This window comes from Microplitis mediator, chromosome 1 (assembly GCF_029852145.1).
Source record: "Microplitis mediator isolate UGA2020A chromosome 1, iyMicMedi2.1, whole genome shotgun sequence".
Lineage (NCBI taxonomy): Eukaryota > Metazoa > Arthropoda > Insecta > Hymenoptera > Braconidae > Microplitis > Microplitis mediator.
In genome coordinates, this window is record NC_079969.1 from 8,604,663 (window position 1) to 8,826,686 (window position 222,024).

The 222,024-nt window shown below is 28.9% G+C and overlaps 18 protein-coding genes, 1 long non-coding RNA gene and 1 other non-coding gene across 33 annotated transcripts; 14 read left to right on the forward strand and 6 right to left on the reverse strand.

The window, feature by feature from the left end:
- Window positions 1–25,719: 25,719 nt before the first annotated feature.
- Window positions 25,720–28,859, forward strand: LOC130663718 (loricrin-like). 2 transcript variants are annotated; one of them, XM_057463142.1, is made up of 4 exons: window positions 25,720–26,218; window positions 26,777–27,598; window positions 27,692–28,343; window positions 28,434–28,859. In XM_057463142.1, the coding sequence occupies exons 1-4, from the start codon at window positions 26,146–26,148 to the stop codon at window positions 28,561–28,563; spliced, it is 1,677 nt and encodes a 558-aa protein (XP_057319125.1). In that variant the 5' UTR covers window positions 25,720–26,145; the 3' UTR covers window positions 28,564–28,859. The 2 variants fall into 2 exon arrangements, with proteins under 2 accessions (XP_057319125.1, XP_057319119.1); XM_057463136.1 differs by having other exon boundaries at window positions 25,721–26,218; window positions 26,777–28,343.
- Window positions 28,860–31,142: 2,283 nt separating this feature from the next.
- LOC130663708 (high-affinity choline transporter 1) lies at window positions 31,143–38,566 on the reverse strand. Its single transcript, XM_057463124.1, has 7 exons — window positions 38,231–38,566; window positions 37,730–38,067; window positions 37,283–37,647; window positions 36,891–37,195; window positions 36,374–36,653; window positions 35,176–35,393; window positions 31,143–34,431 (listed from the first exon to the last, which is right to left on the reverse strand). Exons 3-7 carry the CDS (start codon window positions 37,554–37,556, stop codon window positions 33,703–33,705), a joined length of 1,806 nt encoding a protein of 601 aa, XP_057319107.1. The 5' UTR covers window positions 37,557–37,647; window positions 37,730–38,067; window positions 38,231–38,566; the 3' UTR covers window positions 31,143–33,702.
- On the forward strand, window positions 34,935–35,006 carry Trnam-cau (transfer RNA methionine (anticodon CAU)). Its single transcript has one exon. It is a non-coding gene; the product is annotated as a tRNA-Met (tRNA).
- A 2,098-nt stretch (window positions 38,567–40,664) lies between the features above and the next one.
- On the reverse strand, window positions 40,665–181,228 carry LOC130667779 (uncharacterized). 2 transcript variants are annotated; one of them, XM_057469628.1, is made up of 3 exons: window positions 181,219–181,228; window positions 41,470–41,702; window positions 40,665–40,835 (listed from the first exon to the last, which is right to left on the reverse strand). In XM_057469628.1, the coding sequence occupies exons 2-3, from the start codon at window positions 41,683–41,685 to the stop codon at window positions 40,752–40,754; spliced, it is 300 nt and encodes a 99-aa protein (XP_057325611.1). In that variant the 5' UTR covers window positions 41,686–41,702; window positions 181,219–181,228; the 3' UTR covers window positions 40,665–40,751. The 2 variants fall into 2 exon arrangements, with proteins under 2 accessions (XP_057325611.1, XP_057325602.1); XM_057469619.1 differs by lacking the exon at window positions 181,219–181,228 and adding an exon at window positions 41,774–41,826.
- Window positions 44,910–55,979, reverse strand: LOC130667663 (uncharacterized). Its single transcript, XM_057469421.1, has 12 exons — window positions 55,863–55,979; window positions 55,684–55,804; window positions 55,462–55,608; window positions 55,207–55,382; window positions 54,928–55,134; window positions 54,219–54,440; window positions 53,756–54,159; window positions 53,490–53,588; window positions 53,213–53,420; window positions 51,685–51,830; window positions 51,384–51,600; window positions 44,910–45,125 (listed from the first exon to the last, which is right to left on the reverse strand). Exons 1-12 carry the CDS (start codon window positions 55,881–55,883, stop codon window positions 44,910–44,912), a joined length of 2,184 nt encoding a protein of 727 aa, XP_057325404.1. The 5' UTR covers window positions 55,884–55,979.
- LOC130667769 (uncharacterized) lies at window positions 56,805–59,069 on the forward strand. The gene is made up of 2 exons (XM_057469608.1): window positions 56,805–57,266; window positions 57,940–59,069. The coding sequence occupies exons 1-2, from the start codon at window positions 57,258–57,260 to the stop codon at window positions 58,492–58,494; spliced, it is 564 nt and encodes a 187-aa protein (XP_057325591.1). The 5' UTR covers window positions 56,805–57,257; the 3' UTR covers window positions 58,495–59,069.
- LOC130667761 (pupal cuticle protein C1B-like) lies at window positions 59,717–61,144 on the forward strand. Its single transcript, XM_057469595.1, has 2 exons — window positions 59,717–59,826; window positions 60,394–61,144. The coding sequence occupies exons 1-2, from the start codon at window positions 59,815–59,817 to the stop codon at window positions 61,075–61,077; spliced, it is 696 nt and encodes a 231-aa protein (XP_057325578.1). The 5' UTR covers window positions 59,717–59,814; the 3' UTR covers window positions 61,078–61,144.
- LOC130663188 (uncharacterized) lies at window positions 67,990–72,457 on the forward strand. Its single transcript, XM_057462306.1, has 2 exons — window positions 67,990–70,039; window positions 70,307–72,457. The coding sequence occupies exons 1-2, from the start codon at window positions 68,028–68,030 to the stop codon at window positions 72,411–72,413; spliced, it is 4,119 nt and encodes a 1,372-aa protein (XP_057318289.1). The 5' UTR covers window positions 67,990–68,027; the 3' UTR covers window positions 72,414–72,457.
- Window positions 86,115–87,837, forward strand: LOC130667791 (uncharacterized). The gene is made up of 3 exons (XR_008989890.1): window positions 86,115–86,169; window positions 86,333–86,438; window positions 87,648–87,837. It is a non-coding gene; the product is annotated as an uncharacterized LOC130667791 (long non-coding RNA).
- Window positions 94,601–139,871, reverse strand: LOC130667653 (serine/threonine-protein kinase 11-interacting protein). The gene is given in 9 exon segments (XM_057469408.1): window positions 94,601–95,065; window positions 96,616–97,017; window positions 97,020–97,411; window positions 97,480–97,650; window positions 100,264–100,388; window positions 100,798–100,933; window positions 102,182–102,259; window positions 135,106–137,341; window positions 139,507–139,871. Coding segments are annotated over 8 exon segments (3,705 nt in total). The 5' UTR covers window positions 137,315–137,341; window positions 139,507–139,871; the 3' UTR covers window positions 94,601–94,873.
- LOC130667743 (uncharacterized) lies at window positions 112,490–113,741 on the forward strand. Its single transcript, XM_057469573.1, has one exon. The coding sequence runs from the start codon at window positions 112,621–112,623 to the stop codon at window positions 113,659–113,661; it is 1,041 nt and encodes a 346-aa protein (XP_057325556.1). The 5' UTR covers window positions 112,490–112,620; the 3' UTR covers window positions 113,662–113,741.
- Window positions 115,347–116,473, forward strand: LOC130667735 (uncharacterized). Its single transcript, XM_057469561.1, has one exon. It carries the CDS (start codon window positions 115,396–115,398, stop codon window positions 116,455–116,457), a length of 1,062 nt encoding a protein of 353 aa, XP_057325544.1. The 5' UTR covers window positions 115,347–115,395; the 3' UTR covers window positions 116,458–116,473.
- Window positions 121,645–124,738, forward strand: LOC130667724 (uncharacterized). 2 transcript variants are annotated; one of them, XM_057469541.1, is made up of 2 exons: window positions 121,645–122,468; window positions 122,539–124,738. In XM_057469541.1, the coding sequence occupies exons 1-2, from the start codon at window positions 121,659–121,661 to the stop codon at window positions 122,638–122,640; spliced, it is 912 nt and encodes a 303-aa protein (XP_057325524.1). In that variant the 5' UTR covers window positions 121,645–121,658; the 3' UTR covers window positions 122,641–124,738. The 2 variants fall into 2 exon arrangements, with proteins under 2 accessions (XP_057325524.1, XP_057325533.1); XM_057469550.1 differs by having other exon boundaries at window positions 121,806–121,942; window positions 122,035–124,737.
- On the forward strand, window positions 126,127–127,989 carry LOC130667669 (protein PFC0760c-like). Its single transcript, XM_057469433.1, has one exon. It carries the CDS (start codon window positions 126,142–126,144, stop codon window positions 127,972–127,974), a length of 1,833 nt encoding a protein of 610 aa, XP_057325416.1. The 5' UTR covers window positions 126,127–126,141; the 3' UTR covers window positions 127,975–127,989.
- LOC130667752 (GATA zinc finger domain-containing protein 10) lies at window positions 129,868–131,104 on the forward strand. Its single transcript, XM_057469583.1, has one exon. The coding sequence runs from the start codon at window positions 129,934–129,936 to the stop codon at window positions 130,810–130,812; it is 879 nt and encodes a 292-aa protein (XP_057325566.1). The 5' UTR covers window positions 129,868–129,933; the 3' UTR covers window positions 130,813–131,104.
- On the reverse strand, window positions 141,226–149,355 carry LOC130667642 (mitogen-activated protein kinase kinase kinase 4). 3 transcript variants are annotated; one of them, XM_057469376.1, is made up of 6 exons: window positions 149,195–149,355; window positions 146,942–147,092; window positions 146,454–146,844; window positions 146,184–146,381; window positions 145,848–146,044; window positions 141,226–144,434 (listed from the first exon to the last, which is right to left on the reverse strand). In XM_057469376.1, the coding sequence occupies exons 2-6, from the start codon at window positions 147,088–147,090 to the stop codon at window positions 141,473–141,475; spliced, it is 3,897 nt and encodes a 1,298-aa protein (XP_057325359.1). In that variant the 5' UTR covers window positions 147,091–147,092; window positions 149,195–149,355; the 3' UTR covers window positions 141,226–141,472. The 3 variants fall into 3 exon arrangements, with proteins under 3 accessions (XP_057325359.1, XP_057325369.1, XP_057325378.1); XM_057469386.1 differs by lacking the exon at window positions 149,195–149,355 and adding an exon at window positions 148,542–148,711; XM_057469395.1 differs by lacking the exon at window positions 149,195–149,355 and adding an exon at window positions 148,350–148,368.
- Window positions 152,493–155,266, forward strand: LOC130667718 (poly [ADP-ribose] polymerase-like). Its single transcript, XM_057469526.1, has 2 exons — window positions 152,493–152,769; window positions 153,072–155,266. The coding sequence occupies exon 2, from the start codon at window positions 153,150–153,152 to the stop codon at window positions 154,506–154,508; it is 1,359 nt and encodes a 452-aa protein (XP_057325509.1). The 5' UTR covers window positions 152,493–152,769; window positions 153,072–153,149; the 3' UTR covers window positions 154,509–155,266.
- Window positions 158,411–160,764, forward strand: LOC130667677 (uncharacterized). The gene is made up of 3 exons (XM_057469444.1): window positions 158,411–158,706; window positions 158,824–159,328; window positions 159,403–160,764. Exons 1-3 carry the CDS (start codon window positions 158,587–158,589, stop codon window positions 160,548–160,550), a joined length of 1,773 nt encoding a protein of 590 aa, XP_057325427.1. The 5' UTR covers window positions 158,411–158,586; the 3' UTR covers window positions 160,551–160,764.
- On the forward strand, window positions 163,732–205,350 carry LOC130667685 (tropomodulin). Of its 9 annotated transcripts, none has more exons than XR_008989873.1 (11): window positions 163,732–164,217; window positions 188,553–188,705; window positions 189,883–190,050; window positions 190,123–190,249; window positions 190,337–190,557; window positions 191,851–192,005; window positions 192,084–192,180; window positions 192,260–192,407; window positions 193,523–193,674; window positions 196,379–196,427; window positions 203,172–203,316. XR_008989873.1 is itself a non-coding variant. In XM_057469457.1 (10 exons), exons 1-10 carry the CDS (start codon window positions 163,945–163,947, stop codon window positions 203,269–203,271), a joined length of 1,491 nt encoding a protein of 496 aa, XP_057325440.1. In that variant the 5' UTR covers window positions 163,748–163,944; the 3' UTR covers window positions 203,272–205,350. The 9 variants fall into 9 exon arrangements, 6 of the variants coding, with proteins under 6 accessions (XP_057325463.1, XP_057325440.1, XP_057325471.1 ...); XR_008989874.1 differs by lacking the exon at window positions 203,172–203,316 and adding an exon at window positions 194,054–194,132 and having other exon boundaries at window positions 196,379–196,424; XR_008989875.1 differs by lacking the exon at window positions 193,523–193,674 and adding an exon at window positions 194,054–194,132 and having other exon boundaries at window positions 163,747–164,217.
- A 9,179-nt stretch (window positions 205,351–214,529) lies between these two features.
- On the reverse strand, window positions 214,530–216,118 carry LOC130677038 (uncharacterized). The gene has a single exon (XM_057483577.1). The coding sequence runs from the start codon at window positions 215,884–215,886 to the stop codon at window positions 214,612–214,614; it is 1,275 nt and encodes a 424-aa protein (XP_057339560.1). The 5' UTR covers window positions 215,887–216,118; the 3' UTR covers window positions 214,530–214,611.
- Window positions 216,119–222,024: the final 5,906 nt, after the last annotated feature.

A 222,024-nucleotide genomic window follows, 5' to 3' on the forward strand; every position in this document is an offset into this window, starting at 1 on the left:
ATAAAATTTGAGGAAAATAATTTTAATATTAAAATTTCCATGAAGTATATTTTTATATATTTATTTCCATTGTCATCATTATAATTTATTTTATTTAATTACTACAATGTTTACAAAGTTTATATATTTATTAATATTGAATTGAAATAAAAAAAACATAAATTTAATGAAAACGTTTATTTATATATTTTTAAAAAAAGTTAATTATAGTCATTGTCATACATTTAAATCTTAATGTCGAAAGACCACCAGCGATGATTTCATTAAAAGCAAATAATCTAAAAACAAAATAGTATAAACAATGCAACTTGTATTACGTATTTATTTTAAATGCAACCGTACGTGACCTGCATTCTCGGTCAAACTTTTACATATTGTGTTTACACTCGCTAACATCTACCTAATATTCATCTACACACTCTATTCCCTTATGTTTTCTACATTAGATGCAATTTATATAAATTATACATTATGTATAATATGTTATATTTAGATATAAATAAATATGACTGTACTGTATATTTGAGAGAATTTTGATCAGCAGAAATATCTATAGAGGAAAATGCTAAAAATATATATATATGTATAAGGGAAGGGAGGGTAAAACGGGACCACTAATAAGAAAATAATGGATTTTCGTGTATCTGAATACGACGAATCTTTTTTTTTTTACTTCCATTTGAAGAAATTAAACCAAATTTCCACACAGAAAAAAAAGTTATCTTGAATCAAGAAAATATTTTTGAAGACAAATGCTTTCGGGAACCAAGTCAAGATTTTCTTGAGCCAAGAGAATTTGTCTTGGTTAAAAAAAATTCGTCTTGATCGGAGAAAATTTCTACTTTATCTGAGAAAATTTAGATCTCCAAAATAATATTTTTGAATCAAGAATATTTACCTTCAGTCGAGAATTTTTTTTTTTCTGTGCAGTTGCTATGGGAAAATTTTTTTTCCTGGCCGGGCAAAACGGACTAACCCCCAAAAAAAGTAAATATTCTATTTTTTTTTATTAAAATCGCAAAAGGAAAATGGAAAAAAATTAATGATACTGAAGTCAGCAGACAATTAAAATTTTTTTAACTTTTTTTTTTAACAATGAAATTTGAAGAAAAAAAAAAACTAAAAATATGCACATGTAGAAAATTAAAAAAACTATAAGTGCAATTTTTTTAAATGTTTTTTTTTTAACAATTTATCATTTTTTAAAAAATCATAAAATTATTAGACGTCAGCTAATTTCAGTATCATGAAATTAGCCGGTCTAGTAATTTTTGGATTTTCTTTCAAAACGATAAATTATAAAAAAAAAATATTTGAAAAAATGTACTTACAGTTTTTTTGATTTTCTACATGTGCATATTTTTGGTTTTTTTTTTTTCTTATAAACAATTTCTTGAAAACAAATTTGAAAATATTTAATTGTCTGCTAACTTCAGAGTCATAAAAATTAAGGTAATTTGATTGCTTAAAGATGACTTAAGGGGTATTTGGGGGTGGCTGCAATTTTTGGCTGACATACTAGCGCCTGTACAAAATATTTCAGAAATCTAGATCCAGTAGATTTTTTATAAAGAGATTTACAATACGTTTAGTAAATAACGATGTCGAAAAAAAATTATTGTAGATAAAAAATTTAAATATAGCGAAGACGACACCGTATATATTTTTTATGGTCAACAATACATTGAATTTACTGAAGAATCCCTAAAAAAAATTTGTTTTTAAATTTTTGAGAAAAAATTTTGGGATACTCAAAATTGTACAAAAATATTGTACATAAGATTCGTAAATGACAATTAAAAACAATCGTGAAAAAAATAGTTTATTAGAAAATTTTTGGGATGATCCATTTTGCTCGCCTTGACCCTAAATATAAATATATTTAAAATATTCACATAATTTTTCTATTTTTATACATGAAAAAAGTACATTATAAAGTATAGAGAAAAAAATATTTTTTATTGAAAAGGGAATTGAGTGAGCTCGATCGGAAGCAAGTGAATTACACGCTTGCTCGTTTGGTATTCAAGTTACTCGCTCGACGAGTCTTCTTATCCAACAGTTTGAATCACTTACGATACTTTAGATTTTATTTTATAAATTACATTACTATTACAACCTAAACAACTTCATTAAATTTTTTTTTCCTTCTGATCACACTTTTTACTCTTTATTCATTCATATCAATTTATGAAAAAAAGTATAACACTGAGAATAATTAAATAAAAACAGTCAATTTCTACCATATATACATATATATGAATACTTATATACATATATTTTTTTTAGGTGCCATCTTACTCCAGATGAAAAAATCTTTCTTACTAAAATTATTCAAAAAATCACGAATCCATTAAAAATATATGAAAATTATTCATATTTGTATAAATGTAAAAAAACATATGAAAAAAAAAAAAAAAAAAGTACTTAGTCAAATTTTTTTGGTAATCATAAGACGTCATAATTAATATTAATCATAAATATTTTGACTGACTTTTCATATTTTAGCGGCAAAGTAAAAAATAAAAATTTTAACTATTAAATTAATCGCGCCCTCTAACGATAGCGTCATGTAACTAAACACAACTCCAATTAAAAAGTGGAACGTGTACTTGAGTCACGCGTCAAGATTACCGCAAGACATTTCGTAAATAAACATATGTCATTATATATATTTATCTCATATATTTATCTATTTTAGTAAAATTTATACTACAAACTGCGACGAAGAAATAAATAAATTTTTTAATGAAAAATACCGAAATAAGAAAAGACTTTTAAATAATTTTTTTTTTGGTTTATATGTTAAATTTGTAACAGTAACACTTATAAAAATATATGAAATCATGAATGCACGCGTGAGAACGTCATAATTTGCGTAATAAACTCTTTCGTTTTACTGAACATTAACTCGCATCTCATAACTTTATTCTTATATATATGACTTAAATAATTTATGAGATTAATGAATAGTAAGTAAAAAAAAAAAACGTAGAATTTTTATTATTTTGAGGATTAAAAAAATATCTATAAAAAATTTTGTAATAGTGAATAATTGAAAAAAAACAAAAACGGTTCATTAAGTTTAGAAAGTTTATTTTTTTTTGTTGGAAAATAAAAGTTTTATTGGGAACAGGGACTCATATGATCTATATATATATATATATATATTTTCTGTTTTTGAACTTGCACGAATATCTAGACTGCAGCAAAAAACATAAATGGAATTTATAGAAGTTCTGTTGTAGTCGAATTGAGAAAGTCGCGGTTTTGAGTTTCGCGGTTCCAATAAACTTTTTGAAACTTTATCTGAACAAAAGTTATTTCTGCGTCTGAATAAAATTATTTAATGTCGATGGTAGAACTTTGAAAGCTAAAGTTTAAAATTAATTTGAATTCATAAAAGCTGACAGAAAATTTGAATAAAAAAATACAAATAATTAATTTTTCGTTGTTTTTTGAAATAATTTAATTATAGTCGCAAATTTTCTTTTTTTGCAATAATCATTAATTAAAAATAAAAATTTTTTGAATTTTAAGAAAAACTACCCCTTTAAATATTTATGTTGATCCAAAAAAAAATTCATGCATTCATTACATGTAAAAAGTAATTTTTTTTTTTAATTTTCAATTTCCTCACTGTAAAAAATCGGGAGTAAATTTGGAGTGATTACGGATTTCATTTAAATCTGAATTCACTCCGTCACTCGGAGTTTCGGGGTTTCAAAAAAATCACTTCGCATATAAAACAGGGGTTTGTTTTTCCAGTAGAATGATTTTGAAGTGAACTGGATTTTATTTAAATCTGCATTCACTTTGGATTTAATCCGTGTTCACTCCGCAAATTTTATACAGTCCAATTATTCAAAATCAATTTTTTCTACTAAATATTTTTTTTTTCCAAAGCTAATGACTGTATCTTAAATAGAATCAAATTCCCTACAAATTCACTCCCTCTACTATTTATTTTTCCCCATTTAAATAAAAAAATAAATAATCATAATAATAAAATAATTAAAAAGACATTTATTAATTATTCATAAATTAATTATTAATGATTATAATTTGTAAGTAAAAGTCTCATTATTGTCCTGAAATAATAATAATTAGATAATAATAATAAAAAAATGATAACAATAATAATAATAAAAAAATATATATATATATATTCTGAAAGTATAATTTAAAAAAATGGAGGAAGTAATTATATTTAAAATAACAATTTTTTTAGTATAATTGTGTTAATGGATATATTTAATGCGTGTAACAAAACTCTTCTCATATTATGTATAATATATATATACGTATATAATATTTCATTCTTAACTTTTTTCTTCACTTAAAATTTTTTCTTAATACTCACACTTTACTCAATAATTAATTGTCCATAAAAAAAATTAATATTTTTTAAATTACACGGTATAATTAAAGCTAATTACCATTGATAAATGTAAGTAACGATTATTTAATTAGTGCTTGGGTATTCATTAATGCAACACTTTTTTTTTTTAGAAATTACAATAAAACAATTTATTTTTCAAAATTTTCTATTGACTGAACTATTGGGTCTAGAGAAAAATGACAACGACCGTTTTTGTAGGAAATTTAATTTTCTTCAGATTTATATTCTTATACTTTTTTCATATTTCTGATAGTTTAGCCATAGTATTGATTTATATGTCAAAAAACAAAATTTGGTTACAATACATCTTATAAAAAGTAACCATTAATTTTATGGGGGCCATAACTACTAAACTATTGGACTTATAGAAAAATTGATCAGAACCTTTTTTATAGAAAATTTAATTTTCTTCAGATTTTCATTCTTATATTTTTTTCATATTTCTGATAGTTTAGCCATAATTTTGAATTAAATGTCAAAAAACAAAATTTGGTTACAATACATCTTATAAAAATTTAATATTAATTTTATGGGGTCCATAACTACTAAACTATAGGATTTATAGTAAAATTGCTCAGGATCTTTCTTGAAGAAAATTTAATTTTCTTGAAATTTGTATTCTTATATTTTTTCCATATTCTTGATAGTTTAGCCAGAATTTGAATTTTAAGGTCTAAAAAAAAAGAAGTTGTATTAAATGACAGTTTTGTAAATCTGAGCATGAAAATTACTTATTTTTTAATTTAATTGACTATAAATAATTAAAAGAAAGTCGCTTATGATATATATTAGTCTTAAAATTCAACATTAAATATATTCTAAAATAAATATGTTAATTAATTAATTAAAATAACGTCCTCATAAATAAAGCGCTAAGTTTTAAGATAAAATTAAAAAAAACATCTAATACATATTTATATACACACACGTATATATGTATCTATTCGTCTTCATATACATATGTATATATATATATACTAAAACGTAAAAATTAAATAATACAATCACGTAACAAGAAACTGCTTTAGATAATTAATACGCGATACGCGTGTCTGACGTTTTAAATTGACGCCTAATGTATGTTACACAATTTATAATTACTTGAACACTTAACTCATGATGATTAAAAGAAAAAAAAAGAAAACAAGTAATTAAACATTGAAACTTTTTTGTTACATATTTAATCCATTTGTTACATGTTTAATCCATTTTTAGTTTCACAGCAGACATAAATGTTAAATAATTTTAGATCACTTTTATCCCACATATTTTTATGTTATCCGACACCCCCCTTTTTTACGAAAAAAATTAATGCTTTATAATTCTCAAATTTTCAATGAATTTAATTTGACTCGAAAAATTTTTTCTTGTTGATAAAAAAAAACTATTTTATTATTAATTAAAAATAAATAATTCAAAAAAATATATGTTTGCATATAAATATATTATTAATAAGGAAGGGTACCTCATTCTCTTGTTTCTTTTCATGGTTGCTATAGACAATATACTCTTTTGATACTCGCTATATATTTTCATATATATTTATATACATACCCGATATAATATTCGAAGCAATTACAGTGTTTACTTATCAAACAAGGGACTGAAACACGCACTCTATATGTTTTTTAACCCCTTATGCTTGTTCTATGTATATATATCTCAATACGTATAAATTTATAGGAGTATTCATAGGGAAAAGGTGGGCAAAACGGGACCGCTAAGGATATAAGGATTTTTGTGCATTTGGAACTTGCACGGAAAAAAATTAATCGTGAATGCAACATGATGCAGTCTTGGTAAATAAACATGATAAAATCACGTTGCATTCACATGATTTGTCATGTTTCGGTTACATGATAATCATGTTGCGATAACATGAGAAAATCATGTGGCATTCACATGATTTGTCATGTTTCGGCTATATGATAATCATGTTGCGGTAACATGAGAAAATCATGTTGCATTCACATGATCTGTCATGTTTCGGCTACATGATAATCATGTTGCTGCCACATATTGTCATGTAGCCGAAACATGACAAATCATGTTGCATTCACATGATTTTCTCATGTAACCGCAACATGATTTCCATGTAGCCGAAACATGATTTGTCATGTGAATGCAACATGATTTTCTCATGTTACCGCAACATGACTATCATGTAGCCGAAACATGACAAATCATGTGAATGCAACATGATTTTCTCATGTTACCGCAACATGACTATCATGTAACCGAAACATGACAAATCATGTGAATGCAACATGATTTCATCATGTTTATTTACCAAGACTGCATCATGTTGCATTCACGATTAATTTTTTTCCGTGTGTAAAACTTCTCTTTTCGATTTCCATTACAAGTGATTCAACAAAATTTATAGTTGTCAAAAAAAAATTTTTCTGCGGGACAAAACGGACCACCCCCAAAAAAGTAGAAAAAAATAACCATAATAAAATTGTTTATATAAAATCTTTATATTTCAGTGAAAAAAACGAAATTTGAAAATGATTCAAAATAAATAAATTATATAAAATTCCAATATAATCGGGTCCAAAAATTTGATCTAATTTAAGTCTAACTAAACAGTATTTGAACTAATTGGTCTGAATTTAAACTAGTTGATCTGTTTTTAAATTCTTATAAAAACTTTAAGCTGCTTTTGATCTAAAGACGATCAAAAACAAGCTTGAAAAAACAAAAATAGACGGAAAAAATATAATTTTGGTCTGGATAAAAACCAAAAAAGGCAAAATATTTTGAGAAAAGTCTGATTTGGATCTACAGACGATCAATAGTAGCCTGAAAATGATTGAAAACACGTCTGAAAATAAGTAGTTTAAATAAGGAATAGAACGGGCAAAACTGGATGGAATTTCACATGTTACTTAAATACCCAGCTAGGAATTGTCGAAGCTGACAATTGGTCGAGACTTGGGCCAGTTGTCATTTGCCGAGCCCTGAATAGTGACCACTGGGCCAAGCCTGGGCCTAGGCTTGGGCCGATGGTGTGATATTTTTAAACCAAATCTTGGGAACTTACCACTGGGCTAAGCCTGAGCCCAAGCTTTAAAAATTTTTCATCAGGCCAAGTCGTCAAGACTGAGACGAGTTTCTCAAGGCTTGTTTAAGCTTACAAGTAAAAAGTAAAATTGAATAGTTGTGCTTAAAAAAAATGATTTATTAATGCCAAAATCTATTCATATTATTGAATTTAATTCATACTCGGGAAAAAATGTTTTTACAAAATTTTATATTATTTTATAAAATTATATAAAAACATTTTTTCCCGGGTATTGCTTTTGAACAACTTATCATTAAAGAATTTTTATTTTGTTCTTATAACTTCTAATTTTTATTTGATTCAAAATAAATCAAGATTTTGACCCGGGTAGCGAAGAAGATGTATTTTTTGTGGTCAACAATATATTGAGTCACTGAAAAATTTCTGAAAATAATTAAAAAAAAAAATTTTTTTTTAAGAAAATATTTAGAATTCAAATTTTGAAACACTCAAAATTGTACTAAAATGATGATAAGATTATGAATAACTGTTGGTAATAATATTGGAAAAAAAAATTTTTGACGAAATTTTTAGAATTGTGAATAAATAATAACAATAAGTTACTTAAAAATTTTATTTTTATTCACTTGTACTTTATTTATAAATAGAAGTTAAAATTGACAAAAACTTAACAAATTTTGAATTCATTTTTTATGTAATTTAAAAGTAATTAATTAAATAATAGTATTTGTGTTTCTTAGCAAAGATACAAAAAGAAATAAAAAATGAATGATATTTTTTTTAGTTACTGTGACGTACGCAGGAGTGATCGATGACCATTTATTTTTCTTAGGTAGCACCCATTACTTTTGTTGTTATTCTATAACTAGAGCAAGTCGATTTGTTATCTTGGCATAATACATTGTCAAGTTAAGTAGACACATTTTTTATTCAATATCATTATAACTGTTATTATTATTAATATTATTTGTTAGAGAAACAGTTTTATAAAAAAATTAATTTTTTATTTCAATTACGCTTATAATTAAAATATCTTCTAAACTATTGAGTTTCCATAAAAATTAAAAGAGATCTTTCTTTTAGGAAATTTAATTTTCTACAAATTTGATCACATGCATTTTCTTCATATCTTTCATATTTTATCCATAATTTAAATCTCAAGTATTTATATAAATCAAAAAAAATTTTGACCATTATAAATTTTTACTTAAAAATTTTAATTTCTCCAAAAATGTTAAGTTTTCATAAAAATTAAAAGAAATCTTTTTTCTAGGAAATCTAATTTTCTACAAATTTGGTCTCATGCATTTTTTTCATATCTTTCATATTTTACTCAGAAATTAAACCCAAGTATTTATAGAAATCGAAAAAAAATTTGGCCATTATAAATTTTAACTCAAAAATTAGAATTTCTCCTAAACTATCAGTCCTGAGATAAAAACGTAACAATACAATTTTGTAGGAAATAAAATTTCCAACAAACAGTGTCTAAACAACTTTGCTCTAAAATTTATAACACGCTCAGTAATTTGAATCAAATGTCTATTTATATCCACGCAAAATGAAAATAAAAAAAGCCGATATTAAAATTAATAGCTGATTAAATAATTATTGTTTTTTTTTTTCGGTATAATAAATTCATACTTATATATTTATATAAAACTCGATCTTGACATTTATTACATAATTTAAATCGACCTGAAAACCTTTCTCCTATCGCCATCGATCCCGTAAACGTGACCCTGTCGCGTTTTATATCGTCACCGTTTTCATTTCTACATATATATGCATATACGTGTATATCTATAAATATTTTCTGATATTCGTGTACGTCTTTCACATTTTACTACACCTTCTGCTTCTTCATCTTCATCGTTGTATCGCCACCATCAGGTAGCCCAATCACGATTTCCATTCTATCCCATCATATTTCATATTTTTCCCTACTTTTTTTTTTATTCTTTTCTTTTTTCTTACTAAAACCATTTATTTACCTTTATTCACATCATAAATTAACAGTAAATAATATTTATTGATAAAAATAAAATTAGTAGAGGGACCAAAATTACTGATGACCATATAGATCTTCAGTAAATAAAAAATAAAAATTTATTCATAAAACTTTCACTAATAAAATTTCTAATGACAGTGTGTCACCTTTATCAGGTAATTAATTATAAAATTATATATTAATTATTTGTAGTTAATAAATAATTATAATTAAAAGTTGCCGAACATTACATAGGGAAAAAAGGAGTGGGGAATAAAATGGGCTACCAAATTAATTTTTTTTATTTTCATTTTAGACAGAGGTAAGATGAAAGTCGGGGTGAATTTTGGGCCATTAGTAAGTTCTGGAAGAAATTTTAGTTTAAATGAATCGTTTATTTGAGAAACCCTATAAGTCATGTTTTTTACGAAATTGGGTTTTTTGCATTTTTGGGTTCTTTGGTTGTCCCTCCATAGAAATCAATCAAAATATGCATCAAATCAGTGTTTAAAAAAAAATTAACGGGGTGACAGCAATTTCATTCCATTGAGAAACCCCATAAGTCAATAACTCAAATAAACATGCAGTTTTAGTTGTACAGAAATTATTTTTTTTTTTTTTATTTAAAATTCGCGCTTTTTTGGGAAATTAATTTCAAATGTTGTTTTATTGTTGACTGTTATATGACTAATTAAAATGCTTAAATTAATTATAATTTTTTGTAATTTCTGAGTTTCAGAGTTCAAATACATATTTAATACTTCATTTTATCAGTCTAATAAATGATTCGAGTGGAAACATTTAAAAAAACAATGATTTAATAACTTTTTTATTCCCGTTTGGTTTAGAAACCCCATAAGTCAATCAACTTTAAATATTTTTTTTAAGTCGTTTCAGTTAAAAAATTAAATTTTTTTTGTTGGAATCTTTTTTAGAGACGCTAACATTGTTGTATTCAATTATTTATTTATTATTTTAATGTCAAGTTTTTCCAAAAAAATGTTTTTTGTGTTTCCTGAAAAATTTTTTTTTCTTGACTTATGGGCTTTCTCAAATAAACGATTCAAATAGGGTGTGAAAGTTTTTATTTAAATAAAATTTATATTTGATCAGATAGAAATAATAATAGGGTAGAGGTACCGTTTTTGGCCACTTTAGGGCCAGTTTTTGACACTTGAAAAATTTAAACAAAATAATTTTTAAAATACACAATGACATTATTTATTTTTAAGAATGTGTTCAAAGATACTTTTATCTCACTATTATAATTAAAATTTCATTTTATATTTTTTCATTAATCAAAATAAAGTATTAAATGTCCAAAAATGGAGCGGTGGCCACATATAGTACTTCCACCCTGTATGTAAGCATAGATTACTATGCTTTGAAAAATATAATTTCTTAGCGCAAGAAAAATTTTTCATTATGAATTGAAAACAAATATTTTCTTAATAGGATTAGAAAAAATTTCTTAACCCAATTAGTTTGGTTTTACCTCAAAATATTTATAATTGCCCCAAGAAAAGTTTTTCTATCTCTACGAAAAAATTTTTTTTTATCTCATTTAAAATTTTTTTCTGTATAAATTGCACGAATTTCAATATAATATAAAAATAATACAAATTACTATTTATAGATCATATATGATCAGATCTTAGTCTGCATCAAACTCGTGGCTTCATACATGATATCAGATATGATAATCTTTGATACCAGATGTGATCAAGTACAATCATATATCATCAGATATAAATCTAACTTCATACTTTCAGATTCACATATGATTATATGTGATGTCAATTGATATCAGATATGATTATATATTATCATATCTGATATTAAAAGCGATAATAAATTATATCAGGCATAATCAGGTATAAATCGACATCCCTGGAATAAAAAATATATATAATCATATACAGGTCTTTCATATATGATCATATAAAATTTTTTTCCGGATTACGCACTTATGACATCAAAAATGATTACATTTGGTATCACACATATGATCAGATATAATATCAAATGTGATTTTTTATGATTATTAGGGTGTTTCATATTTAGGCGATATTTTTTTTATGTCCTACCTGAAAAACTAACAAGTTATAGAACAAAAAAAATTTTTCGATCATAAAGCACACTCAGATGCTTCGCATCATGAGTCGTGCAAAAATATTCCCGCTTGAAAAAAAAATTAAAAGTCAACTAGGAGCTTAGCGCATCGAAAAATTTGATTTCCCATTTAAATAACATGGGAAAATAAATTGTTTTTAGTTTGAAATTTTTTACCTCGGCAATGGCTTATTGTACGAATAAGCCCAGCATATATTTTTGTAGGGAATTCAACGCTCTACAAAAAAAGTCTCTTATTATTTTTTGATAAATCCATCTGTTCAAAAGTTATTGGACCTCGAAGTCAAGTTAAAGTAAATTTCGAGATCTTTTTACTTTTCCGGCGGAACTATCGGACTTATCATAAAATGCCACAGAATCTTTTTTGTAGACAATTTTATATCCTACAAATTATCTCTGATAATTTTTTTTAAATTCTGCATTGTTTTCTAGTTATTTCCATTTTAATGCCAAGCTCTTAAAATCGATCAGAACACTATTTTTCTAGGAGCTTGGCATTAAAATGGAAATAACTAGAAAACAATGCAGAATTTTTTAAAATTTTGCTAGAAATAATTTGTAGGAAATAAAATTGTCTACAAAAAAGATTCTATGACATTTTATGATAAATCCGATAGTTTCGCCGAAAAAGTAAAAAGATCTCGACATTTACTTTAACTTGACTTTGAGGTCCAATAACATTTCAACAGATGGATTTATCAAAAAATGATAAGAGACTTTTTTTGTAGAGCGTTAAATTTCCGACAAAAATGTATGCTGGGCTTATCCGTACAATAAGCCATTGCCGAGGTGAAAAATTCCAAACTAAAAAAAATTTTTTTTCCCATGTTATTTAAATGGGAAATCGAATTTTTCGATGCGCTAAGCCCCTAATTGACTTAGAATTTTTTAAAGCGGGAATGTTTTTTTTGTACTATAAATTGTTAGTTTTTCAGGTAGGACAAAAAAAAAATATCGCCTAAATATGAAACACCTTGATGATTATGAATTATGTATGATCACATAACGTTTATAGGTGATCATGGAATATTCATAAATGATCATATATAATCATATACGAGTCAAATCACTCATTAATCTAAATTTATATGATTACTAATTTATATATGATTATGACTGGTATCAGATATGATCAAAAACAATATCAGATATGATTATTATTATTCATATATGTTCATCTATGATCGTGTTCAAATTTATCGAGTCATATATAAATATAAATATATATATATGTATGTATAGAAGTAAGTTGTAAATAATAATAATTATAAGAATACAGTAAAAGTTTATTTAGCAAGAATGTAAATTTAGAAATTATTTCATTAGAAGTATAACAACAAACTATTGTTCTGTATATAAGGTCGAAGGGCATTTGTGTGCTGTAATCGATTTAACATAGGCCATGGTCACTTTCCTTACACTTTATTTATTTTTATTATTATAACACTTGCATGCTATCATAGATTATTATTGTTACTATTATTATTATTATCTCTATTATTCTATAAACTTTAAAAAATGATCGTCCGAAGAGAGTAGAGATAAAGATGGAATTTTAAATGCAGCTTGGAAACTATTGACTTTCGGTAAAAGGTCAACGATACCTTTTTTTGTAGATAACTTTATTCTGAATAGAAATATGTTCGTCTTTTTGATGCATCATCAGCGATGGTTGCGATGAAATTTCATTTGGTAGGGATAAAAATAAAAATATGCATTTTTTTTTTTAATTTTAATTGAAAACTTATACTTGGAATTGATATTGTATGTAAACTATTTGAGATACCATATTTTTATCTGATGAAAGACAAATTTTATGGAGGTTGAAAAAGTTTTTAGTTTTTTTTTAATCTAATAATTAATTAATTTATAATTTTCATATTCTCATACAAATATATCTCTTATTTTCTCGTCTGTTTTATGCTGTACAGTTTAAAAAAAAAAAATCGAGTAAAAATCTGAATATTTAGTAGCTACTCTGCCATTCAGTGTCTGCCATGACCGAGTTATTATGAAAAAAAATTCAAACTCAAACTAAAATAAGAAAAAAAATAAAAAAAAAAACTGAAATAAAAGTTCGCGTGACTGCGTGCAATGAATGAAAAATTATGATATTTTTATTATTTTTACCTTCTGGTAAAAGTAACATTCGAAAAAATATTTTGACAATGAACCGACACTCGAAAAAAATTAAAAAAAAAATTTAATAATAATAATAATAATTTCAAATTTTTATAATCGATATTTAAAATCAATATTTCAGCTCAGCTATCAAAGATACAGTAAAAACGTACGAGAACAAATTTATAGGAAATTAAATTTCCTGTAAAAAAGATCTTTTTACATTTTTACATAAATTTGATAGTTAACGAGTTATCGTTAATTTAATAAACTTCAAATAGATTGTTATGGAAAATGTTTTAAATTGAATTTGAAATGAAACGAATTTATGTTGATTTAATTGTTTAATAATATTGAATGATATTTGTATTAATATAATTGCATGAGTATGTAGATATATGTATTATAATAATAATAATAATTAATATTATTTGTCAAATTATAACCTACCCCTACTACATATCTGTCTGTCTTTATTGATCCGCGAGACCACACCCACTACCCTTGTAGAAAACCACGCCCACATGTCACTATTTTTAAATTTTACTTACTCCGTTAGGATACTCTGGACATGTAGACACACATCCAACTCATGAATGAGTTAATGGTTTATTTTTTCGGACGACTGATCGGTTTTAAATAATTTATCTCTCTTCTATATCAATCCGATTGTTCAATTTAAAATATATTAACAACTTTAATTTGTTTATTTTGTTGTTGCGTATTGATCGACTGTCAAGTCCGTTAGATAATAATGAGTAGTAGTAATCGTAAATAATTAATATTTCAAATAGAACTTACAACTTGGTTATGACGTTTAGTTCTATGACGCCATCGTGAGAGGGCGTGATAAATTATTTCATTTTTTATGCTATGAAAATTTATTTATTGAAAAATATCGTAGGTGTAAAGCAGAAAATTGTTGGAGAATATCTGTCATATTTTTAATCCTCATTTAATCTCATTTATAAAATATTTCTGATGTATCTGATCATATATGAAGACACTAGTGACGATAAAGGATCAGTATCTGAATATATATAATCAAGCATGACCATATATGAACATATATAGATATTAATATTTGATCGTGAATGTTCATATATGATGACATATGATCCAATTACCGGGAATCCTGTTTCGTTCCCGGTTATCTATGCCCATATATGATCAAATCTGACAATTTTTTTTAACTTATCAGATACGAATGTTCATCTATTAGCTTATTACCGTAGATCCAGTTTCAAATCTGGCTATATATGACCATGTATGATTATAAATAACCATAACCATATGAGATCATAAATGATCAGATATGGTCATTTTTTCAATCTGATCAAATATGAGTGTTCATATATGATGACATGTGACCCCATTACTGGAAATCCTGTTTCATTTCTGGTTATCTATGACCATATATAATCAGATATGACTATTGTTTTGAATCCGATCAGATACGAATATTCATATATGAACGCATTACCGTCGATCCAGTTTCAAGTCTGGCTATATATGACCATATATAATTATAAATAACCATCACCATATGAGATCATAAAATGATCAGATATGACCATTTTTTGTATCTGATCAGATATTAATGTTCATATATGATCACATGTGACCAATTATGACGGTAGATGTTCAGATATGAGCATTTTGTACATCTGATCAGATACGGATATTCTTATATGATCACGTGTGAATCCTCTATCGTGGATGCAGTTTCAAATCTGGCTGTATATGACCATATATGATCATGTACAATCATAATCACTTTTAACATCTGATCACATATGGTCATATAAATATTTTTTCTCCAACCAAAAAAAAATTCTCTCACAATAAAAATTAGTATTTAAATATTTAAAAGGTAATTTCTTTAAACCTAATTAAACTAGACACTTGCATTCATGCTTAAAATTTTTTCGAAAGGTTCGTCTGTAATTTCCAAAATAAATTTATTCACATATTCCAATCAATTTTCTTCAATAAAAATTCTTAAAGCCCAATTACAATTAAAAACTGTAAAATAAAATTTTTTTCTTAAATACCAATTAAAAAAATAATGAAATAGTTAATATCCAATCACATTAAATTTAACTCACTTTCTTCTATAAGAATGAGCTGTTACACAACATTCATTTTCATTCATCTTCACAAAAAAAAATGCTTTCACTCATTGATAACTCAATAAATTTATTCAGTCTAATATAATCTTCTTCATAACTTCACATAAATTCCTACGACCAAGTGAAAGTAAATGTTACACTCATATATAAATATATAAATATATTAGGCCGTTAAAAAAATTCGTCTATTAAAAAAAAAAAAATTTTTCCAGGTTAAACTGTAATTTAAAATAATAATTAGACTTTTTTGACCTCGTTATCCATAATTATGTATTGCAATTATATCTTATATATATATAAAACATATATAGTTATGCCCTATTTGCTTACTCTCCTTCCTTTTGACAAAATTTATCTTCACACTTAAATTAAAGCGAAACTATTAAGAATGGGCTAGAAATTAAAAGAAACAAATTTATAGAAAATTAAATTTCTTAAAAATTTTTACTTATATAATTTTCTCATATGTCTGATACTTTAGCCGAAATTTCAAATTTTAAATTTAAAAATCCAAATGAACGTTTTATTCAACAAAATTATTTTCCGCACACTTTAAATATCCATGCGACTAAACTATGCAAGATACATAAAAAATATACGAAACTAAATTTATAGAAAATTAAATTTCCTACAAATTTGTGTTCATACTTTTTTTTCATATATCTAATACTTACGCTAGAATTTAAATTCAAACAATTAAAAATTTTACAAGTATTTTTTTTTACAACTTTATATGTTGCGTACTTAAACTAAGTATTACAGCTAAACCATAAGAAATACATGAAAAATACATAAAACTAAATCTATAGAAAATTGAATTCCCTACAAAAAATGATTCAATAAATTTTTCTCTAAACTCAATAATTACCAAGTTATCTCAATTAAGGGGACTACTGGCGTGACTGCTTGAAAAAAAGATGATTTTTGGGAATTTTTTAAAAGAAAACTACTGCATGGAATGTTTTAATGTTTTAAGGAAATATTTGTGGATATATACTGAATACAAGATAGAATTTTTAGACCAAAAAATCCAAAATTTAGCGAGTTATTTACAATCTCCCAGCGCTCCAAAAAAAAAAAGTCCCCTCACTGCTGCGGAGACCTTTACAGTGCATGAAATAAAAAAAAAACCAAAAAGTTTATTCAACTAGGAAATATTTTCCGTACCATGACCCTCGGGCTAAGAAAAAATTGAAATTTAACAAAATGGCGGAGTTTTTAAAAAAAATTTCAAATTTCGCGCGAAAATTTTATAATTTTAGTCTACCAAAGTTACATTCTTGATTCGATCGGAAAACTGGAGGTTCGTGGTATGTAGAGACATATAAAAGAAGCTGCAATTCGAATCAAATAAATCAGACGATTTGTCTTCGAGTCATAACTCCAGCAATTTTGAAAAATGTATTTTCGAGAACCGATAAGCGGCTACTCTTTAGATGGCTGTAACTCAAAAAAACTAATCAAGATATGCACTTTAAATTTTACTATATTATTTTTGAAGGTATAGACTATAGAAATATGCAAAAAAAATTGACTTTTTCAAAATTCCACACTATTGGTCCCCCTTAAAAGCAACACTAAAAAAAATTTGTTGCGAATCTTTAGAAATATTTTTTTAATTAACAAATAATTTTTAAAAAATTTTATTGCAATGGATGTATCTCATTGTGGCTTCATACTCTATTAAAATCACAAAGTACATGGTTGATCTCCTTTCACGATATGGTTAAATACTCAAGGTTTCATTTCTTCAAGGACGTATTATAGATCGTTTTCATTTTTTTTTTTTTTTTTTTTACCCAAACCTAAAGTACTTTCATTTAAAAAAAAAAACAATTTGTACATTTATTTATCGTATTGTTTTGAAAATAAAATAAATAGGATGTAAGATGCAAGTGCTAAATTCCTTGAGCAATGATTAAGAAAAAAAAAAAAAAAGGTTAAGTGTGTAAAAAGTTAAAAAATAATTAAAGAGAATGAGGAAAAAAAAGTGAGCAAATACAATAAAGACAAAAGAAAAAATACAAAAGAGTACATATACATATAACAGTCTAGTCGGTTTTACCAACTCGATGTACAAAACGTATTTTGTTGAATTAATTGAGTCCCCGGTCGGTTGCTGATGCTATTATTCGTTGTTAAGAATGACTGACAAATTATGCAATTATTTCTGTTCACATTCACCTTACTTATACTTACTGTCTCCCTGCTTGCCACCTGACACTCTTTTTTTTTTATTTATTTATTATAAACTTTGTCTAGCGTATCAAATTTTTAATTATTATCCTGACGAGAAATTTATTTATATTTTTATTCATTTATTTATTGTGATAATAACAAAGTATCTTTACTTAAATTTATTGTTCGTGTTAAATGGAGTCTCGTATTACAATAACATATATTTTAATTGACATAATTACTGTGATTATGCTAATTCAACAGTAATACGACAACTATTTTATTTTAAATTGAGACCAGTACCCGGAACTGTACACTTTTTCATTAAATTATGCAGTTTATACTTTAAAACTTGGATAGTTTCATTTAAAATTGAGATTGCTAGCCGGAAATATGGATAGTTTCAATGAAACGTAAGAATAAGACCTGAAATTATGGATAGTTTTATTAAATTATGGAAGTGCGGTTCAAAAAATGAAATATTTTCCCTAACAATCTAGAGTGATACTCGAAATTCGTTGATAATTTTATTAAAATATGAAAGTAATACGTAAGAGTCTGAATATTTTCATAAAAATTAAGAGTACCAGCCGGAATTAGGGAATTTTTTCATTAAACTGTGCGGTAGCACGGGAAAAAAACATATTTTCTTGAAAATAGAGAAGTGATGCGTAAAAATTGGATAGTTTGATTGAAAATTGATAATAAAGCCCGAAACTGTGGATTAGGGTGAGCCAAAAAAATCAACCTATTGAATTTATGTCTTAAAAAGGACCTATATATCGAGAAAAAAATTCTCCCATCAGGCAAAATTTTTAGCTCAATTTTAAAAGGTGTCGGTAGTCATTTGAAATTTCCCATTTAAATAACATGCAAACAAATTTTTTTGATTAAAAATATTATAACTTTTGAACCATGTGAGACAAAAATTTGGCTCTAGATTATTCTTGTAGGGCATTAAATTTCTTAAAGGAAAGTCCTGGGAGTCGAATTTGTAAACTTGAGATTTCGTATACTAACAGGCCATCAAAGTCTAGAGTAAACAGAATTATACAAATTTAAGGCTTTATTACTAAAAATGTCAATACTACGAGAAAATTTGTTCTACATGTAGTGCAATGAAATCACCAACAATATCCACGTTGTAACAAATAATATTTTGTTATCGATCACAATAAAATATGTATTTGGAAAATCCAAATAAAGCCTTAAATTTGTATGATTCTGTTTACTCTAGACTTTGATAGCCTGTTAGTATACGAAATATCAAGTTTACAAATTCGACTCTCAGGACTTTTTTTTAAGAGATTTAATGCCCTTCAAGAATATTCTAGAGCCAAATTTTTATCTCACATGGTTCAAAAGTTATAATATTCTTAATCAAAAAAAATTTGTTTGCTTGTTATTTAAATGGGAAATTTCAAATGACTACCGACAACTTTTAAAATTGAGCTAAAAATTTTGCCCAATGGGAGAATTTTTATCTCGATATGTAAGTCCTTTTTAAGACGTAAATTCGATAGGTTGGTTTTTTTGGCTCACCCTACTGTGGATAGTTGAATGAAAATATAGAGATAATACCTGAAAATTTGAATACTTTCATTAAAAATTGAGAATTCTAGTCGGAACTATAGATAGTTTTAATAGAATGTGGATGTAACACATAAAAAGTAAGATATTTTTATCAGAATAGAGAGGTAATACATGAAAACTCGAATAGTTACTACTAAAAATTGAAAGTAATGATAAATAATCATGATAATTTCACTGTTGATTTAAAACAAGGCGTAAGAAGTAAGTGCTCTTGAAAAATGAATAATAATTTTGGAAACTATAAACAGTTTCTTTAAAATATGAAAGTAATGTCTGGAAATTTGAATGGTTTATTTGAAAATGCATAACTTAACCTAAAATGTGAAGTATTTTCCGTAATAATCTTGAACAGTAGTCGAAATCACTAATAATTACAGTCAAAATTGATGTTAATAAAAAATAATGTCAAATATGATGGAGTTTTACCATTAAATTAATACAGTGCCCGACACTATGGATATTTTTATTAATATTGAAGTAAAATTTGAAAAGTGACGTAGTCTTGTTATTAAGTCAAAATTGCGCTGGAAATTGATGGACATTTTCATTAAAATATTGAAGTAATATTCAAAAAGTGACATAGTCATATTATTAATTTAAAAGAGGGCTCTATTAATAACAAGACTATGTCACTTTTTGAATATTACTTCAATATTTTAATGAAAATTTCCATCAATTTCCAGCGCAATTTTGACTTAATAACAAGACTACGTCACTTTAGAATTTTACTTCAATATTTTAATAAAAATATCCATAATGTCGGGCACTATATTAATTTAATAGCTCGGATTAATGAATTTATCATTGAAATATTAAAGTAATACCTTAAAACTGAAATAGTTTTAATACTAGTTCAATATGGCGCCCAGAGTCATGGATAATTTCATGAAAATAATAAAGTAAAATTCGAAAAATGACGTAGTCTTATTTCAAATTTAAAACCGCGCAGAAAATTTATGGACATTTCTATTGAAATATTGAAAGAATATTCGAAAAGTGACCTAGTTTTAATATTCATTTAGAATGTCCCCCAAAATTATGAACATTTTCATTGAAGTATTAAAGTAATCCTCGAAAAGTGACCAAGATTTACTATGCATTGAAAATGATGATACTGAAGTTAGCCGACGTTTTATAACTTTTGAATTTTTTTAAAAACGATAAATTATAAAAACAAAATATTTAAAAAAATCGCACCCATAGTTTTTTTAATTTCCTACATGTACACATTTTTAGATTAATTTTTTTTTGTAATTTATTTGTTGAAAAAAAAATCTGAAAATTGATAATTGTCTACTAACTTCAGGATCATTTTAAAATGCCACCCGAAACTATGAATATTTTCATAAAAATTTTTAAGGAAGACTTTAGAACTGACATAGTCCTAGTAATAACTTAAAATAGTGCCCGGAATTATCAAAATTTTCATAAAAATATTAAAGTAATATTCCCAAAGTGACATAGTCTTATTACAAATTCAAAATAACGCCCGAAATCATGGATAATTACCTTAAGAATTGATAATAATGAAAGAGAACTATGACATCTTACCATCAGCCTGAACCCCAACTCAGTGCTGCAAGAATGCTGTCCATCGGCTCACCAACTGGAACACAATCCGATACACTGTTCCTTGATTCGTTAAATTTCTTGTATCAGTAACTCCATTGTTACTGCAATGCACATATTTTTTGTGTATTCCCAACCAAAATTGTAGCGTCCACTGACATTTATCATTAAGTAACACTACTATCTATAAATTTGGAAAATAAAAGCCATGTAGCGGCTGTCAAAGTAGCATTAGAATATAAATTTATTCTAATCTTTTCGGTTATTACATAAATTTAGAAATATCTTTTACTTAATATACTCATTTATTTATATAAATTTCTCTTAAAATATTTTATGAAAACTCGTATGTTATTATAAAATCAATAGGTAAATTAATATAAACGTTGATAGTGAGTGGCTAAAAAATATAAAAGTTCAAAGAGGAAAGAGTAAAAATGGAAGATAAAATCAATAGGTAGAAATTGAAATACTTCCAATAAACTTGCTATGAATTTTAAAATAAATGAAAAAATTCATACAACGTTTCAAAGTATCAGCAATCTCAGAACCAATATGTATAAAATAAAACAGCTATTACACAAATAAATGATAAAAAGAAGCATACAAATTTCGTAATAAATAATATACATGTACGGTCAACTTTATATGAAGATTAATTAAACTTATTATCCATTACCTTAATCGTAAGTCATAAGAGAATAAATAACAAAAAAAATAAACAATTACCCTTTCGTCACTATCTCAGGATAAATATACTATATGTATATTTATGTACGCCTGTATATATTTATCATATTGTAAAAAAATTAATAACATAAATTGCAGTTAACCATCTGCGTATTATTTTCTATTGACTACGATACGACTCGATAATTTTTTTAATTTTCATTATTATCCTTTTAAAAGGATAAGTTTAAATTAAATTTTTATATCAATGGGAAGAAACACAATCTATAAAAAATTTAATTCTACAATTATTTATGTCGACTTTTTTTCTTATTAATTATTTTACCGAAATTTTTATAGTCTAATAATGAAAAAAAAAAAAAAAAATCAATATTTTTAAATCGACATAGTCTAGTAACATTATTTATGAAAATTCAATTTTTAAGATAAATAATGACTTTTTTTATACTTTTGTCGTTTAGATTATTAATTCATTAGCTTTTTAGTCTAATAATAAAAAAAAAAAAAATTTTATATTTTTAGATTAACATACTACTATCACATTATTATTATTCTTTGTATTTACGAAAAAGCTTCATACTGACAGAGAACCTGACTTATATCTTGTCAATTTTATTGTAATATACTAAGCCGAGCAGCTTATCTGGAGAATTATATCCTTTACAACAATTCACTTGCATTCCAAGCCAAGCGAATTCAAAACATCTATTTTCTGTTTATAAATTTCGGAATTAAAAAAATGATGAAATGGACAAATTCTTGGTTTAAGAGTTCAGCTCCATCATTTTTGAAGAAAGTCACAAAAAATCCTGAAGTATTATGCAAACAGTACTCTACTCTCTAATACTAAATAAATAAAAATTTGTCATATTTATAAAACAAGATAGTTCTGTCACATTTTTTTAAAAAGTCTAATTTTTTATATTCAAATTGATGTTTTTGTAATTTTTCTCTCGCGAATACTTGAATAGTTACTCCCCCAGTCTAGTTACGAAACAAAAAATTTTGTCATATTTTTTAATCAACATAGTCCTGCCACATTTTTTCAAAAACTCAAATTTTTTATATTTAAATTGATATTTTTATAATTCTTCTCTCGTGAATACTTGAATTGTCACTTCCCTTGTCTAGTTACAAAAAAAAAAATTTATCATATTTATAAAACAACATAGTACAACCACATTTTTTCTAAAAATTCAAATTTTTCATATTTAAATTGATATTTTTATAATTCTTCTCTCGTGAATACATGAATTGTCACTTCCCTTGTCTAGTTACAAAAAAAAAAATTTATCATATTTATAAAACAACATAGTCCAACCACAGTTTTTCAAAAAATTCAAATTTATCATATTTAAAATGATATTTTTATAATTTTTCTCTTGAGAATACTTAAATTATCATTTCCCCTGTCTAGCAACGAAAAAAAAAAAGTTTTATCATATTAATATATCCACATAGTTCAACCACATTTTAAATAAAAATTTAATTTCGTCTACAAGTAGGCATTTATAAATTTTCTTATGAATAATAACATTTATTGTCATAAAAAAAAGTATTTAACGATTAGAAACTGTGAGAATGTAACGTCAGTTTGAATAATGATTACTGTTATACATTTTTTTTAGTGGTTAATAACAATAATTAATGATTAATGGTAAGTTAAAAAATTTCGCAATCCACCCACACCTTTTCGATGATCGGGTTGGATATTATTGCAGCTGGTAACCCCTTTTATTAATAATCAATTAGTGCGGTACGTGTGGTAGATGATGGCGATGATGATGAGCCGCGTGAGGCAAGCATCCGTAACAGCAGCTTACGAATAAGATAGGCACGTCTTACTACTACAGAAAACCTACTGCGGCCACGGATATTAATTATCTGGGGCAAAGATGCTATACCTCACAATAGGGCTCTCTCACTCACTCACTTAAACTCTCTCACTCGCTCGCTCCCTCACTCACTCACTCAGTCACTGCAACCGACATTCAAACAACATCAAACATCACCATCAGACGCTCGGATTTTACTTTCGCTTTTTCTTATATTCGTTTCTTTATACAATATGTACACGAAAAAAAATTTAAAAAAAAAAACCATTATATGGCGAATTCGTTTAAATCTCCGTAAATACTAAATCTGAAGTAATAATAACTTTAATTATTTTTTTTTTTGGTATAATTTAGTAATTTTAGTAATGGCGAGAAACAAAATTTTGATTTTTTTTTACTCAACAAATTTTTTTTGAAAAATAGAAAATTTATTTGATTTTTATAAAAAAAAAATTCAATTTTAAAATTCGGTTAGAAAATAAAATTTTTTTGAAAATTTTGAATTTTTGCTAGCGAATAAAAAATACAAAATTTCCAATTAAAATTTTTGAAAAATTCTCTTAACATTTCGTAGCAAAAAAAATTACAATTATTAAATGGCCGGTAACCTTAGTTACAAAAAAGCTATTAATAAATGACAAAAGAAGTGAATGTTCATCAAAGACAGCGCATTTAAATAATCTAGCATACCTTATATTATTCTCCATAGCAATGATCTAAACGTCAGAATCCATTTTTTATGATCGTGTGAAGCGATAAATGCGCTTGACTTTAAAAAGATAATCTCTATTACTAATATTTCAGCATCGCCGGCCTCACTCCCCCCTTTCCCCACCACTTAGAGTACCACAGCAAACATCAACATGTCACGTCTCAAAGTGATTCGTGATCCGCGTGACAGAATTGTTATAACTTTTTATGATCAATCAATCGCCTAACCCATCCACCGGCGATGCATCATCTTGGCTATCCTACACACGGGGTAACATAATCGCTAACTATGAATGTGGGCCGACTATTTTATTCTATTACTATTACTAATACTAATACTAATATTACTATGATTATTACTTGTTCATCTTAAGCCATACTGTGGTTTTACCTTTTATAATTAACCTCGTGTGGTTTTTTAAAGAAAAATACTTTAAACCACATAAATACTATTTTTAAAATTTTATTAATTTATTTATTTGTTCAAATACGTCTAGAGTCTCATAGTTGATCGATAAAAAAAAATTAATATCAGATAAATTAATACTTCAAAAATACAATTAAAAATTTTTTTTAAATTTACCATTTTTAGATTCAGTATTATTTAATTGTATATAACTTCTAAAATATCACGTTTATCAATTCGCGGCAAAGGACCTTTTTTATAGAGCATAAAATTTCCTATAAAAAATGCTTTGAGCTTTGAATTAATTACTGATATTTAAGATGTTATAGTCGATTATTACAATTAATTTCAATTAAAACTAAAAAAAAATTTAATTAATTAGCTATAACATCTTAAATATCAGAGTTATCAATTCGCGGCTAAGGACCTTTTTTATAGAGCATTTTATTCTCTAGAAAAAAGGTCCTGATCCGCGAATTGATAACTCTGATATTTAAAAAGTTATCCTATAAATAATTTTAAATAGAATAAAAAATTAAAGTAATAGGTGTAAAAAATGACATAATTCAACAACTTTAAAAATATAATGGCAGAGACTAAAATTGACAGTTGAAAAATTAAAATTTTGAGTATTTAAATTACTAATAATTGATTACTTGATTCAATGACCATCTCAGCAATTGACTCATACAAAACATTAATCGTAATAGCTGGTTAAAAAAAATTAACAATATGTTCAAAATGACATAGTTGGATAACTTTTTCAAAACCAATACATTTAAAGTGTCATAATTGTATAACATAAAAAAACATAAATCGTCTAGTGTCATAATGATATAATTTATAAAAAACGATACGTCTAAACTGTCATAGCCTAACAATATAAAAACTAAAATAATAATTTATATGCGCTGACATAATTTATATATAAAAAATAATATAAACAAAAGAATCAGATCAATTTCTTGGGCCAGGGTCAAAACCCCTTCTTACTTACCGCAGATTAACTCTCCCTTCCCATCATCAGATACATCATTTGTGCTGAAAGAAACTATGAGTACTGGCCCCCGATCGGTCCCAAAATAACGAGTGGGGATTCTTACAAGACATTTTACTCGTCGGCGCATCCTCCCGTAGTTGTTTATAATACGCGATTACTTTCTCCAAAACGTTCGTCAACTATATAAACTCACCGACACGTTGTTTGAATCATGTTAGAGCTAATCGTGTCTCCGGATTGTTAACACACTTGAATTGGTTGTTAATTAGTAACAAACCCACGGAGTTCCATTAGTTCTATTTTAGTTAATATATTAATAGTTTATATTATTTTTTGTGGGTGATTTTACAATTAAATATGAATGTTATCAGTAGTTGGGCATTTTTAGCGACAATCGCTTGTGCTTTTGTTGCACCCGTTTTATCAGAAGGTAAATATAAAATTTTTTGTTTTTTAGTGACGTGTTTTATTTTTTAAGATTTTGAAAAAAAACTTTTTGAATCTAAAAAGAGTCCGCTTACAGTTTTTTTTTTTTTTTTTTTTAATAGTAATTTTTATAGATATTGACATTGATCAAGGCCAAGTAAAACCTGTTTAATCATTCAATAAATATATAAAAACGTGACTTACAATGGGGACAATAAAGTGATTTAAAGATAAAGATAAAGGTGTAAGGTCGTTACTGTAAAAATAGTCGCGGTATTAATTTAAATATTAACAAACTAAAAACACGCGAGTCGCGAGACTTTCACCTGTTTTATGATGAACAGTAGATGCACTGGGCACGAGTTTAAATAATGTAAGAAAGTGAGATGCTTTGTGGCGAAGTTTAAAATTTTTCCACGTTTATTTCTATTTCTGTTGCGAGATTATTTTATTACGGAGTAATTGTGTTGTTTGGATAATGACGGGCTTAAGCTATAAATGATGATGCGAATCAGTGAAAGTAGTAAGCACTAGTTTAACTAATATTACTTTTTATTTGCAGCACCATTGGGTGGCTATTTGCCTCCGTCCACGAGCTATGGAACTCCGAATTTGGGTGGAGGGATTGGGGGAGGTACTGGGGGTGGTCAAGGATTTGGAGGTAAACCAGCGGGTACTTATGGGCCACCACCAACGGGCTCAGGTGGAAATGCATTAGTACCGACGATCCAGTATGGTGCACCTTCGGGAGGTAACTCATTTGGTGGAGGTTCTGCTGGAGGAAATAGTTTTGGTGGACAAGCACCATCAAGCCAGTATGGAGCACCATCTGCTGGAGGCAACAGCTTCGGAGGTCAGGCACCATCAAGTCAGTACGGAGCACCATCTGCTGGGGGTAGTGGTTTTGGAAGCCAAGGATCTGGTGGATTCTCTTCTGGTGGATCATCATTTGGTGGGTCTGGTTCAAGACCTTCAACCCAATATGGAGCACCATCTGCTGGAGGTAGTGGTTTTGGAAGCCAAGGATCTGGTGGGTACTCGTCTGGTGGATCTGGTTCAAGACCTTCAACCCAATACGGAGCACCATCTGCTGGGGGCAGTGGTTTCGGAAGCCAAGGATCTGGTGGATACTCATCTGGTGGAAACGGTGGATACTCATCTGGTGGATCTGGTTCCAGGCCTTCAACCCAATACGGAGCACCATCTGCTGGGGGTAGTGGTTTCGGCAGCCAGGGATCTGGTGGACAATTCGGTGGATCTGGTTCAAGGCCTTCAACTCAATATGGAGCACCATCTGGTGGAAACGGTGGATACTCATCAGGTGGATCTGGTTCAAGACCTTCAACTCAATACGGAGCACCATCTGGCGGAAACGGTGGATTCTCCTCCGGTGGAAATGGTGGATACTCATCCGGTGGAAACGGTGGATACTCATCTGGCGGATCTGGTTCAAGACCTTCCACCCAATACGGAGCACCATCTGGTGGAAACGGTGGATACTCATCTGGTGGATCTGGTTCAAGACCTTCAACTCAATACGGTGCACCATCTGGTGGAAATGGTGGATTCTCATCCGGTGGAAACGGTGGATACCAATCTGGTGGATCTGGTTCAAGACCAACAACACAATACGGTGCACCATCTGGTGGAAACGGTGGATACTCATCTGGTGGATCTGGGTCAAGGCCTTCAACTCAATACGGTGCACCATCTGGTGGAAACAGTGGATTCTCATCTGGGGGAAGCGGTGGATACTCATCTGGTGGATCTGGTTCAAGGCCTTCAACCCAATACGGAGCACCATCCGGTGGAAACGGTGGATTCTCATCCGGTGGAAACGGTGGATACCAATCTGGTGGATCTGGTTCAAGACCGACAACACAATACGGAGCACCATCAAACAACGGATTCCAAGGTAACAGTGGTGGCAACGGGGGATACAGCAGCGGCCGGCCTTCATCGACCTACGGTGCACCTTCAACTGGATTCGGAAGTTCAGGATCAAATAGTTTCAGTGGTTCTTCAAGTGGCTTTGGTGGTTCTTCCAGTAGCTTCGGTGGTTCTTCCAGTAGCTTTGGTGGTTCTTCCAGGCCTTCATCATCTTACGGTGCTCCTTCAAGCTTTGGCGGGTAAGTTTCAACTCTTTTTCAATAGCAAAAAATTAAAAGAAATTAACTCAAACAGCAATAAAATTTAAAAAATATCTTAACTGTTATCAGACAAAGCGGGTTCGGCGGCGGCGCTCAATCTGGTGGATTCCAAGCCCCTTCCAGACCATCATCAAGCTACGGAGCGCCATCAGCTGGTGGACAACAGCAATACGCCAGCAATGGGGGTTATCAGTACTAATAATTGAACGTGATAACGTCGAGAATAAATCACGAGCCATGATTCTACTCAAATCAACCTCACCCACAAACCCACAAGATATGGTCGCCTACTCACTATCCTTCATGCGTAATCCACTTCTCGAGTCATCATCAAACAAAAATATCAAAATGACCATGTAATTTTATGTTATTATTCTTATACATTTATACATTTGTAAATTATATCAATTGACTCGAGTGTAAGAAAATATGGATCATCCATTTTTATTTATTTTGTAAAGAAGCTTTTTATACTAATAAAATTGCTATAAATAATATTGGCCTTTTTATTTCGGGGATGGGACGAAGAGAAGGAAGAAGAGCGGAAGTGAGGAATAGGGTGGGAGGGGGGGGCAAGAGCAGAGGGCAAGGGGAAAGAAGAAAATTGATAGAACGGAAAACGGATAAGGTTACTCGGGTGAGTGTGGGACGGTAACTGTGTTTAGTTTTAGAGTTTGACGAGCCGGACGGTCGATTTATCGATTGGACGTGCACGAATACCGGGGACACATGAATAAATAAGAGCTCTTTTCTATTTTATACCGTAATCTTCAGACTAAAAACGACAACAAAACCTACTCCAAATGTTAATCTATAATTTATGGCCTTCATTAAATATATATATTCATATATATTAGTTTTTTTTCATGTTCATTGATTGTAATCTTTAAGAAATTTATAGCGTTTAGGATTCTTTTATTTATCATGGACTACAATATTTTTGATTTTATTAATTATTCATAGTTGTAGGGCATAGAATTCCTTACAAATAAGGCCTGAATAAATGGTTATAATTTTTTAAAGCTGTAGTTAATAGATTATATTTCATCTCCAAATGAAATTTTAAAATAATTCAGTCAAGTGTCTGTAGCTTCTAAAATATCACTTTTATCAATTCGCGGCATAGGACCTTTTTTACAGAGCATTGAATTCTCTAAAAGAAAGTCCTCAGCCAAAAATTAGCAACTTCAATATTTAAATAATTATATAACCAATCAGTTACAAAAATTCTCTGACAAACGAAAAAATTTATTTGATCACCTGTAACTTCTAAAATATCACTCTTATCAATTCGCGGCATAGGACCTTTTTTACAGAGCATTGAATTCTCTGAAAGAAAGTCCTCAGTCAAAAAATAGCAGCTTTAATATTTAAATAATTATAACCAATCAATTATAAGAAATTCTCTGAAAAATGAAAAACGATCAAATGATCGCCTGTAACTGCAAAAATATCACTCTTATCAATTCGCGGTATAGGGCCTTTTTTTTTTCCACTAAATTTCCTGCAAAAAATCTTCACAAAAAAAAATCATGTCTCCATTACTTTACGAGTTACAGCTAAAAATCGTTAGACCTGTATCCTCTTGAAAACTTACCTGCCCAAAAACTTCTCTGTCTTAGAAAGTCAACATAAATACTTACAAAAAAAAAATAATCAATGTCTTTATTAAACTGACTATATATATAATAGAAAAAAAATATTAAAATTTTTTCCACACCATTTTATTTATTTTTTAAACATTTACAATTCTAATCATTCATTCTTAATTACACAGATTTTTTAAATATTTTATTAATTAAATATACATATAATGCCGTATTTTTTTTTACCTCATTTGTTTGTTATATTACAGCGCCTTTTATAATTAATGGAATACAGGTGGTTTATTTATTATTACAATTATCATTAAATTACTTTCATTAAACTTTTGTCCAGCCATACTTTACACCTCTACCTACCTCAATTATTTATATTTCTGTTCATATATTAATATACATAGATATGTGATATGTATATGCATACTTCTATATAAATGACATATATATCTGATATGTATACGTATATACTCCAACTTTCGCATCCAATACTACAGTAAATGCTAACAAAAGCATTTAATTTTTTTTTTTTTTTTTTTTTTTTTTTTTTTTTTTTATTTAAATTTTTTTAAATTTTTCTCTTTTTTCGATGAACATTATTGAAGCATTCTTACCTCATTACATTACATTTATAAATTAACCTTTTTTTTTTTTCATTAAAAATAAATTTTTTTTTTTTTTATTTGAAATTTAAATTTAAGTGGCAATACAATGATATGTATAAGTTTCCATTATTACATTGTTAATTCACACATGTAACTAGTGATATGTTTGTTAAATATATACGAGGGGTAAATTGAGACACTATAGAAATTTTTAGGGTAAAATGGGATTATTTATTTGAAAACGGCCATTGCATAATTAACAGAAATTTTTTTTTTATTGCACATGAGGGAAGTTGGTCAGGGTAAAAATTGTCATTTGAAAATGAATAGTTTTGAAAAAGATAAAATTTTTTTTTTATTTCGTTTCTGAACTTCATAAATTTTATTTAGTGTCTCAATTGACCCTTGTTTAATATATATATATATATATATATATATATATATATATATATAAATATATATATATAAAGCTTAAAATTACTACAGCACCAAAAAAAACATTTACACATTTTTTTTTCTCTTAATAATTTTCTAAAATTAATATTTTTTTTTTTTATTATTTAGATAAATAATGAATACTATTTATTATAAATATTTTTATATATATATACTTTGGGATTTACTGTCGCGCGTTAAAATATAATTCCAAGTCCTTAGCATTAAGATGAATAAAATACTTTTTTTTTAATTTTTTAACTTAAAAATTTAAGTTCTATTCTTTTAATTATAAATCATAATTTAATTAAACTTATTAATAATTACTATTGTTCTAAAAAATAACTATAAAAAGTTCATTAAACCTCATTATGTCTTAATATAATTGAAGTTACACAAATTAATACTTCCGGTTATTGAAATAATTCTTCCTTATTCGCGGAACTTCTAACGAAAAAAAAATTACAACAAAAAATTAACAATCTAGTAACAGCAGTATTAAAATCAACAGTCAAAACTTTCTCATACTTTAATAACAATAACGTCGTACACTTTTACAATCCCCCTCCCCCTCCCGTAACTTGCCATCAAGTTCTTTTCCCCTCAGCCCTCCCTCTTATAATTAAATTACATCCGCTCAGATAAATTATTTTATGCATTTATACCAACAATTTAACCCTCTATCAATTTCCCATAAACTCAATTTATTTATTTATTTAATTATTTATTTATTATTATTAATATATACCGTGAAGTAATGATTAAATAAAAGTAACAAGGATGAAGGTAACAACGATGACTTTACACTATTTTTATTAATTATTTTTAAATAATTTTACTATTTGGGAGTCTTGTCATTTTTTTTTTTTTTTTTTTAATTAAATTTTTCCATATTGTAAAACAGTTGCATATATATTTATACTTTCATTTATTTTTATATATATTTTTTTTTAATTATATACATAAATGCTCGTAAGGTACGCGTACACAAAGACTGATACCGGTCAGTCACATATATATATATTTTTTTTTTATTTATTATTGAATTTTTTTTTAACTATGTTGGCTTCATTTCTGCAACCTGCGGATTCGTTATACATTTATATATATATATATATATTTTTTTTTTCTTAATTAATCTTGTAATATACTATATGATAAACACAACTTAAATATATGCAGATTGATCTGTTTATTATTATTGCTATTATTATTACTATTATTATTAATTTTTTATTGTATTTTGTGCTGGACAAACGATAATATATTTTATTTTATCCGTGCAAAGCAATTGGATAACGGGAAGAACGATTGATTGCGATACGAAAGCTTCCAATTTATTATTCATTTTTATTTAAATCTAGTTACTAAAACACGTTTGTCGTTATCGTACGGTGATATTGGCATTACATTTGAAAAAAATCAGATATCAGTTGGATTTTAAATCTAGATCTGATGAATTTTTAACTTAATTTGAGCAAAGACATTTTTAAAGTGGCTGAAAGATTATTAGATCTGAAATTGGAGAAAAACTAAAAATAATTCGATCTGACATCTAATTAATTGGATCTGAATTTTCGATCTAATTCGAATTTTAAGTAAATAATAGATAATTTTAGTAAAAAGACAATACTGGGCTTGAAAAAAATAATTTGATCTGAAAATTAATATTAGATCTTGACACTAGATCTAATTAAAGATCAGTAAGTAAAAATATATTTATGTAATTCAAATAGATCTGATGCACAGTTTAATTTAATTAGATCTAAACTACGATCCAATTTAATTAGATCTAAACTACGATCCAATTTCATTAAATGAATTTTAAAATAACAATAAATTTTCTTTAAAAAATTTAATTAGATCTAAAACTTAATTAATTAGATCTAGATATCAGATCTAATTCCATTAAATCAAATCTATTAAAGATGTTCTTTAATCCAATGAAATTCAATCAGATGTAAAATTTAATATCAGATATAAATTTCATTTTATAAAACCAACATTTCAGATCCATTAAAAATTAATCAGATCTAATCTTTTCCAAAACAAATTTTTCAAACTTTTCTGTCTCTACCCTTTTAAAAAACTTTACCATCCAATTAGATCCAACCACAATCTGATTTTTTCTACTGTCATAATTAGATCATCTGACATTTACACCAAAGTCATCTAATAAAACTAATATATATACAATAATAATAGTAATAATAATAATAACAGTATATCAATATTTCGTGTCTTTGTGTAATAAATATATTTCCATATATTTATATATATATATATATATTTTTTTTTTTTATAATTATATAATATATAGTAATTACTTAAATATATATCTCAAAAAATAAAACAACTAGGCCTAAAAGGTAATGCGGTGTTCCTAACAAATTACATACGTCAGAGAGTCATCCCAAAATGGCGACCGTAACGTCGCGAGAAATGGATCCCAGTCCCGATTGTACAACTGAAGCCAGCCCTACCCTTTTTTGCTGATACAAGCCGACTTCAGTTGATACACTCACGACTGGCGACATCTCTAACCGTACATTGAAACTAAAAAATGTTTTTAACCTCATAAACTCAGATAATTATTAAACAAAATGACTTATATATTAATTAATAACTTAATGAACAACCGCATCACCAAAGTTATTGTTGGTCACAGCTTGTGATCATGGAACCAATGATAGACATAACCTAGAAGGCAGTATTCGACTGCAGCTGACGTATATTAGCATTGTGTGGAACAGTATGACCAATAGCAGCACCACCCCCACCTCCGGTGGAACTGCTACCAATGCTGCCAACAGCAGAATTCAAAAGCCCATGAGATTCTGGTTCCATGTCATAGTCCGGCTCGAGTGCTGGATTAACTCGGCCGTTAGATTCATCTTTGCTGCCATATAATTTACCCGTACCGGCAGCCAGAACTGCCATTTGTTCACCTTCGGCAGGATCTGGCCCGACGCGTTCAACGTCTTCGGGAATGTTAACTACGCAGCGGAATACGTCATAACCGGGTGCTAATCGCCCAGTTAAAAATACGTATTGTGTTCCCCAGGAAACACCGATAAGTGTTATTAATGATATCAACATGGCCATTGTGCGGAATGGAAACATCTGGACCTGGTTCACTGGATCGTAGCCTGGATAGTGGATCAAAGCTGGCAGACCTAGCATTGCTTCACCCCCGGTTAAACGTACTAGAAAGGCTATTATGTAGGCTGATAGACTGCCGTAGGTGTTGCAGTAGTCTTTAAAATGGACTACCATCAACAATTGGGGGAAGAGGATTACGTAGACCAAGTCTGAGCACATTGACCACAGACCGTAGATTGATGGTATCGTTAATGCCATTATGGTGCTAAGTACGCCAACAATTGCTATTCCGACTCTCATTACCCAGATTATTTCCATTTCTGATGCCTGGTTTTTGGGAACAAGCTATTGTAGTTCCAGGGATCATTAAACCCCTATTGGGACAAGATGGACCGCCATAGAAGTTATTGTCAATTTTTTTAAGATTCCGGCTTAATTATTGAATTTACATGAAAATTGACAGATACCTTTTTTGAAGACAATTCAATTTGGAACAAAATTGTACTCATTGTTTTTTGTCGTAAGTAGAATAGTTGAGCCATAATTTCAATTTAAAGTTTTATGAAATTTTAATGTGATAATTGCTGTGCAAATTTTGATATAGATTACTTCAAATACATATTCCGGATAAAGTTATGGACTTATGAAAAAATTTATAAGGACTATTTTTGTAAAGAATTAAATTTTCTATAAAATTGTTCATATGCATTTTTTATGTATCTTTGATATTTTAAGCGGAATTGAAATTCAAAAATTTATAATCAATAATTCTGCATGTCGCGATTAGTAAATAGTTGAAATACCGAATTATTGACTCGAAAAGTATCAAGAGCAGAGTGGCGCAGTGGAAGCGTGCTGGGCCCATAACCCAGAGGTCCGTGGATCGAAACCACGCTCTGCTAACAATTATTTTTTTCGATGAAATAAAAAAAAATGGTAAGCTCAGAACGACTTTTTTTTAATTGCCGACAATAAAAATGAATAATTTAATATTTTTTTGACCCAATGCCCTTGGCTTAAGACGGTCCATCTCACCCCGATGGTAAAATCAATATATATAAAATAACTTACCCGTTGACGGAATATCAGCTTGTAAACATTGCGTGCGAACATGGAACTGGCTGACAAAATACTGCTGTCAGCTGATGACATGACGGCAGCTGATACGGCGCCCAATCCAAAGAATGAGACGAAATCGGGGGTCAGATACTGCAGTACCATGGGTAAGATCATGCTGGTTTCTCCAGGGCCCAGTGGATACGGACCGCGATAGGCAGTTTCGTTCCATGCTGAAGAAGTGAAAATAACCCCAAGCTTTATTGATGATACTGGAGCTTAAATTAGTTACGGATGCGTTGGTGTGTTTACGTTAGCTATTGAGCCGCATTAACTGCGCACCCTTACATGAAGACGGTAAAAAACATTCAAACACATGTCGGAATCCCACGGTATTGTATTCAAAGCCGTCACCCCCTTTAGCAAAAGTACGACCCCTAGGCTGAAAGTTTTAGCCTCCAAAGTACCCGTGGGTTGTTGAATCCCAGTGTCTATCTTTGTCTTATCAACATTGTAAACCACCAGCCTTACCAAATGTCAAGTAGCCTGCGCCGTATCGAGTTTTTTTTAGCGTGGGCTGGTTATGTTGGTTTTGGGGTGGCTAAGAGGGGAAAATAAATTCCGTTTCTCTCTGGCACAAACGGGAACTAATTTAATCCCCTAAGGCTACGTGGGACTGTTGAAGCGAGACAAAAACCCACTTTTACTACCCCCTACCCCCTTTGTCATTTGATAAAATACATAAATGTTTAACGGAATTGTTTTTTAATAATCTCGAAAAAACATGGCTACAAAATTGGCTGTTGGAAAATTTACTTTTCATTTAAATTCCACGGAAACTTTTGAGTTTATAAAGAAACTTCTGAAGACTTTTTTGTAGCGAATTTAATTTACTACAAAATCATTCATTACCATTTTTATTGTATTTTTGATAGTTTAGCCATAATATCAATTTAAAGTCCGAGAACATAAAAATTTCCCATGAACTATAAAACGTTTCGATTATTTACTTCAAATTAAAATTCTATCGAAACTATTGAAGTTATCGAAGAATCGATTGGATCCTTTTTTGTAGGCAGTTAAATTTTGCATAAAATCGATCCTTTGCAACTTTTACGTATCTCTAATAGTTTAGTCATAATTTTGATTTAAAAGTAAACGATATCATCGAACGGTAAAAAAACCATCAGCTGATTAAAAAAAAAATACTTACGGGTTCCTTTGGCAATGGCGCCAATTATGACAGGTGGTATTGCCATAAGAATGCAACCAGCTGCAGCAACATAACTCAGCAATTGCGCCCGTCCCGCTGTCTTGGAGGACAAGACCCGTTGGAAATAAACTTGCCAAGGAATGCCTCCGAAAATAAGAAGCAACCCGTAGTCAAGATACGACCAGTACTCTTCAGAAGGGATTTTGCCAATCCAATCTACTTCCAAAGAATCGAGTGGCTGTACCAGGGGATTCATCCACGCAAAGGGAATACACATCCACTGTTAACAAAAACCAGGAAACTCTTTTATGAAGCTAAAAGTTATTGAAGGGAAGTTTGTGGGTTTTCTTTAGGGGAACACATGCTCATTTACGGATCATTATCCACAAATTCTTACGGTTTCCTATGGAATTATAAGCTGGATAATCTCTGGCTCAATGACGCAATGTCCCATTCGATTGATTTTATTCTTTGGTTAGCGTAATATATATGTAAAATTGATATTTTAATAAATTACCAGTCCAATGAAGATGCAGAAAAGCTGAATTACATCTGTGTATGCCACAGCATAAAGCCCGCCGAATAGTGTGTAAAATACAGCGATGCATGCGCTAAATATTATCGAGTGACTGTGTTCCATGTCAATGATGACGGCTATAGTGGCGCCCAATGCGGCGAGAATTCCAGCCGCCCAGAACACTTCACCACAAAGAGCTGGTAAAAATAGTAATCCACCCATTCGTTCGCCAAAGGCATCTTGAAGTGGATCTAACATCGTGATGTACCCCTGCTGTCGCATTTTATTAGCAAAGAAAATTCCACCTGTAAAATATTAAAGGTTACTTTTATAAACCGGGCGCTTGCCCAATCGGCATCGGGTGGCTGTATTGATTTGCCGATGGTAATTACCGAAAACAAGACTAAGAGCGTAGCCGAAGGGCGCTTGACACCAAACCAAGCCCCTGGTATAAACCATTTCCGCAGTTCCATTGATGTAACCTCCGCCGACCCATGTTGCTGTCATGGTAAATATGCCGACGAAGAGGCCGATCGATCGGCCAGCAAGCATAACTTCTTCTTCGGAATCATTTCCAGCTTCCTTCTTACGGGCTGCCCATATTCCGACGCCCAAAATTAGGACGTAGAATAGACCAATTGATACAACACCGGCTACGTTAATCATCTTGGGTTGTGATAAATCAATGGGTGTTAATTCAAAATCACGGTATCGTAGGTCCGAGAGGTTTGCGACACGATTTGGTGCGTTTGGAAACCTTTAATTAAAAAATTTGTTAGTGGGTATGTAGGGGCTGCATTTTTCGGGATGATCAAGGGAACGGGGTTGAGTTTAGTTACCTCGTAAGACCCCGTGGGGTACAGTCACGCAACAGCGGGGGACAACCTCACACCGACGAAGGTGGCATATGGTCCAGCATGCGGTCCTTCAAGATGACAGCGGGTGATGCGCCAGCAGATGAAGATGCAACCGGCGGACTCAAATTATTCGGGGGACAGCAGTCACCCCACCGTAGCGAGGTCTTCTGGGAGGGGCTATTCCTTGTCCTAAACGCGAGGCCGCCCATGGGCGCTGATGGCCATTGATTTTCGCCCAACTTATTGGACCCGCTTCTACCGCGACTCGACGATTTATTTATTATTTTATTTGATAAACTTACTGACAACAACCTGGTTCTCTGTCAACAATTCATTAATCTAATAAGACCTAATCAATCTAATTTGGTAAAACGTCTTCACAGACAGGAATAAACCGTCGGATGATTGATCACCGAATCAGGCTCTAAGGATTCTCAAGACCCTGACTAAGGAAACGGGGTAAAAATTAATAGATTTACTTACTTGTCAACCAGGTAGCGACAAAATTTTTTTGATCACGAAGCCGCGACGACCATAGACATCACAATCACCAATCAGATCCTACTTTTTTTTCGACATTTTAACGCTTCTTTCATCTCACAAATAATAAACTTAGAGTTTATTTTACTTTTCGCACAATTTTTAACAACGTTATTGTAACTTATTTCAACATAAATTTGAATATTTTGAATCCGTGATCATCGCCGGTCGTCGGAGCGACGTGATTTTTAGATGACTAACGTCGCGGCGACCTCCCCGCACTGAAGGCACTTGATGTTACGTAGGTACGAAATCTAGCTGATCCTACTCCTACGTATAGTGGCTCCTCTTCCACGGTATGATAGGGGAAAATACCTTGGACAGGGGTACTATCGATTTTGTGATGCTCCCCACTCAAGACGACTGATAACTTTACCCCTACGGCATCATCCCCACTTCTAATTCAACTCCACGGTTGTGACGTCACTAGCTCGGGGGTGCGTCCTCGATAGTTATCCCCTCTCTGGAGGTCGTCCAGGACCTGGACAAAACAGTTGAACGTAGGCGTGGACTCGAGACGGTTTTTATCTTTTTGTAAAGGGGTTAGCGTTTGCGCGGACCGTTTTGTAACTCATTCCAAGGTAACGATGGATTGCTATTGTTTAACGATTGTGCTGACGACTGGGGAGCTTCTTTGATACTAATGATAACTAAAAGCCCTTTATCAAACGTTGCAAAACGATTTATTGGAATTTTAGTACTGGTTCTTTCATTATTCACCATTTGTCTGGTTTTAAGATACAACATAAGAAATGTTACAGCTTTTAGTAAAAAAAAACGGGTTTTTCGGGAACTTTCTTCTGGTACTCGCGTAAAGAGACTGCGTAATGGTTGAAATAATTATAGTCAATCTTTCAATTGCTCAGATGATTAAAAATAATGACGTTTTTCTAGATTCATTTTCGGAAATTAGACCCTCTGGTATTGACACATGACTTTTAAGGCTTTTATTAGTTTCACTCAGAATTTCGTGGGTTTCATGCTACATATTCACCTGAGATTTCAATTACCAGAACGTGCCATTTGATCAATAACCACCAAATATGTCCTACTTTCAATAAAGCCTTATTTCTGAGATGAAATTTTCGAAATTAGAGCTTTAGTTACTGACCTATATCTTTTAAAGCTTCCAACATTTGGGTTCAGATATTAATAATCTTTTAAATTGAATATTTTACACGAACTTCAAGCACCAAAACGTGTCATAGGGTCAGTAAACACTAAAGCTATATTACTATTAATAAAGCGCCTTCTCTAATATCGAATTTACAAAATTAGGGCTTTAGATATCGATCTACAGTTTTTGAAGCTTTAATTATTTGGAACCGGGCTTTTAGGACTTTCAACCTACACTGTCATTTGAAATTTTCACCACCAAAACATGTCACCCGATCAATAAACACTCAAATTATCGTGCTTTCAATAAAGCGCCTTTTCTAAAATCGAATTTCCGAAATTAGGACTTTAGATATCGATCTACAGTTTTTGAAGCTTTAATTATTTGGAACCAGGCTTTTGAGGTTTTAATCTACACTGTGACCTGAAATTTTCAGCACCAAAATATGTCATAGGGCCAATAAACAATAAAGTTATCTTACTATTAATAAAAGCGCGTTTTCCAAAGATCTAATTTCCGAAATTAGGACTTTAGATATTGATCTGTAGTTTTTAAGGCTTCAATTATTTGGAACCGGTCTTTTTAGGCTATCAACCTACACTATTACCGGAAATTTGAAAGACTATAACGAGTCATTCGGTCAATAAACATTAAAGTTATTCTAATTTTAACAAAGTGCCTTTTCTAAGAACGAGTTTCCGAAATTAGGGAATTAGGTATTGATTCATAACTTTTAGAGCTTCTAATATTAAAGCTAAAATTTACGTGAGCTTTTAACCTGTCCTAACTACTAAAACTTTAAGCCCAGTAATTTGATCGTTACATACAAAAAAAACTCCCCACCAATGAAGAGTAAAAAAAATATTTTCTTTCAATTATGGACAAAAAACAGCAAATAATTAAAAATGAAAGTCAATATGTTGTCTATAATAATTTCCAGTGTCAAGAAGTCAAGTTCACTTGTACGTGAACTGAAAAATAATTATTGACACGTGTCAGGTGAAGTGCCCTACACAATAACAACAACCATAATCATAAAATCCGGCACGTGCGTATCAAGATACCGTAGTTAGTTTTTTTATTCTTCTTCTTTGATGCGTGTTGGATCGTTTGCGTGCTTACTGAGTGACCCACAGCCAAGAGGGTCGTGTCCTCACCGATAACACAATGTCACTACACTATTTACTCTTAATGTAAATTATGTTTTCTTAAGAATAATAGAAAAAAAAAAATTATTAAATATTAATGGGCAAATAAAAATTTATTTTTAACTGTTTCGAAGAGTTTATTTTCTTAATAATCATATAGTAGTTATATTTTTTTTTGTAGATTTAAAAAATAAAAATTTTAATTGTAATTTGGATGCTTTATCCAACATGGAAGACAGCCTTGACCAGCTCCACCGATACTTATTTCACATTTTCTTGCTTCCTGTAATTTAAATAAATTATTTATTTTAATTTTGTTAAATAAATCTTCAATTTTAAATACAGGCTTGTGAGTACTCATTCTACAGGAAATCACGTTCTGTGTACAAAAAATAATTTTATTTATAATAAAAAAAAATTTTACTCTGATTACTATTCAATGTCAGCAAATATAGAACGTGTACTAAGACACTATTGATATTTATTTTAAATATTTATCTATCTCACAAACTTATATAATACTTTATCATATCAAGGACGCCATGCAACAGAACTGATATCAATAAAATAAAAATAATTGATAACCTGTATAATTATCTCATAATTACGCATGTATTTCTTCATCACGTAAAATTAGGATAAGAATAAACATTTTTCCATTCAACTACTCACGATTTCCCGTAGAATGAGTACTCACATCCCTATATTTGAAATAAAAATTTTTTCATAGTAAATTTTTTTTTTTTTTTTGACTAAAAATTTTCGATTTCAAATACCACCTTGTGGGTACTCATTTTACAGGAAATTGTTTTCCCTACAAGACCCTAATGTTTAAACACCCGATTTTAATCATTACAGCCGACATATATTGAATATATTTAATATCGATTATTGACTAACTAATTATTAATCCATACCGTATTGTATTTATATCCTGATGGACAGTCCTTGACAGTAGGATGACCATCGGCACATGAAACATATTTAGTACAATCAAGTCTATATGTTTGATTTCCCTGGTCGTCTCTAGGGCACGCAGAGACTTGACAATCTGGATGACGGCTATGATCTTCTTCGTCTTGCGCATAAACAATCGCAATCACATAAATACATGTCACTATTAATAGCTTCATTTTTATAAATTTCAATCCTAAAAATAAAATATTTAAATGAATATTTCGTATTTTTTTTTATTTATTTAAAATAATTAAAATTACGTACAGAAATGACTCGTTCAAGTCCACTGAATGACTAGATAACAGGGAAATCTGTTTTATATACAAAAATAATAATAATAATGATAGTAAATATAAATAAATAATTGCGTTATCTATTTTACAGAGATTTGAAATTTAAAAAAAAAATTAAACCACTGATAATATGTAATAATCTATATTTAAATATCTTATCACTATTTTATTTATTTGTTTTGCAAATTTTATTTACACCGGAAGGAATTCATAAACTTTAATTACTTAAATTATTTGCTCAGTAATTGCTTTTTTTTTTTTTACAAATAATTAAAGCACGACTTAGTACAAAAAAATAAAAAATTTAGTCGCGATATCTTATTATTTAAATTCTGGTTTAAACATCAAATAAATGACAAAAATAGATTCTAATGATTTTATAGAAAATTTAATTCTTGACAAATTTTTTTATGTCTATTTTCAATGTATCCGTTATATTTTAGCCGCAATTTAAATCTATAGCTCGTAGTTTATAAATTTGAGTAAAAAAATACAAGTATGAAAACTATTTTGTCTTCAAATTAAATTTATGGCTAAACTACCATAGATACAAAAAAAAAATAATGAATAAAATTTTTTAGGAAATTTCATAATATGCAAATTTGGTCTCATACATTTTTATCGTAACTCGCATAGTTTAATCGCAATTTGAATCTGTAGTTCGTAGTTGATAAATTTGAGTAAAAAAATACAAGTATGAAAACTATTTTGTCTTCAAATTAAATTTATGGCTAAACTATCATAGATACAAAAAAAAATAATGAATAAAATTTTTTAGGAAATTTAATGACATACAAATTTGATCCTACACATATTTGCCGTATCTGTAATAGTTTCGTTATAGTAATAATTTCAAGTACTCAAGATTTAAATTGAATAAGTTAAAACATTTCATAAAATTTATTCATCTGTGAATTGATATTCCAGCTAAACTGTCACAGTTACAATAAAAATACATTAAAACAATTTTATTCAAAATTAAATTTCCTTAAAAAAATGTCTGGTTGACTTTTTACTAAAAATCAATATATCCAAAGCAATTTTAAGTTTTAATAAAAATTCCATCTATCCAATTAAAAGTTAAAAATTAAATATCGAAATTTCGCTTAATCTAGGATCTAATTTCGTAAATTCAGATTACATTATCAATATAATTATCGATATCTCTAGTATTGTCTTCCAAGGCCGCGTAATTTTTTTGAAAAATCAAAATTTTTAACTCTCACGTTAATAATTTTTCTTATCAACAAGATTTATGTAGACATGAATAAAATATCGGACAGATCATCGTAGATCTAAATAATTTTTTTTTTTTTAGTAAAGTACAAAAATAAAAAAAAACACACTCATTATTTTTAAAAATTGCAAGTGAAAATATTCACGTCATTGATCTTTATTAAATAAGAAACACCAACGTCATGTCCTCGAAATACTTAGTGATCAATTTAGGTCAAGTTTTTACTGACACTTGACCTTTTTCACTTGTAAACTTACTATCTTGATTTTCTTTTTATACTTTTCCTCTGCCATTAATCTATAACTTTTAACTTTTAACTCTTCTCTACACGAGCGTATACCTTCTCATCCCTTTTAAATTTACTACAGCATCTTTCTCTCTTAAGAATTCAAAAACAGAAAAAAAAATAATTGACCTATTGATTTTATTTTATTTTTTTTTTTTCTTACTATGATTTATTATTCATTATTTATATTTCAAGCCTCTTTTTGCTTTGTACACACAATTAGCAATTAATTGCATGAATAAAATATAATATTGATTATTTAAATAGCCTATTTAGTAACCATATAAATAAATTCATAATTTTTAAAATCCATTTTTTATCATTGAGATAAAAATTTTTTAAAAATACTTTACTTTTTTAGTTTTACTAACAAGTGATAATAGTATCGGTAATAAAAATTGTTTACTTGTTGACCGAGATAAATTTACTGATTAAAATATGGGAAATACCAAAAATTAATAGGAAATAAAAAATTTTATTATTAGTTTTTATTACTTGGTATTTTTTTTTTTAATAAAAAAAAAACAGAAAATTTTATTGATCAATAATTTATAAATATTAAGGTGATTTAAAAAAGAATTTTTCTTTTTTCTCAGAAACAGGTTCATAAGTTTATATTTTCTACAAAAAATTTATTTTTCAAGTCTTAATTTGTTTTTGTGACCATTAACAATTTTTAACAAAAATAAAAATTCAATTTTCTAATATATATTTTTAAAAATTTTAAAAATACTCTTTCATCCTTTTAAACTAGTTTTAAACGTAAGGTTGATGTTAATTTTTTAACTTTCTGCAAGAAAAATTTGAAATTTTCAAAAAAATTGGAAGCTATCCTGGCTATTTTCAGGAGGATATTCGAGTGTTTGTATGTATAAACGTACGTATTTTTGTACGGATGAAGTGATTTAGATCTTAACCGTGGCATTCGACGCAGCTTATTAATTTCAAAGTGCTGCGAAAAATTGACCTTCATCAGTACAGTGCGTTTCGAGTTACTTCAGAAATAAAATTTTTTTAAAAATGTATTCTTCTTTAAATTTAAACTAAAATTCTTATCTCAAAATTAAAAATAAAAAAATTCCTACCAACACTTACGTCGGAATTTTTGTGCTGGATCAGTCGTAGAATACAGTTATGACTTAAATGTTAAGTTATCTGTCACTCTGCGACTACTTATACTCAGTGGTCCTCACACCATTAAAAAATCCCCAAAATAAATAAAACAAAAATCCGGTTACATTTCAAAGCTCATGAATTTAAAATATCAATAAATTTATATTAATTATAAATTAACGATTCATAAAAATTTATTTTATGCGTTTCTTGACCTTGGATATAAAAAAATAAATAAACAAAACAAACCAATTTAATAAATTATACATTATCAATATATTAATTATTTATGAACATCTCAATTATACAATTTTGTATATTTAAAAAAAAAAAATATATATATATATATATATATATATATATATATATATATATATATATATATATATATATATATATATATATATATATATATATATATATATATATATATATATATATATATATATATATATATATATATATATATCATTAAAAAGGCAAATACTTTTTATTTGTCTTCAAAGTATCTAAAGTCCGCAGTAATTTTCTGTAATCCATTAAATAATTGTTGTTACGTTCGATTGTAAAACATTTGTACAAAGTGTCTATTTCGGTTTGATTCAATAAAGTCAACATATTGCGTACTGACAGTGCTCTCATTAATTGCTCTTTATTCACCGTACCAGTATTACATTTATCAAAATCCTGTTGAATAAATATATTTAATTAATTTTTTTAACTTCCCACACCGAAAAAAAGAAATATTTGTCCCGAATAAATCAATTTATTTGTGGCTTTTTTTCTAATATTTCTTAATGACAAATAAATATATTGGGTACAACAAAATATGACAGTTGATTCAAATAATTTCATGATTTGACGGAAATATATCATTTATTTATGGCAAGTAATTGATACATTTGTGGTAATTTATTAAATTTGTGACAAATAACCCAAAATTCGGTGATACTCCTCACATATTTATACACAGAAAAGAAGGATTTCTTGGGGCAAGAAAAATTTTGCATTATCAAATGAAAACGAAAATTTTCTTGAGACTAAAAATTTTTTCTTGCCCTAAAAATTTTTTTCTTGACTCAAGGAAATTTTTTCTCGCCCCAAGAAAATTTTCGTTTTCAATTCATAATGCGAAAAATTTCTTAGGACAAGTAAAAATTTTCTTGACATGAGTAAAAGTTTTTTGCGCCAAGAAATCCTTTTTTTCTGTGTATAAATATAAATTATTATAGAACAATTATGTAGGAAGTTATGGATAGGATTGATAATAAATAACGAGAAAAGACAATAATATGTGGGAGCACTTTTCCATTCTCAAAAAAATTCCGTCAACCACCGTACTCTTCGGGTCGTAAAATCCCTTCCCCGGCATCCAAGGGGCTCATGACGTCACGGGATCCTAAGAACAACTCTAAGTGTTAGCAAAGGCTAACACCCTCGAGAGTCAAAGGGCATGAGGCAGATTTTCCTCAGTCTTCGAGAGACACGCATCACCAGTTTGGGACACTGGACCCGTTTTCGCTTTCCCCTTATCGTGTCATTGTAATCGCGGAGTACCGTTTGACAGTTATACTTACATACCAATTTAATAGATTGTATCACATTGCTGATAACTATACTCTACGGGTTTTATTAATTATTGTGGAAATCATTTAACATCATTCGAACATTGTAAAGAGTGTAGCTATAAACTTAAATAAATCACTGAACCAAAGAAATAGACTACTACAAATATTCTCTACATAGAGTGATTCAAATGAAATCTTTATTTTAAAAGAATCGTATCGAGAGAAGTGTCGTTACTTGACAGAGTTTAGTAGCAGACTAACTATGATGTTAAAACTATTTTATTGTGAGGCCTAACCCTCTGTATTGTCCTTAGTAAAACACATGTTTTTCTTCTTAAGGAGCGCACCTAGTGTAACGGCCTAAAAAAAAAAGTGATTTTCGGGAATTTTTATTAAAAAAACTACTTTATTAATTGTTTCAGAATTTTAAGAGTATATTTATACATGTTTTAAGAATATACAGCGAAATTTTTGGAAAAAAAAATTGAATATTTTTTAAGTTATACACGATCTACGGAGGCGCGAAAAAAGGTCCTCCACTACTGCAGTAATTCCGGCCTTCTCCGTGGATGAAATCTAAAAAAAAAAATTTCTCGTTAAACTAGAAGATATTGTCCTGCCAAAATTCGATTTTCGATCAGATCAAAAAATCGATAGGTCCATTGTATGGAGAACTATATAAAGAACATGTAGAAAAAAATTCGATAGTGATCGGATCATTTGTCTTTGAGTAATCACTGCAGCAAATTCGGAAAATACTGTTTCGAGAAAAACGCGTTTAAAGATAGAATGATCATTTTCATTGTTATAAATGGTTTAAAATCATACTTACAGCCAATATGCTATTCCCGGTTTTACACACCACTGAATTACTAATTGCACTGAAAACTGATATAAATTGTAAAATACAATATTCATGAGATGGGTCAATCACAACATTATTGTCATTATTACGCAATTGTCTTAATATCTCTATCTGCCGAGCGGCTACTCTTTAAATGGCTATAACTCAAAAACTATTTGAGATATCGGTTTGAAATTTTAATATGTTATTTTGAAAGGTGTAATCTATCAAATTATAAAAAAAATCGATTTTTTTGAAATTTCACACTAGGTGTGCCTCATACTAAGACCGTAATATTTGGTTGTACTGTACATAAAAAATAAGGAGTCCTTTGTACAACTCAAGTTCCTTAGGTCATAAAATCAAGCCTATACAGGTTTTCTTATTCTAGTTGCACAAATGTGCCTTAAATGTGTTTTTCACATTTCAAAACTAATAAAATAAAATATATTATTTTTCTAAAATATATATTTCTAAGAACAAAATAAGGTAAAGTACCCAGTACTTGAACACTTCTAAAAATGGGACCAGTAGTTGAACAGACTTTTAGAATTGTTGTTATACAAAATCTGTATATATATTATGAGTAATATGCGGATGTTACAATTATTCAATGATACAGTAATTGATTACTGTAATTTTTTCAATTATAACTCGAAAAAATTATATATTTTTTAACTTTAAAGTTGACATGTCAAGAATAGCCGATAGATGCTATTTTTTTCATGAAAAAGATACTATACCGTAAGCCGAACAATCAGTAAAAAAAAACGGTATATCATCATTTTAAGTAAAAAAAATTATACCATCCAATGAAATAGTCTTTTCTAAATACTATACATTTTTTGCAAAGACATAAATTAAAATTTTTATATTAAATTTTAGCGTCTAACTATACTTCCCAATGTTCAAACCGGTACCCAAAACATGAACGAGATAGCGTTACATGGTCAAATATTGGGTCCATGTTATTTTCATGGCAGCAGTAGGTAAACAGAGTAAAATTTATTCTAGTGCGATAACAAATAATTTAATTTAATTATTTATTTTTTAAAAAAGATATACGAAAATAAAGTATGAGTGATTCATCAACAATTAGTGTAATAATTTCAAGTGATTTCGTGTGAAAACGAATCTATTTCATCAAAATAAATTTTTATTAGTTTCTAACCAAAAAAAGTTCACAACGTATAGGTAAGATGAAAATTGCGAATAACATTTATCTGTTAATAAAAAATAATCCGTTACAATTAGTAAAATTTACAATAAAGTTTGTTAAATCCATAAAATTTCACGACTTAACAACTTTACAAAAAACTTAAAAAATTAAACAAGAAACTATTTAGATCTAATAGTTTAAATTCTTGTTCTGTCCTTGTAATAAAAAACTCATATTTATAATAAATAAATAAAAGTATTTATGATTTTCAATTCAGATAACAGTTCATTTTTTGTGTTGTTTTTAGTTCATAATAATTAATTCATTAGTAATAAAAAATGTAATTAAAAAATTAAATACAAATATTTCTCGTTTTTAAATCATCATTAGAGTGGTCCAAAAAAAACATTTTTTATTTTTTTTTCAAGAGCTATTATCTCAAAAGCTTTTCTTAAGTATAAAAAAAATTTCCTCCAAAGCGCAGCTTGATATCTCAATTCTTCAAGAAGCTCAATACATTTATATTTTCCCATTTAAATAACACGTAAAAAATTTTTTTTTACGTTTTCATTCAGTAAAACTACGAAAAAATTTTTCTCTGAATTTTTAATCAATTATTCTTGTAGGAAATTTCATTCTCTACAAAAAAGTATTGAATTAGTTTTTTCGTAATCCTAACGGGTAAAAAGTTATTGAGCTTTAAATATTCGCAATAAAAGAAAATTTAATGAGATATGAAGACAATTAAATTCAGTATCCATCCGCAAGTACTAGCTTTAATTGAAAAATATAATGAATTTGGGAGAAAAGGTGAAGAACAGAAACAATATCTGTTACAAATAGTTGCTGATCATAGGAAAAATATCCAAATTGTAATAAGAAAAATTATTCATAATTATATAAACGATTATTAAATTATTTAATTATTATAAACAGTTTAGAGTTTGATTAATTTCGAAATAAATACATGCAGTCACCAAAAAAGTTTCCAAAAAGTTAAAAATTATTTCAAATCTATAAAAATTAAATAAATTATCTAGTAATGGTGTCAATTCCATTTAAGAGTTGCTCGAACTATCTTCCTTCAAATTTACTTAGTAACGAGTACTTAAAGCTCAATAACTTTTTAACCGTTAGGATTACGAAAAAACTATTTCACTACTTTTTTGTAGAGAATTAAATTTCCTACAAGGATGATTGATTAAAAATTCAGAGAAAAATTTTTTCGTAGTTTTACTGAATGAAAACGTAAAAAAAAATTTTTTACGTGTTATTTAAATGGGAAAATATAAATGTATTGAGCTTCTTGAAGAATTGAGATATCAAGCTGCGCTTTGGAGGGATTTTTTTTTATACCTTAGAGAAGCTTTTGGAATAATAGCCAAAAAACTTTTTTTTTTTGGACCACTCTAATCATCATATTACGTATTCAGAGTATTATTTTTAATATTATTCAATAACATATTATAATTCTTTTGATATTTCAATAAAACGTTGAAAAATTTTGGTGTGCCTATTGCCATATATTTTATTAGTTCAACTACTGCTCCCGGAGTGTTCAACTACTGCAGCTTGTCAGAGTTGATCGTTCAACTACTACTCCTTTCATAGTCTATTTTAAAAACGTTGTCAAAATATAAATATTCAATTATCTGCGTTATTTTGCGCTTCAATCAATTCAAAATTGTTTATATTTTCATGAGAATCATTAATTTGAACTAATAATTACAACTTTATATATTAAAAGTAGGGTCAAATACGTTTTACTTTGAAACCTGTTCAACTACTGGGTACTTTACCTTATCTAAAATATAAAAGTAAAAGTTTTGTAACTGGGATTTATTTTTTCTCAGAGAATCCATCAAATTATAATATCGCTGTGCGCAAAATTCAAAGTGGTGAATTGAGAGTGAATTTTTGCAACTGTATCGACCTTTCGGGGTAAGTTAATAATTGCAACTGTTGGGAATTTAGGTATGGTAATCGTGAATGGAACAAATCAATTTATTAAACAAATGAATATTATATCTTTTATTAAAATACGCGCTCTAGGGTATGTCTTCACTCGTAAGAGATTTAGCTTAGACTAACTTATTCTTTTAATATTATTTAACACTGAGGTCCACCAACCTCTCCTCTTTTTGTATAACAAAGATCTCTAAGTTCAAAATATATATATATATATATGAGTGCAAATGAAGAAAAACATATTGCCTTGCATTTACTTGGAATCTCTCGTCGACCCAAGTACCTAAGGTCATAAAATTTCATCCATGCTAGCTTTCTTTTCCTTAAGTAAACATATACATATTTTGAACTCAACTTAAATATATACTACGACTTAAATGCAACACTATTCGAAATAATATTTAGAACAGAATATTTAGTAAAGACTATATATAAAAACAAAGATTGATTTTTGTACAGAGAATCCAACAGCAACAATTACTGCAAACTTGGAACAAACTACATCACACATTTCCTCTATTTTTTTTTATTTCCATTGCACTTTTTCATGACCTTTCACTTTATCGGTTTTAGGTCCACATCTCAAACGCGCGTAAAAAAGCTTCGCTTCAAATAAAAAAAATAAAATAAAGATTTAATTAATTTTGAAATTAATTGAGGATTTATCGAAAATAATGACCAGAGCAAAGTTTCAGTCTCTACATTGAGAGAAAAAAATTAAATTCCAGAAGACTTTTTCATGTAAATTTTGAAAGTCAAAAAGAAATTTTAACTAAAATAAAATACGATATTTATTATTTTATAACTATTGCTTCAATCTAGTCATATAAGAGTTAAAAAGTTGTCAACGCTGCATCTCAAGTTACTCATAAGAACGTGAACCCACTCCAGGTCTCATAAACTGACACCGAGACACTTTGTTATGTCTATGCCTGGACTACGTCGATGATCTTGGAATTTTTATCTGCTGTATTTCCGTTACAAACGAATTACACTTTATTTATTCAATTGATAAATATATTACGGTATTGTAACAACTTGAATTATTATTTTTTTTCGTAATTACACGAAGTAATTAAATAGTTAAAGGGTAAATTGGGTCGCATAAATTTTATGAATTTATTATTATTATGGAGACGCGATTTGTAATCCGTAGATATTAAATTCGATGACTTAAAATCTGCCGCCAAAATATCCGTCGATGTAATATCTGTCGACGGTCTATTAGCAATTAAATATTATCCACTTGAGGATTACTGGTAATATATACTACGATACCATCAAATCATAAGCATTAATTGCAGATTTTTTAGCAGTTGTGGATTTTAAGTCGCAAATTTCATATCTTCGAATTACAAGTTATTATTATATATTTATAATTAAATGGATAAATAATGACTAATTACCTTAAAAATTTCATCTAAATTAGGACAATAGACAGTAATTAATTTATCAAGAACTCGTGAAATAATTAAACGTTGATCGTAATTTAAAAATGATTGTGGGCATGCCTCTGATGGAATATGTTGCAATGGAAATAATAATGGCGATTTTTCTAAAAATCCAATTGTTATTGCTTCTTCAATTACGTTACTAAATCTTACATAATCCACATATTCTGACCTATTTATCAATATATATTATATATAAATACATATAGAAAGTAATAAAAATTTTTTTTTTTAAATTAAACAATAGTATATTAACCTTAAAGGTGATTTAAAGTAATTAATTAATGTGTTGATTTCATGACGATTTAAATTACATTTTAATTGATCAAGACCTCTTATAAAATTATTAATTGTTATTACTTGTTCATTTCTTGGATCATATTGACGTAAAACATCTATAACCTACAATTATAAAAATTTATACTATAGATCTAGAATTTGGAATAGAGCTCAGAGGATTTCGGCAGATCGTCAATTATTTTAGATCTATGCTGATGTGTAAATTTTTCTAATGATTTTAAATCGTTGGTGATTTTGGATTAATAGTAATCTAATAGTCTAAGAGCCAGTGAACGGCTACCTGTATGTATTTGACCAGACCTGGGTTTTTGTACATAGACCCCTATTCGCTAGGAGTGTGACTGCAGCGCCAGACAAAATTTGAACTACGGGAGGCTGTCAGAGTACGTTTTTATACTTATGTCAATAGCAAGAAACATAAAAATAAATAAATATTATAAATAATAGTAAAAAAAAAAGTTATAAAAAATATGTGACAGTTTTATAGTAATTGCAGTTTTGTTTTTAAGTTAAACGAATCAACAAAAATTAAGTAGAATTTTAAAAAATAAAAAAGAATGCAGTAAACATTTAGGTTAAGTTGTTTGAAATTCATATCAAAGTCAAAAAATGATACTAAGCAAAAAATCAAAATGAAAAATAATTAATTAAATAGTTATCTCAATGTGATATATAAATATTTATTTAATTATAATTTAGTAATAATAGCCTCCCGTAACGCCGAAAGTAACCACTGCGAACGCTTCAGTTGGTTTAATTTTCCCTACCATGGCTTCACTCAGAGCGAACACCTCCCGTACATAAGTCGAGAACTCACTAAGCCAAAGTGGTGGACGCGGTGGGTGCTCAGGTAAGACAGCTATCGATTTTTGGCTAATTTTAAATGCATTTGACCACGTCTGCCGTTTTGAAATTTCAAAATATATTATTATTATTAACAAAAAATAATAATGGCAGACCATTATCGCGCGTTTAACATTATGGCAGACAGTTTTGAAAATGCTCCTGCATGTGCATGTACGATTCGTGTTAAAAACATTGTGCTTCCCGTATAAAGACTCACCTAGCTCACTCGCTATGCAATGTACTATTATATATATATTTGTAACACATCCTCGAAATGTACGCCAGTCAGCGCCCATAGTCTGCATTTGAAAATATTATATTTACACAGTGGGTAATAATGATGCCTAATAATTCAAATTGTGACATCAGCAGTGCAAAAAATTTTATTTTTTAGTTACATGAACTATACCTAGCATGCGAAAAATATCAAAATAACTCATAGAGTCATCTTGTGACAAAATTTTTCATTCTATTTCAAACGCCTTTAATTGCCAGCGGTCGGTAACTTACCGCCTACAGGCACTCATTGGCATACTTTTCGAGTATTTCTTACAAAAACGAATGTATGTATCGAGTACAATTCCGTATTAGACGTTCGAACTGGGTATATTAAGTACTATATTTGTTTTAATAATTACTGTAACTCGTTCTCGAATAACTTTAGCCTTTACTTTAGCAATGATTAAAATAATATCTTCATCATTTGGGGATGGAGTTGTTTGTGGAGGTTCAGAATTTAATTGTTTCATTTCTTCAAGCATTGTTTTATACAATGGAGTTGTTATAGGGGTTGCATCGATGTCTTTTAGAAAAGATAAGTAATTAAAACCCAATTCATCGTTGTATCTAAGTAAATATATTAATTTTCTATTTGTTTTTTTTCTTTTTTAATTTATTTTTGGTAATAAAAATTACCTTTGTTCGAGTGCGAAAATTTCTTCTGGTGATACAAGAATTGTTGCTGTGGTTAAAACTTGTCTTAATTGATTTCTTGATACGTAGCCATGATTTAATCTTTGAAAATAAATTTTTAAATATTCAAAAATTTCCAAAGTTGAAAAAAAATTTGAATTTTGACTTAAGGATTTTAAGAAGTTAATTTTTTCTCGAATGAATACCCCCATTAATAAATTAAAAAAAAAAATTAATCGCAATTTATTGATGAATTTTCAAAAACATACTTATCATAATTTTTGAAAAATTGTTTCAAATAAATTTGCCTCTCCTGAGCCTTTCTTCGAATATTAATCAAAGTTTCTTCACACAAATCTCTTGAATCAAAATCGACATGATTCCAATTTTTTGAACCGCGCTCAGGTAGTTCGCGGATTTGTTCCGGCGGGAAATCAGCTTGAAGCATGGGTAATTTTTCTAATTCATTTATTGTAAATACATGATTAATATCATCCTCAAAAACTCGCCACAATACGCGATCTGGATCATTTGGATCCGCATACTGTTTTATCACATTTTGTATTTCATTTTCTGATAAATATAATCTGCCTGACGACGAATTCAAAATTGCGTCTAATCCGCGATGAAATTGCGATTTAGTCACTCGACCAGAATTCAAAATATCAAAATGCTGAAAAAATTTGTTGGTTTATATTAAATTTTTTTTTCGTACAATTATGAAAGTTTTACTTGAAAAAATTCACGGATCCGAAGACGACGTTCCAAAACCATTTTTTGAATTCGCATTATTATTTCTTCAAGTGGCATTTCTTGATACTTTTCTTCAAAAGCGGGATGGAAAATTGATTGCTTTCCAAATATTTCATGAGGATTTTTTTTACCGATTTCTGGCCGTGGTAATTTTGGCAGCTCTGCTGTTATTATCCTTCCAGGAAATTGGTCTAATAAATCCTTGAAATTTTTTAATATTATTTTTTCAAATAATCTAGACGTATTAGACATTCAATCCTCTTTCAAATGAGTACCAACATCGATATTTTATAATCAAAAAAATTTTTGAAAAAAATTAAAATCTGTACTTTTGGAAATTCAAAAAATATTATTTTTAATATTGAATCGTGAGTACTTATTCTAAAGGCTTTCAAATGTTTTATAATATGAAGTAAATTTTAAATTTTGAAATTATAAAATTTTCAAAATTTTGATTATAACAAAAAATACTTTTTATAAAAAAATATCGTTGTGGGTACTCATTCTAAAGTAAATTAAATTCTCTGCACGCAGCAAAGATTAAATCTCAAAATTAAAAAATTTTCAAAATTCTAATTTTGACAGAAAAACATTTGTGTGTAAAAAATATCGATGTGGGTACTCATTCCACAGGAAATTAAATTCTTTCCACACTTTTCCCCTCAAAATTTAGCTTCACCCAATTTACCCCCGAAACACTGAGCATTCCATGTCGATCCATGTAATTCTGTGCCTCCTCAACAGCTCGAACAAACTCAACATAATTAACAGTGTACCCATCTTTAGCGAATCTCTTTACTACTAATTTGAACTCATCACCGGCCAATACAATTCCCAAATGATTCAAAATTCTTGCAAAGTGTGCCACCGTAACCGTCCCAGCATTCTTAGCGACCTTAAATATTTAACTTAAATAAATAAAAGAATTAATGCAGTAAATTAATTTAAGTTTCTTCTTTATTCCCACCAATTCATAATCTTGAAAATAAGGTCTTAATATCAAATTTCTTTTATTTATATTAACCGCTATCTGCGTAATTATTAAATTTAATTTACGTAGCTCTGTTTTACTAATACGATTTACGTGTAATGGATCTTCCCATTCTAATCCTGTGATCGTTGGTTTTGAACTAAATTCCGGTGCTTAAAAAAATTAATTGAATAATTAATTTATTAATTAATTAATCAATTAATTATTATAAAAAATTAATGAATTAAAAACCATTATCATGAATAATTTGACAAAATTGTGAGTAATAAACACGACCATCAGGTGTGCGAAAATAATCAGTCAATTCATTTATTTCAATATTGGATAGACCTAGTGTATTTTTTAAACGTCCGGTAAAAACCGAAATAAATTTTGTTTCTAAAAATAAAAAAAAAACGAATTAATTATTTACTTATTAATTTTTTTTTCTAATTGAATAAAATAATAAGTTACCTGATATTAAATTATCATTATTAGGATCTAGTGGACGAAAATATTCCCAAAGATTTAAATTAACACGAAATATAACAGAACGTATTTTATTTAATATACGCCAAATATCTTTAAGTTTCAACTGTTGATTTAATTTAAATTATTTACTCATTTTTTTAATAAATAATTAATATTTATACCTGTTTAGTTTGATCCATCATTCGTATAATTGTAATAACTGTGGAATAAATAATTTCGAGTATGTAAATTACGAAAAATTTATACAATGGTTGAAATTTTTTTAATTAAAGAGGTTATAAATGAATAGACACGATGCTCATTTTGTTTTAAACTTTAATGAACCATAACTTTTTAAATATCGAAGTTATCAATTTGCGGATAAGGACCTTTTTTGTAGCCTATCAAAATCTCTACAAAAAAGGTCCTGGGTCCTAAATCAATAATCATAATATTTACAATGTTACAGTTGATAAAAAGTTAGATTTATCTTAATCTCAAGGATACATCCAAAAAAATCGAAAAATTGACCTATAACTTTTAAAATATCAAAGTTATCAATTCGTAGCTAAGGACTTTTTTGTAGCCCATTAAATTTCCTACAAAAAAAGTCATTTGAGTTTAATCAATCACTCAAGTATTTGAAAAGTTACATTTCATTTAATCTCAGATATTCATTTAAAATTCGAAACTTTCCTTGCAACTCTTAAAATATCAAAGTTATCAATTCGCGTCTAAGGACCTTTTTCGTAGTCCGTTAAATTTCCTATATACGAAGTCCTTATCCGCGAATTGATAATTGCAATACTTAAAAAGTTACGGCGCCAAAAACAAAATATAAAAATTAATAACTAAATTTTGAGATTAGAAATATATAAAATTTATTTCTCTATTCAAATGTTATAAATAAATTTATATTTCCTAGAACAAAAGTCAGTGTTGCGTAAAAAAAACAAATAAAAAATAAAAGTCAGGTCATGCCTTGAGGTAAAGACTTAATTCAACATTACGAAACAATAGCCCAGAGGCTTTTTTGTGAATTATTTTATCATATAACATCATACAATCTCTAACAAAATATAATCCTTGTATAAGGATTCAAGATTATAATAATATTTAATACATATTTTGAAATAATAAATAAATGTTAATTTTAATACTTAATAATTCTTTTTTTTTTAAATAATAATAATTAAATATTTGAAAATCATTACAATTAAAACGAAAGTTATAATTTATAAGATAATAAATAAAAAATATTGCGGATGTAATTTTCATCAGATATGCCAGCTACCAATTTATGTCATGTCCATGTGCAATGTATGCACTAGTGGCAACAACAACAAGCTTAAGGCGTTCTCCACGGCTAAATACAAACTCAGACAAGACAACTATGACACTATCGTGTCTGATATATAGTGCAATCAATGCATACAATATTTCCTTTTTTTTTCTTTTATAACTACCACCCATTCTCATAAGATTTTGCAGGATATAAATACGTTCGAGTCACGGTCCAATGCACAGAATACTTACTAACCCTTTTGAGTTAACAGTGATTTTGGTTATACGTTAAGATGTTTAAGGTAAAGTTATATTTTATTTTTTTTTATAATAAAAATGTGGGGTTGTGGGTACTCATTTTAAAGGAAATTTAATTGTTTAAAAGTCTCTGAAGTTTTTGAGAACAAAAAGAAATTTGGATCCTAGTTTAAGGATTTAGATCATTTTTTATCTTTGGCTTTTAGGGAAAATATGGGGCTAGAAAAATTTTTTAATAGCTGGGTTTTGTGTATTATGAAATTTTGAGTCAATAGAGTACCCATATGACCACATTTAAATTTTTGAAAAATACTTTTACAATTAAAAATTTTTGAATTTTTTTTGTTAGACATAAATTTTTATATAAATTTCTTTTAAAATTAATACTCACATGTAAAAGTTAAAATTAGAACAAATTTTCGAAAATTGAAAAAATAAAAAATTTGAATTTAAAAATTTTTTAATCACAGTAATTTATCATTCGGAAAATTTCCTCTCAAACGAGTACCCACATCACAATATTATAATAACTCAAAATTAAATTTCCCATTTTCTAAAAAAATTTTCAAAAACTTATTCAACTCCAAACCTAGTCTTGTGGGTACTCATTTTACTCGTCATCGCGTGGTCAAGCACATCCCACTGCCTTCCATCTAAAAAAAACAATTGCATATATTTCTTAGCTTTTATTATTAAAAAATATTGAACATTTTTCAGATAATTATTTTTAGCACATTGCTGGCATGTGCAAACGCTTATTACAATCATGGACCAGCATTAGCGCCACCTAATTATTACTACGGTCATTATGGACACCCAGTAGCGCCAATAGCTCCAGTAGCGCCAGTAGCTCCAGTAGCTCCAGTAGCTCCAGTAGCTCCACTGTACAATCATCTAACCGGAGTAGCACCATACGTGCCCAAGACCGTTGCTCAACCAATCGTTAATCCTTTCCCAACAGCCAGCAGACATGGAATAAATGTCAATCACCTCAACCATCTTAATCACGGATATTATCAACATTCTGGAGCATACGGAGCTCACTCATTGTCAGCAACTCCAGCACCCACGTCATCTTATTTACCACCGCCAGTTATTGCTCCGCCTACTGTCACTTACAATAACAATGTTATTCCACCTTCAGTACAAAATGTAAATCATCAAACACCTCCAGCAAATTATCAACCTCATCCCATTAATTATCAGCACCGTCCCTATGCGCCAGTTTATTCTCATGCTCATATGTACAATCATGTTAATTATGGATGGTAAAAAAAAATACTTTTTTCTCTTTAAATAATTATAATTTTATTAATACTTACGCTTATAATAATAATTATGTTGTATTAAAATTAACAAGTGCCTATAAAATAAAGTACGTGGTATCATAATTTTAAATTTTTGTCGCTGTAATTAATTTGAAAGTTTTTTTTTCGTGGAGTTGACTGGAAATTTTATTTCCTTTCAAATGAATATCCACATCGATGGGTAGTAAAAAAAAAACGTTTTTTGTAAAAATAAATTTTGAATTTCTGAAAAAAATTTGTGAAACTAATATATTGATGTGGGTACTCATTTCAGAAGAAATGCAATAAACGATTGAACTGTCGCATCTAAACATAAAAAATAAAATTTTGAAAAATTTTTGAATTTTCAAAAAAAAAACTTTACTTAAATATATTGATGTCGGTACTCATTTCGAAGGAAATACAATTTTCTACATAACCATCGTATCAAAACATGATGAAAAAAAAATTTGAAAAATTTTTAAATTTTGAAAAAAAAATTGTTGTCAAATATATCGATGTGAGTACTCATTCTTCAGGAAATTAAATTTGTAGCTCATTAAGATTATTTTTGTCACCTAATAAATGAATATATATATATATATATATATATATATATATATATATATATATATATATATATATATATATATATATATATATATATATATAAGATATATCGATGTTATATTTTAAATAAATTTAAAAAATAAATAATTTAAGTCACCTGAACTATGATATTTTAAAATGGAAAAAAATAGATTATATAAATATAGAACAGATAAATATATGTATAAAAAAACGCCTGGGGGTCCTGGTCGTATTTCAAAAGGCGTGGTCCACTGTCGATGAAAGTGATAAATCATGAATTAATCATTAACTCAAATATAAACTATCCATCAATACACCTCTCTCTTCATCATTCTTCCTCATTCTCTCTTTTTATCTCTCTTGCCGTCTATTAAATAAAAATATGTACCAAATATTCAAACAATAAAAAAAAACTTTCAAATATCAAATTCCAAATAAAATTGACTATTGACCGAATTATGTTAGCTTAAAAAAATATTATAAAAATAATTTCACTGGAGATAATGAAAAGAAAGTTCCATCCCCTCTCACAAGGATACGAAATAAAAGTAAGAAAAAAAAAATTTTAAATAGAGTAGACTAAATCCGATCATTAAACTCATTGGATCAAGGTTCGACATTTGGTATAAAAAGACATGGAGACAAAAAATTTGTATCAGTTTCATTCAAACTTCGTGGACAAAACAAGTCAATAAGAGACTCAATAAATATTAAAATGGCATTTAAGGTAAAAATATTTTTTATAATTTTTAATTCTAAAAATTTTTTTCGAACCGAACTTTTTTTTTCAAATAAAAATTTTATATTTTGGAGTAGAATAATATAGAGAATTAAATTTCTTTGTCAACGAGTACCCACATCAATATATTTCGATAACAAAAAAAATTTTTCATTTTTCAAAAATTTGCATTTTTAATGTTTGATCTTGTAGAGAATTTAATTTCTTCTCGAATAAACACCCACATCAATATATTTCAGTTAAAAAAAAATATTCCAAAATTGCCAATTTTGGATTTTCAAAATTCGTTATATTTTTTTTTTGACTTTGGTAGAGTATCAAAAATATCTTCTGGAATGATTACCAACATCCCTAAACTTCAGTGATAAAAAAAATTTAATGTATAAATTGTCATTAATTTCAAAAATTTCAAATCTTTTTATTTTCAATAAAAAATCTTGTACATTATTGAATTTCCTCTGGAATGAGTACCCACATCACTATATTTCATTGAAAAAAATTCAATTTCCAAACTTTTTCAAATTTCATCAATAATAATAAAAAAAATTTTTACAGCTCATAATTATCTGCGCATTTCTGGCAGGAGCCCAAGCACACAGTGTTTCAACAACTTCAGATAACATTTACCGCAGTAACGGAAATTTAGCCCAGGTTTCAACAGAAAGTAAGACAGTCGAGACGCCTTACTCGAGCAGCAGCAAATCAGATGTCCGTGTCAGCAACCCATCGGTCTACGTATCAGCAACTCCAGCTCCTCAAGCCCAGGTGTCAACAGCAACTTACTCTAAAACGCTAGTACACCCTTACCCACAAGCTCAATTGAGTTACCCGACTCATCAATATCACCAGAGTTATGCTGCACCCACTTATTACTCAGCACCAGTTGCTAAGTACGAAGTACCAGTCGTTAAATACGCAACCCCAGTTGCTAAATACGTAGCGCAAACTTACCAAGTTCCCCACCAAATTTATCAAGCATCAGCGCCCTCAGTATACTCAGCACCATCTGTTTATCACCATGAACCAGTTTACGCTGCTCATCAATCATCAGCGCCATCTGCTTATCATCATGAACCAGTTTACGCTCATCAATCATCAGCGCCATCTGTTTACGCAGCACCACAGTACTACGCTCAACATGTAGCGCAACCTGTCGTCAAAGTTGCATACTCACCTGCATCTGAAGTTACTCATTTCAGTTACAATAACGTTAATGATCATGTTAATTACTCTTGGTAATAATGTAACAACAAAAAATTTGTGATTCTTTTTTTTAAATAAATTTGTGATTTTATGGCTCTTTAAATTAATGTCTAAATATTTAATTTTGCTATTTAAAGGCTCCTATTAATAACAATATTTCTTAACTGTCATGGCGACTTACAAGTTTTTTTATTAATGTTTGCCCGAGTCGAAATATTGAACTTACATTAAACTTATGTTAACTTATAAAACTTACATACGCTTAATAAACTTACATCTAACTTAAATAACTTACTGGGCTTGATTATAGCTTGAATCGACTTAAATAAAAATACTAACTTAATTATAACTTACCGGGAATAAAATTAACTCTAAGTGATCGGTATTCCTTTCGAAAACTTCGATTGTGGGTGATTTGTGAGATTGTTGGGAATTTTAGTACCAAAGTTTACACCTGTAAGTCACATAATGTCAAATCATAAGTATTTTAATCTTTCACTCTGGTAAAAGCCCCCTCGGAGTTAGTTTCCAGAAAAAATACCGATGGTGGGTGATACGTTAGATTGTTGGGAATATTTGTGCCAAAGTTCAAGTCTGTAAGCCGGATAATGCAAAAACGGGAGTATTTTTAATGTTCAACCCACTAAAATTCTCCACGGAAAAGCCGAAGGGAATTGATTTTGTCCTTTTATTTTAATATTGAATGTCTAGATGATGATTTCAACGTCCAATACTTCCAACTTACGATTCAAATTTCGACTTGAGAGAACATTCAAGTTCACTTTGGGTTAATTTTATTCCAGGTAAGTTATAATTAAGTCAGTATTTTTATTTAAGTCGATTCAAGTTATAATCAAGCCCAGTAAGTTATTTAAGTTAGATGTAAGTTCATTAAGCTTATGTAAGTTCAATGTAAGTTCTATAAGTTAACGTAAGTTAAATGTAAGTTCAGTATTTCGGCTCGGGTATATGAATAATTTTAAGTTTTAAAAAATTGAGTGAATCAAACTACATGGAGAGAAATTCACAGTAACAATTACAATATATCATAGGAATGGTTCCCGTCTATGGAAACAGTTTATTTTTTCATATCGATTATAGGAATGGTAACCATACTAATTATGGTGACCGTTTCTATCTATATGGGTGACATTTCTATACGATATCGGAATAGTTCTTATAAAATTATGGTTATCGTTAACATATATATTGGTAATGATTCCCATAATTTACGGTAAAAGTTATCATAATACTGTGGTCATGGTTACCATAACATTTAGAAATTCCTCATATTACGGAAATCATTACCATAATATGAGAAATTTCTAAATGTTATGGTGATCATAACTATGATATTATAGTAACCATTGCCACAATATATGTGATAGCGTTGACTATACTGTAGTATGGAAGCGATTACCACAATATTATAGGAACATTTCACATATCGCGTGCCAAATGCCAAAAGGGCGTATAAAAGTTATACGCCCATTTGTCTTCGAAGAACCAAAAGGGCGTATAGTTTATTTTTGGTGCCAATCGTTTTGTAAACATGTTCTAAGCCTAAAAATGAACAAAAAATTTCCAAAGCCAAAAGGGCGTATGTCTTTAAATACGCCCTTTTGGCGTTAGTACGTCAAAAATTGATTTCTGCAGATCTTTACGTTTCGAGCGATTCTAAAAAGAATGGCAAAAAATTTTTTTTTTTATACGCCCTTTTGGCATTTGGCACGCGATATATTAAGGGAGCGTTTACTATGGTGCATAGGATTTATTCTCATACGCATCTAGGACTACTGGCCTTTTGACAAGTCGCTCCCCGGGAAAAAATCACCATGCATGATCATGTATGATCATGCATGATTCGTGCCTGATCGTGCAAGATTCATGCATAATTCGTGCCTGATCGTGCAAGATTCATGCATAATTCAGGCTTGATCCTGCATGACTCATTCATGGCCAGGCATGACTCATTCGTGATCAAGCATGATCATGCATGACTTATTCTAGATCAAGCTTGCGCATGCATTAAGTTTGAAATAATTGTATCCAGAGATATTATCCATCAGGAAAGGTCATGCTTGAGCATGCTCTATTATGCATGACCATGCATGGTTCATACTTGATCATGCATAACTCATTCATGGCCAGGCATGACTCATTGGTGATCAAGCATGATCATGCATGGCTCATTCTAGATTAGACTTGCTCATAACTTACGTTATGAATAATTGTCTACAGAGATATTATTTATCAGGAAAGGTCATGATTGAGCATGCTCTGTCATGCATGACCATACATGGTTCATACTTGATCATGTATAACTCATTTGTGATCAAGCATGATCATGCATGATTCATTCTAGATCAGGCTTGCTCATGACTTACGTTAGAAATCATTGTATCTCGAGATGGAATCCCTCGGGAAAGGTCATGGTTGAGCATGCTCTGTCATCCATGATCATGCACGGTGCAGACATGATCATCATCGGTTCTATGCAAATAGTGAAAACTATTTATAAATATTCATGATCATAAATGACTAAGCATACTCGTTCATATTTGTATTCATTCGGGCTATCTATATTTTTCTCAATTTATCTATAAATTGTCTTATTGAGAAGGTTATTTGCATGTTTGCATGTTTAAGTTTCCACTATATATAAATGGTTTTCGCTAAATTTAAATTTGTATTCATAAATATTAATTGTTTAATGCATTAAGTGAATAATATGTTAAAAACAGTTTTTAATGAAAGTTCAAAATAAAAGAACCAATGAAAATTGATAAATTACTCTCTATCATTTGTATAGTACGATTAATTATATACCTTAGTTTCTAATACTTACAGCAACATCTTTCAAATAAATAAGCTATGGGAATGCATGTGCATGCATAATAACGCGTGCTCATGTATGGGAATGCCTGATCGTATTTTTCATAAGCAGCCAATATTTAAATACGACCAAACGTGCTCGAGAGGAATCACAGATTACAAAATCATATGCCTGCTCAGGGAAGATCATGCATGATAATGTATGATCATGCATGATAATGTATGGTCATGCATGATCATGTCTGGTCATGCATGATCATGTCTGGCCAAAATCCAGGTCTGATCATGCATGACTGGGCACGATCATGACTTCTCAGGCAGAATCATGCATGATCATGACTGCTCAGGCAAAATCATGCCTGTTCATGTCTGGCCAAAATTCAGGCCTGATCATGCATGAGATTTAAGCCTGCTCAGGCATGATCATGCATGCTGATTTTTTCCCGGGTCTAAAACTTCTCTATGCACAGACAATAGAGTTAACTCTATAGCATATCTCTACCTAAAACGTGTATATCGTAAAATGAAACTATTCTTGAACTGATTACTCCAAAACATCTCTATCCAGAACAGCTCTCCAAAGACTATCCGAAAATACACTATTCATTATTGACTCAGCTCAAAAATCATCCGTAACTGAAAAACACGTGAATTTTCATGGTAATTAACATGATTTCTCAGTTACCGATGATTTTTCAGTTGAATCGATAATGAATAGTCTTATTTCGGGTAGTCCTATCATTAAATAGAAGTTTCGGAATAAAGATTTCCATTTTATCGCATCCAAAATCCAAACAATATTTGAAATAGATCACAGGTAATTGGACAATAAAAGAAAAACAATCATGTCATTATTATTACTGCTATTATAGATGATTTACGTAACAGTTCATACGCTTCAAATGAATTTGATGATTTGCTGGTAGATAATGAAAATGATAATCATCACACACTGAAAAAAAAGTTTTTTTCCTCCCAGGATACAAAATATTTTTATCCGAGTATTTTAATATCCAGTATAAGTTTCTTAATATTAAAAAACTCGTATTGTTCCCCTGAGAATACCTAAGTTTTTTCTAGAGCTAAAACTTAATGCTGCGTTACCATCCCTGTGGAAAAGGTCTTATAAAATCTCATAAAAAAAATTGGCTATGAGAAAACTATCAGTATTTGTCCACGAAAAATCTCAAAAATTCTTATACAATTATTTTCTCATAGATGGTGCATCAAAAAAAAATTTTTCTTAAAATTCTCATATAAATCATCAGAATCTGTAAGAAACAGAAGCTGTAATATTGTGATTATAAGTATTTATAAGTTTTCGAAAAATGTAAAGTTTACAATTGAGTAGATTTTGGAAATGAATAAGATTGTATGAGACGATTTCTGAAGTAATCATACAAGATTTGATACTGATTAATCAATGTGATTACAGTAATTTTCCATATAGTAACGAAAAAATTTATGAGATTGATTAAGGTTTATATGCTTAATTATTGAATTTTTTAGCATGAATTCAAAAAGTTTTTATTATGTATACTCAAGAATATTTGTATGAGTATTTATGCCGAAAATCCTTAGCAATCTATTTATGAAAAATCAATGAAATTGAGTTAGTTTATTTATTCATCGAAAAATTACTCAAGTAAACATTAATATTAAATATTAAAGTCATGATGTATTATGGGATATACTATAGTACAACCCAAACAGGTACTTGTTGGTCTGTCAAGCGACAGAGGAGTACTCGAATAAAATCGTATTGAAATTTGGAATATAACACTTCTGAAATAAATGTCTTACCAGGGACACTACGTGTCGTAGGCGCGATCTCGTGGCGAGCACCGAACTACTCCCGCTGCTGCTGGCTAGCACCAGTGATTTTCCCCTTCTCCATATCGATCTTTTCGCCCAAAAAATTTTTTCTCTTTACTTAAGCAACTTTTGTTATTTTGGTCGGAGAATACAAAAATACTTGCGTGAAAATAATAGTACTTGTTCCAAGAAATTTTATTCTGTTTAACCAAAAAAATGCAATATTGCTACAAAAAAATAATGTATCTTGCACCAAAAAAAAAAAATGCGGCAAGATACATTACTGGGTTTGTAAAAAATCACATAAAAACTTATATTTTCACTCATCTCCGAACAGTGAAAATATTCAAAGTACAAGAAAAAGTGATAATATTAGTATTTCTGGTGTAAATTCTTGTAAAAAAAAAAATGAAGTTAAGCAATTATTTTTAAATGAATCTGATAAAATTAATATTTTATGTGAATGGAAAATATTTATAAAATCTCATAAGTACTCCATAATATTTTATAAGTAATAGCCTTCTAAATAAAACTTACAAAAACTCATAAATCACATAGCTTTTAAATTAAAATTAAATCTTTTTAGTTTTTACAAGTTAATTCGATTATAGATTTTCTTACTAATTCTTATAAAATTTTTATGAGAAAAAGGTCTGCATTTGTCCATGTGATTCCTGATTCAGTCTCATAAAATTTCGAAGAAATACATGTTAAATATTTTCTCATAAAATATGACAAATATTTTATGATATTCAATAAGATATTATCTCCTAGGATAACTCTTACTAAAACTTATAAATTCTGAAAATTTCGTATAAAAAAATAATCTGATTGCGATTTTGTAAGTATTATAACATCGGAATTCGCCTGATCAATTCTTATTGAAAATACATCAGAATAAACTGCAACAATCTTATAGAAGTGAAAGTACTTATTCAATCTCATAATCGTTGGCGGAATTCGAGTCACAAAATCTCATAAATTAAAAAATCTTACTCATTCTTTTAAAAATCTAGTACGGAAATCATGATAGGAAAACATCAAAAGCTTTGACTCATAGATTCTCATAAAAATTCATATGAGAATTTTTTTAAATCTCATAGATATTTTCGAAGCTCATAGATTCTCATAAAAAATATTCAATATCTTATCAGAATTTATGAGAGCTTTTCCACAGGGATAGCAACCGCAGTAATTATAATTACATCCTAATCACTACATTTTCTAGAAATTAAATTTTCCAGTAATTTTATTATAAATACAACTTTTAAAATTAGTAGTTAATTTAATATTATTAAAAAAAGGCTCGTAGTAAAATAAACATTACTTAAATATGTGTCAACTGAGTGAGGTTAAGTCAGCCATATTTTTTATTTTGGTATTTTGCTGAGAAGGAAACCGAGTTTTTTAGCAATCAGAATACTTATTAGTGTGGGAAAAAAACTTTGGTATTTTAAAAACTAGAATACCAGGTTCTTTACGGGAGGGAAAAATTTTCTAAGTGGAAAAAAACTTTTTTTTCAGTGCAGTAAATTCGACGTCGACCAAACACATGATTGAGCTGATGAAAAATTGTTGAGTGGTTCTGTTTTTAATAATCCAGATAATTCATTCGATGTTGATGATCATGAGCTTAACGATTTTAATAATAACAGTGCGTTGGTACATTCTGAGTTAAAGTCTAATAATAGACAGGAAGATAATATCGACCAAGAAAATGAAATTTTCGATGAGAAATTGTTAGATACTTATATTGTTAATAATCCAAATAGTATATCAGTTGATGAAGATGAGTTTAATAATATTTTAGCTGAGCATAAATTATAATTTGTTATTTTATTTCGAACATTGTTGAAATTTTTTTTTAGTTTTTTAACGAAAAAAAAAGAACACCCGCACTTAGGTTATTTGGAGTTTCGAAATCTTGCTTTCATAAGTCTCGAGTGTCAGCCTAAACAAATGGAATCGGTTATGCCTGATTAACGTTAATGTACACTCCCCAGTGAATCACTGCGATGAACTAGAGCACAGGAAAATCTTTATCATAAGGTCGCAAGTTTGAATCCCTGACAAATGGTTTTTCTAAAATTTTTTGTATTTTAGTGTCTACTAAATAATATAAGTACTTTTAGTAATTATCAATAAGTGACTGAAGGCAAACAATTGAATCATCTCAAGGAATTACATAAGTAATTTATAATTTCTATAATTAACTCAATGGCATAAAAAATTCTTATCAAAAAGAAGTTATTGAACACTGCAATGAATATATCGACACTTATAGAATACAACAAATCTTATAAAATATCGGTTTTAAATAAAACAACCAATTAACGATGATTACAGTCATTGATTTCAACGGATACTTTACCCAAAAAAGTCATTTTATCATCAAAGAATATTCATTATATACAATAAATAATCGTGGTAAAATAAGGTACCATAGTTTCGAAGTAGATATATCTTTACAAGAAAAATTAGGTGCAAAAACAAAAGAAAATTATAATAATTATTACAAAAAATACGGAATAAAATGGACGACTGGTACATTGGGAAGGAGAAAAATGAAATTCAAGCTTAACAAATATTTCACCAAGTCTACGAAAATTTTTGTAGCCAACAATGACAGAAAAAGTGAACTAATAAATTATTTGAATCACGATCCTGATAAAAATAAAAATATACTCAAGATTGTATCTTTGGGCAAGTTAGGTTATGAAATGAATTTCAAAAACTCAACAAGTTGCCATTACCACCAATCACCATCGAGCGATAATTGCGCCAATGACAATGTTTTGGATATGATTAAATTTGTGAGGGATAAAAAATTGTACAATACTACTATGCGTGCGAACACATATTCTATAATTGATTTCAATTGTTATAAATATTCGAACCATTTACGAATTAAAGAAGTTTCGATTAATCGAATCAGTATTGATGGGGTCGCAACATCACGTGATTTGTTGGTAGAGAAAGCAATTAAAAAGTTAGATTTGGAACCTTTTACTTACAGAGCATATTACCGAAAATATGGGATTAAATGGAATAATGGTAATCAAGTACCACGATTGATAAGAGAAAATTTATATTATACTTTAAAGCGTTCAATTCGAACGTATGTTAAAGATAACACTCAAAAAAATATATTATTGAGTCTGTGTAATGAAGATTTTGGAAATAAAATAATTTGTTTGGATGAACTAGGTTATGACGCGGCTAATACAGAACTAGGTTTCACCGAGTGTAAGTGGCATGATAATAAAGCAGTAAATAATTGTGCTGATGATAACGTTGGATTTATGACTGATTGGTTATTTCGCAAGAAATTACTTAAGCTCAAGATAAGTGATAACTCGAAACTTAATGAATTAGAGAAAAATGTTAAAATTCCTTCTATTGTCGGAAATAAAGGAGCTGTGTATCAGGATATGAAAGATATAAAAAGCAGGTATGACCAAGCTCATGGGTCACGCGAATTTTCTTCGGTTGGTAATGCAGCAGCTGCCTCTACGTCAACTGTTGATAAACGTAAGTTTGATACTTTGAAGGCGACGCCCACTGTTGTTCAGTATTACGATGCGTCTGCTTCAGAATTATCATCAGCTAATCAGGCTCAAAAACGCCAAAAAATTGATGATAACGATGAGGATGATGATGTGTTTAAGATGGCATCAGAATTGGGAATTGAAATCGAAGATAATGATGATGATGTATTTAATTTGGCATCAGAATTGGGAATTAAGGTCGAAGATGATGATGCGCGAATGATAAACGAGACAGTGGCGCCCAATATGTCTCAAAATTACCAAGCTAATGACTCGAATGACTTTCCGATTAATCAGACGAAAGAACAAACAATTTATGATGATGAAAGTGCAATTGACATCGCGTTAGAATTAGAATCTCAAACGGGAAAACACACGCCGAAGAATATCGCTGATTTAAATCCAGAGTCATTGTTCAAATATCCAATTGATGATTTGCATAATTATTCATTCAGTTCAAACGAATTTGATGATTTGCTAGATGATGAAAATGATAATCACCGCAGTAAAATTGATGTTAACCAACGATATGATCTAATTGATGAAAAATTGTTGAGTAGTTCGGTTTTCAATAATCCAACTAATTTATTTGATGATGATGATGATAAATTCAATAATTTCATGGATATCGATGCATCATTGCATTCCGAAGCAATGTCTGATAATAGACGGGAAGATAATGACGACCAAGAAAATGAAATTTTCGATAAAAAATTGTTAGATACTTATATTGTTAATAATCCAAATAATATATCATTTGATGAAGATGAGTTCAAAGATATTTTAGCTGAGGACAGATTATAATTTATGATTTTATTTTGAATACTATTGGAAATATTTATTAATTTTTTAAAATTTTTTCTTAAAAATTACTCAAAATATTGCATGAGCATTTGAGGCGTGCACTTTTGATTTCCTAATTTTTTTTTTTTGGCTACTAAATAAAGTAAACGGATGTAATCCCCAATGAGTAACTCGAGGTAAATAATTTAACAATCTAAAGTGATAGTATGAACAATTTATCATTTAAATAATTAACTCAATGGCAAATAAAATTTTTAACAAAGATTAACTGTCAAACATTACAATAAATATGTCGATACTTATAGAATACAACAAATTATACATAATAATGTCTTCAAATACAACAAAAGCCTAAAAATGAATGTAGTTATCGATTTCAACGGTTTCTTAAACTCGAAAAATTATTTCATCATGAAAGAATATTCGATGTATGCAATAGATCGTTATGGCAACATAACAAACAATAAGTCGGAAATAATGTTGCCAGAAATTAAAAATCTAAATGATTCGGACAGTGCGAGTAAAAGAAATTATGAAATTTATTACAAAAAATACGGAATAGAATGGACGACCGGTACAATAAAAAAAAATGCAGGAAGCTCTGGCATAATTGGATATCTCAGGAAATGTCAGAATGTTTTTGTAGCCGACAAGGACAAAAAACAAAAATTGATAAATTATATTAATTTAAAAATTGTCACAGAAAAAAACTATATACCTTTACGAGACTTGGGATATAAAATAAATTTTCGAAACTCAACAAATTGTCATTATCATAAATCACCATCGAGCAATAATTGCGCCAATGACAATGTTTTGGACATGATTAGATTGGTAAGAAATAAAAAATTGTACGATAAGAATAGACGTGCGAATATACATTCTGTCATCGATTTCAATTATTACGAAAATGTGAATGATTTAGTAATTAAAGAATTATCAATTACTTGTATCGGGATTGATGGAAACGTAACATCACGTGATTTGCTAGTACAAAAGCCAGACCAGTTAGGGACAAAACCTGACTGTTACAATAAATATTATCAAAGATATGGCATAAAATGGAAAGTTGGTAATATTGTATCATACAAAGTGATGAAAAAGCTAAAATATACTCTGAAGGAATCATTGCATTTGTATGTTAAGGATAATGCTCAAAAAAATGTGTTATTGAATTTGAGTAATGAAGATGTTGGAAATAAAATAATTTGTTTGGATGGGCTAGGTTATGACGTTGGTAATATAGAACTAAACTTTACACTGTGCAAGTGGCATGATAATAAAGTGGTGAATAATTGTGCTGATGATAATGTTAGACTGATGATCGATTGGTTGTCTGTTAAGAAATTAATCAAGCTTAAGATAAGCGATAACTCCAAACTTATGAAATTAAAAGAAAACGTTAAAACTCCTTCTATTGTCGTAAATAAGGGAGCTGTTTATCAGGATATGAAAGATATAAAAGGCAGATATGACCAAGCTCATGGGTCGCGCGAATTTTCTTCGGTTGGTAATGCAGCAGCTGCCTCTACGTCAACTGTTGATAAACGTAAGTTTGATACTTTGAAGGCGACGCCCACTGTTGTTCAGTATTACGATGCGTCTGCTTCAGAATTATCATCAGCTAATCAGGCTCAAAAACGCCAAAAAATTGATGATAACGATGAGGATGATGATGTGTTTAAGATGGCATCAGAATTGGGAATTGAAATCGAAGATAATGATGATGATGTATTTAATTTGGCATCAGAATTGGGAATTAAGGTCGAAGATGATGATGCGCGAATGATAAACGAGACAGTGGCGCCCAATATGTCTCAAAATTACCAAGCTAATGACTCGAATGACTTTCCGATTAATCAGACGAAAGAACAAACAATTTATGATGATGAAAGTGCAATTGACATCGCGTTAGAATTAGAATCTCAAACGGGAAAACACACGCCGAAGAATATCGCTGATTTAAATCCAGAGTCATTGTTCAAATATCCAATTGATGATTTGCATAATTATTCATTCAGTTCAAACGAATTTGATGATTTGCTAGATGATGAAAATGATAATCACCGCAGTAAAATTGATGTTAACCAACGATATGATCTAATTGATGAAAAATTGTTGAGTAGTTCGGTTTTCAATAATCCAACTAATTTATTTGATGATGATGATGATAAATTCAATAATTTCATGGATATCGATGCATCATTGCATTCCGAAGCAATGTCTGATAATAGACGGGAAGATAATGACGACCAAGAAAATGAAATTTTCGATAAAAAATTGTTAGATACTTATATTGTTAATAATCCAAATAATATATCATTTGATGAAGATGAGTTCAAAGATATTTTAGCTGAGGACAGATTATAATTTATGATTTTATTTTGAATACTATTGGAAATATTTATTAATTTTTTAAAATTTTTTCTTAAAAATTACTCAAAATATTGCATGAGCATTTGAGGCGTGCACTTTTGATTTCCTAATTTTTTTTTTTTGGCTACTAAATAAAGTAAACGGATGTAATCCCCAATGAGTAACTCGAGGTAAATAATTTAACAATCTAAAGTGATATTATGAACAATTTATCATTTAAATAATTAACTCAATGGCAAATAAAATTTTTAACAAAGATTAACTGTCAAACATTACAATAAATATGTCGATACTTATAGAATCCGACAAATTATATAGAATATTGTCTTCAAATCCAACAAAAAACTAAAAATGAATGGAGTTATTGATTTCAACGGTTACTTAAACTCGAAAAATATTTTCATCATGAAAGAATATTCGATGTATTTAATAGATCGTCATGGTAACGTAACTAGCAATAGACCTAAAGTAATGTTGCCAGAAATTAAAAATCTAAACGATTTAGACAGCGAGAGTAGAAAAAATTATGAAATTTATTACAAAAACTACGGAATAGAATGGACGACCGGTACAATAAAAAAAAATGCAGGAAGCTCTGGCATAATTGGATATCTCAGGCAATGTCGGAATGTTTTTGTAGCCGACAAGGACAAAAAACAAAAATTGATAAATTATATTAATTTAAAAATTGTCACAGAAAAAAACTATATACCTTTACGAGACTTGGGGTATAAAATAAATTTTCGAAACTCAACAAATTGTCATTATCATAAATCACCATCGAGCAATAATTGCGCCAACGACAATGTTTTGGACATGGTTAGATTGGTAATAAATAAAAAATTGTACGATAAGAATAGACGTGCGAATATACATTCTGTCATCGATTTCAATTATTACGAAAATGTGAATGATTTAGTAATTAAAGAATTATCAATTACTTGTATCGGGATTGATGGAAACGTAACATCACGTGATTTGCTAGTACAAAAGCCAGACCAGTTAGGGACAAAACCTGACTGTTACAATAAATATTATCAAAGATATGGCATAAAATGGAAAGTTGGTAATATTGTATCATACAAAGTGATGAAAAAGCTAAAATATACTCTGAAGGAATCATTGCATTTGTATGTTAAGGATAATGCTCAAAAAAATGTGTTATTGAATTTGAGTAATGAAGATGTTGGAAATAAAATAATTTGTTTGGATGGGCTAGGTTATGACGTTGGTAATATAGAACTAAACTTTACACTGTGCAAGTGGCATGATAATAAAGTGGTGAATAATTGTGCTGATGATAATGTTAGACTGATGATCGATTGGTTGTCTGTTAAGAAATTAATCAAGCTTAAGATAAGCGATAACTCCAAACTTATGAAATTAAAAGAAAACGTTAAAACTCCTTCTATTGTCGTAAATAAGGGAGCTGTTTATCAGGATATGAAAGATATAAAAGGCAGATATGACCAAGCTCATGGGTCGCGCGAATTTTCTTCGGTTGGTAATGCAGCAGCTGCCTCTACGTCAACTGTTGATAAACGTAAGTTTGATAGCTTGAAGGTGACGCCCACTTTGGCTCAATATTACAATGCGTTTGCATCAGAATTATCATCAACTGATCAGGCTCAAAAACGCCAAAGAATTGATGATAGCGATAAGGATGTTGATGTATTTGATATGGCATCAGAATTAGGAATTGAAATCAAAGATAATGATAATGATGTGGTTAATATGGCATCAACATTGGGAATTAAAGTCAAAGATGATAATGCGCGAATGATTAACGAGACAGTGGCGCCCAATATGTCTCAAGATTACCAAGCTAATGACTCGAATGACTTTCCGATTAATCAGACGAAAGAACAAACGAATTATGACGATGAAAGTGCTATTGATGATTTAAATCTAGAGTCATTGCTCAAATATCCAACAGATGATTTTCATAATTATTCATTCGATCTAGATGAATTTGATACTTTCTTAAATGATGATAAGATCAATGATAATAATAATCATTGCAGTAAATTTCACGTCAACGAACCAAATAATCGAGTTGGGGAAAAATTGTTGAGTAGTTCAGTTTTCAATGATCCACTTAATTTACTTGACGATGATGATAACCTCATCGATTTTATTAATATCGGAGGATTATCGCAATCTGATGTAATGTCCGATAATAGACGGGAAGATAATGACGACCAATAAAATGAAATTTTCGATTAACAAATGTTAAATACTTATATTGTTATAATAATCCAAATAATGTATCAGTTGATGAAGATGAGTTGCATGATTTCATTGTTAATTACAAATTATGATATGTTATTTCATCATGAATATCATTAAGAATATTTATGAATTCTTAAACGAAAAAAGAAAACAAATAGATCTGCTGTTAGTTTTATATATACATATATATGGGCAGATTCATTACTTTTCGACGAAAGTGTGCGCGCGTAGATCACCGATTGGGACGCCAATTTTTTTCTCGGAAGTAAGTCAGAAAAGAAGGTGATCCTAAAAATTTGAGCTCAATACCACTAAATCTGGCCACTGGAGAATTTTTTGAAATTTCAAAAAAAACAATGTTTTGGTTATTTTTAAAAATTTGAATCTCAGCATTTATATATCTTAAAGAGACTTGTCCGCCGGCATTTTTCTCTGTGTACACTCTACTTCCAAGAAAAAAATAGATATTTGCTCTAAACTAATACCCGGCTTAGTTCGGACTTTCCAATTGAACCATTGATTTAGCAAAATTTTTCCTTTTTTTTAAATTCTCTCATATCTACAGTTTTCTGAGTAGAAGGATAAATAACAGCTGATATTTTTTGTGTAGATGTCTTCTGTTGATATTCGCCATAGTTTTCTTTAATTGCTCCGATTTCGTTTGTATACGGCCACCCAAAGCCGATCAATTTTTCAAAAATCACTATTTTTGGATACCTATTACCTTTTTCTCAGAAATTCAATTTGCTTCAAATTTTCAGGAAAGTTGCTTTGTTATATCCCTCAAAAACTCTGAAAATTTCAACTTTGGTATCGATCTTGGATCCGAGTTATAAATTTTCAAACATCTCGAAAATTGCTTTGTTTAAAATAATTTTTGCGAATTAGTTTTTATATATCTAGTGAATTATTTATTTGTTTTTAAATTTTTTATACTACTGCTGTTGATTCTTATTCAAGTAGTGTATTAAGAATAGGGACGATCGCAGCGATCTTCAACACGAAATATTTACTTTACTATATATATATGTCGGAGAGAAATGTATAACTGGGTTTTCCTAGAGACTTGAGAAAGTCCCAACTACATTTAGTTTCAATTTTATTTAAGCAAAGATACTTAACAATATCATTTTTACAACTTAATCCGGTTGGGAAAATTTTTAAGCTTGTTGTAAAATATTTTTATGACGGTAGGCTTGGACTTGGAGTGGCATCTGGTCACCGAAAGTTTGAGAGTAAGAGTACAGAATGCAATTAAAAAGTAGACACTCCTGGTTGATGACAAGCTGAGAACGCATCACATTATCCTGCTGACCGTGTATTTGTTCTCAAGTCTAATTTTACTGTCGTGCGTATTTTGTTAACTCAAAGATCGAGTTCTATTTTAAATTAGTGAATACTGTTATACTACATATGTATCAGAGTCCGCATAGTTTTGAGTGCAGTTATTACAATATTTAGTATCTCGTAAATATTCGACGCTGTGATGTTTGTCTTAGTATACAATATATTATAATACTTTAATCGTTTGTTAACAATCACCTTGAGAGTAATTTTGTGTGACGGTATTCATTTTGTTGTTTACCATAATGTTTGTTGAGTACAAATAATAGTGATAATAATGGAAGGAGTGAGGGTACTGCCTACCTACCTGCTCAACATCCCACATATATAGATTATATATATATATATATTAGGGTGCTTCGTTTGAACCGACTATTTTTTTTTTTTCGCTCCCATCCCGAAATTTTGTTGGAAGTACTCCAAAAAAAATTCCCTGAGAGTTTGAGCCCTTAAAATTAATATTAAGTACTCGAACACAGCGTGTGAAGATTTCCCATTTAAAATACACGTAAACTTTGGTTTTTATTTTTTAAACTTCTATAATTCCGCGGCATTTTATGATATCATCTCGCCCAAAGTCGGGATTTTTTCAGAATTAAATGTACTACAAAAGTGCCCAGTGTCGCGAAGTCGTAACTCATACGGGTGGGGTAGTACGGACCGCTAAACCGAACTCTTTCATAGAATTCTTGTTTTTTTTTTATTATCTCATAAACAACAAGACCTACAGAAAAATTGTGAAAAATGATTTTATAGGAAATTTATTTTCCTACAAAAAAAGTCCTTAGCACCGAATCACTCAGATTGATATTTTCTGAGATATTAATTATTGAAGTTTAAGTAGCATTGAATTCCCATAAAATGTTATATCAAATCTTAGAAAATATTGATTTTTTATTTGACTAATATCTCAGAAAATATCAATCTGAGTGATTCGGTGCTAAGGACCTTTTTTGTAGGAAATTGAATTTCCCATAAAATTGTCATTTGCATTTTTTCTGTAGGTCTTGTTGTTTATGAGATAATGAGAGGAAAAACAAGAATTCTATAAAAAAAATTCGGCTTAGCGGTCCGTACTACCCCACCCGTATGAGTTACGACTTCGCGACAACGGACACTTTTGTAGTACATTTAATTTTGAGAAAATCCCGACTTTGGGCGAGATGATATCATAAAATGCCGCGGAGTTATAGAAATTTAAAAAATAAAAACCTAAGTTTACGTGTATTTTAAATGGGAAATCTTCACACGCTGTGGTCGAGTACTGAATATCAATTTTAAGGGCTCAAACTCTTAGGAAATTTTTTTTGGAGTACTTCCAACGAAATTTCGGGATGGGAGCGAAAAGAAAAAAGTAGTCGTTTCAAACGAAGCACCCTAGTATATATGTATATTAAAAAGAAATTAAAAAAAAAAAAAAAAATCAAACTGAAAATAGGAAACAAAAAAATCGAATCAACCATTTAAAAGTTGGATAAAAAATTCATGATTAAAAAAAAATTAATTTTATAAAATAAAAGTAATGATTAAAAATAAAATGAGCCATTGGGGCTCGCACATTTGGATTTTCAACATTTTGTATTTTTGCTATTAGTAGTTAAATATCATTCTCAGTAATTCAATATCTTCCGTCGTAGTTCAATAAGAATTGCCAGTATCGCACTGTCAAAAAATATTTCATGTTAATTAAACAGATAAAACTTTTTTTTAGCTTAAAAAAAATACAATTTAAGCAATTAATAAAAGTAAATTGACTACTCAAAATATTGCATAAGAGTTTGAGGTGTGCACTTTTGATTTTCTAAATTTTTTTTTTTAGCTACTAAATAAAGTGAACGAACCATATAATCACTAACAAGGAACTCAAGGTAAGTAATTTAACAATCTAAAGTAATATTATGAACAATTTATCATTTAAATAATTAACTCAATGGCAAATAAAATTTTTAACAAAGATTAACTGTCAAACATTACAATAAATATGTCGATACTTATAGAATACAACAAATTATACATAATAATGTCTTCAAATACAACAAAAGCCTAAAAATGAATGTAGTTATCGATTTCAACGGTTTCTTAAACTCGAAAAATTATTTCATCATGAAAGAATATTCGATGTATGCAATAGATCGTTATGGCAACATAACAAACAATAAGTCGGAAATAATGTTGCCAGAAATTAAAAATCTAAATGATTCGGACAGTGCGAGTAAAAGAAATTATGAAATTTATTACAAAAAATACGGAATAGAATGGACGACCGGTACAATAAAAAAAAATGCAGGAAGCTCTGGCATAATTGGATATCTCAGGAAATGTCAGAATGTTTTTGTAGCCGACAAGGACAAAAAACAAAAATTGATAAATTATATTAATTTAAAAATTGTCACAGAAAAAAACTATATACCTTTACGAGACTTGGGATATAAAATAAATTTTCGAAACTCAACAAATTGTCATTATCATAAATCACCATCGAGCAATAATTGCGCCAATGACAATGTTTTGGACATGATTAGATTGGTAAGAAATAAAAAATTGTACGATAAGAATAGACGTGCGAATATACATTCTGTCATCGATTTCAATTATTACGAAAATGTAAATGATTTAGTAATTAAAGAATTATCAATTACTTGTATCGGGATTGATGGAAACGTAACATCACGTGATTTGCTAGTACAAAAGCCAGACCAGTTAGGGACAAAACCTGACTGTTACAATAAATATTATCAAAGATATGGCATAAAATGGGAAGTTGGCAATATTGTATCAGACCATGTGATAAAAAAACTAGAATATACTTTAAAGAATTCTTTACATATGTATGTCAAAGATGATACTCATAAAAATATATTAATTAGTCTGAGTGATAAAGATGTTGGAAATAAAATAATTTCTTTGGATGAACTAGGTTATAATGTTGGTGAGACAGAACTAGGTTTCACCGAGTGTAAGTGGCATGATAATAAAGCAGTAAATAATTGTGCTGATGATAATGTTAGGCTGATGACAAATTGGTTATCTGTTAAGAAATTAATTAGGCTTCAGGTGCAAAGTCATTCAAATCCTAATGAGTCACAGGGAAATAAAGTGATTCATCTGATAGTCCAAAATAACAATATCGTGCATCAGGATGTGAATGATAAAAATTCTAGGTATTATCTAGCGTATAGATCACGAGATATTTCCACGGCTGGCGAAGCGGCGGTTACTTTTACATCGGCTGTTGGTAAGCGAAAGTTTAACTTAGAGGTGGCGCCCACTGCGGGTCAATATTACAGTACTTTCGCCTCAGAATTGTCGTCAACTAATCAGGCTCAAAAACGCCATAGAATTGACGATGAGTTTAATACGGCACCAGAATTGGGAATTGACGTTAAAGATGATAATGCGCGAATAATAAACAAGACAGTGGCGCCCAAAGTGTCTCGATATTGCCAAGCTCATGGCTCAAGTGATTTTCAGATTTATCAGACGGAAGAACAATCAAATGATGAAGATGAAAGAGCTATCAATATCGCGTTAGAATTAGAATCTGAAACTAACAAACACTTGCCTCAAAATATCGATAATTTGAGTCGAGAGTCATCGTACAAATGTCCACTAGATAATTTAAATAATTATTCATTTGATCTAGATGGATTTGATGATTTGTTAAATCATGATGAGGTGAATGATAATTATAATCATTACAGTAAATTTGACGTTAACCAACGAAATGATCGAGCTGGTGAAAAATTATTGAGTAGTTCTGTTTTCAATGATCCAACTAATTTATTCGATGATGGTGATGATGATGAGCTTAACGATTTTATTAATATCGGTGCGCGGGAGCATTCCGAAGTGATGTCTGATGACGGACGGGAAAATAACAACGACCAAGGAAATGAAATTTTCGATGAAAAATTGTTAGATACTTATATTGTTAATAATCCGAATAATATATCGTTTGATGAAGATGAGTTTAATGATATTTTTAGTCATGACGAATTTTAATTTATTGTGTTATTCGGAATATTATTTAAAATATTTATTAGTTTTTGACTGAATAAAAGAAACACAGTTCCGTTAATAGTTTATCTAGAGCTAAAAACACTTGATTATAAAAATTCTAAGGGATGATATCTTTATTTTCTAGGATGGTAGGAGAGTTGTAGCTCACGAAGGTATGGACTCGTGGTGGCTGTGATTAGATACAACGAGCAATGAGGATTTCTGATTATATTGACGGTTAACGTCCACTCTTAGTCGATTATATTTTCCGATTAAGAGTGTCGTCTGGGGCGGAGGTAGGAATGTCGCAGTGAGTGTATACCCAAAAAGGTGAAGAAAAAGGCCCCGCGTAACTCAGAGATGGACCGGTTCCGTTACATTTATTAATCTGTCATAATTAGTAGGTTCTAATAATACTATTGGTTCGAAAGTTGATATTTATGTATTTATATAAAAAAAATTTTTTTTAAGGAAAAAAGTTAAACTGAAAATAAGAAATAAAAAAGTCGAATCAATAATTAAAAGTTGGATAAAAATTTATGATTAAAAAAAAAAAAATTAATATTGCAGAATTAAAGTAATGATTAAAAATAAAATAAGCGATTGGGGTTTGCACTTTTGGATTTTCCAACATTTTGTATTTTTGCTGTTAGTAATTTAATACCTTCCTTAGTAGGTAAATAGGACTTGCCAGTATCGTACTGTCAAAAAATATTTCATGTTAATTAAACCGATAAAACTTTTTTTTAGCTCAAAAAAATGGGTTTGAGCAATTAATAAATATAAATTGACTACTCAAAATATTGTATGAGTGTTTGAGGTGTGCACTGTTGATTTTCTAAATTTTTAACTTCCCGCTGAGAAAATCGACGATTTTCAAAAATCGGGTTTTCATCATATGTCGACATTTGAAGGTGCTAGGATGCTATTCTGACATTTTCAGAGCAATGTCTGTATGCATGTATGTATGTATGCGTGTGTGTATGTATGTGTGTGTATGTGTGTGTGTGTGGATGTAAACCTCTCATATCTTTTTTATGAATGAACCGATTAAGATGGTTCTTGTAGCATTCGAAAGATTTCTTCTGAACTTAGTTTTTCAAAAAATTTCAGATCATTTAGTCAAATAGACTCTGAAATATTCAAGAAATACGAAAAAAAAAATTTTTTTTTCTTTTTTTTTTTTTGATATTTTGAAAACTGTTGGATCGATCAATTCCAAAATCTAATAAGCTCTAGAACTTGATAAAAGCATTCGATTGCCACCAAGAACGTCTCAATCAGATAACCCACTCGAAAGATATCGTCGACGAAAGAATGAAAAAAAAATCTTTTTTTTTGTTTTTCGTGAATATTTCGGAAACTATCGAATCGATCAATTCCAAAATCTAATCAGCTCTAGAACTCGACAAAATCATTCGATTGCTGCCAAGAACGTCCCAAACAGATAATCCGTTCAAGAGATATCGTTGACGGAATAATAAATGTTAAATTAATGTCTGCTTTTTTCATTGAATAACATCATAATTACTGAACAAAATTACTCGAAACTAATATGTTCTTCTTTATATAAGTCATTGGAAGTGACTGCCTAAAAATTGCCATGTTCGCTCGTATCAGGATATACTTCCACGATATAGATACAACGTATCACGTAAATACTTATTTTTGAGCTAATTATTGAACATAATTGTGAATAAATACATAAAAAACGCTCATTCATGAATTATTTTAGATTTTAAATTTTTGAACTTTAACATAAAACGTAACCCTTTTGATCTTGAAAAGCTCATAAAAAAGGGGAACAAAGGTATTTTCAAGCTCTTAGAGATCGAAATCAGCGGGAAGTTTGGGGGCTGGCCTGCAAGGCCAACCGATGCCCAGATTTTTTACACTTATTCTATAGGCGATTACCTTGATCGAGTTCGAGGATGGGCTGAATCGTTCGAATAGTTTTCAAATTATGGCTATTTGAAATTTTCATGATTTTTCGTAAAAACCAGTTTTCAATCACTGCTAAAGGTTATATAACTTCAAAACTAATATTCATAGACAATTTCCGTAAAAAGTATCTGAAAGCTTGTCTAATAGTCTTTAATTTATGACTCTGAAATGCTGGAAATATGGTTTTCATTCCACATAACTTAAGCATTTCTCATTATAATCCAATTTCGTCAGTTTTATTATATTGTGAAGAAAATAACCCGTAAATTTCACAGCTATTTTATACTTTAAAAGTGTTTCTTTCATTATTGATGATGTTTCAAACGTACCTGTACGTCCTATAATTATAACTGGTCTTGCCATCGTAATAGCGATTACAATTATGATCTCATACTAATTAAATTTTCTATACTTTGTTTACGTGAAGATTAGTTTAGTACATAACCTATACAATGTTTTGTCAAATCAACTATTTGAAGTTCTCTATCGAAAATAGTCGTTGTCTTTTTTTACCCTCACTCTTAGAAAACGAGCCTAATTTCATATCATGATTATACACTAACATGCATCACAAGACATGTATGTATGAAACTTTTTATATAGATTAATTAGAAAATCTGCCTTCCATTTCGGCTTCCGAATGGCCTTTTTTGGAAAAAAAGTGGTTGATACCCTTGGAGAATGGCCTGATGAGAGTACAGCTTTGGATTTTCCAAAATTTTTCAAAATTACAAGTTATTCATATCCAAAATTTTTTTTTTCGACGTCTTTATGTTGTCATTCTAGTGCTCCACTTCTATACTTGAACTAGAGGAACTCTATAATACTTGATGTCACTGATTATTCAAGATAACTATTTTTTAACAAATCCCGTTTTGCCCATCCCAGCTTTATATAACCTTCACATTCGGCTTTTGATCTCAAACTCGATACTCCGTGATAACTTTTGGTCTTCTGAAATATGAAATCTAGTAATACGTAATTAAAATAAATTTTCCATTGTAATTTTATTTTTCACAGTAGTACATTTAATACACTGATAGAAGGATTTTTTAATATTTAATAAGCCTTATTAACTGTTAATAAATGATTTTTTAACAGAGATGATTTAATAAATATTTATTAACAGTTAACAAATCATTTATTAAAGACAATTTATTAACTGTTAATAAATATTTATTAAAAATTAATCAATATTTGTTAATTATTATTAAATATTTATGAACTGTTAATAAATCATTTATTAAGAGAGTTAAATAAAAAGTGAGCATAGAAGCTCTACTTTGACACTTTTTGTAACCCCATAACTTCAATAAATAATAGAATTTAATTAGATGAGATCGATTTCTAGTTTTCTTATAGAAAAAATAGAGAAAACAAAATGAATCATAAAAAAATAGTTGTAATAAATTACAGAACTTTTTTTTGCGGTGAAAATTATAAGGGTAACATAAATTAAAATAATTTACAATGTAAATTAAAAATGTTTACAATTAATATTCGTTTCATTTAAATTTTTTTATTTTTTTCCAACGACAAATATACACAAAATATAACATGTATGATAGTAAATTAATATTTACATAAATATATCTTAAATTAAGTTACGACGTTAAACAACATGCTTGATGTAAGATGAATTTCATTTCATCACTACTATTTTATATGATTCTTTCAGAGTATCTAAATCAGTTATATCATGCTCTACAGAAAAATGAGAAAAACTACATAACTAAAATGATAATTATTTTTATATTAATAAGTTTAAAGGTTTTCGATATGTATGAAAACTTTAATCTTATTCGATGAATTGTACTGACTCATCAACATTGGATATAAATCACCTAGGCCCTATAAAAAGGCCCTAGGGGTATAAGCATAGTGAATTTGCCCTTGAAAGATATCGACACGATACTGGGAGCATTTTCAGGTACTAATAAGATAATAAGATCCTGAAAGTTTCAGATTAGAGATCTGAAGTTGCTAAAACACTTCATGACGATTTGAATGACAAACTCATTTTGATTTGTGATGGGACCTATGTTCGTCATGAGAAAAGTTCTAATAATGAGTATCAGAGAAAGTCGTATTCTGGTCAAAAGAAAGTACTATTGTGTAAGCCATTTACAATTTGCACAACTGGAGGATACATAGTTGATATGCTGGGACCGTATTATGCTAACCAAAATGATGCTACTACAATGCGGGACATTATAGATAATCCTGATGGTATATGTCAATTATTAGAACCTGGCGATGCATTTGTGGTTGATCGTGGATTCCGTGATGTTAAAGAATACTTAGAAAGTAAAAATTATAAAGTATTAATGCCAGCACTTAAGGGAAAACGAAAGCAATTAACAACAGCTGAGTCTAATGATTCAAGATATGTGACTAAAATTCGTTGGGCCGTAAAGGCAACTCATGGGATGTTAAAACAAAAATATCATTTACTCGATCAAAGAATTGACAACAAAATGCTTCCAAGAATGAAACAATGAAATCACAAAATAGTGTAGAAAATACGTTAGCTAATGAAGTTCAACAGAATAGCTGGCAACGTATAAAATTGCCGTTTCAAACGATTCCATCTGAAGTTTTAGAAGACTTTCCGGAAATGACGGAAAAGGATCTGCAAATCTTTTTCACTGGTTCCTACCAATTGAAGCAGGCTGTGTCGTATTTAGCAGAAATGCTTGATGAAACAGGCAATCTTACTATTCAATACGTTAAAGATCAGTCAAACATACTCAAAGCTCAAGTTCAATCCTGTCATATCAATAAAAAGGTTTATAGATGTTTTATTGAGTATAAAAAAAACGATATTGGTCCCAACAGCATATTGAGGCATAGTTGTGAGTGTGCAAATGGTCTTAGAACAATTGGATGTTGCTCTCACGTTGCTGCTATTGTTTATTATTTGTCACACGGAAGATATTTGACAAAGATTCTGAAGCCTGCTGAAATACTCAGCAAATTATTTGATACAGAAAATGTTTTACCTGTGATTGAAGATGATAGTGAGGAAGACTGATGAAATGTGATTATAAATTTTTTTCAAATATACCGTTCAAACATTTGTTGTTATTTATTCATAATTACTAACTAACAGCTGGTTCTTATGTTATAAGTGTGCAATGTTTATAATATTTTAGTTGATATTTATTAATATCTTAAGATTTAACTTGTGATTTAGAATTGAGTATCTAATACGAAAAGAAAAGATATCTATAAGCGAGAAAAATCAAGATTTAAAAATAAAATACATAAATAAAGTAAATATTAGCATAAAAAATGGTTTTTATTTTTTTGCAATATGGCGTACCTTTTTTAAAAATCTGAAAAGCTCATAAGTCCATAGAAAAATAAATGAGAAATTAAAAAAAAATGGTTTCATAATTGTGCCAGAATCGTATCATAGTTAAAATTCGAAATTAAAACAAAAGTGCCATTTTTTTCGAGGTTTTTATCAACCGACATAGCTCTTAATTTTTTTCCTAGAAGCTACCATCAGTCCCCAAAACATATCCAAAATTCAAATCAATCGCTTGGTGCGTTCCTGGGAATATTCATTTTGTCTGATTTTTACATATTTGGCTTTTTCTCAAATACCAAATGGATTAGAGATCTGAAACTTTCAGGATCTTATTATCTTATTAGTACCTGAAAATGCTCCCAGTATCGTGTCGATATCTTTCAAGGGCAAATTCACTATGCTTATACCCCTAGGGCCTTTAGCAACACATCCATTTCAATCAATTTTTAAAAAACTTTATGGGTTACTTTAAACTTTTTTATTTAAAACTCAACACAAAAATATTTTTTCATGTTCAGTACTCAGTATCGTATCTTTATTAAGAAAGGTTATAGCGTTATTTATTTATGAACGATCTTCACGGCGCACCGTAAAAAAAAAAACACATTCACTCTAACAATAATTTATTAACTGTTAATAAATATTTGTTAACTATTCAGAAATATTTATTAAATGTCAACAACTATTTTTTGATATTTAATAAATGAAATTATAGCATCTAAACAAATGAATTTATTAATATTAAATAAATTCTTCTATCAGTGTAGTTTATGAGATTAATATTACGTCTAAAATAATTTATCACAAAAAAATTTGTAATCGGAAAAGTCGAAGGCCACAATTTGTCAACATATAAGTCAGCAATCCGCGGATCGGTCACATGCAAGCTTGCAGAACTTGAGAAATCAACAATCGGTAATAAATAATAATTGCTCATATATTTTTAATTATAACATTTATTTGTTGTAAAAAGAGAGCGAAAATTTGAAACTCTCTGAACTAATTACAGTATTTTTTTTTGTCGTACCACAATAGTTTTGCTGTAATATTTAAATTGAATAACTATTTTATTTTTCAGCTTCAAAATATAAAATAAAAAAATGTCGAAAATAATTTTATTGTTATCAATTTTCGTATTGGCTCTTATCTATTCTGGTGTATATGCAGGTTGTCCTGGACAATGGGTAAGTAATTATCATAACACAGTGAAAAAAAATTACCCGTAAGGTTAAAGCACCAATTATTAACAGGAGTCCAATTATTGACACCCTATTTTATTTCAAGACCTATTTAATTACCATCTCTATTAATAATAAACTTACACATTTTTGAAGAATTAACCTTAACGACAATTTCGGCAATCCACGCTGTCATATATTTACTATTGAATTGTTATAAAAAAATTGATTGATTGATTTAAATTTTCGTTTAATTAGAAAATATTTTTAATAATTTAGCGTTTACTAAATTTAATTTGGCTCGAAGAGCTCGAAAATGTATTCGCAACAATGTTTACGAGCTCAAAGAGCTCGAAAACAGCGGGAAGTTTTAGGGCTGGCCCGTAGGGTCAACCGATAGACAGATTTTTTTTTCTCGGCCCAAGCAACTTTTATTTTTACTTAAGCAATTTATTTTTCGGAGCAAGAGATTTTGTCTTGGCCCAAGGGTTTTTTTTTTTTTCAATCACGACGTTTATTTTTTGGAGCAAGAAAATTTTATCATCGGGCCAAGAAATTTTTTCTTAGCCCAAGTTAACTTTTTTTCGTTCAAAACTTTGATTTTTTGGAGTAAGAAATTTTTTTTCTTGGGGCAAGAAAAAGTTTTTTGGCCGGTTAAACTTTTTTTCGTTCAAAACGTTGATTTTTTTGGCAAGAAATGACTTATTTTCTTTAGCCAAGAATTTTTTTTCTTCAACCAAGAAATTTTCAATTTCGCTTCAAAAATGAATTTTTTTGGAGCTAGAGAATTTACTGTCTTGAACCAAAAAAAAGTTTTTGAATCAAGTGTTTTACTTTTATTAAATCAAGAAAGAAAATTCGGAAGACAATATTTTTCTTGAATCAAGTTAACTGTTTTTTCTGTGTAGACATGAATAATTTTGAAAAACTCTAAAATCAAAAAGCTTAAACTGATGAAAATGTTTTATACTTTCTACTTCAAAGTCGTATAAATTTTTAAATTCCAAATTTAATGATTCGCAGCTAAGGACTTTTTTTTCTATAAATTTTAATTTCTTATAACTGTTTATACTCTCTAAATCTGAAACAGTGAAAACCACTGAAAAGTAGTGTATATACACTGTTTCAGATTTAGAGAGTAGTTTTTACTTCTTCATACACTACAGCAATTTTTACTGAAAAATGAAATATCGATAAAATATAATTTATCTTTAGTGCCATCCATCACAAGGATATGGCTGTTGTAATGTATATAAATGCGGTCAATATTATATTCAAAGTTCATGCATTACTCTTGAAGATGCGAAACGAACTGGACCCATGTTCGGAAAATAATTATAACAATACAATGGAAATTTATAAATATATTTTATAAATTAATAAAAATCTCTGATTTACAAAAAAATTTCAAAGGACTTGTTTTCATTTATAAGAGATGTTTCTGATATATTTTAGATAACTATTCTGGATGTCAGGCCATAAAAATCTTAACTTTGAGAGATTTGTAATATATAATTTTTCTTATCGGGTTAATGGCATATAAAAAAAATCTGGGCATCGGTTGGCCCTGCCGGCCAGCTCCACAACTTCAAGCTGTTTTCTAGCTCGAGGAGCTCGAAAATACCCTTGCTTCCCTGTATTTTATGAGCTTTTCAAGCTCAAAAAAGTTACTTTTTCCGTTAAAATTTGGAATTTTAGAATTGAAAATAATCAATGAATGAGCGATTTTTGAATATTTATTCATGATTATGTTCAATAAAGAAAAAAATGTATATCCAGACAGAAATCAGAACGGAAAAATTGGAACCCAACTGGTTACTGGTCTGCACCCGACTCAGTACGGTGCTGGAAGAAAATGCTCGATTGTTGTGCAGCGCCACATTGATTACTGTGCGGAACCTGAGTGAGTCGTGTGCGCACATTACTCAGTCAGGTTCCGCACAGTAATCAGTGTGGCGCTGCACCACAATCGAGCATTTTCTTCCAGCACCGTACTGAGTCGGGTGCAGAACAGTAACCAGTCGGGTTCCAATCTTTCCGTGAATATAAGTGATCAAAGTAAGGATTTGAATGAGTTCTGACTCATGTCAAAGCGTTAATGCATGAAACATCCAAGAACAATATTGAAAACCCCAGAGAGGAAAATACCACGGGCCCACGCTTGGCCCAGACTCGGGCCAACTCTGTAGAACCCCGGGCCAAGCTTGTAAGCCAGTCTCGGCCCAGCCTTGGTAGAAGTCTGGAATGATAATCTCGGGCCAAGCGTGGTTGTCAGATCTGGTCCAGCTTGGTTGCCAGACCTGGCCCACACATCGACGAAACAAATAAATTTAAGTGAAATTTAAATCTATTTAAGTGAAGTAAATGATGTTAAAAAAACTCGGCGAACACTCTGCTGGGCTCTAGGCACGAACTGCTGTCCTTCTGATTGCTGGGTCTGATCGGAAGCTACTGGACAATCTACTAATGTTGAAATATTACTTTAATATGATCTACTTATTCATTCTCCTATAACCTCTCGGTTTGTAAGTTTGTAAGTAAAAATATTTTAACACCGGGAAATTTTATTCAACACCGGGAAAGAATTTTTACACCGGCGGCGGCGTATTTTCACACCGCTTTCGGTGTTGAAATTTATTACCGCAAATTTTAACACCTACACCGCTTGGACTTACCCCGGTTATTTTTTACAGTGTAATAACGAACTAAAAAATATTTTAGTTATTAGTTGTAAATAATTTTAATTGGAAAGATTTTTTTTTTTATTCATTTATTTAAACTACAATCTGTTAATTAACATTAAGTAATTTTTATGGTACATATATTACAGGTTTTAGAGGTTAACTCTATGGCTTGCGAGGTATTTAATTAGTTGAAACGGTTTTTCAGATCTGACGGTTTATATCTTTTCAATCTTCTGCTAATTTGTTCGACGTTCAGTAGGTTTGTTGCTACAGTGTTGGGGTGATACATTAGTCTAGTCTCATAGTTGATGCTGAATTGTTTTATTTCAGATTTTTTAGTTGGAATTCCGAGATCTCAGTGAATTATCTTGTTTGACACAAACCATGGCGCGTTAGCTATAGTTCTTAGTATTTTAGACTGGAATCGCTGGAGTATTTCAATATTGGAATTGCTGGCTGTTCCCCATAGCTGTATGCCGTAAGTCCAGATCGGCTTTATGATTATCTTGTATATGTTTACTTTGTTGTGAAGTGATAGTTGGTATTTTATGCCAATGAGCCAATATATATTTCTCATTTTAAATTCGAGTTCTCCTCTTTTCATTGTAATATGCTTAGCCCATGTCAACCTCTTGTCCAGATGCATTCCCAGATACTTGACCTCTCTTACTGGAGTAAGAGGATTGTTGTACAACGTGACCGTAGGGCAGTCGTCTCTCTTGTTGGTGAAGGTGATGTGTACTGATTTATTTAGGCTAGCTCTTAGTCGCCATTTATCCAACCAAGTTTGTATTTCGTCCAGTCCTTTTTGAAGCAGAGTGGAGGCCGTAGCCGGGTGGCTATGTACTGATAACAGTACTGTGTCATCTGCAAAAGTTGCGACTGTGACATCGTTTCTGGTAGGAAGGTCAGCTGTGTAGAGAGTATACAGGAAGGGACCTAAGACACTACCTTGTGGTACTCCTGATTGGATTGAGAAACAGGACGAGATGTTCAGGCCTTGTCGTACTTGAAACTTTCTATCACTTAAATACGATTTTAGGATGAGGAAGTATTGGGGTAAGCTCTGTATTATTTTATACAGGAGTCCAGTGTGCCAGACTTTGTCGAAAGCTTGCTGTATATCAAGAAATGCAGCCGAGCAGTATTTTTTTTCCTCTATAGCGTTTGAGATAATATTGTAAACCCTGTTTACTTGCTCTATGGTGGAGTGTTTGTTCCTGAAGCCAAACTGGTGGCTTGAATGAGCTCTTCTTTGTTTGCTAGTATTTTTATTCTCATCAGCAGCAGCTTCTCAAACAGTTTAGACATAACTGGCAATAGACTTATAGGCCTGTACAAAGTTACCTCATTGGGAGGTTTGCCTGGTTTTGGAACCATAATTATTTGTGCCAATTTCCACTGGGTGAGAATATGTGAGTTTCTAAGGATGGCACTAAAGAGTATACTGATGTATACAAGCGCTTTTGACGGCAGTTCCTTTAGCATTTTTTCTGTGATATGATCATAGCCAGGGGCTTTGTTGCTAGCAATTTCTTTACATATGACCCCATGTACTTCTTTGAGAAGATTCACCATTACTATCTGCCTTTCTAGCTCTCTTTTTACCCTTTCGTACAATTTGCCATGTAGGTGATTGGTTAGGCAATTGAGCAGGAGTTTTTTCTAGCCGGATATTGAAAATCCCTTCTGCTGATAAACCCTAGCCTACAGTTGAAACTGAGTTGGATCCTGCAGAATCCAATTCCAGGTCCATATCTTGGGTCATCGCGCCTCCACTTTGTTCTCCCATGTTGCCAGAGGGTGTAACTAGATCACCTCAGTCACTAAGTCACGTTAAACAGTATAACTAAGACACCAAATTATAATATACACTGTGTAACTATTAATTTGAAAGCTATACTCGAAACACGTCCGTTCCTCACAAGAGCTCGGACAAGACTAATTGGTAAGTTAAAATACTTATTAATTAAAACTTATTTTAATACAAAAATAAATAATTATTAATCAAGAGACGCAGTCGAGTCTCGCGCCAAGTATGCGTCGAACAATGTGAGAGCGCGAGAATTTTGACCGTGTATCTATCCCCTAACGGGCCTCGGCTTTAAACTATCCTTGCTGCAAACATTACTCACCTCAACCATAATGGCGCGAGGTTCGCCCAAGGTACATAAATAGCTATTAATCGAGTGATGACTTAAAACCAAAGATAAGACAATAATGTTATAGACAAAAAATTATGAATGTTTTACGTCTATTTGGCGTGTTTTTTTTTACAGAGAATCCGTTTTTGGTAGGATTTATTTTTTGTAAAATTGTTTGTATAATTATGAGAATTAGGCATAAAAATCCAAATCGTCGGTAATAGTACAATACCACTCAATGTTGTTCTGCAATACCACGTAACTTCAAAAATAGCAAAAATGAGATTTGGTGATTACAATATGTTGAATTTTTTTTACATAATATACATTATTATTAAAAATAAAAAAATAATTTTTCAATTTTAAAGAATATTTGAATGTTCTTTTTTTATTCAGTGAAGTTATACGGCTTTTATATAAGTTCTTGGTGGAAAAAATAATATTGAAGTCGTTATTAATTTTTCAGTTAATATTACAAAATGAGCGATGACAAGAACAACAACACTAATAAATCACAATATCAAGAAATTATCTCTCTTAATAAATGTGTTATAATTTTAAAAATCATTGGCCGTAACTTAAATAACCATCTTCATCTAAATACAAGAGCCCTTTTTTTATCACTTAAATTATAATTTTGTCTATGTACACGCGCACACATATGTATTTAAACGTGTACCGTAGAGAAATGTTTATTAAAAATTACTCAAAAAGTTTGAGACTGTGAGGACATGTGTAAATATCTAAATTTTTTCCATGCACATTGTAAAATATACTACTCGATAGCATGTACATGAAGTGCAATCTCTACTAACAACATAATAAAAATTTAATTATTGGCTATATGTCCTTACAATACCAAACTTTATGCGTAAATTTTACTCAAAAATTCAACAATGAATAACTTGAATTAAAAAATAATTTTTGCTTATGATTTATGTGAAAAATTCATAAACAGATAAGCATATTTTACAAGTCGTTTAGTAATTTCTCATATACTGGTTATGGGAAATCTCCTGTATTGCGTATTAATTTTTTGTTATATTTAGTAAATTTTCCTATTCCTGTTTAGTAAATTTTACTATCCCGTTTAGTAAATTTTACTATATTAAAATGGAAATAAATAAAATTAAATTTTTATTAGCTTTTATAACTTTTTATTATTATTGCTATCGTTTTGATTATTATTGTTGTTTATGTCATCGGTATTGGAGTTGGTGTCGATTTTGGTTTTTTAAAAAATCACTTGTTTTAACCGAGATTCTAACCCTGATCTCCCGCGCGTCCTTTCCCGAGTAGAATTGAAACTAATAGGTGGCCAGCCCGTAGCTAACAGATTTGAGTCATACCTCATCACTGCCTAATAGAATTGGCCAGTCACAACCTCACTGTGAAACGCCATCTTAACCGATGGCTGACTGATCAGAACAAGCCAGTGGATAAATGAGTCAGAATTTCATTCTCGTACAGCGCCATCTGTAAATAATAGATGATGGCCAGCTATTAGCTTATGGTGAGCTATTTTTAACTTCCCGCTAAGAAAATCGACGATTTTCGAAAAATTGGGAAGTTATTGTTTTCACCCCGATTTGCGAAAATCGAAATTTCATCAGATGTCGACGTTCTGAGGTCCTAGAAAGCTATTCTGACTATTTTTAGAATGATGTCCGAGTCTCTGTATGTATGTATGTATGTGTGTGTGTATGTGTGTGTGTGTGTGTGTGTGTGTGTGTGTGTGTGTGTGTGTGTGTGTGTGTGTGTGTGTGTGTGTGTGTGTGTGTGTGTGTGTGTGTGTGTGTGTGTGTGTGTGTGTGTGTGTGTGTGTGTGTGTGTGTGTGTGTGTGTGTGTGTGTGTGTGTGTGTGTGTGTGTGTGTGTGTGTGTGTGTGTGTGTGTGTGTGTGTGTGTGTGTGTGTGTGTGTGTGTGTGTGTGTGTGTGTGTGTGTGTGTGTGTGTGTGTGTGTGTGTGTGTGTGTGTGTGTGTGTGTGTGTGTGTGTGTGTGTGTGTGTGTGTGTGTGTGTGTGTGTGTGTGTGTGTGTGTGTGTGTGTGTGTGTGTGTGTGTGTGTGTGTGTGTGTGTGTGTGTGTGTGTGTGTGTGTGTGTGTGTGTGTGTGTGTGTGTGTGTGTGTGTGTGTGTGTGTGTGTGTGTGTGTGTGTGTGTGTGTGTGTGTGTGTGTGTGTGTGTGTGTGTGTGTGTGTGTGTGTGTGTGTGTGTGTGTGTGTGTGTGTGTGTGTGTGTGTGTGTGTGTGTGTGTGTGTGTGTGTGTGTGTGTGTGTGTGTGTGTGTGTGTGTGTGTGTGTGTGTGTGTGTGTGTGTGTGTGTGTGTGTGTGTGTGTGTGTGTGACTGGTCTATAACTTTTTAACTAATGAACCAATTTGAATAGTTAAGGTGGCAATCGAAAGAGCTTGTTGGCCATCAACTTTTCTGAAAATTTCAGATCATTTGATCAAGTAGACTCGAAAATATTGGCGAATTACGAAAAAAAAAAATTCTTTTTTTTTTTCAGTTTTTCATTGATTTCTCAGAAACGGGTTGAACGATCGATTTCAAAATCCAATCAGCTCTAGAACGTAATAAAACGCGTCGATTGCCACCTCAACCATCAACGTCGAGTCATTTGTCTAAGAGATATCGCGGGAGAAAGAAACGATGAAAAACAGTTTTTTGCCAATATCTTTGAAACAACTGAACTAAACAATTCCAAAATCTGATCAGCTCTAGAACTCAATAAAATACGTCGATTGCCGCCTTAAACATCTAAATCGGTTAATTCGTTCGCGAGATATCGTGGGAGAAAGAAATGCTAAAAAACGGTTTTTTTCGAAAACAGTGGCATACAAAAGTATTTTCGAGTTCGAAGAGCTCGAAAATGTATTCACAGCAATGTTTTCGAACTCCTCGTGCTCGAAAACAGCGGGAAGTTTTAGGGCTGGCCCGCAGGGTCAACCGATAGACAGATTTTTGTTTTTGCTACTAAATAAAGTGAACGAATCATATCATTACCAACAAGTAACTCAAGGTAAATAATTTAACATTTTAAAGTGATATTATGAACAATTCATAATTTGGATGATGAACTCAATGGCAAATAAAATTTTTAACGAAGATCAGCTGTCGAACATTACAATAAATATGTCGATACTTATAGAATCCGACAAATTGTAAAGAATATTGTCGGATTTTATATTGTGAATATTTGGAAGTGTTCTAATATATTGTGAATATTTGGAAGGAGTAAGGGTACTACTGCCCAACTACCTGCTCAACATCCGACATAAATATATATATGGAAACTAAACAAATTACAATTTATAAGTTATTTAATTTTCTATATTGTTTTTAATTTAAATATTTAACAAGACATCGTTTATCACAGCTTTCAATTCGTTTAGCACATTTTAATCAATATTATTTATAATAATTTCAATTATTACTACTTTATTAATTGATTTATGTTTTCTAGTTATCGTTAGAAAAATAGTATTTATCGGTTATTGCGATTGATTAATTAAAACTACAATATAATTAATGTAAAAACACGAGTATTTAAATAATTTGATTGTACGTTAGGTAATAAGATATTATTTATAGATTATATAGTTACTTAATTATTAACTTATTGTATCCAAACAAGTCTTAGTGGTTATCTGTAACGGTACAGAAAACAATTCTTCCCATGGCGGCTGAATTGCATTAATAACAGCATTGGCTGCTTCATTTGATACAAACTTAAATGTCCACAGCTCTTCAATACCCGCCACTTCGTCAAGAAAATTTAACCCTAACGTACATCCATCGGATATCTGAAATCAATTGCAAATTTACAAAGAAAATCATAATAATAATAACGATAATAATAATTATATGAATGGTTTTGATAAGGATTACGCAACAAACGATCCACCGATAATTTGTCGAAGCGACGATGCATACAATGTTATTGGTTATACATGTGAACCCCCGGACAAAACATCTTCTCTTACGGACGATCTAATTATTTAGTGTTTAATTCCCGAAACGTCTCGATGTATATTTGTGTGTGTGTGGGAGGGGGGGGAAGTGCGAATCACGAGGAGTCGTAGATTCGTATACTTGCAATATGAGAGTACCCAGGTAGAAAACTGTCTTAGTCGGACAAGTTTGAAGCGTCAAAATAGCTTTATTTTAGCTTAACATCGAAGTCTTGTTTTGTATGCTTTATTCTAGATTGTTATTAGAATGAATTCTATGACAAGTCTTTAGAGTGTAACTAACCTTATATACCTTATATACCTTTCTGTTAGCTTTTTTTCCACGCGTATGATAAGATTCGTTTTAAGCTTGGATTCCAAATTTAAAACTACCTTATCTGCTAACATTACTCCAAGCGTGGATTGAAAGCTGAAGTTTGAAGTTAATTAGGAATTTGTGTTATTGCTTATAAATGATAAATGAGTTCAATTTTATTTGCAACATATATAAAGAAAAATATTTACTACGTAAGTAAGTTTTAATTTTTTAATTTATTGAATCACAAGTTTTTAATGCTCATAATAAAAAAATTTGAATTTTTTAGAACGTCGTTACATCACAAGCATAAAACTGATTACGTTATAAATTACTGTTAAAACGATGAACGGCAACCATAAAAGAACGTTTACTGTTTAATATTTTTAAAATATATATAACACTATACATTTAATACCCAATATCTGATGTTTGAGTACAGAAAAAAAAATAATAAAATATTTTTCTCTGTAAACATGTTTTCAAACTTAAATTACCAAATCTATTCTAGCTAAGAATAAGATATATTTTTAACCTTATAGTAAGCTGAATTGTCACTGTTTATGCAAGCTAAAACTACAAGCTTTATGTTAGCGATCTAAAGCGTTACCAACTAACCTTGTGTTAACCATAGTTTGTTAGTTAATTTTATGCTAAAACTGATAAAATTAGCTTAATACAAGCTAATTCCATTGATTACTTTCTACCTGGGTAGTTATGCTACTGTGTGACCCTTTTTGTTCGTGTAAACCCTACTTTTGGTATAGTAACAGTGCGTTAATGAAGATTGTTTATATGGCTACATGAAAAGAATAGACAGTACTCGTTATTGTTCTGTGCAGTAATCGACGAACAATATAGGGAAACATACATTTTAACATGACTGATTCATATTAGAACAGGAATGAGTAATTGCTCAACGCGTACTATTACTTTTTAAACAGTAACCAATACTGTGCAGACCGCCTAAAGTCCTCGGGGACCATTTTCACACCAAAAATTTTTTACAGTATACAAAAGGTTTAACATTGCTGTTAAAACAAAGAAATATTTATAACAATCAAATGAATGAATGAATAGAACTTACCACTTCAATAAGATTGCTTATTGATTGCTCCGTTAATTTGACCGGTTCTTCATTAATTTCCGGCAATAACCAATGCATTTTATCCTCAGTTATTATTAACGATGACGTCGTAACCAACAGACCTGCCATATTGATTTTAACATCCCGGTCGCCCAAATCTAAATTAGCGAATGAAAATATTGCAAATATTCTAACGGCATCATTTTCCTTATGATATTTCGATCCAGCCATTAGTTGATGCATCAATGATGTAGAATTTTCGTTTATTGTAAACTCGACTTCACAACTAGTGGGCAATGGCAAGTCCGTTAAATAGAACAATAGATTTGATGTTCGTTGAAAGTCTTGTAATATACATAATAAATTTAGACTATTGTTGATGTTGTCATCCACAGAATTATTAAATCGGCTGGTTCAATTGTTATTCCCTGTTTGAATGGTAACGGAGCGAATGTACGAACGCGGTCCATTGTCCATGATATTTCTTTGTGCAACCAACGTGATGGATCTTCACCTTCAATTCCGGTTATTTTGAGAATGTAAATTTTTGAGGTCGATAGAACTAAACAACCCGCGAAAGGTTTTATTTGATTGGGTAATAATATTTCAGAACGTAAAAATAAAACAAGCTCTTCGTTTTCTAACTCAAATATATTTAGTATCAAGTGTAGTTTGATACGATGATCAACGCTGGTGAAATTTGTAAACGAATATTGGATATCTGTGCTCAAATATTCTGGCTCATCGGCTTTCAATGCCGAGTTCTTGGCGCCTATTTTCATACTACTTAGTAAGCCTGTAAGTTACATAAAATTTATTGGTCGAGTTCAGTGGGGAGAGGGAAAGAGATGAGTGGTCACTTACCTCCGAGCATTGAGGTTAGATTAGATACTGGTGTGTATGGAGATTCTTTGATACTTCCTAAACTGCCTGATTGTACTTCGTCGATTTGATTTTTTACAGGGATTTTCGTTGGGGTTTTCGCGGTTTTTTGTTTATTTTCGTAAGTTGTGCAGATACTGTCAGTCAAAGAACCTGAATTAAAAGAAATTTTTATTTGGAGGTTATACTCTTGAGGAAATGACTTGTAGAATCACTCTTGTTAGGAATAACTCTACACAGTGTTAACATTTTGTGTTCTTCATATCTTGCTTAAAAAATTCGATAGATTCTTATAGCTGTATGTATAAGGCCTATACTTAACTAGAGCACTTTTCATAGAATTCATTCATTGTTATAAAATTTCTATGGGGAATCAACTGGATTCTATGAGATTTTCTAAACAGGGAAATGTCTTTTAGTAAAAGAACTACAAAATAGACCTGAGAAAAAAATTTGTTTAACTTATGATTACGCGTCAGATGGGAGAGGATTGGAAAGAATGCTCCTGCCTACGTATTTTTAACTCTGCATAATATGAAATTTTAGGTTAAGTTGTTTGAAATTCATATCAAAGTCAAAAAATGATACTAAGGAAAACATCAAAATGAAAAATAATTAATTAAATTGTTATCTCAATGTAATATATATATATATATATATATATATATATATATTTATTTAATTATAATTTTGTAATAATAGCCTCCCGTAACGCCGAAAGTAACCACTGCAAACTCTTTAGTCGATTTGATTTTTCCTACCATCACTTCACTAAAAGCGAATATGATAAGAAATTTGAACCCCTTTTTTCTGAGACTACTTAGTTGTTTAATTTAATGAAATTCGAGAATATTCTGAAAAATCAATCATGTAATAATATCTATAATAATTTGTTTGTTGTTTCGCTTTATATTAGATGAAGTCTTCAATGAAAATAAAATCTCAATAAAAATGAAACACGTTCTAGATTTTAGTGGCTACTATATTAACAATAAATTCACAATAAAAGAATATTGTCCATGTCGCATTTACAAGAATAGAACAATTGCCGGTAAATTATTAGTAATAAAACCGCCTCATTTCACCAAATCATTTGACATCAACCATTACAATAAAAATTATTACCCCACTTACGGTATCAAATGGAACATCGGTAACTGTGCCGACAGTTATGTGCGTAACCAAATTAACTCACTATTGTACAATAAATTAAATAAAAATATCTACGTACGCAATCAAGAACAAAAAAACCAATTGATGAGTTATCTCGGTAAGCAATTTAATAATATTAAATTAATGACCGATTTAAAGTATATGGATATTAAGATATTGGGAACTTCCTGTCAATATCATGACAATAAATTAACCAATTACTGTGCACGTAATACTGCGATGAATATGATTAATTGGTTATTTAATAAAATAGTGAGAAAAACATTATCGCGGAGTTTTAAGCAGGTCGTTATTAATTTCACCGGTTACTTAAATAATAACAGAGAATTTTTGATAAAAGAATTGAGTATTTATGGTCTTAAAGATACCGGCGAGATTAACTATCATAAATTGTATGTAACAAAACCACCGGGTAATACAAATAATTTGCAACGCGTGATCGATAATTACAATAAAAATTACTATAGTAAGTACGGAATAAAATGGGATACGGGATACTATGACCTCAAGGAACTGCGTCGTAAATTACGGACAACATTGAAACAATATCGAATCAAAATTATTTTCGTACTTAATGTTGGGGTTAGGAAGCGTTTAGAAAAGGTGATTGGCGATAACTACAAGATTAATTGTTTGAAAAAATATAATTATGAAGACAAGGTTCTAGTGAGAAGTAACTGTGGGAATCATACAAATGAAGAGGGAAATAATTTATGCGTTGAAGATGGAGCCAAAAGTATGCTCAATTGGATACTGAAGAATAAATTTTACAAAAGTGAGGTTCGGAATAAATTTAAGGGCTCGAATACGGAGGAACAGGAGCCTGATATGGGATCTGGTGTCGATTTGAAATCGAATGATTTTAATTTGGATAATTTTGAACCTCGTAAATTTAGTCTGGCTGAGATTGAGAGCCTGTTAAATAACTCCGGTTCAGATGAAAGCGATCTGGAGAAGGACGATCGTGTTCTTGAGGTCGATGATGAAATTTTGAATAATTTTGATTTGGACAATTTTGAACCTCGTAAACTTAGTTCGACTGAGATTGAGACTCTGTTGAATAATTCTGGTTTAGATGGAAGCGATCTGGAGAAAGACGATCGTGCTTTTGAGGTCGATGATGAAATTTTGAATAATTTTGATTTAGATACTTTTGAACCTTATAAATTTAGTTCTGCTGAGATTGAAAGTCTATTAAATAATTCTGGGTCAGATATAAGCGATCGGGGAAAGGACGATCGTGGTTTTGAGGTCGATGATGAAATTTTAAATCATTTTGATTTAGAGAATTTTGAACCTTGTAAATTTAGTTCAGTTGAGATTGAAAGCCTGTTGAATAATTCTGGATCAGATGAGAGCGATCTAGGAAAGGACGATCGTGATTTTGAGGTCGATGATGACATTTTTAATAATTTTGATATTGAAAATTTTGGTATTGTTCAATTGGACAATAACGATTTAGAAAGATTATTAGAAGATAATTAAATTTGGTTTATTTATTTTTTCCTTAATTGGTCAACCACTGGTTTATTTAGCCTATATATTATCTAATTAAACATTAGAATATGAGTTAAAAAAAAATAGTATGCAAACCTGATGAACTACTTTCAGTAAGACCCGCCATAATAGGAGTTGTGTCTGGTATTGTTAATAATGATGGCGCTATCGCAATACGACGCTCTTCAGATGATTTTTTACGATTAGGCGTTGTACTTGATCTATATTAAAGAATTAGTTAGACTTTAATTTTCTAACCTCCCGGGAAAAAATTATCAGGTCTGATCAGACATGATCACGCATGAACAGGCATGATTATGTCTATTTTCATGCCTGATCATACATGAACAGGCATGATCGTATCTGACATCAGGGATGACCATACATGAATAGGCGTGGTCATATCTAAACATTTTTTCCCGGGCTTTCATTAATGATTTGCACACATAAGGTAACTGTAAATAATTTTTTACTAGCAGACTGAAGCAATTTGAAGTTAATAGAGTTACAGTTACCCTTTGTGGTGAAGATATGGTTTTTAAAAAATTAATAAGTAAATTAATAATGTTTTTTTTTTTTAGAGAAACATTTGGTGATTAAATAGAAGCTAATAGTTGTTTTTTGACTTACTTGGAACCATCATCTAATACTTCGATACTACTTTGACTTGGGTTACTCAATATTTCAATATCACTTTCATATTTTTTCATAACTGTACCAGTTGATGGTGTTGACTCACGTGAATCTTCTAAACTTGTTGCTGAACCTTTAATTAAATAATTTAAATCAATTATTATGCAGTCGAGTCGCGTTATGAGTCCACCTACAGGGGTGTAGGGGAATATAATTCTAAGAATTCCTGTACCCCCACTTCTGTTCAGTAGTCGATTATACTTCCCCTACTTTACAAGTGTGTGAGAGCGTACGTGATTATTTTCATAAACGCGTTATGAGTCCGCCCGATTTATAAGTCCATAATTATTAGTCCATTAATTCATAATTAATTATTCAACTATTTGTTATAATAATACGGATTCTATGATTATTATAGCAATAATGTTGATTAAATATCTTTTTAAAAGGTGTATTTTGTATTTCAATTGAAAAATAACATTTAATTCGTCTCACTAACGTTCCGGTCTCATATCAAGACTGAAATGAATTTTTTTTCAGTTCATGGAGGGGGGAATGTCTTCAAGAGAAATATAAGTCGACGGACTCATAACGCGACTGTAATATATTTGTATATTTATGGACTTTGTTAAATATACAGTAAAGAATATTGAGATATTACCATATAAAAATTTAGACATGATCAGATATGAGTGGTAATTGAACATGAACGTTAAAAAATAGCGAAATGTGATCATATATTGTTTAAAGTTATTACAGACCAGTATATATGATCAGATATTTCAAAATGGTCATATATGATCAAATACGCGTGTTCATATATGGTTATATATGATCAAATATGCTTTGAAAAACGTCAATGTGATCATAAATGACCATGTATGACAAAATGTAAGTATTCAAAAATAACTATACTTGAATACTTATATTTTGTCAAATATGAACTTTGAAATATGGCCGTAAAAGATCATGTATTAGTATTACCAGATATTCGTATTAAAAAAGACGATATGTGATCAGATATGCGTGTTCATATATACCAATACGTGATTATACATGTCCATACATTCTTAAATATATGTGATCAAAAATAGCCGTATTTGATCATATATAATCAGACATGTGTTAATGGTCATATATGATCATATAAAATTTTGTTACTCATATTTAATCGGATATGTGTTTACCTATGATGATCATATATGATCGTGTCAGAGTATTGTTTCTCGGTTAAAAAAACAAATTTGTTATACGTTCATATTGTTAATGGTGTTTCAAAATTTATTTATCAAGTGCTTTTGTTTATTAATGTGCATTTTTAAAAGTTAAAATTTTATTTTTTTTTAGAGATTAGAAAAAAGAATTATAAACAAAAGCTTACAGCAAACCTGGGCTTGGTTTTGAGAGTCAGAACACACCAAAGAAGTGGTAATTGATAGAGCTCCATCTTCAATTCCGCCTGCACCAGGTGATTAGTTTGTTAAAAGACCCAAACATTTTAAATAATTAATGCAAATAAACTTATTATTCATTAAATTATTATCAACTGCATATTACTTATTTATTAGCTACTTAAATATTTTTAATTTTCTGTTTATTAATTGTACAATCAATTTATTATCAAAACAATTATTTAAATATCAAGTAAAAAAATTTTTTATAAAGCTGAAAAATTGTTAAAATTTTGAATTATAGTCGACCGTGAATTATTTGAAAATTTTTTTTTCTATAACTAACAGAATTAAATACTTAAAAAAATGAACTATTATTTAGCTTAATCGATTCATTAGTTATTGAGATATCCTTAAAATATCGAATTTTTAGGGAAATGCGGGGTTATGAGGGCGCGAGTTCGAATCCTCATTACAGTAATTTCTATTTTTATTTTTCTAATTAAGACAAAAAACAAATTTTGTAATAATTTATTAATTGTCTACTTGTAAAGAACAACAGATATGAAAATAATTATAAGCAATCTATAATCACCATAAATTTACTGTAAACGTCATGTTATATAAATTTGAAAGTTATAATAAAAACATATTATTAAAAATTTTGAATTAGAAATCTCGTTCAAAAATTATCATTGGTGGCAAGCAAATTAATCAATGATATATTTATATTTCATGGTAAATCATTATATATATCAAAACAATGACATGGATAATTTATAACTTGCATAAGTAATTTCATTGTAAATTTTTTATTTACTAAATATTTATTATAAAACATGACTAATATTAAATCTATACTCATAGAAGACAACTTATCATAATTGTTTCCTTAAATAAATATTAAAAATTTAAATTTAAATTATCCGCGTAAAAGTAACTGTTTGACTTAACCTCAACTAAAAGTATAATCAATAATTTAATAAAAAAAAAAAAAATGTCTCAAAGGGCAATAATTGATTTTAACGGATACTTAACCTCAAATAATAAATTTGTAATGAGAGAATATTCCGTATATTTCATAAATAATTCTGGAGAAATCCAAGACACTAGTTTTGAAGTCGCTGATTCGATTACAGATAATTTGAACGATCTTGATATAAAAACTCGAAATAATTATGATAATTATTACGATAAATATGGAATCGAATTTACTACCAGCAGTGAAAATGCAAACGTTATCAAAAGAGATTTGAAACGCCATTTTATTACATCAAGTTATATTTTCGTAATAAATGAAGAACAAAAGAAATTATTAATTAATTATTTCGACAACTATTTTGATGTTGAAAAAAAATTTATTCGTTTAGATGACGATTTAAACTTCAAAATAAATATTAAAAACTCAACAAACTGCCACTATCATAAATCACCACAGCATAATAATTGTGCTAATGACAATGTCATGGAAATAGTTGCGTTTATAACTGACAAAAAATTATACTCTACGAATATTTTAAAATTTCTTCACGTAATTATCGATTTTAATTATTATAAAATATCAAACAGTTATTATGAAGTTAAAGAATTGTCTTTAATTAAAATGGATTTCGAAGCTAAAAGAACGAAAAGTAATTTGTATGTAGTTAAGCCAAATGATAAGTCTCAAATAATGCCAAGTAATCATGAGAATTATTATAAAAATTATTATGAAACTTATGGTATTAAATGGAATGTCGGCAATGAAATATTAAAGACTGTAAAATGGAGTTTAAGTGTTCTTTTCTCTAATTCATTATTTATTTATGTTAAAGATAAATATCACAAAGAGGCATTATCAACAATAACACATCCTAAACATACACTAATGCAAAAAATTAAAGGAGCAGAAAAATTTTATAAATTTTTCAGTGATTTTTGGAAGGCTGTAACTTGGTGAAAAAAAATCGTATCGAAAATTTAAAAAAAGCATTTTATAGCTTGAAATCTCTAGTTTAGGTGTATTTTTTTCAAAATTTTTTAAAAGCTCCGATTATTGCGCAAACATGAGAAATACCGCGAGCCAAAAAATTTCTAAATTTTTTTTTTTTTTCCGAAGAGCCCACGGACCGCGGAAAAATTCTTTTAACTAAACGAATGCATACATCGTTTAGCAAATTTATTCAGCTTCAATTTGGTTTTTTTTTTAACCTCGTAGGACGATTTATCGCAGAGATATCAGCCTTCAAACAGAAAATGATCCTTTTGGCTTTGATCTTCGATATTTCAGGTACCAATGATCGCACAGAAAGTTAAAGGGCGGCGTTGAAAACTTGAATAAATTCTCTACAAGATCCTGTCATCGTTTTTTAAAAAAAAAAATTTTTTTTATTTTTAACATCCATTAGAAGAAAGTACAAAAAAATGACTTTTTTTGGTTTTTTAGTAAATCAACCGCTACTCTGCAAATATCGATAAAAAAAATAATGTTGCCAGGGACTTTTTTAGCTTAATGTACCCCCAAGACCCGTGTAAATTTTTAAATTGATCTATCAAACCGTTTCTTGGGAATCATCGATCAAAGTTTAGCTAAACAATTAAAGGAGCAAGTTTTGTTCCTTTAATTGTGTAATCATAATCAAAATGAAAAAATTTTTTTTTTTCGACTTTTCTCAAATTTTTGCGTTGGTAACTCAGCAAATGCAAGGAAATGACAAAAAAAAATAAAAAATTTCCAAAAAATGTCAAAAAAAAATTTAGAACACGAAAAACAAGTTTCAATTTTTTTTTTTCTTCGATTTTTTTTGACATTTTGACAAAAATCGATACGATTTTTTTTCACCAAGTTACAGCCTTCCAAAAATCACTGAAAAATTTATAAAATTTTTCTGCTCCTTTAATTTTTTGCATTAGTGTATCATGAAATTAATATGTTTAGATGAACTAGGTTATGACATCGGTAATACAGAATTAATGTTTACCAACTGTAAATGGCATGATGATAAGTCAATAAATAATTGTGCTGATGACAATGTCAGGTTGATGACTGATTGGTTAGTGCGAACGGAATTATATAAGCCTCGAGTACGTAATGATTTACTAAGACGGCAAATAAAGAACAATGATAATGTGTACGACGATATAGTTATTGCAGATCGACACGCCGGTAATGCAACGACTAGTACTTTAGCTGCAACTAAATCTAAGTCCAAATCGGCTCAACATTATGACGCGTTTGCATCAACATTGTCGTCAACTAGTCAGGCTAAAGAACGTCTAAGATCTGATGATGATGATGATGATGATGTGTTCAATATGGCATCAAAGTTGGGAATTAAAATCAAAGATAGCGACGATGATGTACTTGATATAGCATCGGAATTGGGAATTGAAATTAAAGACGATAATACGCAAATTATAAACGAGACAGTGGCGCCCAATGTGTCTCGATATTACCAAGCTCATGGCTCAAATGATTTACGGATTAATCAAACGGAAGAACAAACAAATTATGACGATGAAAGTGCTATTAATATCGCGTTAGAATTAGAGTCTCAAGCTGGCAAACACATGCCGAAGAATATCGGTGATTTAAGTCCAGAATCATTGTCCAAATATTCAATAGATAATTTACATAATTATTCATTCGGTTCAAATGAATTTGATGATTTGCTACATGATGAAATTATTGATAATGATAATCATTACAGTAAAGTCAAAGTAAATCAACGAGATGATCGAACTGGTGAAAAATTATTGAGTAGTTCTATCATTAATAATCCAACTAATTTATTTGATGATGATGATGATGATGATGAATTCAATGACTTTGTGAATATCGATGCATTGTTGCATTCTGAAGCAATGTCTGATAATGACGACCAAGAAAATGAAATTTTCGATGAAAAATTGTTAGATACTTATATTGTTAATAATTCGAATAATATATCATTTGACGAAGATGAGTTCAATGATATTTTAGCTGAGGGCGAATTATAATTTATTATTTTATTTTGATTATTATTGAGAATATTCATTAATTTTTAACCGAGAAAAACGATTTTGTGGTAAGTTTATCTGCAGTTTGGAAAACTGGCTTTTACAAGCTTTCAGTTTCGATGGCAATCAAAGTGGATTCATATCAGCGAGCTTGAAAATTCCCTGCGACTAACCCTCAGATAAAAAATCGAAGCATTTTCAATTCTGATGACGAGAAAAGTACCAGAAATCTTATATTAAAAAGGTAATTTGACAATCAACAAACATTAATTCCTTCAAATATAGAAATTGATGGTCGCGGCTTAGAAAATATCATTAAAAACATGTTTTACACTAAAACAATCCAAATTATCTTCAAATAGAAACTCAGAGTTTGAAAGTGTTTCTTTCTTATTGCGATACGATTTATTTGAACACAGTATAGTAGTAAGTTTTTATAAACATCCGTCAAATGGTGGTCGCGAGTTCGAATCCCGGTCATGGTAATTTATATATATATATATATATTCATTTTTTTTTAATGGCACGTTAAATACAAATAACAATATATACATAGCAAACAGTGAGTTAGCTGTATTAACTACGTAGCAAATGAAGAATTTGAAATAATAATCATGCTGAACATGTAATAGTGGCATCACAATTTCCATTGTGAATTATAATTTGTTTACAAATATTAATAGAAAGGAAGCTATATTATTATTATTATTAACTATTAACAATAAAATACATTTAAACAAAAAACCATGGACGTAACTAGAACGATGATGATCATAGATTTCAACGGATACTATAAATTAGGAGGTAAATTTATACTAAAAGAATATTCCATTTACGTATTTCATAACATGAAAGTGATTTATAGAGAATTCAAACTCACGAAACCATTGACCAATTGGTTTCTTAGTAATTATTTCACAAAAATGTATTACAGGCGTCATTATTATCCTAATCATGGAATTCATTGGAATCGGGGCAATGAAAAAATATCGGATGTAGTTAATACATTAATTAAACTCATGAGCAAAGTTGGTCTTACTATCGTACGCAATAATGAACAAAAACAATTATTATTGAATTTCATTGGTGACGATTCTAATGAGAAGGGTTATACATTTGTGTGTTGCGATACTTATGGATTCGATCGGGAATTAAAAATGTCAACTTTATGTGGAAATCATGATAATCCTATGGAAAATAATTGCGCGAATGATAATGTTATGGCTATGAATAACTGGATGAAAAAAGGAATTTTATCAAAAAAAATATATAATAAAATAAAAAAGCATGTTGCTGTTGATTTTAATGGATATTATATTCCGGTAAATAAATTTGTTATTAAAGAATTCAATAGTTATGTTATTGATGATTATAAAAATATCTTTAATATCAGAAATGATAAATATTTTGTTGTCAATAACCCAAATTATATTGGAACTAAACCTACGAAATTAGAAGATTTGCCGTTTGATTATCAAGTGTTGTATCAAAATTATTATGAAATATTTGGGATTGACTGGGATGCTGGTGATTTTGAATTCCGTACATATCAACAAGATTTGAGAAAATATTTTGATACTTCGATTAATATTTATGTAAGAAATAATGGCAATAAAAAATTATTATTAGAAATAGTTGGTCAGGAATACAAAAATAAAATAATTGTTTTACAAAAATTTGGATATCGTGAACAACCGCGAATGAAAACTTCCTGTTTGTTTCATGATAATAGGTCGAAAAATAATTGTGCCGTGGATAACTCGGAAAGCATGGCTAAATGGATTATTGAGAATCGTAAAAAATTAAATATTACTGATTTTTGAAAGTTAAACTAAAACTAAAATAAATATTATTTTTCACCATGTTTGCATTGAAAGTTTAAAATCATGCCGTGTTTTGTGGGAAAAAAGTCGTACTTTTCTCTTATGATAAAATAAATGAATACTATGTTATATACCATGGAATAAAAGTAGGACAATCAAGCCCATGTGAGTAATTGTCTACCTCGTAAACGCACGATTTGAGACGTTTTACCTTTCGACGTGGTGTGTAAACTTTTTCACCAGCCCTGTATCTAAAAATTAAAATCTCTTCCTTTTTGCGGAAAGAATGGCCCATGTCAAAATTTTTTCATTTATTTTCTTATAAGAGAAAACTACGACTTTTTTCCCTCTAAACAGCCAGTGGAACATGAATCATATATATCTGTATATAGAGCAAATAGGAAACATATATGATACATTTATAAAGTATATGATTCATGTACATGTATGAAATATATATTTCATATATGGAAATTTCCCTTATATTTATTTGTAATAAAATCCATCAGCTAGATGGTCAATAACAGGGTCACAGTAAGATACATAAGAATAAAAATGGAATATGACATCAAGTAATAGCATATATAGAAAATTACAAGATGTCGTCAGAAAATATATGATCTATGTATAAAATATATTGATCAAATATGGAGCATATACGCATATATGAAAATCAGCTATATATGAAGCACATATGATTCATATATGAAGTAAATACTTCATATATGGGGCATATGTTATCCGCTCATTCGATGCCCCATATATTCCCCATACATGAATCTTTTACTTTATATATGAATCATGTGCCCTATAAATAGGGATATATGACGTACACCTGTACGGCATATATGACACATATGTAGCATATATGACGATATATATGATTCATTTTTTATGGGAATGCATAGATTTCAACTTTTAGCGCAGGTATAGAAAAAATTTCATTTTTATAATAACAACTGCGAAAGTTTGATTTTCGGACGATGTTTAGCCACAATAAAACATGTATTTTCTAACATATAATATTTGAATCATTTTCTTCAAGCATCTATATAATAAAAACTTATTTTAAATCGTTTATGATAAGTCTATGAGAAACTATCAAGTAAGCTAAATAAACAACGTGAGCAATTCATAATAAGCATTAATTAAATAAATAACAATTTCTAAGTTGCTAAATATATATAATAACACATAGTTGGATTAATTGTTTATAATTAGAAAGCACATCGAATTATCAAATTTGAAATCATTATTTATCGGCTAAAAAAATTAATCGAACATTTTGGGCAATAGAAATTTTAAGAAAATAAAATAATAACAATAAATTAGTACAATTAATTTGAGTTGCACGCGATAAAATAATGCCCATAATTATTGATTTTAACGGTTACTTTCTCTCAGATGATGAATTTATAATAAAAGAATATTCATTACTTCTTATTAACAAAAAAGGTAAAGTTAAAATCAATGATACTGAAGTAACAGAACCTTTGACCGAATGGGAAGAATTAGATGAATTGACTAAAAGAAATTATAAAGACAAATTTTACAGTAAATTTGGTATCGATTGGACAACCGGTACAGAAGATTTCGAAATTATTCAGGACCATATCATTGAATTCTTGACAGAAACTAAACTTGTTTATGTACGTGATAATAAACAAAAAGATTTATTAATTAATTTTCTCGATACGAAATTAGAAAATGAATTCATTTCGTTAGTTGATGATTTAGAATATGATGAACAATTAAAAATGTCAACTAACTGCGATAATCATGACGAACCTCATAAAAATAATTGTGCAAATGACAACGTCCTTGCGATGTATAAATGGCTAAAGAAAACTAAGTCCTACAAAAAACTTGAAAACACGAAAAATCATGTTGTTGTTGATTTTAATGGCTTTTATATCCCGATCAATAGATTTGTTATCAAGGAATTTAATGCTTTTGTTATCGACGATGTTCAAAATGTTTTTTATAATAAAAATGATAAATATTTTATTACTAAAAAACCTATAGAATTGAAAGAATTGCCGTTCGATTATCGATCATTCTATGAAAGTTTTTATGAAACATTTGGAATCGACTGGAATACTGGTGATTTCGAATTCCGTAAACATCAACAAGATTTAAGAAACTATTTTCATAAGGCAGTTAATATTTATGTAAGAAATAATGGTAATAAAAAATTATTATTGGAAATAATTGGTCATGAACACGAAAATAAAATAATTGTTTTACAAAAATTTGGATATCGTGTACAACCGCGAATGGAAACTTCGTGTCCTAATCATGAAGATAAGTCTAAAAATAATTGTGCAGCGGACAACTCAGAAAATATGGTTAGGTGGATTATTAGAAATAAAGAAATATTAAATATTACCGATTTAAAAAATGAATAAAATTTAAATCTATGGCATTTTTGATATTGAGAAATTTATTGAGAGTAAAATTTTGTTAAATTTGATTTTATTTTTTTTTCATTTTAAATGAATAATGCATTATTAATCTGTCTTTTACCGCAGACATCAACTTTGCTTATAGATCAATTCAAATTTGAACCGAATTGTATAAGAGAACAAATAGATTCATTCCCGATCGATGTTACCTCAACCTCAGACTCTATTCGACTAATCAATAGATACTTCACTACTCACTAGCCTCATTCTCTTGCTCCCACCGCTTATACTCGACTCCCATTCCGACTTCCCTTGCGCATGCGTAGCCCGTTCTCGTAAGTACTTCTTTAAAGAATTACTTGTAAACACATTAATATACATTTCGTAAACTACTCATTGCAAATTATCAAGAACGTCAAAGTAATCACGTCCGTAATTGATAGTAGATATAATTTATTCAATAACTAAATTTAAAGTCACCAAAGATATAATGTCAAACATAAACATTTTTCAATTAGTAATTATAGATAACAGTAAATTGTATAAATATACATTTAAAAAAATAATACGATTTAAAATTATCACCAAATGAACGCAGTTATCGATTTCAACGGTTACTTAACCTCAGAAAATGAGTTTATTATAAGAGAATATTCACTGTTAATAGTAACCGAGTCGGGAAAAATAATTAAAAACAGCTTAGAAGTATCAAAACTATCCCTACTAAGAAAAACAATTAATAAAATAACAAAACTAAATTACAATGAACGTTACGAAACATATGGAATACTCGAAACTCCTGGATTTGATGAAATCCATCGTATTCGTAAAAACATTACAGCAGTATTAAAATTTGTAAATTATATCTTTATACTTAATGAAAATAAGTTAAACCAATTAATCGATTTTATCAAAACAAAGAAAATAAATTAAAAAAAATTCATTTATTGCGATGATTTAGGTTATTTAGTTAAACCAAAAAACTTACCATACTGTAAGTTTCATGATCATCCTAGTGACAATAATTGTGTTATCGATGATGTTAAAAGTATGTTTACCTGGTTAACAAGTAACAAGTTTCTGTATTCGGTTCATAGAAAAAAAATACACGCTGTTGTAGATTTTGTAGGTTATGATATGCCTCATAACGCTTACGTAGTTAAAGAAATTAGTATATATATATATATGTATATATATAAAGAATATAGTATATATATAATGAATCACAAGGGAAACCTATGTAAAAGATATTATGGAATTGTTGAACCTCTGTGTGATTTTGAAAAACTACCAGCTAATTATCAATTAGCGTACGGTTACTTTTATGATATTTACGGGATAAAATGGTCCAGGGAAACTATAGATGATGATGAAGTAAATGCTTCATATATGGGGCATGTGTGATCCGCTTATTCTATGCCTTTCATATGCCCCATATATAAATCTTTTACTTCAAATATGAATCATGTGCTCTACAAATAGACATATGTGACACATATGTAGCATATATGACGATATATATGATTCATTTTTCTGGGAATGCATGGATTTTAACTTTTAGCGCAGGTATAGAGAAAATTTTATTTTTGTAATACCTACTGCGAAAGTTTGATTTTCAGGCGATGTTTAGCCAGAATAAATAGTATATTTTACACCTCGGGCAGTAAAGTAAGAAATGTCTCAGATCTCATGTAATTGTTGGCCGAGGCGAAGCCGAGGTCAACAAACATGTGATCTGAGGCTTTCTTATTTACTGCCCAAGGTGTAAATACTATTTTTCGCCTCGACGGAGGCGGAAAGCGGAAACTTCGTTTCGCACAGCGGGAGAAAAGTTGACGCTTTTCGCCCGGAGGGGCGAAAACATGTATTTTCTAATATGTAATACTTGAATGATTTTCTTCAAGCCTCTATATAATAAACACTTATTTCAAATCTTTTCTGATGAGTCTATGAGAAACTATCAAGTAAGCTAAATAAACAACATGAGCAATTCATAATAAGCATTAATTAAATAAATAACAAATTCTAAGTTGCTAAATATATATTGTAAAAAATAGTTGGAATAATTGTTTATAATTAGAAAGCACATCAAATTATCAAATTTAAAATCATTATTTATCGGCTAAGAAAATTAATCGAACATTTTGGGCAATAGAAATTTTAGAAAAATAAAATAATAACAATAAATTGATACAATTAATTTGAATTGCACGCGATAAAATAATGCCTATAATTATTGATTTCAACGGTTATTTTCTCCCAGATAATAAATTTATGATAAAAGAATATTCATTACTTCTTATTAACAAAAACGGTAAAGAGAAATTCAATGATATTGAAGTAACGGAACCTTTGCACGAATGGGAAGAATTAGATGAATTGACTAAAAAAAATTATAAAACCAAATTTTACAGTAGATTTGGTATCGATTGGACAACCGGTACAGAAGATTTCGGAATCATTCAGAACCGTATTATTGAATTCTTGACAAAAACAAAACTTGTTTATGTACGTGATAATAAACAAAAAGATTTATTAATTAATTTTCTCGATACAAAATTAGAAAATGAATTCGTTTCGTTAGTTGATGATTTGGGATATGATGAACGATTGAAAATGTCAACTAACTGCCATTATCATAACGAACCTTATAAAAATAATTGTGCAAATGACAACGTCATTGCGATATTCAAATGGTTAAAGAAAACTAAGTCCTACAAAAAACTTGAAAACACGAAAAATCATGTTGTTGTTGATTTTAATGGCTTTTATATCCCGATCAATAGATTTGTTATCAAGGAATTCAATGCTTTTGTTATCGACGATGTTCAAAATGTTTTTCAGAATAAAAATAATAAATATTTTATTACTAAAAAACCTATAGAATTGAAAGAATTGCCGTTCGATTATCGATCATTCTATGAAAGTTTTTATGAAACATTTGGAATTGACTGGAATATTGGTGATTTCGAATTCCGTAAACATCAAAAAGATTTAAGAAACTATTTTCATAAGGCAGTTAATATTTATGTAAGAAATAATGGTAATAAAAAATTATTATTGGAAATAATTGGTCATGAACACGAAAATAAAATAATTGTTTTACAAAAATTTGGATATCGTGTACAACCGCGAATGGAAACTTTGTGTCCTTATCATAAAGATAAGTTTAAAAATAATTGTGCAGTAGATAACTCAGAAAATATGGTAAGGTGGATTAATAGAAATAAAAAAATATTAAATATTACCGATTTAAAAAAATGAATAAAATTTAAATCTATGGCATTTTTGATATTGAGAAATTTATTGAGAGTAAAATTTTGTTAAATTTGATTTTATTTTTTTTTCATTTTAAATGAATAATTCATTATTAATTTGTCTTATACCGCCGAAATCAACTTTGCTTGTAGATCAATTCAAATTTGAAGCGAATCGTACAAGAAAACAAATAGATTCATTCCCGATCGATGTTCCCTCAACCTCAGACTCTATTCGACTAATCAATAGATACTAGGGATGGTAAAGTCGACTTCGATTTTAATCGAAAATCGATTTTTCACTCAAAATAATCGATTTTTTACAATCGAACTATCGTCATCGAAATCGATTGATAATCGACTTCAAGCTTCCGACTTTAGTACGGTTGACGTCGCAACAGCAGCGCACCAAAGTCCGCAGATGCTATTTTCATGCAAATGGAAAATATAAAGACGAGATCTGTTCACGCAGAGAATTTTACAGTATTTTTTGCATCAAAAATTTATACACAAATTACTATAGTCATAGTAACATGAGGACAGTATGGAATTATTGTACAAATTATCAATACTGTAGAAATTTTTGAAATACATCGAACAGAATTCACAAGGTGCATTGTAATTTTGACAAAGCAACAAATAAAATTCATACCAACTGCATAGTCAAATTTACCAGGCTAAATCAGAATATTTAGTATGCAGTTGGTATAAATTTTGTCTGTTGCTTTTTCAAAATTACAATGCACCTTGTAAATTCTGTTCGATGTATTTCAAAATTTCTACAGTATCATTTGTTACTATGATCAAAATGTCCTCATGTTACTATGACTATAGTAATTTTTCTATAAATTTTTGATGCAACAAATACCGTAAAATTCTCTGTGTGTGATTATGCCTAATAACTTATCGCTAGTAACACATAACTGTTTACATTTTTTTAATAACTCTCTCATGACTACATATTTTTTAGTACTAATAGTCTTTTTTACCGCTGTTTGCAATTTAAATTTCCAAATAAGTTCCTGTGATTCATAACAAACACCAAATCAACAAATATGTCAAGTATAAACGATAAGTACGGAGAAATCATTTAGATCTAATAGGTTTAAGTGTTTGTTTTCGAATATTTTAAATTGTTGTTCTTGTATGTTGATATAGCTTAAAAGTATGGATATGTTGAAATAAAAGTTACAATATAAATATAAGTTTTGAATCTTTGTCTTTTAAGTAAATTATCATATTGTATGCAATAGTTTGCTTGAATGATAGAATAACCGAAAAAATCGATTAAAATCGATTGTGAACAACGATTAATCGATTCTTATAATTACAAAAATTACGATTAATCGAAAAATCGAAAATCGATTTTTTGAATTCCGTTTCCATCCTTAATAGATACTTCACTACTCACTAGCCTCATTCTCTTGCTCCCACTGCTTATACTCGACTCCCATTCCGACTTCCCTTGCGCATGCGTAGCCCGTTCTCGTAAGTACTTCTTTAAAGAATTACTTGTAAACACATTAATATACATTTCGTAAACTACTCATTGCAAATTATCAAGAACGTCAAAGTAATAACGTCCGTAATTGATAGTAGATATAATTTATTTAATAACTAAATTTAAAGTCACCAAAGATATAATGTCAAACATAAACATTTTTAAATTAGTAATTATAGATAACAGTAAATTGTATGAATATACATTTTAAAAAATAATACGATTTAAAATTATTACTAAATGAACGCAGTTATCGATTTCAACGGTTACTTAACCTCAGAAAATGAATATATTATAAGAGAATATTCACTGTTAATAGTAACCGAGTCGGGAAAAATAATTAAAAACAGCTTAGAAGTATCAAAACTATCCCTACTAAGAAAAACAATGAATAAAATAACAAAACTAAATTACAATGAACGTTACGAAACATATGGAATACTCGAGACTTCTGGATCTGATGAAATCCATCGTATTCGTAAAAACATTACAGCAGTATTAAAATTTGTAAATTATATCTTTGTACTTAATGAAAATAAGTTAAACCAATTAATCGATTTCATCAAAACAAAGAAAATAAATGAAAAAAAGTTCATTTGTTGCGATGATTTAGGTTATTTAGTTAAACCAAAAAACTTACCATACTGTAAGTTTCATGATCATCCTAGTGACAATAATTGTGTTATCGATGATGTTAAAAGTATGTTAACCTGGTTAACAAGTAACAAGTTTCTGTATTCGGTAAATAGAAAAAAAATACACGCTGTTGTAGATTTCGTAGGTTATGATATGCCTCATAACGCTTACGTAGTTAAAGAAATTAGTATACATATAATGAATCACAAGGGAAACCTATATAAAACATATTATGGAATTGTTGAACCTCCGTGTGATTTTGAAAAACTACCAGCTAATTATCAATTAGCGTACGGTTACTTTTATGATATTTACGGGATAAAATGGTCCAGGGAAACTATAGATGTTAATGAATTCAAAATAAATTTATCTAAATATTTTGGTAACACAACTTATATTTACGTGAGAAATTCAAATCAAAAAAAGTTATTGAAAGATTCGATTGGCGACTTTAATTGTACCATTATTTGTTTAAATAAATTTGGTTACAATGTGCCGCTTAAATTGTTAACTAAATGTAAAAATCATGAAAAACCAAATATGAATAATTGTGCGCGTGATAATTCATGGAACATGATGACTTGGTTACAAAAAACTAAAATTTATAAACCAAAAATGCGTACTGATACATTAAAGGCAGCTTTTGATAAACATTTTAATAAATAAATAAAAGAATAATTATACAAAATTTTTTTTTTCCGGAAGAGTAGATGATTTGGAGGGTAAAATATATAATTATGGGCATAATGAGGCACTGATTGTGTAAGTTGATTAATAAGTTGATGAGTCATTTTTAAAAATACGAACTGAAAGTCATTTCGATATTACGAGGTCGTGAGTTCAAATCCTGAATGACGTAATTTTTTTCTAATTCTTTACTTTTCTACTCTAATATAGTAATCAAATCTTCTAATATTTTACGACTTAATTATGGGAAATTATTCAAGAACTATAGATAACAACATGAAGGATTAATGATTAACCTAAGTAATCCCACAGAAAATTTTGAAGTGACCAAACACTTCTTGTAAAATATCATAACTTTTGTACCGATACTAATAGAAGACGATCGATTATATTGACCTAAAAGTTCAAGTATTTATAGATTGGACTCTTTGAAAAATCAAAAAATGAATGAAAGTATCGAAAGTACACAACGTCCCCCGGTCAGATATCTAGTGATAGATTTCAACGGTTACATAACTCGAGAAAATAAATTCAATATAAAAGAATATTCATTATATTTTCTGAACACAAAAGGAGACGTAGTAAGCAACAGTTTCGAGGTTGAAAAACCCAGAATCGATGATTTTCGTTTCGTCGATGAAATTACTCATACAAATTATTCTAAATTTTACGAAAAATACGGAATCAATTGGAACACTGGCACATCAAGTATCCAAGAAATTAAAAAGGCGTTAAAATATTTTGTACGTCGATCATCTAAAGTTTTCGTAGCTAGTGACAATCAGAAAAATTCGCTAATTAGTTATTTGTATCAAACGAATGATAATCAGATAACAGAAAAAATAATAAGTCTTTGGGAAAATTTTGATTACAAAATGGAATTCAAAAATTCGACTTACTGTCGTAATCATGAATCACCATCGCATAATAATTGTGCCAATGATAACGTTTTAGATATGATGAAATATATAACAGATATCAAATTATATCGTCCAAGTTTATTACGAAGAACACACGTTGTAATTGATTTTAGTTATACTAAAAAATTCAATCATTGGATTTGGTTGAAAGAATTGTCAGTTTGTGAAATCGATTATAAAGGTAACATTCAATTCCGTAAATTACATGTATTATTACCATCTGGTAAATTCAAAAAAAAACTTCCCAATTATGAAAACTATTACAATAATTATGGCATAAAATGGGAAGCGGGCAACTCAAACACGACGACGGCTTATCACTATCTAAAGTTTAGCGCAAAGTCCGCTTTAAATATTTATGTTAAGAATGCAAGTCAAAAAAAAAATATTATTGACTATTATCGATGAAGTTAATCGAAGTATGGTTATTAGTTTAGATGAATTAGGTTATGAAGCCGGTAGTGCAGAAGCAATGTCTACCGAGTGCAAGTGGCATGATAATAAGTCAATGAATAATTGCGCTAATGATAATGTCAAATTAATGACTGATTGGTTATTAGAAACCAAATTATATAATCCTCAGATACGTAATAATTTAACGGACCATCGAATGTATCACGATGACGATATACGTGAAGAAGAACGTGTTGAGTCGGATAATTGGCGTGATAAAATGATCCCATACATAGCTCGATATGATAAAGTTTATGGAAACCCCAAATGACATAGTCAGTCCTCAGAAAAAACGTTTACAAGTTGATCTTATAGATGTTATATTTAATATAGTATCCGGACATGGATATTGAAATTGCAAATGATGAAAATGATCAACGATTCTGAGAATGATTAACTAGATTATTAAAAAAAAATATATTACTGATTTTCACAATGAACATTTCGATATTGATTTTAAAGAATTTATTGAAAAATTAATTTTTCGTGGATTTTATTTTTTTGTAATAAACAATTGCACTATCAAGCTGTCTAGTACCGCAGCCATCAATTTCACTCATGGATAAGTTTAAATTTATCGCAATTTGTATAAAATACGATTAGACCCCTTTCTGGTCGATGCTACCTTCACTTCAGCCGCTAGTCAACTGGGCAGTGGATACTTCACTAGCCACACTCGCTTACTCCTACTTCACCTACTCAGCTCCCCTCCCAATTTGCCTTGCGCATGCGCTGTCCTTTTTTGAATACGCTTTCAAATAGTTATTCGATCTGAGTATAAAATACTGATATTTATTGTTTCATTCATTACTTATTACTGATAATGAAATAGATGAAATTTATTATGTGGACAATTAATAGTTAGCATAAATAATTTAATTACAAATTTAAAAATTACTATTGATTTATAATAAAACATTGAAATTCATAAATAGATAGATATAGAAGACAACTGATTTAATTAATTTTAAATGATCAACAAATTTAAGATTAATCTCTAAATTACGGGCAGAAAAAAATACTAAAAGGAATTCATAAAAATGGACATGATTATCGATTTTAACGGTTTTCTTATAGACGATTGGTTCCAAATAAGAGAATATGCTTTATATTCATTTGATAATGAAACTGGTTTGAAATCGGGCAATCAATATCACGAAGTAGCGAAACTATCTTTGGGATACAAAAACATGAGTGAAAATGTGCAAGAAAATTATCAAGACTACTTTGAAATATATGGAATCGCGGGGAATACCGGTACCAAACACGATCGATTTGTAACACAGCAATTAACTGAACTAGTTTCTGAAGCCAAACATATTTTCGTACACGATAAGAGACAAGAAAAATTATTTAAAAAGTACCTTAACCTCAATGAAGATATTAATCAATATCATTTTATTTGTCTAGAGAATTTAGGATTTCTAGTTGAACCCAGAAGGTCAACCACGTGTTCTTATCATAGTTTTGGATACAAAAATAATTGCGCGAAAGATAATCTTGACGTAATGTTCGAATGGTTAATAGAGTCGAAATTTTACGATGATCATTATCGTAGCAAATTGCATATGGTTGTCGATTTTACAGTCTATAACATGCCCTATCGTACATTCACGATAAAAGAATTTTCATGTCGCTTTATGGATGAAAATGGCAAAGAAACCGGCAGTGATCTTCAACTAGTAAAATCTCCATTTGACGATTATCATTCTATGCCAGAGCCTTATAAAACTAGTTATAGTAATTTTTATGAACACTATAGCATACCATGGGAGTTCGGTACTTGTGAATTCAATGCCTCACGTAAAATAATTAAAAAGTATTTCAAAGATGCAGCTTATGTTTACGTTAAAAATTACAACAAAAAAAAATTATTAATGAGTTACATAAAAGACTTATTCGCATGTAATTGTAATTTGAAAATAATTTGTTTGGACGAATTCGGCTATAATTTACCCCCAGTACTGGTAACTGAATGCACATATCACGTTAATAAGGAGAGTTATTGTGCTTTAAAAAATGCATATGCTATGACAAAGTGGCTACAAGAAAAACAAATGTACATCGAAATAAACCGCAATAAGTATTCAAGTGATATTTATTACTATGTTCAGACTAAAAAAATTAGGGAGTATGGTTATTATGATTAGTGATTAATTTTCAATGATTATATTAAATTAAGTGAATTACTAAACCACAAAAAATTTTTTTAAATAAATTTTCAGTTATTATTAGGTGTACAACAACTGGCCAAACACACAGATATAAGAGAAGTTTGGAAAGAATCCGCCTCTCTTTACTAGCATGAAGTGTAGCGAAGTCCGCTACAGAGTTTCAGCTCCGTCTGTACAAATATAAGGTGTAGTCCAGGCGAAGTGTTGTGGCCTAACAGTGTAAGACACCAGTTTCGACTGGACTATTCAGGGAGTCTGAGATCTTAGATGCAGGGTTCATGAGTTCGAGTCTCAGCAAAATCAGGCTTGCTCTACCATGCCCCGTCCCTGCTTCGGGAAGTCGTGTTAGGTACTCGACTAGGCTTTAGCGCGTTAGAAATTCATGAGAACAATATAAAATAACGACAGTACCTGGCGTATCGCCCAATACGGATGATTGCCGATAACGAAAAAAAAAATCTGGGCATCGGTTGGCCCTGCAGGCCAGCCCCCAAACTTCCCGCTGTTTTCAAGCTCTTTGAGCTCGTAAACGTTGTTGTGAATACATTTTCGAGCTCTTCGAGCTCAAAATTACGGTTGTATTCCATTGCTTTCGAATAAACCGTTTTTTACCAATTCTTTCTCCCACGATATCCCGCGAACGAATTAACCGATTGAGACAGTTGAGGTGGCAATCGAAAGCTTTCATCGAGTTCTAGAGCTGATTAGATTTTTAAATTGATTGATTCGATAGTTTCTATCAAGATCGGGAAATATTTGTGTTGAGTAAATTTATTTCCAACGCAAGATAATATACGTGCGGTCAAAAACATACAGCTACTTTTTAATAATTTTCAATTTTTAAACGGTTCGGAAGTATCTTTTCTGGAAGCAAATAATATTTACAATATTTCTATAAGTTTTCCTTGTAAAGGGGACTATGAAGGACAAAAACCGTTTATATTGTATGGAGTAATTTCTAGTCAAAGCAAATATATTAGAGATCGAAAATATACAAGGCCAATTTAAAAAAATTTTAAATTATAAAGGGTTCAGAGGAATTATTTCCGGAAACAAATAATTTCTAATAAATTAAGGGACATTTTTCTCGGGAACTTGGACAACAAAAAATTAGAATGTTACATTTTCAAAAATATCCTAACGTTTCGTTGGTTTTTTTCCAACTTCTTCAGGAGATCTAAAACATAATTACATTATAGTAATTAGTTATAAATCATACATAAAGTTCTATCCAAATACATTAAATTATTCATTATAAACAATATACAAAATATAAACATAACGTGAAATTACTTTTTGAGGTTAACATCCTCGTTGTAAACACTGGCCCATGATACCAGGTCAATTAGTTATAAAACAAGATCAAAAGCTAACGAAAAATTAACTACTAATATCACTCCAATATAATTATTAGTTGTTGTAATAAATATTTAACAATATAATTTCTAATTATTATCTATGTCATCTATACTAATCGTTGAATCAACTTGATTGATCAATTGGAAAATAGATAATTGACATAAACATCTACATGGCAATTTCCGCAATGACTGAAAATTTATTGTCAAGCATTGAAACTTTTTCAACATTTCTTATAGAAGTTTTGTTGTAAAAATAAATATAATTACCTACAATGGACGTAATTATCGATTTCAATGGTTACTTTCTTCCCGATAACAAATTTAACGTAAAGGAATATTCTTTGTTTCACATTGACAGAAATACATGTCACATTACTTCCAATGATCATAATGTCTTGAAACCAGAATTTCGATGGGAAGAATTGGAAAGCAGGAACAAAAAAATGTATCAGTTAAAATATTACAAAAATCACGGTATCCACTGGGACACGGGTTCCAAATCACATCGCAGTATTTCAATAAGTATAAATACGCAACTGTCACTCGCTCATCATGTGTATGTTCGTACTTCTAAGCAAAGACAATTATTGATACATCATATCATTTCAGACTTGAATAAAAATAAAATTAATAATATAAAATGTTTAGATTATCTGGGATATACAATAAAACGTGAAAAATCAACAATCTGTAAATATCATGACCAACCAAAAAGGTACAATTGCGCACATGATAATCTTGTGGCTATGACTGATTGGTTAAAAACATCAAATTTATATAAGAGTGATTATCGATCCAAAATGCATATTATCATTGATTTTATTGGTTATCTAAAGCCAGATAATATATTTGCAATAAAAGAATTTTATATGGAAGCGTTAAATGAATTTTTCATGACAACAAACACTTTTTACTCATTACTAAAACATCCGATTGATTTTAAGAAATTACCGATATATTATCAAATTTGTTATGAATCTTTTTACGATCAATATGGTATTCATTGGAATTCCGGTGTCGATCGTTATCGAGATTTTAAAATGAAGTTACGTAATTACGTTGTCAACTCGACGTTCATATATGTAAGAAATTCACAAATAAAGAATTTATTAAAAAATATTATTGGTAGTGATTATAACATTATTTGTTTAGATAAATTTGGTTACAATATACCACCAAAAATGTCAACTGAATGTTCCAGCCACGATAGGGAAGATAAAAATAATTGCGCTCGCGATAATTCGAAGAGTATGAAAAATTGGTTAGAGTTAACCAATATGTACAAAGCTTCGTTACGTTATGACTATGTGGATAGATTGTCAAATAAAGTGAGGGATTATGTACAGAAAATAAAAATAATAAATTAACTTGTATATAAAGTTTAAACATTTTCAATCATCTGTCGAAAGCTCAGAGCTGTAATTAGAAATTTAATAAAATTTTTATCGTTTTTTTTAATGTGAAATCTTCGATAATTTGCTGAGATCCGTAGATACCTTTGGGATCACCGTAGATCATAAAACCATCGTACATTCGAAATCAGTGAACTTCTGAGATCTATTTCTTATTTTCGATCTCGTAGATCTAAACTGTTTTTCCCGAAGATCGTAAGCTAGTTGTGTAATATATTATTACTTTTTCAGTGAAACCGATTCAATGAGACAAACAAATTACTTAGGGAATAAAATATTTGCAAAATTAACTTTTAGACAAATAATTTAATGGCCAAAGATTTATAATAAAATATGAAAATTCCAATGTAAATATTTATAGACAACTGATTATATAAATATAATTTAATAAAAAAGTAGTAAAATAATGAACGCTATTATAGATTTCAATGGTTACTTTATGCAAAATAAATTTAAAGTAAAAGAGTACTCCTTATATTTGATTCATGCAGAATCATGTAATGTAATTCAAAATAATTTCGAAGTATCAACAGCTCCCTGTAGTTGGGATGAACTAGACCCAGAAACTCAACAAAATTATCAACGTTATCAGCTAAAATTTGGAATCGACTGGGATACCGGTTCTCAAGACTACAAAATAAATTCTAAAGTTCTAAATGCATATTTGAAACGCAGTAATAACATTTTTATCAGTGATAAAGATAAAAAAAAAATTATTGCTAGACTATATTAGAAATGATATTGAAGATAATAAAAAATATAAATTCATTTATTTAGATGATTTAGGATATTTTGCGGAGTCTAAACGACCTACAACTTGCAGTCACCATAAGTCTCGAAAAAATATTTGTGCTAATGATGATGTTTTGAAAATGTTGAATTGGGTAAAAAATTCAAAATTTTATGCAGAAATTTATCGTGCAAAAATCCATACGATTGTAGATTTTGTAGGTTATGATTTACCCCATGACGTGTATGGAATAAAAGAATTTTCTGCTTATTCACTTAATGTTAATGGTAATTTATCTGACAGTAATTATAAGATTGTTGGGCCGCCTTTTGAAAATTTTGAACAATTGCCATTAGCCTACAAATTTTCTTATGATTATTTTTACGATATGTACGGGATTGATTGGACTGCTGGTACTTGCGTTTATAAAAAATTAAAAGAAGAATTAAAAAATTATTTTAAATTTACGACGTACGTTTACGTTAGAAATTCACAGCAGAAAAATTTATTGAGAAAATTAATTGGCGATCTTAATTGTACATTTGTTTGCTTAAATAAATTTGGCTACAATGTACCACTGACAATGATTACTAAATGCAAAAGTCATGACAATCCCCATAGAAATATATGTGCACGTGATATTTCGCGGAGTATGACAAAGTGGTTACAAGAAAATATAATGTATAAATTGAAAATACGTAATGAATATTTGAATATAAATTTAAATTTTGGTGATATATATAAACGGAAGAAGTATAATTTTTAATATGAAAGAAGGTAAAAGATCTACTACCTGATCAAGGAACTAGTACTCGATCACTTCCATGCATTTGTTTATCTATATTTAGTAAAATTTGATATATATACACTCATGCCATAAATTAAAGGAACAGAAAAATTTTAGAAATTTTTTTTGTGATTTTTGCAAGGCTGTAACTTCGTGAAAAATAATCGTATCGAAAAAAAAAAAAAGGCATATTGTAGCTTGAAATCTCTAGTTTCGACGCATTTTCATCAAATTAGGACACGGCTGTTCGTACACAGACTTTTTCATGTCACGTGTTTTAAAACAATTTCGTGACTACTATATACATTCGTTGAATTATCTGAGTTTTCGTTGTTGGATAGATTAATTAAATCGTGCATCAATGCCGTTCTGAGTATTGTATTTTTCAGTGTCGCACAGCAGACAATTTCTTTTTAGTGTCGCCCAGCAGACAATTTTTTTTAGTGTCGCACAGCAGACAATTTTTTTTAGTGTCGCACAGCAGACAATTTCTTTTCAGTGTCGCACAGCTGACAATTTATTTTTAGTCGCACAGCAGACTATTTTTTTTGGTGTCGCACAGCAGACAATTTATTTTTAGTCGCACAGCAGACTATTTTTTTTGTTGTCGCACAGCAGACAAAAGCTTTTCAGTCGCACAGCAGACTATTTTTCAGTGTTGCAAAGCAGACCATTTCTTTTTAATTGCACAGTAAGTTTGAAAAGATTTTTTTCTGTTCATGAAACTCTTTATAATAAAGAGAAGTAGTAATATTTTAATAAAAAATTGCAACTTAATTGAAAATTTTTTTCGATGATTATAATTATTATTTAAAATAAAGTCTCCCTTTTTTATGAAGTCACTTTGAATTTAGCTACCTTATTATCATGACCAAAATCTCTGGACTACAAATGCAAATTCAATGAATCAGCGACGCATGTGTAAATTAATGCAACGTTCACCTATATATTACCGATTGTTGGTTTTATAATTTGTCAAAAAGCAAATGGCGTCCTGTGTTCCTCAATAGTATTTGATTATGGTGGTCATAAACAAACGCATTTGAATCCACAGTTACATTTCTCTCAAGTAATTATCGACCGTTCTCAAAAACAATCTCTACTATTATCAAAAGAACAAAAAATCTCGACACTGAATATATTTGGAATGAGTAGTACTATCAATCCAACAAATTTCATGTTGGTTTCAATATATAAATACGTTGATTATTTTTTATTAATTAAAATGAAATAAACAATAAACATAAATTGAGTGGTGAGAACTAGTAGTCAAGAACTAGAAATATATATAACCTCACCCGATTTAGGGTTTACTTTGGTGATATAATAATTCGCAAAAATCAGACATTTGTTGAATAAAGTATAGTACATTGCACTTGGGCTGTCATTATTCGTCAAACACGATGTTCTTAACACTTGTCTCCGATATACACTAAGCACTCACTGGCGCTTGTGCATGTGCAATTGGGCACCTACGACTCGTGTTAAAAACATTTTTTTTTCCGTATAAAGACTCACCTACTCCACAAACTATGCAATGTACTAGTATACATCTGGTGAGATCGAAAATTATATTGTCGTGTATTGGCAACACTTGAGTATAATAACAATTCCACAAGATGTATAAGATATTATCCGTTCACTTCAGTTTACTTTATAGGTAACTATTTGTCAATTATTAAATGCGTCACATTAATGTCATTGCTAATTGAAAATCTTCTAATAAATCTTACTGCAACTAACTCATTCACTAAAGACTTATCATAAAAGATTGCATCAAACAAACTTACAATTATAGAAGATAACTAAATTGTTAAAAATTTACAATGAACGCGATCATCGATTTCAACGGTTACTTTCTTTCCAATAATAAATATGAAATAAAAGAATACTCATTATACTTAATTCGCGATGGAACCAATGAAGTAGTCCTCAATAACCTTGAAGTATCGAAACCTCTAATGAAATGGAAGGAACTATCTCGAGCAACCCAAAAAAATTATCAAGAATATTATGATAAATTTGGAATCGGTTGGAAAACTGGCACTCGCGATAGTGAATCGATTATCAACAATTTATGGCACAAGTTACCTGACGTAAAAGTAATTTACGTTATCAACAAATTGAAACATGACTTGTTAGCGAATTACCTGAACGAGGATCTAAAATTCAAATTCATTTATTTAACCGATTTGGGTTTTAAATTCAGATTAAAAATGTCAACTCAGTGTCATTATCATGATCAAAAATTTAAAAATAATTGCGCAAATGATAATGTTTTAAGAATGCTGAGTTGGATAACAGAAGCAAAGATCGATAGCAACATTAGCCCTTCAAAAAAAGAAAACATTGTTATAGATTTTAATGGTTACTTTCTATCTGACAATAAATATATAATAAAAGAATACTCATTGTATGTATTTAATGATGAAAAAGAGGTAATTTCAACTATGTTTGAAGTATCAACAGCTCCAAGTACATATGAGAAATTAGATAAAACGGCCCAAGATAATTATAAACTATATTTTGAAAAATTTGGAATCGATTGGGAAACCGGAACTCTTGATAACGAAACAATCAGAAATGATTTTAAGAATATTTTACGTAACTCTAACAAAATTTATATAAGTGACAAAAATAAACATAAATTACTGATAAATTATCTTAAAAAGGATCTTAAATCCGAAGTTATCTATTTGACTGATTTGGGCTTCAAACTCAAACCTAAAATGTCAACAAATTGTCATTATCATAAACAAGCATTCAAAAATAATTGTGCTAATGACAATGTTTTGAAAATGCTAAATTGGTTGATCGAAAAAAAACCAACGATTAGCCGTCAAGTTAAAGTTCCAAAAAAGCATATTGTTGTTGATTTCAGCGGTTACAACTTGCCAAATAACGTCTACGCAATTAAAGAATTAAGTGCATTTGTTGCAAACAAAAGTGAGGGGGATCCAGACAATTTGTATCTGATAGTTAAACCTCCGTTTACAGATGTCGCACAATTACCGCTGAATTTTATGCGTGTGTACAGTAGATTTTATGTTAATTATGGTATCAATTGGCAAACTGGTACAACCGATTATGAAAAAGTTTCGGTAATTTTGACAGATTATTGTAAAAGAGCGACGCATATTTATGTAAGAAATTTGTCAAAGCAAAAATTATTGGAGAAGTTTATTGGTGAGAGTTATAATATTATTTGTTTGGAAGATTTAGGTTTCAGAGTTAGACCGAAAGATATTACTAACTGTCCTTATCATGATAAAAAAGATAGTATTTGTGCATTTGATAACTCTATCATTATGTTAAAGTGGCTTCGGCGGTACAAAACTAATCGTAGAACATTAAATAGTAATGATATTAATAATAATAATAATAATAATAATAATAATAATAATAATAATAATAATAATAATAATAATAATAATAATAATAATAATGATAATAATGATAATGATAATGATAATAATAATAATAATAATAATAACATTATTATTAGTAGTACTAATGCCAATAGTCATATTAATGGTGATAAAGTTGGTATGGTTAATAAAAATAAAAACAGTATTTTCAATAAATTGAAACGAAAAATTGAAGATAAAGTTCGAGAAAAATTAAATAAGCAAAATTTTATGAGAAGAATAAGATTATAATTGATTAATAAGTTTGCTATAAAATTTTAGTTTAAAATGATAGAATTTATAATTTATCTGAGAATATTGAGTAATTTAAAGAAAAAATTTTTTTGCATAAAAAATTCTAAATTTAAAAACAAATAAATTGTTAGATTCAAGTAAATGCTAGCTACACAGAAAAAAAATGAATGTTCTTTCAATGTTCATGTAGGGGAAATTCCGATGTTGCCATAATGAAAATCCCTGTCAGAGTAGGAATAATCCATCTAACTTGCTAACTACTCATAAAGAATACGTTAGAATTCCTGTTCTTTTGTTTTCGATCTCTATGCATCTATTACTAGACTCATTACTCATAATCTATGTTTAAATAACCTAAGTCTTTACAGAGACAATGAATAATCAACATAATAACTATCATTCCAAATGTCACAACGACCAATATTTTACAGACAAACTTTACAATAAATATATCGATATCTATAGAAGACAGTCATATTATTTAAAAATGAATCATTACAAAAATCACATTGTCGTCGACTTCAATGGTTATAATCTGACAAATCACACGTACGCGATAAAAGAATTCAGTGCCATCGTTGCCGGAAAAAACAGTACTGCTGATAAAAATAATTTAAAGCTGCTCGTCAAGCCGCCTTACGAGTTCGAACATTTACCCCAAGAATATAAAGATAAATATAGTAAATTCTATCAAAAATATGGAATTCATTGGGAAGCCGGTACGACGAATCATGATGATGCGACAAAAATTTTGAATAATTATTTTGAAACAGCGAAGCATATTTACGTTAATAATACGTACAAAAAAAAATTATTGGAACTATTTATAGGCGAACGTGATGATATTGAATGCCTAGAAAATTTGGGTTTTAAAATTGCCCTTAAAAAATCAACGGATTGTCATCATCATAATAAGTCAAATAGTAATTGTGCTATTGACAATTCACAAATTATGTTACGCTGGTTAAAACGTTACGTTGCTGATGGCAAAACTTTGAGTATTAATAAGAAAAAGTCAATTGGCCGATTGCCAGAAAATCGTATATTAATTCCGGTCAAAATCAAAGGACGGATATTCAATGCGCTGTTGGATACGGGTTCAACTGTCACGTGCGTTAGGGAACTATATGAGGATTGGATCGAAACAACCGGAATGTCGAGTTCAGATCGAAGATTGGCAATTGGGGCAGATGGACATGTTATGAAAATTAAGTCCTCGGTAATTTTACCGCTGGTTGTTAATGATGAATTGATAGAGCTAGATGTCAGAGTTGTTCCAAAGCTTGGGTATGAAATTATTTTGGGTATAGACGCTGTCTTAGCTTTTGGAATCGGTTTAGATGGTTCCAGTTGTAGCTGGTGGACCGAACGGGGCTCGGGAATATTTAATTGGAATTAAGACAAAAAAATTAACGTGGATTTGTAGGAATTTTTATTATTGATAAGCATTTAAAATTTGAAATTTGAGAAATTGATAAGAAAATTTTTGACTCTTTTATTTTTGAGAAAATTGATCAATTACTTAGAACTTCTATGCATTAGTTTAAATAATTATAGGTCTATTTATTGTCTGATCAATAAATCGATTTAAAATTAGGGTGGGAATTCAAAATTCAATACATCGATTCATTTAATTTGAACCATCGTTTTATCAAGTTCGATACATGGATATAAAATTTTGTATAAATATACATTCAAAATTTAAGACACCGATTTTAAATTCGATATACTAGATTCGATCTATCGATTGCTTATGCTCCAAATTACGATTTAAAATTGTGAGCTATCGACTTATTGAATTGAAATTCCAGAAAATTGAGAATAAACAAAATTTAAAAGATAGTTTTTTTTTTTTTTTTATTACTTATTTAGTAGTAATTAAACATTTAATTTATTACAATTACAATAATATTGATTGATTAATATATTTCAATTAATTAATATAATTAAATTGACATGATGCAAGCAGTTATTGACTTCTGTGGATACAAAATTCCAGATGATAAATTTGGTGTAAAAGAATTTAGTATTTACTACATAAATAAAGATAATAAAATTATTCGTAAAATATTTAATGTCGTACAACCACCATGTGAATGGCACAATTTACAACAGGTAACTAAAAATGAATATAAAAAGTTTTACGAAATATATGGTATTAATTTTAAAGCAGGTTCTTACAAGTACAATTTATCTATTTTTGGTTTGAATAAATATTTAAGAACTATGAAATGTATATACGTCAGTGATTTAGGGAAAAAAGATATATTGTTAAAGTATGTTCTTTATAGGAGAAAAAAAAATATCATTTGTATGAATGATTTGGGGTATGTTATTAACCAAGAAATGAAAACTAAATGCAGCAATCATGAAAATCCGGATAAAAATAATTGTGTCAATGATAATGCTTTAGCTATGACTGATTGGCTTTTGAAATCGAAATTGAACGTTTGTAGTAATGTCAGTAGTGATAATGATGACAATGGCCAAACTGAAGAACCTCGAAATGCAAAACCTCCAAATAAAGAACCACCAAATGAAAAACCACAAAATGAAGAACCTCAAAATGAAAAGTCTCAAAATGAAGAACTTCATAATAAAGAACCTCAAAATGAAGAACCTCAAAAAGAAGGACCTCAAAATGAAAAGCCTCAAAATAAAGAACTTCAAAATAAAGAACCGCAAAATGAAAAACTTCAAAATGAAGAACTTCAAAATAAAGAACCGCAAAATGAAAAACTTCAAAATGAAGAATCTCAAAAAAAAGAACCTCAAAATGAAAAACCTCAAAATGAAGAATCTCAAAATGAACAAGAAATAGCGATGGAAGAATAAATTTACAATTACAGGGGTTATCAGATATTTTCGGCTGAGTTTTTTTCGGAAACAAAATCTCTAAAGACAAAATACCGACCGCACATTGATGCACTACTGTCTAATCTAGCGAAGTGCGCTTAAATTGTTTGACAATATTCGTTTGTTTAAGAGAAAAACTCGGCCAAAGTTTCCAATTACTGCACAAGTGCAACAAAGATAGTATCGTTCGTGGACTTAAGTGTAATAGAGAGAGAAGTACGAACCCCTGATAATTTACTTATGAAATTGATGAAAAATTTACTAATTATAATTTTTTTTTTTTAATTGAAACTATAGTCGTCTCATAGAAAGTTTGGGATTTTTGTCCTACCACAATTAACCCTTCTTTACTACGATATTGGGTTTTGCGCATGCGCATCATATCTTTTTCAGGATATTATAATAGAGGAGAAAAGAATAACGGTGCGAAAAAATCCCAAGCTTTCTCCGGGACGACTATAAAATGGCCGTGGAAATAATTTTATTAAGAAATATGAACAGAAATGCACATAGAAAAAGAGATAGGGATATACGGATAGTAACTGTTTCCTATTGTATATTATTTAATACACACTTTCAGTTCAATTTTTTATTTTTACAAAATAAAAATTGTTAAACCGTATAATGGAATGTATTACTCCACGTTTAGTAATAATTTAATATTTTCTTTGTAGAATTTGCTGTTCGATCAACCCGTCAGCACTCCCGTGATTTTTAGTGTCTCGCTTGCGCGACAGTGACATCCTATAAGTTGAATAGTGTCCTGTGAGCAAAATGCTCATAACGGGAGTGCTGGCGGGTTAATAAAGAATACAAAAATAGTAATGAAAGTTATAATATAGCAATTTTCCAGATAAACATATAGTATAAATACCATTTTGTGATTAATACTACATATTTGGTAATAAATATTGAAAATAATGCAAATATTGATTTGCGCTAGTATTTTTTTAATAAAATATATTTAACATTATAATGTTTTTGAGACTTACTTTTTCGGTGGAGAAATAAAATTTTTTTTATTATTTTTCTATTTTGCATCAGTTCTTTTTCAAAAATATTAAAAGCCCTTATCTCTGTAGATCGGAATCTCGAAAACTATTGATCAAAGCTTGATCAAACATACATGAAAATTATTCCTTACACCCTAACCTATAATTGGAACCCAATCCCGTTCTTCAATCTCAATTTTCCTAGAAGTAATGAATTTTAACTTTCGACTTTCCTAAAAAGCTACTTTTATCTCTATGGATCTATATTATTATCATTATTTTTTACTATCTTAAGGTAGTACTACCGTTACCACAGGTGTCAAATTAGTGCTATGTGTAATTTGGCTAGAGTAGTATTTTCATTTGGCAACGCCGCATAAAAACTTAAGAGACAGAAATACATTCTGTTTCACTCAACATATGAGTTTATGCGCGGAAATCTATTGCGCATACATTTGTTTATTTTTACACTAATTATCACTTGCGTATGTTTATTATCAAAAATGTCGGAGTTAAATTTAATAAACTGCACAAAAAAAGTATTTCGTTGGAAAGGTAAAAGAGTTACCGAAAAGGTATATAAAAAAAATCTGAAACAAGTCACACTGATATTCTCACATACCGCATTGGTGCATGTTTGAATTTCGCGCGCGTCCTAACCTCTTCTGCGGCGTTGCCACATTTAAGTCGACTAGTACTTTTTTCTCAATCATTTATTAATTGTTCTTATCACAGGCTCTGAGTTTATGGTTTTATTTGCACATAATATTCAATAAATTTTTCTCTTTCTATTGATACCAAAATTATAGAAATCTCAACGTCCAGTTTTGTGAAATAAAATAAAGTCTGTGATTTCCCATAAGGATCAATATTAAACGCAAAAATTTATAAATATTAATATCTTTTTTTCAGTGCTCTGTAGGCCTCCAAAAATTTAATTGCGTAATTATGATATTATAAAGTACCAATATGCCAAGTTTCATTAAATTCTGAACGTCAATTCTAAAACCGGTAGTACTACCTTAAGACCATGGAGTCGAAACTAGAAGTGGGTAGTTCCGGACCTGTATAGTTCCATGAACTATGTCTTTTGTCGGATACGTATCCGATCGTTCCTCAAAATTCACTTTAGTATACTCACTAGTTCCTTTTTGTCCGCCACTGCCGTCATTACCAGCAAGCAGTAAAGCAGCAGAATAATTTTTGATTGGTGATTTTTTATGGAACTTTGAGTTGAATACCAATCATAATTCATTTTCTATTAAGTATAAAATAATATAGTTCGCCGTGAATGCGTCTTCAACACAGGTCGCATAGCTTAATGTTGTGTATTGGCAGGGTGCGGAGTATAGGGTGGGGACAATCGAAACTATTGAAGCGCCTGCAGTGGAGGAAATACGCGTTAAATCGCACTTGTCTTGTGAATAGTTAAATGAAAGCAGTGTTAAAAAATAAGAACAAGTAGTTGTTGTGTAGTAAATTGCAAAACTACTGACAGAAATAGTAATTGCAAGTTTTATACATTTCCATCTACGATGTTCATCTTTGGCTAAAAATTATTACGGGGAATTCGTTAAATTACAAATTTTTAACACAAAGTATTTTTAATTATTGAGTTTTTAAATTTTAAATTACGAATAATTGAAATCATTTTAATTTCTTTACTTAATGCAAATTAATAATTTTAACTTTGGAAAAATTATAATTATAATTATTTTAACTCATTTGTTATTATGACTATTATTGTTGTTATTATTATTATTACAAGCTAACCTTATGTCGTTCAAAATAATATTTATTTTGTATTTATTAAAATTTTTTATACTTATTTTTTTCAGTACAATCTACTCTATATTTTTCCACCTTTCATATGTGGTATCACACATATATTTCGCAATGTTTAAAAATTTTAATTATTTGTTTATAAAAACTTTCCGTATTCTCTCTGTGCTTTTTGAGAATGATTTAATGCGGTCGACAGATGTCGTTTTCGTCGCACACCCTGCCAATACTAGAATATTTTGTATGTCTACGTTCTAAATACTGAACCTTCATGAGAATTAAGAACATTAAATAGTTCCACGGATATGATTCCAGGAACAAGTTCCTTTTCACTCCGGAAACGTTCCAGGTTCAATCCGGAATGTTTCCGGAACTACCCACCTTTAGTCGAAACTCCTTGCAGTCTTTCAAAGATACAGACAATATTGGCAAGGTGCGCGACGGAAACGACATCTGTCGACCGCATTAAATCATCCTCTAAAAGCGCAGAGATAATACGGCAAATTGATATAAACAAATAATTAAAATTTATAAAAATCGTGAAATATATGTGCAATACCACACTTGAAAGGTGGAAAAAAATAAATAGGATTGTATTAAAAAAGTAAGTATAAAAAATTTAAATAAATATTAAATAAGTATCCTTTCGCACTGCATAAGGTTAGCTTCTGATAATAATAATAACAACAACAACAATAATAGTCATAATAACGAAAGAGTTCAAATAATTATAATTATTTTAAATTTGAAAACATTAATTTGCATTAAGTAAAGAAATCAAAATGATTTCAATTATTTGTAATTTTAAATTTTGAAACTCTAGAATTTAAAAAACTTTGTGTTAAAAATTTTTAACAACTATTTGTTCTCATTTTTTAACACTGCTTTCATATAACAATTCACAACATAAGTGCGATTTAACGCGTGTTTCGTCCACTGCGGGCGCTGTAGTAGATTCGGTAGTCCCTACCCTATACCCCACACCTTGCCAATACATAAGTATAATATACTGTGTTTAAACTAAACACACTTAGTTATCACCCATTCGACATATTAACGAGAATAACACATTCGCCAAAATTTTGAAACGTAGACTGCGACGTACAATTTTCAGGTAACCGATTCCAGGTTCTTACAGCACTAACTATAAACGATTTATCATACTTAGCTGTTCGACAATAAGGTAGCTAAAGGAAATCGTGACGTAAATAGAGACCAATATCTCGAAAACTTTTGATCAGAATTCATTGAAACACAAATGAAAATTATTCCTTGGACCCTTATCTCTTAAACCTTATAATGAGTTTTAATCTCAATAACTTTTTTAGTAATTAATTTTCAAAGTTTCTTTATCCCATAAGCTTATCATAGATTAAATTTTTCCAGATAATTAAAAAATGATTAAATAAATTTTCAAATAATTCACAGTCGATTTTAAATTAAATAAAGAATTTTAAAAAAACCATGCACAAAAAAAAACGTATAATAAAAAACTTACCGATACTCGATTGCGACTCTGAGTGCCTGAGATCCATGGTCGTGACATTTTCGACTTCTGTCGTTCTGCTCAACTTGAAATTAATTTTATCACCATCGCCCTCAGCATCTCCATTACCATTTTCATCAGCTTTATCATCAGGGGTCATCAGTTCGTCAGTCTGTATAACTAACAAACTCTTGCAAGCAGGACAAGTTGGTTTCAAATCTACCATCCCAATTCCCACGACATAATCCGGGTCCTGGGAGAAATGAGTCGAGCATTTCATGCACTTGAAAATTTTAAGCACAATCGGTCGCTTTTTTATTTTTCCCGCCATTAGTCTAACTATTTTCAAAGCATCCTCTCCATCGGCGTAGTACATCCGTGACTGGCGATCGCGTCTCGTAGTATCAAATATAAAATCAACGCTCGTCGTTTCACCCCTGCCCATAATACACGATAAAACAGTTTCTATCGACCATCGATACTTTATTTTACCAGTTATCGAGTCACGTTCAATAACATCATCATTTGTTATCACCAAAAATATTTCTTCTTCCGGATTTTTCTTACTGACAATAAATAAATCACCGATTTCTTCATCTGGATCATAAACTTCTTCTTTCTGCTCAACAAATTCATTGTTGTCTTCTTGAAAATCATCATCTTGCTCTTCAGTTTCATCCTTCTGATCTCCAACTCCGTCTCTTTGTTCTTCAACTCGATCATTTGTCTCAACTAATCCATCCTCAGATATTTTTAAACTATCATCAACTCGACCGTTATCACATTCGATATTTTTTCCCTCCTCCAAATCGTTAAAGTCACGGGGCGTAGAAGCGACCGGATATTTATCCAATCCCATAATATCCTGAACAACAGAACCCGCATGACTTCTTAGCCAATCGCCGCCAAATTTTTCTCTCAATTCCAAAATTTTTTTCTTTGTTTCCAAATGATCCATCGAAGTTTCTAATACACTTTCCCTATCATTACTCCTTCCCCTGCCCTTGGCCTTTTCTTTAGCCTTTCCCTGGTCAATTTCATTACCATCAGCTCCAATAACCTCAAACTCATCGCTCAAATCATCAATATCAACTTCCTTTACAATAGTCCGCCTTTTTTTTTCGCTTTCCGCAACGCAAACAATTTCAGCAACACAGTCAATTTCAACCGGCAAACAAACGCGTTCATTTAATTTATTTTGCCCTCTTATTGTGTACGCCCTATTATCACTAACTAAATTTTTTTCTGATTTACTCAATGGAATTTCATCCAACGTAAATTTATTTTCAGCAAGAGCTGCATGTAAATAACGCAGTGTACTGGAACGATGTTTGTCGTGATAATATAGAGGATTGCCAATTAAATTTAACCATATTAAGCTCGTTATTGAAGAAATCGGCCATAAAACTGAATGATTTAGCAGACAATTATAAGAAATATCAAGTTCTGATAAACAATCGAGTTTTTCTAATCCGGATAAATCGTCGATATAATTATTTTTAAAAACAACAATCGTTATAGTTCGATATGAGGATCGATTAAAAGAGGGAATAGATTCTAATTTATTGTAACTTAAATTTATATATTTAAGGTTAGGGAGACAGTCTAATTCATTGGCGTTGCTGATAAAATTGTGGGAGAGATCTAGAGTTGAGAGCCAGGGCGCCAATTCGAGGGATTTGTCAAGGCGACCGAGATTGTTGTAAGGCAAGGAGAGACGTTTTAACGACGCCCATACAAAACCGACGCAGGCGTCTCCACCACAGGAACTTAGTAGGCGACCTACTGAACCGACTCCGCCATTTCCTGTGCAATAGATGCTTTCTAATTGGCCGCGGATACCCTGAATACCGCGAACGCTGTCGATAAAAACTTTTTGTAACTCTAGGAAACGCAAATGACGAAATTTGGTTATGTCGATCGTAACTGGATCGTTTATGTTGATGATTTTTAGCCATATTGTCTTCTGAACAAAGTCGTGGAGGAATTTTAGGTCGCGGAAGATTTCGATCTCGGAATTGTTACAGACTTGGAATGAACATTCAAAGTCTTTGGTGTCGTCGACGATAAGAGAAAATCCATTATTGAGATCGTGAAGAAGTTTTGTTGAGAGAGATAGCTTACTTGTGCCACTGAGTACTTGGTCACCATTTTTACGGAGGATCTTCGCGAGCTCGAGGATTTCGGGTTTGCTGGGCAGGCTGGATGACTGGATTGACATTCTCTGATGATTTTTTTTTATTCAAGTCTGAAACATAAACAAATGGATACTTATTAATATTTATAAATAATTTTTGGAAAATTATTACACTAAATAATTATTTTTTTTATAAAAATTTTGAAGATTAATCGTTAAAGATGATTTTAGTTGAAATATCCTTTAGAATGAGTACCCACATCAATAGTTTTGGACTAAGAAAGTTTAATCTTGAATTTTAATTTTTAGTGAAGATAAAATTGCGTTAATGCTTCCAAAATTGAAACCAATGCAAATTTTCAATATCAACAACTTATTCTCTATCAAATTTCCTCTTAAAAGAGTACCCACATCAATAGGTTTGGACTCAGAAATTTTAATCTTGAATTTTAATTTCTAGTAAAGATAAAAGTGCGTTAATGCTTCCAGAATTATAACCAATGCAAATTTCCAATATCGACACCTTATTCTCTACCAAATTTCCTCTCAAACGAGTACCCACATCAATAGGTTTGGACTAAGAAATTTTAATCTTGAATTTTAATTTTTAGTAAAGACGAAATTGCGTTAATGCTTCCGAAATTGAAACTAATGCAAATTCAAAATATCCGAACCTTGTTCTCTACCAAATTTCCTCTTAAACGAGTACCCACATCAATAGGTTTGGACTAAGAAATTTTAATCTTGAATTTTAATTTTTAGTAAAGACGAAATTGCGTTAATGCTTCCAGAATTAAAACCAATGCAAATTTTCAATATCAACAACTTATTCTCTATCAAATTTCCTCTTTAAAGAGTACCCACATCAATAGGTTTGGACTAAGAAATTTTAATCTTGAATATTACTTTTTAGTGAAAATAAAACTGCGTGAATGCTTCCAGATACCAATAAGAGAGACGACTGTCCTACGGTCACGTTGTACAATAATCCTCTTACTCCAGTAAGAGAGGTAAAGTATCTGGGAATGCATCTGGACAGGGGGTTGACATGGGCTAAGCACATTAAAACGAAAAGATAAGAACTCGAACTTAAAATGAGAAATATATATTGGCTCATTGGCAAAAAATCCCAACTATCACTTCACAACAAAGTAAACATATGCAAAATAATCATAAAGCCGATCTAGACTTACGGCATACAGCTATGGGGAACAGCCAGCAATTCCAATATTGAAATATTCCAGCGATTCCAGTCTAAAATACTAAGAACTATAGCTAACGCGCCATGGTTTGTGTCAAACAAGATAATTCACAGAGATCTCGGAATTCCAACTGAAAAATCTGAAATAAAACAATTCAGCATCAACTATAAGACTAGACTAATGTATCACCCCAACACTCTAGCAACAAACCTACTGAACGTCGAACAAATTAGCAGAAGATTGAAAAGATATAAACCGTCAGATCTGAAAAACCGTTTCAACTAATTAAATACCTCGCAAGCCATAGAGTTTACCTCTAAAAACTGTAATATATGTACCATAAAAATTACTCAATGTTAATTAACAGATTGTAGTTTAATTTAAAAAAAAAAAAAAATGCTTCCAGACTTAAAACCAATGCAAATTTTCAAGATCAACACCTTATTTTCTACCAAATTTCCTGTTAAATGAGTACCCACATCAATAGGTTTAGACTAAAAAATTTTAATCTTGAATTTTCATTGTTAGTGAAGATAAAATTGCGTGAATGCTTCCAAAATTAAAACCAATGCAAATTCAAAGTATCCGAACCTTATTCTCTGTCAAATTTCCTTTTAAATGAGTACCCACATCAATATACGTGAAAAAAAATTGTTTTTTCAAAATCCACACGACAAATTTTGAAAAAAATTTATAATCTAAACATATTGATGTGGGTACTCTTTTGAAAGGAAATTTGATAGAGAATAAGGTAGAGTACTCACTCTACGCGAAATTAAATCCTCCACTCACCTCCACAGTGTTTTTATCAGATTAAAAATTTTTTGGTCGAAAAAAAATTATTGTAACAAAAAATCTGAACCAATGAAATGATCACCTGGTAAACTGATGTAATCACAATAAAAGCAAACTAAAAACACGCGAAATATGTTAGCATTGTTAGTAGATGAATTAATATTTATTTTTGTGATAAAATAAATAACCTAAAAATTGAAAAAATTATAATTAATTTACCCGGAAAATTAATATTTTATTATCAATAAATTAACAGCTTGTAAATAATAAAATACTTACCTAAATAAATTTAACACATTATGTAATTAATAATTTAATTTTTTGGTTTATTATTTTTGGATATTACGTTGATATGATTTGGTTTGATAACAATATAATATTTATTATCTATAAATATTGACAGAGTAATAAAATAAGTTAACTAACTATTTATTGACAAACTGATGTTGATAAATCACTTCATTCTTGTAAATATAATTATTTAAAATGAATGTCTTTATTATAAATATTTTTTAAAAAACAGATGGATAAATTTGTCGTGTTATTACTAATGCAATAACACGACACATATCGTCAGTGGCGGTAATTATTTATAAATGTATGAGAGAATAAAATAGTTAAATTTATTTGTGTTGTGTGTTTATTATTGTGTGTATTAATAAGTAGCCAGTACAGTCTGCAATAAACGACATAGAGCATAAACTATTGTCAGTTTTTTGTGATTTTATAATTTCGATAGAAAAAGGTCTATTGCCAACTGTTATCTGCAGTATCCAAAGACGAAAAAGTAGAAACGAAATATATAAAAAATGGCGCGTTTTTTCAAATTCAAATGAGTAGTAAAATTAGATACGTTAACTCAAACGGCAAAAAAAAATAGTTGAGTTTTTGTTAAATTCTAGGCAAAAATTTGTTATCATGTAAATAATTGTTAATTTGAACTAGACAAAAATTAAACTATTTTTTTTTTGTGCCGCTTAGGAAATTATTTTTACGGTAAAATAAAAGAAATTAATTTTTTTCAGACGAATCACGAGCCCGATGGCGTGAAAAAAACGTTACCAATTTATTCCTCAGGCAATTTCTGACGAATATTAATGGATCCGGAGCCCGAATTTTGAAAATAGTTGTGGGTCAGAAAAATTATTTTCATTCTCAAATAAGTGGTTTTGATTTTTTCCGAAATTTTATAAAAGCTTCCGATTGAGTTAAATCAGAATGAATCGGATTAAATTCCGTTGTCGAGAAAAAAATTTAGATCTACGGCGATCTAAATCCTGCATACAATTAAGATCTACGGAGATCGAGATAAAAAAATAGGAAACCACTAAAAATTGGAAACAACTAAAAAAAAATCGAAATTCTAATTTTCATAAAAATTTCAAAGTTTAAAAAAAAAACAAATCTACTTTGGCTAAAGTAGATCTAAATTAAGAAAAATCTGATCTAGTTAGATCTGATTAGGCCATGATTAAGAAAAATTATTTGAAATGATTTAAAACAATTTGACTCGACTAATATATAGATATACATTTAACGGAGTAAATAATTTTTTTAAATGAGGAGATCTAGTTCCATCTAAATTATTTGTCTCTAAATCAAATTTTTTAATAGGAATAAACCGACTTTAATCGGAAAATAATATTTTTATTACCGTTATCACTTAATGGGTTTCAATAGGAAATTTTCAATTCATTTGAATAGACACCGTTTATAAAATACGTTCGCACTTGCGTGACGTATCTTATAAATGGCCCCATAAGATTTAATCGGAGATTTCTTACTTATCTGAATAGTCCAAACTATTCAATTTCTGTGAAGCGAATAACAATATTCAGTTCGAACTCTATTCGCACATTCATATCGAAAAGTTATAATTTTTCGTAATCAAATCCAATAAAGTTCAGATTATCAATTTTTTAAAAATATTTTCTTTATTGTATTTACAAACATATAATTAATCATTTACATTTTTTACATAATTAATATAATTTAAAAATTAAATAAAATACTCATTACCCAAATTAATAAAAATTTTTCTAAATTCTCGTCTTAAGAAGTCAGCCCTTATAGTAACTTAAATATTAAGTGGTTCATAAAAATAATTTCTTACCATTAAAATAAACTTCTGTATAAAAAAAAATTTGATGATTGACTACTCAATTAAAATTAAATATTTTCATAAATTACTACTTGCTATTTAATATTTAATTTATCCCTCCTTATATGCAAAAGTAAAATAACTTTAAGTAACAATGCGGCCAAGTAATTCAACATTTACATCATCATAATTTCTCGCAAAAGGATGTGCCAACAAATCATTAGCATGCGGCCTCTTTTTAGGGTCATGCTGCAAGCAATTTTCAATAAGATCGACACCCTCGTTGCAAAAAGTTTTAGGCATAGCTGGGGTTTCACCCATGCCTACTTTAAACATAATCTGGTAATTTGAATCAAATTCCGCCCAAGGTCTTTTCCCACTTGCCATCTCAATAACGCAACACCCAAAACTCCATATATCAGCGGCTCTGCCATGTCCGTGACCATGTTCAGTTTTCATGAAAACCTCCGGCGCCATATAGGCCTGCGTGCCCACAAAACCCTGTAGTTCCCCGGGCATAGTACTGTGTGCCTTTATCTCAACAGCAGATCCAAAATCACCCAGTTTCAAACAGTTTCCCTGATCAGTCAAGAAAATGTTTGCAGTCTTAATATCTCTATGAACAATTCCATGAAAGTGCAGAACTGAAATCGCTGAAAGAAGCTGGTGAACATATTTACGGACAAATATTTCCGGTAGACCTACAGCGCTAGCAGCAATCAAACTCTCAAGAGTTCCTTCAGCGCAGAATTCCATAAAAATAAGCATTTCTTCGTGCTGAATTTCTACACCATAGTAACGAACTAAATGGTCGTGTTTTATTCCTTCAAAAATTTGTAGTTCTTCTGCTACACGTCTGATGGCACGATGGTCTCCTGGTTGCAAGGGAACTTCCTTCATAGCCAACAACTCACCCGTCTGATTATTAACAACCGTGTAAACTTTACCAAAACGTCCCTGCCCAATTTTGATTCCTCGTTGCCAAGTGAAGGTAACTCTCCTGACCTTAATCCTTACACTATCAGCAGATTTTTTTGAAGCCACACGTCCAATCAACTCATTTGCTCGTCTTCGTTCGTCTATTTCTTCTTCCAATCGTCTCAAAGCACCAGTAACTCTTGTCTGCTTTGCAGATATTTTTTTACTGACAATCAAGCTAACGTTTTCAGGATTACATACTTTGAGATCCTTGACACTGATCCTTGGAGAAGTTGTCCTTGACAAAGGCAATACCTTCAATTCGTCCGGATGCGTCGACTCTATTTCTCCGATTATATGGATCCAGCATTCTTGCATTCTTATCTTGAGCTCTCCAAACTTTTGTTCACTTAGAAACTCCGTATTAGCAGGCTCACAAGTCATTATCAAGAATTCTAAACCGTGATGAGCCCACCTTGGTCTTAATCCCCGTCCACGCTCGCATCGCGTTATAACGAAATCGATCCACAAGTTTGCAAAATTAACTAATCCGTGAATTAACTCTTCATTAGGTTGAAAAGTCCGGAGAACTTCTCTGTGATAATCGAAACCCATTCGATAAGCCTGGTGAAGTATTTCACGGATTCTAGTCTTAAATGTCAAGTCGTTTTCGATTTTAGCTTCGTCAGCTTGGTCCACTCTCACCTGGAACTGCGTAATCACGTGATAGATTCTGGCTCTCAAATCATTAATCACGTGTTTCAATGCGTCTAATGCAGTTTCCAATTCATCATTTGGAAACCACTGATCAACGTCCCGTTTCAATGATCTGGTAAGCAAAAGACTTTTGGTTATTTTTTCACGCGCTTCAATGAACATTGCTTGCCATTCCCGGCCCAAAGCCATGAACTGATAGCGTACATCTTCACTTTCCTCAATATCTGTCATAGAATCAACTATTTCTTGCGGCCTTGTCCCCAGAAACTCAATCGCTTCATGAATCATCACACCATTTATCTCACAAAACTTAACGCCACCTATTGTATACCCGTTCTTTATATTCCGCGCAATTGATTTCACAAACGTCCATTCGTCATCGATTAGACCCTTATGGTAATTACCGTACGGCATCATTTCAACCCACTGTTTCAAATACTCCAGATAGACGACAAATACTTGCTGAAGACTGTCATCAAAAGCTGTTATGTCAAGCTCTGATTCACACCCAGTGACAGTCCGCGAGTGGGCTAAAAATCTGTCACGATAAACACACGCTATCTTTAACCCTTCCCGCATTTCACGCATCAGTTGTCTGACACTTAAAGCACCAGGTGCTACCGGTTTCTGCTGCAATCGCATTTGCAGAAATTCATGAACTATGTCCAAAGGAACACGTGACAGAAATAAAAAAACATTTGCATAAGATGGTAAATTTAGAGCCTGTGACTCAGAGCTCCAGAAACCATAGCGTCTGAGTTCCTGATCTTCGTACTCTTCATAAGCAGTACTTTGCTCTTTCATGAGAGCCAAATTAGCTTTACGCAACACGGACATGTGTAAGCGTTCTAAAAAATTTAGAGATTTGCTGAGACCCCGGGTTTTTAGAACTTCTTCAATATACCGACGGTAAGACCCGCGTTCAATTTCGGTAGTATCGAAATCTAATTGCTCTAAATGACCCTCGTCCAAATAAATAAACGTCGTTGTTGATTTTGTTGATGGACTGGAGGGATCAAAGTCAAATATCTCGAATTTCGGATCATGTCCACTGTCGACGTAATCTGGAGATGGTTTCGGATCGGGAATTAACATTTTCCGTAGAATCCTCAGTTTAAGACGCTGGCGGCGGATCATGTTGTACCAAAGACACATAGCTTTGACACGTCCAGTAAATTCAGGGCTTTTGTACTGAGGATAGTGCCCGGCAAAGGCTTGAGATGAAGGGTACAGAGACTCTGCAGTTTGCAAGCGGATTAGTAGATTCTCGACTTGCTTCAAAGCTGTTATTTGGGAGTGCCGACAGGCCACGCAGTGCATTGACAAGCAACCGGTGCACGGCTTAGGAAACTCAGGGCTTTCAGAACCTAGAAACGGGGAAGGGAGTGAAGGAACCAGAGAACCTTCGAATCCAGAATCTGAGCTCGATGTAGCTGATCCGTGCTCTATCAGACTTGATGTTAGATCGTATCTATAATTTTTTTTTCAGGTTATTTATTAGATTTTATGCGACTTTATGCAAGAAGGAAGTATAAGGGCACATTAATAACTCTGTCCTTATCATATGCCATGTATGTGAGAATGACAGAGTTACTTTTTTGGTAGTGTTCCTATGTGGTAGTGTTTTTATTGGGTAGGCTTAAAAAATGGTAATGTTTTTTTTTAGTGTATTTTGTTGGTAGAGATTTGTTCTGGTATAGTTAAAATGTGGTTGAGTTGTTTATGGTAGGCTTGTAAATGGTGGAGATGCTAATGGTAGGCATTTTTATGAGTGACTTGTATTGTGGTAGAGATTGTTATGCTTGAGTTCTTTACTGGGAGGGTTGTAATCTGGTAGAATTAAAGTGCTTTTTCATGCTGACGCTTGACGCTGCTTTTTAGCGTCAAATTCGGTCACGTGATGAGAATTTGACATGAGCGCCACTCAAAAAAAATGTAGCGATAAAGCTAAATTTAGTTTAGCTTTTCTTGCCGAGTTCTACAAGCATCAAAGTCACTCAAACAATCGCATCGATAATAATCGATCTTTTCAAAACAACAATTAGTTGTTACTTTGTGATTTCATAAATGTAGCGAGTGCCAAAATAAATATTTAGAAATATCAGATAGGTTTTTGTTTTACGTTACCAGTTATAATATCGACTATTACTTTAATTCTTTGACTCCTGATAGCCGAGTTGGCTGCAACTTGGCGACAATTTACTGCCGCAACCTGTCGCCAAGTTGACATTTCCATAAGTTGATGGCAACTTTCTGAGAAAGTTGTTGACAGCTTTCAACTCTTGTAACCGTTGACTGCAAGTTGACTACAAGTTTCTCAGAAAGTTTTCGACAGATTGCAGCAGTAGATTGTCGCCAAATTTCTGGAAGACTTGGAGACAATTTGCAGTCAACAGTTACAAAAGCTGAAAGTTGTCGACAACTCATCGTCAAGTTGGTCGCAACTCATGTAGACCAACTTTCTGATCAGGAACTCTGGTTATCGGGGGAAATACTTACAATGAGTTTTAAGGTAAATATCAATTATAAGGTACAAAGATAATACGTCAACTTTGTAGTATAATAACATATGAAAGACTTGACATCGATACATCGACTTTTGATACTCGTGTATTATTTGTCGCTTAAATTTGACGCTAAACGCTATAATTTATCGCTACATTTTTTCTGGATGGCGCACATGTTAAATTCTCATCACGTGACCGAATTTGACGCTAAAAAGCAGCGTCAAGCGTCAGCATGAAAAAGCACCTATAAGGTTGTTGTGTGGTACAGTTACTTGTGATGCTTGTGATAGACCTGGTTATGGTTCAGTTGTCGTAGGGTAGAGATTTTTATGGTAGACCTATTAATGTGCCAATATAAGCTCCGATTGGTTACTTACTTGTAGTTAAGAATTTCGGTAAGTAAAGGGCAGATGGCGTCACGTTGTCTGCATAGAAATTCATCCTGCTCAACGAGACTACGGTCTGCGTGAAAAGCTTGCAATTCGAGCCAAATTAAATCTTTTAGCTCATTTTGCCAGCGAGACTCTTCGCTGCTAATTTGGCGGCAACAATTGCGCTCTCGGTCATTGGCTGACTAGAATTTTTTAAACACCAGTTATAAGAATCTATAAATTAGGACTAGTAAAATTAAATTGAGGGGCAAAATGGACATTGAATTTTTAATGAAACAAAAATTTATAAATTCTCTTTTATCCTCCAAAAAAAAAACTTACCAATCGTATGGCATGGGAAAAATTTTCATGAAATATTTCTCTATCAACATTTTTGTTATCATCACTGAAACAAATTTTATTACTCAGCTCATCCGAGTCATTAGCTAAAATAAATTTGCTCAAATCTTCAGCATCTTTTTTACACTCGATCTCGACAGGCTTCGACCTCAAGCATCTAAATCGATTTTTCGTTTCGATCTGCGTTTAAAAAACAACAAGTTATTAAATAAATAAAACCGATTGATCAATTAATAAAATATAAAGACATACAACTCCGCATAGTAGAGTCATCTTATTACTAATTAGACTGCTAGTATCTTCTTTATTAACTGGAGTGAAAGTAGACAAATGATTGTTATTTTTATAATTAACCGCAGAATCGATGTCTAATTTTAAATCACGTTCACTGTTGCGCGATAATTTTAAACTACGTTTACATTTTCTATTGTTCTCTTTAACCCCTCCTACTCCACCTCCTCCTTCTGTATCTGCCAGAACTGATGAAGAAGAATTAGAATCGTCATCTAATTTTAATTCACGTTCTGAATCTTCCTCGTCGGCTTTATCGCACATTTTATTGAATATTATTGCGTCTAATGTATTACGACGACATAATGATGGCTTACAACGTACTTCCCTTACTGGTGCTGATTTATTTTCTCTGATAATCACATATATAAATTAATTAATTTATTAATCACTCACTTAACTAATCAACTAAATTATTTTAAAACCAATCAATTTGTATAAGAGCTTACGATAGTGATGTACGTTGTTTACGCTCTCGTTGCCGACGATTGTAACGTGTACGTGGTGGTGTCTGTCCATAAATATCTGCCATTTCATCAAATATATCGTCTTGATCGTTATAATTCCATGAATCGTGAGTTCGACTCCGGTGACACATTTCTTTAAGAGTAATAATTTTTTAAAAATAAATTAATGGTGGTCAGTAAACAGACAATTAAATTCTGAGTAAAATCAGTACCCACAACGATATATTACGAGCAAGTTGTAATTCGGTTAATTAATAATTAATTAATAACAAAATATTTGTTTGTAATTTGAATATAGTGATGTCGGTACTCAAACGACAAGAAATTTTATTGTGATTTGAAATCTTGTGAAAAATTTACATTTTTATGAAAAAATCAAAATGTTAAATAATTGAGAATTTTATAAAATTGATATACTTTAGAAAACAAAATGATATTTGTGTACTGCATGAAATTCTGTTTTGAATGAGTACCCACAACGATATGTTCCGAACAACTGTTCATTTAATTACTTATTCGTTAATTAAATGAATCGTTTATTTGCGAAACCCCATAAGTCAAGAAAAAAAAATTTTTCAGGAAACACAAAAAACATTTTTTTGGAAAAACTTGACATAAATAATAAATAAATAATTGAATGCAATAATTTTAGCGTTTCTGAAAAAGATTCCAACAAAAAAAATTTAATTTTTTAACTGAAACTACTTAAAAAAATTATTTAAAGTTGATTGACTTATGGGGTTTCTCAACCAAACGGAAAAAAAAGTTATAAAATCATTGTTTTTTTAAATGTTTCCACTCAAATCATCTGTTACACTGATAAAATGAAGTATTAAATATGTATTCGAACTCTGAAACTCAGAAATTACAAAAAATTATAATTAATTTAAACATTTTAATTAGTCATATAACAGTCAACAATAAAACAACGTTTGAAATTAATTTCCCAAAAAAGCGCGAATTTTAAATAAAAAAAAAAAATTTATTTCTGTAAAAGTAAGGGCCAATTTTTCAAACCGAGTTTATTTTTATCCGGGTTTTAATTATCATTGCTGGTATATCTATATATTATTAATATATAGATATACCAGCAATATTAATTAAAACCCGGATAAAAATAAACTCGGTAACTCGATTTGAAAAACTGGCTCTATAACTGCATATATTTATTTGAGTCATTGACTTATGGAGATTCTCAATTAAATGAAATTGCTGTCACCCCGTTAATTTTTTTTTAAACGCTGATTTGATGCTTATTTTGATTGATTTCTCTGAAGGGACATTCAAAGAACCCAAAAATGCAAAACACCCAGTTTCGTAAAAAAAATGACTTTTGGGGTTTCTCAAATAAACGATTCAAATATAGAAATAATAAATTTTTTATTGTTACCTAAATATAGTGATGTGGGTACTCATGTAACTCGAAATTACTTCAACTAAACGAAAATATCTGTTTTTTTTTTTTTTTTTTTAAGATTAAAATAACTCTTATCCTACAGTAACAACAGCTAACACGTAATATTGAATTCCTTAAGAAAAAAAATATTTCTTTTACAGAAACAATTTATTTTTATTTTTTTACCTTATTTTGTAAAACTGTTTTTTTAATGAATATGACCTTGAAAATATATGACGGACTATCACGACGACTGAACAACTAGTGTCATTAAAATTCGATAATAATTTATATCTGAAAACTTCTATCTCAACCGCGGTATTGTGATAATTACAAATTTATTAGATAAGCGGCTTTGTTATTGACATTACACGTAATCAATCACATAATCTACCAGCAGCTATATATTTATTTTTCGAAAAAATAATGTTTTAAAAAATTAATCATGAATTCTATGTTTTTTTTAATTTTGATAATAATTTTTTAAAAGAGCGCCATTTTTAATTACATTTAAATGATTTGAATTATAACGTTTCTATATTCATATATATAAAAATATTTATATGTATACATTGAGTATTATGACGCAATAGTAGATATAGAAATAATGGTTGAAACTTTTATTTTTCTTTTCAAACATTTTTTTTTTTTTTTCATTGAAATAAAACGCATTAGTCATTAATTCGATACCGATAATTATTAATAATTAAAATAAATATTTTTAATAAATAAAAATTCGGTTTTTTCAGGTTATGGAAGAATGTATTGGCAATAATATTAATAAAAATGATGTATAAATAAAAATATAAGTGAATAAAAAAATGTATAACTGTAGTTACCTGGACAATTAAGAATTATTATAAGTAAACCATAATTCAAAATATATTGTAGTTATTTTGTATTACTGAATGAAGAGTTTATTATTTGATAACAAATAATTAAAATACGTCACGTGAAATTGATGATTCCGTAAAAGACATGCGTGAATCGAGTTTTTTTATAGTAAAATTAACAAATATTTGTCGGCATTGGAGGAGTAGTTAGTGTTGATATTTATGAATTTTAAATGAATGTCATGCATATATTTTCTTATTGTAAATTATTAAGAATGATAAAAAGTTTCAGGTGATTTTTAAATTTCGCGCGTAAAGAGGCTGCCATTTAAAAGTCGAGTAAAATCTGTCAAAATGCGGGAGAACAATTAAATTTACTTTCTTAATAATTTAGATGGATATATATTGACTAAAACAATGTAATTATTACAAAAAAAATTAATTACGCAATGAAATTATTCGTTCAACCAATAAAAGTTTTTAAAAAATTGGCACTTCAAGAACTTTTTAAATTTACTCGCTCTTCCCGCCTTTTTTAGTCTCTACTGCAAATTTTTGTTGTACCGACGCACGAATTAATAAATTATATAAACAGATAAACATTCAACATGTCAACATATTGATCGGAAAGAGATAAAATACAAAGTATGTCCGTACGGTTACATACATACCGACCCTTGAATCGATTTGTCTTTTAGTTTTAGTATTTATATTATGATGTCGTTTACGGTACTTATGAGGGTTTTCAATTTTTCCAGCTGCTTTTCAAAAATCTTACTACCATTTAAGCTGCCAGGTGGCCAGATTTTTGTATCTTAATTTAATGGACAATATTTGAATTTTTTCAAACTGAATATTTATTATTTGAATATTTTCAAAAAACCGCGAGAATATATGTTCTGTTTTTATAATAATTTTGTATTACAGACATGAATTATCAATTGAAAATAATCGTCAGAGATTGGAAGAATGACGTATGGTTTTTTCGGCTTTAGTTATCGATAACACGATCAATTTTAAACTTAAAGCAGTAAAACTTGATGTGTACACCGAAAATCAGTTAGGATTGTTAGATTTCGTTGACGAGGTATTGATTAAGGTAAATCCCGATACATAGGATTTACGTCAAGTATTTTCTAAAGAACAATGGTCACGTCAAAATCACACGCCTGTTTTATTCGTATACGAATGGTGGAACTAGGAGTAGTAAAACCATGGAGACTAGAGTAGATTCTTGGACAAATGTAAAATCGAAGAAGTGTAACGTACAAGAAAATACGATAACGTATAGTTAAAAAAAAATTGCTACATGGAAAAAAAAGAACAGTTGCTGCGACAGGACTTGCCCTGTAGCTGCAACAGGAAAACCCAGTAGCATTCACAAGATTAGTCCTGTTGCAGCATTAGGTTTATTCCTGTTGCAGTCAAGGTGCCATTTTTGTTGCAGCCACAGGAGTAGCCTTGAATTTGTAATAAGTGTAATAATATGAATAACTGTAGTTAAGAATCTACACCGGTAAAAAATATTTTTTTACTACGTTGAGTAGGATCGATACCAATTATCGTTTGCTACAATTGGTCACCACATTTCTAACTAGTTTGTGTCAGGAGTATTATTTAAATTTGGAGCGTTTATTTGAAAATTCAAAAGCATGTATTTTAAATTCTATACGATCGTTACAATGAAATTTAAAACACAATTGTAGGGGAGGGTGGGGCAGAGCAGCCCCCCTAAGCCAATTATTATTTTTTGTGGCTTTCAACCATAAGATCACTTTGCTTTTGTCCTATTTCGAACAAATTTATGGACATTTTGCCAAAATTCTGAAAAAAAAATTTTTTTTTTGTGGGGCAGAGCGGCCCCCCTCCAAAAAGTGATAAAAAATTTTTTTTTTTAAATTGTTTTCATCATTAACAATGTATTTCCTTTTTTTAACAACTATTTTTGGTTTTATATTACTCGAAAAAAATTTTTTAAAGTGTAATAAATCGTTCACTCTCGATTACCTTAATTACTAATTGTTATTTAATAAAAAAAAAAATAAATTCTATAGTTTTACTTTATTTCAAAAATTTATCAACTAAAAAAAAAAATTTAATTTTTATAAATTTTTAATGACCAAATTTGCCTCTTACATAGAGAAACGGCCGAAAAATATGAAAAAATAATTTTTTCGGAAGTTTCGGCTGGTCCATTTTGCCCCAGGTGTTATGCGTAGGGTTAGAAATGTGGAATTATACTAATTTTTTTTTAATTTGACGATAAAAATTTGAAAAAATCACTTTTTCAAAATTTTGGGCTTGTCCATTTTGCCCCAAATGTCATGCGTAGGGGTAAAAATGCGCAAACATATCGGATTTATAGTAATTAGTCGAAAAAAAAAAAATTTTTTTTTTGATCAAAATTTCAGGGGGGCCGCTCTGCCCCACCCTCCCCTATGTGTTTATTGCGTTATATGCAAAATGTTTTGAAAATTCAAACAATTATTTTAACAGTGTATATATCACATCTAATACTGTATCATTTTATCATTTATCATACTGTCAATGATGTTCAGTTCAGTCACAAGTTTTATTTACTTTATATTATTGAGGAAAGGAAAACTTAAAAATAATAAAGTCTAATGTTCACCGCTCACATTACTCACACAGATATTATATATTTCACTACACAATTGTGTTTGAAATTTCATTGTAACGATCGTATAGAATTTAAAATACACGCTTTTGAATTTTCAAATAAACGCTTCAAATTTTCAAATACATTTATTTAAAAATTAAAAAGAAAGTATTTGAAAATTAAAAAAAAAAGTATTTGAAAATCCAAAGTGTTAATTTGAAAATTCAAAAACATGTATTTTAAATTCTATATGAAATTAGTAATGAAATTTCAAGCACAAATGTATGTGTTTATTGCGTTATATACAATGTTTTGAAAATTAAAACAATTTTTTTAACAGTGTAGGCAGAAATAGTAACTGCAAGTTTTATAAATTTCCAACGTCGGAAGTCCAACAGAGATGGCACTCCAACAAAAAGGTGATGTGAAATGAAATTTATAAATTCAAAAATAATAAAATTTTTAACTCCGCTGATTTCACTGTCATTCAAAAAATTTTATTTGAAAAATATGATGCAGTGGGCGTGTTTGGCCGAAGTAAGTACTTACTAAATTTAGTAAGGACTTAGTCAGATTTGGTATAGTAAATATGCTTTTACTATACAAAATCTTACTGAGCTCCATATTTCCATATTTATTTTTAGTTTCATTTAGAAGTCTTTTGGGATAAAGTAAAACTATTCAACTCAGATATTAGATGGCGCACATGTAGTTTTTGACCATTTGCCCAACATGTTGTTGGTTTATCTCCAGTTCCCAAAGTCCTTAGTCATTAGTCATTGTCCAAAAATTTTGTGTTCAATAAATTAATTTTCTCCAGACTACAGTGCAGTAAAAAAAAACAACAGCAATTTAACTGATAGTGAAAAAAGAATATTAATTATTAACTACAATTGAATACTTTTGATATAACTGTGTTATACTCATACAATAAATAATCAATATATATATTTTTGATACCGTAAGCCAGAAAAATTTCAATATTAAATCATTATCAGTGCAGCAAAACTATCATTGAAATGATACTGAAGTTAGCAGACGTCTAATAATTTTTGGATCTTTTTTTAAACAATAAATTATAAAAAAAAAATATTTGAAAAAATTGCACCTGTAGTTTTTTAAATTTTCTACATGTGCATATTTTTATTTTATTTTTTTGCAATTGATTTGTTGAAAGACAAAAATCCAAAAATTTTTAAATGTCTGCTAACTTCAGGATCGTAAACTATCAGTATAATATATATATATATTTTTGTTTTTCAGCTACAGGAGACGTATTAATTATATTAATCATTAATTTGGTCATATATAACTTTATTTTGAATAACAAAAATATATAAAATGGATGAACTTCAAGATGAACAAGAAATCATACATAAAGCAAAAATAAAACAATTAATTAAGAATTGCTCAGCATTAAAAATGGATCCTGCATTAGAATCAACAGCTTATGTATACGAGACAATTGAACGGACATATTCAATGATTTGGACAAAAGAAGAATTACATAATGGGGAAAAAATGTATTATTATTATAGAGTGCAAATACTTGGATTATATGAAAACGGTCTTGATGAAAATAAAAATTATATACTTGAACAAAATTGGGGTACTTTTGATACTGTTAATCATCGCAAACGTACTGAATCATTACCACTATCCGTGTGCTTAAGCAAATTCACAATTCAAACAACTGAACGAAGCCGAAATTATGTCTTTGCTAAAATAAAAGACAATGATATCGATGATGATGATTTACCATTATCAATTCGTGAGCTTATTATAAGATATATATTTGACATTGACTTTTTAAAAAGAATGATGGAAGAATATACATTGGATGTGAAGAGTAAAATAACTGAATTCATTCAAATAACAGGGGAATTTAAAAGTATTAAATCGAAATTATTTGATTGTCAATCACCGAGAAATCTTTCTCTAGATTATACCACTCAACTTGAGGCTCAGTATGATATAATACGTGAATTTTTGAATAAAAAAATTACGTGTCAATCTAACGGTGATGATAATAATGAGAGAACTTTTAGTTTAATGAATTTTTATTACAAGCAATTGCACACGACAATAGAAGTACTCAATATAGAAGATAGTCGTTATAAACTAATTGAAAAATATTTTGAAAATACTAAGTCAGTCAAACATAACTTCTCGCAATTAAAAATAGACAATGTTTTTGTTATTGAAAGACCTTGTGATAATGATAGATATACTAAAAATTTAGAAAATAAAAAATTACTTTGGCATGGAACCCGTATTTCTAATATTCCGTCAATTTTATATGAAGGTTTTAGAATAACTAAAGCTCGATATGGAATGCTTGGTAATGGAATATACTTTGCGAATTCAGTATCCAAATCAGCAAATTATTGTGATATTAGAAAACACGGTGTTTTATTTTTGTGTGAAGTTGCGTTGGGTAATATGACGGGATTTATTAGACTAGAATCTCCTAAGGATACTTATATAAAATTACCAGATGGTTTCAATTCAGTTTACGCTAAAGGTATGTGGTCACCTGATCCAAATGACTCTGTCACTATTGATGAAGATGTTGTTGTACCTTGCGGTAAACTTACCTCATTTTATTCACATGGTTCTCTTTTACAACATGATGAATTTACTGTTTATAATCCAGCGCAAATAAAAATGCGTTATCTTGTATCAGTTAGTTTTAATTAATTTTTTTTTTTATTAGAAGGCTAAGAAAAATTATATACAGGGTTATATATGATTTGCATATGACTTACAAATAATTATATAGAATTATATGACAGTTTATTCAACACTTGGTTATCTATATACAAATATATATTATTATATATAATTACATACAATTATATATAATAATATATATTTATATATGATTATAAATAAAAAAAAATGATATATAATCTATACCTATAAAATGATAGGCCTTTTTTTTAAACGCGCATCAGGTAATGTCATAAATCTGTTCTTGTTTTGGCCTGATATAACTTTATTTAATTTCCTACTTAATATTTTAAAAAGTACTGAAAATACTAATAATAATAATAATCATCATCATCAAATTAAATTTCTGTTTGAAAGTACAAACAATTTCATTTTAAATGTCTGACAGTAATTTTAATTTTGAGAAATTGTATTCTGATGCAGACAATATTTTTGATGAATAATAATTTTTTTTAGTCACTTAGAACACATTCCACGGTATGTTAAATATTTATAGTTAACTTACTTTTTGTTTGCTATTAAGGCAAAAAAAATTATCATTTTTTCAATACTCAGATTTCGAACATAAATAATTATAATTTAGTTGTAATTCATATAAATAGATTATTTTATTTTCATAAGTAATAAATATTCTGTACTGATTAAATTTATGGTAGATAATTTTTAGTAAATAAAAAAATTAATTTATAAAATACGGAGTTCCCTGATTAAAAGAAACGATTCGAAATGACTGGCAATGTCAAATGCGCATAAGAAGAGTGATTCAAAAGTATTCAAAGCATTTAAAAGTAGTGAAATTTTTTTTTCTAATCGTTTTAAATCGTTTATTTTAATAAGGTTTATTTATTTTAATTTAGTTTATTTTTAGCTGATATATATTTAGACAAAAAAACGTATTCAATTAATTTAATAATATGATTATTTAAGATATTTAAATATAAATATTTGAAAATAGATAATAAGTACAAACGTGTCAACTTACAAGAGATTGATTTTTGAAATTTTTTTACCAAATACTTATTTAATAACTTAAAAAGTTTTTTCTTAGTAGTTTAATGTTAAAATTTTTTTTTTTTTTTTTTTTTTTTAAATCAAATCAAAAATTAAAACGACGTGGATAAGTGTACAGAAATAGGTGGAATAGAATAAGGGATAAGTGTGCGACACAATAACGTGACACATGATAGGCTATTCCGAACACAGGTTTTTTTCTACATCTTTAGACTCTACGAAATTAACAATACAAATTAATTATATGGGATTAAGCTTTTTGGAAAATCTGATCAAAGTCAGATTCAATCATGCAAGATAATGCATGAGTGAAAAAAAAGTTCTTCTCAACAGACCGTCCTAATATATATGTATATTATATTTTGTCTAACTGAGATATATCACTCTGCTCAGTACCTCAACTTGAGATCTTTTTTACAATTCATTAAATTTCAAAGTTAAACTTATTTATAAATCTCATTTAAAATTTTTTATTTATTTGGTTCTATTTGTTTTTTATTTCAACTCTAATTAGTAAATTAATATAAATTGTAAATCACACCTTTTTTTTTATCATCGATAATTTTCTTTCAATAATTGTTCAATCTCATTAATATATGCTACTGGATCAATGATAAATTATATGACTAGAGTTCAGGACATTTTTCAATGATCCTGAAGTTAATAGACAATTGACAATTTTCGGATTTTTTTTCCAAAAAATCAATTACAAAAAAATATAAAATAAAAATATGCACTTGTAGAAAATTTATGAAACCACAGGTGCAATTTTTCAAATTTTTTTTTTTATAATTTATCGTTCAAAATAAAATCAAAACATTATAAGACTTCAGCTAACTTCAGTATCATCATTTTTCATCATCATCAGTACCCTGATTAAACAAAATGATTAAAAATGATTTGTTTTTTAACCATTTTAAATACTTTTTAATCCTTCAAATCATTTCTAATCCTGTCTCTTATGGACATTTAACGTGTGAAATCATTTTTAATCATTTTGTTTAATCAGGGTAAATACTATATAGATTACTATTGTCACAGGTTATAAATAATAATAATATTTCATTACTTTGTTATGGGTAAAGAGGGGAATCCCACAACATTGATAAAAATTAATTAATTACTTATTTGTTTAATGTCTTTTTTTATGTTACAAAAAAGTAGAAATTATTTTAAAAAATATCAACACAAAAAATTTTTTTAATTTACTCACCTTTCCCGCCATTTTCAATCTCTGTTACGAGTGCATCGTACATCGACACACAAATTAATAAAATAAACATATAATCCGCACTAACAAATATTTTTCTCAATTTATCTATAAATTGTCTTATTGAGAAGGTCAATTGTATGTTTAGGTTTCACTATATTTTAAAATTGGAGAAAAAAATAAAATATATGTTAGGATGGTCCTAACAAATAAGAGTTAATTGTATTTTATCAGAAAGAAATTAATATTTCGGTGAGGCACGATATATGATTAAATTGTGTAGGTTTTGACCATTCTTCCAAGTAATTTATTTATTCAAGTAATGAATCTTAGTTTATAAGTTATGTCTAACGTTCGATGACTACTTCAAATACATAAAAATTTTTAATTGAAAAAAATTAAATTTCATAATATTATGATTAATTAATAAAAATAAAAAATAGTCGAAAAATAAAGTTCTTCATTACTTTCCTAACCCTATGTTATCAATATTATTGTGATAAATTTTTTCAGCATTTTATTTTTTGTACAAACATTTTTTCTGTTATTGTAAAAATGAGAGGTTTATTTTTTTCTGCTGATCGATACCTTTTAAGGTAATTGTTTAGAAGTGGGGCTCACTCATGTTTAAATTAGCAAAAGTCCTTGTCGTAAGCAATTAGCAATGAAAGCAGGTTGGTCATCATGCAATTGTCGGTGGATTGACGATATATTTACTTAAATTGAGTATAAAATAAGCGTCAATATTCGAGTGTTTGTAACAAAGCTATAAAAATGATATAATTAATATCTTTTGATATTTTTCAATGTTCCATGTTGTACTGCGCCAAATGATATAATTTTTTTATTATTGTATGTACTGACTCTTCAGTCAACCACCAAATCTTAAGATATATCCTTGTTTGCCATAATGTGTGTAGTTTCGTCCTAAGTACGTTAACGTATTTCTTATATAATGAGGGCTAAAATAGACCACCAAAACTGTTCATTAAATATAATTTATTAAGAAAGTTAAAGATAATAAAATTACGTTTCAAAGTTATATTGCAGCAGACTATTAAAACGACTTTGATTTTATTAAAATACAATTGTTTTATAGTTATTCGCAAACATCTCACGTGTAAAGAATAGAAAATATGAAATCCGAAATTTTTTGGAGGGCCTACTTTGCCCCTAATTTTCGATTTTTCAATTTTAAAAGACGCAGCATAATGAAGTGAAAATAAGTATCAAGGGTCTAAGAAGAAGTAAACGCGTAAAAAAATGGATATATTACAATTATTTTCCTTAAGGGGCCCACTCTGCCCCCTCTCCCCTACGGTTTGCACGGTAGTTGTTTTCATAAATCAATATCTTTTCATGCAATTATGAAACTTGCAGTCTACAATTGTATTAAAGAAGAAATATCGATGCCACAGAATAAAGCGAAAATGGTCAACAGAATTGATCGAACGAACTGCGCACTTTCTTTATATTTCACCACGTAACCGCTTAATAGCCAATAGTTTTGCTCTGGAATCCCTTCTACTCAAATAATATTTTCCAGAAGATGGGGAACTATGCAAATGTTTTATTTGCGCAACTCACAATTTCGACCATATGTATATTCCTGACGTTAAGAAACTATTCATACAAAAAGACCGTCGAATGTAGTCATCACTATTTAATAAAATAACTCTCTGTTAATTTTTCGATAAATGTGATCAGAAATCTGTCTTTCAAATACCGGCAACTTTCTTCATTCAAATATTATCACTAAATTCAAATACTTTTATAGTTTCAAAATATATTTTTTTTTTATACAAAAGTTTTATAAATTTATTCATGATGATGAAATCAATAAGATATATTATTTTGAGTGTATGGTTCGCAAGTGTTTCTTGTTATGAATTTGAAAACTTCAATTTATCAGTAACAGATACTCCAATCACACACATAGATGTGGTAACTAAATTTTTATATTTTTGATAATTCTATCATCACCATTATAATTTTTTTTTTTCTACAGTTTTTTTATGAGTAATGATAATGATGACAAAACTTTTGTTTGTTTTCTAACAGGCTCAACTTTTTCAACTCTGTTATGCAAATACATCAAATCCAATAGCCATCACTGAAAACTTGGCAAAGACATTGCACAAAAATTTGTCCGATTCAACAAAGGCACCTGTCATTATCATCAACGATAACTTCATATCAAAAGACATTCAACTGTACTATCCAACCTATCCAATGTATATTTTATCAGTGACGAGTCAAATGGAACTGGATGCTCTTTTGAGCAAGCTGATGAGTTCACCCTTTTGGAGTATTCAATCAGCGTTCTTTGTGATCTTCGAAACTGTAAAATCATGTGAAGAGGATTCATTTCAAGTTTTGGGACTACTATGGGAGTTTGAATTGTTATCATGTGTCGTGGTGTGCTCCAGTACCAGCGCTGAAACCACTCTCTATACTTACAATCCTTTCACAAAACGAGCTCCCGATCCTTGGATTGAAATTGAGAAAAATTGGTTTGATCACCGTCGTCGACCAGTGACCTTCTACAAACAATCTTTCACTAACGGTAAATTTCCTTTTTTATCATTATTATTATTATTGTTTGTTTCATAATTAATACAACGTGGATTTTTTATTTAGATCATATCATATGTGCGAATCTCACTTTTGATAAAACTCAACTTCTTGACGGTTATCCTGTTACAATAGCCATGACGAATGGCTTTCACGCAAGCTTTTACTTTATTGAAACATTTGCTTCTTTGAAAATGACTTCACAATTGACGGACTTCAGAGATCCTGTTTTAGTCGCTAAATCAATAATAAATACTGAACGAGATATTAGTACAGAATTGTATGCTGATTATTTAATTAAATGTGGAGACGTAGTGCCCGTGACTTTTGAAATATCTTATGTCATAGCAACACAAAAGCGAAGCTTTCAACCAGTATCTTATGAAATTGAAAGTGCGTTCGATATTAATGGGGCTATAGGGATAATAATTATTCTTCTTCTAATTACCGTCCTGATTATATTGCACAATGGGTATCAAGTGAGATTGGCTATTCTGGATGTCTTGAAGTTGATGATGAGTATGGGGATAGATACACCTCTTGATCGACTCGCCATGAAATTAACCTTCTTTACTGCTTTTTTGTTCGTTTTTATATTTGGTCCAGCGCTTCAGGGACAAATATTCGCCTCACTTGCTCGTCCGCCATCTCAGAACGTGGAGTCTCTTAAGGACTTGTATGATCAAAAGTACCATGTATATTATATTCAAGCGATCCATGATAGTATATTAGAAGAGGAATTATGGAAAACTGAAGAGGAAATGAAATATCTTCATCCCCATCCAATCACTTTTTCCTTAAGAGAATGTTTGCAACTAATGATGCGGGATCCGGAAGTTGCGTGTATTGATGAAAATGAGGTCATCTTATATTGGACTAGGAAATTTCATTTTCACGTGTCCAAAAGATTTGTGTTTAAAAAAAATTTTTTCTATCATCATCGCTTAAATTGGGCCCTGGGCAAACGATTTTATCAGAGATTATTAAAATTTCAAGAATTAGGTCTCACGAATCTTGACGAGTTACTGTACGCACGGATTGCATCAAACAAAATGAAAATTACAGAAAGAACAGAAAAAATGTTAGATCATGACATAATTGACGCTGAAGATTTGACAAATTTATATATATTTATGGCATTTTTTCAACTTTTGGCAGTCATCATATTTGGTGTTGAACATATTTTCGCATATTATCGCCGTCGAAGACGATAGAAATAAAAATTCGATAACATCGACAAAATATGCCTATTAACAAAAACAGATGCGCTTGACTCAATGAATTTGATTGTGTAGATTTCTTCCATTCAACCAATTTTTATGTTTTTTATTTAAATTAAGTTATTTATTAACAGTCGACTGTTATATTTTGTGAGTATTACAGCAAAATGTCCACTATTAGATGTGATTTTTATAATAATAATTATGCAAGTGATTATAACATATAGAAAGAAAATTTCAAAATAATAAATATTATTCTATATATAACCACCATAGTTATAATTACATAATAATGTATATATATTTTTTCAGTTTCCCTGACTAAAAACTTCGATTGAATCTGATTCTATCGAAAAAGAATTGTGACTTTCCAAACGAGTCCGATTAAATCTAATTGAATAAATTACAATCGAATTCAATCAGAAAACAAAACAAGATTTTTTCCGATAGAAATTCAATCAATTATTCGTTTCAAGTGCATCCCGATTGACTGATTTCATCCGACAGCGTTTCAATCAGATTCTATCTGAGTTTTTAAACAGGGTTTCAAATCACGTCTAAATGTGTTTTCAATTTGACTGAATTTTCGATTTTACTAATTTTCGATTTTACTCTTCGAGCTCGAAAATACTTTTGTATGCCGTTGTTTTCGAAAAACAAACGTTTTTTACCATTTTTTCTCCAACGATATCTCTTAATCGAATTGACCGATTGAGACGGTTGAGGTGGTGATCGCCGCATTTTATTAAATTCTAAAACTGATCAGATTTTGTAATTGATTTATCTGGTCATTTCTGAGATATTTCAAAAAAACTAAAAGAAAATTTATTTTTATTTCTTTCGACAACGGTTTCTCTTGAACAAATCAACCGATTTTGGTGGTTAAGGTGGCATTCGACGCAGCTTACAATGTTTTAGAGCCCAGTAGATTTTGGAATCAATCCATCGAGCCCAATACTAGTTATCCAAAAAAAACATTTCTGAAAAAATTTTATTTTTGGAATATCTCCGAACGCATCCTACCGATCAAGCTCAATTACAATTACAGCTTTTAGATATTGACTAGCTACGCCGAATGACACCTTGACGATCAAAATCGGTTCATCCGTTCAAAAGTTACAGATATTTTACGTACATACACTCAGACATCATCTGGAAATTAGTGAGAATAGCTTCCTAGAACCTCAAAACGTCAAGAGCTCTTAGAAATTCGATTTTCGAAAATTGGACCAAAATCAATAACTTCCCGAATTTTTGAAAATTTCCAATTTTCTTAGCGGGAAGTTAAAAAAACTTTGAAAGTTTGAAAAAAAAACTTCTCTGTTAAAAAAAATTTTTAACACAAAAAATTTTTTAAATTTACTCATCTTTCCCGCCATTTTCAATCTCTGCTATGAGTGCTCGTACATCGACACACAAATTAATAAACTAAACATAAGCACTCACTAAAAAAAATTAATTAATGCAACTAATTAATTACTACACTACAACAATCACTCGAGAATATTATTTTTAATAAAACTAACACATTTAAATATTTTTATTTTAAAATTCCGACAATCCACATGGCGTCAAATTATACGAGAGGTACCCCGGCACTGAATTTAATTTATTTCACTAGTTACGTTCACTGTCACACACGATTTAATACCACGAAATATTTATTATTTAACGAACAATTATTTAAAAGTAACGAGACATTTAAAATCGAGTGACATAATAATTAAATTAATTATTTTACCGGATTAAAACGACAACGAAAATGAGAACTTCGGTTTAGCGGGAGAATAATGCCATCGAGAAGCTTCCTGCGCATGTTCGGCAAAATTTTATCGCTACTACGCAGGTTGTTTCACCCGGCCCTACAACTGCGCAAGTGTTTCTGGCTCAAACTGGATATTGTCGCCATCGCAATGTCTCAGATCTTGTCCAGCTCGTGATTAAATAAATACATTAAGTGTTTTTTCGTATAAATAAATTAAATTTCTTGTTTCTAAATATTCTCCATCACTAAACGGACATTTTGTGGTAATAATTTAATCGGTACGTGAAATATAAAAAGTCAAAAAAACCATTTAATTAATTCGTTGCATCGTTTTCATTGTCTGACTACCGGCGTTCGTTGACGTTCGTTTAAATAAATTAAAAACCGTCACAATAACTTTTATTAATTATTATTTATTTATCAAAGTGTTTAAAAGTTATCAGTGAACTTTTGTGTATAATTTACATTTTTTTTTATTAAGTAATTAGTGAGAAAATAATTTTTTTTTTCTACATGTTATGCCGCCATTTTGAAATAAATTATTCATTGATTTTTTTTTTATAAATTTAAAATCGTGTTCCATAAGTGAGTAATGTTTTATGATTAATATCAGTGTTCGGTTTGTGTTGATAATTTTAATCAGTGTACTTTAACGTAAATAATTTAATTGTTTAAAATTTCGGTTTCGTGCCAAGTTCCAGTTCATGACGAAGTCACAAAAGGTAAATTTTTAGTTGTTTTTCTTAAAATAATAATTTTTTTTTATGCTCGCAGTAATTTATTTAAAGTATTAATGATAATTATTTATTTTTTTACGTCATAATTAAAAAAAAATTTTTCGCGCCAAAAATAATATATTTTTAAATTACGATACTGAAGTTAGCTGACGTCCAATAATTTCCTAATTTTTTTTAAAACTATAAATTATAAAAAAAAAATATTTTCAATAATTGCACATGTAGTTTTTTTAATTTTCTACAGGTGCAATTTTTCATTTGTTTGAAAAAAAGAATCCGTAAATTTTTAATTTTCTGCTAGCTTCAGAATCATTTTTAAATAATAACAAAACTCATGAGATTTAAATTTAAAATTAAACACAAATAGCTTGTAACTAGCAATAGATGTTGTTTATTTCCTTTCATTTAACTTAAAATTTTTTTTATTGTATACAAAGTGTTCAAATTGTCTGTTCTATTTTTACAGTAAAAACCTCAACGTCTTGGTCTTAGGCTTGGTCTTTATCTTCGTCTTTGTCATTCACATCCACTATTAACAAATTCTTGTAAAATACACACAAGTATACTCTCGTATTATATTCTCTGGACGTATTTTCTAACTGGGCGTTGGTGGCGCTGATTTCTTACTCAAAAGCTTTTACATTTTAGTGTTTAGCTTTTAGTTCACACAGTCTCTTTGTCTTGTGCGCACCATTTTTTTATAAATTAATTAACTAATTAATATTCGTAACTTTTTTTTTTTTCACTTAAATTTTATTTAAATATCAATTTTAAATTCAAATAATTAAGTAACGAGTCTACATCATTTCAATTTTAAATTCAGTGACTTGTGCGGTTTTTGTATTTATTTATATTTGAATATTTAGTGAAGTTTATTAAAAAGTGAATGATAGATTCAAATATGGAAGTGTCGGAAACGTCTGTAAATGACAATGATGTTGATCAATTAAAAATGGAGAATAATAATAATGAGGATAATAATGATGAAGACGATGATAGTGAAAAGTTAGAAATGGTACAAGATGTCAAAGAAGATGTTGATGTTAAAATTGAACCTAAAGAAACGGTACTCGATGAAGATGGTGCGACAGTTGAAGAAACTTATGAAATTACAACTACTAGACGTAAAACTACAACTACTACATACAAAATCCAGGAAGTAAGTTATATATTTATTTATTTTATTGTTTTATATATTGAAAGAAATAAGAAACGTTTTTTACCCATGGGATAGGCGTTTTCTGAGGATTCAAAATTTTAACCGCGAAATTTAAATTAGAATTTTTTTTATAAAAGCGCCTGATTAATTTTCGAGTTTCATCGCATTGTATAAAATCTAATCAAAAGCTTGAATAGAAATAACTTCATACTTTTATGAAATAAAATAAATTTTTAAAAGGAAATTATTTTTTGATGAGACGATTTGGAGTTCTGGGGAAATTTTTTATTAGGATATTGATTATTGAGTAATTTATCATTACTCTTGATTGCATTTCCTGTCGAATGAGTCCCCACATTAATTAAAAAAAAAACTTTTTTCAAAAACTATTGATGTGGGTACTCATTTTACTCGAAATTTCATAGACTTTCTAAAGATGAATTGAAATTTTTAAATTTCATAATTTGGGAAAAATTTTTAGTGCAATTTATTATTTTACAAAATTATAAAACATTCAAATGATTTTTTAAATAAATTCTTTAATCACGAATTAGATAAAAATGAAAGAATTTACGTTTCATATGAAATCAATTTACATTTTTTTGTTTTTATTATAAATTTTAAATTTGAAAAAAAAACCTTGATTTACTTAACTCTGTTTATCGAATTAAAAATAAAAATTATAAATAAAAAAAATGTCGTCCCCTTGAAATGAAGAATTTAAAAGTTGAATAAATATCTGTTTTTTTTTACATAATTTTCCGAGGTTATAAAAAAAATCAGTTATTTGATTAATAGTTTATCTCATGCGGTGGAAGGCATAATTCAGCGATTTGTCGGTATATTTTTGCGTCATTGTCAAAAGACGATTTTAGATTCTGGCAACCGGTAATAGTCAGGCTGAACCTCATCTTTAACTCATTTAACGTAAAAAAAAAATCCCACACACACATACGCACACATTTATTCAATTAAAATAATTTACCCAACTAATTCATTATTATTTTTAATTGAATTATCAAATTAACTTACTAATTTATTTTAAAATAATTAAGATGGACGTCATGATTTTTTTAAAACTCAAAATTTACTGACGTAAATTTGAATCTAAAAATTATTATTAAAGTAAATTGCATAAATTTTAATAAAATAATTATTAAAAAAATATAAAAATATAAAAATGAATATTAATAAAAAGAAAACAAGATATTAGAGAAATGAAAACGTATGTCGATATTAAAATAGCATCGAGGTCGAACCCGAGAGCTTTCTTGATCATCAACAGTCTCGTTTATTTCCAGTCATGTTCCAATTGATTTACTTATACGTAAACATTTATAATAATTATGTTCAATAAATGTTTTTATTTTTTAATTCATTTATTTATTAGCTGATTTTTTTGTTTTTTACTATTTTATAAAGTTAGATAATGAATTATAGGAATGTGTATTTTAATTTCTGCAGAATCTTGTAGTCAAAGCCAAAAATATTTTGCAATTACATTTAAAAAACCTCGTACCAAATTCAACACTTCATTTTGTTCTACTTTCACTTAGGAACAACAAATATTTTTTTTTTTAATCGTACATTCAAAATTTTTTTTTCCTTAAATTTTTATGGACTTAGAAAGTATATGATCTTGACGTTAGCAAACAATTAACAATTTTCGATTTTTTTTTTCAACAATTTAATTTAAAAAAAAAAAACTAAAAATATGCACATGTAGAAAATTTAAAAAACTCTAAGTGCAATTTTTTTTTCTCAATTTATCGTTTTTAAAAAAATTCAAAAATTATTAGACGGCTGATTTCAATATCATAAAAATACGTGGGTTTTTCTGTAAAACTTGTTAATTATTTTAATTTTATTTGTGGAACAATCAAAACAAAAAAATTTATTTGAGTCGGTATGAAATTAATTTTAAAAAAGAAAACTCGATAATTAAAGTATACGAGTAATTGTTTTTAACGCAGAAAATTATGAGGATAATCGAAAAAAAGTTTTTCTACTCCAATTTATAAATTTTTTTTTCTTTTTTTTTAAAAACTGATTAAACATTTTTTAAAAAATGCCATCTAATAAATGGAGCGAACGGAATTTTCTTATAAATAATTTTTCAAATTTCGAATTCCCAGAAAATCAGTAAAACTAAAAATTAAAAAATAAAACTCGTTTATTTATATATTTTTATATGGAATCCACCTGTCACTCGATCAAAAAAGTTAAAAAAAATGAAATTTATCATAATTTCAAAAAATTTTAACTCGCATTTAAAAAACAAAAATGATCATAAATTAAAAATTAAAAAAAAAATAGCCAAAGTTAACTTAACAACAAAAACATAAAATCTGAATGCTGAAAGTTCATTGAATAACAAGCTTATATTTTATTTGTATACATAAAAAATCCTCAGACATACGTAAACATTTAAACGTCATTCAAACCGGAAGACTGACAACTTTACAATAATCTAAATGTATATTATGACGTCAATAATTTCTTACGCGTAATTTATGACACTTGTATTCTACAATTATTATATATATATAAATATATAGCTACGACATTTAAAATAATATAAATTTATTATAAAAATAAATACTGATTCATTTAAAATAGAGTAATTTTAAAACAACTTAAATAAGCAATTAGTGACAGTTTTTTTTTAAATATATATATTTTTATTACTAAAAGTTATAATAAACCGGAAGTTATATTAGCATGTTCTATTTAGCAAATATTATTTATTTTAGTGAGTAAGAGATCAAACGACGGTCGTAGACATGATATCTATCGGTCAACCACACCGTTAATGCAAAATTACAGTCAACACTATATTATTTATGTTCATAAATATATATGTATATATATATTATAAAATACGAATATAAACGTGACGACAAACGATGGACAAATGACTAAGAACAACGACAACATTTAACTAGTACGTGATACGACTAAGTGTCGGGCAAATTCACGATCCGGTTGGCTGATAAAAGACACAAGTGTCTTTAATATATATGTATATGCTTAAATTATACATTATTTATTTGACTGGCGACGATATAACATCATTTCCGTTTTCTAGCTCGCGGTAATTCGTTTTTAATTTTACGTGGGTTTTGTTCATTTATTTTTGTAATGAGTCCGGAAATTTTTTTTTTCTTTATTTTGTAACTTAATTTAAAAATAATTCATCAATTAAAAGGTTTAAAAGTTTGAATTAATTAAAGATTGGGCGGGGTTTATTAAATTAACGATAGATGGCGAAAGAAAATAAAATTTCCGCAAGTTATTTGGTAGGAAATTATATTTTAATCGGAATTGGTACTGAATTTTTTTTTTTCTTTGGAAGCGTAAATTACGTAGTTATAATTAATGACATGGCAAGGGGAGAGATAGAGTGAATTGGAAAGTATACCCCCATGTAAAAAATTTATAAAAAAAATACATGTTAAAATATTAAGAAAATATATTTTTTATACATATTTATATATTTTTCATGTATTTTTTTTATATGAAAAATATATTTTTTTTTATATTTTAACATGTATTTTTTTTATAAATTTTTTTCATGGGGGTAAAACTTCTAATTCAATTTTAATTTTTTTTTTGTATTGTATGTAAGATAAGAGATCCAGTACCCGATCAGGGAACTAATACCCGATCACTCATGTATATGTATATTCATATTTATACTGTTTTACTAAATATAGATGTACAAATATATAGAGCCCGTGTGAAACAAATTCGTTCCAAAAAGATTCCAAAAAAGTTCCGCATGTGGAACTTTTAAACATGAGACAGATTAGAACTTTGAATGGAACTTTTTTGGAATTTTATATAGACATTCCAAAAAAGTTCCAGAATCACCACTTTCGATTTTTTTATGGACTAAAAAAGGCATTCCAAAACATTCCAAAATCACTACTTTTGCATCATTTGTAGACTAAAGACGTTCCAGAAACATGCCAAAATAGTTCAAAAATCACTACTTTTGAATTTTTTATAGAACAAAAAAAAAAGTCTATAACAAATTCCAAAAAAGTTCCAAGAACGTCCTTTTTTTACTCTAAATTTGCTCATAAAAACTTTTTTTTTTTCCATCAAAATTACTAACGTTCTAAAAAAGTTCCATTCGAAGTTCTTATCTGTCTCATTTTTAGAAGTTCCACGTGCGGAACTTTTTTGGAACAAATTTTTTTTTCACGGGAGTGATCGAGGACCAGTTCCCTGATCGGGTATTAGATCTGTTACCCTATGAAATTTGAAAAAAAAATTGGACCCTAACTATTTAAGATGGAGTAGAAACATTTAGGACCAAACTTGTTAAAAATTTAATTTTTTGTAAAATTGTAATAATAAATGTTTGTCGAATCTGTGATAGTTGAGCTAAAATTCAAATTTGAAGACAAATAAATTCTATGAAATAAAATTTTCCCTTAAATTTAAAACACTGAGACTTTGAATTAAAATTGCGGGTAAATTATTGGAGGTAGAATCAAAAGCTAAAGAAATAAATTTTTAGAGAATTAAACTTGTTACAGAAATGATTCGCACAAAATTAACTTTAACTTGATAGTTTACGAGTTATAATTAGAACAATATAACCCAAACTTTGGGAAATTGAAAAGGCGCGTACTTTTATAAACTGTAAATGAAATATACTTTCAGTTAATGAGTGAACAAATATAAGGTGAGAGTAGAGTCGAAATCTAGACTTGTTATATATTTATTAATAAATCAAATAATAATATATACATATATATATACACAACCAATTAGTTGAGAAACACAAATAGAGTATTTGACACAAAATTAAGTCCAACTAAACTGAGAAAATTGACAGCTGGGTTAAACCGGTCTGGCTCGCAAACTTAAAACAGGAAATGAACGAATTTTCTCGATTATAGACGTACCAACTATGTACTAGAATCGCGGTTACCGGAGCCAGATGTAATGAGAGAAATAGTATGTAACACTTTGGGAATTGGCGATAGAGATAGATGTATATTTGTGCTGGTAAAAGTGAATCTGCATGTCGCGTCATCATCATCGTCTTAAGTCCTCATCATACAATTACACGTATTTACATATATACGTACATATGTACATACATGAATATATATTTATATATATTGTATGTGTGCGTGTATGTGTATTTTGTAGCAAACTTTGTAACCTGATAATCGTCAGTCTTGATGTCACTTTAACGGCGCTTCGTGTACGCCAATATAATGGATAACGAAGTGTCGCCAGCTGTTCAACATACATCGAACTTATTGCTTTTACTTACACTAATTCTCTTTCTCTTTCTCTACCCCTTTCTTTAAAACCCTCTTTACTTAAATGAAAATTTTTAATTTGTAATTATCATTTTTTTTTTAATTTCATATGATAATTGTATAGGTTTTTTAATTACCTGTCGAAAGAGTACCCACAACAGTATGTTTAAAAAATAATTAATATCTCTTCTCATACATTTTTTAATTTTTCACTATATATGTCTTAAATATGACATACTCCAAATATATCGATGTTGGTACTCATTCCAAAGGAAATTTTACGTACTTTATAAAAAAGTATTCAGTTTTCACATCAGTACTAATTAGAAAAAAATTATTGGGATTATTAATGAGGTTATGAAAAAAACATTTTTATCGTTACACGTGTGGCAGAAGCATCTTTTGTGTCAATACACCCACAAAATACTTTAAAAATACAAGTTTTTTTTTTACAACACGCTCTAATATATATTTATTTTTAATTCTTGGTGTATATATAATAGAGTCTGGTGTCTAGTGCAAACACTAAAAGCTTCCTGTCGTTTCAATATTAAAAAATGAAAGAAAAAATTTTTTCAAAGCAGCCTTAGGAAATTTCCATTCGGCTCTTTCTTAAATTTCAAACAAATGCGGAAGTTTCTCGATTTTTTTTTCTTTCTGTAAATTAAATCGTTAATTTTCCGTAGACTGGTGATGAGAATGTTAGAAATTTTGCTGACTGTTAAATGTATTTTAGAATTAATGGAGATTAATGGTCTAAAGATGATTTTATTTTTAAGCTCTTGAGCTTTACTTTGTTATGTTTAATTTTTTTCTTTTAATTTGATATACATTACACGGATTTGAAAGTTTAAAAAAATTTTAAAAGCAATATAAAGTACAACTAAAGCTTATGATAATAAAACTTAAGCTTTAATGCTAAATAATTTTATTATCTCAGCTTAATTTATGCAAAACTTGTGCGATTTTTTTTTTTTTTTAAATAAAAATTCACTTAAGTCGAGAATTAAATTTTAAATAAATTTTTTTAGAAATTCAATAGACAGCAATATTTATACATGGAAGTAAACATTTTTTTTTTCGCTCAAAAAGAATGACAATTTTAACTAAAAAAAAAAAATTGTTGATGGCTCGTTTCGCCCCACATATTTTTTTTTTTTAAATTAAAAGACTGTAAATGTGTTGACTTTTTTTTTTTTTAAATCAAAAAAATTTTTTAATTTTTTCTCGTATTTGGAATTGAAAAAAAATTTACTGAGCCATTTTACCCTAGATTTCATTTATCGCAAAATAAAACTTACAAATAAAAAAAATTTTCGACAAAAGAAAAACAAAACACATTTTTGTTTAAAATAATAATAATTTAGCCAGTAGTAAGACGGAAGATAAACGCGACATAAAAGATGCATAAAATTTGTTATTCATCAGGTCTTATATTACTGTTTACTGCATTTAACATTTACCATTTACTTCTTCTTCACACGGTACAGATTGCAGAAGCAACAGTGATCTCTTTTAGTAACCTTGAATAAAATACACACCGCGAGACCGTGACTCTCTCACGTCGTATTCATCACGGGTATTAGCGGTGCGCTAAATGGTCTATAAATTTAACCTCGTTTACCACTTTAACCAAAATATATATACATATATTATCTTTTATGTTTAATCCCATTCACACCTAAGACATTAGCTAATTACAAAATGCATAATTTATTAAATTTATTATAATTTGGAAAAAAAAAAACAAAAAAAAAATACATATTTAATTAACAACTAAATGCTTGCTGTTGGTTATGCAGAAGTATATCTTCAGCATCAGTTGAGAAGATGATTTTGATTTGCAATACAAGATAACTCTGCCTGAAAGCTCCATCTTTCGTACATCATCGCGTACTGTCTTTAAGTTTATAAATAAATTAAAGTATATCACGCGTATTTATTTATCCTACTTAAAAATAAATCAACAAAAGAGTCTGAAAAATTTCTTATATTTTAATTTGCAAGTTGGATGTAAAAAAAAAAAAAAATATTTTTTTTTTCGTCAAAACATTATTTTAATGTTTAATTTATATTTTAGATATTGGAAGCGTACGTTACGAAAAGTCATTAATCTTCGTTAGACGTTTTTTAGTTCATTGCAAATACTTCGCGTTTTTTTTTTTTTTTTTTTAATTATTTAAATGAATTTTGGAAAGAAAAAATGAACTGAGCTAAGAATACTTTAGTATTTGTTATTAGAAAGCTGGAACAATTTTTTTAAACATTAGCTTTCCAGTACAAAAAAAGTTTTCTTTGTTTACTTTGAATTTTCCAAACGTTTGCCGGTACAAATAAATTTTGAAAGACAAAGAAAATCAATGAAATTAAAAAAAAATATCTTTAGAACCTCGGAAATCTGGAAAAAATCTTTGAGGCGCATAATTATTCATTTCCAATAAGTTTTCTTTGTTTTCTATAATTTTCCGCGGATTTTCTATCATAATAATAGTTTGATTTATAGGAAAAATCAATTAAGCTGATGAAAAGTCAACAGGCATTGTTTTAATAGTAAAAAAAAAAATTTTTCACGGCAAAACGATTTCCTTTGGTTTCGGTGAATTTTCCGAATTTTCTAAAATTAGAACCATAAACTTATGGTTTAACAACGAAAAATTTCAATTTTTTTTAAATCTCATAAAATTTATTTGAAGCTCCATTTTACTTATAAAAAAAATTTTCTTCGCTTATTATTAATTTTCCGTGAATTTTCGTCAATTGAAAAATTATCTCTTAAAAGAAAATAGAAATTTGTAAATTCATACCAACAACAACATTGAAAATTTTTCTTGAGCCGATTTCCACCACAAAAAATTTCCCGGTTACTATGAATTTTCCGAAGTTTCTTATTTAAAAAGAATTTATCTCAGTAAAAATTTCCAAACTAAACATATTAATTTTTAAAAATATTTTTTAATCTAAAATTTTCTTTGTTTTTCAATAATTTATTATCATTCGCCTGTGCCAAAAATTATATATGACGAAAATAATGTAGTAGTTTATCCAAGTGTCAGCAATAATAATCATAAAGGAAAATTTTTTTCTTAAATTCAATAAAAAAAAAAAAAAAAAAAAAAAACGTCTTCTTTGTTCTATAAGAGTTTTACTGAAAATAAGCAAAGCGAGTTTAAATTTACGGGAATAGTTGACATGAAATTTATTCTGAAAAAAAGAGCCCCTTGTCTGATAGTAATACCTCTAAGGCCATATTTCATTGGCATTCATCACGCTGGTACACACAAAAACTCTACAGTATGTCTTAGTCTTACGTCTACCTAATTATACCAAGATCTCAGTATTTCTGGAAACACATATGCAGACGCTTACAACTATTTCGCGGCTCCGCTCTGTCGGGGGTGCTTCCCCAGAGCGGCTGGACCTCAGTCTAGCCTGATCCTCATAAGAGCGTACATCATTTTTATAAACTTTATGGATTTAATTACACATATTAGATTTTATTATTCAAAATTGTCTAGTATTTTTTAACTCTAGTGCTCGCTATGCCATTTTCAAATATATTTTTCAAGTGATTCATGTTTTAATTTATTCAAAATTTGTGATAAAGTGCTCGTAATAGTGTACTCTGGATATTTTTGCTTAATATTTAGTAATTAACAAGGATTCTTATTTTAACAATGGCGACCACTGAGGTCTTCCAGGACTGGGACTCACCTTATGAGACCATTTCCAGTTCCCGGAAGACCACACGAAAAACGACGACAAGAACAACGCGAAGAGACGTTTTGTCACCGCCTATAAACAATGGGGTGAGATTTATACTAATTAATTAGTATTTATAGATTTTTAAAAATGGCCGACGGGGAGGATCATTCAATTTTGGGCTCGAAATACCCGCTTGTGGGTACTCTAGTAAAAGAGCTCAACAAGTTGAGCAAGATTATGGAAAAATTTAATTTTTAAAAGCAACCATGAAAAGCAAAATTTAGTAATTAATAGTTTGGTGATTTAGACAATTTTTTTTTTTGAGTTTTAAGTAATGGGTTGTGAGTACTCTAGTGAAAGAGCTCGTTGAGACAAACAAGAAAAGGAAATCATTATTTTTTGAAAAATCAAAATGGCGGAAATAAGTGATTAGGTTATAACATCGTGTTTAGTATTTTTCTAACTTGTATTAGTGATGGGTAGTTTTTATTTATTTGAGATAGAAAATTTAATAGGTACTTAAGTGTAGCAGATGTAAGAGTATACAAATGATAGTTTCTTCAAGGTTTTAGGATGTTACTCTGCGAATAACATTTCTATGAAGTATCTATTGATAGCTTTCATGTTTCCTACCACATTTATAACCGCAATTTTATTATAAACTAGATCTAAAACTCGTACACCACTTTTTTTATATAATGTACTAGAAACTTTCCTCTACTTTATAAATATAAAACTTGAAAATTTCGACTTTCCTCTTTCTTATTTAAATTATCATTATCCCATTGAATGTTTTTCATTACGAAGATCAGAATACTTCGTACCATAAAATTTCGTATCAATTCTGGATCGAGTTATCAAATTTTTCTTTACCCCAAAATTCCAAAAAAAATTTTTTCATTTTTCAAAAGTTTACTTTGACTTAAAATTTATCAAAAAATTATTTTTATTGAAACTTCTTAAAAATCATGGCCTAATTTTTATGTTAAAAAATTTAACCACTGAAATTCGCGTCATATTTCCAAATTTTAAATTTCCAATTTTTAAAAGAATATATGCATATATATTTTTATTATTGTTTACGTAATTTACTAAATTATATGCAAGACATATTTATAAGACACATATTTTAGTACAAATATATGAAAATATTTCAAAAAAATTTATTAAAATTTTTATAAATAAAAATGTTACGAAATTTGAAAATATTGTTTCGGATTGTTGCCAGGCTCTCAAGGTTATATATTATCTTGTCACATCGAATAATCCGGAAAAATAATATATATTATATATAAAAGTGTTAAAACATAATAACTTATAAAATAATTTAATTTAATAAAATATTAGAATGTTTGTCTATAAATATAAAGCATATATTTGGCACTTTTTTACTATTAATATATAACAAATTTTAAACGCATGTACGACGTTTAAATTTTCAATAAACAATTATTCATATAAACAATTATGTATGCCAATGCGGAAGTGACAGTTACAATTACTGTTAACTTATGTTTTTATAATTTATCAGCATGTGTTGTTGATTAAGTTATATTAATGGATTTTAGAATTGAAATTGAATGGAAGTTGACGTCTCAACTTGTTTACTAGTTATATATATTATACAGTTTCATTTTATAATTAATTTTCATAAAAAAATGTTTGATAAATGATAGGAATCTTATTATTGTTTAAAAGACAGTTCACGTGGTAGCTGTTACTTTTCTTGAGAAATATTTTCTTTTAAAACGATATCTTTTTTTTTTTATGAAAATAAAAAAAACTTATAATTAATGTGACCTTATTCACATCAATTAAGTGCTAGTTAGAAAGTAGAAAATATTTGAGAAATAAATTAGGAAAAAAAAATTTTTTGGGTTCTTATTAAAAATGTATGAGATATTTTTTTATTTTTTTTTTGAATTTTTGTGTTGAGTGTTCACTGACGTGTGAAAAGAGTACCCACATGACTATATTTTAAAAATAAAAAAATTCTAAAGAAAAAAATTTTGTAATTTTGTAATTTCGAAAATCACTTTGAATATAGGCATGTGGGTACTCTTTTTACAGGAAATTGTATCATTTACACGTATGTCATATAAATTTAAGTCAAAAAATTTTATTTAAGAATTTCTTAATTAAAATCAACACGACAGTCATCGAATTTTTAAAAAATTATAATTTTTATTTCGCCTAGAGATCGAAGTACAGATTTAAATTTATTAATAAAAAATATAAATATATAAATGTAAAAATATAATTTAAAAATAAAAATACAAAAATACCACGTAAAAATAAAGAACAATAAATTTAATTTCCAAAAACAAAAAAAAATATAAAAAGAAATTTTATTTTTGTTATTTAGTACAAAATAAAAATGTCTGAATATCATGTATGTTAAACACATATACTATAAATGATAATAAACAAACAGATACTAAAAGGCGATTGGTAACAAGTAACGAGTGATATCATCATCACATCAGTACCAAACACCAGACTATGACCTCATACCAATTAAATTGTCCCTGAATTAAATTCACTATATATTTATTTTATATTTATCTATTTATTTCAATCAATCAAAAAAAAAAAAATAATAACAATAATGATATGAACAATTGATTTTTATCGACATATATATATGTATGACATAAACATGAATAAAAACCTTGACATATAGATTGTTAAGTATTAAAGAGACAAGATGATTTTTAAATATTTATATAGAGGTGAAAGTTTATTGTGGGATAGTTAAGAATGTACATACATGTACGTTATATATATATATACATGGATTTTATTTCTAGTCTATGTGATGGATGCATTCGAGAGATTCATTTATATATATATGTACATATAAATATGTGTGTATTGGTAGTTATTTATTATATGTATGTCTCTTTCACTTACTGCTATGTAGATATATACATATATTCTTATATATATGTTATATGTTATTATTTACACGCACATTCTATACCTTAGAAGTATAGTACACTAGATTGGAGTTAATACTCTCAGTTACTGTATTACTGTCTGATAAACAACATCCGTAACTTCAAGCTACATTTTATTTATGGAATTTATTTATTTTTTGGTTCAAGTTTAAAAAATTATAGCGGAAGCTTAAAAAAAAAATTATTTAAATTCAAAATTTTATAAATTTTTTTTCCTTGTGGAACATTCGGAAATTGTAAGATTGGTGAGTTTTATATTTACATATATATATTTATATATATTTGTTTGCTGAATAGAGAGTATTTTAGACGTTGGGGTGAGATGGGTCGTGTAAATATTTTGGTTTAGAAGTGAAAATTTATTTTTCCTCGATGTAAGAAATTTAAATTTTTCTTTGAAGGTGTGAATTTGAGAAGTTGGTAAAATGGGTTGGGGTCAAAATTACGTTGAATTCATACTTTGTTATTAAATACTCTGTTCAAAATATTATTTCGAACAACGTAAAGAATATTATATTCTAAGTCGTATGTATTATATGTTGAGTTCAAGATACACATTTACTAGAACACTAGAAGAAAAGTAAACAAATATATATCGAATTTTATGACCTTAGGTACTTAGGTCGATGGATTGAGGTCCATGTTCTAAGTAACTGCAAGACGATATGTTTTTCTTCATACTGCACTCATATATGTATATTTTGAACTTGTACATCTATATTTCAGAAAGAGAGAAGAGGTTGTTAGGCTTCACTGTTAAATAATATTAAAAGAAAAGCTAGTCTACACTAAGCTCAATACCTCTAGAGTAGACACATCTTTAAGCGCACATTTTTTAGAGAATAGTTTTTCGTTTGTTTGATAAATTGATTTGTTAAAATTCACCTAAATTTCTAACAAATTAGATTTTAATTTTTTGGCAGTTGGAATTGAAACAAAAAAATATTTCGATTTCTAATTAGGGGATATATAGAAATTTTCATAGGCTTTTAGATGCTAGTTTTAAAACTGGAGTAAAATGGGAGCGTAAAATTGAATAATTATGTTTTAATGATATTTTTTATTGCATAATTAAATTGAATTTAAATATTGTGACCGTCAGAATCTACAAGAATTTTGATAACTATTTTTATCATTTTTAAATTTTAAAGTAATTAAATAATTATTGAAATCTAACTTTCACTAAAATTAATATTAATCTCAATTTATAAATTGAAAAAAAAATAACAGACTAATTTTTTTGTGAAAAAGAAAAAATCTTCTAATTTGCTTATAATTTTAATAAATTTCAATTCCATTTATTCTTTATAATATTTACTATAGACCCCCCTAATTAAACAACTGAATTCGACCGAATTAAAAATTTTAATTCTGTTATATTCTGTTCAATTCCGCAAAACAGACTTCAACTGAATTGAAAATTTGAATTTGAATTAAGCAGAATAAAACCGATTTAAAAATTTCAAATTCGTTCTAATTCGGATTCAGAACCAGAAATTGGAGAATTATTTTCGAATTAATCAGAATTAAACCGAATAGAATTATTTAAATTCGTTTTAATTCAGACAAATTCTGGTTTTCCTACCGAATTAGACAGAATTCATTTTTAAGTTAGGTACCGAATTAACAGAATTTATCTGAATTAAATAGAATTAAAAATTTAATTCTGTTTAATTCGATCGAATTCAGTTGTTTAATCAGGGTCAGTAATTCAATTAAATTAGATAATATAAATAAATATGTATATATACATAACATACACTACAAAATAATAATATTATTTATTGTATATATTGATAAATAACATAATCGTAATCGTAATTGTGATTGTAATTGGTAATTTCATTGATAAGTACTACTTATTTACTTAATGACCTGCCTCAACACAATAATTTTACAATCAATTTAAACTTTGGCAAATTAAAGTGACTTTTAAATACTTCTATTAAATATTTACGTTAACCAACTATATATATACATATACATAAAATAATGTAGATACAATTTTAAAGTAATAATATAGCTTTAAAGTCTTTGGCAACGGAAAACATACATTATCTTTAGTTTTAGTTTCATTCACACGCTCGTCTGTTGATCTATTTGAGGAAACCTACAATTTACGGAAATATTATTATTATTATTATGAGCTGTTTGTTTAAGGAATGAATTAAAAACATTTAAAATTTATCAACAATATATATGGGGCATTCCACGCCAAATCGACCACTTACATTTTGGAACCCGACTCCCTTGAATTTAGCGAAAAACTTTTTCTCATTTTCTACTCCATCAAAAACATTTCTCTGAACTTTTTAAAATTTTTCTTCCGATCACAAAAAAGTTATGAATTTTTTCATTAAAATAAATGGTAATCATCAAATAATTTTGCATTTCTTTTTTTAAAAGAAGAAAAAAATGAAAGACAACTTTGAATAATTCTTTTAAAATTTTTTTTTTCAAAAGGTAAATTTAAAAATGAAAATTTTGAAAAAAAAAAAACTTCCTGATAAATCGTAATTATAAAGTTAATAAAAAAGCCTTTTTTTTTTTAATTCATAATTTTTTATTGGTTGGGTAAAAAAAATTCTGAAAAACATTTTTAATGGGGTAGAAAATGAGGAAGAATTTTCAGCCAAATTGAGGGAGTCGGGTTCCAAAGTGTCAATTTGACGTGGAATGCTCCATATACACTGCGTAAAAAATTTTCAGAGTAAACGCGAATTACATTCGTAGAAATTTTTTTTTATATATTTAATCCCCACGGAGTGAAGTTTAATCCTAATGGGAATTATATCAATAATAAAACTCCGGATCAGAGTAAAAGCGGATTGAAATAAAAATCACATTACTGGTAAAAAAAAAAACTCCGTATGTAAAGTGATTTTTTTAACACTTCGTAACTCTGAATGATGGAGTAATTAATGGGTTGGATAATTTCCATATTTACTTGAAATTCCCTCCCAATTTTTTACAGTGTAAACTTTTAAAAATAATCCTTGAAATTTAAAACAAATAAATTAAAGTTAAAATCAGTCATGAATGTAAAATATAAATAAAGTTATTCATATACTTTATTTTTTCATAATTTTAAATTTTATAGCAAGACTTCAATAAACTCATAATTATAAAAAAACTAATTAAGTTTTTTCAAAAAAAGTTAGTACTGTATTTTGAAAGTTTTTTAAATTTAAATCCAACTCAATATTTTTGTTAACTACCCCGTGTAAAAACAAATCATTGAAAAAAGGTTGAAAAAGTGTTGACTATTCCAAACTTCAAAACGTAACACAGCTACGAACTTTTTTTGAACGATTTTTAAACTTCTGAAAATTCAAAGAAGAAAACATTTGACTTAATATTTTTAGACTATTTTGTAAATTTATTTGACTTTCCATTAAAAGTGATAAATTTTATCATTTTTTTTCAGTGGAAAATACGGTCAGTAAAAACTGATTTTTATTTATTTCTGACCTTTTTTTTCTTTGCTTTCTTTAATTTGAATTTTCTAAAGTTTGAAAAAAAGTTGATCGTTGTGTCATATTTTAAAGTTTAGAATATTCAACAATTTTTTGATTTTTATTTGACAATTTTTTATTTTTACGAGTCATAGAACATATATTTTTAAATAGTCACATTGTATTTTCATTAAAAATTCAGCTTTAATTTTTTTAATTATGTCAACAAATTCATATTCATATAAAATTAATAAATTTGCACGATAATTACCTTTGAAAATCCATAAAATTCTTAAAAGTATTAATAAAATTTTGAATTTTAATTCAAATTTATTTATCAGAAGCTTAGAGTATTTGTTTGTTTATTTTTTTTTCTTTTTCAAGTAAAAAATGATAATTTAAATGTATGGGTTTCGAGATCAATGAACGAGGAGGTGTTTAAAAATAAAATTGAATTTTTAAGTTCGAGATCAACGTCTGATAATTTTCTTCCTGTAAAATAGCGATGGATGAGATTCATCATGGGTTACCAAGCGTTAAATTTCATGCTAGGATTCACATAATAAATTTAAAGTTATATTAGTGTATTTATAATGTAAGAAAGTAAAAAAAAAGAAAAACAAACACAAGTGTATGGTAATTATAGATATGTATAAATAGGTTTAAATTAGAGTATGGTAATTTCTATGAATACTTTTATTTGTAGAAAACATTTCAGTTGAGAAAACAGGAAAAAGTAAGCTGCAATATTTTGGCGTCGATAAGAAATTATTATGATTCCTCATGTAAAAAGAATTCGTTTCGAAAAAATTAAAAAAAAGTTCGACACGTGGAACTTCTAAACTTGAAACAGATTATGACTTCAAGTGAAACTTTTTTAGGACTTTGGTAATTTTGATAGTAAAAAAAAAGTTTATCTAGAATTTTATATAAGTGGAATTTGAGTCGAATAATAATGTTTTTAAAACATATTTTTCAAAACCTAATTTTACTAAATTTTACCCTCGTTCCGAAAAAATTTCAAAAAACCTCAAATTTGAAACTTTTTTATGAAGGTTTTTTTGATTCTTATGAGGCTATTGATTTCCAATACGAACTTTTTTCGGAACGAGGGTAAAATGTAGTAAAATTATGGACCTGAAGATCGGAACGTTTTTCGCGTAACAAAAATGAAAAAAAATTCATGTAATTCGAAACAGGTAATTGGGGGTGGTCTGCAATTTTTGGTTGACATACTAGCATCAATGCGAAAAATTTCAAAAATCTAGATCCAATAGAATTTTTACTTTTTTTTCATTATTTTCGTTCTGCGAAAACGTTCCAATCTTTAGGGACATGTAAAACTACGTTTTAATGTTGAAAAATTCGTTCTTTATTGACTCAAATTTTGCTCATATAAAATTCTGGTGACACGCTTAGATATCCGTGGACAAAATATCCGCGACAAAACATCCATCAGACAAAATATACACTGTTAGAAGTATTTATTTGAGCCAAATAAATATTTGTTAATAATTAATAAATGATTTATTAAATGAGATTTATTTGGGCCAAATAAGCCATTTCTTAATAGTTAATAAATGGCTTATTTGAATAGAAAGAAATGACACGTGATGTTAATTAAGTAAGGTTATGACAAATATTTTATAAGACTGTTTAATTTTATTTTTTTAAAGAAAATAATACACACAATTAATGTTAATTGAAGATAAAAATTATTATACAAAAGATAAAAAAAAAATGAAATTTTATAATAAATTTTTACTAACAATCACACTCATTCCATTCAAAGTTATAACCTGAACTTCATGTGTCATTTCTTTCTATTCAAATAAGCCATTTATTAACTATTAAGAAATGGCTTATTTGGCTCAAATAAATCTCATTTAATAAATCATTTATTAACTATTAATAAATCTTATTTGGCTCAAATAAATACTTCTAACAGTGTACGTAGAAAAAAAATCTGTAAACAAAGTATCCGTAAAAAACTTCAATTGATTACATATTACGTCAATTTTTAGGATATTCTGTCCGTAGATATTTTATTGCACACACCAAAAATTCGTGAAAAAAGGGCGCTATGTTTCACACCTATTTATGTATGTATCAATCATATGTATTTTCGTATGAAGTATTTAATAAATTAAATGATAAATGTTTATGAAATATGATTTTAATAACTTTCTTCTACTGTTATTTTAACTATGAAAATTTTGATTTGATGAATTCATATCTTTGGTATGTTTATTGGCAGGATATTCTGTCCGTAGATATTTTATTCATCGGATATTATTTCCGCGGATATGTTGTTACGCAACCAAAATTCTAGATAAACTTTTTTCCACTATTAAAATTAAATAAAAATTAAATAAGTTATAATCTGTCTCAAGTTTAGAAATTTCACATGTCAAGCTTATTTAAAATCTTTTTTACACGAGTTATTCGTAACTGAGCTTATTTGAGATGACGATAATTTACAAATATATATACTCGGATAAGTTGATAGATAATTAAATGCCCTTTAAAACGAATACCAACAAACCCGACTTCTGTACATTAGTCCACAAGTCATATATATATATATATATTTTTATGTATATCTTTTGGACATAAAAATAAGTCTCTCTTGTTGGTACTCGTTTTAAAGCGCATTTTATATTCTGTACAATTACGAAATTAAAATTTTTTTAAATTTTCTTTAAACATTTTGAAAAATCGAAAATTTTTATAACTGAATTTTTATTACTCAAGCGTGTAGAGAATTTAATGCTCTTTTAAACGAGTACTCACAACGCATACTTATTTTAATAAAGACAAAAGAAATACACATATTTACATATATGAATAAAAACATATGTATATCTCTGAGGCTCATAAAAATAAGTACGTCTTGTTGGTACTCGTTTGAAAAGGCATTCAATTCTCTACTTAACTGTAAGAATGCAATTTTTTTTGTCAATTATGTATTACTTGTTTGATTAAAATTCTTCATAGAATAAATGGATTTTCTTTTAAATGTCTATTCTGACTCATATTTATGTGTTGAACAATTAAAATGATAAAGATATGAATCTTGACGTTTCTGAAGGCTATTTTAGTTAATTAAATAAAATATTAATAAAAACCAAAATCATTTAAATCTTAAAAGTTTGTTTGACGTACAACATATTTACTCCGCAGCACAAATGCCTTTGAATTTATCAAATCATAAGTAAAGATCTTGGAGGAATTCTCATGTCTCAAAGTATCTATGTACACAACAAAACAACTCTGCCAAGTTCTTTGGCCAGGCATTTCAACATAAAATACAAATGCACTGCACACTGATCCACTTGATCCTAAACAGCATCATATCGTAAATCACACACGTGTACACAATTTCCGTCTTAGTCTTTCCACTAGCTCATCTTCTTTGTTCTTTTGAATCTTTCAACAGCTATTATAAGCTCTACATTTTTCCCATGTCTCCGGCCCTCTTCAAAAACTATAAATATATACATACTGCATGTAAAATATATGTTTTTCATTAAAATTATTGTTGGATCAATGTTTTGTACGAAATTTCCTCTGAAATGAGTACCCACATGACTATAATCAAAATAAAAAAATGTATATATGTATATATTTTATTTTTAACTACAAACATTTTTTTTATCAAGTACATAAATACCCACTTTCTATAGAATCAAATAATCATTAAAAATTAATAAATAAAAAAAAACGAATTCAATAAATTTTTTGTCAAAATTATAAAATTTTCAAAAAATTTTTTTAAGTCAAAATCAATACCATATATATATCATGGACATAATTTCCTTTGGAAAGAGTACCCACAAGCCTATATTCAATGTAATTTTAAAATTAGTAAATTTCAAATTTTTGTTTTCGATGATTTTTTATTTTTTATCAAAATATAGTCATGTGGGTACTCGTTCTTTTCAGGATGAAATTCTTAACACCAATAAAAAACAATCATTTTTTTTTCTCCAAATTCTATTCTCAAAACTATAAAAATAACAATTAAAAAAAATTAATTTCTTTATCACCCATTTAATTTAAAAAAAGTAATGAAATGGGCTTCCCATCATCACCAGCATCAACGACATCTAGCGTCCATGACAATGACCCAGAAATACCAACCAAAAATTTTTCTCAACTCAATTCTCACCTCAATTCTCTTAGAAATGAATTATTTTAAAAATCAGGGCTTAGTCGCATTTAATTTAAATCAAACTATCGATACTTTTATAATGTCTTCGACCTTAAAAAATAAAATGATTGAAAAATAAAAAAAATGATTGGGCAGTTGTTAGTTCACAAGAAGGCCAGTGGCCGCGCTCTTTTAGTTTGTTATAAATAATTCCAAGCTCGACTGATGATGTCCAAGTATAGACCTTTGGGTGGGTGCCAGTTAACTGACGAGGCTTTAGCTATTTTCTGACTGACTAAAACTCTTAAACATCTTCTCTCTCATATTTAAATTGTCTTGTAGATGTGTTTCTACAACAGCGACAACTCGCGGATAGTTACTTGCTAGTCAAGACCAATTGGTCATTCTCATCATCCTTCAATTAAATATCACCATCCCCATTACCAACGCACTTTTCGCAGTTCGCGGTCCGCGACTCCCGACTGCGGACGCGGACCACGGATTTATTTTTTTAACTTTCATAGCATTGTACCTAAAGGTCTTAAGAGCTAAGAATATATATTAAAATATATGATTAGATATGTTGAGATATTTTTAGATCCTTTTCCCGGTTAGTTAAGAATGACCTTGATGCTTGGGAAAGACCTTGATATTATGGACAAAATATTATTATTTTTATTTTATATTATTATCTAACAGTAATAAAATATTATTACGATTGTAATTAATATTCATTTAAATTATTTCTTATTTTATTTTTTATTTTACGTTAATGACTTGGACATAGACTGACTGACGGGTCACGGTAAAATAAGCGTCGCGAATCGCGGAGGCAAATAGTTGGCGCCTAATGGGCCTTACCCGAGGACATCTCATGATTAAATAAACACTTTAATTTTAGAAATTAAATTACACATTGTCTTTATTATTATTACTTTATTTTTTTAAATTAATTATTAAATTTTTATACATAAATTTTGAATTTAAAAACGAATTTGGTAATTAAATAAAAGATAGAAGTGGATGTCCATTTATTTTTAGATACAAAAAATTGAATAACTGACGTATTGTTAAACTAAAAAATTTTTTGTGAAATTTAATGGAAATTGTCAAAGGTAAAATCGGTCATAAATATAATTGTAAATAAATTTATTTATATACTTTATTTTGACGTAACTTAAAATTTCCAAGTGATAAATATCATAAAAATCAAAATCATAATTTATTTTATCATATTTCATTTAAATAATTTTTTATTTATTGGCCATAAGTAAATTAATTTTAAATGATATTTATTTTAAAGCTGATAAGGTAAAAGACCTAATGCCCGGTCAATATGTATTTTTATCTACACGGAAAAAAATGAACTCTATGAATTGAGAAACGACAAGTAATATAATGATAAAGTGATCAGTAAATACTATCATTCTAAATAGTAATTCTGTAATCTATATTATTAAGAGAATAAGGAAAATTTTGTTCCCGCCATATCTATATGATAGAATTGGTTAATGTTATTGAACTTGGTATCATTAGATAAGTCTTGACTTGAATTTGTGCCTTTTCATAGTTTAAACTCTTTTTAATTGCCAAGTATTGAGAAAAATAGATTTATCTATATCATTCGAATTACATTTAAATTACGCGGGAAAAAGACGATCGTATTTATTTTATTTAAATAAATTAATACTTTAATTATTCTGTCACTAAATATGACTGAATGTCACTGAATATATAACTATATTATTTATATCGCGTTATTTATTCCAAAATGACAGATTTTTCTACTCCCTTTTGGTTTTAGGAAGCCTCTCAAAGCCAAAAAAAGTGTGCATACAAAAAAAAAGGATTCATTGACACGAAAAATCTTTACTCGCCTAAAGAAAATTTTTACTTACCCCAAGAAATTTTTTGCGATGTGAATTGAAAACAAAAATTTATTTGGAACTAGAAAAAATTACTTGGTGCAAGAAATTATTTCTTGACCAAAAAAATCTTTTCTTGCACCAAGACAATTTTTGTATTTAATTGATAATGCATAAAATTTTGTTGCGGCAAAAATTCTTTTTTTCTGCGTATTTTATAAATTTAGTAGTGATATTTGGGCAGTCACGTAATGACTGCAGGTTGCTCGTTTATAATTAAAACGAAAATAATTATAGGATAAATATTAAAATTTATTGTTTATGCAGTAATTGATATTTGAATTTAAAAATCGATTTCGATTTTAAAAATCGTAACTTGAATTTCAAAAATTTATGCCACGTATTACAAAATTTATTACTTGGAATGTCAAAATTCCTTATATTGACCCCCAAGTTCCGGGTTATAATTTCGAACACTAATTTTTGAAGTTTATATTTTTCCGCGTATATTTATAAATATATGGATTTACAAATACGTGGAGTGATCGAATTATGGATTCGGTGTAGAGTAAATGACTTGGTGTAAAAATTTTAGTGAAAATTACACCAAATATCGGGTTAAATTTAGGCGGTATGAATTAAAAATTTTTACACCGTCAAGAGTATAAATGTGTAATTTCCGATAATTTTGCGTTAAAAAAAAAACATAAAAATATTGAAATGTTCAAAATATACTATTTAATATCTAAGTAAAATCAATATAGTTATTGATTGAGTAGTTAAAAATGTTTGAAGATCATTTGTGGCTCATTAATCAAAATTATAACGAGTAACACGGAATAGTGTAAAAAAAAAGTAGATTACACCGTGTTAAAATTACACGGATGAATAATTTACATCAAGGATTTTTCACACTGCACCGCCGAGTAAAGTTCTCGGGGTCATTTTTACACAAAAATTTTTTACAGTGTGATTGGGTATTAGGTCTATCACTGTATTTATATTAAAAACCGGAATTTCAATTCAAAATTATATTATTTTATGTATAATTAGTTTATAAATACGGGGAATTTCATAGTAAGACTTTAATAAACTCAAAATTATAAAAAAATAATTAAGTTTTTTGACAAAAAAGTTAGTACTGTACTTTTAAAATTTTTTAAATTTAAATCCAACTCAATATTTTTATTAATCACAAAGAACATGAATTTCTAAATCGTCACATTGTATTATTATTAAAAATTCAGTTTTAATATCTTTAATGTTTACAAATTGATCAAATTTTAAGTGTAATTTAAATTAACTAAAAACTTAATTTACTTAATACGAAGGAAAATTATGTACCTGAAGATCGGAACGTTTTTCACACAACAAAAATGAAAATAATTCATGAAATTTGTGTCTAATGGCGAGTTAAGGGGTAGTTGGGGGTAGCTTGTAATTTTCGGGTAATGTGCGAAACGTTTACGAAATCTAGATCCAATAGATATTTTCCTTTTCATTTCTTTTTTCTTATTTTCGTTCAGCGAAAAACGTTCCGATCTTCAGGTACATTGAAAATTTTGTTAATAATTTTTATAATTACCAAAAATATTTTTTTCCTACTCATCTTATCCCTCATTAATTTTTAGTTAAAAAATAATAATTAATTTTTATGATCCTTAAATTACCAGACAATTAAAGATTTTTTGATTTTTTTTAACAAATAGATTACAAAAAAAAAAAACTAAAAATACGCACTTGTAGAAAGTCAGAAAAACTATAGGCGCAATTTAAAATTTTTTTTTTTTTTATAATTTATCGTTTTGAAAAAAACCAAAAAATTATTAAACGTCAAATAACTTCCGTTTCATTTATTTTTACATCCGCATAAAAACAAACTCAGTAATTTTATAAAAAATTCAAAATTCAAATTTTCCCGCGGTTTTCGCACTGCGCATGCGCTCCTACACTAAACTCGCCTTAACTTCCAAACAATAATTTTTAACTTTTACTAAACAAATAAACAAACAATAAATTAATCTTTAACTTTCATCTCCTATCCATCTTACCCCCACTTCAAAAAATTTAATTTCCTCAATTAAAAAATAAAACTTTTTTTAAATTCCCGTCTCTCCTACCAATGAAACAAAAACAAAAGAAAAAAAAATCATAGTTTTGTTTCCTTTTGTAGTTGAAAGGGCGCTGTCTTAGTCATCAACGACAAATCACTCACACATTACATATATTACATATATACATACATATACATATCAGTGAGTACTCTAGCGTTCATACTGTTCATACTCATTGATGTGTAATGAAAAGTGGGTGAGGTTCCATGTTAATTATTATTTTAAATTAAATAACAATAATAATAAATAAAAATAATAATAATTTGAATTTAAATTTAAATTTAAATTTAAAATTAATTAAACAAAAAAATAATAACAAACAAACACTCGATAATTTATCACTTAACTTATCATATCTATCGAGGTTATATTTTTTAAATATTTTATTGGTAAGTACAAGATGAAAAACTATAGTAATTACTATAATAATTATAATTATAATTAAATTAATTAATAAAATCAAGGTTTTTATTTCATTGAAAGTTTAAAATAAAAAAAAAAAAAACTAAACTTCCGATTTAAAATGCCAATTTGGCAGTAGTTGCACCGAAAAAAAATCAATACTATATTTAATTATATATTCTGGGGTCATATATATTTTTATAAAGTCTTATTTATATATATGTGATTGATAGTAAGGAGTAATTGGTTAAGAGAAATAAATTTAGTAATTAATTGCTCGTTGATTGAGGTTGGTTATTTTAATATAATCACTTGTGGGTTTTATTATAAATTTTAGGGTCAGGTATTAATTGATTGATTGATTAATTAATTAATTTATTTATTTATTTTGTTTATTAGACTTCAGCGTCACACAAAACGACGACGATGACAACAGCCGCTAAATTATATGGCAAAGATTTGAGTGAATATGATGATGTTGACGTTGATGAACTTTTATCTCAGTTGACGCCAGAGGAAATAAATATTTTAGCTAAAGAAGTTGATCCTGATGTAAGTTATTGATTTTTTCTTATTTATTTTTTAGAAATTATTTAAGGCAGTATCAGATGATTGCTTGAATATTTATTTAAAACAGTGATAGCGGATAAAGTATTGGAGATATGATGAAATTTATAAGAGATAAAATTGCTGGGAATTAAATTATCTACAAAAAAGGTCCTTGGTAATTTTTATGTAACTCTAATTATTTAGATGCTAGGGTCAATTTAACTTGATAATTTTTTTGTAGTGTTAATTTTATTGTAACTTGGAATTTTAATACTGGATAAATTAATGAGTTTATGATAAAATTGATGAGAAATAAATTTGTAGAGGATTAAATTGTCTACAAGAAAGGTCCTTAGTAATTTTTATGTAACTCTAATTATTTAGGTGCTAGAGTCAATTTAGATTTAAAATTTTTTTGTTGCGTTCTTTTTAATGAACTTGAAATTTAAATACTGGATAAATTAATGAGTTTATGATGAAATTGATAAGAGATAAATTTGTAGAGGATTAAATTATCTACAAAAAAGGTCCTCAGTTAATTTTATGTAACTCTAATTATTTAGATGCTAGAGTTAATTTAAGCTGATAATTTTTAGTTTTGATGTTTTTAATTTAACTTGAAATTTGAATACTGGATAAATTAATGAGTTTATGATAAACTTGATAAGAGATAAATTTGTAGAGGACTCAATTATCTACAAAAAAGTCATTATCAATTTTTATGTAACTTTAATTATTAAGACGCTGGAAGTAATTTACGTAATTTTTATAATAATTGATTAAAATTTTTTTCTGTTCTAAATTAAATTCTAATAAATAATCAGACAAAATTTAAAATTAATAAAAATTCTCTACAAAAATATCAAATTTTAATCTCATTTTGATTTTACCCAAAATTAAAATTTAAAATTTCCAATAAAAACAAAAAAATTACATTACAATAGTAATAAATTTTTAAAATTAACATTACAGCTTAAATAATAAAAGTATATGAAAAATGACCTGATACAATTTTGTAGGAAATAAAATTCTCTACAAAAAAGGTTCTTACAAATTTTTCCCTAGACTCAATACTTTAGACACTAGAAATTAAAAAGCCAATAAATTTATAAATTACTAATTCGTATTCTTCTTTCGTCACAATAATTAAAAAATATATAATTAATATTGATAATTACAGGATAGTTTTATGCCACCATCACAAAGATGTAGTTACGAGTGTGACAAAACCCCAACGGGCCCACTAAACCGTAAAAAATTAATTGAACACATCAATAAACAAGCACTTGAGACTCCAGATATCCCTGAATTGAAACCATACGTACCTGGTATCGTTCGTGGTAAAAAGGTAATTAATTAATTAATTACTAAACTAATTAATGCAATACATAAATAAGAAATTAATAACATAAAATTACAGTGGGTACCACCACCAAAAGAAAATCTCAAAGAAAAAGAAGCTGACGAACAAATATCAATAGATTTAGGTGACGAGTATGAGCAGGCATTGTCATCAGCAACACAAGATGAAATAATTGATTTAGCTGGTAATTATTTATTATTATTGTTATATATACATGTGTAATGTTTTGTTTAATTAAACAATTAAATTGTTTGGTTGTTTGTTTATTTAGCTATCCTTGGATTTCATTCAATGATGAACCAAGATCAATACCATGCGTCTCTTTTGAATTCCGGCCAGCCAGTTGGTCTAGGTTGGGACGGTATTACTAAAGCGAGCCAGCCTAAAGTATTTCCTATGGACCCACCAAATGACACTGATGTTGATCAATCAATAAAACAAGTTCAGAATAATGATATTAATCTTATTGATCTTAATTTAAATAACATTAAAGTGAGTATTTTAATCATTTCATTTTCGTTTATAATAGATTAGATAATTTATGATAATAGTAATTGGGGTAGGCGAATAGTATTCGAAAAATTCAAACTGCTCGTCCATTGATGAATTATTCGTTTGATTTTTAATTATTCAGAAACTTTGTAATTACTTTAAATGTTCGAACTATTTTTCAGTTGACGAATTATTTGAAAGATTCGTAAGTTTTTCAACTATTCGAAGTACTTGAATTATTATCATTTTTTGAAGTATTCGAGATATTCGAATACTTGAAAAAATTTGAATTTGTTGAAGTATTCAAATTATTTGAATTTGGGAAGTATTCGAATTATTGAAAGAGTTTAAAGTATTCGTGTTATCAAATTATTCGAAAGTTCAAATTATTTGAAAGATTCGTAACTTTTCTAATTATTTGAAGTGTTCGAATTATTATAATTTTTTCAAGTATTCGAGTTTTTTAAAGTATTCGAGATGTTCGAATACTTCAAAAAATTCGAATTGTGGAAGTATTCGAATTATTTGAAGAGTTTAAAGTATTCGTAAGTTTTCTAAGTATTCGAAGTACTCGAATTATTCGAATTTTTTTAAGTACCCGAATATTTGAATACTTGGGAAAATTTGAATTTTTTTAAGTATTCAAATTATTCGAATTATTTTAAGAGTTTGAAGTATTCACAAATTTTCGATTAATTCGAATTATACGTCTGTTTACGAATTATTTAAAAGATTCGTAAGTTTTCTAATCATTCGAATTATTATAATTTTTTGAAGAATTCGAGTTTTTTTAAGTATCCGAAGTATTCGAATACTTCGAAAAATTTGAATTTGTTGAAGTATTCGAATTTTGGAAAGATTTAAATTATTTGAGGTCTGAAGTATTCTTAAGATTTCTAATCATTCGAAGTACTCGAATTATTAGAAGTTCTTGAAGTATTCGAGTTAATCGAATACTTTGAAAAACTTGAAGTATTTGATTTAGTTGAAGTATTTGAATTTTTAAAAGTATTCAAAATATTTTTAAGTATTCGAATTATTTGACGAGTTTGAAGTATTCATAAACTTTTAAATTATTCATTGTTTCTAATTATTTTTTAATTTTCCTATTGTTCAATTCGATTTACAATATTCGATTTAAACTTCAAACTCAAAATTTTCGTTCAACTCAAGAATTATTAACAAACATTTCAAATAATTAAAAAATTCACAAATAATTCATAAATTCGAATTATTCGGCCGCCGCTAAACAATAATAAATAATATACAATAATGATTGTTTATAAATTACAGAATATATCTGACGAACAATTCTTCAAATTATTTGAAGCACTAGAAGGTAATACACATTTGGAATCATTGAGTTTAACAAATGTCTGTCTGACTGATCGGACCGCACAAAGATTAGCCGAAGCGATGGAAAAAAATTCAACATTAAGAATACTAAAGTAATTATTTTTCATCAATTAATTAACTCACAAATTCTTAATCAATCAATGATAAATAATAAATAAATTTTTTTTCAGTGTGGAGACTAATTTTATCAGCCCAACAGTGATGGTCAGGCTCATTCGGGCATTACTAAAGACACAATCTATCGAAGAATTCCGTTGTTCGAATCAGGTATTTAATTAGTTATTAAAGTTTTTAATTATTCAATCAATTAATTAATCATTCAATTTCTTTTGATTTATTTGTTTAGAGATCGCAAGTGTTGGGTAATAAAATAGAAATGGAAATAACACAACTGGTTGAACAAAATCCAACTTTATTACGATTGGGTTTACATCTTGAATTTAATGACGCGAGACATCGTGTTGCTGCACACTTACAACGTAACATCGATAGGAGTAAGTACATTTTATTATTAATTATTTATTTAGATAGTATTCATATTTGAGACCAATACAGTAAACGACAGTGACGTTTGACATTTTATTTTATTTTTATGCTTACGCTTTTAAAAAAATCGATTTTTATTTAATTATTTAAAGCTTTATTTTCTTAATTTAAATACTTGCTTCTATCTATCGCTTTTGCTTAATTATTAGTGACTTGTTTTATTAAAAAACAAATTTTGAAAAATAAAAAAATTTTTAAATATTTAAATTTTTTATTTTTGACTGAGTCATCTTATAACCGATGTAAATTCCTCTGGAATGAGTACCCACATGACCATACTTAGAATTCAAAAAAAATTTTCAAAAAATTTTTGTTTTGTCTAGTATAAAAATTATTTAATCAAACATATGGTCGTGGGTACTCATTCATCGAGAAACTTTCAGCTCTATTACTTCTGCTTATTTATTTTTCAAAATAAACGCATTTGGGTCAAAAAAAAAAATTACACAATTTTTGAATTACTAATTTTTATCTAGAGACTTTTATCAACGACGTCATTCCCTCTAGAATGAGTACCCACATGACTATATTTAATTCAAAAATAACATTTTCAAAAAAATCCCCTATAATTTTCTCAAAAAATTATTTTTTCAAAACATATCGTTGTGGGTACTCATTCTACAGGAAATCCAATTCTGTAAAATGTTCTGCCATCAGTTTGTGTTAAAAAATTATTCGTCATCAGAAAATGCATTTTTTCTAGATGGAAGTTACTGTAAAGGCGATTACAGAAGATTCAAATATCAATATAAATATTAAAAAAAAAATCACAATATTTGAACATAATCAACTTCGATGCTTCGTAGTCTAATTTAGTTCTTTAGCCATCACTTCATCTCAGTATCAGTAAATTAATACTAGAATCTTTAAATTTCATAATTTTTTTTTTTTCTTTTCATTTTAATCTCAGGTAACTTCTTTCATTATTCTTGCCCTTTTCTATGTTCATTAATTATTTCATTCTTGTAGTAAAATTTATTAATAAATATTTATAATATATCCATTTAAAATTTTATTATTGACTTAATTAAATAATTTATTTATTTAAATTTTGTTGGAGTAGTTTGTCGTATTGAAGCTTTACTACGAGCTAAAACAGTTGCTATTGGTGCTGGTCCTGGTGGTTTTTCAGTTTTACAAGTTAATGAAAATAATAATAATGAGAGTAATTCTCCTTTATAAAAACCTATTTTTTTTTTTTATATCTTTGCCTCAGTAAGTAAACAAAAAAAATTTTTATGTGTTAATTTTTTTAATTTAACAGTTTTTTGATTTTTTCAAAAATATTTTTTTTTTGTTAATTAAATTTTTCTCAAAATGTTTTATTGAATTTTTGAAAGAATTATTAATTAAAAATTTTTTTGTGCATGAAATTTATTTTTCTATTTGTTATTAATCATTTTGTGTTTTGGTTTTGGCTTTGCTATTAATTTTATATTTTTACAGACTGAAAAATTGACAATCGACTGAAAAAATTGAAATTTTTTTGTAAATATACGAGCATGTTTTGTTAATTATTTTAATTTTTTTACTTATAATTAGGAATAGAATTAATTTATGTGTAAAAGTGAAAATATTTATTATATTTTAACAGTACGGAAAGATCTTGAGTTGCGGCTACAATTCAGATTCTTTAATATGAATCACAGGAAACCCGCACTAATTAAGTAAAGGTAGAGGAATTTTATAAAAATAAAGGGTTTGCACCTTTTTCAAACAAAAACTCATAAAAAAAATTTAACTACTCAAGCATTTTTGGATGTGCAGCAAACTAACAGCAAACTAATCTTCTAAAACATTTTTTTGAATTAACTCGCTCTAAAAAACTACGTTATCAATTTTTCAAATTTCCATACATTAATTATTATTGACCTCAAAATTACGTAACTGATCGAATTCCCTTCAAAATGAGTACCCACATGACTGTATTTTGAATTCCACCAAATTTTACAAAATTTTGAATTTCGTTTTATATTAAAGTTAAATATTTCAAACATATTATTGTTGGTACTCGTTTAACTGCAGGTCTTAAACTCTAATCTCTGCTTACTTATTTATCGACATTTAAATTTTCGTTCCAACAAATTATTTCAAAATTTCAAATTTTTAATTTTTAGCCCACGAACCTTCATATTGACTCAATTACCTTTAAAACGAGTACCCACATGACTGTATTTTGAATTCAAAAATATTTTTCAAAATTTTGAATTTCGTTTCAAATTTAAATTACATATTCAAACATATTGTTGTTTGGTACTCGTTTAACTACAGGTCAAATCTCTGTAATCTCTGCTTACTTATTTTTCGATATTTAAATTTTCGCTCCAAAAAAATATTTCAAAATTTCAAATTTTTAATTTTTAGCCCATAAATCTTCATATTGACTCCATTACCTTTAAAATGAGTACCTACAAGCCTATATTCAAATTTCAAAAATTTTTTCAAAAATTCCCGCCCATTTCTGAAAAAAAAAATACCTAATTGAAACATATCGATGTGGGTACTCATTCTTCAGGAAATTTTGATCTCTACTCCACTATTTCATCAGTTTTTCATAAAAACTATCTCAGCTCATTCAACATTCAAATTTATCTAATTAACAATTTTAATACTTGATAAAAATGAAACATAAATTATTACAATTTACTTGAATTATTAACTAACAATAATAATAACATTTTATTAGATAATCCAAAGGGTTAGTGTTTGCTCATTGGGGAATTTATCGTGATAGACATAATCCCAAAGCGTAGCTCGTTAATTTTGTGAAAACCGTCATATAGACCATAACATAGTCATAGTCAAGTTACGATCAAGACGTGACGCGTTAATTTACACGCCAACGTTAACGCCTTCCATATTTATATACGTATATCTATATATCTATATATCTTCATCCCAATTAAATACATTTACTATTCACTAAAATAATTAAGAAATAAATCAGACTAAATATTTAGAAAAAAAAAACATTTATTTTACCTGATAACAATTTTTATTTTTTCGTTTCATGTCAGGAAATCATTAAACAAAATTTAAAAAAAAAATAATAAATATTTTTATTGCAGTATATTATATATATTTATAGATCTATATTTACACTTATAGGTATACTTATATTATATAAATAAATATATAACCCCTTTGTTATTAAACCCTTGCAATATATAGACAAAGACCCCAGAGACCTTATAACTGACATGTTACGTTACAGGTTGCGTGATGTTGTTTCGACGTGAAACGTCAACCATTTAATTGATTGACGTACAATTTTTTCTTTATTTTTTTCTTTTAATTACACATCGAAAATTTTTAAAATTCATATTAAATTAAATCGTAAATCGGTAAAACGTTTATTTGTTTTTTTTTTTTTTTTTATTAATCGCTAATGTATCGTGATATATATTTATATGATTTAATGACCAAAGTTAATAATATATGTCGTTTTCAAACATTTTGTTTGTGAATTTTAATTTTAATGCTTGCGTTGATTTATTAAAATAAATTTCACTGACAATTTTTTTTTTTTATTAACTAAAAATTATTTATAAAATTTTGAGCATGAATAGTTTTTTTAATTAATAATAAATGTGTGAATAAAAAAAAAATTTAACGATTTTTTTTTCGAATTTTGATTGGAAAGTAAAATTTTTAATTTCAAAATGAATTTGTAACTGAATTATTGAAGATACGATAAAAATGTATGAGTCCAATTTAACAGGAAATTAAATTCTGTAAAAAAAAGATTTTGATAAATTTTGACTTAACTCCAATATTTAAGCCGCAATATTTTTTAATTAAAATCCTGTTTGAGATTTGACTATAATTTAATTAATAAAATGAATTAAAAGTGTGAATTAACAAAGACAAATACTTATTATTAATTAAAATAATAATTATTTATTATCTTGTGTTGTAGTACGAAAATCCCGTCTTGAAGGATCATCTGAGATCAACGACATGTCTCGGTGAGTTAATTAAATTACATATATATATAATTTACATGCATAATTTTCATCACAATATTCATGCTCAGTTCCTATCAACGCATATATATAATATATACCTTATATATTAATCTAATATTATATTATTAATTAATATTCCGATTAATAATAATCCACAATTCCCATTTCCATAATTAATCATTATTAATAATAACAATTAATCATTAACTATTACCCTAAAAAACTACAAAATGCCAAAGAAATCTTTTTACGGAAAAATTTTTCTTAAATAAAGAAAAAAAGTTGGTAAATCCAAAAGTGCACGACTCTTAATGCTCATTTGCAAAAAAAAAAAGAAAATGTACGATAAAACTTTCAAGGGCAATTTTTTTTTTTTCCTTTCTATTACACTAGAAATTCAAATTTTGCTCCAAAAAATAGTCAGATGTATTTTTTCGCGCAGGCGCGACTGGTGTGACGAAAGTATATGTAAAAAACATATATAGATATACAAAATTAGCTAAGTTCTTTTTATTAGTTATAACACCGGCCCACAAAAAAGAAAGTGGTCTGTACTTTAGACCGGACCTACTCATCTTTATGTATTTTGACGCGCTGAATCCGAATCTGAAGTCAGTTTTGTCCGTACACCCGCAAAATTTTGAGTAAATTGCAAAAAAAATTTGGAAAATCCAAAAGTGCACGCCTCGAAAGCTCATGTTATGTTTTTTTTTAAAAGTTAAATTTCGAATAAAATTGAATATCCCGCTCTTTTCCCATAGAAATTTCCATGGTAAATATACGGTAATAAAAGTAAAAAAAAAAATAAATAAGGAGAACATTCCTAATGAAAAATGGCGACAGTGTGTGTTTGTTTACATGTAAGATTGCCGGTTTTAACCGTAATGATTTATTTTTAAAAAAACGAGAAGGCCTACAGTAGTGATTTTCGAAAGGAACCTTCTTTGCTTATTTCTGAAAATTTTGAAAAAAAAATTAAGTAGTTTCGTCAAGTCGTTCTCGAGATATCCGTACCACGCCGTTTTTTTGAACCACAGACTAATGGACGTCCACGATAAATTTTTTTTAATGAACTTTTTTTTATATTAATACATATTAGACAAATTAAAAAAAGTATCAGGATTATTTATTAGTGTTTCAGCTTTATATTGATGTGCTTTTCATAATGTGTAAGAGTAATAGAAAAAAAATATATGCACTTTAATGAGTGGAAATCGTGTGACCTTGACAGGTCGGTTATAAAGCACAACCTCTCCGCTTCGCTTCCGAGGCGTGCAAAACCATAAAAATCGCCAAAAATTAGCAGTTTTGGTAAGAAAAAAATTTATGGAACTATAGACCAAGTATGATTTTTGCACGCCTCATAAGCGGAGCGTTGAGGTTGTGCTCTACTCTGCCCTGTTATGACAAAACGACGTATCTCGAGATACGCTGTTTTGTCGTAACAAAGCTAAATAGGTTTATTCAGTGTCACTTAATAATAGGGTATCATCAAAATTTTACTAATTTAATTAATTACGCCAATAATATTGATCAAATGTGCGTATAAAAAAAATGATAAAAAAAAACGTATATTTTTGCATTGGAAATTTAATTTTTCGAGTTAGAGCGTTTTGTCATAACAATTTTATCTATTTATCAAAAGCATTAGTTTCTTACGATACAAAAAACGTATCTCGAGTTACAGCGTTTTGTCATGACAGAAATTAATTTTTCTGTTAAATTGTACTTAAATTCTGTTAAAACTTTAAATGCTATTTTCTCGAAACTATAATTTTTGAGATACGTCGTTTTGTCATAACAGAGCAGTACTCTCGACATTTCAAAAAAAGTAGTTTTCTCGAAACTGAAATCGATATTTTTTTCTTTATATCGCGCTTACAGGTTAATATGAGTGTACTAATATCAAGTCAAATAATTTGTCAGACACAAAATATAATTCAATAACAATTATTTTGTTTAACATAGTAAATAATATCATTAAAAATGATCTTTCCTGGAAGTCCGTGTGTCTGTGTTTATGGATTGGTGTATGTGGCAGGGAAATTGATCGAAAAAATTATCGTACCGGAATAATTTTTTTTTTATTATCTAAAGTAACATACTACGGACTTTCTCAATTAATATGAGCGTTCAATTCACTGTTGTTTAATTATTATTTATAAAAAACTAATATATGACTGTGTATTTTTTTGTATAATTTGTATATTTTTTTTTTTTTTTCACTGGTGCTATCTCTGACGGACACTTTTGCAAATCTCATATATATAGATATATTCTGTTATGGGCCTTTTACTGGTGCTGCATTCAGACGGCTTTTTTTGGCACAACTCTTTTTTACTTTCTATTTTTTTGATGTCAAAAGTTAACATAAACAGTAGCGTGATAGTTATTTTGACTTCAAAATTAAATAAGTGTTATGAGGCGTGCACTTTTGGTTTTTCCAAACTTTTATGTATTTTGGTCTATTGAATCCAAATCTGAAGTTTATTCAACCACAAGCCATTTAAAATCTAAGTAAATTGCAAAATAACCCCTGAAAATTGCGAAAAATAGCAATTGAAATCAGAAAGGACGTTCCTTATCTTCGTATGGTTTTTAAAAAGATTTTTTGATAGAAATTAAAGTAATCAAGTTCAATCAATATTTTTCATTACTATACGTGCAATTTTCCGCATTAACTTAATTTTTTTGAGGGCTAACGGGCCAAATAAACTTTAAATTTATATTTATTTACAAATTGTTAAAATTTAAAATTAATACAGAATTACAAGACTGGAGGCCATCAAAATCTGAAAATCAAATTTAAATTTATACTCCGCGAATCAAATAACGTAATATATATTTTATTTTGATTTAAAAAATGATTTTCATCACAACATCAATTTTTTGAAATTTTCAGAGATTTTTTGCTGTTTACTTAAATTTTTAAAGATGTATAAGCCAAATAGGCTTAAGATTTAGATTCAACGGATCGAACTACACAAAAATCATGATTGATCTGTCAATCTAGCTGTATAAAATTTATTTTATCACAATAACTGCAATTTTTTGTTATTTTCCGCAATTTTCAGGAGTTTTTCTGCAATTTATTTAAATTTTAAAAGGTTTATGGTTGAATAAACTTCAGATTTGAATTCAGTGGACCAAAATACATAAAAATCATACTTGGTCTATAGTTCCATAAATTTTTTTCTTACCAAAACTGCTAATTTTTGGCGATTTTTATGGTTTCATGCAATTTACTCAAAATTTTGAGGGTGTACGGACAAACGTGACTTTAGATCCGGATTCAGCGCCTCGAAATACATAAAGATAGGTAGGTCTGGTTAAAAGTACAGACCACTATTTTTTTCTGGGCCGGTGTTATAATTAAACGGGGCCGAATTTGATAGCCATTTATGACACACTTCTTTTTCGGCCCTAAAATAATCTTTTAAAAACGAAAGTAATCCAAATAATGGCTTTTTTCTCGAGTTTTTGTGTTTACGGATTACGGACACATTTTCTGCTGCTTAATGGGAAATTTTTTTTTTACATTTTGATGTTTTTTTAGTTATTTAATACATCAAATTGGTCTTTATAAGTAATAAAATTAATCCTTATTAAATTCTCTATCCGATGATGTGTAACTTGGTTAAGCTCCGTGGACTAACAAGAGTAAAACAGTAGCGAAAAAGAGGCAAACTGAATTTTTCGATCGTAAAGCTCACTCTAATGCTTCGCATTATATTAAGAGTCGTGCAAAATAAAAGTAATATAGTTACGGTTGACTACCTGTTATAAGCCAGCCCTCATAAGTCTCTCCCTCAATCAGCAACTACTGAGTCTCAAATAACTTACCCTACTTAACCACTCTCGAGATTTGTATCAAGCAACCCCTTATTAGCATCCGTTGAAATAATCAAAATTATAAACAAAGTTTAGGAAAAAAAAAAAAACTAATGAGGAGAGTTTACTGTTTATATTTCGCGGAGATTTAGCGCTATAAGCACTAGAAAAATCGAGATAACGGCGCGTGACAAAACGTAATGACGTTCAAAGTCATGTAATATAAAACAGGCTTATAACGGGTAGTTTGAACGTTTAAAGACAAAACTAAACGCAGGATAATCAGAAGACTAAAATTCTGATATAAATTTCTTCTATGTACCCGAGACCAGTCTTATGACGAGTAGTTGTGTAGATGAGTTTAAAGTATCGTTTGAAAATGCAATTTTTTTATATGAGTGTAAAAAAAAATATATATAAATGTAACAAGTACAGAAAAAGAAGAAGCCAAACAAACAATTGTTTAAGCCAACAATTTATTTATTGTTTTTTTTTTTACAAGTTGATTTTCTTGAAATGGAGAAAATTTCTATTATTCTTGGAGTACATATATATACATATATATATATATATATATATATATATATATATATATATATATATATTCTAATCCTCTTGAATTGAGTTAACAAATCGATAAAATAGACGAAGAATTCCGTTATCTAGAGAAAGAGAATTTCTAATATATATATAGATAGATATATATATGCATATATATTTATATATATAATACATTAAATCCGCTTTCCTCACGGATTCAAAAACGATTTCATGAGGATTTAGAATTGAATTTTTTATCACTTGCTATATATATTTTTAAATTATATATATATATCCATACATTAAGATGTCAATAATTTTTCAGACTTAAAAAAATTTATTATTACCATAAAAAAACTACAAAAATTAAAATGAAACTAAAAAAGGCTCCGAAATTTGAAAATAAAAAAAAATTATCGCTGGCGGGAAATTTAAAAACAAAGTTTTTTTTAATAATTATTTAGTTCATTTTATTTTTCATTTAATTTCCGTTCTACGAAAAAAAAAATTATTATTATTTAAAAGAAAAGAAAAAATTTGAAGTCGTGATTAAAAACTAAAAAAATTTATTGAAGTTGTGATAATTTATTTCGTAGGTAAATCGAAAAAAAATTCAACTTCATTTTATTTTTATTGGAGAATATAAATCCGCTCGCTGATAAAGTTCGTAGAGTTCTGTATTTGATGGATCCTACCGCGAATAATAATTCACGATATATATATTAATATTTATATTTATGCTTCGGTATTTATTTATTAATTACCATAAAAAAAAAATTATCATAAATTATCGCCGGATTAAATTGTCAATTAGAGTTTTTGATTAATTAAATAATCAATTTAATTAGTTAACTAATTGATTAGTGGACAGATTTATTTTTTTAAATACAAATATATAGAAATATATGTATAAATATAGCAAGCATGTGATATATTATTAAGAAACAACAAAGTAAGTGTGATCCTAATCCTATTTCCTTGCTTATCATACAATACATTGCATTGCTTTATTATTATTTTAATTATAAATAACATAAATCATTTACTATATATATATAAAATACATAAGCTGATGTCTTTGATGTTTGTTTGATCCAAGCGCAGTGTACGTATATAAAAATAATAAACAAAAAACGTTTGTTTAATTCTAGAATACGCGACTCTATTCGTCGTTGATTAAAAAATAATAATAATAATTCTGATATTCTGTTGACTAATTTTTTTTTTTACTGAAATTTTTTCATCACCAGATTTATTAAATTTTTGCAGTAATAATTAATTACAATAATAATAATAACGATAATTAATAATAATGACAGCGAGAATTTAAATCATTAAAAATTGAAAAAAAAAAATATTTTAATCGTAACGATACACATTTCCGGTAATGAACGACTGGGAAATGAGATATTAAAAAAATTATCACGACAAATATTAATGGAAAAAAACTATTTATTTAAAATAAATCGTAATTCAAATTACTCATCGCGTTATCATTATTATTATTGTTATTATTGTCGTTGTTGTTGTTATTGTGATTGCTTTTGTTTATATGAAGAATAGATCTCGAAGGTACACTGACGTATAAATAAAAATAAACAGGGAATCAAAGTATATTGTTTATGATAATGGATCATCAACAAGTTTTACGAATATATAAATATTACGATCGACATTGTATTGGATAAATATTTAACTCGTTCGTAAACATTTATCAGCAACCCCGTACACTCATTCGCACATCTATATATATCGTGATAATAAACACCTGGTACTTTAGTATTCGCGACAAATGAACATTACGCAATTATAAAATCCTTCAATTATTTAACAGTCACAGATAAACTTTTAAAATTCTGCCCGGGTAAAACGCGAAACATGAAAATTTGCCGCCGATTAACTTCATAATTATGACATTTAAACTCATTCTATTGTATATTTATCTATAAAAAATTTCAAAATTATTTATTTAAGTTCATTAGATTAACATGAGGCAAAAAAAAAAATAATGATATTGAAAATTGATGAAAAAAAATTTTGAACCATGTAGATTAATATAAAATTGAATGCCCTTTTAAACGAGTACCAACAAGACATATTTATATATTAATTTATCTGAAAGCTATATATTTAAATATATGTATGACTTTTGATGTATTTAAAATAAAATCAGGTTGTTGGTACTCATTTCAAAGAGCTTACAATTCTCTATACAATTACATGAAAAATTTCAATTTATTCATTTGCTGGTTTTTTTTTTATTTAATAAATAAAATAATATTTAAATAAACAAAATCAGAGACATCGGCTTTGAAATAAATTATTCTATACCACTGATTGTATTATATTTATTTATATTAATGACAATAATAGATCATCAATGACAAAGGATTCACACAAAAATTCAAGTTACAACAACAAAGAATCAACCGGAAAATCATCAACCAACCATGAAGATCATCACGAACGATAAATATTTAAAATAAAAATTTCACATAATTACTCTTTATTTAAGTAACCTCACACAAATTAAATCATTTATAACTCAAAGAAATGCCCAAATGTTGTTAATTATTAATTACTCCACAAGCTAATCACGCAAAAGTTTAAACTCTACCAAATAAAATTTTTTACTCACTATAATAACTTAAAAAACAAATCGTGCAAAAGAAATGGTCGTTTTAAAAAAAATAAAATCCTTTTATATTATTTATAAAACAATTAAGACATGTCATTTACTAATTACTCTATTAAACTTTTATTATAATTATTATATTAATAATAATAATGACTATTAATATATAAATAAAGTATTTAATCATTAAATATTAATGAATAAGTTTATTATTAGTGCTGCTATTTACCAATTAATTAATTAATTATTTAATTGATTAATTAATTAATTAATTAAAAGATAAAATATAATAAATAATAAAGAAATAAATCTGTAAATATTGACTTATAATTGCTGCGTTTTAATGAATGCTGAATTTAAAATCTTATTTTAATAATTAATTTATTAAATTAATAAATTAATTATTAAAATTTTTATTATTTTAGGTTGTTTTTAATTATTTTAAATAAATATATACCAGTAAATATATGTGTGATTGTCTTATTAATTAACGTGAGAATGTTTTAATTATTAATTAATTAATTGGTTAATTAATTATTTACTTTAATTTTTTTTTTTTTTTTTTTTTTGAAATAAGAAAATTTCGAATGAATGAAAAAGTATGAATGTGAGTAAAAAAACTAAATTACGCTTGTAGTTGAAAGAGCAATTAAAATAATTTTGAATACAAATATATATATATATATATATATACTCATTACTCATGACACGTGAATTAAATTATAATTACAGGGGACCGAGTTTCAAATAAAATAATTTTTTTTTTCCATATTGAAGAATTTTCAGTACATTAATATCTTCATATATTTAAAAAAAAAAAAAATCATATATATTATGAGTGAAGTTTGAATTCCTGACAGTACTTGTTAAAATTCTTTGTACTTTAAATTACTGCGCGTTAATTTTATAAAATGAGAATACTCGATTTGAAAGTAATTATAAAATTTCACTCAATTAAATCAGCAAGTGAACAAAAAGTCTCAACAAAAAGGTTCATATTAATGACCTTCAAAATATGCGACAATTTTTAATTGTGCGTTAATGATTTATTTTAAATTTAAATCTAATTTTCACTCTGACGTTTTTGATCCGTTCTGATATTAATTAAAAAAAAAAACTTGTAATTATTTTTTTTAAATGTTCAAGCCAGAAAAATTCTCAAACCGAATTATTTTTGTTCAAAATTTCATGCAAAAGTACTCAGGTAAAAATTTTGATCTTGAAAAAATATTCAATTCAAAGTTTAAAATTTTCCTGAATTTTGAAATTCACTGTTAAGTTTATGAAAATTAAAAAAAATATTTTTTTGAACAGAAATTCAAACAGAAAAAAATATGTGCTGCGAATTTTACCCTCGATCCGTTTAAACGAGACGATTTTTACTCAAAATGATCGGCGTCGTCGAGTTACTGGCGACTGATGGAACGAAATCTAATTCGCGGCACATTTTTTTTTAAAATTCACATATAATTGATTCAATTAAAAAAATACTCTGTCTACTAGATCAAATAATTTTCGGTCCCTTGATGTTAAAAATTTAATAGACTACGAAATTAATTTATTTTATTAACGAGTAGTGACGTTAATTTATTAATTATTATTTTAAAAAATGATGTAATTTTACTTTACATTATCATTATTATAAATTATAAATAATATGGGCCTATATATATTTGCACACAAAATGCCAGAACATAAAATATATATATACGTGATAAAAGGAATTTAAATAATATAATAAAAAAAATAAATGCGATTAAGTTATGAATAAAAATGAATATGCACGCGTATGATAATTTAAGTTTAATAAAAAGCCTTGTTAGCTTTACTATTATTATGATTATTAATATGTAATGAATAATATAAATATTATTATTATTGTAACACGAAAAAATTTAATAAATGAATAAAACTTTACGTTTTTTATTATTAAAAACTATATAAAAGCCATCAATTTTTTATTATTATTTCTTTCTATTACTTCGTTTATTTATTTTCAGACGAAATGAAATTTAAATTTAGTTTTTTTTACATGGAAAGAAATGTACGGTAACAATTACAATATATTATGGGAATGGTTCCCATATCGTATCCCGATAAAAAATGTTTAGATCCAAGCATATATGATTGGATCCAAACAGTCAAATATGCTTGGATCCAAATTTTGGCGCGATCCAAGCGGTTCCAAACTGATCTGACAATATCCGAAAAGATCTTACTATATCTAAGTATATCCAAACAGATCTTGAAATATCAAAAGAGATCCAAACAGATCTCAAAATGTTCAAATAGATCTCACTATATCCACGAATATATAAGTGTATCCAAGCAGATCTGCGTAAATGTCGATCTTTAAAGAAATCTACATAGATTTAAGCACATATATTTAAAGATGTTTCACTACATTCTAATGAATGCATGTATTTGTTTTTGTCTTATTGACAATTTTTAAATATAGTGAAACCTAAAGTTACAATTAACCTTTTCAATAAGACAATTTATAGATAAATTGAGAAAAATATAGATAGCCCGAACTAGGAATCGAACCCAGACCATGTCGGTATCGCGCCGAGTGCTCTACCAGTTGACCTATCCGGTCCTATACTATATTCCGTTCAATTTGATTGAACCAGTCAAAGATTTTTTGTTTCAATTTTTTCAACTTCCCGCTAAGAAAATCAACGATTTTCGAAAAATTCGGGAAGTTATTGTTTTCACCCCGATTTGTGAAAATCGAAATTTCATCAGATGTCGACGTTTTGAGGTCCTAGGAAGCTATTCTGACTATTTTCAGAATCATGTCCGAGTGTCTGTATGTATGTATGTGTATGTGTGTATGTATGTGTGTCACTGGTCTATAACTTTTTAACTAATGAACCGATTTGGATGGTTAAGGCGGCAATCGAAAGAGCTTGTTGGCCATCAACTTTTCTAAAAATTTAAGATCATTTGATCAAGTAGACTCGAAAATATTGGCGAATTACGGAAAAAATTTTTTTTTTAGTTTTTTATTGATTTCTCTGAAACGACTCGAACGATCGACTTCAAAATCTACTTAGCTCTAGAACTTAATAAAACGCGTCGATTGCCGTCCTAGCCATCTCAATCTGATAATTCGTTCGTGAGATATCGCGGGAGAAAGAAATGCCAAAAAACGTTTTTTTTCGAAAACAGTGGGATACAAAAGTATTTTCGAGCTTGAAGAGCTCGAAAATGTATTCACAACAATGTATTCACAAGATCTGAAACCATTATGATCAAGTCTATGTATAGATCTATGATCCATATAGATTTTTATAGCTAAAATAAAAAAAAAAATTTCAAACTTTAAAAACTAAAAACGTTTGATTTTAATAAATATTTCTGGGTCTTGTAAAAAAATTTTTATTAAAATTTGAGATCTACGATCTACACGGAAAGAAAATTATAGCAGCGGTTCCCATAATTTTGTGAAATTTTTTCCTATACCATCATAGGAATTACGACCATAAATTATGGGAGCGGTTCCTATAATTATAGGAATGTTTCCCATAATTATAGGAATAGTTCCTATAATTATGGGAATGATACCCATAACACTATAGGAATGGTTCCTATAATTATAGGAATGGTTCCTATAATTTATAGGAATACTTTCTATAATATTATGGGAATCATTCCTATAATTTATGGGAATGGTTCCTATAATTTATAGGAACTATTCCCATATCATTATGGGAACCATTCCTATAATATTATGGGAATGGTTCCCATATTATCATGAAAAAATTAATTTAAAGAAAAGTGTGGTAATCACTTCTACAATACACAGAAATATTATTAAACATAAAAACAAAAATTCAAACATTGAAAAAAAAATCGTATTTGGCAAAAAACATTAAAATTTTTGACAAGAATTTTTTGTCAGCACAAAACATTCAAGAAAATTCAAATTTTGGGAAATTTCTACACTATTGTGCAAAAAAAAAATTTAATGATATTATAGGGATGGTTCCCATAACATTATGGGAATAGTTCCCATAATATTATAGGAATAGTTCCTATACCAATATGGGAACCATTCCCATAATAGTATGGGAATGATTCCCATACCATTATGGGAATGGTTCCCATAATGATATGGGAATGGTCCCCATAATATTATGGGAATGGTTCCCATAATGGTATGGGAACCATTCCCATATCATTATGGGAACCATTCCCATAATGGTATGGGAACCATTCCCATAATGGTATGGGAATCATTCCCATACTATTATGGGAATGGTTCCCATAATATATGGGAACCATCTCTATAGTAGTATAGGTACTGTTCCCATACCATTATGGGAACCATTCCCATAATGCATAGGAAAACTTCCCATAATTTTCTTTCCGTGTAGATAAATTTTTTTGGATCTTAAATCATAACTGCTAATTCATGAATTTTACGGGCTTCAATACAAAAATAATTCTAAATTAATAAAAAATTAGTTTTTAAAAATTTTCCCATTGAATGGAAAAAAATTCATCAAAATAATTTTCAATATTAATATTAGTATAATTTAAATAATTAAGTAAACAAACCCACATATAATTTCCTATGTAATCTAATCTTGCAATAATTTCTCTTGAGATGCAAATTAATAATCAAATTCCAGATCAATCATGTCCTTTGACTTTAGAGTATATGATCTAAGTTTACTCAGTTCCAGACTTAAAATGTTTCCATCTAATGCACTTTGATCAATATATATATAAACGTATATATTCCTATAGACTACCGCAATACTACTGGTCTGATTAGACGTTTGTCATTGGAATTCGCGGCTGGAATTATTAATTATTATTCAAATTAAATACAAGTATACATATATATTCAAACAAAGATATCTCTAAAACTATGACTTTAACGTAAAAATATAAAGAATACTTTTTAAAAGAAAATTAAATTCTTTACAAAGTTGTCTATATACATTCGGATCGTATCTTTGATAGTTTAGCTGATATAAGTATTTTAATTATTTATTACTTGTTAAATTTGATTAGGTTTGAAATTTTATTAAATAAATGTGTCGTAAAATAAGTAATTGGTGGTACTAGCTGAGTTTATAGATTTTAAGTATAAAAACTTTTATGATTCTCGGGAGACATTAGTTTTGAGGTGTATACTCAAGAGACATTACGCAATCTTGCTAACGACCCTTGACACGCCGCGGAGTTTTCCTGCGGGAGCACCGATTGGTCCGTATGCGCTTGGTGATTAACACGTGAGCGGACTTTAGGGGTTAATCATATGTTGGAAAATTACTACCGATAACAGCTTACATGCACTCTGTATTTATTTTTATTTTAAAAAATGAAAAAGTCGTAAGTTTTTAATAAAAAAAAATTTTCCTCAACTTTTTAAAAAATCAAACTTCAAATCGATATTGCAGCTAAGCTATCGTAGATAAAAAAAAATGAACAAAGACAATTTTGTAGGAAATTTAATTTTCTACAAAAAAGGTTTCCATAAATTTTTACCTAAATTCAATATTTAATACGATAATTTAATTTAAAGTCACTACGAAAAAAATTTTAATAATTTTTATTTGTTACCACTTTCAAATTAAAATTCCAGCTAAAGTTTCAAAAATATGACATAAAGTATTCAATGCATTTTTGTAGAAAATTAAATTCTTTACAAAAAAGCTTTTCATGAATTTTTATCTAAACTCAATAGTTTCCGCGTAATCGAGATTTTTAACCCCGTCGACATTAGCGCGGAAAAAAAAATCTGTCTATCCGTCGACCCTGCGAGCCAGCCCTAAAACCTTGCTGTTTTCAAGCTCCTTTTGGCTCGAAAACATTGTCGTTAATACATTTTCAAGTTCTTCGAGCTTGAAAATACTTTTGTATGCCATTGTTTTCGAAAAAAAACCGTTTTTTAGCATTTCTTTCTCTCTCGATATCTCACGAACGAATCGACCGATCTTGATGGTTGAGGTGGCAATCGACTTGCTTTATTGTGTTCTAGAGCTGATTAGATTTTGGAATCGATCGATCGAGCCGTTTCTGAAAAATTTAAAAAAAAACTTAAAAAAAAACAAATTTTTTTTTTTTTTATATTTCTTTAATATCTGAGAGTCTATCTTATCGATCTAAAATTTTCGGAAAGTTGACGGTCAACAAACTCTTTCGATTGCCACCTCAACCATCTCAATCGTTCAATTCATTAAAAAGATATGGAGAGTTTACATTCATACATACACACACGCACACACAAACATGCATACATATAATCGGACATCATCCTAAAAATAATCAGAATGGCTTCCTAGGACCTCAAAATGTTGACATCTGATGAAAATTCGATTTTCGAAAATCGGGGTGAAAACAATAACTTCCCGAATTTGAAAAAATTTACAATTTTCTTAGCGGGAAGTTAAAAATGGCAGTTTTAATTTAACTAAATTTATTTCAATGCATTAAATCAATTTAAAGTACTGATACCCTTTGAAAGAATAATTAAATCTCATTTTTTTTAATCAAATCATGAGTTCAATCTAAGATCCGATTCACTTTATTATTTCTTTAATTTACTTATTTTATTACTTATATATTTTTATATTTTATTTTTTCACGACTAAGTCACTACGGATAAAAGTATTCGATAATAAAATATATAATTCGAGTTAAATTGAATGAAATCAATTTTTTAAGTGGAAAAAAAAGAAATAGAACAAACGTTTAATCAGCTATAAAAGACTTATTCTTATTATTATTATTTTTATTTATTTATTTATTTATTATGATAGTTTGTGAAAGTGTGATTTAAAATAGTGGGTTATAAATAATAATATAGACTTGTGTGTAATATAAAGAAAAAGTATATAAAGAGTAAAAGTGCAGGAGTCGCATTTTCTCTTGTATGATTCATGTAACAAGTTTTCATACACACACTAAAAGATGATGTACTGGTATGAGCCTAAGGGCTATTCAGGGATTTTCTATCCAACCAAATATGACAAAAGACTCATCTTAAAAAACCCATTTGATGCTATGTTAACTTAACTTTTATAAACTTAGATAAATTTCAATTATTACTTCATTTTTCAATAATATTGTAAACTACTACCATAAATATCCTAGAAATTTTCGTGTTTTGTAACAACTAAGGCTTATATAGAATATAATTTCCACCATTTTTGCTGAAGAACCGGAAACAAAAATTGTATTGAAGTTGTACTAAGTTGATCACTGATGTTCTAGTCGTCTGCACGAAAAAAAATGTAGTTGCCACAACAATTCATTAATATAACGGAATCGAAGTCCACCCCTGTTTTACGGAAGGTCGTTTGCTCGCCTATTTCAGGCATACACGCGTTTGTCTGTAAATTTATTTATCTGGTTTACCCGTTTGCTGCTGAAGTATTCGGAAGTATTTAAAGGCGGGTTTTAGATAGTTCTACCCAGTGCAGCCAGATCATGGATATTTTTACCCCCTCCTACTATTACACTTCATGCTTATCACCACCGGAAGGGGTAAAAATATCGCACGATCTGGCTGCACTGATTCTACCCTAGGATCGATGATCCGATCAAAGATCCTTTGCGTGTGGGTGCAGAACCAACAACCACTACGAGCCCATACCTTTTTTGGGCCAAACACTCCTACCATCTCAGGAAATAAAGAGACTTTAGTCGAAGTGGGCTTCGAAAAGCCCCTTGTGGTACCAATTTCCTGTATTGGTCGACATGTTGCATAGATTAGTGGTGAGACGCAACTTCACCTCAATACCCTAAAAAGGGTTTTCTCCACAAATTTGCCCTCATTCATCACTAAGTGATCTCTAATCGAGCTTTTTTGGGCGCCATGATTTTTTGAAACAAATCACGGTGGGATAAGGCCCACTCGAGAAGTTGCTACAACAATTAATTACTGTAACGGGACCTAAGTCCACCTCCGCCGACCGGAAGCCGATACCTCACCCTTTTGGGCATACTTGCGCTGCGAAATCCCTTCTTTTCTACCCAGACGACACTCTTAGTCGAAAAATATAATCAAGTGACGACTAAGGTGGACATTAACCGGAGGTATAATCAAAAATCCTCATTGCGCGTGGTATCTAACCACAGCCACTACGAGTTCTACTTCTCTCGGGCCAAACACTGTTCCCATCTCAGGAAATAAAGAGACTCTGGTCACAGTGGGCTTGAACAGGCCCCCCGTGATACCAGACTCCTAGCTCTAGTCAACATGGTTGCGTAGGATTAGTGGTGGGTTGCAACTTCTTCCCATACCTTATATGAAGGGCTTCCTCCACTTGTTTCTTTCGGGTTCCCAACAAGCAATTATCCGCTTGTTCATCCCCTGATAGATTTTCTATTTTCCCGCGCAAGTCACACTCTTATTATTCAAGCCAAATCACAGTAAAATGACGCTCGGGGGAAGTTGCTACAACAGCAGCTGCAGTTGAGGTTACTATAAGTTTGAGTAAAGAAATGCCAACTATAATTTGGAATAACTTCAACCACACATGTAGTAACGCCAACTACAATCTTCGACTTTTACTATAATACTTAGTTGTCAATACTAGTTATGTACTACCCTTTACTACATACTGTTAAAAAAAAAATAAATAATCAATTTTTCTAAATAATTTCTCAAAGTTCTTTAAATTCGTCTTCAAATACAACCAATAACTGTATTAAATTGCTCGCCACCTGCTATCAGTGATCCGTTTCTTGCACGATCCATTGTCACATTCCAATTCACCCAAATAATTTCGCTTTTCTCTACCGGATCTAACTGATGCAAGTTTACTTATTTTATATTTTCTTCGATTTCTTAAATCAACGTCTCCCATGTCGTCATTAAATCTTTCAAATCGTCTTCTATTGTAATCATGATTCAATTCCAACATACCGTCATCAAAATTTTTATCACTTTTAAAATCTATTTCCATCATATCGTCGTCATCCGAATCACTGCTGCGACCATTTAAGTCACGGTTAATTTGATTCAAATGTCTTGCAAACCGTCTATTTAGTCCACTTGGACCAGGTCTTTGGTCGAAATCATCATCATTTTGATATTGAATTTCATCCCCAGGACTATCTAGCCATTCATCATCACTGTCATCATTTAATGTTAAATCATCACCATCAGAAAATTTGAGATATGAATTATTCGGACGACCGAATCTGATTTTAGACATCAAACCCTTTGGATTTAATTTGCTTATCATTTTTTTGGCAATGGAAGGATTATTATTTTCTTTATTTTTAATTACGGGCAGCTTTGAAACAACCCATTGAGCCATAGTGCTTGCGTTTTGAGTGACGCAGAAATTTTTACGTGACGCATGGTTAGAACACAGTGTAGGTGACATCTTTGAACTTGATTTGTAACCATGCGAGTCTAGGCATTCGATATTATCGAAGGGCATTTGAGTGAATTCTAATAGAAATCGTTTTCTAGATGAATTTTTGAGGTAAATAGTCCGCGCTCTTTTCAATTCGGTGGTTATTCTATTGAAAGCATCGCTTACTGTACAATTACCTTGGGAGTAACCGATTCCGTACTTTTTGTAGAAACGATTGAGGTACTCGTTTTGATACGTGATCGGTAATTTTTCCCACACATACGGTGGATTTACAGTAGCGGCTATGGGTTTCTCAATACTATTTCTCACAATAGGAATCAAACAAAATTCTTTTATAACAAATTTTTTATCTGGTACATAATAACCAGTAAAGTCAACGACGTAATCCATTTTTTTGTTATCAACGATTTATTTATTTAGTTATTGTTCAAGTCTTTCTTTTTTAATTGAGCGCTTTAATAAATTTTTTGCTACTATTCAACCGCCTGCAAGTATTCAAATTTGGTTTTTCTGATAAAATAAATTTTTAGCGAATTCAATTCGTTTATTTTACGTTTAGTTAAGAAACGTTTTGCTGCCGATTTATTTTATTTTAGATTTTTTGAAGCAAATTTATGAGAATCAAGTCGTCTTCTATAAGTATCAACATTCTAATATCAATCGTTGACATCAATGTCGTAGTCAAAATAAAATTTGCAATGAGATTAACATTGACGATTATCAATTAGTCATATTAGTGCTGTTATATATTCAACAATCGACCATTAGTAAGTCGACGAGTCTTAATTAATTGATCTCAAATAATCTACTTTTTATTAATCGAAAGTTCTATTGAAAGCCAGACGCTTTAAATTATTTGATTCGGATTAAAAATTCATATTTTTTGTAGATTTATATTTTATAATGTAACTTTTTTTAAATTTTCAAACTTGTAACACTTTTTATCTCTAATCCGTGATAGCCAAACTGGCGATAAACTGGCGTCAAACTAACAGCCGCAACCTGTCGCCAAGTTGGCAATTCCATAAGTTGACGCAAAGTTGCCTTCAATTTTCTTAAAAACCTGCCTTCAAATCGCGGCTCTTCACTGGCGCCAACTTTCTCAAAAAGTTGGCGGTAACCTGTAGCCAAAAGTTGCAAAAGCTAGAGTTGTCGACAACTTGGTCACAAACTAATGAATACCAACTTTTTGACGAGCAACTCGGACTATCAGGGTAAGCTATAAAGTTCATGTCAAAATTTACAGGAACCTTTTTTATAGAGAATTTCATTCTCTACGAATTGCCCTGGTAGCAAGACTTTCCGATCAGAAAGTTGGTATTCATTAGTTTGCGACCAAATTGACAACTTGAGCTTTTGTAACTTTTGGCTACGGGTCACCGCTAACTTTTTGAGAAAGTTGGCGCCAGCGAGCAGCTGTAAGTTGAAAGCAGACTTCTGAGAAAATTGAACTTTCCGGCAACTTTCCGTCAATTTATGGAATTGCCAACTTTTGCCACCAACTTTCTCAGAAAGGTGCCATCAACTTATGGAAATATCAGGGTGGTTCCGGTACTTTTTTTTTGCATCTTCAATACTCTAGTCAGGATTTCAATTCAAATCTGCTCAAAAAAATGAATTAAAATTCGTTTGAAATGAAAACTTCTATGATCAAATCCCTTCTGCATAAAAAAAGTTTTAAAATCTTCCCAAGCCGGTTCCGAACTCTTGTCGATTTTCTTAACTAGCAAAATCTCCAATGGCCCATAAAAAAAATTTTTAATGTCAATTTCTCTAAAAATTCTTACGGAATCTATTAATCAATTATTCAAATCATGTATCTTAATTATTACTGTGCTCTCAATCGTTTACTCGCCGGTTGATAATCTTCCACCGTCGCTTCAGACATGTCATCAAAATAATCATCAGAATTTCTCTCATCTGATTCAAAGTCATAATCGCTAACTTCCGGTTCTGAGTACAAATTCCTCATTTTTGCAGATCTTAAATTTCCATCGTCAGAATCATCATCAAAGTCTCGATTATCGACTCTCATTGATTCTCTATTTTGCCGTTTTATTTTTATTGCTTCTGGTTCCATATCATCGTCGTCAAAAATACTAATTTCAGGTTCCACCTCAAATTCAGCCAATTCGCATGAATCAGAAATATCACTCAAGGCATCATCAAGATCATGATGATCAATTGGTTGACTGTAATCAGAAACCCGCGTTCTATCAGATTCAAAAGTATCAAGATCTGAATTCCAACTCAAATTATCAGAATTTCGTGAATTATTGCGGTTTCTCAGACCAATTATTCTGTCTAGTCCAGAACCTAGATCATTGGCCATTTCTAATTGATCATCAGCGCCGGTATCATCAACGTCATCATCAAAATCGGTATTTGTATCAAAACTAAGATCACTATCAGCATCAATCGAACTTGCATAATCAGAATCCTTGCGTAGATCTTCAAGCTGCTTCACCAGTTTTCTGTGCCCTTCTGAATATTGAAAATCAATCGACCCAGATCGGGGATCATTTGAACCCCCAGCGTTGGCTAATTCTTCCATAGCTTCGGGATCACGATAATCAACATCAGGTTTCATAGATTTTAATTCTTGTCCCGATTTATGAGCGAGTAATTTTTCTAAAAGCCATTCGGCCATAGTGAACGCGTTTTGGATGACGCAATAGTTTTTACGTGACGCATGATTAGAACAGAGTCCAGGCGACATCTTTGGGTACAAATCGTAACCAGCTGAGTCTAAACATACGATATTACTGAAGGGCATTTGAGTAAATTCTAATAAAAATCGTTTTCTAGATGCATTTTTCAGATAAATAGTCCGTGATTTTTTTAAATCATTGATTATAGTATTGAAAGCATCGTTTACTGAACAATTACCTTGGGAGTATTCGATTCCGTACTTTTTGTAAAAACGATTGAGGTACTCGTTTTGATACCTGCTCGGTAATTTACGCCACGCGTACGGCGGATTTACGACGGCAGCTTTGTGTTGGGTAACTTTTTTTTTCACTATGGGAATCAAACAAAATTCTTTTATAATAAATTTTTTTTCTGGTACGTAATAACCAGTAAAGTCAACCACGTAATCCATTTTTTTTTTATTAACGATTTATCTATTTAGTTTTTTTTCACGTACTGTTTTTTTTTTTTTGAGTGTTTGAATAAATTTTTTGCTACTATATAAACCTGTGGGAGTATTTAAATTTTTTTTTCTGGTAAAATGAATTTTTAGCAGCTTTAATTGGGTTATTGTACTTTTAGTTAAGGAAAGTTTTACTGCCGATTTACTGTATTTTAAATTTTTTAATCTAAACTTATGAGCAATAAGTTGTCTTCTATTAGTATCAATATCCTATGATTAATCTTTTATATCAATGTCATAGTAAAAATAAAGTTTGCAGTGAGATTAACATTGACAATTATCAATTAGTCATATTACTGCTGTTATATATTCAACGATCGACCATTAGTTAGTCGACAAGTATTTTATACACTGGTCACAAAAATTAAGGGATAGAAAAAAAATTCGAAATTTTTGCGTGATTTTCAACATGCTGTAACTCGGTGAAAAACAATCGTAGAAAAAAAAAAAAGCAAATTGTAGCTTCAAGTTTTTCTTAACATCGAAATCAATTCTGAAGATGATAGCGAAGAAAAATATCGAGAAAAAAAATTCGAAAAAATCAATTTCCTTGAAAAAAAAAAAATTTTGAAAAAAAATTTTTTTTTTTCATTTTTTTTCAAGAATTACTGTTTTTGATTAAAGAAATGGTAATTGTTTAGAATCACGGGTCCACCTGTTTATATCAAGCATAAATCCAAAAATATTCAAATTGCCAAGAGACTTGTTTCATTCTCTGGCATTTGTCGGCGGATTAAAGATGTACTTGCTTATTTAGGTGTTATTTAAGCATTAATAAATTGTACGTGTATACCAAAGGTATAAAATTAGCTTGATTTACAGATTTAGTTTGAAATTTTTCTGTTCCGTGGTACACTGCACCATTTGACATATTTTTCTTTTTATTCTATGTATTGACTCTTAAGTCAGCCACCAAAACTTAAGATATTTGCCTATTTGCCATAATTTCTATAGTTTCGTCCTAAGTACGTCAACGGACTCGTTAGTAAGGCTATGTTAACGTACTCTTGCCTTAGACTACATCTCTTACTAGTACGAACCGGCATAAAACTGTATTGTGGGCTTCAGCCAGACACTATACTAGCAAAGGAAGGCGGATACCGTCCAAACTACTTGCAACAAAATGCTAGGTGAGCTGTTGTACACCGTTAGTGTAGTGAAATAACAGAAATATGCCAATTCTCACTATATAAGAGCTCAAAGAATCTTTGTAACTCTTAGTTAGACCTTTCTATCGCCACCGTCCATCTTACGGTATTAATAAAATTAATTATTTGTATTTATTAGAAATTTATTAAATTTATTTTGGAAAATTAGCACAATTTGTGTCATTTTTTATCAATTTTGCGCACTTTAGTTACAAGGTTTGGATAGATATCTTGTGTTAAAGACATAAATACATACAGAAAATTCTTTCCGCCGTGTAGCAGAACACGTGGAAAAAGTTTAATTATAGATCTTTGATGTGTGAGCACTTGGAACTTTGGAAAATGCGTGGAGTCGCTATTGTCAACAAATACCGAAGAAATGAAGCTTGTCGCTGAAAAAAATTTTTTGACATTGAAGAAATGATTGAAAACTGAAGAATCGCTAATTATGCGATTTTTGGCAAAATCGATAAATTTAAAGCTTCGGGACACTAAGAAAGAAAAATCGCAGCGCTTTGAAATTTCCAGGGTTTTTTTAGGTCACTTTGAGGTTGAAAAAAAAAACGACGATATCCTTTGTTCTTCCGTTATATCCAAAGTTATAGCAAGATTTTCGAATATCCTTAAATATGCGAATTTTGACCTGTTTTTTAATAAACATTATCGCTTCAAAAAAAATTTTTCTATCAAAAGCCACTAACTTTGTCTCTTAGAGAATGTTTTTCAGTTTTTAAAACCCTATTTCCATTCTCTGTAGAACCAATACGTCCGGAGTTATTGGTTATTAAAGCCAAAATGGACTTCTTTGCTTTGATCAATGATAACTCGGCGCCAAATCGTCGAAGAGACTTTTTTAGGCTGCCAAATTAAAGGGCATAAAATTTTCTAAAAGATTCATACGGTCGGAGTATCCAAAGAAGTTTATTGAAGCCCATGGACTTGTTGGAAGACGCGCGAAAATTTTGGAAATTTTTTTTTCGTCGGTTTTCTTATGATTACTCCGGAACCGTGCATGATAAAAAAATTTAGGGTCCAGATCTGAAAACTAGAAACTTGAAGCTACAATTTACTTTTTTTTTTTTTCTTTTACGATCATTTTTCACCGAGTTACAGCATGTTGTTAATCACCCAACAATTTCGAATTTTTTTTCTATCCCTTAATTTTTGTGACCAGTGTATATTCAAAATTACTATGAATTTAAAATAATTTCGTTCCTAAACTTGAATTACGCAAAAAATTTATCTCCATTTTTATTTTTTGTTAAAAAAATTCCTCCAAGTAAATTGTGATAAATAATCAATGAAGTAGTATTTAACAATAGATAATTAAAATTAGCTATTTAATTAAGTCTATCGTCATTTCACTTCGTCTAAAATAGTGATACCTTAATTACTATTACAAGCTTGCAATTAACTCTGTTTGTTGATTGCTCACTTCATCAACTAAACTGCGATATCATTTCCCAGTGAGCCACTTTGGTAATTATTAAATTAAAACTCTTTAATCAATTTTAAATAATTACTCAAATATTTATCATATTTTCAGTATAAACCGAAAATTAGAATAGAAAAAAAGTATATATATCAGGTTGATCCAAAAAATAACAAATTTTTTTCTTTTCTCGGAAACAGGTTCAAAAGTTTCACCTAGATTAAAAAAAAAACGCCTGTGAAAATTAGAGCTCTTAATATTAACATTAAGAGGTTCCTCATCGCACTTTTCTATTTTCCATAAGAATAACATGGAAAAAATTTTTTTTACGTCTTCTGATTTTTATAAGTAGCTAACGATGCGTCATAGGAATAATTGGCAGGCATATTTTTGTAGGTAATTGAATGCTCTACAAAAAAAGTTTCTTATCATTTTTTGATAAATCTATTTGATCAAAAGTTATTTAAGGTTGAAGTCGAATTCATATTAAATTTTGAGATCTTTTTACTTTTCCGGCGAAACTATCAGACTTATTACAAAATATTATGGAACCTTTTTTGTAGACAATTTTAATCCCTAGAAGTTATTTCCAATAAAGTTTTTTCGAATTCCGCATTGTTTTCTAGTTATTTTTATTTTAATGTCAAGCTCTTAAAATCGATCAGAAGACTATTTTTTTTTATGAGCTTGACATTAAAATGAAAATAACTAGAAAACAATGCGGAATTCGAAAAAACTTTATTGGAAATAACTTCTAGGGAATAAAATTGTCTACAAAAAAGGTTCCATGATATTTTGTGATAGGTCTGATAGTTTCGCCGGAAAAGTAAAAAAATCTCAAAATTTAATATGAATTCGACTTCAACCTTAAATAACTTTTGAACAAATAGATTCCTCAAAAAATGATAAGAATCTTTTTTTGTAGAGCATTCAACTCCCTACAAAAATATGCCTGCCAATTATTCCTATCACGCATCGTTAGCTACTTATAAAAATCAGAAGACGTAAAAAAAATTTTTTCCATGTCATTCTTATGAAAAATAGAAAAGTGCGATGAGGAACCTCTTAATGTTAATATTAAGAGCTCTAATTTTTACATGCGTCTTTTTTTATCTAAATGAAACTTTTCAACCTGTTTCCGAGAAAAAAAAAAATTTGTTATTTTTTGGATTATCCAAATATATATAGATATATATTTATTTAAAAGTATAAAACAAAAATTGCATGTCGATTGTATCAAGTTTTGTTGTTTTTCACAAAACACACTGAGGCATATATAGATCGGGTTGTTGGCTGTAATTAAGGTAATTTGTTATGCACCAAGTGCATTATTTGTACAGTGCTCAGTAGCTCTAAAACCAGGTGATTCGTGACAGCTTAATGACTGCATGAAGGATTTTATAATTACGTAATGTTCGTTTTTTTACTTGTGTTCAAGTACCCAGATGTTTATTATCACGGTATATATACACGCGTGTGTGTACGTGTGTTATTGATGATTTGATGTTGTTGTCATTTATAAAAATAAATATAATGAAATCAGTGGTGTAGATAATTTATTTCAAAGCCGATGTCTCTGATTTTGTTTATTTAAATATTATTTTAATTATTAAATAAAAAAAAACCAGCAAATAAATAAATTGAAATTTTTTATGTAATTGTATAGAGAATTGTAAGCTCTTTGAAATGAGTACCAACAACCTGATTTTATTTTAAATACATCAAAAGTCATACATATATTTAAATATATAGCTTTCAGATAAATTAATATATAAATATGTCTTGTTGGTACTCGTTTAAAAAGGCATTCAATTTTATATTAATCTACATGGTTCAAAATTTTTTTTCATCAATTTTCAATATCATTATTTTTTTTTTGCCTCATGTAAATTTAATGAACTTAAATAAATAATTTTGAAATTTTTTATAGATAAATATACAATAGAATGAGTTTAAATGTCATAATTATGAAGTTAATCGGCGGCAAATTTTCATGTTTCGCGTTTTACCCGGACAGAATTTTAAAAGTTTATCTGTGACTGTTAAATAATTGAAGGATTTTATAATTGCGTAATGTTCATTTGTCGCGAATACTAAAGTACCAGGTGTTTATTATCACGATATATATAGATGTGCGAATGAGTGTACGGGGTTGCTGATAAATGTTTACGAACGAGTTAAATATTTATCCAATACAATGTCGATCGTAATATTTATATATTCGTAAAACTTGTTGATGATCCATTATCATAAACAATATATTTTGATTGCCTGTTTATTTTTATTTATACGTCAGTGTACCTTCGAGATCTATTCTTCGTTTAAAAAAATAAATTAATCAATATCAAAAATTAATATTTCAATAGCCCCAGTTCGGGACTAATCAAATTATTTCTTTTTCGGTTTATCAACGAATTTCTATTGATTCCAAATTGACTTGATATCGAAGTATGGAACGCTTTACGTATATCTCCTGTATGACGTTCTTACATGCTCACATATCTTCCTATTTTATATCATTTATATTTACATAAAGTAGTTGAATTTCTTGAAGCCAACAGAAGCCATCAGTTCGCTAAAAAAAATATAGAACACAATTTCATCTTATTCCAGTTTATATATTTTTTATTGTAAAATTTACTAGAATTAATTATAGTACATCTTGATGCATATATATGTATATATATATTTGAAGAGGGTAATAATAATGATAAGAAGGATGTTAAAGTATAAAGTACCCCGATAAAACGTGTTATAGAACCCCTTCTTAAAACTTGGTTCAGTATATTTGTATCTCTATCTTCACATAGATAAAATGTATGTGCTTTGAATTTATATATATATATATCTATATATATTTGCGGAGTATATCAGTAAGTAACGTCGGCAAATCATCTGGTTGTAAATCGCAAAACGGATTTTGTATTTTACTTTCGCGCTCAAACATCAACTATTTACTTTTTTATTCCATTTCTTACTATACCAATTTTATATTTATACCTCAAGCAAGTCATAATAATAAAATTATAATTCAAAAATATTCCAGCAAAAGAAAAAAAATTCTCTATTGTTATTTTTTAAGAATTTAAAAAATTACTTGACAATAAAATGCTTGTAACTTTTTAAATATCGACCTAATCGATTTGTCATACAGGGACATTTTTGTAGCCCATTAAATTTCCTATGAAAATGTCTTAATACATTTTAACCTAATTTTAAAACTCTAAAAGTTATGAACAATTTTCTCGGTAAAATATCAATATCAGCTGACGCTTGCCGCGCTAGCCTTCGGCTCGTGTATAAAATTTATAGTCCGACAGTCTTTAGACTCTTCTGCTGTTAAAAATAAATACTTTACAGGCTTCTATAACAATCTAAATACCTGAAATACTCGATTATTTATATGACAATGCAAGTTATAAAATTATTTGAATTCCATAACCTCAAAATATTCAACGCAGTTTATTAACTAAAGGATGCAGGATTTATATGCTCAAGTAAACTTTA

What these genes read in the sequence shown, in the direction of transcription:
- LOC130663718 (XM_057463136.1), top strand. Translation starts at nt 26,146, where the DNA reads ATGAATGTTATCAGTAGTTGGGCATTTTTAGCGACAATCGCTTGTGCT. An exon ending in TGCACCCGTTTTATCAGAAG is followed by an intron (nt 26,219 to 26,776) that starts GTAAATATAAAA and finishes TTTTATTTGCAG; the next exon opens with CACCATTGGGTGGCTATTTG. An exon ending in GCTCCTTCAAGCTTTGGCGG is followed by an intron (nt 28,344 to 28,433) that starts GTAAGTTTCAAC and finishes AACTGTTATCAG; the next exon opens with ACAAAGCGGGTTCGGCGGCG.
- LOC130663708 (XM_057463124.1), bottom strand. Translation starts at nt 37,556, where the DNA reads ATGATTAACGTAGCCGGTGTTGTATCAATTGGTCTATTCTACGTCCTA. An exon ending in CGCTCTTAGTCTTGTTTTCG is followed by an intron (nt 37,196 to 37,282) that starts GTAATTACCATC and finishes AATATTTTACAG; the next exon opens with GTGGAATTTTCTTTGCTAAT. An exon ending in AGCTGATATTCCGTCAACGG is followed by an intron (nt 34,432 to 35,175) that starts GTAAGTTATTTT and finishes CCCAAAAACCAG; the next exon opens with GCATCAGAAATGGAAATAAT.
- LOC130667779 (XM_057469628.1), bottom strand. Translation starts at nt 41,685, where the DNA reads ATGAAGCTATTAATAGTGACATGTATTTATGTGATTGCGATTGTTTAT. An exon ending in CAGGATATAAATACAATACG is followed by an intron (nt 40,836 to 41,469) that starts GTATGGATTAAT and finishes TTTAAATTACAG; the next exon opens with GAAGCAAGAAAATGTGAAAT.
- LOC130667663 (XM_057469421.1), bottom strand. Translation starts at nt 55,883, where the DNA reads ATGATGGATCAAACTAAACAG. An exon ending in GGATCCGTGAATTTTTTCAA is followed by an intron (nt 54,160 to 54,218) that starts GTAAAACTTTCA and finishes AAATTTTTTCAG; the next exon opens with CATTTTGATATTTTGAATTC. An exon ending in TACTTTAAATCACCTTTAAG is followed by an intron (nt 51,601 to 51,684) that starts GTTAATATACTA and finishes ATTGATAAATAG; the next exon opens with GTCAGAATATGTGGATTATG.
- LOC130663188 (XM_057462306.1), top strand. Translation starts at nt 68,028, where the DNA reads ATGATTACAGTCATTGATTTCAACGGATACTTTACCCAAAAAAGTCAT. An exon ending in ATTTTAGCTGAGGACAGATT is followed by an intron (nt 70,040 to 70,306) that starts ATAATTTATGAT and finishes TTTTTAACAAAG; the next exon opens with ATTAACTGTCAAACATTACA.
- LOC130667743 (XM_057469573.1), top strand. Translation starts at nt 112,621, where the DNA reads ATGCCTATAATTATTGATTTCAACGGTTATTTTCTCCCAGATAATAAA.
- LOC130667735 (XM_057469561.1), top strand. Translation starts at nt 115,396, where the DNA reads ATGAACGCAGTTATCGATTTCAACGGTTACTTAACCTCAGAAAATGAA.
- LOC130667724 (XM_057469541.1), top strand. Translation starts at nt 121,659, where the DNA reads ATGGACGTAATTATCGATTTCAATGGTTACTTTCTTCCCGATAACAAA. An exon ending in TCAACTCGACGTTCATATAT is followed by an intron (nt 122,469 to 122,538) that starts GTAAGAAATTCA and finishes TTATTTGTTTAG; the next exon opens with ATAAATTTGGTTACAATATA.
- LOC130667669 (XM_057469433.1), top strand. Translation starts at nt 126,142, where the DNA reads ATGAACGCGATCATCGATTTCAACGGTTACTTTCTTTCCAATAATAAA.
- LOC130667752 (XM_057469583.1), top strand. Translation starts at nt 129,934, where the DNA reads ATGATGCAAGCAGTTATTGACTTCTGTGGATACAAAATTCCAGATGAT.
- LOC130667642 (XM_057469376.1), bottom strand. Translation starts at nt 147,090, where the DNA reads ATGTGTCACCGGAGTCGAACTCACGATTCATGGAATTATAACGATCAA. An exon ending in AAACAACGTACATCACTATC is followed by an intron (nt 146,845 to 146,941) that starts GTAAGCTCTTAT and finishes TGTGATTATCAG; the next exon opens with AGAAAATAAATCAGCACCAG. An exon ending in ACCGAAATTCTTAACTACAA is followed by an intron (nt 144,435 to 145,847) that starts GTAAGTAACCAA and finishes AAAAAATTATAG; the next exon opens with ATACGATCTAACATCAAGTC.
- LOC130667718 (XM_057469526.1), top strand. Translation starts at nt 153,150, where the DNA reads ATGGATGAACTTCAAGATGAACAAGAAATCATACATAAAGCAAAAATA.
- LOC130667677 (XM_057469444.1), top strand. Translation starts at nt 158,587, where the DNA reads ATGATGATGAAATCAATAAGATATATTATTTTGAGTGTATGGTTCGCA. An exon ending in CAATCACACACATAGATGTG is followed by an intron (nt 158,707 to 158,823) that starts GTAACTAAATTT and finishes GTTTTCTAACAG; the next exon opens with GCTCAACTTTTTCAACTCTG. An exon ending in CAAACAATCTTTCACTAACG is followed by an intron (nt 159,329 to 159,402) that starts GTAAATTTCCTT and finishes TTTTTTATTTAG; the next exon opens with ATCATATCATATGTGCGAAT.
- LOC130667685 (XM_057469457.1), top strand. Translation starts at nt 163,945, where the DNA reads ATGATAGATTCAAATATGGAAGTGTCGGAAACGTCTGTAAATGACAAT. An exon ending in AATTCCGTTGTTCGAATCAG is followed by an intron (nt 192,181 to 192,259) that starts GTATTTAATTAG and finishes TTATTTGTTTAG; the next exon opens with AGATCGCAAGTGTTGGGTAA. An exon ending in ACAACGTAACATCGATAGGA is followed by an intron (nt 192,408 to 196,378) that starts GTAAGTACATTT and finishes CTTGTGTTGTAG; the next exon opens with TACGAAAATCCCGTCTTGAA.
- LOC130677038 (XM_057483577.1), bottom strand. Translation starts at nt 215,886, where the DNA reads ATGGATTACGTGGTTGACTTTACTGGTTATTACGTACCAGAAAAAAAA.